This window comes from Caloenas nicobarica, chromosome 17, assembly GCF_036013445.1.
Source record: "Caloenas nicobarica isolate bCalNic1 chromosome 17, bCalNic1.hap1, whole genome shotgun sequence".
Classification (NCBI taxonomy): Eukaryota; Metazoa; Chordata; class Aves; order Columbiformes; family Columbidae; genus Caloenas; species Caloenas nicobarica.
The window spans coordinates 7,744,641-8,031,727 of NC_088261.1; the positions used below are offsets into that span (position 1 = coordinate 7,744,641).

Below are 287,087 nucleotides of genomic sequence, written 5' to 3' on the forward strand. Positions count from 1 at the left end.
GTGCTCAGAAGAGGACTCAGCTGGGCAGCCGACATTCTAGCTGATGGTGAGCTTTCAGCTAAATCTCCACTAAAAGCCAACTTGAATGAGTACTGATGAAGACTAGCCACCTTTTTCATTTATATAATGCAGATTGTGGCTCTCAGTTCAGGTTTTTAGGGCCAGTAGCACAAAGAAATAAAATAACCTTCCAACTGGTCTAAGTGGGGATGAGGGAGTGTGACATCTTCAAACACTTGGCATCAGTATCTATGAAAACCATTGGTAACATGCGTTCTGATATTAGCAAGATGACTTTAGCTAACACAAAACACTTAAGCTGTCCTTGCCCACGTGCTGTTCAGCAATGGTGCCCATCTGTCTGTTCAGTTTGGAATACAAGGCCTCGAACAGTTCCTGCAGGCTGAATGCACCATTTCTTTCCATAGTCTTGGAGCTGCAGGAGTAATAATGTCTCTATATTGGCAGCACGGTGTTTGCCATCGGTGATTCAGTTGCTGAATCTGCAAGTTTATACATCCGGAAATGTTCTGGGTTGGACTCCAGGTTGCCTTACACCCCTTGCAGTCTCAGTGAGTTTGGCTGCAGGTTTGGTGTACTCCCTGAAGCTGAGCAGTCTGGGGGGTGTTTTTACTCTAACTTCGATTGAACTAGAATGAATAACAGCTGAAAGGAATTTATCTGGATAGTGAAGTCAGTACAGAATTTGTCTCCATGCTTTAAAGCATGGTAGCCACTTTCCAAGTCTCTCGAAGTTAGTGTGCATGATAACAATGAAAACAGTTCAGCCTCATTTTTTTCTCTCCCAGAAATCAAAGCAAGAGATTCTTCTCTTTGCAGTTTATTAGCAGGAGAGCTGAACAAAGTGAGAAGGCATCACAGTCTAGAAGAAATATTCGAGCTATTGTCAGTGCGGCAAGTGAAGGGCAATGATCCACCTTGGAGATAGATGTACTTCATGCAAATGTAATACTTGCCCAGCCTGAGTGCACAAGAGCCACACAAAGCTGACTTAGTATAAGCAGGAGTGATTTAGCATAAAGCTTTCAGAAGACATGTCAAATATTCTTGTGGCTTGCTTTTCCTCCCAGATACTGGGATGTAAGGATGAAGGTGGCTACAGGTATTTGTCCTTCCTGTGCTTTGGAGCTGGGCAACCTGCACAACCACGTACCTGCTCACAGGAAGGGTAGTGGTGTGGAGACTTTGCTCCTTTGGTGCGGGAGGACAAGGCAGTCGTTTGCTTCCTGTCACACACCCAACAGTGCACATGGCCTGGATGACAGGTGGAAATGAGTGTGGGATGTGTGAGCACAACACTGCGTAGCCAAAGAGGCTCGCTGCGTGGCCAGCAAGCCTCGTGAAACACATGGAGCCGGGGTCAGCACTTCACAGCAAAGCTCTGGGTATGGTGGGCACTCCTGTTGCCACCTGGTTGGCTCGGCACGCCTGCTGGCAGTGCTGTGATGGACTTTTCAGTGAAGTGCTGCTCAATATTGCACAGATTGCTTCTCTTACACTTGGATTCATTAACGGGTTTTCTTCCCAAATAAGTTAAGGTTAGCAAGCCTGTTCCAATGGCATGGGCGCATGAGCATTTCTGTTGGAAAATTGAAAGAATTTGGCAGCACAGACAGATTTACTGCAGATTTCAGCTTATTTTGAAATGAATTCCTGAGCTTGCTGGGGACAACTAGATATACATGTTTCCATGTGGTGTGTAGGAGTAGTGTAGGATAATCGTACAGAGATTAGAGAGATCATCACTTCACTGATGGGGAGAAGTGGTTTTGTGTTTTGGTTTTTTTTGGTAGACTTTTGTCTGTTTTAGATCTGAATAAAAATGTTCTTAAAGGTATTCATCCCTCTAATTTCTCTTGTTTTCCTTGCATTTTGTTTCTTCTCTGAAAATAGACTATAGAAAGCTTACGTATTCTTGCTCAGCAAATTGCTTCCCTTTGAGCACTGAGAGGCAAAGTGACTAAGTCCTGCTGCATTTTCTTATCTAAGTACTAGTACAAAAAGAAATATGAACAACTCAGATAAGTGACCTAACTAAACCCCCTCCCATGCAAATCTGTGTTATAGTGAAGTGGCTTTTAAGTCCCATTGCATGGAAACCAGAGAATTGAAGAGATTTTTAAAGTTAGAGCCTGCATTTTTGGTTTATAATGGTCCATTTAGGAGCAAAGAACTGTGAAAGAGTATAACCTCAGAAGCAATCCTAGGATTTTAACAGGGACAGATGTGTGGGGAGACACCCAACATGATTGATAGCTGTCAGCAGAACACTCTTGTCATGTAGCCATCAGGAGTAAAATGGCTGAGGACAGAAGTTCAGTGTCATCCAGAAGAAAGCCCTTGTGAAGCTCTATAGACTGCTGTGCTTTCCTGACAGGGCAGAATGAATTGGGACTGAGATGTATTTATATCACTTGATATTTTATTTAGTGCACATACATATTTTAGCAAAACCCTGATTAGCTCCCACAGCATGTATTCTGTAAATCATCATATTGTGCCTGTGAGTGGCACTCTTGCTGGCCTCTGGGCTTCAAGTATAGCAAAAGAGGACAGCTGCTGCCTTAGCCTTTAGGGCAAACTACACCTTCCCTTTCTGCTTCTTTACTAACTCGCTCCTCCTGGAAGTGCGGAGGTGTACTGCTAACTGTGGAACCTCTCCTAAACTCAGCACAGGGTCTAGACCTGTAGTCTGCTGCACAGCTTCTCTTCACTGACCTCTTCCCCCTGCAGCTCAGTAAAACAGCCAGGAAACTGCCTGCTCCTCTGTTCCATTGGGAGAGCAAAAAGACAATAACTGTCCTCATATGGTTCTCTATTCTCCCAGTGTAGACTTCTTCTGCCTTCCTTCACATCTAAATAAATGTCACTTACACACTTAGAGGATTCTCTCAAGGAAGATCAAGACTTTGCTGTGTAAGTTGTACTATTCTCTTTATATCAAAACTGCATTGATGTTGGTACTTAATGCTATGAGAATAACGTTGCTGGGCAGTGGTGAGGGATTTGGAAGTCTGGAATGCTTGTGGCTATTGAGGGTAAGGTATCATTTTCTCCTATAAAAGACAGTTGCATTCTCACCATGACACAAACTAAGAGCCCTGCAATATTACCTGTGCTTTTTGGAGTTAAATACATGTACTTCACAGATTGCAGTTGGCTTTGATAAGTAGCTTCTCATTGTAAGTAGAGTTCATTTAAAAAAAAAAAGCTTTTTATTTTAAAAATATTATACAACCACGCTATGTTAATAACTGATGCTACAGTGTATCATGATGTGTTGATGCAGATTCTGTTAAGAGATGCCAAGTCAAGGCATCTTGTGAATAACAGGTTTTTTTCTTCTTTTCTCTTCCACCACTGCTTGGCCAGGACTGGAAGAAAGGGAGGGGAGGACAGACAGAGAGAGACTCACAAATAGTTGCATTAACTATGGATAATAAAAACCCAAAGTGTCTGGCACACACAAAAGGTACCAGCAGCAGATGGTGAAAAGAGAAATGGATGGGAACTGGCAACAACCCTAGAGTAACCCTAACCTTGGCAAAACAGGGAAAGAGAAAGAAAAATAATCACTGTGTACCACTTTGAAGTGACCACAGGGAATCTCTTCATTTGCTGGAAGGCTTCCCAAACCCAGTCTTTGGGAGCCTTGCATGTGAATTAATGCTACTAAGGGTGGAATCTAGTCCAGTGCCTTCTAGTATAAAGCGAACACCTCGCTGGAGGATGTGTTATCAACACCAATGCATGGATGGTTCTTCCCTCATTGGTTTCCTTTGTGGGAAAGCACAGTGAAAAAGATTATTTCCCTCAAAATTATTTACATGTATCCCTTATGATTTCAGAGGGAATAACAAGAGTGCAATTAAATTTATCCTTATTAGTGTTAAACTCCAAAGTAACCATGTCAAAACAAATCTGAACAAGAGCCTCCCAGGAATGTGAAAAGTGAGAAGGAAATTTTCTACGCTCTTAATTATGGCTGAAGGTTTTGGTCTCCTCCTACACTTCTGTGCTGACAATCTCTACATGTTGAAGACACAGCAGTATCCCCGCAATGACACCCACACTGACAGCAATCTCCTGGAAGACTCCTCAAGGGACTCTCAGGCTCTACCCCAAGACTTTTTTTTTTTTTTTTTAAGGAATTAATGCAGAAAGCTAAACAAGGGTAGACATTTGTGTGGGACTTGGAGAAGCTCTGCTCTGACACAACCTTCCTATGTGATAGTCTTGAGTCTCTTAATCCTGGTTATTCTAATTTACCAAAGTACCTCAGTCCTTCTCCAATACAGTGGAGATGTAATTATACCACAGGCCCTCGTTGCTGAAACAGGGACACACTGTCACTGGGTGTTCGTGAGATTCAGTACATCCATGTCCATGAGCTGGACGGCAGCTATGGTAATGAAGGCTGTATAAATAACAGCAAGAAAATGAGGTCTAGAAACAAAATGCAATGGCCTATGAGAAATGGTATTTTCTAAAGCATTAATGACTGAGATACATGCTCCCATTAGGTGGATTTAGAAAAATCCCTTGCTAAAGTCTTAGGGAACCTTGTCTGAGTTTAAATAATGAGGCCAGTGGGAGTCTTTTCGTAGGTGTCATGATTGGATCAGAGTCTGGTTCTCTGTGGCAATTTGTTGCAGTGAAATGTTACTGGCAGCATTAACTGATCTAATTCTGTAGATACTCTTTGAGAAATCAAGATAGCTGCTAGCTAGTTAAGTGTGTACAGACCCACCCTAAACCTCTTGCAAAGGCTACTGCTGTGAGTGATGCTAAAATCTTTTAGGTGGGGATGATGTATACTGTCATATTCAACGTTAAACTGATTATTGATTTCAGGTTAGGAACAAATTTTGATGTTGCCATTAACTGGTACTGTTAGAGCTCTTTTCCCCATAGCACACCAATTTTTGATAGCAGAATTTCTGTAGAAAAGCTGGAATACTTTGTATTCCTCTATGCACCCAACCCCGCTGCCTCTAGTTTGGATGATTTATTTCTTTACATATCTGATGTTAAATTGTACTTGTCAAGTCCTGTATGACACTTGGATGTTCTGCAGGTATGTGACTAATGTGCAGTTCAAAGCAAACTGAACAGCTGTTGTATCAGCTGCCACCTGCATCTCTTTTATTCTGATATCAGAAAATGTATTTTATAGTGGAAGATAATTTCTCCTCACTTTAAGGAAACACCATGTGATGCCTGGAACAGAGAGAGGTTGAAAGACTGATTGCAAAGAAAGTTAGGTGAAAATTTTTGCTGTCTCTGTTCACAAATGGATTCTTGTTCTTGCAAATGGTTTTATTCTTGGCATTACTGACAAGTGCATGCAAAGATTCCTGCTGCTATCCTAATGCTTCAGACATTGCCTGTAAGGGCTCTGGAGGTAGTCTGGGATCTGTTTTTTGGCCAAAACTCCAGACTTGAAGCTGGGAAGGAGAACAGGTCCTTGGAGATAAAAATAACAGGGAAGACCTGCTTTGCCTCTCACTGAGCAATAATACACCTTTTCCAGGCTCCTTTGCCCACCTTTTCTCTTGCTTTTTACTGCATCCTCTGTGCAAGGAGATTATGGGGAATCCATTTCTGAGTCAATAGCAAATTATGAGCCATTGACCACCTGGAACTATTTCTGGTTAGAAAAAGCAGGGAGTCAATTTCTGCTGTAACATCTCCCACATCCCTGTTCCTCTTGCAAGGACTGCTTTAGCTAATGAGCAGAGACAGCCATCTCTGTTGGTATTGGCTATATTGTCATATAGCAATTAGAGCATAAGATACAACCACCTTGTAGTTTTCTTTACAAGTAGTGCATTAATTCATTAAAGAAATGGGATATCAAGCAAGTTCTTGTTCTAGTAATTTCTTCATAAAATATCCAGACTTCATAAAGTTTCCTATGCACTTAATGCAGCAGCAAACAGTACTTTGTATATCTATGGCTCTCATCCACCAAGAAAGCTCAAAAATAAAGCACGATATCCATGTAGCTGTGCAAGGATATTTTATAGACAATCACATCTGGGTTACAGGTACATGATTGTTCTAATTGGCTACTACTGTGCTGGTGCATGTCTCTGAGGAGACTGTCCCATGTTCTGATGTTCTTGTATTATCTGAGTTTGCAGGCCTCTGAATTCTTTCTCCTCTCATGTTTAGTCTGCAAGAGGGACAGGTGGATTCCTTTGAAACCTGCACATCCTTGAGCTTAGGAAGGGCTAAATCAAGGTTAGTAGTTCCTCTGAAAAACCTTCTTTGCTTTTGCAGAGATAGGCTTACAAATAGTAAAAATAGTCCGGGCTTGTCTAGTTCAAACTCTGCAAGTCCCAAATGCCAATTGGAGGCTGTTAGAATTCAGTTTCTGTTTACACTCTTGTTTCCACTAGAGAGACTGCATTTTACTGGGCTAGATCTAGCACAATCACTTTTCCCTTCAGCTTAGTCACTCTTCTATTTTGAACAAAACCTAAACCACTAGAGGTCAGGGGAGGAATGGGCAGGGATACCTTCCCTGCCAAATTCTATTCTTCAATTTTTCACGAGTTATTTTTTTCCATGCCTGTATCATCCAGGTGAATTTGTATAGCCTTGATCTTTTTAGATAGTCCCCTGGGGAAAACACAGGAGTGTTACTGGCATTTGACATCTTTATTCAGTCCTTGGCTTTGCCACAGACTTACAGTGAGACCTTTACCAAGTCATCTAATTGCTGTTCCAACCCCATCTGTCATGGGAGGATTTCTACTGCACCTGGGGTTTTCTTAATTCACATAAAGCACCATGTGGCAGTGATTGTTCTTTACCACACATGATTGAGGTGGCATGGTAGAGAAAAATGGGGCCCCACCATCTACTGGGGCTGATTGAAATGCAGATAACTCACACCTCTTATCTCCAAGCATTTCCTTCACCTAGAAATATTTGCAAACCAACCTGGCCTGAGGTTCAACTGCAAGGTGAAGGCTGTATGACATAGATGAAAGACATTCGCCAGGTGCTCTCTTCCTTTTTTTTTTTTTTTTGGTTTGCTTTTCACCTGGAGCATGCTGGTTACATGCAGAGAAGTCAGTCTGTGCTTGCCAGATTAGCTTCCAGGGGCAGAAGACAGGGAACTGGGGACCTTGGTCCTCATGCAACTGTGTCCCCAGGTGAGCTGAAGTGGCAGATCCACCAGGAGAGGGAGCCACTTGCCCTCTGAAGGAGCGGACATGTGGCAATACCCTGTCCCACCTCTCCCTGCAGAAGGACAGTTTGTCACCTGCACCTGCTTCTTCAAAGGCTTGAGGGAGGCCAAGGTGAAAGGGAAGCAAAGAATATGAACACATCTTGCACTGGCCTTTTTCAAGGCTGAGATAGCTGTTTATCCTTAGAGAGGTTTCCCACCATCGCTCTTGGAGCCAAACAATGATGCTCAAATGCAAATGACTGGCATTGTACTTGCCTGCCTGGTTGAGATGGCCACAACAAAACCAGTGGGTACAGGGTACAGCAGAGTACTAGCTTTGGGAACCCTGTCCACATTGGAAAGGAATGCCAGGATACACATTTAAATTGCTGTGTCTGAGTTGGAGTAACAACGGTCTTCACTGTATGAATATTTTGAAATTTCTTTGAGTATTCCTCCCCCCATTTGTTCTGTCAGTTTTCACAATAAATTTGGACTAATCCAGAAAACCTTTATGCTCCAGGTTGAGCACAGCCATGCAGGGCACTGTATGGTTACACCCAGAGAACCATTCCCCATGAAGGTGTGCTCTATACCTGCCGCCAACCTCCTGGCTTGAGCAAATTGCGTGTCTGGGTCACACACAGGGCACGTGCTCCTACTGCCTCTTAGGGGCTGTGAAACAAAAGGTGAGGAAGTATCAGAGAGGATTTTAAGGTGAGTCATGTGTGCTGAGGATTTGGGATTTCTAATGCATCTGGTTGCTCATGCTATTCTGCAAGACAAAGAGTATTTCCTTGTTCCCACAAGGTTGTTTGATTACAATACTCAAAGCCTTCTTCCCCCCTTTCCTCTTGCTTCATGGTAATAGGATTGTGACCTGGGGGTGGAGCAAAATACTTCACATATCTTTCCGCATCGCTGCTCCTTTGCTGTAACTCTCAGCACTGGTCTCTTAGAGCTCTTAGCAGCAATGAGCCCCTTCCTAACTGCCTAGGGGAGCATTTGTGAACAGTATCTTCTGGGTTGCTGTATAAGGGCAGGACTTTAGCTGTTGTAGTACCAATGGTAAGCACGTTTTTCCATAACTGAAAGAAGTGATTGCTGCTCAGAGGAGTATTAGGCATGTGTGAATGATTGCACCCACAGCTTCAGTGGTAGTGCTGCTCATTCTCCATCTGCTCCAAGGAAAATCTAGGAAAGCTGCCAGGAAAACAGAGTAGTAAATAATGTTTCTATTGCACCTGCCATCAGAGATTTGCAAAGTGTTTTGCAAGTTATGCTGAAGTCCTGCTGCCACTAAGAAATGGGAGCACGTTATTGTGCTTTCTGGTAATGTGCATACTGGGAGGTGTGAGGAGAAGACTTAACCCTGGGCAATACGGACCTGGCAGAGTTCATCCCTGTTTCCAGGCTTGCAGTATGAACTCAGTTACAGGAGGAGCACAGAAAATTCGACGGATGCCTCAACATGGCAATTTCAAGAAACTACAAGTACTATCAGATTGCTCAGTGAGGTAAAAAGCCCACAATGACAGAAATGATGGTGCTCTTGGGCTTGTTATACCACAAACACCCGCTGGGCGGGATGCTGCACCTTCTTTGCATGCCATGGCACTTGGCCATTAGGACCCAGAGTAGCTGTCATGGTTAACATCCTGAGAGGTTACTGCTTCATCCAAAACTTTGTAAGGCTGCTGTGGTTTCTCTTATCAAACATTTTACATACAAACACTTAACTAAAAACCCTGGCTATTTCTCTGCCCCTGTATGTAAATCTGCAGCTATAAAATGTTTTGTCCTTGCAACAAGTGCCATAGAAGTAGCCTGCCTTGACTCACTCTGTGCTTTGCATCAAGAGCCTCCCACAAAGCAGACTGTGTCACTGCAGTGCCACAAGAAGCATATGGCATCCAAAGGCAAAGGATTTGGACCCTCTCCACTGTGCAGATTCTACAATACATCTTTTCAAAAGAAACCAGAAAAATAAAAGTAAAGATGTTGTTGTGAAAGGCCTTGACTAAGGAGTGTTGCACCCATGTGTATAAGGATCATGGGCTGGCGGCTGTGCCCTGTAAGACACACAATTGGGTTCTGTGCTTATCCAAGCTCAGGCCACAGCAAGTGGGCAACAGCCTGTGGAGAGCTGGTTTTGACGGAATTCTCTCTGCCTCTAGGTACAAGCACAGCCAGGCTGACAGATGCTGATCTGGAGGCTGTCACTGAGCCTCTCCATGGCTGGCTGCTGTATTTGACAGCCTTATGCCAGGTCTTGCAGTGCAATAAGTTCTGACACTCCTTGGGGGCTGACTATTTTTCCTGTGTTGTGGTGGTGTGGGTTTGGTGGTTTTTGTGTGTGTGTGTTTGTTTTGGTTTTTTCTCTCCTCTTCACCTTCCTGCTTTTACGATTCTTTCAATAAATGGGCTCACAGCTTGGTACTAAATATATTTGAGGCCTGACACTTGATGGGTAGATACCTTCCCATTGCAGAACACCCAACCTGGAGCTCAGGCTGCTGGCAGGCCCTTTCTCAAGGGATCCCGTAGTTCCACATCTACAAACCTACGTGATGGTTATGGAAGAAGTTGTCCCCTAGCCCTGGACTTCCTGCATAAGGAAGTAAAATGCCCCTGGGATGGCTCCACAGCCACTATCACTTATCTGGGGAACACCTGCCATGCGGTTGGTGGTGACAGCTTTCCTCCTCATTTGCTTTCCAGCTGCTCAGGCTAATCCAAGCTCAGCAGAGAGAGTAATTCACCGCTCACCTGGAATCTTATTTGAATGGTCTAGATGTTTGAGTATTTGTGCATTGCTTCAAAGATGATTGCAGACATTGAGTTCCCCTTGGAATTACTCATGTATAAGCTGGAGATTGTCAGCATAAGAAAATTGTGCAGGTATAACCTATAGATACTAATATTTCTGTGTATTTGTATGGGTCTTGTAGGGGATACTTTTTTTTTAAGTTGACTGAACAAGTGAGCATCCTGTGGGTTTACCTGTGCAAAGCCTTGCACCCCATTTGGCCAGCCTCATTTTTTACCATGTTTCCGCCAAAGTGGTATTACTTTCTTATCTCTTCAGAGAGACTTTACTTTTACTTGGTGACTCCTGAATTGAAGAAGAAAAGAAGCAAAGTGGCTTGTTCAGGGCCAGCAATGGAGTCTGTCAGAACTGCATTTATTTATCTGGCATAATTTTTACTAGTGCTGTGCCAAAACCACACCTCTCCAGTGAACTGGTTAGATGGAGCAGGGCATTCCTATGGCCTGGAGTCAGCTCAGGTTCTGCCTCCTATAAAACCAGTTTTTCTCACCCTCTCAGTGATAACTGACAAAAGCAAATCAGCTCCAACCTGTGTGACCCAAACAAGCTGTAAATCAACTCTACCACGTTTGTGTGGGAAGAGGATGTTTCCAAGTGCTACGAAGGAAAGCTGCCTTTTAAGAAGTCAGTTACTTAATCATGTTGGGTTTATGGCACACTTCTCCATGGGCTGGATGTTGGAGGAAGGCAGGGCTATTCCCATGGTGTTCAGATATGAGAAAGTTCATTGTATTTCACCACCCATTCCTCAGGGAGTTCAGTCCACCAAAAAAAAAAAAATCAAGGAAAACCCAAATGCTAAAAATATTTACATGGAAAACCCACAGCACATTCATGTGGTATCAAGAGCCAGCTGCTTTGTGGTGATAAAAGAGCTGTGGCTTGTGTATTGTGAAGGACTTCGCAGTTCAACAAGCTGTGGTTTCTTCAGAGAGAAAGATCTGGTAGCTTTTTTCAACAGTAACATTTTAATGGCCTCAGTTTTGCTTCTATAAGCAAAAGCTGAAGATTCAAGGGTATCACTGAGCCTGTTTTTCATAATGGTAGACGATGTTTTGGGGATGGGATGAACAGTGATAATAAAACAAGCTTTCATAGCTATTATCTTCTGGCTGTTGTCTGGCTGTGGTGCAATCTAACACTTGCGCAAACAGAACTAATGGCGGGCAATGTGTTATTTGTTTGTTCTAGCATAAAAGTTGACTTTATGGTGAGATTTCAAACTTCTCAATCTTCCTTGCAACCTGGAAGTTGTGTAAATTACTTCTCTGAAACCTATCCGCATTATCCAGAAAATTCCAAGCATGACAATTGTTCCCCTTTCTGTCTTGTGCTAATGACAAGACAGGCTGTAAGGAACCAGAAAGGGACAGCATGGGTAAGAGATTGGTGCTAGAAGGCTTCTCTCTTTTATTAGAATTATATCTGCATAAAATCTTTGTAGTGTTATTAAAGAGAGACATACTGCTGGGAACTAGCATATGAAGACAAACCTCCTAGATAATAAACTGGAGAGCAAACGCTATTAAATGTAAGGTCAGATAGTCCTGCATATAACATCTAGTAGATTTTTCTCATCAAAACACACCTGAACCAACAAAAGATGATATGACTTCAAATATAATTCTTGCAAGTGTTAAGGATATGATAAAGAAGTTGCTGAAAAACATTATCCTAGCTTGGGTGGTCATAAATTGGTTCTATTTAAATCAAATGAAAGGATAAACAAAAGCAGGTTTGTGATTCAGGTTTTCTCTTTCAAAGGTAAAACTGATTATGGAAAACAACATACTCAAAAATGGAAAAGGTCTGTAATTTCTCTGCCAGCTGTTGTATTACCAGGATTTTTCCTGAGTGCAGGAAAGGGGCTGTTTGTACAAAGCAGGAATGAAATCTTACCAAGAGTTTTGCAACAGGTTCTTAGCACTGAAACAAGTGCAGAAAAAGCTTATTCATTTCCCAGTCATCCTAGGAAGCCATTTTATGAAACAAGGAAATAGTCTACCCTGTGAGGGGCAAGATTCCATCTATAAATACACTACAGGAATGAACAACAGAAGAGAAACATATTTAAACCAAAGGATAGCATTAGTCAAAGAGAAAAAGGGTATGACTGGGCCAGGAATGAACTTAGTCTGGATACAAGACAAAAATTTATAATCCTCAGAACAGGGAGGCTTTAAAAGAGTCTCCAAATTGGAGCTGTGGGGAGAAGAAAACTTATTTTAGAAAACAGAGATCTGGAAGGCTTTTCTAGCCCCACGTTCTATCAAAAAGGTAATGCAGATACAACTGAACTGGTTGACATTATAAAGCACCTAGTCCCATCATGAGATACTATTTTTTCCTAGGCAGCTGGAAATGGAGCAAATTTTTTAGGAGTAGCATTAAGGTGGGGTCTGGTTATTTCCATCAGTGTTTACCACATGCCACTCATCTCTGTTTTTTGGAACAACCAGGCAGCTTTCTGGCCAACACACATTTTGCTAAAATGCTTCTAGATGTGCCTGTGAATCAATGTTGAACCTATGTATTCTGAAAGGACATGGGCCAGCCTCTCCCTTTACATTCTCTTTCTCTCAAAGTAGAAAACACATTTCCTGATTCTACAACCAGGCTCTAATTCAATTAAAGGAACTGCTGATGGCAGTATGTGCAGCTTATGAATGGCAGGAAAATGTGAGTTGCAGTTACTCTCAACCAGATCCTCTACTGCAAGACATGGACCTCACTTGCAGAGGTTTTCTTTTTAATGTTCTTTACAGGGACACTGGCGAATGTGTGGAATTCATAAAATATAAGGCATAGGATACATCTGTGTGAATATTGCTGCTTGTGAGTCATTTTAGGAAATGATGTAGCTTGAAGATCTTACAATATTCTTCCTGCCGGAGTGGGTTTTTCTTTACAGTGAAGAAGTCTGCCAATGAATGCTCAGTGCTCTGTCACCCCCTACAAAAAAAAGGAGGAGAGAGAGGCTCTGCCTACAACCAAAGTTTTCTAGTAAACTGGGATATAGCAAGAACTGATCTGTTGGACAATCCATTACCTTTGCTGTGTGGGGGATCTGGTGCTTTGAAGGAACGTAGGACTCTGCAGGTGACTGGGCAGATGGCCCTGAACAACAGGAGAGTGACAGTTTCCAGTGGTACACTTGTAGACAGATTATTACCTTGTTCCTTTTGCCCTGGTTTACGTGGCTCTGTGATTGGGTGTAAGAGCTGCACATTGGTCTTGCTGCAGGTTACATTTCAGGATAAGGTTGGAGAAGATCAGCTCCAGCAGCTCAAACAAGCAGTAGTTAAGCTGATGTATGCGTTTTAGAAGAATTAGCTACTAAAAAGAGCTAGTTGGAAGCAGTAATCCCAAGAAATTTGTTGTATTCTTGAGAATTAAGCACTTAACCAATACCCTCTAGCTTTGTTCTGACTTAATAATTTTCTTGCAGCTGCTTCCTGAGTGCTCTTCTACTTACCAGCAGCCTTCTTGAGTGGTAGGCAACAAAACTGTACTTGTTGTGTCAGAAGTAGATGTGACACCACAATTGCAAGGTGATATCACTTGCTTTCTCCTCCAGGCTCCTGGGGTGGTCGTGGCCCTTTTGCCTACAGCACTGCACTGGGAACTCACATTTAACTGACTTTTCACTGCCAGCCTTTCCAAAGTGACTGCTTACCAGAGTAAAACCCTTTAACCTGTAAGACCTATGGTCTGTGTTCCTAGACATTAAAACATGTTATTCCAATTTGCCAAGCAATCCATACAACTTCAGCCGTAAGCTTTGCTGTCGTTATTTACTAAATGCTATAGTATTGGAACATAGTCGTTGATTACTTTCTTCCTTGTCACTAACAATGTAATAAAACAAACAGAGCTAAAGTTCCTGAGGGACTCCTTAAGAAATACGCTTAGTAATGTATTCCCACTTATAATTATATTTTGTGACTTGCGATATAGCCAGGTTTAATTCAATTAGTATGTCGTGCTAAATCTGAACTGTTGCGGATCCCTAATCAGCGTGGCACCAGATACAGAATTAAGCGTTGAGCAGAAATCCATTACAGTGATATTGCTACCTTTCGGCAGGCAAGCAAACTTTTGATCCCATTAAAATAGAAATCAATTTAATTTGGCAAGTTGTACCTTTTAATAAACTTTTGTTCATTGGTATTAATGATATGATCCAAATTTTTCTCTAATAGAATTCCATGTCAGCCCTCACAGGATCTTACTCGGGACTGATGCCAGGCTGGCAGGCCCATATATATATATATAGATAGATAGATAGATAGATATCTATATCTATATATATAAAATATTATGGTTTTATATATATATATATATAAAATATTGGTACAACATGTGCATCCTTTAGGCTCCTGGAAGTTCTCTGTTAAGTTATCAGCATGTTTCATGTCAGCAGACCAGAGTGCTCTCATCCTGCTCTTTTAAAAATCTCTGAAGTTCTGACTTAGAAGTGTCTGGGTCTTAGTAGCTTCAGAGTGCAGCACAGTGTGGTGTTGACAGCTCTACTCCTTTATCAAATGATGAGGTAGTATGCTGTCAACACTACTCTTATGTTAAAATAGACTTGAAAATGAAAATATTGCTTACAGAATATTGTGTTCTTTTGCTTCATTATTAATTCATCTTACTTCTACATTTCAATTTATCAAAATTTGTCCTTTTTATGGCAATAGTTTGTATTTTATAGCATTTTTCTCAGTAAATGAATGGCTTCCTAGACTATCATTCTCTAACTTTCCTCTTGACTAATTGGACTCATGATTGTTTCAGCTTTGTGAAACAGTCCCTGTTAAAACACTGAACACTTTACACTGATCAGGTACTTACTCACTGGCTATATTCTGTTCGCATACAAGAAAGATGATCCAAGTGTAAGCATGCCTACATGAGTCACAACTAACATTTAATTATGTGATCAGTTCCCTTTTGTGTTGAAAATGAAGCCCGATTTAAAACTTCTCTGATTAGGACACAAGATGGCTCGAACTAAGAAACAGTAGTTGCTAATAATTTACAGAGTTGCAGATAACTTCAACTGGCTGCACAAGTCCCTTTACTCTGCATCTATCCGATATTTTTTCCTCTCTCTCCCATAAAAGATAAGCTTAAGTTCAAATCTACCTACCCCTTACTCCATGCTACTTCACCTACATAGTGGGTTGAGAACTTCCTTCTTCCTCCTTCCTTTTAAGACATTAATGATCTCAGAATAGTTTGGATGTTGTTCTTCAAATTCCTCTCAAATACCCTGATTTTGACTACATTCAAGCTGCGATCCCTTCAAAGAATCTCACTAGATCTCACTAGTACCTGTAACCACCATTACCTTGGGTAGAAACCAAGCTCAGCTTTCTAATTTTGGAGTAGTGCTTTGGCTTTGAAGAAGGGCTTTGCCTTTTTAATTTTTTTTTTCTTTAATGCTCATGGTGTGGAATTTGCTGTGATATATTAATGTAAAGAGCTCTTTGACCATGTTCTTGGTCTCTTTATAAGCTGAGCAGGACAATTCACCATGGCAGCAAGCCTTGCATCATCTGTCTTGTTTGATCAAGTGGACCAGTCACCACTGAGGACTTCGGAGCTTGAAACTGTTGAACCACTAAGAATGGTAGCTGGTTCCTGCCATCCTATACACCTAGTTGTCAAATCCTGTCCCATGTAATTGTAGGCAATCTTTCAGTCCAAGGATGTAATTGTTGTTAGTCCAGAACAGTGCATCCCCAATAGCCCATTATAAACCAAATGGCTTCACTGTAAAATGCTGAAATGGCATGAATATTACTAAGTGTGAAATAAAATAAACCCCTTCTTCTGAAAGCACAGATTGGCCCTTCAGGTGCTGAGGCTGTAGATGTTTTTTGAACTGCAAACACTTCGGCCCACTTGGAGCATTATAAATTCAAGTTACCGTGATGATGTATTAACATAAATCACATGAGGTTATAAGACTGGGATTGTAGTTTTGGGGACAAGGTCTGGGACAATGGATGCTCAGGCCTAATTACAGCTACTGCTATTAAGCTGGAATTTTTGAAGTTGCTCGAGGAAATTTGGTCTTGAAATGAGTTAAGTCAACTTGACTGAGAAAACCATGCAGTTAAAGCTGTGCAATTTCACCCTGTTCCACTTTCGATGATCTCATCTTTTATCTGTCCTCATGTGGGCAAAACCAAACAGTGGAACCATTTCTGTTAATGTTGTTTTTGTAAGGATCCCCATCTCATGGCTTGAGCCCTTTTGAACGATGCCAGGAAGTTGTTTATAAGTTGGTAACTGCTGGGTCTGTCCTTATTGTTTTGGGATTCCTCTGCTCCCACACAGACCTGGCAGTCCCTTCCTGAAATGCTGGGGTAGTGCCAGAATGCTATTTCTGTAACTGTCCATTCCACACTGGATTCTTAAATGCTAGTTTATCAGACCTCAAGTATTTAGCTGTTCTGAGAAGTGGGATGCTAACGACAAATCTGCATGTTATCATCTGCAGAATCTGACTCCTCTAGTGGGAGGAGGCAGTAGTTCAGGCTTGACATCCTTCATTCAAACATGGGACAAAACTTGCCAAAAACATGGCATACTAGTAATTGTAGTCCCCACTGGGACCTGTGGTGAGACCACAAACTCTGTTTATTTGGAGCATTGAGATTCCTCTGAGTATAATGAAGGTCAATTCTTTTGGAGATGGATCACTGCATTCAACAGTCATGAACATCAAAGGCCATTCATTAAAAGTTGCACAGGACAGCAGTGGTTGTGTGTTTGTGGGTGTTTTGTTGTTGTTGTTTGTGTGTGGTGTGTGTGGTTTTTGTTTTGGTTTTTTTCCCCTTCCAGTTTTGGTTGGTATGAGATATATGCCAGGCAGGCTGGAACACTACAAATGTTGTAACTGAAAAATTCACAGAAACAAATTCAGGCACTTATGTAAGATTGTAGGGGAGAGTGAGAGCAGCTGCTCGTATTGTTGTAAAAGCTAAATGTCTTCATGGAAATACAGCTTCTTCTACATCCAGTTTACCATTTCAAGCACTACAGCACAAGTGTTAGAAAGGAACGGGGCCCTGGGATGCCATCTTCTGTTGATGGATTTTTATTTTATTTTTTTCTTCTTCCCCTTTAATTCCTTGCCTCTGCCTCCATCACATTTGTTGAATTCAATGCCACTACACTTTCAACATTGAGAGGAAGCCTAATTTGTGTTCTGAGAGACTTTAAAACTTCTGTGCATCTTGGGGCACTGTTCATACCTCCTCTGCTTAATGACATTGTTCCGAAGGTGACATGTTCTGGCTGTGTTGCTCTGTGCATGCAGCACCCTGCACAAAGCTCTCCTTAGCGAGACGTGTCATATGTGAGTGTGGAGGGAAAAGGTGGATAACCAGGGCGTTATTCACATCATTGGGCATTGAACATGTCTTAAAGCAGAGTGAGAACTCAGATCTTCAGAGTTGGGACTTAACCCATCTAGCCCGACCATCTATATCACTAAATTACAGCCAGTACTCTCTGTATGGAGGGCAATAGCTCATGTTTGAGTTCAATAATGCACCTTCTAGAAAGGCAATCAACCCAGATTCAAGGACATAAAGGGATGGAGAACGTACCCCTTCTTTAGCATTTTCTTCCAGAGGATAATCATGCTGTAACAAATGTGAACCAGATGATTCATTAGGATTTTTCTAACTCCAGCTCTCAGCCATTGTTCTGGTTCTTGCTGTGCCTTTTCCCACTTGATTAGAGCTCTTAGAACTGGTATTTTTCTCCACATGATAGAATTTGCACACTGTAATCAAATCACCTCTCAACAACCTGTAACAGCAAAATCCAGCAATGCCTCTAAGCTAGAGTCTACTCTGTTCCTCTTAAGAGGCAGTAACCAGTGACTTTAGCAGTTGAGTCATATGAATAATTCTGCCAGTAAAGCCAATACCATCACATTTTTTCCAGTTCCCTCTGCTTTTCCTTTACATATATCTTATGACACGGATGCACTGGCACCTGCTCTGTTTGTCTGTGAGCTCCTTCAGCTTGGTTCTGCGTTGCTCTGTGTTCGATGGCCATCAGAAACATGCTCAAACTTTGCAGCATATATGTTGACCTTTAACAATAAGTTGGTATTTGGGCTGGTTTCTGTTGAGGATTTGCTGGATCAAAGGGATTTGAAATCACTCCCCAGCCTTTTTAGGCAGTTATTTTAATGTGCAGTAAGCTACCTTGGCTTCAGTGTCAGCTGTGTTTGTGTGCTTGGTATTGCTTCCAAATGAGAAAAAAGAAATGAAATTAAACTTCTGTTTATTAAGAAAATTGTGCTTTCTTAGTTGCTTTCAGGGGAACCGTTTGATATGCAAGGCTAAGGTCTTTAATTTTGCCTTACCTTTTAATCTTGTTAACATCTTCTGAACACTGTTTTCTGTGCACAAAGCCCAGGGGTAGCCCAAGCAGTGGGGGAAAGAAAAAAAAAAGTGGAATAGACTTTGGAGCAGACCACACAAATTTGAAGGCTCCTGGATAATTTGGCTGGCCTTTGTGGAACTCCTTGAGCCCATAGCTCAGCTGTGTTTAGTGCCTGATATGTCTAAATTAAAGAATGCACGAGTTTTGCCTCCACTGCTGACCAAGCTGTGTGGTCTTTGTGAAGCCATTTCACTCTTTTTTTTTTTTTTTTTTAAATTTATTTTCTTCCTTCAATTCTACTCTGTTTTTTGTCCTTTTAGGCTACAGAATATTCTGGGTGAGCAGTCACTTGACCACATTAGTGTACACCGCTAATTTTGGAAATTCTGAAATGAGTGGAAATGTGAAGAAGCAGTTTTGTTAGTATAATATGAGCTTTACCATATAGTCTGTCACATCTGAACTGCAGATGCTGCTATGGAGTAAAAAAAGATTCCTTATACTTCAACAAGTCAACCAGAACATTACCCTATGTTAATCCAGCTACGTTGTTTCTGTTACCGAAACTAGCTCCAGGACATCTGTGCAGAGCTATTCCCAAGGTAAAAACGTCACTTACCTCTATCTGGGAGTGCCGTGCGTCAGCAGAAACGGTGTTTTCTTCTTTCCTCAATGGTGCGTTGCTCAAACAGCCCTGAATCGCACACTGACTCACCAGAAAGTGCCCTTTTCCCCGGCGGCATCCTGGGGGTTCCTTTCGCAGTATCTCACCGGATCATTGGCATAGACCAGCTCTGGTGTCATCGGTGCGGGCTCTTTGCAAAGGGTGTGACAAAGCCAGGTATGCTGGGCATACACACACCGCATTGTGCTGTGACTCCCGGTGCCTCAGAGGCAGGTGACAGGGTTTTTGTTTAAACGTGTATCCTGGAGACAAAGGCTTTAATCATGGCACAGTTCCGTAGGTGAGATTAACAAACTGAGAGAAATCTGAAATCATAACTTACTGTTCTTGGACAAGCGCACGTGAGCTCTCCAGCAGTCATATTATTTCTCTGGTTTTTGTTCGCTTTTCTAGTCTTACTACAGGTATGACAGGCTGGAGCCACTCTGGTTGTGAGGACTTTTATCTCTTTGAAGGCTTCTTTTGAAATGAAATTTCTCTTGGCTGTTCTTAGCTCAAAGATGGAACTTTACAGGGAGCAGGACGAAACTGTGTTCAGTGGGGGGAATTCTGGAGCAATTTTACTTCCTTTGAAGACGGGTGTTGTTCCTGAAGCAACTCCTGTGTAATAGGAAAATCATCTGGGGCCAAGCAGGAAGCGGCGAGGTTGGCAGCACATTCCAGTCCGTGCCTCACAACTTTGTCCCTTCCCAGATGGCAATAGTGACCATAGATGGTTCTGGCAGTTAAAGTAGGCAAGGAGCTCTTTTGTATGTATTTGTTGTTAAAATCCGATCTGAGGGCCGGCCTGTGTGGCCCAAGTGGAGTTTGCTGTTGAATAATACAAGCCAGTAGGGGCATTGCCTCGAGTTCTGTTTTAATGTTGGGTGGTGGTGGTTTGTGTGTGCGTGTGCGAGCGCGTTTCTCAGCTAACTACACCAGTCTGCTAATCAATACGTTCTAGAATAGAATAAATCTAGATAAAAGGAACGCACTACTTAGTCCCGCCACAGCGGCAACACCGACCAGCTGCCGCCCCCCGCCCCCGCGACGCGACGCCTGAGGCGACGCTGCCCCCGGGGCGCGCGCGGCGGCCGTTGGGGCGGGGCGCGAGCGGCTGCGCGCGGCCGCGGAGGCGGGCCGGGGCGCGCGGGGGGCGGAGCTGGCGCCCGTTCCCGCCCCGCCCGGGCAGCTGTCACAGGCGGCGGCGGCGGCGCCCGGTCCCGCAGGCGGGCGCAGGGGCGGCCGCGGGATGCGGCGCTGAGCGCGGAGCGGCCGGTCACTCCGCGCGAGCTCCTGCGCGCCGCGGTTGCCCTTCCCGCAGCCCATGATGTGCCTGGAAAGCGACGGCTCCTCCGGCAGCGGCCCGGGTTGCGGCGGGCGGCTCCGAGCCGGCGATGAGGAGGAGGAGGAAGACGGCGAGCGGGGCTGCTGCGGCCGGGGCGCTGAGGGCGAGGTGCAGACCCTGTCGGGCAGGATGAACCCGCCGGCGGCCGGCAAGCACCCCGAGCGCCCGGCTGCCCGCCACAAGGCGCCGAGCCTCGGCCGGGCTCGGGTGGCCGCCGCCGGCATCCTCAGCGTGGGCAACGTGCTCAACTACCTGGACCGGTACACGGTGGCAGGTGAGGGGTCTCTCGGCGGCGCTCCCCGGGAGGGGCGGGCGGCGGCCGCTGCCCCCCGGGCCAGTCCCCGGTGCAGCCGCCTCCGTCCCCGCCGCCGCCCGCCCGGTGGGGCCGTCCCGGGGGCGGGGGGGGCGGCAGCGGGGCCGTTCTGCCGGGCCGGGGGCTCCGGTTGGCCGTGCCCGCGCTGAAGCAGGTGGGCAGCGGGGGTGTGCGTGGCCGGCTGCGGCTGGTGCCCGTTGTGCGGACTCTCCGGTATTGTTCTCGAGTTTGGCTGAATTTTATTGAAAATAAAAGGAGGTGGCCTTTGTCTGGGCTCGGCGGCGGCGGAGTAAATGTTCGTTGTGTTTTTTCGGGAAGAACTGGCAAAGGCGGAGGTTACTTCATGTGATTGTACGGGCTGACGGGAGAAGCGTTATTGATCTTAGGAATAGTATAAATGCTGCGGGTGGCAGGTGCAGCCGCGCTCAGATAAATACACTGTGCTGTGAAAGGGAGGAAAGCAGTTGCTTTTGCTTCTGTGGGTGAACATCGCACTGAAGCAAATCACCTTTGCTTTGTTTCTGCCGAGTCCCTCCAGCCTGCAAACCCCGGCTGTCCTTCAGATCTCTGCCAAGGAGGGTCCCTTCTCCGCAGAACTCCGGGGAGGTGACAGCAGAGCTGCCTGCTCGTTGCTGCTTGGCTGGCGGTAACGCAGAGGGAGCAGCAAAGGCAGCTGCATTGCACTTTGCAAAGCATCTGTGCTCGGGAGGTAAACCTTTTAAAATCATGCACTGCCTGACAGATGCGTTTTACCAACTGTACTGCATGAAAACTACTATGTGCCTTGGTGATTTCTACTCCTACGAAGCTCGGCGGTGAAACAAATCTATGTTAGCGTGTTTACTGTACAGTCCCTGGAGGGGACTCCTCATTTATTCTTGTCAGGCAATAACAGCAGGGAAGAAGATGATTACTGAACTTTTTCTAATTAGAAATGAAGTAGGCTTGTTGGTATTCAACTGTCTCATGTAATTAAAATATAATACATATTCTGCGTTTGGCAATACTGATAATTTTATCTTCAGAGCTCATAAAGGGGTTTGTGCATATATAAATTTTGCTCTATGCATATACAGATTTTAATCACTAGGACTCAATGTGGTGTTAAACAAATCATGTATTTGTTTATACTGTATTAAAATAATATATGTTTGTAGGGCAGTAATAGAGTGCAAGGGACATAAATCTAGTCACTGTTGTCAGAATAAGTTGGCCAGGTTCACTTTATTTTGTCTGGGGTAGGGAGACAGGGAGGATTACAACAAAATTGTCTTTAGACATGGCTTGCTCCTTCAGGAAATGTAAAGGCCAGTATTAGGAAGTATTGAGTACTCTGTAGTCAGTGTGTAACAGGAGGAAGCTTGAAGATACAAGGTTGATCTGTTTTTATTCAAGGAAACTGTAGTTTGCTCCTTCACCCTCAAATAGAAATCTCTCTAGTAGAGAGTTTTACCAAAAGCACTATTTTCCTTTAATGCATGTAAAGTTTTCTTTTCAGGAAGCTACCCCCCTCCTCATGCATGTTTTTTGGTTCTGTTTTTTTTTTTTTTTTTTAATCACTGTCTTGTTCATCTATTTGCTCAAGTACTTTCAGAAAACCTTTGTCATCTGATTTTTCTGTCTGCAAGAACAGAAGGCATGGGTTGCTGTGGCAAAGGAAGGGAGAAGCATCTTCATTTCTGGGAAGGCTAGAAAGTGCCTGACCAAAGAGAGATTAAAAATGCCTGTCTACCGTAATGTAGTATTGCCAGTATTTCTAGGATAAGCTCTGGTTTTATGGTGCTCAATAACTGCCCTGCGGAACTTATCTGTTAGCATTCACGAAAGGTTTAAGATCTCAGGCGTCAGACTTTCCTTTGGTGACAGAATCAAATTTTGCATGATCTTTTTGTGTTCTGTCAATTGGTATTTTTATTTCAAGCTGGTGTTTCATGAAGTGCTAATCCAAAACAAGGAATAATTTAAATCCAGTCAAATAGAAGAGTTGTGGTAATAAAAATGATGTGTTTTGGGCTCAAAACTGACTTTATAATAAAGTCTTTTCTAAAAGCGATCTTTGCTTTTATATTTTGAGTCTTAGTGCATACCACATGCTTATGTGACGTGCACTTGCATCTGAATCAAGTTAGTGCTTTGAATATTCAGCTCATGTCTCGAGACAGGTAATAATTAGTGAATACAACTCTTCAGACCTTCAAAGTACATTTCAAATATGAATTGTTGCAGCAATGTAATAAGGGAGTTTAGCACTAGCCATGTTATGGCAGGGGAAGTAGTATCAGAAGTTATAATTTACCTAAGGCCAGTGAACTGTTGTGAGAACTGGAATTAATTTCTGGTTCTAGCTCTATTTGAAACAAGTATTAAAAGAGCAGCAATACCAATCAAAACTGGTTCCTGAGGATTTGTGTCTCTAGGGTGATCCCTCCTGTGGGTTCTCTGACGTCAAATAGGAGTTGACCTTTGTCATTAACCTTTCTCCTCTTATAAGAGTCTCTCCTCTACTCAACCATTTTTTTTTTTAAATTAAAGTGTTGGGAGCTTTGGGACTTCTTCCTGCTGTCAAATTCAGTCAAAAGCAGGTCAGAGGACTCCAAAGTGATTAATAGGCAGCTGGCAGATGGACATATGCAAACACATAATCCAGTTTATGGGCACGATACTACAAGTACATCTTCCAACTTGGTTGCAACCATTTTAGTCTTCTGGTCACAAATGCAAGTATATAAAAAAAACCCAACAAAGCACAACCCAAGTATATATTTAGGTTGTATATAATAACTATATACAAGTATATGTTTAGTGTATTTTTAGTCAATAGGAAAAAAATCATATATGGAGTTCTTTGTTGCAAATATACTTCCCTGGGTATCTTCCACTATTTTTCTAACAACCACGTGGAAGGTAGATAACATGCATGCAACCAATGCAAGGAGATCTCGGGTAACAGAAAGAACTAGGCTGACCTCTCCTATAGCACATCTTGTTCCTTAAAGTCAAAAGCAAATGTTTTTGCATTGCTAAAAAGTAAACAGCAAATATGGTATTTCTTGGTGTTTACACTCTGGATACAAAGACATTGCGTATGATGAGTTGTTCGTCGGTAATTTTCTTCCAGGCGCAAGAAACAAGGAAGTAGCTGCCTGTTCCCTGGTTTTGGTTTAATAACTTCACAGCATATACTAAATGAATTTAGGCTGGCAGATGCCTTTTGGTACCTGGGACGTACTGTGACAGAACTTGAGTGCAGTTTTTGAGATACAGGGTATATACAGCTTCACACCTAACAATAAATTACATTATGAAACTGGGCCTCTGCTGAGGACTGACCCACTTCTTATGGTTCGGGAGTAAGTTTCTTCCAATACTTTAAAAATAAAAAGCCTGCACAGTAATACTGGATCTTTCAATAATGTCCTTATGTGCACAGAATTGGAAATTTCCAGTGTGTGTGGGGAATGTTACAATATATTGGTATTTGGGAGAAGCTGTCCCAAACACAAAGTGGGAGTGCCCATACTGTGGCTTTTCTAAAGAAAAGTTGGAAAACTCCATGCTGAACATTACTGGTGTGAAGAGAAGTGATCCTCTGCTATTTTCTTAATAGGTCTTTGATAATACAGTTGCCTGTGGAAAAAGCATTCTCTCAAGAGCCATGATATTTTGCTTCTGTTAGGAAAGCAAAGAATAATGAAAAGGGACAACTAGCAGTAATGAAACCATTGCAGATTACCTGTGAAACTACAGCATTTCAGCCGTTTGGGACATACCTTTGTCCTTAATGAAGTTTTGGGAAAAGTCGTCTTGCCTTCAGAAGCTTGGAATGTGGTTTCACAATTATGCCATGGATGACCTTTTCCTATGCCTGCTGTTGATGATGAAAATAGTCTTGCTTCATTAGGGTGTCACCTCCGCCTTCTAATTCAGATGCTTCTTCCTGGCATTTCTGTAGTGCCTTTAATTTAAACGTAATGATTTAATTAAGCTGGAGAACTACCCAACAAAGTAAACGAGTCCTACTATCCTAGTGTGGGAGGGAAAACAGTGTTGTAGAGTGTTGGCGATTTGCCTGTGGCAACGTAGTTAGTGGCAAAGTCTTGGCTGGTATTAGTTCATCCTTGAGGTTCTCTGTCCCCGTGATGCAGTACGCCGTGGGTTTTGGTCTGCTGGTTTTGTCCTGTAAATGTCTGTAACTTGTTAATAACCATATTTGTGTTAATTAGCCTCTCGTTACAACACATAGTTGCAAATCAAATACCATTCTTTGAAGATACATACATGCAAATGATTGTTGAAAGTTGAAAGTCAAGTTTAAAACACTGTAGTACAAACTATAACTGAAGGGTTAGGAAAGGTTCAATACTAACACTCAAGTGCGAAGGTATTAAAGAATTTATAAGCCAATACTGCTTTTGTGATAGTAATATATTACCTCATAGCATGTTTTGTACTGAATGATCTTCTTGTAGTCTGAGATCTCATATATTAATATGTAATAGGATAAAGAGAGTTCCTTATCCCCATTGTAACAAGACTGTGCTCAGTGCTTACAGTTTCAGGGAGGAAACCATTAAGTGGCAGTGCAAGCTCTTCATTTTATAGTCTCTTGCTGAGCTAATCTCAGCCTAGGACTTAGCTGTGGAAGGAGCGTAATATTGGAAAATATTAGAAAAGAACATTGACTGAACCTGCTCGAGCCAGCAGTGCCGGTAGCTCACTCGTGTGAGAATTTGCAGAAGGGGACAGTGTGTTGCTTGGACGATATGTACCTGTCACTGGCTCAGAATTCAAGCAGCACTGCATGGTGAGCAAAAGCTGGAAGGACTGACCCTCCTGCACTTCAGAAGCAGGCGACAGAAAGCACTCTGCAGCACAAGGACTGGGGAGCAGCATCTTCTCTTAACGTCGCGTTTTCCCCGTGCGATGGGCTTTATTGCATAGTCAGCTGCTTCCTGTTTGCTGGTTCTTAAGTGAGTTGGCAGGGTTTGTTGCAGAGCATTTTACATTTCAAGTGAAGTCTTATTATGCTTAATCATAGTCTTTTTCTTCCTTGTGATGTAGCTTTGCCAGATAGTAACTATCTTTGTTATTATGTCTAGATTTTCCTGTTTGACTCTGAGATCCTCTTTCATGCATGTTGATTAATTTTTATCCCCAAAGCATCCAAGTCATCACAGTCAGTGAACATGGCTTTTATTACATGGAGTTAAGATCCTCATAAATATTGAGTGTTTTCTTAGGAATAATGTGATGATCTTACTGGTCCCTTCATCTCTGAGACTGTCAATATCAGAAGTTGTGTGGAAAAGCTTCCCTGCTTAGAAGTGTGGGAATTCTGTAATCATTCCTTCAGGACTTTTCAAATACCATGCCAAGCTGTAATAGGGTTGAATTCCATCAGGCAACTTGTTTTTAGTTGCTCCTATTTATTACACATTTATTCTTCATTGCTTCTGGTAGATGATATATCAGAAGCAAATAAGCTGCTCATTAGGTAGCCTGGTGGGCTACTAAGTTCAATAGATGTTAAAAGCTGACAACTTTCTCCTAATATGAAATCTTGTAGCTCTCTCTTGGGCTTTCAAGTGCTGAGGAAATTGTGATTGAAAGGTGTCACCTGAGTGAAATAAGGTTTGTACAGGTCTTAAGGTTCCTTATAATTGTTAATAATGGCTCATGGTGCCTATTCAGTAGATTCAAGGTGAAACTATAATTTTATTTTGCAGTTAGAAATTAGGAAATTCAGAGATCAGAACTCTTGCTGAGTTCCTTGTTTGCATCATCATGTTTTTATGTGTGTTATAGACCAGGACATCATGGTGCAGCTTCTACTAAATCAGATAGTGCACCCACAGCGCTTATGATCTGTATATATCAAGAGATACCAGAAAGCTGTAGGTCATGGTTGGGAGAGTGTGAAGGAGACAAGAGACAGTACTGGTTAGTGCAGGGGCCCTAGGAGATTAGCAGGTATCATTTATTGGGCAGGCAGCATAGCCAAAGGGTGAGGAGGGTTTTGAGGGAAGACAAGGGTTGCTTTCAGCAAGCATTTGCAGACAGCATCTACCAAACGTGATGGGCATCGCAGGGGAAAGCATGATGATTTCTGTTGGAAATGGATGATGAAGGATGACACCCTTCTGCTGGCTGAGAGCATTTTCTGGAGATTGGCACTGTGGATGCAGGGTGATGAGTGCTCTAGGAAATAAAATAATGCATGTTCAAAATGAGTTCGATGAAGGACCTGTGAAGGGCCTAAGGGGCCATGGAAGTTAATGGGAGTTGAGCAAAATGGGGTTGGGCTCAGAGCCAAGAGAGGTGTGAGGTGAACAACTCCTGCTGGTTTCCAGGGAAGTTTGGGTACAGAACTTAATGTAGACCTCACTTACAAATTGCATTTTTGATGAACTGGTCTGAAATTCTTGGTCTGAAAGTAAAGAAGCAAATCTGAGACTGGTACAGGCAAAATAAAATAATAATAATTCAAACAAACAAACAACAAACAGACAAAACCCCAAACCAAATGAAAACTACAACCAAACCAAACCCAAGTAAACCAAAACAACAACAGAAACAAACAAACAACAACAAACCCAACACACACACCAAAACCCTGAACAAAACAAACTCCCCCAAACCACCTCAAACCCTTATTTCTAAGCTCTAATTACTACAACCTCTCTTTGAGTTTTGCATTGTTAAAATAGTTGACCACGCTATTCATAGACTGGACGAGTACTTTACTCAGAATTGGCATGCACAGGAGGCATCTCATACACATTTTTTTTCTTTTTTTGACACATCTGTTTTCATTGTTATTTTGTGGGTGTTTCTGTCTTATGTAACCCAGCTATTTCTGTAGGGTTGCAGGGAAGGGAAGTGAAAGGGAGGGAACACCGATTTCCGTGCTTCGGGCTTCACAGCAGTATAAATAATCAGGAAAGTGAGAATGTGAGGGATCCTGGATGCCTAAAGTGATGTAGAATCCTTCATTTTTTGAGGTCATTGCTTTGGAGCTATTGCCAGTCCAGAGTGGCTGAAGGGTTCTTTTGGAAGGCTCTTGGATGAGCTGTTCAGGAGGCTGTGGTGGTCTCTTTCCACGCTTCATGATGTCCCGTGTTTCATGAAGGCCCCCACACAAGGCATGGCTGGGAGCCACCATGTTATCCCTCAATATATAAAATGACTAAGAAAGGCATCAAGTTTTTCTGTTAGCTGATCCTTCTTGGCGGCAATGAAGCACGTTGTGAAACCAGCGTAGCTCTTCCCACCAATTCTGTACTTGTGTTCTTGAGGGAATAAATATCATAGAATACCAGGTTAGAAGGGACCACAAGGATCATCTGGTCCAACCTTTCTTGGCAAAACTGTTGATCTTCTACAACTGAAGTCATAGAGCAATTTTAGCTGAAGAGAAGGGAGAAAAATACAGAAGAAAAAGTCACCTTTATGCCTTGCCAGACCTAAATTCAGGCTTCAGCAATAAGAACATACCAGGGTTATGTTGTTGGTGAACAATATCTCCTACAGGCTTTTTTTTTTTTTTTTTTTTAAATACCTTTCCTATGCTTCTGCTAGTGGCCAGCAACTGCAGTGGCTGAGCAGAAGGAAAAGATCAGGGTTCTCTGCAGAAGAGCTGTAGGAGCAGCTTGGAGCTTGGCTGGCAGAATGAGAGAACTACATGCTGGAATGAAAATCCTTTCAGCCTTGGCTTGTGATGGTGTTTTTTTATTTCAAGGCTGCATTGAACCGAAACTGCAGGAATCCATTTTGCTCCTTGTTCATACTTCTGCCAGTAATTATGTAAATAACGAAACACAATTAATTATTTGTTTCCTAGCTTCCCATTTTTTTAATTTGTATTAGAAACATATTATTGTCTTAGACCCTGAGCCCTGTGTTCTTGGCAATAGGGAAAACAACAGGAGTGGGTGAATGGCAAAGTCAACAGGACTTGTGTCTGTGTGAAGGCTGCAGGGCCTGAATTAAACCGACCCAAAGGTTAACTTTGATTCATGCAGCCGTCCCGCGATTTGAAGAGCTGCTCTCCTTGCGTGTTCTCATTTCAGAGAAGTGATCCTTTGGGAGAGTGTGCCAACAAAACTGTTCGGATCTGAAAGATGGGGGGTCTTGCCCTGTTGTTGGTTTGCAATTTTCACTTCTTTCTGCTTGTCCCCTCTGTATTTCATGATCTGTGCCTGTGCTGTGCTGATGACCTTGGCCGTTTTGCATTCAGGGTGGTGTATATAGTTGCTTTAGCCCAGTTCTGCTGCCAGGTGTGCAGTTTGGGAGTTTGCAAACCACTGAGTGCTCTTGCAGTGCACCTCTTCAGTGGGACTTTTCATTTAAAAATGTGAGACTGACAGGATTTTTTTTTTTTCTCTCCTCATAAGATTATCATTTTTCCATTGCCCTTAATATCAGGTGGTTTTCTCCAACAGGCTTGTGCTTGTAAACTTTACCCCAGCAAGACCCCCTGTGGCTTGGCTGTCCTGAACAGCAGGAGTTAAATAACTTGGTGAGCTACCCAGGCTTTAGTAATTGAGCAGGTTGATGTAGGAAATGTTGGTTATGGGACACTGAATCAGGGATGCTCAAGCACTTTGGGGCAGGGACTAATTTTGTGCAGTTCGGGGCATACTGTCAGTGCTAAATAATATTTAATATAGAATTGCAACATTATTAATAAATGTTGACTCTGATTTAGGAAACTATGCAATAAGGAACAATTATGTCTAATGTACCAGCGTGCCTCATAAAAAGTGGTCATTGCATGTGTTTGTGTGTTAAGCTATTAGAACTCAAATCCTGCTGCAGCTATACTGATGTTAAAACATTTATAATAGTCTTGTTATTTCCATCTAGCAGCCAGAAATGCTGACTAACTTTCAGGATAACAATCTTTTATATATTCAGGAAACAAAATACCCAAGGGCCAATGGTGACTGACAGCTCCAGTGCTCTGATTAAAACTGACAGTTCCTGATCAGCTCCGTCTTGGATGTGTTAGTCCCTTCTCTGATGGAGAAGAAGAGGAGGAGGACAAAAAGCAATGTAATGTGATAGTGTTAGGAGGTTAGACTTTTTTTTTTCTTTGCAGTTTTTGAGGAATTTGTAACTCAGAAGTAGCAAACAAGGACCTGAGTAATAGTGCTTGGAAGGGCAAATATTGATCTTTCCATGATGACCTTCCTATAATAAGATACGGAAAATAGTGAAGTACCAGGTTCTAGTCATTGATTATTTTGACTGTATCAATGTGCTGAGATTACTGAGCTTCTGATGATGGATTAAGCTGTGGTTTGGGGGGGACTAAAATGTGTGTATGTGTTTTATTCCCAACTGATATAAATCCAAGGTAGATTTTTTTTTTTCCTAAATGAGGGGAATCCTGGTGGTTTTGTTCATCTGTGCTTGCATACAGACAGCATAAACAATTACACAATCCCTAATGAAAAACCTTGAGTCACTGGTCAGAACGTGAGGTTGTTGGGTGCAAATGCTGGCCCAAGGTTGGGCACTTACCCCATAGCACTCTGCACAGTAAGTGTATATTCTGTCCTTTCCTCCCCAACAGCGTTTCTTAGCTGTCAAGGGAATAGCCAACTTTATTTCCTTTACCTCTGTCTTTGTTTAATTTACTTTTTATATGTATGCAGGTGCTGAATGCTCACAAGCAGTTTGCAGCGCATCCCTAGCACGTACTGCTGTGTACTTGCCGGCTCCGTGATGTACTTTGAACTGTACTGAAGTGCCAAAAGAGCAATAAAATTAATGACTTTGCATCTCTTACCTATTTCATTACAGCAGGGTCTTGACAGAACCACTAAACTTTAGGGTCACTTGCTGTTTCCCTCATAAAACATGTATTTTTAGGTAGTCATAATCTGCACCTCTTACATCTTGGCGAATTCCAGCTTGGCATAAATGGATATTGCTCACAGTTATTTTGTAAGCTTAGATGCGCGACCACGTTTGGAAGCTCGTGCACTGTTTTATATGTGCTTTAACACCTGTGCACTTGGGTAGACCTTTCAGTAGTTCAATTAGTTTTGGGTCGTACTCTGAAGGTGCTGGGATTGGAAGCACTGGAGAAGTGGGGCATCTTTCCAAACCTGTGTGTCTCAAAAGTTACAGATGCAGTGGAGGGAGAACAGCTGTTGCTTTTTGGAGCTTTTTCCTAGTGAAAATACGTTTATGAGTCTCTGCATAGTGCCCTTCCAGAGCTGGTCCATCTCTCATGCTGTTCTTCAGTAAAGCTCTTCCAAACTAAACCACTTCTCCAAGTAGGGTTAAAATTACTTTTGTCCTTAAAGGTGTGCTAAGATGCATGTGATGTTAAGGCACATTTTTGGCAGCTATTCAAGGTACAGTGGGTGTACTTCAAGTTATTACAAAGCTATGAAAATTCTCAGGTTTTTGGACTGTGAATTGAGAGGGATTGCAACAGTAGCTGAAGAAGAGTGAGGTAAATCACTTTTGCTCTGCATTTCATTGTTCATGTTAAACTTCTTTTTCTCATTTGGAAGTGACTCAAAATTAGTAATGCTTCTGTAGTCATGTTCAAAAATATATAATGGTATAAATGTCAAACTCTGTACATCATTGCAAGCTTACGTTTGGCTCACAAGTGCACATTTAAATTACTTGCATTGCTGAAAGCCACTTAACAAGAATAAATTAGCAGCAGAGCTAATGTTTGAATAAAAATGCAAGTTATGTGAGTGGCTGGATGGAGGTTTCTATCTGTAAGCACATGCAATACAATCTGAATCAGGATTTAACCTTCTTGATATAATATATAGTCAAGTTCTATTATATTATCCCTTCACATTTTCTGTATGAATAGGAAACATGTTCATCACCATCACTTTCAACTGGCAAAAGAAAATATTTTTCAGTGCTTCAGTTTTCTTAGATAAAAACAAATACATGAAACTTTTTGCTTGCATGAGTTTGCCTTTAGTGAAGGAGCCCGATAAGAAGAAAATTTATTAGCAGCAGCCTTTTCACTGTTTTTAAGGGTTTCTTTTGTTCTGCAGGAGTAAAGTTTGCCTTTAAAAAGGAAAAAAAATCAATGCCATTGACCTAATGTAGAGGATCACTGTTTGCAGCTTCCATTCAAACATGTGGACTCCAGTTGTCTCCACTAGTTTTGAGTCGTAAAGACAGGAGACCTAAAATAGAGCTCTTAGACTCATGGAGAAAGTTTATATTTAAAAAATAGGCTTATAAGTATGGTGTTTCTAAAATATATCTGCTGCTTTATAATTACACACTTTAGATATTAATACATATAATTTTGAAAGTATAATTTAGGCTCAGGTAGGTAGTGTCATGACAATTTTAAGGTAGGTTTAAAAAAAAGAAGTTGTACCTAAATATCTCAACAAGAGCAATTTTCATCTTTAGTGATATTCTTGGGCTTAGTCTGGAGGACCTGATCCTGGACTCTGGTGGAGGTTTTTTTGTCTGTGTGTTTTTTTAATTTTTTTGCTTTTAAGCCAGAATGCAATAGAGACTGAATTGTTCTGCCTTTTAAAGAAACAGTTCCAGGACTAGAGGGAAGCAGGAGCACACTTTGGGAACTTTTAGGATAAAAGTTATGGTTAGAAAAGTGTCTCTTTGTAGCTCTTAAAAAGCCAGGTGGTAAAATATGTGGTAGTCAGCTGCAAAGTGTAGCACTTTCAAGTGTTCCAGTTGCAGTGTTGGTCTGTGTGTGTTCACACACAAGTTCAAGACTCTCCTGCTCTGAGATACATTTCTTTTAACAGATTTGTTTCCCTTTAAATCTCTGATAGTGTCTGTCCAGTCAAAATTGCTATGTGGCGTGTGGTTTGCTGAGAGGAAAGCAAGTAAATTTTTTGTCTACCAAAGATCGTGCCATGTCAGCTGTCTGATCCTCCTGTAATTTTGCTGCGGACCACTGCTCAGCACCCCTGCTGCCCAGCCTGCAGCTGCACAGCCCCTTAAGTTCAGCATGGGTGCTTAGAGGGTCCCCACTCTTTCTTTTTTTCCCTTCTCTTCCCTCCCCCAGGCTCTCACTTGTGTGTAATCAAATTAAACAGTGGCACCAGCCCCAGTGGAGAAGAGCTCCTCTGTTAGAAAGCTATCCCTCTAGAATCTGCACACAGATTTCATCATTTGCACCTGCCATCGCTGGCTGCTGCTGGGACCTGGTGTGCCAGCAGCCTGTGCTGATAAGCGTTCCCTGTTCCTTCTATCTCAATTAATAGCTTTAAGGACACTTAATTCCTTGCCAGTCTTCTAAAGTTTGTCTTTGTCCATAAACACTCTGCATTATATTTTTACAGGGTCCCATTGAAAAGTGCTTTCAGTGCATGTAATGACAGCTAGAAAGGGCAGTGTTAAGAGGTTTCTGTTAAATACATAAAGAAAGGCACCAACCCAAATCACCAGCAATTGGTGTCAAGCGATAACTGCAATGATGCTGGGTCATTCAAGACAGCAGCAGTGACTTGTGGAACCCGCCGTAGGTTGGTAAAGCTTCTCTTGCTGTTTCTGTTCGGATCTTCTGGGTGTTGTGCCTTCTCTGGGGTGCAGAGACCATGCAGAGTCCATGCAGGACCAGGCAGCCCAGCCTCACAGCTGCACTTCGAGTAGGAGCAAGGTGCAGCACCACGCAAGTCCTTCCATCATGCTTTTCACTCTCTGACGAACCCCTTGGAATCAAACCAACGCTTTTTCAGTGTGGAAATTTGAAACCACTGTCTCCATCAGTACCTGCAGGATATTTCTTTGTCATGAACTCACCTCATTTAAATATCTTTCACTTCAAAGTATTCACTTGTTTCAATCCAGAATTGTTTGATTCCGTGTAGACTTTGTATCCGTTCACTTTCCATCGTTGAAAATCACTGAGCCGGCATTGTGCAGTGGAGCTTTCTAAGAGCCGGGCTTAGACTAAGCAGCACCCAGTGGCATTTGGTTTCCTTTGGGGTTCATTGCTGCATGGCCCTCATTGTGGATAATTTTCTTGTAATGTTTTATTTGGGCAGCGGCTGTTGCACATCTCCCTGGTGGATGTTACAGAGGTGATGTACCCATGGAAGGGTGGATCCCTGTCAGAAATGCAGAATGTTGGTGGAACTGAACAGGGTGCACCCTGCCTTGTTGCTGTTGCACTGCTAAAAGCATTAATCACTTTAGCTGCTAAATATCTCCCATTGGTGATCGCTAAATGCAGTTACTTATGTACAAGCAAGCTCAAACAATGGAAAGTATATGAAATATGAACCCTTTCTTTGTGCTCGGGTGGGAACATTCATCTTGCTCTGGTGAAGAATGTTCACCTCACATTTCCGAACATTGTATTCAGCAGATGAACTGTTTCCTCCTTCTCCTTCAGGTTTTGGTTTCTCCTTTGGAGACTGGTTGAGGGGCTGCACTTAGATGGACTGTTAGAGTAATTATCAAAATGAGCAGGCATGGTTTTAAAGATACTGTTGTGTGATTTTATTGTTATGGGGTGGAGGGAGGTGGAAATTGGCTCGGTTCTTGTTTTGTTTTTCCGTAGTTCAGTCTATTGACATGTAGACAAGCAAGAGTCGCATTGGGAAAGAGTTGCCTTTTGGCTCTAGCAGTGTCCCCAGCTGGAGAGAAGATTGAAGAATGCAAGTGAACCTCAAAAAAAAAAAAATTCTACAGCTGACATCTTCCTATCAAGCAGCATATTTGCAAAGATTATGGAAATTTTGATGTTGCTGCTGAGTTTTGTCTTTGCTGTGCTACTCTGTCACTGTTAAATTGCTGAGAGAAACCTCCTTATACAGGCATGAACGTAATTTCACACGTCCTAAGGTAATAAGAGTAAATTATGGGGAAACTTCATTCCTAAATAGTTGCTCTCAGTCCAATTTCACGGAAACTTTAACAACACAACAAATACAAAACCTTAAAAAAAAAAAAGGCCTTAAAAATAGAGATGAGGTTAAAAGGAGCCTGTGTCTAATTTTGTTAGCATTGTGCTCCTAATTTGTTGCTTCTGGTGCCTTGAATTCCTCAGAAATTGCTGGTTTGTCTGCAGATCTGTAATTCCCACATGCTGTAATTTTGCCCATAGAAATGTTAGCCACTGGCAGCTCTCCTTTTCTGAGCTGGAATTTTGAATGTTTTAAACTCCTCAGCAGGCTCTTTTTCTGTTTAATCTAGGTGGAGGCACTTGCCTCTCTCTTGTGCGGTGACAGAAAGCCCGGAGAAGGTGGTGGCGATGAGCAGAGTGCTGGGGGCAGAAGGTGCCGGCTGTGGGTGTAAAGAAGGTGCTTGGTTTGTTGGCTGCAGAGAGAAGATTCCGTTGTTTGGCAGCGGTGTGACTGTCCAGTAGACAGACATGCTGGAGAACCAGGTTGTCCTCTTCTAGGACACCTCAAAATGTGAGATCAAGAGCTATTGCAGGAAAAATTCTGAGGTGTTTGCTGTGCAAAATCAAAGAATCTCCCAAATAATCTGCTCTTTAATTCCTATCAGCTTGGGAAGTGTCAGCTATTCCTGTGAGCCTTTGGCTGGTTTGAAATAACTAGCGATGTGCTTGGAGTTTCAGCTAGCACCCAGTCTCTACTCTTAGGCTATATGTTTGTTATGTCATGAGCTGAAAGAATATATAATTTATTCTAAAGTCCGAAAACTTGACGTGCTGAGGTGAAAGGAGAGATGGATCTGAGTTGCACATCCATCTGGCTTTCATCATTTCCATTGGGTTTCATCTTGGTGATGGGTGGTTGTTTTTGTTGGGGGTTTGAGTTTGTTGTTTTGTTGTTTTTGTGTGTGTTGTTTTGTTTTGTTTTGTTTTTTTCTTTTAGGAGCCCTGAGAATTTAAGCTGTGTTCTTTGTTTGCTTTTTACATCAAGTTTATCCTCTGGGCGTTTCCTGTTGTAATTGTAACTGTTACTATATTCATAGCCTTAGTATGGATTTCTCAAGAGGACATGACAAGTAAATGCAATTAGCCAAACTAATCAGATCTTCAAGGGCTTGTGATGTAGCCGAACCTATGGATAGAGGTTGTTCTTGAAGTACAAAGATACTTTAATCTCCAGATATTTTTACTTTTCTGCTCAGCTCTAAAATGAAGTGGAGTGCTGATACTTACTAAAGCAGTCATGGATGCTTCTTAAATCTGAAATGCCTGCAGAGGGCTTTTTGGTTATATGCTAATTATGTATTATTTTCATTTACAGTTAGAGTCCCTAATTGCAGTTCCTATCGTGCTGTGTTCTGTGCCGATGAGTAATGACGATGATTGGCAGAACAGTATGGATCATCTGCCGTACCTTTACACACTAATTCCTTCACTGGCCTTTCCTTATGTATCATAAGGACTTCTGCTGTTGGCAGCTCTCAACCAATAAGGCTGGCCATGGTTATCTTTGCTTCTGAACAAATTAATGGGGTTCTACATTATTTAATGTGAAGCAGAAGACTGGGTCTAAGCAGTCTGAGGACGCGTATGTCGTGCAGCAGTAACAGCGCTTTGTGCAGTCCCTGGTACGGCGAGAGGGCAAAACCACATTCTGTAATTTTATGAAATAAGAGTGTGTAATTTAAGCAAAACTCTCTACTTGATAGGCTGCGACCATTTATTTTTCAAACGTGCTGTGAGATGTTAGTAGTGGGTTTGTATGAAAATGTTTGATTGTGAAAGCGGAATGTTTATTTTGGGTTGAAAAGGTTCAGAAAGGAAATGATATTCATATCTTGATCGAAACTGAGTAATGGGAAGTTTTTAAGGTAAATAGCTGGGCTGAAGTTTCTCCATGTTAGTGTGAATACAGGGCAGCTGCAGAAGGTTTACACTGTACAACCGAGATAAAGTTCATACTGATATTTTTCCTGCGTGAGAAAGAATAAATGGAAGAAGGATCAGAGAGCTCAGCCTAGGTTTTGGACACAGCCATGAAGTATTGCTGTTTATGTTACCGTGGAGTCCTAAGGTCCACAAGAAGAGATCCTGTTGCAGAAACTACCGTGCTCTTTGATCCTCCTGCATCCCTGCAAGTGGTGCTGGAAGCAGGACAGCAAAGAGCAAGGACAGGGAGGAGACTTGGTCATGTCAGGGGACTTGAGCAGGAGCACATGGAAAACAGCGGGCCCGTGTTCCAGGGTGACCATCCTGCAGAGCTGGGCACAGCCTCTCCAGCTCTGCCTTCTCACCCAGCATACCAGAACTCTTCACAAATAATCAATACAGTGGCCTGGTAATAATATTAATATCCTGTATTAACGTAATATCCTAATGTTGATGATGACGCTAATGTCTGCCTTGTATTTGGAAACTGAGAACAGCAACTAGAAGAAGCCGAACCTGAAATGGCTTCTCAGAAACAAAGGTATCTTTTCGTCTACCTGCTCCAGTTGTTTTCAAGCTGCTAGAAAAACACTGATGCTCCCCTCACTGCCTCTTGTTTCGCAAGCGCTTTCCAGCGTGGCAAAGCATCATGCTCCTGCAAATGAATCGGCAGTTAATTTGTGAATGAGTTGACTTGCATACCTAATTTCCTTTCACACCTTTTGTTTGCAGCTGGTGTTAGTGCGTATTAAAACATGAAGCTTCCCCTGTGTTATGCTGAGAGTGAGCATGTGTGTGAAAGGGAGAAGGAACAGAAGGGCTTTGAAGTAAGAATATGATGATGGATGACATTTGAATACCTGTGCTTTGGCAAAAATTGATGATGTAATTCAGAGGACATCAATTAATATGAAGGACTGGGAGAAGAAATTGATGCAACTCAAAGCGCTTTAAGAGGCTCTGGAAATAGTCTGTATCTATCTGGAGCAATGGAGCTGAGTATTAGGACGTGCTTCTGCTGAAATAGGATGTATTGGGTCATTTCTGAAGGCTTACTTGAATATTTGTAGGCAGTTACATTGTTAATTTTGACTTATAATGCAAATGAGTTATTATTTTGTGCAGGGAGGAGGAAGTAAAGTTCTTCATCCAAGATCATAATCTTTACCTGGAAATGGCCCGTTTCCCTAAAATTTGCTGTAAAAATAAGTACTTAAAAATTGTCTAAGGATAAAGTTTATTAGAGAGTATGTAGTAGGGAATCAAGAAATATCTTGCATATGTGTTGAAATAGTTCTTGCAGTATGACTGCCATTAGGTTTAGATTATTTTGTTGATGGTGTTGCTGAACCATGGCAGAAATCTCACTCCAGCTGCTTATGTGAAGGGTGTAAATATCAGAACTAGCAATTTTCTTCAAGCATTTTCTTTGCATTTGAATGGAGCACCAAAAAAAAGGCATCTGATCTGACAAGCAAACCTGATGATGGCTCTAGGAAAACACTTTTTTGGTTTTGTTTTCAAAGCAATTTCTGCAGTTTTTCTCCACTTCTGTATTGCACAGTTTAGCTGAATAGAGATGTATTATGCCTCCAGGACGCAGCAGGATCCTATGTCTATAGATGTTTTATGCAGTCTTTTCTTTTTGCAGTTTCCTAGGGTGGTGATGCCTGAGGTGAATATTTTCTTTCTCCTCACCCCCAAAAAGTGCGATATTAATAACAGCATAAAACTAGGAAATTATACAAAAAAGGTAGGAGTAGGATGGACTATGTATGTTTTTGACAAATGTCTTTGTCATTTCTAACAACTGCAGCTTCCAGCATCTGACAACACCAGTTGTCCCTGAATATCTGAACTCCTTTGAGCCCTTAGAGCATCAGAAGACAGAGAATAGCAGTTTTGTGACCCCATGTACAAGGAGATGAATTAACGGTGTTCTCCAAATTGCCAGGTCATTTAAAAGTAATTGCAAGAGACTTCTCTCAATCTCTGCCATTTCAGGTATCGAGTTGTATTTTCTTACCTGTAGAAGACACTTGATAGCAATGCAGCTTAGGAAAGAAAGAGATTTGAAGTCCGTTCAAGATTGGACAGTGTTACATGTGCGTTTTTAAATAGTGGTCATATAAAAGTCAAACTGCTGATCATATTTCTGGACAGAGGAGGAAAACCCATTATACTTGCGTTCAGTTTTAACGTGCATGGAGCAGTTCTCATTCCTCAGGGTCAGTTCTGTCACAAAGTGGGAGCAAAATGAGCAGGAAACAAAACCAAAATCAAATCCGCGGCATGGGAATTTGAGTTGATGTGAAAGGCAAGTTTCTTAACTGAGGGAGAGGCAGTCTAGATACTCTAGCAGCAGGAAAAAACGAAGTTAAACTGATTTAGGGAACAATTTTTTCTAAATATATGTATCTTATAGTCCTAGAAAATATAGCACTTTGGAATTTGGTTATACTTTCATGTAGAAATGTCTCTTGGTTAAAACAGTGCCTTGAGAAAAGGACAGATGGTAACTCTTCCCCAACTTACGTAGTGAATAAATGGGTGACTATGATCCTTCTGGCTGTTAGCAGTGATATATATTAGGATGCTGCTAATTTTCCATGTGTTTGCTACGTGTCTGAGATTCCATGCAACCCTGCAGCACTGCGATAGCTATTAAAAAGCAGTAGATACGTGATAGGCACTTCTCCAACCATTTTTGTTCTCTGTCCAGCTTTTCAAGAACAACCAGCTATGTGACAGTTCCTCAAAACTGCATCTATTTCCTTGGGGATCACCAGGTGCCTTCCCGGGATGCCTGGGGTATTTCAAGCGAGGTGTTAATAAGACTAATTTCTTAGGCAGATTGGTGTTCTGAATTTACATATGCGTTGGCACGAATTGTTTTCCTCTCAGTACCTTCTATATTTCTATACATTTTTAATCCTAGGAAGTTTAAGTCTGTGGTTGGGGACTGCAGGAGGCTGATGAAGAAATATGAACAAGACTTTCAAGGTGATCTGCTTCTGAGTTTTTGTTTCTTATTAACTACCATTGTTGTAATGAACAGGTGGCTAGTACAGTGAGCAGAAGTAGCACGAAGAGCAGTTTTTTGTATTTCTAATAGAGTGTACTGGTTTGTTTCCTCTCCCAAACCACTTGCATTTGATCCTTCCTCACTTCGCTTTCTCTCCAGTGCGAAGCAGGCAGAGCACAGCGACTGTACAGCTTTGCAGTTTTGCACTCACATCTTTCAATCTGCCACAGAGAGAAGAAGAAATTGGATAACATAGACGGAATTCTCTTTTGTTTGATTTCCTTCCTCTCATCGCTGTTGTCACGAACATGTGAAAATTACCTCTAGCGAAACATTTAAGCTGAGATATAATCTGCCAAGGGAATTTGGGCATACAGTACCTGCTTAAAATAACAATAAATTAGACGATTGGATGCCATATTCTCAATGCAGCTTTGAAAGTCTCTGGCTAGAAGTATAATTACAAATAAGATTTAAACAATGCCATTTATTTATACAAGCTTGCTATGACTCATTAATTGCACCTTTCTACATTAACAAAGAGATTAATTTTCTCTCGTTTTCATTTCTATCACCCCCAATACCTTGCGGGGGGAATAGCTGACAGAGTAAATGACTTCTGGGACCCCATCTGAAAACCATTGCGATGTGGAGGCTGGCGAGGAATGCTGCAGCTCCCTTGGAGAAGCGCGTTCCTCCTGGGAAGACCTGCAGTGCCTGTTCAGACCTGCACGGAGCGATCTGCTGCTGTTTGGGTGGCATTCGTGTCTGGCTTTTGGACTGACTTGAAAGCACCCTTGCTAGCTTGGCGTTTGCCTGTTGGAAAATAAAGTTCTTTGTGCTATGGTGGCTCACATATCTATCTTGTCAGGTCCTTGCAGATTTACCTACCGCCTATATATGCTAAAACACGTTCAGCGGTGACCTATATCCGTACTATGGTGTGTTCTGCACTTCTATCCAGACCAAACTTCTCTTGGTTCAGCACTGAGGGATCGAAAAAAGCAGCGGTCAGCAGGTTGTCCACAGCCCAGCTTCCCAGCAAACATCTTGCAGACCATCAGTGTTCTCATAGTCAAGCGGGATTCCAGATTCAAGGGTTTTGGGCACGGCACGCTTATGCAAGACCTTAAATCTGCTCTCCACCTGCAGTACGTATACCCCCACGGCAGAATGCTTGACAAAGAGTTCCTTTTACCTGAGCATCGCTTTATCCGATAGCACTGATCTTGGTGCTCAGTTTGCAGTACTTCCTGAATCCTCATTTACTTTAAATTTACTGACCACACAGGCACTTTCGATAATCAGACAGTGTTGAGGTTTTTTCCCCTTTGATTCAGACTGGCTTTTTTTTTTTTTTTTTTTTTTTTAGTTTTTCCCCTCTTCCCCGTGCAGCATTCTGATGCGCGTAGAATGAAGATGCTTTATTTTCTGCTCAACATCTAAACCAAGAAAAAATTATCAAAAGGATTGACACGTGTCCTAAAAGAAGTAGTTTTAATATCAGTGACTGAAGTACAGGACCAAAGAGCGTGGATTACTGTTCAGATTGAGGACTGTGTTGCCTCTTAATTTTAAAATAGATCTTTTCTTCTGTATTCAGAGAGAAAGCAGGTTCACAGGACCCCAACAGGCTGTTTCTTCAAAGGGAGCTCTACCTTTTATGTTCTGTACAAGTTCAGTGGCTAAGCATTTTCTTCCTGACCTCCTTCAGCTGCTTAGATGTTACTGTGCAAAAATAGGGTGTGGGTAGAGAGGGAAAGATAAATACTATTTGCTTTAATTCAGTGATAGTCCCTTGTGTGCAGCACCTGTGCCCAATCTTGATTATCTCTGAACATTTGACAGTTTTCCACTTCACACATAAACACATCCTGTGATAAGGAGTGAGAGTTCGGGACTGTCTGTCCTGAAAGTGATGTTTTATTGGCCAGCTATGAAACTTAAGATTATTAAACATCATTGCAAGAAATTTTACTAGGTCTATTTTTCACCAGAGTTGTGTGGTGTTATATCTTACTAAAAGACTGACAGTGTTGATTAACTGTCATGGGATAACGTACGCATTTCCAAGTTCATAGATAACAGTGCAGTAATACTGCTGGTTTTTCTTCTGTATAGAAAGGAAAAGCCACTGTAGCTGGTTTCAGATCTATAATGTGTATAGCTGTTCTGAAACAGGAAAGTCAGTGTGGACTTTCCACTTCTAAAATGTGTCCGCTAAGACCAAAATAAATAACTTCAGCAATTCCAGTAAAAGAAGACATGAACTGCAATGGAAGAAGTTTATTTTAAAGTGAGGGTGTTTTGTAAGTCAGTCTCTAGGTTACTCTTATTCCTCTTACTGTTTTAATCCATTGGCCAGTTTGGGCCGCACTTGAAGAAAGAAGACTTCTGAAAGCTTCAGTGCTGCTTGAGGTTTCATAGAAATTTAAAGTCAGGGAAATGAGGGAGTCCCTGTAACATGAGCTTAACATCTATTAGATGTGGAAAAAAAACCCACAAAGGCAAAAGCTTTTGAACATCTGCCACCTCTGACAGCATTAGAGAATGCTGTCTCAAGACGTAAAACCATAGGAAAAGGGGAGTTATTGGTTCTGCTTTTAGGAAATAACTTTTTGCTGTGAACTTACCATGAACTGGCTGGTGGGACCTTGCCAAGCTGTTCTTTGGAAAAGACTTGGGCTTCCCTGAGCCCTGTGCTGCAGTTAACTCGTGATCTTGTGATTAGCTGTCCAGGCTCTGAGGTGCACCTGTCATTAGGGAGTTAATGCACATCTCATCAGCAGAAGCTTAACATATTAGAGCCTCTTACTGTTTATAGGTAAGGGGAGAAACCCAAACTCCCTGTTTAACTGTATTGCAGTGTCTTCTGGAATGGGTGGAGGCTAGGGCCCTTTTTCTTCTACTGTGGTGTTAATTATAACAAATTAAAGTGTAGGTGACTTGCTGACAGCACTTAAAAAAAAATCTGACTCTTCAAAAATGAAGGGTTCAACACCACTCCATTTTTTTTAAAAAAGAAAACTTTCTGTGCAAGGTAAAGGAAGGTTTCTGTGTGTCCTAGAAAGAATGTGCAATTATTAATTTCTTCCCAAGTTCCTGTACTCACTTACTTTTAAGAAATTCATTCCTGAATGCCCTGAGAGATAGTTCATGGAATTTGGTGTCACTCGGACATTTACACAGTGAAGTTAGGGTGGAAAGCGTATTTGTCACTGGATGCTGGTGAATTAGAGTGCGGCATCCAACACTCCTGGCATGCTGCAGGAAGAACCAGGGTTCAGCTTTGGCAAAGGACGAAGCCTCGTCCAGTGGAGACCAGTCCAGGCTTGGGCAAAGAGCAGGGAGCCTGAGCCTCATTCGGGGCTGTGCTGCTCTGTTATAGAGGAGCTCAGATGTATCGCTGCATCTCTCACTGTGTTTCTTTCCCTGTGTTTAAAACAGGGAATGATACTGACTTAAATGATCAGTGCTTAGTACTTCCTAGGTAAAAACCACTGTAGTAAAGATGTTTCCATTTGCACAAGTCTGTTATTAACAAGAACTTGGCAATTTAACATAATTTCATTGCAGCATTTCTCACTAGTGAACTGTGCTCACTATGGTGTGTTTACCCACAGGAAATGTTTCCTTTTCTTCAATCCTAGTCTTTCCTTCAGCATGGTAGTAACTTTTTGATTCCTTGTTTTGCCTTGCAGCAGTGCAAACAGCAGCAGCCTGTCAGCGGTGTCATATCACAGATGTCAGTTACTGTGAAGTCAGACCTTTGATCAAAGGCCTTTATGTTTGCAGTATCAGAGGCTCGGCAGCCTTTATCACCTACCCACAATCTACAAATAAAGTTTGAACACAGAAAGTGGTTAAAGTGGGTCTGCTTTACCAACACAGAAATAAAAGCTGCCCTAAATCAGAGAGACTCTCCTAATAACAGCAACAACATTGTTCCTGTCTGTTTTTTATTTGGGATGCACATGTCTTTTAATTAATTTTCCTTCTCCTAATTTCCCTTTCATCTGGGGCTCTTCTAAGCACTTCACAAGAACATAATAACCAAGCCCTACTGTATCTGTGACACACATGATTATTGTTATTATCTTCATTAGGCTAATGCAGACTCTGAAATTCTGCATGATCAAATAACTTACCCAAGGTTACATAGTGATGTAGTGTCAGGATTGGGAACAGAGCAGCCCTGTCTCTTAGGCCTGGGTTGAATTCAGGTTTTGCTAATGCAGATATGCCTTTGAGGAATGTGCATCACTGTCCTGGTACCATGGCTGAGCTCACAGAGGTCCTGTGGCAATGCAACTGGACAAAATAAAAAATGTTGCTGTGGAAGGTATTTTAGCTTCAGAAATTGCTACAACTTGCACCAAATAAAACACTCTCTAAATAAAACAGGGCAAGCCAGGTTTGTGCTCTGAGCATTTCCTGGTGTCGCTGTAGTCACAGGGCTCCACTAGTGACCGCTTCTACTTATAGAGAAGCCCGAGGTGTCAGGCTTATTTTAGTGCACTCTTTTCTCAACTAAGTACATGCTCTTATGCAGGTATAGGGTTTATACACACATTTTTCTTCTATATCAGCCATGGAGCTATTGTAGAACATAGTAAATTCTTTAATAGGTCATATTTAAGAAGCTGGATGGAAGCATTTAAATGATCCTCCGTGATAAGTCCACAGCTGGTTTCTTTTCTCTTTTCCCTACCAGTGCTGTGGGTAAGTTCTGGGTCTCTTAATAAGCTTTTGTGCCCCACACAGATCTTCTCTGAATACCCATGTGCCTTGCAAATTAACTGTACAAAGCCACTTGCCTTGTCAGCTGGATGAATTTAAAGACACATTGCTTACAATAACTAATGCAGCCATCAAGAGATTTGCACTGTACTTGATCATTTCCCGGCACAGCTTGACCAGGACCCAGGAAGAAATGCAAATGCTTAATTCATTTCTGTGGGAGGTGCGAGGAGGAACTTCACATTGCTTTGTGCTCAGAGAAAGGTATTTTCAGTCAGTGGGAGATGCTGGAATGGACAATGATGGAAGGGCATTTCCACCCATACACAGATTAAAAAATGCCCGTGATTAGAGGGTGGCAATGGCTGCTTTAAGTAGTTATGGAAGAAAACACAAGAGGATTCTAGGAGCCTATGTTGGCAGTGTGTGGTAATATACCCTCAAGCCTCATCTACAGGGAAATACGTCTCTGTCTGGTCATGTGAGGATACGAAAAAGCTCCTCTAAGCAGGGCCTTTTGATTTATTTACATCATATCTTATATATTAATGCACCATGTAGTAGGATTCTTGTGTAGATCAACACACTCGTGATGGGAGAGTTTCCCAAGTTAATTCAAGAGTGGGGAGAGGGACAGAGGAAGGGAATATGCATTGAATATGAGAAGCTGCTGTATGGGTCACAGTGCCCTCCAGATCAGGAGGTGGGTGAGGAGACCCAGAAAGTCCCAGTTCTGGTGCCCTGGGGAGAACAGGTGGATGAAAGGGAGCAGCGTGCAAGGGTGGACTTGGGGCAGCTTTATCCTCCTTTCTTTATGCAGAGTGACAGACTCATAAACCTATTTGCCATGTTCAGCAGTGCTGTCTCAGACACGTTTAAAGCATAAATATAACAGTAAGGGCCGTTCTGGGATTTCTAAAATTAGGGTAGGTATTTTTATCTGCAGCCAAAACCTTTTTCATCTGGAAGTTAAAATAAGACAATTTGGGAAGAAGATTTAGCTAGCTACTTGAAACAGTAGGGTGCTTCTCTTTTTTCTTCTTTTTTCTTTTTTCTTTTTTTCTTTTTTTCTTTTTTTCTTTTTTTCTTTTTCCAGATTTCCTGTCTTAGAAGTGGGCTGCAGCACCAAGTTGGCATCACAGTTTTAGCCAGTTTTTCATCTGTGGAGTATATGGTATAGGTAATTCCACTTTTTCCTGCTTTAGCACTTCAAGTCTTATGATCATCTCCAGATCTAGGTCCCAGAGGGAGATTTGTGTTGCGGACATTAACTTAACATTGCAAAGCCACTTTTAAAAATCAGCATGCAGCTTGGCAGGAGCACTGGAGATGTGCTCATATACCCCTTTGCTGATATGAAGTTGATTACCAGAGCTTTTTATTAACCCAGGACGACAGCAGTAGATTTGTTGTGCTTTCACTAAGAAACTGGTGATTCTGTGCAACAGAAACCTGCCCAGAATGTTCCTGACGTTCTCTGCCAAGCTTCTTTACCACCCAGCTGCTGTTCTTCTGCAGGCCACTCTGTGCAGGGAACCTCTGATAAGGCATCTCCCTTGCATTTTATAAAACATTCTTTGTAGTACGAAAGAATAGAAAGCTCCTTACGATTACATCCAATGATAACATCGTGCCCTGGACAGCTTGTGATGTTCCAAAATAGCTTCGAGGCATTGCTAAGCAGAAGCAAAATGCAAATGAGAAATGAGATGCAGTCACTTGGAAGTATGTCCAATCTGAGTGCATATTTCTACAGATTTGATAGAAATCTTCTTAACTGGAGAAATTAGCTGTCATGTGCTGTAAATCATCAGTCACTAATTGCCCCAGTTGTTCACTCTTATCTCAGCCTGTGTCACAAAAGTGTGTGTGGCTATGAAAGGGAAGGGAGCGGGTAAAAAATCCTCACTCACTAGAGTGTGACGTTAGAGAACATAGAGGCTTTCTTCCATTAGCCTTCACAATCTTGAAATCCGCATTTTTTATTTCTCTCTAAATAATTTTTTTAGTTTAACGTTTTGGATTGCAGTTTTTTATAGTGAAATGTGATGTAGTGGCAGCTCCAGACACGTAGCTGCTTGTGCGCAGAAGGTGCACCTGATCGCACAGGCTTTTTGGTGCCTGGCTGAAAAGTCTCAAATCCAACAGAGGATGTGCCAGAAAATAACAGTGCAAGTTCTCATGGTCTGTGTGAATGAGGGAGGTGACAAAGTGACCAGCTAGAGGTTGTGCTTGCACAGAATTAGGCTGAGAACTGTTACCCTCATGTCATGCGCACCATTAGTTCTCAGGTTAGTACTGTTAAAATATTTGCATGTACTTTGGCTGGTTCTAAGCAAGTGATATCTGGCCACTTACTAGGCAAGATGTTATTGAGCGTTCAGTAGAATATGGTAGTATCCTTCAAATGTGTTTGGTTAAAATATATGCAAGAAGATGTAAAAGTAAAGGCATCAAATTGATTCTGAGAACAAGAGCCTAATCATTATATAGTCTCTAGAAAAACACATAAATGACTCTTTGTTGATTTTTGTCTAGACAGAAAACCATGAGAATAGAGCTGTGAAGTCCATAGCCACATCTGTACAAAGCCAGCAAAAATCTCCAAAGTCTCTCAAAAAAAGAGATTTTGTAGGTACTTATTTTAATTTCCTTGCAATTTGTGGCTCATGCCAGTTTCCTGACTCATCCTCACTCTGGTATGGTGATACGCCAAGTTTTCCAATAAGGAAAACAAGGGAGCGGTGACTCACTGGCTGAATTTGTGTGCACTTGATTTGCTCAATCATTATCTACACTGTTTTTATTTATTTTAATTACTTCACATACAAAGTCTCTGAGATATGTTTCATTGCATGATTAGCTAGACTTGTTAATCTTTTGTAAAGATTAGAAAACCAGGAGACAACTAGAGCTTTGCTAGCAGGACCACTTTTCTCTGCCATAGCATGTATAAGGAGAGTGTAAATGGGGGGAGTCCGAATTTTCTATGATTTGAATGAATGAAATAATAATGTTCTTGTTTTTTGAGGCTCTGCTCTTTGATCTGAAAAATCTGTCAAGGCTGCTTTCACCTTTTCCCTCGGTAAAGACTGTGTTCCGTTCTGTGTTGAGCAGGTACAGCAGTGCACAGCATGCCTTGCTTGGTGTGTGTGAGTTAAAAACTAGAAAGAGGGTCTGAATTGAGTCCTGAGATGGAGGTGCTGGGTATGGGAGTAGGGTCTGGCCAGCTTCAGCTGAAAGCTGTTAATGATTTCTGCCATTTTAAATGACCAATATAAACCTTAGCTACTACCTATGTTTCTGTTGGTTGCTTAAAATTGTAACTTCTGATTTTACCATTCCACATAAAGGAATCTTTCCAAGTCCCAATGAATGAGTTTGTTTTCAAGTGCAGGTCTAGGTGCCAATTCATTTTATCCTGCCCTTTTATCCAAATCATGTCATTTATCTGTAATTGAAGTCTTCCCTTGGCTTGTGGGAATTGCACGGCTGATTAAGCTGGGCCAAGGCAGGAGTCTTAAAGTGAGATGAGGCAGGGATGAAATTAAAGATCTCTTTAATAGGGAGCTGTATGGCAGGGCTGGAAATAAGGGTGAAGTAACGCTGTGAGCTTAGTCTCAGATTTAACCCATGTCATTTTGCAGTTTTACTGGTGAGACCTGTTGTTGCATTGGATCATAAATGGAAAATCTTCAGGTTTTTTGGAATTTATTTAAGCTCTTGGGCTCATGTTGGCTGGCTATCCCATGTTCCCCATTTGACAAGGGCTTCCTTCCCAGCCATAGTCCTGGGAACAGCCCTACACTGTAATTAAGAAGATGAGGGATTTGATTAGGGTGTGGTTTTGCCAGTGAGGCACCCAGCATTTGGCAGCCATGGTTGCATTCAAATTCCTATTTGTTTTGATTTTTTTGTTTTGTTTTTTGTTTTAAATCTGAGCAGGACTAGCTGTCCTGTGCCGCCTTCCCCAGACGCCCTGACCCTGTGTTAATGATGCCTTGTGCTAATTGATTCTACACCTGATGAACATTTTTTATCCCCTCCCATGCTTGCAGACAATTTTATGCTTTGCATACAACATTACAGTGGAGTTGTAGGTATGTTAGAGGAACCATCATTTATTATTACTTAGCCGCTGCCAGAGAGAGAAGGAGACGTCATTTTTTAATATATTTTCTTCTCCAAGCCCTTGGTTAATTGGATTCCTTATTTTTTTTTTCCTAATTATTAATTACTTGTGACATGCTGTGCAGGTAAGCCAATAGCCTTTGGGAATGAATGAATAGCTCAGATACTTCCCCACTGATATTACAATAATGATAAAAACATTGAATGGAATAAGTGGGTGGTGCAAGGATAATATTGGGTTTTATTTTGTTTCCCAAGAAGCAATGTGCTTGGCTGAGGGGAAGCACCTTTCCTAATGAAAGCTCACCGAAAATGGGTCAAGAGGGCACATAGCACGTCCTCGTGTGTGTCCTGGTGGGTTTGCTCTCCGTTTCCAGCACAGCCTCTGCGATGAGCCCTCACCCCGGCACCGTTGGGCACTTGCGAGCGGTGGGAGGCTCTGGGTTTCTGGAGGCTTTGGGCTCTCACACTTGCCCACCCTGGGGTTTTGTTAGTGAGTTTTTAAGCAGCTGTTTCATGGCCCGGGAACGACTGCAGTGTTGGGCACCGAGACCCCAGCTTGTTGTGCTTTATTACTCCGAGAAACCCCTTTCTAAACGTGCCACCGTGGGTGGTGGCAGCTTCTTTTCTAGGCTTTCTAGGTCACAGGTTTCTTGCATGCCAGTGTGAGCAGATCTTAGGAAACCCTTGTTTTGATTAGGCTAGTTGCTCATTTTGTTTTGTTTGTTTCTTTTTAATCCTGCAACACTATTTCAAAACCAAAGACTTCTTCACGGATGCCTACTGTCACGTCATGCAACTGTGGAGTTTTGCAGAAGGAAAGTCTGTTTGTGTGTGTGTGTCCTAAGGAAGCTCCTGTCTATATTTTCAAGCATGTCACCACTTATTTAGCAATATTTAAAGAGCAGGCCTGCTTCTGTTTGCATGTAAGACAGGGAATGCTTCCATGGCAAACCAAAGAAGGTGGTATTGGACTTTAGTTTTAGATTTGCTAGTTCTGGTAGGAGTGGGAGTTAATCTTGAGGTACAAATATCAGCAGGGCTACCATGGTGGTTTTCTGCACCTGAGCATTTAAATTGGGTCCAAATAGTGAAGCTGGTGTTTAATAACTAGTGGGTGGCTGATCTGAAGCCGGCTCATTTGAAGCTTGGGGATGCGTCTGTGAACCACAGTCACACCTTGGGCTTGCAGTGAAGATACAATCACAGAGACCTCTGAATAAACTTCTCCCCACCTAATCTTTTCATATGTCTCTGAACAGACGTGTGTGTACACCACTCCTATGTCTCCTAAAGTATTATTTGAAGCAGGTTGAATATGTCTGCAGGCATGAGGAAGAGCCTGATGGTAGGAAGGTGGTTTGTACCTTTAATGGTAGGAGGCCAGAGCTTGGCTGTCCCTGCTTAGTTCCCTCCACCTGAGGGTGCTGGTCCTGGAAGAACCAGGGAGCACAGCCTGGAAGGAAAATGCCTTCCTAAGGATGGAGAGGTAGGTAGCAACAGGTAATGGAGGAAAAAGAGTTGTCAGTACAGAGTGTGCTCTGGCTCTTTGGGAGCCAAGAGAGTGGCTGAGACTGGGCTTGGATGAGACTGGGTTCTCCCCCATCTCCTTTGAGGCTTCTCCAAAGAGGGGTGCAGGTCCCGGGCTGCACTGGGGTGGGAGGGACACAATCACTGTCAGTGTCCAGCCTGCATCATGTGCAGAGCTGTGTGCTGGTTCCTTTCAAGCACCATAATATTTCCCCATTAAAAGATACCTTTAAAAATGCACGTGCTTTTAAAATAAGTAGTTACGTTGGCCAATGGTATTGGAGCACACACACCGTGTTCGAAGAATGTGCATTGGCATTTCCGATGCAAGGCTTGGTGAGCTGAAAACCCGTGGCTTTGTGTCTGTAGCTTTGCGCTCAGTGCACAGCTTAGCTCTATATTTTGCACCTGCCTTGGAAGTGGTTTGAAATCAAATCATGCTGTTTTGTTTTGGTAAGTGGAAAATGGGGCTCTCCCAGGGAAGCTCTAATATCTTTTGGCTTTGAAATTGTGATTTTATTGTGGCTTAGCGTATGAACACTGTTTCTTACCATGGCGACTCTTTATTCATATATACAGGTGGCAGTAATTAGGTGAAGAGCCCATGTTTCTTTTAAATATAAGACAGAACCAAGACACTCTGCACACTAGATCTGCTATGGAGTAGTTCTGAAAATGATGGTTAACACAAGAAATGTCTGTACTAAGATGACCTTCTGTTCAGAGCATCTTTTTACCCCATACCAGATGACCTTCCAGTCCTGCAATTTCTGCTTTGTCGTAGCTCTGGCCAGGAACACAAAGCCTATCTAGGCAAGCATTTGCCTCATGCGTGATTGGTGCCACCTACCTCCATGTTTGAAGCCTGAACCACACACTTACAGGAAAATTTGCCTTTCCCAAGGCGTTTCCCCTAAATCAGAGATAACTTAGACCATTAAATGTGGACCCGCATTCCAAAAGCCTCAGAATCAGGTGTTTTTATTTACCGTTTGTGAAATGGCCATTATAAGTGGCAGCAGTGCTCTGGATCCTGCACTAACTAGATCCTAGAAACCCTGTAATGCTGTGAGTGGATGAGGTTGGATGAGGTTGGCCACGTTCCTCTTCTCCATTTACTTGGCATTCCTTCCCTATCTAACAGTCCACACCCAAAGACCTTTTATCCTCCAAATTGCTCTTAAAAGTCCTCTTCATGCCCAGTGCCCACAAAAATCTGATGACTGCCTTGGTGTTTTTGTCAGGTACTTAGATGCTAGCATGGCAGGCCTGGTGGAATAACCTTGATAGGGCTGCAGTAACCAGTCATTCCTCTGGCTGGGTGTCCCAGCCAGTCCTGTCTCTGTGCCCATCTTGATCAGCGCCCCTGGCCAGGTGCTGCCCGTGTTTCATCTGATTGAGTTCCAAGGTCTACATCAGCATTAACAGTGTCTGGTTCAGCTAGGAAGATACTTTGGAAGGTTGGCACCATCTTTCCTGTATGTTTGTTCAGTCCTGAAAATGCCAAATGTGCTTAGGAAATAATAGGTGAGAGCACTAACGTGCGCCATGTAATCATGAAGACGTCCCATGGCCACCAGCCCTGCTGAGAGGCGCTGTTGAAAAGAGCGGTGCCTGTTCACTGCCCATGGCTATTTTGAGATCTTCCTGGGACATAGGTGTGAACTTTAATCCAAGAAAGGCCTTGTCAGCCTCATGGGGCAGCCTCCCTTTCTTAGGTTGCATGAGGTGCTGTGTGAGCACATCTCTACAAGGAACATGGTCATTGTCTGGAGCCCAAATCCAGCTGTCTCTGCCTTCCCATCGTCTCGAAGCAGAAGGGAAAGTCAAAAGCTCTATCATTTTCCTGTTTTCTCCCCTAGTCTATCATTGCTTAATTGTATCCCTTAAGCTTATTAAAGTCTGTGGTGAGTCATTGCCGTGGTGAGGTGGAAACAGAGGTGAGCAAATTTAAGAGAGGAGAAGTGTCTGCCCACGTGAGTCTGCTGAGCGGAGTGAAACTCCTGTCCCTTCACACACGTGTTGTATCATCTGCTTGCAGCTGCCTCTAATTTAATGTTCTAAATCCCATCTCAAAACACCTGTAGCCCAAAGAGAATATAGAATAGACTGGGAGTAGGAAATCCATGCCAATTACACATGTAGATCTCTATTAATCATCTGAGACATTCTTCCAAGCTCACACAAGACTTATAATTGTGGTTCTATATTGTCCTGTTTCATTGACCATCCACAGAACCTGCTCCCTTTCCACCACCTGAATGAAGTTGTAGGCTTAATCCAAGGTGGCTACACTTCAGTGTCCTAAATGTATTTCATTTGTGGCTACAATAGTTAAAGCTTGTAAAACACATTATGATCTCTTGTGGAAAAAAAAGCACTGTAGAAGTGTAAAGCCATTGTCACTGGACAGATAATTTATTTGTAATGAACTGGAGGACCTCCTCTGCTTTACTGTGTAGGCACCATTATAATCCCGTGTACTTGCTTTTCTGGTTTCTGATGCAAATAAAAAAAAAAATCTTCTTTCTGAGGCTATGTTTTCCATCACATCCCAGGCTCCTGCTCCTCATAATGTTTGGTGGTTTAACGTGCCTCTTAGGCATTCTGGTGTGGCTGGGAATACGCTGCTGTGGGCAGGACAGGCCCCTTTCAGGGTGGTGGAGGGAGCTCTGGGCATCTGTGTGTGTGTTCCATCATGGGATTCGGAGCGCAAAATCCCAGAGTCGTTGAGACTGGAAGGGACCTGTGGAGATGATCTAGTCCAACCCCCACTGCTCAAGGGATCTGCCTCCTCAGACGGTTTTAATAAGGCAGGGCTACAGCTCTTCATCTGCCTTTTTCCATCACTGAATCGGTCCCTGTGGTGTCCTGTGGCAGGACAGTAGTTTGTGCCATTTTGCTTCTTGCACAGGTTATTGGCTTGCTCTTGACCCTTGTGCACCTGCTAGTTTAGAAGGAATGAATCTGACATGAGTCTGTCTGCACCAGCTGCTTCTTTACCCCTCTCCTTTCAGGTAGTGATAGACATGGATAAGATTCACACTCTTCCCCACCCTGAGCCTTCCCTGCTTGGGGCTGAACAGTCTGATAGATTGTGGAAGGAGGGATTGCTGTAGGAGGTTGAACTAATGTTACTGGGCCAATATTGGTGGTCTAAAAGCCAACCTGAATGCTGCCCTGAGTAAATGGTGATGTCCAAGTAATATTGAATATGACAAATGAGCTTTCTTGCTTTATCCTTCCTTCTCTGTATCTGTTTTGCTTTAGTACCTTTAATCTATGTCTGTTTTCTTGGCATTGTCCCAGATGTCTTCTGGGAATAGTTATCTCTTGGGTCTTTTATCTCTTTGTGTTTGTCATTTAGTGTGATCCTGGCAGTCCCAAAAGCTGAGATATTTATGGTGAGCAAGTTCAGGTTGGCACTTAGTTGATTCCCATGACCTGCAGTGATGAGCAGAATTATTGAGTGTGCACGTATAGAAAAAAGGCAGTGTGAAAACTTTAGAAGTTATGTGTCTAAACTACTGGAATTTGAAGCTTTGCTGATACTTCACAAACTGTTTGTGTTGTGTGCTTTTCAAAGGCTGAAGGCACTGAGTTCCTTCTCTCTCTTTTCCTTGTAGGTGTGTTACTAGACATCCAGCAACACTTCGGAGTCAAAGACAGCGGGGCTGGCTTATTGCAGACAGGTAAGAGTATTTGTTTTCTTGCTGGTTTTTGCAACCTTCCTCTTCTCAGAAGGGCGCTCTCGGATTTCTTCAGTTATGGCCCTTGGGCACATTGCTTTTGAAATATTCTCCTACTAGGAAGGTGAGTGCACATGAAGGGTTTTTTAGTTTTGATTTGCTGGTGAGCATGAGATCAGGGTTCAGAATGACTTAGGTGCAGAATGGGCCAAAAGCAAACAAACCTAATGATACTATTTATGACAACTACATTAAAAAAGGACGTGGCTTCTTCCTCTAGGTCAGGAAACTCATAATAAACCAACAGCAGGATCCTGTTGTTCTTACTTCGCTTAACTCTCTGTAGGTTGGTAATAAGTGTGATGTATGGTGTCCTTCATGTGCTCTACAGAGAATCTGCTGAATGTTCAGTAATTGGGAATACAGTGTGGCATGAAAACGTAAAACTCATCAGGACAGGTACCTGAGGATGAAAACTGCGGGAAAGGCTAACAATCATTGCATTCTTGGTAACTCATGGATTAACAACAGCCCGATCATTTTGGTGCTGTTAGCTTCAGACATTTCTCTCCTTGTGTTTAAGGAAGAAGGATTACTGCAATTGTGATGTCCTTTTAATGTAGCAGACAATCGAGTGTTGCAAACATCTGCAGACAGAGCTGTAACACCCCAGGACAAACCCAGCTTTCCTGGCCTCTAGTCCTGAGGTGCTTTAGAGCCTTTGTCAACAGGCTGGATTTGATGACATTGAGTAGCAGTCTCAGGTAGTTATAATAGCACAATTTGATCTTTATGAAGAGTTGAAAGGACTAGCCAGAGAGAAAATGCAGTATTTTAAGGAGAGAAGGAGTCTGGTTTGGAAACTTCCTACAGAATTATTAGTTGGAGTCACAGATATGTGGTGCTGTGGTTGTCTCGTCACTGTCACCTGTCTCAGGGAACCATACTGGGACAATTATATCTCAAAAAAAAATAGAATTCAATTAGGACTAGAAATAGTGTGCCAGAAAGACATTTTTTCCATGCTTTTTTCCTGTGCTGTCACAGGGACTACTAAATGCCTGTCAGAAGCTTGTCCGTGAAACTGTAGCCAGCAATAAAGTGTATAAAATCATTCATTCTTTATGCTCCCACTAGAGGTGAGAATTTTCTGGAGCTCTGTCATTTGGCCCTTGATTTCAAACTGTGTGAAGCACTGCATTATATCCTCCTTTATATTTTCTGCAATCCATGACACAGCGGGGTCCTCGTTTCTGGTTACAGCTTCTTGGTAATGTTGCATTACAAACAATTAATAACCATTTGCATTAGGGCTTTGAAAACGCTGTCGTTGTGGGACGGCAGAGTTGAGCTAAGCTGATATGTGCAGCACGTGTCCAGAACAGAAGTCCTGAGCTTTACAAGCGTTACTGATTATAAGTAGCATCAATCAGTTATGCCCAAAGTGGCACTGGTTGTCCGTCAGGCTCTTTTCTACAGCAATTATTTGTATTTATTTATTGTACTCAGAAGAACAGGTCCTCAATGTATCATTAGACGCAAAGTGCCTTCAACAAAATATTCTGGTGGAAAGTGACACTTGCCAGAGCATGTATTTAATCTTCATTCCCCTCAGTGGATGAAACTGTTCTGCAGATGATTTACTGACAGCAAGTAAGAGCTACGCTCCAACAGGGCATTTCATTTGTTAATTGCAAGAAATATTATTTATTTCTCTAGCAAACATACAGGGCAGCTGAAAACAGTGTCACTGAGATATTGCAAGATCGCTGCTGTGTCAAGAGTTTTCTAACTGATAGCTGGTGCTTTAAGAAAAGCAATATTTCCTCTTTTTATTTTGCTCATCTGAAAACTGAGGGCTTGACTTTGCCCCTGCAATATAGATAATAATGTATTAATCACAGTGCCATCACAGGAAAAGAATACTCACAAAATAAAACACCATTTCGCGTAAGTAAGGGCAGGGGCACATAACTGAAAACTTATTAGATATATTACTTCAGCTTCACAAGTCTCTGTGTTGGCAGCTGGCCCGTGGCCCGTGTACCCTTAACCGTGGTGAAATAAAACATGTTGTGCTAAACCACCATAAACACTAATTTCAATCTTTTGTTTGTTCTCCAAGTCTGACCTCTCTAGATGTGCAGATTGGGGAAAATGGATGCAGAGTGTAAAAGTATGTGACCAAGGTTGCAGAGAAAGGCTATAGTGGAGCTGGGACCAGGACTGATGTCTCCCAGACCTCAGCCTTAACCTTGAACAGTTCCTTTGCAAGCAGAGAGACAGAAATATCATTTTATTCCCAAGAGATGGTCCTGCTAACTAATTGAGTGATGTGAGACGAAAGACTGCTCATCTTGAATATGTCCTCTGAATAAAGAGTGGATTAGTCCTCAGGTTGTTAATCCTGCATCTAAATGAGTCCTAAATTAATTTACAATGTTAATGAGGGGGAGTGAAGTGTAGTATTCACTGGCAGTTCATATCACTCATCAAACAGGCTTAAATAAAAATATCCTTTTAACTGAGAAACAAGGCTGCAAACAGTTTTAGAAAGAGATGGTACTGAAAACTCAAACGGCAAGGGGAAAAGAAATCCACCAAAGGCAACGCCTGACCCTGCATCGTACCATAACCCGTTCTTTGCAGACACAGCCAATCTTGTAGCTCTCTCTCTCCAAACATTCAAAAGCCAATTCATACACTTCCAGCTTCTGCTGCTCTCTGGAAAGCAAAGGTGATTGGTTTCTTAGGAACTGCAAAGACAGAATTTGAATTTTTATCTTCTTTTATATTAATCCCAAGATACAAGCTGCTCTTTGCCTAAGAGATATAATGAAAGCTGGTCAGAGGGACACTGTAGCTGCCTGTACAGAAGAATCACAGGGACACTCCAGCGTCATCTGTAATGGAAAAGAGCAGAACGTGGTAGTTGTCTCTGCAACAAGGATCTGTGACAGCAAAGGACACGCTGACAGATGGATCGCAATTGCTGCTTGCTCGGTAGCGTTGCAAAGTAACAGGCATGTAACTGTGTTCATTCCAGAGCCTCCATTATCTCTTGATGATGCTTCCTTTTTAAAGCACAACATACACAGTTATGTAAATATCAGTTAAGTTCACTTAACTGTCCTACAGGTCTGCATCTGAGCTTTCTTGTGCTTTTCATTTCTTACTGGTTGCTTTTCCCAGCTGGAAAAAGGATAATCTTGGCTGATCTCAAGAGGTGACAGAGCATCTCCTTGCCTACTTGGGCTGTACGGCTGTAGTCAGTCAATACATTTTTAAGCCAAACCATACAAGAAGTCTTTCCCGTGTATGGAGTTAGGCAGAAGCAGCAATTTGGAGTCGCCAGAACTACAGGCCTCTAAATACACAAAGACTGAGAAGATGGACAACTGGATTGATAGCACTGCTTCAAAGTGCTGTTAACCTTCCATATATACTTAGACCACAGCAGCAGTGCCCCAGTGCTATACTCTGGTTTTTGCTAGATTTTCCCTCTTCTTTCTTCAATTTTTGTGCTTTATTGCTCTGTCTGCTTTCCTTGCCCTTGGATTTATTTTGCTTTTGTGTCTCTTGCCAATGTCTGTTTAGCCCCAGAGCTCTAACAATAATAGCGCCTGGCTCTCAATAAGATCTGTCTTCTGTAGATCTCAGGATGTTTTATGTAGGAAGGGATAATGAGGCTTGCCCTCTTCTACAGATCAGGCAATGAAGAAAGCCAGATGGGAGAAATGACCTGCCCAAAGTCACACAGCAGGTCTGAGGCAGAGAGAACCACAGTCCAGCTCTGGAACATGCAGCATTCAACTAGGTTAATGCTTAGACCCGGAGGTTTGATCCTTGTTAATGGGCACCTTAATCTTCCAGCTAAGGCAGCGCAGGCTCGGGGGAAGGCACATAAAACAGCGGGGACTTCTGCATCAGATGGAGGGTATGGCAAGGATTCGTTTGAAATGCAGAGGGAAAAAGTATCTGCCTTCACAAAGAGCATAGGGATGTCATTAGAGGAAACTCTGGTAACCAAAAGTTTACCCCATAAGGTCAGAAGCAAGGAACTGTAAGGAAGTGAGATCTGGAGGGACTCATTAAAGGTGAATAATCATAGATAACTGGGGCTCTGAAAGAACTTGTCTCTTCTCACCTGGAGAGAGATGGGCATTCTCCCAAATGCCTTTCAGCCCCTGATTTCCCAGGAAGCCTAGTGATGCCAGGTACTTTCTTGAATCTTGTCATGGGCTCTTTTTTTCCTGTAAGGGTCAACTCGAACTAAAACCGTTCATTTGAAAAGTGAAACCTTTACCAACCTGAGTTGCCCTACCTCTTGAGCTGGCCTAGTGTAACCTCGCAAACATGCGAGCAGCTCTGGTGTGCTGTGATTGTATCAGCCACGCTATGGGCATGTGAAGTGAGGAGGGGACTAGAAATTGTGGAGAGCAATGATGGGATAAATCAGACTTGCTTGTTCACTTAAGGTTTTTCTTTCAGCTCCCTTTGACTCTCACCTTCTTATGATGACAGCCCATACTGTTCTAACATTTTTAGTTTATTCCACACAGAGAGCCCTGCCTCTGGATGAGGTGCCAACCTTGAGTATGTGTGTAATACATGAGTTGCAGGTGCCGCATGTTTCTTTTCTCCCACCTGCTTCTACCTGAATACATACAGTCTTGCTTCTTATCTGTGCTATGCGTAACTAAATCAAATCTACATCTTTCACTTCACGCTGCACCTGCTTAACTTTTCTTCTTGTTAGAACACAGGAACTCATATTCTGGAGACTTTCCTGTTTTCTGCTTAAAATTCATGGCCTTTCCTTTTGAGTGAATGACTTCTTGCACCAGAGCACCTCCCAAGGCCCTGGTATCTCAGGTGTCGAAGCCAGAAGGCAAGACAGAATGATTTGTACTTGCTTGTCTTGATTCATCACTGCAAATGGTTTGGACCACTGTGCCCTACCCAGAGCAGGTGACACCACCGTCACCTTCCCTTCCTCCAGCCATGCTAAGCATTCTTAAATCCACGTTCCTTCTCTGGCAGTCTGGGCTCCGAATGCCAGGACAAGCTGGAGCTCTCTGCTAAAAGGAGAATCCTCTAAGTCCTATCAACAGTGAGTGAAACCTTTTCCCGCATTTCCTCGTCCATACCTGATTTTGTATCATTTTTTGGAACTTCTCCAGCCTTCTGTAGCGTGCCACTGATCTAGGGATTGAGAAGTTCGTATAGCGCAGCTCCAGTTTAAGTGATAAAGATGAAAAAGCAGAGCTCTGCATTCAGTGTGCCTCGATTAATGTTGTGACAAGGGTGGTTCTTTTACTTATTAAGGTAGAGTGAGTTGAGATAGTCTCAACTGCCTGATTGTTGCCCACGTAAGTCCTTTGCAAGTTCCGACAGTCCTTTTTTCCTGCGTGCTAGAGTAGTGTCTGATATGGCAATCTGAGGATCTGATTCATGAAAGCAGTTAAGCCTATTTGGAAATCCCTCTGCAATCAAGAATGAAAGCATTCTCTCGAATCAGTGAGCAGGTTATAGGAAAATGTGTTTGTGCCCTAGCCCAGTTCCCCGAACACCAAGGACCAAACTATAAAAATGCTGTTTATAGTGCGCACCCTCACTGGACAGCCCTAGATTGCAAAGTAAATAATCCTTGGTGGAAGGGAAGGGGCAGGGGAAGGAGGGGAAGATGTCCTTGCCTCCTGCTGATGGGAGGTAAATGCTTGAGCCAGTGTTGCACTTTGCCTTTTTATTGTACCTGTCAGCAAGTGAGTGCAGGTTACTAGAACAGGGAAACTCTCCAGACTGACTTGTCTTCATTGATACCTTGATTCGATGACACTGCGTGGCCACTAACACAACAATTCATTTTCCCGTCCTGTCTTCCTGTTTGCAGAAGGTAGGTCTGTCCTAACCCTTGGCCTTTCAGACAGGGCAGGTACTCGGGGTGGTTGTTGCAAGAGATACTCGCACTTGGGCTGCCTGTGGCATGTCTGTTCTGTAAGTGCATATTGGCCTCTTTTCCCTTAGGCTGCAGTTCAAGCACCTCCTGCCAAGGTTGTGTTCACTTCTGTAATTTATTATAATAATAAGGGGAGAGATTTCCCACAGATTCTAGAGAAGTAGTTATCATTGCACCCAAAGCCCTAATAGTTTTTAATGTAGCCTGTCCATCTCCCCCTACACATGTTTCTCAAACCTCAGCATTTCATTCAGGCTCTTTACAGTGGAAGATGAGATTTTTGTTGGCATTGTGTAGTGCTTTTAAACAACTTCCTCTTAATACCAGCTAGGCAATCCAAAGTAGCAGTTACATGCAGTGTATTGTGTGTTTCATGCAGAAATAGTTCAGAAGGGCTAGTCTTGGCACCTTTGCTTTTTTCACTAACACCATATTTGGACTTTTGAAAGAGGGAGATAAACATTTGAGTTACTTTAAGTTATTTTCATGCCATTATTAGACATCTAATGACTACTAGTTACTGGAAGAGAGGTGTGTAATTATATTCAATACCTCATGAGTAGCCTAATTTTTTTCGTCACCCTCTGCAATGACACTAAAAGCTTATGGTAGTAAATGGAAAACCTTCTTAGCTTTAATTCTTGCTTTTCACTGAGCCTGCAAGTTTAATTTTCAAGTGTAGTGACCAGACGAGTGTTTGTGTATGGTTTAAATCAGAAAGAGCCCTGTATTTCTTCTCTGTACCCTGATCTAGATCTGTGCATACAGCTGCTACTGATACCTATTGGGCCTAATTAAAAGGTAAGTGTTAGCCCAGAGGGTAAGATTTTTTGCTTTGACTTTAAGGGAAGTTGGGTCATGGTCTTCTATGAACTGGGAGTGAGAAAACAGAACTAACTTTTATAGTACATTTTGTATATTTAATGTGCTTCATCCCAGGGGCTCCAGAAGTGTTCTCTCTTCAAAGATTTATTTCAAGATTGTTTTGGTTTTGTCTTGCCTCCCACACCTGAACAACTCTCATTTTCTTGGAGCACAAACCCTAGAGTTCTGCTGGGCAGCATACCGTGTTGTGAAGAGTGTAAGAGCCTGTGTTCATACAGGGATCTGAGATCAGCTGATGAAGAGCTCAGGCTCAGTCTGTGCCTGCTGGGAGATTTCCAAGTTAATCTGGTATAGCTGGAAGCATTGCTGCTGGGGAAGGCGTATGATTTGAGAGAAGAGATCATTTGGATACACCAAATAGTCTTAACAGAGTGTGAAGGAGCTCTGGAGTGCTAAGGTTCCGCCTTGCAATGAAGCAAGAGCGCTTAGTTGTTGTCGCTGTTAGTTGTTGTAATACTGCAGGTACCCGGTGGACTCTGGAAGTACCAGGGTGGTTTTGTGGTAGTGGGAATGTTGGGGTCCTAGACCAGTCCATGTGATCATTTTGCTTCTCTAACATTGTGTCGCCCAATCCAGAGCTTCTCAAACCTTTTCGTTGAGTACCAGATCACTCTGCATCCTTACAATAATATTTTTGCATTGATTTATTATCAGACCACTATAAAATAATATTTCTGTGTGGCTGGCTACAAAACAATTGCTCTTACTTTGTGGAACACACTTTTGGGAACCGTAGCCTTTAACTGTGATAAGCTGCTGAAACGGGTGGTGTGTTCCAAGCAGCAGCAACTACATTTCTGTCCAGCTGCAGTGATTCCCATGTATAGACCCACACAGCTCAAGAGAGAGCGACTCATCTGTAGACACATAGACCTGGCTTTGAAAATGAATTCCAGGGCATCAGTTACGTAAAAAGTGAACATTCCTTATGGTATTCAGTAATGTTACAAGCCTGCAGAACCAGATTCCTATTAACACTAGTAATTCCAAATTGCATGAATGGTGTATTGTTGCACCAAGTCAAAAGAAATCTCCCAATGCTCTCCCTTTAGCCTGATTTGTGCACATATTCCGGGATTTTTCCTGTGTGCTGATGTAAGGTTACAGGGCAAAGACCGTTTTTCTGCTTAGATTATGCAGGGAACCTGGTTTTGGAGGGAAAATATTACTGATCATAGTCCATTACTTATCCCAATTCAGAGTTAACTCTAACAAAAAACGTAAATGAACATAAACTTTTTTTGCTAAAACTCTCTTCAGTTGTTTTCAAGTTTTAAGCAGATGACTGAGGATGGCTTAGGTTTTTAAATCTCAGGTGAACACCAGTTATTTGATGGGATGAATAGCACTCACTCCTGTGTTCTTTGCCTGTTGCAAGCAGGGAAACGCTTTGGCTGTCCAAAGTTGTCCTTGTTCTCACCGAGGATGTTTTATGGCAGCAAAGGTAATAATAATACAGGATATTATACAATGGATGTTGAATTTTCACTAAAAGCTCCCCAGTGAGATATTCCTACCAGCTGCTAATGTTACACCTTCCAACAACTTGGAAAATACAGTATCTGACACGCTGAGCTGAGAAAATGTTTGCATTATGTGTAAAACAAGTTAGCTTTTCTTGTTGGTACTTATTGAACTTTTTCTTTATGGAACCAGACTCCTTTGCCTAATCACCAGACAAATAAACTGCTGGCAACGCCAAGACAAGTTTTCCCCCAAGGTTCAGTTTGTGGCTGTTCAGGGCTGCTAATAGTGAAGCTCAGCTGGCGTCTTGGGACATTTATGATGGTGTGTTCTCTAGGGAAAGGAATGGAACAGGCGCTGAGCAGAAGCTCACTGCAGATGGGCCACTGGTCAGTCATTAGTCTCACCTTCTACATATTTAGGCCTGATTGAAATGGGCTTTTTAAGACGTCAACAGTCCCTGGATTCACCAAATATTGTCTTTCCTTTTTTCCATTAATGTAATTGATGATGCATGAAGGCATTGTATTTGCAAACCTTGCACATCGCAGTATTCATTGCAGTATGTTGTTTTCCAGCAGGACTCATTCTACCAGGAAGGTACTAGTCAGACGAGATTTAAAACAAGGGATTATTTAAAACAGGGTCCAGTCACACACCATGGCTCTTGAAACTACTGTTAACCCTGGGATCTTTTACAGAGGTCATGTTCTTTTATCCACAGGCGCAAGTTTAGTTGCAAAGCTCAGCCCTGGAGCTGCAGTTTAACTTGGTATTAAAGTGTTTTTGCAAGTCAGGGATGACACTGGGGTGATAATCTTAGAAGTAACAACTGTAAGACAGAGACCTGATTCATTCTTCAGTGGAGTTATGATCCTTTTCCTTTGACAAACCATGGCAAACTAAACATTGGGATACTTCACTATTTCAACAATTTCCTTAAATGAGTTTATGCCTTTTTGAAGGCCACCCAGCCACTGTGAAACACTTGCTCTTTGTCTAAAGTGCCACTTATAACAGCAAGAGGCAAGAGCATTTCTAAATACTGCTAGCAAAATTGAGTCAGCGAATAATTTCTGTAAAATAGCACTAGTCACTTAGAATTGTGACCAAGGCTTCCTTACATACTCTGTGATCCCTCGTTGTAGGATGAAGACTACTTGTCATTGTAGGCGTTTCTTTGTGGCCTGCTGTTTGTTCAGCTGCCTTGTCCTACTACTCAATACGTAATTGCAAATTGCAGTCGGTAGTGATGTTTCTTTGTGTTTGTGGTACAAAAACCTGTTGAAATGTTGCTGGCATTTGAGAAAGTAGATGGATAATCCTGTAGCTCTGTACCCTGGCAGAGGGCTGGTTAAGTGCTGATGGGCATCGTGTGGAGTTGGATAGAAGTAGAAAGGATTTATGAGCCCTGTTGTGTGCCCAGACCACTGCTTCTGGAATGCTGATGGGACACTCACAGCTGTGGGACTTGAGGGTGTTCTGGATGTCGTAAGATCACGTTCTCAATGCCTGTGTCTTGCTCGTGGATCTCGTTAGGAGGTTGGGGTTTGGTGGTTGGCTGGAAAGCCCATCTCTTGTCGTTTTGATGCCAGTCCCTAAGAGAAGCATGAGTGGAGTTACTTGATGGACTTTATCAGAAAGCAGCATGGTACCTGCTGGGAGGCAAGAGCCTTGTTTTGTGCCACAGGTAGATCTTGCTGTCTGGCACATCCAAACTCCTCCCTGACCCGCGTTGTTCTGTTAATTGGCCCCGGTCGCTGGTTCAGTGTTTTATTTCCTGGCCCTTGCAGCTACTGGTGAATTTTATCTAAACACATACTGTCTGTGACTGTGCAAGTGTAATGACTTGGGTAATAAAACAAATAAGAATTAGTTCAGGGTGCAGGGTGAGAGCACAAATGGTTCCTTCCTTGCCTTTTAGAGAATATGCGACTCATAATGAAACGAGACAGCAAGTGCATTTACACACATGACGTGTCTAGTCCAATTTGGCTGCCCAGCCCCTGCGCATATGGACATTTTGTCTTCACATGCACGCCCTTTGCTTCCTCCTTACAGGGGCAGTTTTAAAGATAATCTGTATTATTATTTTGCTCGCTCTTAAAAATAAGGGAAAGGCAATGTAAAAGCACATAAAGAAATGAATGTCTTGAAAAGGTGGGGGGTGTGTTTTTCTACTGTTTTCCACATAATGCAGATACAATCGCTACAGGTCACTTTGCTGGAAAGCACTCCAAAAACTGATCAGGGAGCAGTTACCTTGAGGAAATGAATGCCACAAGGAATGTTGTCAGGGCCAGAGCTTAAAAGACCAGATCTTTATGTGGATAACACATTATAATTCTCGGGAGGGCTTAAGCGGCCTCGGAGGAATTCAGCTGCTGTGCGGGAATTTTATGTACTTTTCTCGGAAGGATCCGATTGCTGTCACTGTCACAGACAGGATGCAAAGCTACATGGTTTTCTGATCTGTTGCCATTGTTCTCATGTTATTATGAAGTGGTCTCCTGAGGTTACATGAAAGATCTTTTATTGGGGGATTTGTTACTGTTCATTCACTGCCAACGCCTTAGGCAGAAAGATGGATGCTGCTGTTAAGGGGAAACTGCAAGATGCCATCGAGAGATGTTTCACTCTCCTCCTGTGTTGCTGCTTTTAATGGAAACCCAGTCAGCACTACAGAAATTTCCTCTGTACTATTAGCATGGTTTTGGTCCAGGCTTGGATGGGTGGTAGCTTACATAGCAAGAGCTGTCATTGCATGAGAGACTATTGTATTTTACAGGCAACTCAGAAAAAACCAGGCTGTTGAGCAGGACAAAATACCGAAATTCCCTCTGTGACCAGCAAGCAGCTTTTTAGAAGTAAGGATTTCGTGGGCAGTGTTATGAAATCTAAGTGCTTCCACTAACAAATATGATGTTATCTATACCAAGCACTAACATCCCTGGTAGAGAGGAAAGTTGCAGGAAAACCTTTGAGGAAAATAAGACAATCTCAGGCTTTTGGATTAGCATCAAACAGAAGCAATCACCTACAGTTGCTTTTACATCCGTATCTTCTGTGGATTTTAGCATATTCCCATTCCACAGTGATTTTTAGTCCTGAAAAAGTGAATTAGTGTAAGACTGCAGATGGCAAGATTTTAAGAGCAATATCCCGTGTTAGTGCTGCCTGGATCTTAGAGCAAGTGAATAAAAATCAAATATTTCAGATGTCCTCTTGAATTTCTTGTGATGAGAGGTAATATATTTTCATCTCTTAAAACTCAGTTTAATCTGACAAATATTTGCCTTCCTCCAGATAAGTAGAGCCAGGCAGTGTAAGACCAGGGTGAAATCAGTCTGTTTAGAAATTTAGAAAGATCTGACCTGACCTCTGTGGAGGAAGTTGGCTACAATACACAGATGAATCAGCATTTTTTTTCTTTTCAGACTGATAATTTTCTTAGTTATTGAGGTTTTATTGATTTTTTCAAAAGATGCCATTTTCCTGGGCTCCTAAAAGCACTCTTGAATATGTATGGCTTGAATTGGAAAGGTAACAATTTTGCAGAGTGGTGTGAAATGGGTTTGCTACAAAACCCTGACATACTTTTCTTTGCACAAATGAAAAAATATGAAATATGTAGAAATGCAGGTTGTGGATGCCATTCCTTGTCTTTCCCTGCGCAGACACGGGCGCTCTGCTCCTGCCCAGCTGTGGTAACAGCAGAGCAGGGTCTGGTGTGCACTGGAGATCCCCCGTTCACCCCAGAGCTTTTCCTGCCCATTTCCCCTGTGTTTAATGCTTTCCCGAGCAATTTCTGGAACATTTCTGGAACATTTCTGGAACGGTTTTAACTCTCAATAGGACAGCTTTGGTGGGTGTCAATAATAGACATTAAAAGCTGGAGAGTAAAGTCTCATTTCATACCTCTGTCCTGGCCAGAGTGGAAAATCTTTGTAAGAAGGCCATCAGTGCTGAGTTAATGGTTGGCAAATTCAGAATTTAAGAGGATGGCCGTTTTCCCTTCCAAAGAGGGAGCGTGTGTTTTGCCAAGACCACTATAGATGGTACAACAGCTCCCTAAAGAACTGTAATAATAATTAAAACTGAATCAATCAGTCCCACTGGCTGCCTGGGGAGAATGTCAGCAAAGAACTGTGTCCCCCTCCGTTCCCAGAGCAGAACCCTGTGGATTTGCGAGGCTTTGATGTCACTTTTTCTTGCCGCCCGCAGCATCCTCTCAGTTCTCTCCATCCAGCCCTTGGGACGAGCAGCTGCCAGATCCCCTGAGCTCATGGCCACAGTGGGAAGCGATGGCCCAGGGGCTCTTTCTGGCAAAACCAGCGTCTGTGCCGCAGCCGTCCCTGAATCCCTTGCCCTGCAATGGAACTGTACCCACGTTGCCTGCCCTGTGCCCTACCTGGTCGTGCAACGTATTTATGGAGTATATGTTTGGGCACCGCAGGGTTTCTCCTGCTTTGTAAATACAACCAGCAGCTAGTAGGAGCTCATGTGTAGAGATTAGCAAGGCATTCCTACTGCAGAATAGTCATTTATTTGGGAATTGCCTTTTTAAAAACAAACCCAAAGAAACCTGGCGTCTGACAAAAGCTCTGGGTTGAGAATATGTCAGATGAACTTTTCTTTTAGCAAGTCTCCTTGAGTACCATGGCATGAAGAACTATTGATTCTGCTCTAAAGAGAAGGGGAAGCACTTCCTATTGCATTGTTTTTCTTAGGAAGCTGCTGCTGCTGCTGTTGGTAAATTCCATGTAGCAAAGAATTTATCAGTAACACACCGTACTTCCAAAGCGTCTCCTCTCTCTCCTGTTCTCTCACTGCTGCAGGAAGCAGGTTTAGAGCTTGATTTCTCTTTGAGGCAGAATAGTTCCTATTGCACTCTGGATAATTATTTGAAATTAAAATGTCAGTTGAGGTAGGATGCAGGATTAGTGGTGCAGTTGTAAAGAAGGGTGGTAAACTTCATTTTAGGATGAAAGCAGCCTTCCCCCTTTATCTGTCATTGGAAACAAGGAACATTATTTCTATTTATACAAATGATGTATCATTCTGTTAAGTGAATAACAGATTTAAAGTGTTTTATTGCTAGTTAGATCTAATTCATGGCGCTCAATGCAGATTTCAGGGATCAAGGGATTTAGATTATTCTGCATTATCAGGTGTAGGCTGCTGTTTCTCGGTGTGTTTAAGTGCACGCTGTGGTCAAAAAGGCTTCACGGGCCAAGGTGCAGGTCACTGGTCCTGCCCAAGGAACCTGGTTTGCTCCCGGCCATTCCCTCCTGCCAGAAGAGATACAAGGTCAGTTTTCAGTCCTCGCCAGTCCCTGATTTTCCTCTCCAGGTGGCTACAGAAGTTCTCGCACAAGGGAAAGTCTGACCAGTTCTTTTCAAAGATCTCACCTTCATTCCCAAAGGCTTCTGTGAATGCGGCTGCAGTGTGTGCCTGGTATCGTAACTGCGATGGAAAAAGAAAGATCTCCAGTAGAGGAAGGGAATATAGAATAAAATAAACATCCTTTGGTTTTGTGGTTATTTAAATGCTTTTCTCAAGGCACCTTTCTCCGGCCCTGAGCCCTTGGTATTGCTGCTTCATCCTGCTCTCTGCTGCAGGTTTATTTGGGGTTGAAGCTCTTGGGTGGGTGGCACATGTGCAGGATGTTCTGAAAAACTACCCAGAAAGGGAAAAGCAAACCCACTGGTCTTTCAGGTGCAAACTCTCGTGAGGGCTAGGAGCGATCACTGGCTGTTTCTGTAACAGCAGTGAAGATTTTTAAAGTGTGTTTTAGTCACGTCGAGGCAAAAACAATCCTGTAGCAGTGTCACTCCTGATGTAGCAGCACTGCAAAGCTATTGACCAATCTCGGTACCTCTGGGATCTCACGTCTAATTCAGGATTGACCAGGATGAATACAAATCCATCCTAGTTGGCTAGCTAAGTTAATGAACTTTCCCTACAACTGATTGCACAATGGAAACCAGCCCATGTTGCGCGTAGTGTGAGCACCGAGTCCGCAGCCAGGAAGGACTGACGTCCCACTTCGCTCCGCTGTGTTAACCTGCAAAGTTCTCAAACAGCCAGAGCCAGTTAAGTCAAATGGAGAAGAAATTGCAAGAGGACAAAGCTTTGTTAGCTGGCTGAGTACTTCATTACTTTATCCTGTGAGTGTGCATGTGCCCAGACAAAATCACTTGTCGATTCAGAAATGTAACTGAACACCATGTTCCAGCTTTTAGAAATAATTTTAGGTGCAACTCAGTGATGTGTTAATAAGCCATTACCTAATCAAGCTGGTGGAAATGATGCAGATGCGATTTTGTCTTCCTAATTTTATTTTTTTTTCAGAATAACATCGGAATAGTTGTACCAGTCCAGACCAGAGGTCCTTTTAGTATACTATTCAGCCTTTGATTGTGATCAAAAGTACATATATAGGGAAAAAAAGAAAAGTACAGTGCAAGATTATGGTGGTAGTTCCTTGGTATACCCTATCAACTGGATAGCTGAGGACTTTCTGAACCAGAGGTGTTATCTTTAACAGTCCTTAAATTAGTATTCTTCCAGGACTTTGTCCAATCCTGTTTTGAAATAACATAAACTCTGAGCTCCCATAGCCTCCCATGATAAAATCCCAGTGTTTAGTGAAGTTTCGTGCATGAAGTATCTCCTTTGATTTGAATTTTGCAGCTGCCAGTCTTATTTGATGCCACCTGGTCCGTCTGTAAGAGAGAAGGTAATTCAGTTTTCCCCTTTTCAATGCTACTCATGGTGCTGGATCTCTTCTGTATCCCACACCAGGTGTTTCTTTTCCAGTATGTTTAATGTTTTCCTGTAAAAGGATCTGTTTTGTCCTTTTAACAATTCTTTTTGATGCTCTCTGTACTTTTCCCAGTAATAACCTTTTATGTTACAGGGATGCAGTAAACTTACAAGTACTAAAATGTGTTTACTGGTAAAGAGGTTCTGATCTCTGCTCTCATTTGGGATTCGTAAGCAATTGTATCTAAACAAAAAACTCAGCTCCAATGCCCACTGAATGAAGTGGGAGTCCTTCCATTGACTTTGGTCAGGAGTCTAAATCAAACCACACTAAAAGCATTTTGCAGCAAAACAACTTAAAGTGGAAGTGGCCATAAAACAAAAGTGGCCTTAACTTACATTTCCAAATGGTAAAGAAATGCAAAAGCAGAGTTTAAACACTGACAGCCAAGCTCATTTTCTGGGTGCTGCTGCTCAGTGTCAGCAACATAATGCTGTTTTTGTCAATAATTTACATGCCTTTTGGATGGCACTGCCACGGAAAGCAAACTCTGCCACAACCTCCTGTTCCTGCCCCATCTTTTTGGCCGCCATATAATGAACGAGATTGTGGAACCGACCCAGATGTGAACATTTTTTTTTTTTTAGTTGATGAGGAGAGCTGGTGTCTGCTCCTCCTCCTCAAGTGTTCTCACCGGTAAATTTTAATCCCCTAATCAAACACACTGTGTAGGCACAGAAGACATTCTGCTAGCGAATACACATATTTATTTTATTGCAAAACATGTTCTCTGAGGTTGTGTATGTGCTGGTCTCCCAGAACCTGCTCGCTGCAGGGTCAGGCCAGCCCCAGTTTAGGCAGAGGGGAGCGCTGGGCTGTGAGCTGGACACTGGAACCCTTCCTTGGCATTGCTGCCTGCAGCATTGTCTTATGAAGCACACCCCTAGGAATGCAGTAACAGGTTTATTGATGTTCAGGTGGCCCAAATCCCTTTAAAACAACAGTAATGTAATCACTGTAATTCCCAAAGTGAAAAGCAGAAGGTGGGTTTGGGTTTTTCCTCTTTTATTTTAAATTATGTGTACAGGTGTTCAAAATTTAATCTACTGCCAAGTTAGCTCTGGCTGCAAGTAAATTTGCTGGACATCTAGAGAGAACAAACAGCACAGTAAAATGCTTGCTTTTCCACTATACGCGAAATTTTGTAGTACGGCATGATACAATTGGACCTCAGTGGATGTGGAAAATGGATGTGAAATAATAACTGTGAATAACCTTAATTGCTTTAGCAATAAGGAAGATATTAACAGCTGAATCTTTAAATGCAACTTCAAATTGACATAGTATTGGAAATTAATTTTTTTTAAAAGTGAAAAATTTGAGTGCTGTCTTAGATCTTGGCTTTCAATTCAAAGCCTTTTTTTTTTGTCATTACAATGCTGACTGCTTGAATCTGAAAACCAAGACTGATTTCAAACTTTGAAATGTTATAGCAATATTAGTCAGGCCTAAGTGAGAGGAGCATCGTTACTACACTTTAGGGAGTGCTGGTGTGCTATGGACCGTAGAAGTGGGAACCATAGTGATCAGTTTTATAGAGATAGTGACTGAGGTCTATAGAAAGTGGGCTGGAGACATTGTTTGTCTTTCCTTGGATGATTTTATCTGTAAGGCCACTCGTGTACGGAGCTGCCGTGGCCACTGAACTCTGGTCTGTGGGCAACAGGACTCATGTGTAAGGGTCATTTCCCTTTTTAGGCTTCACTTTCATTAGAGTTATTTCTTGTCTAGGCATTTGGGACTGAAGAGAAATATTCCTCCATCCCTATGCAGCAATGCACAGAGGGAGGGAAATCACTCTCACATCCATAACGTCACATACTCACCACTGTATGGACCAATGACATATTGTACTTTATATGGCATTTATGACAGCAATTACTTTTATTTGACCATAGTGGTTGTTCTTTGCCCAACACAGTTCCCTGCAAAGCTCAGGTGGCATTAGTGTGTTATCGGGCTGGTTTTCTGGCTCTTCTTATCTGATTTTCCGTTTCCAAGGAATGGATTTCCCAACAATTCCCGCTGAATCAATTATTCTTGTTGGCGAAGGTGAACAAAACAAGCTTTCAGGATATCCTTTGCTGGGAATATGAGGGGTGGAATTATCAGTACTGAATTCTTCCCAGGGCAGCATCTTGTGTGATGTTGAGTCAATCATGAACTTGCCAGGAAAACTGTGTTCGAGCCTTGTCTGTCTTCACAACTGTGTTTTTGTAACCAGGTCCTGACCCTGTCACAGCAAATGAAATGGAGTGGGATCGTACGGCAGCAGCCTTCTCAATGTACATGTGTACGTCAACTGTGTGTGTATAGAGTCATCCTGAACATGTTGTTTATATTTTATATCAGTTTACTCTAAGGAAAAAACTGGCACCTCATGTTGCAGCATGCTGCCTAGGGAGGAGACAAGATTGGAGCTTGAATACTGATGAGAGGCATCTGCAGTGAGGGAAGAGCAATCTAGTGTCCTGCCAAACACAGAGACACTAGAGAAACGCAAACAGTGTGAGTAGTTTGGTCCACACCTTTTAAAGGACTGGTTTTGCCTCGTTAATTTGCTAAGGACACAAGCACACAAGAATGAGGCATTTATTAAATTCTCTGTTCCGTCTTGTACCATGGTCTGTTCTGGGATGGCATTTCAGGACACATCCCAACCAAACATTCATATGCTTAACTCCAATTGATTTGGTGTGTTCTCAAGCCTTTTTTTTCAAATCTCCTGTGTTCAATGCTGTTGGTATATGACAGCTTTGTATGACATATGGAGCTGATGGTATGTTTCAAAGCTCCTTACACTTGTCAGAAACTTCTAGTCTGCATGATAGTCTGGAACCCAGTGATCTTGTATTTTGCACTTGGCAAACTGCAGTAACATGATCCATCTGTTGGCTGTTGAATTAGCAATGAAGTAAAACAAATTCCTCGTGGAGAGTGATATAACAGTGTACCTGTAGTGGAGTTTGTGAAAATGATGATCTGAAGGGTGGTATTTTGTACAAGCAATTATATTGTAAGAATTCATCTCCATCAAATGATGGATGTTTTAAATCACATTGCTGAGATTTCCCAGGGCCTCGAATTGCCCCATAGTCAGATGTCACTTTTACCTTGGTCACATCACCATGTTATGTCTGAATTATCAGGTTGAATGATAAGTAGCACAAAAGGATCTTTGTTCTTGCTTGGCTTGTATGGTGCTGTAAGAAAAAAAAAAAAGTCACTTTTAATTGTGATTGTAGACCTTCAAAAATATCTTTAGCATAGATACAGTCCTGTAAACAGGACACTGCTGAAGCTGGAAGACCTGTGTGGGTTTAAGATGTCTGTAGTTCATTCTTTGCAGGTCACTTGTCTGTGTCTTAATTTCCTTAACCCTGAAGCAGAAATTAATGATGTTTAACTTCCTTTCTAAATTGTCCCAAGCCTCACTGTGATTAAATATGCTATGTATGTATGTGCTGAGTAGTAGTCTTATAGCATAAAACTGTAATAAAAATAGGAAAGAAGCATTGCAAAAACGTTTTTGAAACAGAGGGACTGGTTGGGCTGATGGGAGGGTCTTTATTCACCGTTGCAGGTCAATGTCAGGTTGGTACCGTAAGCAGCTTGAGCAACACGTGCAGTCACCACCAACAGTCCCTGGAGCAGAAGTGGCTCCGACACATCCCAGCGGGGCAGCGCCTCATGCAGAAGGAGCAGGATCGTGCTTGTACACACCCGTGAATTATCCCATCCAGAGCGAGCTGGGTGTTTAGGCGTTCTCATTGTTTGGAAATTTGTTGTTGGGAAAATATTAACAACCTTGCAGCACATAGTTCTTTGCTGTGTGTAAGTGGATTGCCGGTCCCTTGAGGCAGAGGCTGCCTGGGTTTGCCTTCCACAGAGCCAAGCACATTGTCAGCACTCAATTAGACGTGTATATACGGTTTCATCCTGACTCAGAGCTCAAAGATAGCCACTGCTTTTTCTCTTGTTGAACATCCCTGCATAGAGAGAGCAAGCTATTTTTACCTGAACCTTTCTAGCTTTATTCCTGGTAGGAAAAAATAAACCCCGTGTGCTTGAAGTCCAAACCAAAAGAAGGGATCTTTTCTTGAAGGTGCCTGTGATCTTCTCACCCTTCCAGTAACTGAGGAATGCAGCCTCTGCATGTGCCTCTGTGTCAATGTGTTTCTTCCTTCTTGGTTATACTACGTGGATGACCCACTGGCAGGAGAAGCCCCTCACTGAGACACAAAGGGTTGATCAGTCCACGCAAGAAAAGAGCAAGTGAGACAGAGGCAACAGTGTCTTTGGAATCACAGAGTGGAGAGCTGAGGGGTCAGAGCCGTTTCAGGGAACACTTGTAGAGTAACACTAGGTAAATTTTTGTTTGGAGGGAAAGAAGAGAAAAATAGGAGCAATGAAGTCCAGTTCTAGTAGGCAGGAGCTTTTTGTGACTGTTAAATATAAAGTCTACAGCTTCTCGCTCTCCCCTCATCTCTTTTGCTTCCACTGTCTGGAGATTTACTTTTCCACTGGGTGCACAGACAGCCCTGGAGAGGGGAACATGGGCTGAATGGCAGCTCCCAACTCATAATCCTGAAAGAAAACTGAAGCTACAGAACGTGAAGTAGGCAGGAGAGGCTGGGGAGGATGCTTTCCTTCTCTAATGGGTGTTTGGGTGGGAAGAGTACAATTTTTATATATATACTTTTTTTTTTTTTTTAATGCTGCACATTTTTGTAATTCCAGCCATATACAGAACAAGCTGGGGAGTGCTGGCTGCGAGGGTGCTTGTGCACCTGTACTGGGTGGGACAGGCATCCAGAGGCAGAAATAGACACCGATCCATCCTGTTTGGGCAATTATCCTCTTCCTGCATTCTCACCGCAGTTGGCATTTCAGCAGCTGAGCCACAAAGGGAGGTATAAAGACAAATGGGATCTCCTTTTGAAAATACCTGTACTTAAAAGAACCTCCCTCCTGGGATGGTATTCATTATGTGACTGTTTATTCATCCTTTGTTCACATGATAATTTGCTCCTGCAGAAACGTATCTCGGCTCCACCCAGTGCTGGGACTGAGCCACTTCTGCTGGCGCTGCTGGAGATCGTTTACCAAGGGAAATTAGCTGTACAGCTACATACTGGTGACTGACACAGCTATACCTGCCAACAGCCGCTCCAAAGGGCCTCACTGCCTTCTAGTAGCTCATCCCAAATCCCCATGGGTTTCTGACTCTGGCCATCTTCTCAAGAGTTGGTAACATTCTGAGGTGGCTTTAAGTGTAAATGGAAAGAGAAGCTTTTGACTGGAAAAAGGCAAATGAAATGCCAGCCCCTCTCACAGCTCTCTCCTAATGCACAAGATTTGTGGCAGTGGGCTGAGCCGAAGCTGCAGCCGCCGTGGTGTCACTTGGATGTTAACTGGGGAGTGGGTGAGGGTGAGGAGCAGCAAATGCTGTGGAAGGAGGAGAGGAGCCAGATTGGAAGAGGCTGCACAAGTGCCAGGCTCCTTTCCTGGGATGCACCACTCTGTGTTATGCTGTTCCCATCTTTCTCTACAAATTAATCATGTTCCCACTGCTCCTCTGTCCAGCTCAACGTGCTGGCAGGTTTCTGTCCTCTGGATAAGAACTCTCCTTCATGGTGTTTAGTCGTTGCTCAGCTCCTGGTCTGGAGTAACTCAGGTTTCCATCCCACCTGGTAACATGCCCTAGATTCATTCACCTCAGTTCCGCCAACCCAGTCTGTTGATCAGGAGTCTCATCTGTCATTTGCAGGAGTAATTGTAAAAATTGATTCATGGGAAATGCCTGTAACAGGCAGATCCTTTTGACAGACCACACAGCCATCATATTCTGTGTTTGTTTGAGTCAATCAATGCTCTCATGCATATTTGGGTCATAAATACTCTGATATAAATTGCATTTCTTATTGTGACAGCTGTGTTCCATTACCTATTATTTATTAGGTTCTGTTGTCCTTTCATTTTACACCTTGTGGAGCTGTCAAGTCAGCTGCTTACCGGTGACAAAGCTCACAGCTCAGTTCAGAATCTTCCAAAAATAAATTCTCCAAAGGGATTTGAGTAACAGCAGGATGTATGTTATTGGAGAGGCATTGGACAATCTTTTTTTTAGGTTTGTTTTATTGGAAAGAGGAGGTTTGTGCTTTTTGCCTGCTTTTGCCCAAATTCCAGAATTAGACTTTGCAGTTATCATCCAGAGGTCATTGAAGCTAATAATCCCACTGCTTAATGTGAATTTTGGATCACATTCTCCATGTCTCAAAGTTTAATTAATCAGGTTATTTGGTATTTGAAATGGTGGGATGCTGACTTGGATGTTTCTGGCTTTCCCTTAGAAGCTTTTTTAGCTTCATGTCTTTTTATATCATAAAAACGGCAGAATATCTGATTCTGAGATGAATGAATGTCACTGTCCTTCCAAAGGTAAGATCAAATTGCAGTGGGCATGCTGCTTGGTATGAGTCAGAGTCATTTTCTGCTTCTCATTCCCAATAAACAGCCCCATACCCTTCATGCCAGGTTGCCACACCAACTTTGCAAGGTGCCAAGCTCTTTGGTGTTAATTCAGGAAAGCACTTAATCATGGAATTGATGACTCAAAAGTGTTTAAAACAAGCATGTGCTTAAGTACCTTGTTGGGCTGGGGCCAGTGCAGATGTACCTTTGTAGAGCTGAGATTTTTAAACCACTTCTGATCTACTACAGCCAAGTTCCCTGGAGATGGGGGGGTTTCGGGGATGTCTGCAGGGGTGGGTGAGCACGACAGGTTTTGTCTGCGCAAGGATTTTGGGATAGATGCAGGGACGGAGTGTCCTGTCTGTCAATAAGGTTTATGTGCTAGCTTAACAGCAACATTATGCATAGTGTTACTATTGAAATGTGTGATATCATGTTGCATGTGCTTCTTTTCATGTCTTAACATTTTGGTATTATCTCCATTCATTTTACTATGAATGTAAAAAGAGGAAATCTGTAATTCCTATCAAATATCACAGTGCAAAATTGACATACAGTCATATGGCTCACAAAATACGGATGCAAATGGCTATGTATTATTTATAAAGCAGCTTTGACATCTTAATATATTAAAAAAGAAGAGACATTTAGATCATTTCTCAGTTCAGCATTCTGCATGTTTTTGAGCTATCATATATCATCAGTCATGAAAAATTCAAAATTTGGGTCCTAACCGGTTTAATTTATGCACACATTCCAACCAAAGGAGTGTGTGTCTTCTGCTCTTGCCTTTTTTTCCCCATATTCTGTCTCCCATCCTTCCCCTTATAAAAGACAGCCAGTTAGACAACACCAAAAGCCCACCCAGGAACTGCCCAATAATTGTGAGAGTCAGAACTCTGTGCTAACGAGAGATCTCCAGGTATTCTGGTGTCCTACCCAAATCCTTTTGGCTTTGCTGAACCCAGCCAGTCGGTGAAAGTCAAAAAGTTCATACTACGCAGCAGTAAAACTGATGCCGTTGCTCTTATCCAAACCACTAATGTGGACACGCAAAAGCCAGGTATAAATTGGCTTAAAATCTGGCAATTTCTGCCAAGTTCCAACTTAATGGTGGATATGGTGTGAGTGCCCCATTTCAGGTATTTTCAGTGGTTTTGAGCTTGGCTGGAGGAGAGAACTCTGAAGCTGAGATTTTGCAGAGGTTTTTCTATCAAGAGCCTCATTCCTACATGACAGAAGGTCTTGGGTTAGTGCTTTGGGGTTTTTTGGGGTGGAAGGTGAACTTGTAATCTTTCAGGTGAGGACATTCCTGGCCTGTTCGGGCTTCGTAGGTTAAAACTCTTTCTTTTAGTGAAATTGTTGCTCAGCGATGGGTTTAAATGTAAGTTCAGTGCTGGTGAAAGGATCTAATGAGGTGGGAGCTTTCTGTCTAACTACAGGGCCGGTGCCAGTAGGATGACTGTAGTGTTGACTCTTTTTCCTCATTGTTTCATGGTTGCTCTAAAATAACCGCTAGGAAGGATGAAATAACTTCTATTTCTGTGGCCTTTCTCTCTGATCTGTGCTGCAAGAGCCAGCAAGGAGCCCTTGGCTTGTTCTCTGTTTGCTCAAAACTCCTTCCAACCTCCACTTCACCTTCTCAGTGACATGTAGGCTGAAGCTCTGAATTTATTCTGTCCTGGTTTTGCACATTCCTGGATGCTGAGCTCCCAGCGGGCTGAGAGGGCCTGGTGCTTTCAGATGCAATATGAGTTCACTGCTCTGAAGTTTCTCAGGGAATGAAAAATCTGTTTGATTAAGGAAACGCTGACTTCTTAAAGCCGATCAGACTGCACAACTTCGTAAGTCAGGGCTGCAGAACATCTAATTAAATGGAACTGCTCTCTTGAGGATTTGGCTTGCAGAAAATTAGTTTTCATGTTCTTGGCCTGATGTTTATTAAATGTTTCTTTTCCTTTTTCTCCCCTTTGCAGTTTTCATCTGTAGTTTCATGGTTGCAGCACCCATCTTTGGTTACCTTGGTGACCGTTTCAACAGAAAGATCATTCTCAGCTGTGGGATCTTCTTTTGGTCAGCCGTCACTTTTTCAAGCTCCTTCATCACTGAACAGGTAAGATCTTTGTAAAGATACTTTGCAGGGTGTCCTGAAAAGATGGACGATACGTTCCTAAAAAACTCCTGACCCCCCATCACAGTGTGTTCGAGGAGAACGTACCCTTCTGCTGTGTATTTGACATAGAGCACATTGCGTTATCTGACCTTTTGTAGGTGAAGTGTGGTCTGTATAACTGTGTTTTCTTAACCGTGAAAGCTGTTGTTCTTTGATCATGTACATACATAAAAAACAACAGGTGAAGCATATCTAAGCAAGAGTTTCTGTAGACAGAAAGGTTTTGTTTTGAGGGAGATCTTAAAGAAACTTTAAAAACTTGAAAGACAAATCCTTGTCTATAGAGTGGTTCTCTTCTGGTATGTAAGAGAAGCCATTGGGGTTTGTTGAGAAGTCTGCTTGTGGTGTGTGGAATGATAAAATGCATCCAGCAGTGGTTTTATGCCTGCGCTGTGTTTCCTGTCCAACAAAGGCGGCGAAGGTGGATGATAGCTCAGAGATTAGACACTCGTTCAGCTCCTTTAACGCTCGTTGATGGATGTGTCTGGGGAACTGATGATGGAGTTGTCAGGCTCACTTAATTTTGTCAAGCCATGTACAGCATCCCTCACCTACTTTCAGGACTGCCACAGCACCCCACTTTCAGGACTCCTCATTGCATTAATTTTCATGCCTGTCAGAGGCACTTGGAGGAAACAATGATCTGGCAGTTTCTGAGGAAAAAATATCATCTTGTTTAAATAATATTTTAGAGGAGGCTTAATTGCTGCAGGTGGCAACATTCCTGGAGAGACAAATCACAGCTCCTGGCATCATCAGACCAATTTCCCCAAGGGAGGTAGGGACATTCCTCATCCTTTCTGTCCAGCTGCGTTCCAGAAATTGCAGCATTGTGGTCACGCCTAAAGAATGACAACCAGGAACTAAACCTCTCCGCCCTGCTCCCTCCTGCCCACACACGTGCTCTGCAGTTTCTAATAAAAGAGAATTTCCACCTAAAGCGGGCAGTGGCAGTCACGTGTCTGTCTGGCTTTCACGTTGGATTGAGTGTTGCTGTATTTCTACAGAAAAATGCATATAGTCAAATGTAGAAGCCTTAACTCAGTGAATTGTTCTGGGTTTAGAATTGGCCAAGAAGCATCCTTTCCAGAGAAAGAACATCTCCTGTCTCAAACGAAGAGGGTATTGGTTTTGATTTTGGTTTGTTTTGTTTTTTTCCTAAATTTATCTTCATAACGTTCTGCAAAAGCAGCTGTGGTGAAAGCGCAAGAGGGAAGAATTTTATGAAGGAACCAATTACCTGCTTATAAACACTTCTCATGTTAGGAACATACATTCATGCTCAATTTTTCATCCCTCTCTCTGCAATGGACTTGCAAATAGTGGAACACTGGAACTGGACTGATGTAATCTGTGTTTTCAGAGTTGGTATTCAGTTTAAGGATTTGGGGTTTATTAGCTGAAGTAGTTCAGGGATTAATATATACGGTCATCAGTATACAGGAGCTCAGAGTGGAAGTGACGTATTTTTAGCCAAAGAAAGGGAGAATAATGTTTATAAAGCTGAATTATGTTTGGAATACAAACTTCAGTGTTTTGGAAGTCACAAGAGAGAAAGGATAAAAATTGCCCAACCTGTGTTAATTCCTTCTGGATTTGCATCAGTACTAACTCTGGACCCAAACCACAACCTTGGACAAAACCCACCCAAGTACTTAGAAAAATACCCTGTCCCGTTTTTACTGTGACCTTCAACTCTACCCGAAAACTTCTCGATTAAGCTAGAGGTCTCATTCCCAGCTCTCGATTTTGACTCCAAGAGATCACAGGAAAATTTCGCAGTTGCTGTATGGATGTGCTCAACCCAACGGTTGCAGCAGTTGAGCATGTTCATAAAAATAATCCCAACTTCGCATAGTGTCGCTTTCCACTTTGCTATAATTTTGGAGGTCTTATCTCTAAGTGGGAAGACACGCCACATTGAACAAGGTGAATTCCTGAAGTGCTAATGAGAAATAGGGTCAGAGAGAGCATTTTTCCTGATCTTTCTCTTCTACGATTCATTAGAGGAGCAAAACACTGGCTCTTCTCTCAGCATTTTTTCTTTCTTTTAAGATTGTATGTGTGTTTGTCAGGGAGGAAAGCTAGGAGCTGAAATACGAAGAACTCTTTGCTGGCACAAGTAAAAGCAGCGGTGAGGCTACTATAAATAGATAAGCACTCACACCCAAATCAACGTGAAAACACGGGGCTAGAAGGAGCAAGTTGGCACAGGCTGAGTCCATTGCAAGACTGCACAGTAAACTCAGGTGTGGAGACAGCAAAAATACTGAAGTAGGTGGAAACAATAGACTTTCATTAGAAATAGCTAACTGTGCCTTCAGGGATTGCCTTTTTTCCAATTTTGACAGCATCTCGTGCCTCGTGCGCACTGTCACTGTGTAATTAGAGTACGCGTCCGCAGAGTCCAGATTCGGAGTGTAAATGGGAAGAGGCAGCTTAACAAAGGCAGAAATCCAGCAACAGAGCTGGTGGGCTCTGAAGACACCCAATTTGTAAAGGTTTTTGGCAGTGTGGTGTTAGTTCCTGGCTGAAATTTGAACACTTAAAGGAAAACAATCAAAATACTATCACTTGACTGAGTATCTAGATTATTTGTACTTTGTTGTGCAAACAAGCATACAGAAAAGGACGTGTTAATTCTTATCTGTCAAGTTACTCAGTAAATAGCCGTGTGGAAAGAAGAAGACACAGAGTGAGAAAATACCTCAGAGAGATGGAATTTGATCTGGAAAAAAGGATTGGAGCACAACGAAACAGTTCATCTAAGATACTATCTAAATGCTATTTCATGCTGTTTAGGTTAAAAAGATAGTGACTGAAAACTGGCAGATAAAACAGGGAATTGGATATATATACCATGCAGACACATAGTTGCTAGAAAGCACTGCATTAAGGTTTGTAACTACTTATTAAAATATCCTTAGTTATTTATTACCAAATATATTTGGACTTTTAACATGGAATAATGACTGTTGAATAAATGAAGAATGAGTCTCTCATCTGCTAGTAGCTACTAAATAACTAAATAATAGGCTCTTACAGGGCAAAAAGAAAATCAGACCAAAATTTGAGGTTAGTTCCAGAGCATGTAGGAGGTGATAGTTACAGAAAACAACAATGCATGAATTCCTTGCATAGCAAAATAGTAGCAAGATAACTAGATACTTAAATGTTTTGTTGCTGTTCATGAGGTCTTAGATTACATTTAAACCAAATCAAAATAAGAAACCTAAATAAATACCATATCGGAGAACAATTCCATAAATACACCCAGTTTCACGCATAAAAATAGCTAATGGTAAATTTAACTAAAGAAAGCCATCAGAAGTAATAAGACTGAGATAATTTTGAAAAGGTAACTTTTTATTCTGTTAAATAATGTGATTTGATAATTACATTGGTGCACAATTTCTCTACAGAAAAATAAGAAGTTAATCTTCCTCTGTTTTGTCCCTGCTACTTGCACATTTCTGCTCTATAACACTATTTAGCACTTCCTAGAATAAAAGTTGTGTGAAAGAATCATTAACAAACTTGTTCACTAATGTAAAATTTGTTAAAGTTGGTACACATTAGGTGTATCTCTAGATTAACTCCATTTATAGAAACTTCAGTAGAGTATGTATATATCTTAATTTGTATTTTGTAGGTACAAACACCTGCTTAGAAATCACCTCCCTTTATGCATGACTTTGAATCAGTTCTGCACCTGCAGGTATACAAATTTTGGTACTTTCACCTGCAAAACTCTTCCCTGTGTGTTGTTTTGGCTTTTGGCAAGTATTTGGAGGAAACACTTTCTGGTTGTTGGCTCGTGCTCCATAATAAATCAGCAAAAAATAAGTGAGCGGCCGGGCCGTCCAGAGTCATATCACAGAGAAGCGCACTGAGTACACAGACATGATGGAATTTCTTTACCAAGATGTGTTTCCATCCGCGCAAAAAGCTAAATATGCATCTGTCTTCCTCTGTATCAATATAAACTCTGATTTAATAAGTAACCAGTTTTTCTCTAGATGATGTTTTGATGGGCGTGGAGCCTGATTGCCTGTGTGGTGACTGATCACCTTGGGCTGGTTTATGTTCCAGGATGTCACTGGAAAGAGTCTGTAATCCCAGTTGCACCATTTCTCGCTTCCTGAACAGTTTCATGTGAAGCAACTTGGTTCTCAGGAGTGATCAGCCCATGTGCTGGGGGTTTGTTTCTGGCTGCTTGGATATCCACATCTCTTAGTCATGGTAACCGTTCTTACAGCTGACTGCTTTGGCCAGAAATTTGTCTTAGGCGAAACCTTGCTTTTGGTGCAAGCCTTCCTACCCCTCTTAGCACAAATTTGAGACCAGGACCCCTCTCCCTCTTGGGCAGATACCAGTTTCTTAAAGCAAGAAGGAGCCTGGAAGTGGAAAGTTGCAGACTGTCCCCCTAGTCTTGTGAAATTCTGCTAGTTACCATGCAAATATCTTGAATAAAGCATATTTCTGTGTAAAGGGGATGTTGTTTTACAGGCAGGCAAAGTGTTCTGCTAAGTAGGTTGGCTCCACCAGGCTGGGAGACCAAGTGTACCTAATAATCAGCCAGCCCAGGCTGTGGTAATGTGGGTTTGCTGGGAGACAGCAGAACCGCACGTGGCAGAAAGTTTGGAAATAGAAAAGCAAAGAATTAACAAGGTAAACCAGGAATGTGCTTCTGAATCCTCCAGTTCTTGGTAAATACTGCCGTTTAAATGTTGATATAGCTAATATGATAAAACCTTTTTGCTCCCACTGCAAGTTAATCTGGATAGGTACTTCTACTAGTGGTTTTTTTTCTTTTGATTTATCTCTGAAAGAGGAAGCAAATAGACCACTGTGGCATTCCAGTTAGCCTGCAGTGCTTGCTAAAGTCCCGTCTTTCAGCCTTGCCAGATGTATATTTATTTCCAGAGCTTGTCTTTCAAGGAGTGCTAAAAGAGAAGCAACAAATTATGTGCCGCGTGGAACAAATGGTTAGCTGGTTTAATTTTAAAAAATGTAAACATAAACCAACCCCGTGCCCCTACACACGATGATTCACCCTAAGAAAAAAAAAAAAATTAAAACCCTTTGGTCTTATGTGTGCTGGCAGAAGTTGCGTTGTAAAACACAGAGCTTCTGTTCCTTTTTCCACTGTGTAAGATAAATCCACAGTCTGAAAACCAGAAACAAACAGAACTAAAAGCCCCAGGCCATCGGTTCATATGTTAGACGGGTACTGAGTGTTATCTTTGAAGTCACCATGAATTACTGAAATGCTTATATCCTACTGTTTCAGCCTATTATTTTTTTTATTTTTGTGCAGAACTGTCTTTTAGAAACAAAGCAAGTCAGATTCTCCCGAGCAACTTAGTGAAGTCTGCAGCACAACATTCAGTCCCTTCCCTTGCATGCGATTCCTGACAGTTCATGTGGCTGCTACTGAAATCAGGGCTGGAGCTGACACAGGGGCTCAGGGACGAGGGCTGTTGCTTGGCTCTGGTGGATTTTGCCAGCCTTAAACGTGATACTGGAATTCTACAGATGAGCCCTTGCTATTGACGTTTGGATTTCTGCACAATTGCCCTTTTGCTAGGCTGCTCAGTAAAAATACAGTCCACTGCGTCATCTTATCACAGAAGAAGATATTAGGGTGGGTAATATATATAGATATACATATTGATACCAAATACTGCATGGGAAACTGTTTTCGTGTGAGAGCAACATCTTCTCTTGCACAGACAAGTGTAATGGTTTGAACTCTTGAATCTTGGGTCCTCATTGTTCCCTCAGATTTTGCTGATCTAGGACAGAAGAGATGGGAGAAGATTTATATAGATGCAACAGTTGCAGCTTGCTGAAATAGAGTGCAGAATTACTGTCGTGTTTATCTCCTGACTGCTTTATATTCCTACTTTGTCCCTTTTCCAAGGGAAACTATAAATGAAAAACAGGTATAGGGTGTTCTCAGAGCATCAGCCCAAAACAGCCAATCTGTGAGAGGAGGAGGCTTTTCATAGGTGTTATCAGAAATTGAAGTGTTATATTTTCTGTTCTGTTGGGTTTTTTTCCCTCCAGTACCTGCATCCATGTATGTGTAACACGTCTGGGAAGAGTTACTGAAAACACAGCTGGTGATGGCTGCCAGGAGAGAGACAGAGTATGGTTCCAAAGCTTACTCAGAAAGCTTATTCACGTGATGAGAAAAATGAACTTAAAGAAATTGTCATAAGGACTATTTCTACCATACCCAGGTTGTCCTGTCTGCAGGATGTCTGGAACAGGGTCGGGTCTGCTCTCCCCTTTGCGACCCAAGAACACTCAAGTTTACAGCTCCCAAGTCCCACCTTCCCCAGGTAGTGGCAGTTTGGCATCACGTCCCATTCAAACTTCTCAAATCACCCCAATCAGATAAGTGTGCCTCCTGCCCTCTGCTACCTACTTTTGGGTCATTAATCAGTCTGAAATAACGCAATATCTGTGGATGCTGAAATAAGAAGAGATGTTTCTGTTGCTGAGTGTCATAACTCACCTGAAGTGATGCGTGCTGCCGCAGAGGCTTCTGTTGCCGGTTCATTAAAATGAAATGTCAGAATTGCTCCTCAGAGCTCAGGCATTTTCTGGAGCAGGTGGACAGAGGTTTGTGCTGAGAGAGTATCAAGAAATAGGCTCCAGGGTTAACACTAATTTGCAACGGAGCTCAGTGAGTGCTCCCTCTAATTGCCTCTGCTCCTTTTTTTAGAGGACCGTTGGTTATCTGGGTTACTGGAAGATGTTGAAATCGTTATCGTAGGATCTGTGATTGTGGTTCTGATTCAGCTCCTCCTTTGGAAGTCTGTGGCAACCTTTTGTGTGTCTTTGTGGGAACTGAGTCAGACCCTATATCGTTTTAAATCAATGTACTGACATTTGGTGCTGTTTCATGGGATCATGAAAATGCCTAGAGACGACAGCTGGGGACTGTGGTGCCAGCATGAAAGAACTTTACAGGCCAAACACCTTTGCAGCTTTGTCCCATTTTTATGCAGAAACCTGAATTTACAGTCTCTAGGCTGAAGAGTAGGAAAGTTCAGCCCCTCTGTCAGTTAATGGATGGTTTGGACGCAACGCCTGCGGTAATGATCATCCCACCTCTCCTGCCTCATTGTGCCTGAGCAGGAAACCTCACCTGAGTCAGTTATTTGCTGAGGAGGCAGAGGGAAGAAGGCATATTTATTTCATTGCCAGGTTGTGTGCGTCTTTGAAGAATTCCTTCTTCTTGTGTTGTCTATTAAAATATATATTGTTTGTTGTACTGCAGCAGAGGCCTAACCCTAGAGCATGCTGAAGGAACACAAAAAGAAGGTCTTATTGCTTCAACCCTGTCTTGTTGGAAGTTTCTATAATGCTTTAACATTGTCCTTTATAAATAATTATTACAACATCTTAAGCTCAGCCTTATTCAAAACGTTCCAGGAATGGAAGAAAAGGAAAATGCTCCTTAAATAGATGGACTGAACCAGCTGGATGGGGAAAAAATAAAAAGAGCTGCATGTAAGTTTCTAAGCAAATGCTAAAATACAGAGTAAGGAATTATAAAATTTCCTATCAGCTTAAGATGATCCTTGCAGTGGTGGTTGTAACCTGGGGAGCACAAGTCATTCCCAGTGCAGTGCTCCACCGTTCCATGCTGTGATTCACTAGTAGGGGGGTCTGGCTTGGTCAAACGAGTTCAGGAATCAAAGCAAGTCATTACCGCAGTGTCTGGATGGCACCAGGTGATCCTGTTCCTTTGGAAAGAAGCTTCCCAAAATATTGTGTATTGACGGTATTGAGAGGGTGCCAAATTGGTGAGGCAGAACACGTCCCTTTGTGCTTCACTGGGGTGTTCAAATGCACGTCTGGAGAATTATTACCATTTATTTAAGGATGTAAGCTGATAGGTACGTAGCATGGATGTAAGTGGGGCAGCTCATGGCTTGTTCTCATGGGGCTTATGATGTGGACAGAAACATGATGCTTCAGGAGAGCTTGGTTAATGATGCCTCACAAATAAAACAATTCATTCGACCCAATTTTAGTCTCATTAGGATGCCTGGAAGCCAATCTAAACTTTGTATTAGAAGGACCTTGGTGGTTCTTGAAGGTTGTGCACATTGTCTTGAAAAACAGGATGCAGGAGAGAAGAGAAGTGTTATTCAGCCTCTTTGGCTTGTGTTCAGATGCAAAAGTCAGGATTTGGGCTTTTCTTGATTGAGCTCTTGGTTGCCTGCTGCTCCAAAAGCATCAGTCATGCTGTAGGATGTGTAAATGCTTCTTCAATGGCACACACAGTCTGCGGCCTCCTGGGTCACGCATAAAGGCTGAAAAAAGGACCATTGTGTTCTGAGTAATGTGCAAATAGTGTGAAGATGGGAAATGTCTTAGTACCAGTGCTAAATTAGTCTTTTGAAGTGTTGACATTTCTTTTTAAATGCATAAAGTTCACATGCTACACAAAACACTGCATTTGCAATTCAGATAACGTTGAATTAGAGTACTAATCTCAAACCCATGTAATAGATTTTGAGCTGGAAATCCCTGGGAATGGTGCTGATCACCATGTCTGAAAAAATGATTGACATAGTCTCATGAGAACATAGTGACAGAACATGCAAATGTATTTAATATAGTTAAATAGGGTTGTCATTTTGTCAGATAGGCTGGCTGTAGAGAATGAAGTGGAACTGCAGCATGATAAAACCTTGCCAATTAATAATGCTTCAACTAGCAAAATAACAGCTGTTGGAAGATCATGAATAAGAAGAAGCTGCTAGGTAGGAGGAACTGATAGATGCATCAGTTTCCCTCTGGAAATTCGATGCTAAAAATGAGATATCTCTCAGATGTAGGCCAGACATAACGCAGGGTCAGCCTTTCTCACGGAACTTGGGTGCTTCTGGATCTCCCTTGAATCAGCAAAGCCAGAGAAGTGTGAAAACAGAAAGCAGGAAGAAAAAAATTCTCTTCAGTGTTTGGAATGATTTGGGTGGTTTTTCAGCAAAGTTGTCAAAAAGGTCTGACCTGCTGGCTGTTTAGACTTTTAGCATATGCAAAATGTGTGAAGAATCAGTGAAACCAACAGTATAGGTAAAGGGACTATAACTTTGTGGTCATTGAATTTAAACTTTGAGGCATTCAATTAAAATGTGTCCTTCATGGACCCTCAAATCTTGTTCTACCCTTGAAAGTGCACGTAGGGCAAAACATTCACACCTGGGTGTCTCAGTTGGCTGGTGCTTTTTTCAAAGGGTGCTGAGAAATCATAGTTTCTGCAGGTGTCTCAGGGCCAGGACCACGGGGTTGTTCTCTCCAAAAACCAGACCTGTCTGTCGGATTTAACTCAATTTTGGTTTAAGAACTGGTCCAAAGCACAGAGTGTTTGAGCCAAGGCGGCCCATCGGGTTGATGTGGTTGGATCTCCCATGTTTCTATAGACATTGTTGAAGGTGGAGATGGTGTTAGTGTTGTATATCAATGCTTGTAACTATTTGTTCCAAAAAATCTGGTATCTGTTGACAGCTGGCTTGCTTGGATTCAGTCTTTGCTTGTGACTCACCACGGCAGCCTTTTACTGCCTGCGAATATTCCTTAGCTTCATGTATGCCAGGTCATCTTCTGGCTATTAGGATTTGAAAGCTTTTGTGTCGAGAACCTTGCATTGTTTCCACAGTTGCAAAAATGCATTGTAGTTCTCTCAGTCCCTATTTTTGTGATTGTTACGGTTGTCTTTGCACATCTCAGGAAGGGAATGGTGACAGTGCCCAATGCCAGGGATGCTTGTTGCAAGCACTGATAAGTGTGTTCCACCTGACAGATCTGGAACAAAAAGCAACAGTTTGTTTCTGACCCAGAACTATTAAGGTTCTCAGGGGAACTGTTTTGGAAGATACATTCTGGCCGAGCTGCATATAATTGTTTTGTAACGTGGATAAATGACCCTATTCCGGCCATGTGAAATGCTACAGACTCCTCTGTGTCTCACACCAGAGCCACAGGATGAACAGAATTGCTTTAAGTCAGTGTCCTAGCAGGGACCGGTAACATGGGGCTCTTCATGATCCCTGTGATTTATTTGACAACATCAACCTTTTTCTTTTAAGGTCTATTTTATAAGAAGCTACGCATGCAGCACCCCACCAGATAGCGTTCAGCTGAATAAACCAGCCAATCTGTTACATTCCTTCCATTTACATTCCAGATCCCTGTCATTAATGTAATATTAATGACCAAGAGACTAAATTGACATGAATATCAATCCCCCCATTTGAGTGTCCTGTAATATTTTTACCACAGGCAGGTCGATCAGATGAAAAGCCCTTCAATTAGAAAGCTGAAATGCTGCTTTGTCTTAACCGGGGCTATTGACAGAACCCGGTGCTGCTGCTTCATCACCCAGTGTCTTGTAATTATATTACCTAGTTGGATGGAGAATGGGAATTGGTTTTTTTTTTCCTCCTCTTTTTTTTTTTTCTTTTGGTGCTACCCAAAAATGATTGAAAAGCAATAGAAGAGTCTCTTGGGACTGCCACAGGTTTGAAGGGAGGGCAGCAATGGGAACTTGGATTTCAGATGTTGCAATTTGAATGTTGAAAGGCAATTGCACATGCAAAATTTACAAGTAGCGAAGAAAATCTTGGCTCTGATTTTGTACCCGCGAAGCACACAGCAGCTCCCTGCCGACTCTGGGGAGCTCTGTGTGAGTCTTGCTGCTTCTCGGGTGGTTTTGTTTTTGTTGTTTTCTCCAGAGAGCTTAATTAGGTGCTTCACTTTAGAGCCTCTCTGTAGGTATCCGGTTGTTAAACACTTTAGTCGCTGATTGAAGGGTGCGATGAGTGAAAAAGGAATATCTTACAGTCTTCACTGGTTATTTTTATGTACTAAATAATGATATAAATCTCCTCAAATAAGGATGCTTTAATCAGCCGGAATCTTAAGCATATTTCCAAATAAAACTTTCCACATTCAATTAAGTGTGCCTGAACAGGTCACCTGGGAGAACTAAAGCCATTAGCAAATACTAGAGACAATCAAAGGAAAGGTGAGTGGACTTCGCTTCATCTCCCTTGCTCATTTCTATATTTAAATATGTATTTTGTTCTCTTTCTGCATGCTGTAGTCTCTCTTCTCCTCCTTGCGGGTCTCGGAATACCAACTGCATTTTCCCAAAAGGGAATCGTTCAAAGGTGAGGTGCTCAGAGCTGAGAATTGATAGGACACTTAATGCATACAAAATGAGCCGAAGTTTTGAATTGTTTGGCGTAGTGTAAATGGATGCTGCAGAAGAATCAGACTGCTTTAGAAGCTATAGCGTAAGTCCATCCTAATTGCAAAGGGTTTATATATTGGCCCTTGAGCAAATGATTAATCAAGTGTACTAAGGTTTCAGAGACTAGAGGTCCCTTCCAGTCTCAACCATTCCCTGATTTTGTGATGTGCATGCAAAGGAGAGAAGAACACTTTGAAAATGGTGATGAAAGATGGACTTAGCATCAAGAGTTCAGTTTGAATGAAGGAAACTGTAGAACTTCAATAGACTCCAGTGGTGATAGAAGTTATGGGAAATGGGTGAAGCGGTGACTTAAAAGGCAGTTGTGATTGTAAAGAGATGGGAAGTGAAAAGTGGTTGTGGGTAAGTGATGACACACACAGTGAGGGAAGAAAAGAGGATTCTAAACCCAATCACTGCTCTGCAGTGGGCCAAATGGCGAAAGAACCAGCAACTGCAGTGAATGTCTCCCAGACTAGCCTGCCAGCATGACTCACTTCTGATAAGGGAAGAACATCTTGTTGGAAATGAGAAGGGCAGTTTATAGTTTTATTTATCAGGTAACTGTAACTTGAACTTCTAAGTGCACTTGTATCTCTACAGAAAACAGATAAAATACTCATCGCTCGCAGCATTGCGTCAGAGCTGATAACTCATCTCATCAACCTGTCGCCAACCAGACCCCACACTAGCATGTATCCTGGCTCATCGCTGTCTATGCCACGCAGAGGTTAAACGTAATCATCTCCTTTCAGTTGTAGGAAATCCTGAAAACAATGCTCACCCAACCTAATACTGGGGGAGAAAAGTACTGACCAACAAAACATCACAGCGAACGGTTCTACCCACGTGTTATTTTGTATTTTGGTCTCTCTGCTGGCAATGCCCATGAGGGATTAGTTAAGAGTACTTGTAGATGAAGGTAGATACTCATCTTTCTTTATTCTTGCACAAAGATTTCCCAGACAGGAAGACAGCAAACGGCCAAAATTTGGCATGAAATCTGGCCTGGACTTGACAGGAAAACACATTCTTGGGGATTGGCACAGAACAATTCACCAGTACTACATTTGTAACCCCCCTCTAGCTCTTTACAATATTTATTCTCCTTTTATTAAAGGAGAGTTAGAACCATTCATGTTTGAGAAGGCAGGGCGTGTGACTTTGTGGTCCGTATCCAGGTCTGACACACCATTCCTACCAAGTGTGTGGAGCCAGGACCTGTATCCAGCACTGGAAACCAGGTACCTTGGTTGTAGCTGTTTAAAATTTGTGATGCCGTAGGGGTGCACAGAGGTGGAAGATGTATTTAGGCTTATCTATTCTCCCGTAGCCTTTGCCATCCACCCAGAGACAGAATGGAATTTTAAAACATCATCATTTAATGTCATCTTGTCTTTTATGATATGTCGGTGTCCGTGTTTGACTTGGGAACTTTCAGATCCTTAACGGTGAGGGCTAAGAGAAATTGAGTGGTTAGTGTTTAAGCGAAGATGTCACCTGCATGTGTAATGTCATTCCATTGCTCAGCTCTCCTAGTGCCTCTCAGCTAATGAGCTGGAATTTGGACTGTAAGTTTGCAGGAGCCGATGCTCTTAGTCACAACCCCGATACTCAGAAGCTTGTTCCTGGTGTGGTTTGCATCATGGTCAATGGTACATTTTGCCACCTGCAGTGAAGGGTGTGGTGTGTGATTTTAACTACTTGGATCCCTGCAAGGTACTGATACGGCTGGGAAAACTTGAGTGCAAGAGGAAAGAGTGTTCGCCTGGCCAGAAAATAGAGGTTCTGCTCAGGGGAGGCAAATGCTTGCACATGAGTGTAGCTGTCAAAAGGGACCACAGTTGTGCAGCCCTTGAATATACAATGGAGCCCTGTGGGTTTTACTTTGATCAGCTGGCTCCTGCACTGTTGCAGATTTATCTGTCTTCAGTTGCTCTAACTGATGACTTGTGACTGCCGCGGTACCCTGGGTGTTGTCCCTGCCAGCTGTAGAAGTGTAAGAGTGTCACTGCAGTACAGTTCAGCTGAGTTTGCTCAGGAAACTCAGGGAAATTAAATCAATCCCAATGCTTTTTCCTCAGTTTGTTGTCATTCCACACACATTTTCTTTAGGCTTTGTGTGGCGATCCCAGCTGCCTGGTGACATGGATGGTTTTCCTTATGCGCATCTTCTTTCCAAGGATGCAAACCCTGATTCTATATCCTTCTTTGCTGCATAATGTTTATATAATAAAAGAAGGAAAATATGGCAAACCTCAGCAGTTCAAATATGGAATTTCATGGTGCTGAGCCCTCTTTTGCAGAAGCTAAATGTAGAAACTGTAGGAGGTTAACTCAATATCCTTGTATAGGAAAGGCTGCAGGTGCAGTAGCTGTAGCTGTACAATAAAATCCTTCTTTTAGACCAGCAACATCAGTTCAGAACAAGACTTGCACTGGTGCTGTGCATCCATACTAGTAATCTGTACTAGGTTAGCTGTATCTGTGTGATCTCATCGGTCCATGTGTCCCCAATCCGAAAGAAACGTGTATTCAGCTTGTTTTGTGGGGCCCTTACAAGCCACTCCACACTCAAATGCAAATACTTAATAACCGAAGCTTAAGGATCATATGATTCGTTAGACAGTAAATCTGGTGGTTCAGCGTTGTACACATATTTGGCAGATTATAGGTTTATCACTGACAGCTAATCTTTTAAAGAACTGTGGCTTAATTCCTTTTGTTAACTAATTAAAAAGAGAGAAAAAAGTTAAAGCTGTAATTAGAGCTATTAAAACGTGTATTACTCACTCAATGGCCTATACAACTAGGATAAATGTATAATTAGGAGGTTTGTCCAAACATGATTAGAGCCAGTCACGTGTCCTAGGCCATCAAACATTTACTTGTGCATGAGATTGAGAGTAAAGTCAGTATTAAAATATGCATGTAAACCGTGTCATACTTTGCAGAGAAAATACATTAACTGTCTTTTAGCATATTATAAATATTTAACTCTAATCATGAAAGCTTTTTTCAGATGAAAATTCTGAAAGGATTGTGTCCAGCCTACAGCTTCTAATGGGATAATGTCATTGACAACAGCAATCAGACCAGGGCCATCTGTCCCCATGATCCATCACTGTTTTTGCCTGTGATTTGCTGATCATTTAAGAAATTGAGAAGTTAGTAGGTAGCACTTTCCTGTTAGTGATCGGTGCATTCCCTGAAGCATAAGGATCTGCATCCCTTCCAAAACTCAACTGTTTGGGAGGGCAGTTTGCTGTAATAGCTCTTTGCTTCAAAAAACTTCTGTTGCAAGCACTGACCCGGGAAAAAGACGGTGAAGTATTGAGGTTTCTGGGCTTAACCTAGGGAAAGGGAATAAGCCTGGGTGCTGGAAGCTGACTGAGATGTTTTCAATTTTCCTGCTAGAGCGAGAACTATTTGCACAGATGAACAAATTACAGAAGAGCTCCAAAGTAATGTAGAAAAGAATAAGCCGCTTCAATATATACCAATTTCTGCTTGAGGAGCACTGAAATTCACTACTACTATGAAGTCTCAGCTGCCTGTACTGCTTTTAAGCACAGATAATGTAGAGGAGAATTTGGTGGTGTCAGCCCTTTTTGTCTCACTAAACTGCTGAGAATCCTGGGGTAGGACAAAGAGGAAAAAGCACATGGGGGGAAATCTAGTGCAGAGGAAATGGTAGAAATGTCCTGCTACAGCTGGAGGGAGAATGGAGCTTCCTCTGCCTGGGCAATATCTGACTTTCCCATTTGTTTATGTTGGTTGTCATGTTCACATACACTCAGAGAGATGGGTGTATGTGGATATAAATGTGGATATAAATACACACACATGAAATGGCAGTATGCACACGTAGTGGTTTGGGGACCAGCAGTTCTTGGGGTCCAGTTTGGGGACCAGTGGTCTGCGGGTCCAAATAAGTAGCAACACAAGAATTTTGGAGTTGTTTTGCTGTTTGTAATTTTTCTTCCTATATGAAAAATGAAAAGATTGGCCCTCTTTCTGAAAGGATGACATTTTGTCTTGGGGAGCTATCCAGCTGTCCCTCTTCAGAGGTGATAAAACTGGAGTTTTGACTGATTAGAGATGGAGGATTGGGGGTTCTAGCTCACTGTAACAAATTACTACATAATTTTGTTGTATAGGTTCCAATAGGATGCGTGCTAGCTGAAGAGCCAGAAGAGATCTTTCAGTGGGATAAGATGAGGAATTAACTCTTTAATCCTAGATATAGAGCTCTAAAACCTGGCACAACATAGAACTGATTATAAATAATTCCCTAATAGTGTTTTAGACTTCTGTGTATTTTGCCTAGTTGTTACACCTAAATAGCTGCATTGTCCGTAGTCTTGAATATAGCATCTCAAAAGAGAGGTACCATTCATGTCTTTATGTAGCTTATGCTTTTATAAGACTGATTTAATTGCCGACTGAAGTCAGAATCTCATTACATAAATTTGGATACCGCTGCTTCAGAGAACATAGTTTAGATATTAAAGAGATATTTGAAGTGTGGAAGCATGGGGTAAACCAGGGAGGAGGAGTGGGGGAGAAGAATGAACACGTTACTTGTTGCAGATGATTTCATTGTATTGGGACTCTGATTCAATGGTATTGGTGGAAACGAGTCACACTTCACCACAACAGGAAAACTTTGTACAGTTTTCCTGCTTTACGCAAGGAAGAGGAACCTTCAACAGCATTACTGGGAAGAAATTCCTATCCAGTGCATTCACTGCGAGTGATACTGGCTGGTGAGCACAAACTTGTGTCATTTTTGTGTAGCGATTTCAAATTTGAGGAACATCCAGTGCATTTGCAAACTTGTCATTCTACAGGTGTACCAAGCGCTGTCTACATACTCGTTCCAGGTCTGGCAGGTGACCATTTTGCCCGTCACCCTCTCTCTGATTCAGATCGGAACTTCTTTAAGAAACCAAAATCAGCCTCTAGTTCCCCTGCTCTCTAATTCTGCGTGACTAAGTCATTCAGCATGTTATAAATACTGTTGCTCATTCCAAGTGCATTGGTTACCTGTGCGCCAATCACTGTCAGCATATTTTTGCAGTGGGGTGGTTCAGCGTTGGGTAATTGGCAGAAGTTAAAAAGCGTGAGTCACAGTATTGCCCTTTCTGCATACACCCATGTGTGTCTGGTACAGATGTGCAGCTTATGGGAGATATGTGAATGATAGCAGCGCTGCAAACACCCTGCCAGCAAACAGGGAACTTGTATACACTCAGAAAATAGGCATTGATGCAGAATTTACATCAAAATAAGAGGAATTGAAGAGTGCGCAAAAGTGTTTCGAGTGACTATAGGAATCCTCAAGAAATTCCTTTTGACCAGGGGATTAGAGTGAGGACAACAATGAAAACGTGTCAGTGGTAGGTTTTTGTCTGTTGATGGATGTATTTATGACGGACGCACGTGGCTTGATGGCTGCCTGGCATTGCCATGTTTGAGAACAAGAGCCCTGTGCTCCGGCCGAGCTTCGCTGTAGGGCGCAAAGTCACTGCCCTGTAACTCCACTGCTCCCCATCTGTAGAAAGGGAATCAGTAATTGCTCATTGTTCTCAAAGCACTTTAATGTTTAAGGGCATATCATAATCCCTGCTGTTTTCCTCACAAATGAGCCATAGAATAGTAACAGTACATTGAAAATTTGTAGAGGTTAGATTTGTAGAAATAGATTTCCCTGTGCTTACAGTTTTCTGCAGCTGACTAATTTCTGGACCTGCAATTACTTCTGGGTGTAGCTAAGGCTGCTTAGATGTCTGAGAGCTTGATTGTGCATATATATCAGATATTTAGGCATCAAAGTGTTGTGCCTTATGCCTTCACACACAGCACCTAGAAAACTGTAAGTATAGTGAAAGAGATTGGCTTGAAAATCAGGTCCTTGCAGTTCACAGAAGCATTGGCTGAAACAGGGAAACGGGCCCTGAAGAGAATTCTGTCAGGTGAACAATCCCTTTTTGTCCATTTTAGGCTGTGTTGTGCTGAACGTGGAGTCCATCTCGTCGTTCTCTTGGGTTGCCCTTTACTCAGGAGGGCACGTAATTCTCCTGAGGTTTTTCCAAAGTGTTCAGTGTTGAATTACTTTGCTTTCCTGCTGCGAAGGGGAGATTTCTGCTTTTATTCAAGGGAAGTGGAGTGCGATAGGTGCTTAGCACCTGTGAAAAACTTCCCTTCTTCCGTAGCTTCTAATGAAGGAAAAAAAATTAGAGTTTGGGAGATTGCAGGTTCAACTTTTTCACAGCTTTGAAGAGCCTTTAGGATCTCAGCAGTTGTAACTTGTCCCCTGGCAGGCTGGGGAAGTTGGGGTTGTGCTCGGCAGTTATTGGTTTTTTGGGATCCTAGTGCGGGACTCATGACGTTCACCCACCTCCCCAAACCTTCCTTGTTCCACTTGGGTTTAACAAGAGGGAGCTGCCTCCTGAGAATAAACCATGGGTCTTGTGCTGCCTTAGGGCATCTCTGGAGTGTCACTGGGTAAACATGTATTATTATTATTACTTTTCTTTCATGCCTATAAATCTTCACAGAAAACATTCTCCCTCTCCAGAAAGAGACAAATGAAAAAAGCCTGAGGTTTTAAAAAATAAACGCATACAAGTGAGTTACTTTCCAGCCACATGGGTTTATATTTCCCTATTTGTGTCGCTTTCACTGTTCATCCTGAATTCAAAAAGACAAGGGGAGACCTGCTGAGGTGTTTTATTTCTTTTCTCAGTATTTCTGGCTGCTTGTGCTCTCACGAGGCTTGGTTGGCATTGGCGAAGCAAGTTACTCCACTATTGCACCAACCATCATAGGAGATCTTTTCACCAAAAACACGAGGACCCTCATGCTGTCTGTTTTCTACTTTGCAATTCCTCTTGGCAGGTAAGTGACATAATTGCTTCTCTCATGTGCTTTTGGCTTTCCAAGCTCACACCGATCTTAAGTTGCTAATGGTGATAGTTCTTCTGGGTTTGGTTTAGACAGGAAGATGTTGTGATTAGTGACTAATTGGTTGCAGGAATTGGGTTATTTTTCTCGCCCCGGTTCATGTGTGACTTATGGGAATTAGTGGGACAGATTTTGCTTTTTTTTTACAGCACTGGGGTGGAAATGAAGTAAAGATATTTTAGCTGACTCTTTTTTTTAGCATTATTAAATTAATCTCACTTTGAATAATGTTATATTGGTTCTCTGAATCCTTGCTTCGATTCATTTGAGTTCTGGGCCTTCTTTAGCCAATGTCTTTTAGATTACTGCGAAATCAAGATCTTTTAAGACAGTGGGCTGAGTTTTCAGAAGTGAGTGACTGGGTACCTGCTTCTATGTGACAGTCTAGTTATCAGAGGTTTCAAGAGAATTATGCTCTACAACATAGACAATTTGAAATTTTTCCTTTAAAAAATATTTTTAGTTTAAGCTCAAATTCTGCCCAACCTTGAATTCAGAAAGCGTGTCTGAGCCAATCTGAGATGACTTGGTAGTTGCAATAGCAGTGGCCAGTCCATTTGGGTGCTATAGCTGCTGAAACAGCAGTTAGGAGAAATCATGAGGAGAGAAACTGTAATGATCGTTCACGCTCAGTCTTAACGTAGGGCCAAGCCCATGGACGCCTCACGAAAGCAACAGACAGACTCCGACGTGGAGTAGTTATTTCCTCTGGCGCTTTCTTTCAATTGAGTTCCCTTATCAGCCCGATGCAATATCTGATTGTCAGGACAGGAGGGAATCTGTGATTTTTTTTTTTAATTATTTAAAAAAAATTTTAAAATAATGGCTGGCCCTCTATTGTGAGGTTGTAGACGGGGTGGGTTCACATAGTGTGCATGCTGATTCCCAGAGCCGGATGACATCCTGTGCAAAAGTGGCATCGTGGATTCATTTCCAGCAGGGAAAACATGGGCAGCAGTTGAATCTTCCCCAGCTCAGGGAAAAACTTCTGGTTTAGGGTGCTGCGTTTTACAAATTAGAGCACTTATCCTTGAGAGAAAATGCACAAGTGTCCATTTGCTCTTAAGGAAAAAGAAATCACAAAGTCTTTAACTGGTGAAAAGAATAACTTCCCAAGAGGGCCAAGGATGCCCAGTATTTACAGAGAATTCAGTGAACTAGCAAGAAATTACAAATATTCATCCTGTTGAGTTTGTTTCTGGAGCTTCATTATCTCAATATCCAAGAGAGGTTTGGATCCATGGTCCTGTTGCTCCTTTATCTTCAGAAGGGACTTCCAAGCTTCAGATCTGACGTTCTTCGATCAGACTGTCTTGCATATTCTTTTTTTTTTTTTCCTAACAAGCCTATGGAAAATGATCTCTTCATGGGTAATTAGAACCAAGTACTATTAAATGGCAAGAAAAAATTTAATGATGGAATATGGTGTGTCCTTGAAGGGCACTGCTAAACTGGGAGCGTGAACATAAAATTAAGTATTTCTATTAGTGCACAGAAAGGCCTGATGTAGAAATTGAATTGGGAAATAAATTCTTTTTGAGGCTTTGTTTCCATCTGCTGTAGATTGAAAGGTCAGCTATAAACTCAAGATCAGTGTCCAAATTTCCATCAGATTTGAGCATTTATAGATCAATGATGCTGGGAAGAGTTACACATTATCCACCATCAGTTTCACCCCCCATATTTCTTCCTGCAGGAGAAGAGAGCCTAGGACACAAAATTCATTGTGACTTTTAAAATTTTTGTTTACGAACAGCTGTGATTGTGCTACTCTGTCTTTGTATTCCTTGCAGTGGCTTGGGATACATCACCGGCTCAAGCGTGAAGCAGGTTGCTGGAGACTGGCACTGGGCGTTGCGGGTAAGCCACTCTTAATAACATCTTCATAACAGTTGCATCAGTTGATCAGCATTAGGAAGAATTCTATCACAATTACTCAACCTGTTATTATAGATAGACGGTAAAGGATTGGAAATTGCCTTTATGGATATTAAGTGCGTAGCAGATGCATTCTCTAAGCCAATGGGAAAGGTATGTGGTTTTGGCTCGTTGTGCTTGTTTTTTTTCCTGCCTGGGGGCAAGAATTTTCCAATCACTTTATTATCAGTCAACCATGATTTCTTGATGGGGATGGGAAGACGAGGCATTGGCCTTAAATCAACTCCACAGTCTTTCAGTCCCTTGCTGTCAAGAAACTCCGAGAATGGCTTCCTGCTTTGAGGAAAAAACACTTTGTTCCAGTTTCCGCTTGTTTTTCTGCCCTGAGACAGTCTATTTCCTTCTATTTTAACCTCTTGAGACCTTGATAAATGTGTTGAAAAGATAACACACTCCAATCACATAGGCACAAGCGGATCCCGCGCACAAAGATGCCTTGAAAGAGCTGAGAGGAAGCGGCCCAGAAGAACTGTTTTCTGACCTTTGGCCATACGGGTGGCACGAGCCGCCGTGAGGTGCATTCTCTGGCTCTGGCACTTCATGAAGAAAAAGAATTTCATGAAGCTCAGGCCAACACCATTTATAAGGGCAGGTGATGAAACACATGGGTTCCCATCTCAGGCAAATGTGCCCTTCTGTGACACAGGCCGTCCCCTCCCTGGCTAGCAAGGGTAAGCAAAGCCAAGAAAATCACCACGAACAGTTCATCTGCAGCAAGGGGAGCGGAGATGCGTTCCCAGCTGTGAACCTGAAATGAGTGTTGAATAGCCTACAGCTTCACACCAAGAGGATGGCCACCTCATTCACTAACAGAAAGACTTTAAAGGTAAAATTAGCTTTTGAGCAGAAGCCAGCACGAGGAATAAGAAACCCCAAAGCCCCTCCTCAGTGGCCTTTAATGAGGTTGACACATTGGAGCACTCTTGTGTTTCTATCTGTAAAACTCAAATGATTAATTTCTGCGAAAAAATCCTCACTAGGATCTTTCTCTGTTGATGAAGTCTCTGTAGTTATCCTGAGAAATCCAGGCTATCTGCAAGACTGTACCCCTTATGAGGTCATGATTTCCACTCTAAATGACACATTGATGCCTGATTCCCTGCCAGCGTGAAATTGTGGGGAATCTGACAAGCTGCATGCTTCTCTGATGGTTGCTTTGAACAGCATTGCTTGGTTTTTGTAGTCAAACAGCACATGTTGAAAGCTTCCAGACATCAGTGTAAAGCAGCCTCCACCCTGTGGCAATTATTGTGCTCCTGCAAGATGTCAGAGGTTCCCTGAGGTGATGCTTCCCTCTGTGATCTCCTGCAGTCCCCAAATCCATGGGCGGTCAGGAATAATCTGTACTTCAGTGAAATGAAGAAGACAGAAGGACAGTCACGTCAGTGTTTCATTGGAGCATTACTGAATATCCATGGATATTGTCCTGTTGGAGGATTAAGCCTTTAGATAAAAATCAAAGAGACTTTAAATTATGTGACCCTAGAAAAACCCAGCATTTCCGTTTTTCTTACCAGTGCTGTGTCTTGTGGTCAACTGTAGTAAGCATTCTGTATCAGGCTCATTTATCCCTGGATGAGGGATTTTCCTGACTTTCCAGTTCTGAAATATTTTTGTCTTCTCTTTCTTTGCCTGGAAGAATTCTGGGTTTGTCATCTTTGGACGTGAAACACTGCTCGATGTGTAAAGGCCTTTCTCAGGTTATTATTGGAAGCATTTTTTTTTTGGAACAGGAATTTATTTTTAAAATAGCACGTATAGAAGAGACAATAGGTCAGTGAAAATCCATCTTCCTATTTTCCTAACGGTGCTATTTTCCATTCTGACAATGATGGACTTTCAGTGTCAAAACAAGAATCACGTTTGTAGCTTGCGAAACACTGTAGGATCTTTGTACTTTAGTCTCATGATTGGGAGAAAGGATCGGAAACTGGGAAACCTAACTCTTGAACGTGTCATTTTCCTCTCTTTCAACCTGAATTTTCAATGTTTCTTGGTCTGCTGTACACTGAGGTAATCTGAGGAACATGCCTGCAAATGGAAAGCCATTGCGTGTTAGCTGGGAGAGGGATGCATGTCAAACTAGGATTTTCAAAGCCAGCATGCTCCCTACATCCAGAAATCTTTCATGTGGCCTCATAACCGTTAAAAGGCTCCTGTGCTCTCCCAGAAATGAGTTGGTCTCTCAGCCCAGCTGGGAGTAGGTTTCACTGAAGAATCGTGTTTAGATGAATCTTGGTGCTTCAATAACACAAAGAAATGGACTGCCTTAGTCAGAGTGTTCTCAAAGCTGCTGTTCCAGAGTGAGATAAGAGAGTCCAGGGAATGACAGGGAGGAAGGAAAGGAGCAGATGCCTCAGTGCGCTCACAGATTCTGGCTGGCTGTAAAGAATCGAGTCGCTGAAACACAGCTAATGCAATCTGCTTTTTACTGACTAGTCAAAGCAAACCCTGCTGGCTCCTCTGCTAATTCCCCGTTACTTTCTTGCAGGTATCTCCACTCCTGGGAATGATAACAGGGACACTCATCTTGATATTTGTACCTGCTGCTAAAAGAGGAAATGTTGAACAACTTGGGGGGCAGCTGAAGGCTCGGACCTCATGGCTAAGGGACATGAAAGCCCTGATTAGAAAGTAAGAGCACTCTAGTAAAAAGCATGCTTGGCCTCTCATGTTTTAAGTGGAACATGCAATGAGTGAGACTGGAACAAGACAACATGCAGGGAGTTGCAGGAAGCTTCGTCTGTGGACATAGGAAAGAAAATCACAGTTACGTTTTTGTGAGGTATTGACTGCAGTGACAGTGATGGATTCCAAGTTTTCCTCTAACCATTGCAAGATTGAGATCTAAGAGAGAGTCTGCTTTGTTTAGCTCATACTTCAGACAAATCAAGGCTTTTAAAGTGTAGGAATTGCTATTCCTGTATTAATTGTTGTGCCACTGTTGTTCAGACTCTTAAATCCTTTTTCTACCTTGAAAGAGCGACTCTGCTGAGGCGAAAAAGAGAAAATACACAACAGCTTGCACTGCATGGCAAGTTTAAATGCCTATGTTTATAAAACCACATGTGACCGAATGCACGAGCACCGACTGTGCTTGAGTGCTTGTATATGTGCATAAAAGATCACATGCTTACAAGTGTTTAAGTACCTGCACTTGCTTCCAGAAAGCTTGCAAGCTTGCCTGTGACTATGCAAAAACTTGCACTTGTGAATTCAATGTTACATCGGAATTCTGATGAGACACTTGTGGTGTCCTTCATTTTTAGAACTGCTGGATAAAATGCCTCCTGGTATTGTCATCCAGTATCGAAGGACTATGAAAACTGGTGATGGTTAATTTATCAATATTTCTACTTTACTTTTTTGCTAGTTTATCCAAGTAGTAATCATATGGCATGGATAGGAAAGGAGAGGTAAAACTGGTCACCCAGGTAAATAAGTAATATTGCAGATATTACAGCCCTGTAACTCACACACCGTGTCTTTGTGAGTAAGTACTGATTTTCTGAAATGGTCCCATGAAAAATGATCTCTTTGAAGCACCTCTGAAAAGTTAAGTACGTTATTATCAATAGAGCATCCTATATGAAGAAATATTCCATGCCTCTTATTCTCCATCGCTTTGTACCTTGTATGAGCTCTGCCCCTTGGCAAAGGGCTCTATGGGACAACACTGTGTTTTGTCACTGAAGCGCTGGCTCCTGTCCTGGGGCTCCTGCTCTTTCGCTTTTCTGACTAAACCTTCTCTTGGTTTTACCTCTTGTGTCTCCACAGCCGCAGCTACGTGTTCTCATCGTTGGCCACCTCAGCCGTCTCCTTTGCCACAGGGGCGCTTGGCATGTGGATCCCTCTCTATCTTCACAGAGCACAGGTCGTGCAGAAGACAGCAGAGACCTGCAGCTCACAGCCCTGTGGCACCAAAGATAGGTGAGATTCATACTCTGCTGCTTTAAAGAGGGGGAAAAAAAAGGAGTGGGGGCTTATTTACCAGAGGAAACAGGCAAGTCCCATGGAGTCAAGTTACTAGAATGTCAGTAATTTCCTCTAGGTCTTTGCAACAATGATAGGAAATGCTGGGATTGTAAACTAGGTTTTATTTCTCTTCTTTTCTTCATCGCATGAAGTCAAACCAATGGAGAAGCAATGACCTCAGCTCTGTCTTAGTTCCCAGGATATAGTTCAGAAGTAGAAAAGAGACTGTTTTCTTTGCCTTAGAGGACGATGAGAGAGCTGAGAATTTGGTTGACCAGTGACAGAACCTCAGGGAATGGCAGGAAGATGCACCAGGGGAGGATCAGTTGGACATTCAGAAAAGGTTCTTCACCCAGAGGGTGCTGGACACTGGAACAGTCTCCCCAGGGAGGTGTCACGGCCCCAACCTGACAGTGTTCAAGAAGAGACTGCACAACGTCCTCAGACACACGGTGTGACCTGTGGGGTGTCCTGTGCAGGGACAGGAGTTGGACTGGATGATCCTTGTGGGTCCCTTCCAGCTCAGGACATTTTATGATTCTGTGGTTTCCTGAGTCCCACACTTTTCTGTGGTAGCAGCAGAATAAGCTGGCAGGTTGGGTAGCCACAATCGTGGCTGTAATTCAGAGGCTGGATCGATTCCCCTCAAGGATGCAGGGGCTGACCCTGAAAACTTTTGTTTCTGTGTGAGGGAGGACCTCGCTGTGTTTGATTGCTCCATATACTGCTGTGTATGCTGAGTTGTGCTGAAGAATGTTGCAGAGATCTGGGACACTTCGGCCTGGATTGCTTGATGTTATACAGTAGTGTGGTTTTCCAGTCCCAGTTATATCACTTGCAGGATATAAGCTATGAGAAGTAATTCATTGTTTTGTGCTTTACCGTGACGGCACAAAACATAAAATGCTAAAAAAGCATTTCTCCAGGTGAATAAAAGATGCGAAAAACTGCCTTTAGTGAACTCTTTTGCTTTTTAGCTTGTGAGGGAAAAATAACATTAGGGAAACCTCCTTGCTCTAGCTGACACAATCCCATTTCAAGTAAACTACTTAGTGGTTTGGAGTACCATCAACTGGAGCGCCCAGCAGGCAGTCTCAGTCTGTTCTGCAAAAATGCAGTGAGCAGAAAATACAGCTCCAGTCAGACTGCCAGTCTGCTGTTAACAGAGGGAAGTTTTCCACTCCTTGATGACACCTGTATTTTGAGCTGCCCTGGAGCCGCTATAATGTAGTTACCAAAGACTCTGTAATCCAAGTCCTGCACATGCAATACAGAGAATGCTTAACACATCCTGGCTCCTTAAATGTAATTAACATATTTCAAATGTGTAACAGAACAGCAAAATAACCTAATCAGGCTTTTTGAAGTGGTCCGAAAGGAGTTAGAAAGATGTTAAAAGTCACTGGTATGTAGAGTCTTGTTAGGTTGCCTTTCCCTTAAGCTTCCTAGTGCCTGTTCTGTCCATGATTCCCCCTTAGATTATCAATGTGCACTTAGTTGTGTACATACATAATTAGCTGTACAATGCACTTTACAGGTAGCTCAGTGTCACACAAAGAAGCAATATGAGCCCTTTGCACATCTTTGCGTGTTGATCAGTGCCTGTGTACAAGGCTGAATTTCATCTGTTATGTTTTTCTTAATTTCAAGGAAAGGGTGCTAAAATCACAAGCACTCAGCAGGGAGCTTGTTTGTTTTATTTTGAACTTGCAAAGCCAATGTGCAGATTTCCATTAGTCAGTTTATCCTAATAATCTGTTCAAAAACCGTGCCCATTTTTGGGAAAGCCTCCAGAAAAAATAACTGTCTCTTTTTTTCTTTTTTTCTTTTCAATAGTTTGATCTTCGGAGCAATCACGTGCTTCACTGGTTTCCTGGGTGTAATCACAGGGGCTGGAGCAACCAAATGGTGCCGGTTAAAAACCCAGCGAGCTGATCCCCTTGTCTGTGCTGTTGGCATGCTCGGCTCAGCCATCTTCATCTGCCTCATCTTCGTCGCTGCCAAGAGCAGCATTGTGGGAGCCTATGTGAGTATAATCTTTGCATATGCCCATCTCACTTGTTCCCTCTCTACCAAACTCCTTAGAACACCCTGTGCGTCCTCTCCTGCAGCAAGCCTGAGATATTGGTCTTGCTCTTCCCCTTCTGAATGTCCTTCGTTTTGCCTCTTGGCATTTTGGCGCTATCTAGATGTGCCTGAAGGGAAGATTATGTCTCAACTGCTTATCCCTTCTCCCTAATTGTCATCAGAATTTAGAGCTGGGGATTTAGTGCACGCATGGAAACCCACAGTTCTGTGCCTTTGGGTTGTTCTATCTATACCTCTATTCATACCTCTGTTGCTCTTGCCTGATGTTTTGGTGCAGGAAAATTGTCTCCTTCCTCTACAATAAGGGTATTGTAGCTGCAGTGGTACCAAATTATAATTACAGTATAACTTGTCTGTGGGCAAGCTCTTGGCTACTTGTAATAAGTGTCATTAATTTCCATAACTAGGTAGATTGCTGCAGACCGATAGTAATTACTGTGCAATTTCAGTTTGTTATCTGTATTACCATAGCACCTGAAAGTCCTCGTCATAGCCCAGGAACCACAATACTGCACAAATGCAGATTAAAATATAGCCACTCCCACAGTATTTATAGTTGAAATATATAAAAAGGCATCGGATAGATCCAGACAAATTAAAAACTCAGCCTCGGGCTAGAATCTTGCTTTCAGTAGAGTGGAAATCCAGTACAGCGAAGAGGTCCCAGGTTCCCTTTCAGGGTATTGAAATAGTAATAATAATAGTAGAGAGAAGCCTGGGACCTGAGAGAAGTTTTCAAGGGAAGTCGTGAGATGGTTGGAGTAGCAGGATAGTTTCTGAAAGCCCACCCGCACTTCCACACTGCGCTGCACACTCCACCCAGAAAGGAGAATTCATTTACCGTTAAGCAACCAGCCACTCTCCTGCAGTTCCTTGTTTCTCTGTATTTCCAGCACTAGCTGAGCCGTGGTTATTTTCTGAGTATTTCAATGCTCATATTTCGTCGTTACAGGGAAGCACAAGAAGAAAGATTGAAAATTTTAGAACAGCACCAACAATGCCTACTGGGGCTATTTAGAAAGTGTCAGAAGGAAATTCGCTGCTCTGGTTTGTGGCATGGTCTAGAACTAGCCATTGATTAGTGATCACCATACAAATTATCACCTCGGACAGCCTGTAAGAGGGTGTTACTGGTTGGCCAAGCATTAACCCTCCTTTCATCGTCAGCCGTCTCCGAGTGACGAGATCTGTCACATCCCTCCACCCGTCCCTCCCTCCGCCTCTCTGTGCAGCCAGCCCTGTGATTTTCTCCTTTCTCGGACCCGATGACAGACATGCTCATGTGTGGTGTGTAGTCTCTTTATGCAGAAAGTCCTCCCTTTCTAAGCTGGAAATACTGTTTTCAAAAATATTGCAGCAAAAGGTGCTTATTTGTCTCATTGTCATCTTTTTTGCTTAGTTTTTTCTTTTATGTAGCCATGTGACTGTTCTGCATTGTGCAAATCTATAAATATTGATGGTATTATTTAACCAATCTTAGAAACAATTTATTTTATAATGCATGAGCAGTAAATCTCATAAAGAGTCAATGATTTGCAAAGGAAGTTATATCTGCAGATAGAGGGGATATGAGGAATATAAGCCTATTTGCTGATGCTGTTAGGAGGAGGTAACACTGCCTCTCTGTAGCCCTAAATACGCTGTATCTGCCGAGGGAAACCTGATGCATAGAAAGCAGATAAGAATCTAGTTCCTGTGCTGATTGGGGAATCAGAGATCTGAACTCTCTTTAACAGGTTCTACATGTGACAGCGGGCAAGTTAAATAACTTTGTTTTCCCTCTGCAAAAATGGGGATTCTTAATTTACAAAGGGTCAGAGTAGCTTAGATCATTAATGTTTGTAAATCACCTGGAGTTAGAAGATCTGTGGCCGAGCCATCCACTATAGATTAATATAAACAGAGAATAACAGCACAGCGCCTGCTGTGGTTGCTGTTTAGTGTTACAGGTGTGAACCCCACTGAGGGAACAGGTCTGTGTTGGAGCTACCGGTGTCTCATAACACAAGGTATTGTCATGGTGATGCTATATGTCAGCTGAATTGACTTTTCAAGGCAAGTTTCAAGCAAATGAGCCCTTGTTTTTCCATGCCATTCAATGCTGTTGCAATCTTACAGGCTTCCAGAGTGTTTAATTCCCTTTGCTTTCACTAGGAGACCTGTTTTGCAAGGCTGCATGGTGTAGTTTCTCATTAGCCTCTGTTTTAATTCTCATTGCTCCAAAATGAAGAAGAGACTGTTCTCTGACTCTGGAGTTGGAAAACCTAGATTGGGTGGACAGCATGACAAACTAGGTTACCTTCCTTATCTCAAAATCCATTATAATAGCTTGTTCTGGAAAGAATACAGTAAAATTTATGGGTAGATTTTCTCATCTCTGATAGCTTCCTTGACAGCTGTGTCCTGGTTCTCATCCTGAAACAGCATCCTTGAGTTCTGCATGACTGTGAAAGGCAGGAGCAATGTTCTGGTCTGGTCCCCAACATGGTGGTATTGCCAGACCTTCTGTACTCTGACTGTCCTTAGACTTCTGACATTGATCACACCATGCTAAAATTGAAGGGTTACTGGGTTTGGATGCCTCATGGGCTCAGAGCCTTAAAATTATCACTTCCAAGCATTTAGATGAGTCCCCATGAGGTGGTGTTCTCTCACACTGAGCTGTGGTGGCCTCCAGATCACCATCTCCTTCCATGCTCTCAGTAACAGTCGAGAGTTTTTAATTTCAACTGGTACTGGCATCACCAGAAACAAAGTGCTCAGCGCTCCAGCAAGAATCAGCGGAGCCCTTGCTTTTTAATTTCTTGGCTTTTTGGGTTTTGTGGTGGTTTTGTTTTTGTTTTGAAAAGACCTGCATATCCATTGGCATGATGATCACCTTGTCCCTTACAGGCTGTCTGCTGTCTTCCGCCCCTGAACATTTGTACTTTTTCCTCCCCTGCTCAGTCCTGTCTTGCAGGTGGTTTGGGTCCCCAAGGGCAGCTGCTATTCCAGTTCTGTAGCAGCCACTCCTACCTGGAGCAGGTAGACAGACTTCTTTTTTCCGTCCAGTCTTTTCATACTGATCCAGTAAATTATTGGCAGTGGTACAAGTGGCTGCAAGGTAGAACAAAGCAGAATTCTCTATCGCTTAGCTGCCCAGACACTTTTATTTCTGTCTTGTACTATCTTGCTTGGCTGTATAGTCCAGTCGGTTCTTACTCTGTGTTCCTAGCAGCGTGTGGATTTGTGTGTTGTAATCCAGCTCCTTAAAACAGCAATTTGCATATCTTTAGGTCCCACTCTTTCTGAAATGTGTACTTTTTGAAATGTTGGTTTTCAAACCTGTCTCTTGAAACCCATTAGCTGTGTGGCACCATTGTATCACACTACTCAGACATTTCAACAGCAGATTTTAGACTAGTTTAGATTTCCAAATGACTGGAGAGAGATGCTTTGCTTTTCTTTGCCTTCCTTTTGACACTGCTCCAAGTTCCTGTTGTACCTCAATTTCGACATCTATTTCAATTCCTCAAAGACATTTTATGATCTTGCAGAAACAGCAAGTCCCAGGGTAGAACCTTGCCGTAGAGCTTTTACAGCAACTCAGGCTTAACTCCAGGGTTTTGCTGTTCCCATGGTGTTGCTGACTTTCCTTCTTCTGAGGCACGGATATTGCCCAACGCTGAGATGGATTCAGACTTGCTTCCAATTCAAGAGCACATATGGGAGGCTCGCCCACCATTTCAGAGAGAAACACAGATAATGAAGATGGACACAGATACGGACTTTGCAAATAGCCATGGAAGGAGTTTATAACCTGCTTAAATCTTGCTGTGAGAGCTGCTGGTGTGACCACACTGAAACTACTTAACATATTTGGGAATCAGAATTTGTGAACTGATCACGTAAACAGAAGTCCTGAGGGAGACATCACTTCTATCAGCTCATCACAGATGAGCCGCTGGACACCAAATGGAGATGGTGACATATTATACAACACAGCTGGATTCAGAAGAGGATATATCTCTAGAGCTGAAATCTCAGTGTAAAATGAGGCTTCAGAAAGTGCGTGAGGAGTCAAACCCGTGACCAGTTCAGGAGTTATTGATCTGTTCTGGAGGCTGCCCTATTTGCAGGGAGCATCTCTCGAGTCTCTCCAGCAGCAATGCCACTTATCCTTGTGCACCCTTTGCAGCGGTTGAACTCATTTTTATAAATCCCCATTAGCAGCTGAAGGACGGGCTTTTTTTAATGTCCATATCTTTTGTCCTACTTTTTGATCTTCCTCTTGTTCCTCTTTTTCTTTCACCAGTATCCACATATTAAGCACATGTTTCATGGCTGAGACACATTCAGCAATTCAAAAGTGGTGCACCCTGAAGTTCGTAGCATTTCAGTGATTTATTTATAGGACTTGCGCTGAATTCCTGCAGAACAAGGCAAGCTTTACTTGCTGCGTGCAACAATTCATATGTGTGTGCGGGTAGGCAATTTATATAACCTGAAGGCAAGCAGTTGCCTGCTTGCAGTGCTATACGAAGAGGCAGGGCATAGCGATGCTGCATTCAGAAGTGTGATTGCATCTTTTCCAAGCTCTGTTTAATCTCTCCAGCTGCAGAACCCCAGCAACAGCAGCCACAAAGCTGTAAAGGGATGGATTTCTGAGCAGGTCCTGAGAGCCCACCTGGGGCTACGTGACATGTGGCTTCTCCTCCCGTCAGCACTTGGATTCGTTGGATCTGTGTTTCTTAGCTCAGCCGTTGTCATCTCCAGTGAGAGCCAAGTTCAAGGCAGACCAGTGGGCAGTGGGAAAATGGAAAGAGGAGATTTCCTAGCTGACCAGCTGGGCCACAATGACTGGCTCAGACACCACCACAGAGGAAGCAGATCCAGTCACAAAAAGAGGGGGTAGGGAGGGAGAATGTGTGGGAAACACCGACAATTTTAGAAACAAATAGAGGAAACTTTCTGTAGCTTAATGCGTAAGACTTGCTAAATAAAGCAAAAACTATTCCTGGCAGTGACATGATGGTCTGAGGGGTTTAGGAGATCTGAGCTGGTGTGTGGGAAAGACACTTGTGGGGGTCACATCAGAGCCATAGATGCCAGTCTTGGGGGTCCCCCTCCCACCCCAAACTGCACCTGTGCCAGCAACAGGGACTGGGGCAGCGACTGTGACTGTCAGAGCCCATCAAAGCTTGACGTGAACACCACAAACCAACATCCATCTGGATGTTTCCTTGGAGAAAAGTGTACTGTGTATTTCTTGCTGGCTTTGCTTCATTAATGAATTGTAGCCTCATTAATGAATTGTAGCCTATTCAACATAACAAAAACTGAACATAAGGCAATTAATAGGGGAATCTGCAATTACCAGAAGCCAAATCTCCATAGCTGTTATCTCCAAGTGCTAATAGGGATTCCAGGAGTATTGTTTTCTCTCTAGATGCCACAAAAATAAATGGGTTGGCTGGGAAAAAGCAACCTTTGGGGGAGATCAAAGGAGTTTTGCTTGCCTTGTTACTGCTGGGGAATGGGAGAGCTGTTTTTTACAAGTCTGGTTATTTAAGTAGCTCTTCATAATACACAAAGGAAGAGGGCAACGTGCATGGAAGATTTTCTGTCCTTGTTTTTTCATCCTGTTGAACCTGCATTTCTTTGCTGAATTGTTAAAAAAGGAAAAGGCTCATGGTTGAAATATGAGTAAAAAGCTTTTTGATGGAGGCATGTTCCTCCTGAAGCCATGTCACTGTTGCTCCATTGGACTCAGTTTGATGAACATTTAATGACGAGGTCAGGTTAAATTAGTTTCTCTTCTTGAGAGAAGATCATTTCCAGTTCTTCAACCGCTATAACTGTTTGTAGAACCGTTTGGTGAACTGCACTGCGGAACCAATTTGGATTAAAAATAAGCAAAACAAGCCCCTCTACCCCTGCCTCCCTCCAACAAAAGATTCTTTGCCCCATCTCAGTTTCCCACCCTGAATCCCTGCTTGGCTCCGCTATGTTAACACGTAACTTGATTTCTAGTGATGAACATGACGGTGTTTTGGGGACTTGTGGCCATCTTGCCTTTTCTAGCTGGCTTTTTGGAACAGAATTATTTAAGTATATGTCCTGGTTTCAGCTGGGATAGAGCTAGTTATCTTCCTAGTGGCTGCTATTGCGCTGGGGTTTGGATTTAGAATAAGAGTAATATTGACAATACACTGCTGTTTTAGCTGTTACTGGGCAGTCGAGGACTTTGCAGCTCCTCATACTGGCCTGGCAATGAGAAGGTGGAGGGGGCACAGCCGGGACGACTGATCCCAACTGGCCAAAGGGATATTTCACACCATATGATGTCATGCTTGGTATATAAACTGGGGGGAAGCTGGCTGGGAAATGTGGCTGCTTGGGGATGGACTGGGCATCGGTCAGCAGGTACTGGGCAGTTGCATTGTACATCACTTGTTTTCTATGTGCTATTATTATTATTTCTTCATTCGCTATCCTATTAAACTGTATTTCTCTCAAGTCATGAGGTTTTTTTTCAATTCTTTCCCCCGTCCCACTGAGCGGGGGAGGTGAGTGAGTGGCTGCGTGGTGCTTGTTTGCCGGCTGGGGTTAAATCACTACAGTCTGGAAGCCCAGGGCTGTCTCTTCCTCTTGGCTTCTCATGTTCTTCTGTTACCGGATGTGTCAGCCTTTTCTTTAGCTGTTCTGTAGATCATAAACAGTTTACACTAATGAAGTTGCAGGCCAGGTCTCTAGAGCTCTGATAAAAATCTATCATTTTCTGATATTCAGGATAAACCACAACAGTAAGCAGGAGTGTATTCTGTACAAAAGAATCCTTTGTGTAGAGTTGAGACAAATAAGCAACAAAGAAAAGTTTGTGACAGGTTATTTTTCCCTTGAATGTCAAGTGAATAAATCTTCTCCTTTTTTCTGTGTTTTGTTACAACAGATTTGCATTTTTATCGGAGAAACTCTTCTGTTTTCAAACTGGGCCATCACAGCAGACATACTAATGGTGAGTGTACTTTGGAACAGCATCTTTCTCTTCTGGTGGCCAGTTTGCCAGCTTGCAAGAACAACCTGAAATTCACAATTTATTCCAAATACCTCCCACCTTCAGCCTCTCCTTTTTTTTTTCTTTTTCTTCTTTTTTTCTTTTTTTTCTCTTTTTCTTTTTTTTCTTTTTTTCTTTTTTTTCTTTTTTTTCCTTTTTTAACTTGCTGAAAAGCAAAGTGAGAGAGAGAAAGAAAAAAAGATTATTCTTGTCCTTTCTTCTGAGCACCAGGGAGGGGAGATGTCCAGAAGGAACACTATTACTGAACTCCTAAACTTTCCCAAATTTTAATTATTTGCGCAAACCCCCTATGCAAAGAAATCAGCCAGCATTTCCTACTAGTCAGCACATTAGTGGATTTTGTTATCAATAACTTGGCCTTGTTCTGCAGTAGGAAATCCTTCCCTCCCTCCCTCCGCTGACCACAAAGGAGCCACCTCCCTCTCCCTGTGGCTGAGCTCCAGCAAACCTCCCATTCAACACATGCACAATAGAAAACCACCTCTGCGAGAGGAGAGAGGAAAAGAAAGTATAAAGAATTTTTGGACTGCGTCCACCTCGTCCAAGAGGAAACTGTCAGCGACTTTTCACCTTGTGTCCTTCATTTTCCATTCTTTCTCCATCATAGAGCTCTTTAAGTCTTTCAAATGGGCAAGCTGACCCCAGCAGCCGGATTTTCCTATGAAATAGTGTGGACATTTGTTAGAGAACCTTGCATATTTTGTAATGCTTCCATCAGAGATGTATGGAGCCTATCAAACATACCCCATGTTGTAATCCTATTGTGAGGGAGGTTACTTGTTGCTTATTGTGTGAAAAAGAAATAAACTAGGGCACAGAACCATTACAGGACTTGCCCGAGGTCTTTTGGCAGCTTGTTGACAGAACTAAAAATATAATCAGTCTGGCATCAATAAAAAACTCCCTTGACTTGTATTTGTTGCTTGTGCAAACACCAACGAGAAAACAATCATGCTCGGTATTCCTAGATGTAAAGATAATGGTGCTGATATATTGATTCAGCAAAGAACTTGAAGCTTCTGCTTAGGTTCTGTTTATGATTTAAGCTCAAGATTGTGTTTATACCGGGTGTTTCAAAAAGGTGAACCCACTTTCAAAGCAGTATATTTCATGATGGCAACATGCTACAATTGCACAAAAATTTATGAATGGTTTAATGAGTTATCCAGTTTTAGTAACCTTTTTATAACTCATTTGAAACTCTATGCCCTGCCCTTTCCCATGGTAAGAGTTTCATTCACGGGTGGTTTGTGGTTGTAGAGATACAGTGATTCGGTCTATCCCTTTGGAACACCCTCTATTTTACAGTAGCTCTGTAGTTGCCGTATAACTGTGCTGCTTAATGAACTTTCAATCTTTAACTCATTTGTGCAGAGAACGCTTTGGGAGGTGGGGTTGTTAATTCTACTTCTCTCAGATGTGAATAAAGCACAGAGAAGCAAAAATTATCAGTGTCCTTCAGTAGCATTAGATAGCTTTTAATTGCCGAGGTTCATTCCTTGTAGCAGTTTAGCGTCAGGTGGTGAAGCTCTGCAGGGGCCCAACGGGTGGTTGCTCTGAACTTACACGGGGTTTGCAGCTTGTGCCGAGTTCAGGGTGGCCCTTCGTTAAGTGGTATCTCAACACTTAGGCAGATGTGCAGTCTACAGACAGCTGTGTTGAGGAAGAAATTATGGCACAGTATTTGTAGTTGCTCATTGCTGCCTCTTGCCAGAGAGGTTCTTGTCCATCCTGCCTTTGGCTGTGGTGTTCCCAGGTGCGCTCCCAGCTCTCTCCGGTCAGAATTAGCTGATGTGCTTAATTAAATTCAAGATCCTCCAGAATATCTGGCCAGAGGGAGAGCTGAAAATAGACACGCGTTGTCTCAAGACATTTTTCTACCAACTACTTTGTTGTATCAGGTATACTGAGGTATCATTGTCCCATTTTAATTTCTGAGATTTTTTTGGTATTGATTTCAATATGACTTCATTATCGTGTAGCTTTTGAATAGCTTTTATAGGGTTTGCCATCTGTCTTCCCAGCATCCTATATTCAGTTGCATTTTGTAGGGGTGCATTTGCGGTTATTTATGTTGCTTCAGTGCAAAAGAACTCAATAAGAAATATCTTGAAGTAGTTGGAAATAATTTCTTAGTTCCAATTTCCAAAACACAGGATAGAAACTAAAACCATGTTAAAAACTGGATTTTGCTAATTCGTGCCAACTCTTAAGCTAGCTGTTCTCTTGTCTGTTTAGACTAAAGAACTGAGTGTCGTATATAATGCTCAGCTTAATGTGTTATCAGCACGAGTGGACCTGTAAGTGCTGTACAAATAGATGTAAACATCCACGTAGATCAATGCAAACCCGTATGACACAAGGGGCTTGACAGGATGTTGAGTCAGACAGTAGGTGAGAGCCCGGGCTCTAACCATGTTTGACAGACAGCTTTAGAAGAAGTCCTCGCCAGAGAAAGGTGTGGATGTGCTTTAGTGAGATGCGCTTTAAATGTTTGGCAAATTAGTTTCTACTGATTACTATTTATTTGGTGTAATCAGAAGTGTGTCTGTTCTTGCCTGGGGCTGGTAAGGAGTTTAAAAGCATTATTAGTGTAAGCATAACAACACTTCCATCGTATACATAAATATTACCCTATTTTCATGGATAAAAAGCTCTCCATACTGGCTGAACTTTGTTCCCACTGCTTTCATTATACCAGAAGTGAGGCTTTATGGAAACTGCATCCCAAATGATTTATCGTAGCTCTCCCAAGATTTACAGATCTCATGACTGCTTAAAAACCCTATCTGGCAAGTTGGTGAGCATCTTCAGAGGTTTTGCAAGTTTAATTTCCTTAGAAAAACAAGGATATTTGCTTATTATCTTCACAGTTAATCGTTGGCTCTTCATAGCCTCGTGCTTCCATTGCATCTACTTTTCTTGCCAGTGTAGTGGTCGGTGTGCAGCTCCTCAAATTGTCTGCAGTAAAAGGTGCTGAGTGCTGGGTTTGATAAACTGTCAGTGCTGCAGAACGTACTGCGCTGCCTGAGATTGTAAAAGGCCGATATTTGTTCCAAATTTGTTCCAAACAGACCTTATTCTCCTGAGCGCAACTCTCCAAGTCTCCTCCCAGGCACATGCTCGGGTGGTACTTAGGGAAAGGGGAGTCGGTTCTCATGGAGCACGCTAATTATGAAACAGATTTTGTCAGCCATCTCTGCAAATTGGCCTCAAAATTACCAGAACCCCAAAGCAGCATTAAAACTGCCTTGTAACAGCAATAATGAATGAGCTTCGGTGCAGCAGGCAAGCGCGTAACATTTGATGTGCTGAGTACTTGGGACTTTGTGGAATCTGGTCCTAATAGTGGGTTTTTCAAAGCATCTCTCAAAAATAAAGTTGATGGACAGAGCCTTGGTGGCATTTCTGTGTAAAAGCCAATAGGTGATTTAAAGGGCTTCAGCTATTGCAATCGCAATCTCTTCAGATCTTTGCCGAGAAAAGCCTCCTCCAGTTTATGCAAAGTCTCTTTTTTCTTGTAAAACATTAGTTCTTTTTAAATAGTCATGAGCTGCCATGGAGATGCTGCCTTACTGTTTTGCCGTAGAGTCACAGTCTTCCTTTAGGCTTGACACAGGCAGAGGTTGGTGCTCAGCTGTGCTGTAGCCATGGAGGAATGTTGCTTTTGCTCTGATTACCTTCCCTATAAATAAAAAAATGTATTTATCTAATATACAATAGTGCCCCATTTTTACGCCAAGGGGTGTCTCTGCGGTTCTTGGGGGTGCCGATGGCGGCAGGTGGATGCGTGCTACTCCGTGCTGTGATCTAGAGACCAGCTCAGCCTCCTTTTACTTCACTTAAAAGTGCTTTTCAGAGAGCATCTGCCCAGCTCAAGCGAAGAGTCTCTCTGGGACTGGTTTCTCTGGATCGTAGCCTTTGTCTTTTCTGAGCAATAGTTACAACAGGGACACCTGGACTATTTCCAGGCTTTGTCAGTGGCTGGAATGGGGTCAGCATGTGTTTTCTTTGCTTTTGGTGCTGAAAGAGGCCAAGATGCGTTGTCCTGAAGATTCCTGTCTGACCCAGAAAGAGCAGCAAAGTGTTTTAGAAATCAGGGTTTTCTATCAAAGATTAGACGTAAACCTCAGAACTTACCTTTTTGGCCTTTTTCTGGGAGAAGGGTTTCCTGGTTATTTTATTTTGGATCAACTCTGCTGGTTTCACTGCAGGAAGGGGATGTCACCAGCAAACCACGGCCTTTCTGAGCCGCTATTTAAAGAGCAGAGGTTTGCCGGAGCTGCTTGCTCAGCCTCCCTGCCCGTCCTCCCTCCCAACCTGCAGTTGGGGATGAGCCAGGACCGCGCTGCTGCGGCTCTCCCATCTCCACTTTCCATGGGATGTTCAAACCAGGCCACGTATGGTTTGAATTTAGGTCTATTTTGGTACCAAAATGCCCATTTAGAGCTGTAATTTTCTGCTGTCTTCCTAGAAAAGTAGATAATGTGTGCTACCAACTACTTCCTCTGCATCAGAACAAAATGTTTTTTAAGCAGAGTATTTTTTTCGGTGTTTTGGAGATGCCGGTTGAAGCCTTTCTTTCTTCCCGATATCTTTTTGGAGGAGGAGGAAAAATCTCATGTTCGTTTACTTGCCGCATGTTGGGGTTTTGGTTTGGGGGGCAGGTGGTTGCCACTTGAATTCCAGAATACATTTAATAAGTTTTGGCTCTTCATAATGCTAAACTTCTTCAGCTAAGCAAACTGAAATCTTGCTGGAAATCATATTGCTACTTGCAAAACTACATGTATGCATAGTACAAGTATACATGCAATTTATGTATAATGTGTGTGTATTCATGTGTATAAATACCTATATGCACACACATATATGATGCAGATGTCAGTCAAACTTCTTTCTCCAACTGGCACGAATTCACTGCCACTCCCTGAACACTGCAACTTTTGAATAAATTTCCCATTTCCTTTGTCATTTTGCTGAGAAAATGGATAGGATATAGAGCCAGGCAGGCTTTCCTCTCCAGATTTATTGACATAAACTTTATAGAAAGAAAAATATTCAAAGTTCAAAATTCCCTGTTTCACAGATCTGCACAGTTCTGGAGTCTTGAATTGAATAGAATTTCACTTTGTCTTCCCAGCTGCCCTTTTCTCAAACAGCTCTTGCAGAATGTTTCTCCATTGCACCTGTGTGAACTGGGGCCAGGTGGGAAGAAGAACAATCCTTTTTTTTTTTTTTCCTTCTGTCTAATCTACCCAGGCTGCACCCGTTGCCCTGCATCTTTGGTGAATGGTAATGAATTGCGGGGCTGTCCTGTTTCACAGTGTCACCTTCAGTACATTTCCGTGTCTCTAATATTAAAGTCTAGACTTTTATTTTCCTCTTGGGATTTCTGTGAGCCTTCAGGTCTGTTTTGAGCTCCTGGATGCCAAAGGACGGTGTCTGACACCCGTAGCCAGGTGGCTGCTGAGGATCTGATCATCTTCTGTTGCACAACAGCAGTTGAACAGGGGACCCATTTAATGTGTGCTGTCAAAGTGCATTAGCAGCGTGCATTTGCAGCTTTGTAAACCAGTAATGAAAGAACGGGCAGGTCAGTCCGAAAGCACACGGTAAAACCCTAAGGAAAAGCATTTAATCTAATTTTACCCATCGTTCCTAATTGTCTCTGCGTGGAACAAAATGCTCTTTCTAAATAGGCATCGGTTCTCTTCCAGTGTGGATTTTCTCACTGATGTTTCTTTTCTGTCCCTTTTTTATGGCAAACTTTTTCCATTGCAGACAGGGCAACTCGCCTTCCCTAAGAGGAAGCGTTAAAAGCACCAAAACGGCGCTTCAGGTCAGGTGCTGTCCCCCCCAGACACGTCACTGTTGAGCAATGATTTCTCCTCCCTCAGTCAGCTGAGGTACATCCATCTCTGTGTATGTCTAGCTGGGGATGTGCCAGTCCTGAAATGTCACATTTAATTAATAAATGACTTCAGGAAAGGATTGCAAGAACGGGTTGAAGTCTGGGAAGGCATGCCTTGTAAAGAAAGACTAAAGGCAGCCCAGAGAGAAAGTGGAGAAGTAAAAGGTATCATGGTGTACAAACAGCTAAACAAGAGAGTAATTTCTAGCAGGGCAGATGCTTTTCAGAGCAACAGGAAAAGGCAGAACAAGGTTCAGTGCTTAGAAATGGAAAAAACGCTCACTTGGATTTAGAGACCCATTGAATTCTTCATTGCTTACAGCCTTACATCAAGACAGGATCAATTTCTAAACTAGGACATATGGACTTGATGCAGATGCTCTTAGCCAGCTTCTTTCACAAGTTTTATGCAGGAGATACTTCTTTTGGCTCCTAAATTTGTGTTGTAAAATTAAGGTCATTCCATAGGATAAGAGTTTGTTTGGTCTTTTTTTTTTAAATTTTCATCCCCTTCCATGGTTAAGGCTCTATTTTCTGTGAGCTCTGGTCCCTTAATGTGAAAATAACTTGTGGTTGTGTCTGCCACCAGCTTTGTCCTGACCTGGGTATTAGCTGAGCGATACAAGACAGCAGGACAGGTTCTTACTTCGGTTCCCTTACGTAATATTTTTTTTCTCTCCTTTGCAGTACGTGGTCATTCCAACACGCCGTGCAACCGCAGTGGCCTTGCAGAGTTTCACGTCACATCTCCTGGGAGATGCTGGCAGTCCGTACCTGATTGGATTTGTAAGTGCTCACAGCAAGTTTTGGCAGGGTTACCTGCCCATGTTGGGTTTTGTTTACTAACTGCTTATCTAAAACGCCAAGCTGAACCATGCTGGGGAAGGAAGGCTTGTATTTGTTTTGCAAAATGGGAAGCAGTGCAGTGAAATGCAACCTTTTTACATGTTTATGTTGTCTGTGCGCTACAGTTCAACCTTGGAAGGACCACTTGGGCACAAAAAGTGAGCTGCTAAATCCTGTTAGCCTGGGCCATTTGTAAAGCTTACAGACAGCTCTGTAAAGGGGCAGTAGTTGTTCTGTGGTGTGGACACAGATCCATTAGAAATTAGATGGGAACAGAGTTGTGTGTGTGTGTTTAACTGTGAATTTGGTCTCATAAGCCAAATATCTCTTTATGGGTAGCAGCATGCAGCTGTTCTGACCCGCTGATACTTTGAACCTGCTTTGTATGATGGTGCAAAATCCATGGCAGGATGGGTGTGTATGTTTTGGGAGTTTTATTAGTATTCCTTTCTGGTGTGTATATTTTGGTTTTTTAGTAGTATTCCTTTCTATTACTGCTGCAGTTGTTGGCCTTGGTCTGACTGGACATGTCCCTCATTATGCCACCAGTATCCTAGTGCAGAGCAAAACAACAGATCCTCCTCCAAAACCTGGCAATCAGATAACGTTCACAGCTGAAAATAGAAGTCCTGGGAAGTATAATGAGGAAAAGAAATCTAGATGTACTTGGATAATTACTTTCCCTTGCACCCTTCTGTGGAGTTTGATGTGTTGAGTTTCACAGAACGCAGATCATTTATAAAATACAGCAGCTTCCACATAAAGCCCCGAGCGGCACTGCTCTTGTTGTGTTGAAGGTGCTCCAGTTTTCCATTGATGCAAGTGGGATCTTCACTAGTCCCATCACCTGAGAGACAGAACTTTGTTGTGCTCTTCCAGCTCAGTACTGCTGTGTGACACAGCCGCTGGCTGCTGTGGACCTTAGATTTTTTGAAAAACATTATTTCTCATCTGTTCGTCCCATAGACACTGGTGTGTGCCTATACATATTTATTTATATTTAATTTTTAGATATATATTTATATATACATAAATTTTTACTCTTGAATGCCAGCTCCCAAAACTGATACAGTTGCTCTGAAGGTCTCTGAAGCAGACATGAAGAGACAGATACAGAGAAGGCTGAACGGACCGAAGAAATGAGAAATACCTCGGCAGAATAAATTTGTGCAGTTTAGTTTACTCTTCATTTACTTTCTGGGCATCTGGGGAGAAATGATCTTATTTTAGAAATTATTTGAAGGCAGTGAGAACAAAGGAATCACTGGCAGCAACTGTGCAGGGCAGGCGGCATGGGGAATGCTGGAAGGAGGGCAGGGTCTGGGATGCAGGTGATTCTACTGCACGTTCTGTCTTTTCCTTACGTAAGAGGGATGTCTGGGAGGAACAGCAAGGACTCTGAAGGATTGCAATTAATCTTGAAAGTTGCCTAGGGCTCTTTAGTGTCACGGATTAAAAAAAAGGACTTTGGTTGTAGAAAATAATGTGCCTTGCCCTTCTGGTGTTGAGAGATCAAGCAAGTTGCAAGTTATTAATATCTAAAGATGCCAGGCTGAAGTAGCTGCCTTAGGCTTTCTTTAGACTGGGAAAATATTAATTAGGATTTTGAATTATTCTTTTCTAATGCTGTGGTTGTCGGGCAGTTCTCATTTGGGAGGAGGCTGCCCAAGTACACGGCTCCGTGGCAGGAGAGGAGAGAGGTGCTCACGGAAACCACCAGCATCCTTTTCTGCAGCCTCTGGACCAGCTTGGCTGACTCATGCACCCTGTGCTGCAGGGACTGAAAGGGCAACTGCAGCTTTTGCATAACACAGAAAAACAAATGCTATTTAAAGTGAAAGGCCAAACAGACAACTTCTGCAGCAGAGCTAAGAAAAGCAGCCAACTTCATTGTTAAAATCTGCAGGAGTTTGTCGTTGGCATTGTCCAGCTGCGTTGTAGGATGGAGACCTTCATGTGGGATAGGCTACAGAAGGCTTTGGTGGTGACGGGGAGTTTCAAGGCAACCTGCTCCTTTTGGCTTTAAGGGAAATTCGGGAAGCCAGTTCACATGGTCCTTCTGGGAATCCCCAGCCTGAGGACATCAACTCACACTGCTGTGTGAGCAGTGTTTTGATCCAAATATGGCTGGAATCTTACATGGTTTTGGTGAGTTCATAGTGAGATTCCCTCTAGCAGTGCTTTTAATAAAGAATCAGATACATGTGTCCTTGTAGGGCGAAGCTGTCACAGGCAGTTGTCTCTGTTTGCTGGCTACCAATAAATGTTGTATTGATCTTATAATCCTCATGTGGAACGTAGAAGGTACTTAACAGCTGCAGCCTTGCGTACGATCGCTCCCTCGCTCTGTCAGTGCCGTAAGAGTTGAAGGTCACACTCAGATTTTTCTGTGATCTCCTCCAGTTCCAAATCTTGCAATGCAGTTCCTTAAAATCACCCAAAGCACCAAACGTATGTTAGTGTTTAAAAGCTAAGCAGTTATTTTTCATGTCTCTTTAAATATTGATAACTTTTATTATGGTTAAAAGGCTTAAGATTGACTTACAAAGAAGTTATGCAAATGCAGTTTTAGGGTGGCAGCTGTAATTTGAGTAAGGTTTTACTACCTGCCAAGCACCGAGATCAATTACTATAAATCAGTGCTGCCTATTCATTCACAAATAAGAACGGGCATTGCTGCAGTACTTCATTAGACGAGGCAGTTTTTATTCCTAGATAACTGTAACTTTTTCAGAACCTTTGTGATAACCTGCAGATTTTATATAATTCCTCTTCAACAACTTGGAATATAACTCCATGCTTTATTCTTGAGGTAGTCAGTAAGAAATCTCACCTGCTAAGTGCATTACACCCAAATATCTCTAGTCCTTTTCCATCTTTGAAAGGTCTCACTATGCAGAAATACCCCGAATCCCACCACTCTTGTTGATTATCAGGTAAGGGTTTTCTAACTGCTCTTCCCATGCCCTAATATCTGGACAGGATTTCAAGCTCCGAAGAGCTGGTTGGAGGCAGCCAGCAGCAGAATATGAAATAGAGTTCATCCTGCTCAGGCTGCATCATAGCTCCAGCTCTTTCTATTATTCATTCTGGTTATATCTTTGTTGCCCTTTAAAATTAAGTAGTTGTAAGATGTGCCAGTGACCCTGTACTTACATGTTCATCTGCGCACATGTGTGCATGAGCCTGCCTTCCCTACTCAGGGTTTACTTTATTCCTTCACACAAACAGCGGTCTTCCTCCACTTGCTGAAGTACGCTTTTGCTTCAGGCAGTCATTTCTTTTTGTTCTGAGGCTGTGCCTCTGTACTTTTTCTTTCCTTCCTCCAAGTCTGCCATTTGCTTCCCACTTGAGCACAGCCGTGCTTTCCTCTTCCATCCTTGCCTTGGTTCCAGCCCTGCCTGTGATGAGAAACATGCACCTACGGCAGGTTTGCTCGCTCTACACGTGCCGGGGAAATTGCCGTTGTGGGAACACGCTGTCCTCGCTGCTCTGGGCTCTCCTCTTACCCTCCTGCTTTGTTAAATTCTTCCATGTGCAATCATCCATCGGGTCTAGGGATTGAAACCTGTCTGTATCTGCTTGTCACCTGGCAACGTCAATGGTGTGAAGCGCCAGAGATGAGCTCTGCTCCACCAGCACCTTTGGATGGGCTAAAAGCTGCTCCCTGTGCTCTGATGGTGCTGGTACCCACCTGTCCTGACCTCCTTGGCTGCTGCATCTTCAGTTGTACCTGAGGGACACAACCTCCAGCGTTACTCAAATTGCTGGGTCTCTAGTGGGCTCCTCTTGGCAGAGCCCACGACCCAAACGCGTGTGGGTTTGCAGCGCCCAGGCGTGCTGGTTCTCCTGGCAGCAGCGACCACAAGTGTCTGAACAGGGATTTTCCTTTCAAACCATCTCCTTTCAAAAAAGAGGTCTGAGCATTAGTGACTTTGTAATTAACTGCACGCGAACCTCAGCCGTTCTGTTTTGAATGGGGTTTGTGCAATTCCTAATATTACCTAGAAAAATTTTATTAATAAGCCTGTCACCCTTCACTTTTCTCCCTTCCCCAACTTTCTTATGTAAGTAGGTTGGTAAACTAGATCTAATGAGCTACTTAAATAGCAAGAATGCTAATGACCTTCCTTTAGCAAGTATTTAGCAGAACAGTGTTAATTACCACTGGTGCAGAGTATCAGGGAAGGCAGATCAGCATTTGATTAGGGGCAACTCAAGGAAAATTGTAGTAAATGCAGCAATTAAGATACTTCTAAAATGAAAGTTATAATTGGAGGTGTAGATTCCACAACCTTCTTGTCCCAGTTTGAGACAACCTTTTTGTTGATTTGGTTTCAGAGATGTACAAAGTAGTTTTATATGTAAAGACATGCCTGCCCGAGAAAGCAGAATTCATGTATTATGGTTTAAAATTCTTATTTTATGGTTTAAAATTATATGACTACTTCAGATCTGTGGACATGCTTACTCTGGAGTAACATGGAGTGCATGAGGCCTTTGCAGCATGTTACGTGTTCCAATATTTATAGTATCTATGAGTGTGTATAGGCAGCATCTTCCATCACCTGATGGAGACAGTAGATGAAATGCGATCCGCAGTTCTGTATTTTCTTGTTCTTTCTTTACCAAGTGCCAGCTGCTGGTGTTCCGTAGCCCGAAGGGAATCGCTGCTCCTGTCGAGATCTTCCCCACGTTCATGCTTGCAGGTGGCTCGGGTTGTGGTGGGTAACATGGGACTTGCCCTTGCAGTCCAACATCTCACGTACGTGTGTCAGGGAAATACTGTGAGGAAGGGACCCTTCCCCAGCCCCTCATCCTTATTATCTGTTTCTTCAAGCAGTGACTTTGAGGATTTCTCTGGTCCTGGCTGAGCTCAGTAATTAAAAGCCTTTTTCGTAGTGCATAGAAAGGCCAAATCTTTGACATGGCTGTCAGCTGCAAAAAGAAAGGGGAGAATTAAGCACCTGCAGACCAAACACATAGGATTTATCTCGCCATTGCGACGAGCTAACAAGCTTCTCGCTTCTGATGACTCAGCAACAGACAAGATTTAAATCTGCCCTGAAAAAACAGATGACTTCCCATCTATAAAATGCTCTTTGCCAAAGGTTCACAGCCTTTTCTGGTTTGTTTTTTTTTCTTTTTCCAGAGCTGCTGTGCACCTGTCATTTCCAATGGCTTTGGTTAGAAGTGCAGGTTCTCAGTCCTTTTGATAAACGGACATTAAAAGTATGTAAAAGTATCTCGTTAAAGAAAGCCCAGAAATCCAGAGCTGATTGTTTCACTCAAGTATTTCAAGCTCCATCCCATCTGCTGTGTCACTCCTTCTCTGCACTAAAAATCTCATTAAATAAATGGCTGTTTGGCCCTTTTTTTTCCCCTCTAACATCCAAACATGCCAACGATAAAATTGAAAAAACTTTTAGAATATAATTTATTTACCTTTCTGTGGCTTTCAGAATGAATATAGTAAATTAGCTGGCTTTACTTCCTTGTTTTATAATGTGTTTCTCATGCCATTTAGCACAGTATAAATGTTTGTGCTCCCCCACAGGTCCAGCAAATTGTTTACTTTTACTTTATAGAATCTCGTATTTTTGGTTTCTAGTCTTCATTTGCATGGATATTAGATTTAAAAAATAAAAACTCGGAGAAATCTTTCACGAGCATCTCTGAATTCCAAGTGGGTGAACCCAAACCACTGTGGGCTTACAGGGCGTGCTGTGTCAGGGAAGTGTACTGAAGAGAGGAGCCAGGGAGAGCCTTGTATCACATTGCTAATAATGAAAATGAGATATTTGTGCCAGATACTGCAGTGGAAATATCCTTGTATGTAGCAAGATTTGTGCCCAAGAGGCAACGTCAGAAAGTTAGAAGAATCAAGCAATCGCAGAGGAATTGAGATGTGCAGACTCAGCAATTAGACAAGGTAGATGAAATGATGGTTTCAAAGGTGTTGATACCATTACATTGTCTAATTAGTAAATCATTTTAATTTAACCGCTCATGCTGTTCAGGACAAACGGGAACACAGAAGCAAGCCATCTTTCTAGGGCTTCAGCCCTAGAACTTTAATTGCATCAGTAGCCTGTCCAGTGTTCATAAAACACAGCACTTGCTTCCCAAGAAAGGTAAAGAAGTTTCCATTTTTTCCTTCATTGTCTCGTGCACTCAGATTGAGACACACTCACCGATCGGGGGGTTTGGGATCATGCCCACCACAGCTCTGCTGTTTTTTCTCCAGCAAGTGGGAGTTTTCTGTCGCTGGACTCCATCCTGTTGGCTGCCACCCACTGAACACACACCATTTGTATTCTGTTGGGAAAATGCCACGAGCTGAAGTTTATTTAGCAGAGTCATTCCTCTTGGTCTGAGCTCTGTGTCACACAGCGAGGGAAGAGAAGACGTGAACTTTCATAGGGTGTTACCAAAGACTTTTGAATAGACTGCAAAGCAGCAGAAGCATGTCCGTATTGATTTTCCACCTCTGAGTTTTGGGTAAATGTTTTGAAGCTTTTTGCCACCTACCAACGGGCAGAACAAAGAATGGAATCCCACAGAACTGGCTCTGACTCTGCACACAACCCCCACTTTTTGTTACTCAGAGAGAAGACATCAAATATGATGTGAGATTGGGTCTTGCCAAATCACAGTTAGAGAAGTTGGGTTGCTATCATTGCAAGGAGTCTGGAAAGCCAAAAATTGGCAACACAGAGCAGACCGTTTGGCAAACAGCATGTTGTTCTTGGAGCACCAGCCTGTAATTATGTCCTGTGTCCTCCAGAGGAGATGCCAAAGTTCCAGTCTTAGCAGGTGGCTTGTAACTGCATGGAACAAAACAACAGGGAATAGTGACTGTTAACAGCAAAAACATATGTGGGCTCTGATAAAGTTCTGGAGTTAAGAGGTGCAGGCATGGGTGAGGAGCTTGTAGGAAACCTAGATAAAGCCCACTGGCTTGGTGGGAAGAGTTATACCATGGATGGGAGGAAACACTGCTTTTTCGAACGTGCACTTACAGAATATATTGGGTTAAAAACGAGGAAGATGGATAGGATATTCAATATTAACGATTTGTTGGTATTAAAGGTCAACACGATGCCTTAGAAGGAAAGGTGTGGGCAAACTGCGCTGGGAGTTTCATTTGTTGGAGACTTTACATTTTCAAAGCAGGTTTTAGCTTAGAATTTCGTGTCATCCGTAAGACAGAGCAATGGGGAGTGTATGCCTGACTTCTAATCCTCTGCTGCTGATTTATGATGTCAATTTGCCGAGTGATTTATTGTCTGGTCCTTTAGGAGGATAATTGTATCCATTCCCAAAATGAAAAGTGGTTTAGAATTTCTAAATTTCTAGTTTAGAATAGCCTCAATTTTGGCTGTTGCACACAGAGGGGCTGATTCAATGCCAAGTTTTGGGTTATAATGAAGAGTAAGGGGAATGTTGGGACTTAAGTTGTCCAGATACAAGAGGGAATAAACTACCAGCCCATGTCCCTGTCTTCTGGGTGCAGTGCATGTTCTGTTTAATTTCCTGCGGGTGCATTCTCTTCGCATTCAAGTCTCATTGCTATTTTGTTAATTAGTCTTTCAGACTAATAGCCACTGTTATTTGCCTTTCAGTCTAAAAATTTTTTTAACCATCCGTTCTCACATGAGACTTGTTCATAATGCTCTTGTTTTTCCTTGTGTATGTTGTACACTGTGAATTAAGTTCTCTTTGAGAGAACAGGAACACTTCCTTAGCTCCATCCCAAGCACTGACATTTTCTCCTTCTCCTTTCTAGAGCAGGGTATGAAACAGAGAAGTCTAAAAACCTTGAATTCTTTCTGTAGATAACACTCTTTCAGTGTTTATTGATTTCTCTCTACTTGAGAATGCTCCATCCTGAAAACCAGTCCTCTGCTCCATGGTGTGCAGAATGGTTTTATCTCCAGCATCAGGCTGGTTGCTTCTCCTTTCCCTCGCTGTGGCTGGAGCCGGGCTGAGCAGTCAGAAGGACATGAAAGCACCGATGCCACCAAAGCTCCCGTATCTCCCTCTGCACACTCTGAGACTTGTTCATTTGAGTCCCCACGAGTGTCACCCTTGTGTGCCCGTCTGTTGTGCTTGGCCGCTGCTGGGACATCCCTTCACACACCTTCACCTTCCAGTTTGCCCTGGTTGTTTGCAGGGCTGTGAACTGGTGATCTCTCCTGTCTGTGACATGCCCTCACTTGATTTTCAAATGTTTTTAGCCTTGCATGTTGGATTTTACCTGTAGTTTATGTATGACAGCACCTTTTTCATTAGATGTAATGTAGCAGTTCAGAAGTTCCTGGACAAACTTTGCCTATTTCTGGAACTGATTTGCGTGTGTGCACAGCAGTAGGATTTTATGCTGCAAATTCTCTGCAGTCTTTTGGTATAAACTAGTATTTCTGCCTCAACAAAAGGTCACAGGTTAAAAACAGAGCTGGACATTTAAATACCCAATGCCTTGAGACTCACCCATACTACTGCTACCGCTCTGTTGGAGTTGTGGAGTGTAAAGTTGTTTGCTGGACAGTAAATATTACAATGTGATTGTTTTAGCTACAGTCGTTAAATATTACTGAGGTTGAGGAAAAGCTTTTCTTAATGAACTAAATCCTGCCATTTCATGTCACTGCTCCTTCCTGTAAACACAAACTAGTGTTCTCTTTCATATAATTACGCTTTTTGGCTGATGGAAGATGCGGGTTGCCTTAGCCCATAAACTCAGCGGTGTGTGGTTCTTCGGTGTGAGTCACGACTTGCACACAATTACCTGCAAAGTGCAACAAGTTTAGGAGCTTAGAGGAGGGAATGGGGTCTGTGCCTCAGACATGATGATATAAAACCCATGTTGAAGTTCTGTTTCTGAAAACCAGATGAGATCTCAGTTTCGTCGTTGTTTGAAAGACATTTTCCCCCTTCCCACTCAATACACAGAAACGGAATTTAGTGCTTCCTTTTGCTGCAAGGCAGGTAAGGTGTAGGAGCAAACAGGACTTGATAGAAATTGCAGAAGATTGCTTGCTCCCTCACCCATCAAGCAGTGCTGGGGTGGCCCTGTCAGCGCACCAGGAGCCTCGGTTGGTGCAGCCAGGTTGAGCACCCACGGATTCAGTCACTGAAGCAGCTGGGGAGAAGATGGAGCGAACTGTGGGGAGAATAATAGACCAGGCCAGAGGAGCCTGGGAGGCAGAGGAGAAGCCCTGCCAGGCTGCTCACAGCATTAGTCGCCCAGAATCCGGAGTGGCATGTGGAATGCTGAAGTGCGGAGGGGACATTCAGCCTTTCCCGAACACACTGTTCCATTTTAAACCTCACGCACATGTTCAGTGGGCGGTTGTTTAGGAAATCGTGTTGCCTCGCCGTTGTCATGTCCCTTTTTCATCTAATTGACGAATTTTTTTTTGCTCTTCTCTCCTAGATCTCAGACCTGATACGACAAAGCACAAAGGAGTCCCCAGTCTGGGAGTTCCTCAGCTTGGGGTACGCACTCATGCTCTGCCCGTTTGTCGTTGTCCTAGGAGGGATGTTTTTCCTGGCCACAGCCCTCTTCTTCCTAAGTGACCGAGCCAAAGCTGAACAACAGTGAGTAACCTGGCAATTGCAAATGGGGAGGTACCGGAGCCTGTTTTCTCTCTCGAACGTTATGCTTGTACTCTTGCCCTGGCCTTGGTCCTTCAGGTAAAGGATGTCGCGTTGTGCGTTAAGAACCTCAGCTCAGCAGAGTGCATGAGGCTGCACGAAGCACAGGGGCTTGGGTCATGCTGGCTGGGCATCCTTTACACGCTTCTGCTCTGGTGGATCTCAGGTGTTGGCCATACGGCCCGGAGGGGAGCACAGTAGTTGAGATCGCAGGCCCCTCTTACCCTTGCGTGAGCATGTCACAGCCCAGGCCATCGTGGTGAGGGGTTGCTGCGTGCTGGAGCCGTGGACTGCTAGGTGGAGAGCGAGAGGTACTTTACGGAGCTTGGTGGTCAACTTTGAGCCCACAGTCCCATCTCAGGCCCCTGTGCCCCGCTCGCTACTTCCAGTACACAGGAACATCAGGCAAGAAGGAAGCAAGCTGAGTACGTGGGGACATCCGCGCTCAAGGGTCACCGTGTTGAAGATGGTCTTTCCCAGTCCCTTATTGCAGCTTGTAAAAAAAAAGCTACTGTTTTTCAGTAATGAAACCGATTCGGACCACCTCACGGTTGGCAACTACAGTAATTCGGAAGACGCTTCCACATGACATACAAACTTCTGGGGTTAGTCTCTTTTTCGTAATTGTCAAAAAATAAGAGTGTCTCTGTATAATGTCATGCTGAATATGTTGGTAGGTGACTAGTCTGGTGCTGACTATAAGTTGACTTTGCCTTCCTCCCACTGGGAGAACAGGAGACATGCAGACGCAGTGCAGATGTTAACAGCCTGGTGTAGTTCTGCAGACAAAGGGAGCGGAGTTTACCTTGCTGAACCTTGAGAAGAGCCCTGGCATGTCCCTGTCGCTAGGCATAGTACAACTAGAAGGAAAATAAGGTGTTTGGAGGTTGACTTAAGTGTGTGAACAGTCTGGATGATACTTTCTGACTCACGCTATTGTATCAGATGGATACAAGAGATTTGGAAGCTGTGCCACAGACGGTGCTGTGACCCTGTAAGAGCAGTTCCACCTTCCTTTTACTAGCACGCATAAATACCAGAGAAAGGAAAGGTTTTCTGCCTCCTGGTGCCTTTAAAGATATACATTGCCCCTGTAATGAGATGTTTAAACGTGGTGGAAAAAACCCATGTATCTCATAAGGGAAGTTAATTCCTGTACAGTTGAACTTTAGAGATGTGACATGACTGAAGTGTTTGTTAGCTGCATATAAGGCCTTTACAGTACAATAACTGGAATTGGAGATTAGATGTTAGGAAGAACTTCCTAAGAGAAAAAAAGAGGTAAATGCTACAGCAGATTATTTGGAGAAGGTATGAAATCTGTCCTGTGTTTCTGAAGGCCACCCTGGCTCAGTCTTGGGGCAGCAAGATGGGAGCTGCTCTCCTGCTGCCTCCCAACCCCATTTCTGTAATCGTGTGCATAAACCGTACATGCAAATCCAAGTAGTGAACACCTGGGGACACGGCAAGATGACCAGAAATTTCTGGGTGCTCAGGGTGGCTTTTTTGCTGCAAGGAGCCAGAAGTTCTTTGTAGTGCTAGGGTAGTGATACAGTGCAGCAGATGAAATCCCCCGTGTAGCCAAAGCAAGATCCTTCACTCTGGGGCTCCACCTGTTTCTAGGAAAACTACACTGTGTTTGTTTTCAGAGGGGAGCGGGCTCATTCTGCTTACGGCTTTGGTGGGGATGCGTCCCTTTGCACCACGTGCATGGCAGCGACTCCGGTGAGGAAGAAGCATTTCATTGTTCGGGTACTGATGAATTCTGGGTCACTCCCATCTTTGTCAGCATTTCTAACCCCACCTGGACCTTCCCGCTGGGCAATGCCCTGTGAATCCCAGCCGGTCCCACAGCCCCAGGGCCGTTCTGAAGGCAGAGGCTTGGTGAGGAGGCACAGCAGGGCAGCGCTGGTCGCTCACTGCAGGATTCCACTTGGCTACCAGCACTGCTGGGTTTTACAGGAGTGTTCTCCAGTGCCCCAAAACACCAGCCTTGCAGCAGCGTTACTGTGGGAGGGAGATCACATCCACAGCTCTGCTTTCTCCTGCCTAAAAGTGTTTCTTTCTCTCTGTGGCTGTCTAGCCTGAGTAGATTTGGTTGTATTCTGTTCATGTCCAAAGCAGACCAGCTCCCAGCCAGTCACTAGTCTACTTTTTGAAGAAGCATAGTCAGGTTTCAGACCTGGTTTTGTTGCACTCTCTCTTTCAGCATCCTTCCCTTTCCTGGTCTGTCTGATTCACATTTGTGTATGAATTTTATATTATCCAGCCACGGATCTTTTGTGTTGTGAACTGCCTCAGACACAGAGGGAGAACAGTTGTCATAAATAATGGTTAACAAAATAATTTCAAGTGACTCCTACTGCACTGGTTCTGGGATATGCCCGCTCCCATCTTAAAAATACATCGTACAGTCAGATTCCTGGAGAGCGCAGCTTAATTCAGGTTTGACATGTTGCTGAACAAGATCTTGAATAAGGTGGGCAACTGTAGGGTAAGGCTCCTCTCCTGCCCTGTGTCACCTGGGTCCCGTCTGCCGGTGCCGACAGGGTCACTGGTCTCCTCAGAGTAATTTATGGGGAGGATTTGTTTGTTCTTAGCTGCATGCGCGCCTGTGAGCAAAAAGACAACGGAGTATTTTGCTATTAGCAGCTTCAAACTCCACGCTGGACTCCAAATCTGACGTCCAGCTCCCATCTGCGCTTGGCATCACGCACCGTTTGCCTGGCCAGCTTGCTGTCCTCTCCTACCTATTGCTTGAATTTCTTCTTCGAGACGCCTGATTTTCCCTCTGCAGTCAGTCACGCTGCTCAGACAACAGGACTTGGAAATGCGCTTTGCCAAAAGAAATCAATTAACCTGCGGGAATCACAAACGCGGGTGTCACACGCCAGAGATTAAACCCATTCATCACCAGTAAGGTCAGGGCTCAAAGGGCAGATGTCACAGACCTCCTGAATGAACTAATGTGGAAGCAAAGAGCTGTAACGCCGCTCTCTGCAGCTCTGCCTGTGCAAATTAAGCTTTCCCTGCTTTAATATCCATGCTTCTGTGAAAAGAAGTGAAGGGTTTTATTGCTGGGATTTTTTCGTTTGTTTGTTCCTTTGTGTACTGGTCTCTGGGCGTTTGCTTAGAGATAATTTCTTCTTCCAGGCAGGACAGAGCAGCAGGATAGCGACCGCTCTTTCCTGTAAAGCTTCCTCCAGTTTCCACCACACTTCCTTTCAAAAACAGAACTTCCAGGCTTTCAGTGCTTCGTGACTTTTTTTACACTACTTTTATCATTGCCACAATTCCTGGCATATTTAGTAGATTACATTTTAGCACAGGAATTCCAGTCAATAAGGCTGCTCCTCTGAAAAAAACCACTCATGAGAAAATTTTCTTTATACAGCAATTCTTTATTTAAAAAATCACAATTCTTTCATAACTTTTTTCATGCGGCTTCAGAAGTCTGACAGCTTAAAGTGGCTTTTAGTAAATTTAGGACTGGCAGAGAACACAATACAGTACATCACTGTAATATAATCCAATCATTTTTGGTGCAATTTTTCTAACACAAATTTAATCCCACCCTTCCGAAGTGATAAGAAAGAGAAAATGGTTAAGAATGGTTTCTATAAGAGCTCTTATGCGCTAGTAATAATAACTATTCAGTTCTTTTTTAAACTGCTCAGCTACAGTTCCTACTGTGGTTTCTCTTGACTATGTTGTTACTTTCCTGTTCTGTAGTACTGCAGTGGAGGGTTAAACCAGTCGTATGTTATTCCAAACATGACTGCATTCTGTACTATATTTCTTCTACCTGCTTGATGAAAATTGCTGAGAGCCAGGCTATACATTGACATACTGTGGAAGACGACATGTACAGATACGGTATCTTGCCATGGCAAAGCCTTACAGAAATGGAGCAGGAATCTGGTGACTTTGCTGTTATTCCATCAGCATACCTGTGCAGCCTGGGCAGATACCAGCCCAAATACCAGGTACCAACTCTCAGAGGTCAGGAGTATGTCAGGTGCTTCGCTTGTTGGAAGTAAAAGCTCAGCACTGCTGGGAATTGCATCTGTGGTCGGTCTGTGTCCTCTTCCTCACTCAAAATGCAGATAACCTGAAAAAAACCCAAAGCTTCAACCCTAGGGAGCTGCAGAAGAAAAGCCTGCGTTGGTACTTATTAGAAGGTTTTATTATGAAAAGGAAAAAAAAGTCCTTTCCCCAAGCTGTGACAACTTTTGGGTGCCAGGGCATATAAATCAGTGTAATGTAATTGGTGTGTGACGTGACGTGACTTTTCTGGGCAGTCAGGGGGAGTGTGGAGCATCTGGAGCTTTGCTGAGGGCACAGACCTGCAGGACCCCTGATGTAGGATACTCTACCCCTCAAAGGATTTTTTTTAATAATTTTTTTTTTTTTTTAATCCTTAAGTTTATACCCTGAAGCATGAGATTTTTTTGTTTTTTCCCCATATCCTTTCAGAAGTACAGAAAGATGCTCTGGATAGATCGCCAAGTTCTGTAATTGTTCGGTCCCTGTCTGCATCCCGCACGATATACGCTGGGTATTTTCACCAAAGATACAGCAATGCAGAACAGGCAGCAGGATGCAACTGCAGCGTGTATCCCTGGTGCAGACTCCAAGCGGAATAAAGAGCTGTGCTGATGCAGCTGGTCAGAACAAGAGATTTTTAAGTATTAAAACTGCTACTGCTCAGCCCTTCAGAGACCTGCAACCATACATGGTGCACCCATTTGCTTACATGACAAGAACCAGGTGATTTAAACAGCTCTAGTAGGTTGTTTTTTGGTTTGGTTTGGGTTTTTTTTTCCTCTCCTAAAATAAAAACTAAACATTTAATAAGGAAAAAAATACTTTTAACACCTTTGATCAGGTGTGGAAGCTCTTGCAAAGTAGCAGTGCAGATTAAGATTTTATTTTAAAAGTGGTGGGTACAAACACTAGAAAGAAAATATTCACTGCAGACTAGATAGTGTAAGCCACAGAAAGAACAATCCCTAGTCTGTACACTTTTTCTACTGTCTTAAACATGGCATATCTGCAAATTACATTACAGGAAAAATGAGAATAATCCATTTTCAGCCTCTGTCTTCTGCCTCACATCAGGTTTATTTTTAGCTTTTTCTAGAACTAGATATAAAATGATCACCCAGTTCTCCTATTGCAGCAATTTGAAAGTGTCTGACCTTATTTTTGCTTTACAGATTCTATTATGTGGGGCAGGGGAAGGACTTGCAGAGTTGTCAACCCTTTTTTTCTCTGATTTTTGTGTGGCAGCAGTTAGAGACAGAAAGGACCCATCAAATCCCTCATGTTGTTGCCAGCAAAGGATCGAGTCCCCTCCATTAATAGTGTCACAGGTATTAAACTGGTGTGCTGGACTGACACACAGCATGTTCCATTCTGGTAGTTTGCGTTACTAAAAACCTATTTATTCTATGAAATATTTTAAGATGTATTGCGAGGGTTTTTCTTAAAGAGGCTGGACACATAACTGTAGAGAGAACCTCAGCGCTGCATTGAAGCAGAGTTTAAATTTGAGGATTTCAGGGCCAGCAAGTGGATTTAATCAAACAACTCCCATAAAGGGCTGTTTGAGGAACAGTTCACTCACTGCTGATATTCAGCTATTTAGGGGGAATAATAAGATTGCTTTGTTTGTTTTGTACTTTACAAAAGAAGAACAATAATTAAACATTTCCTACAGTGATATAAACTCACAATGCTTTTTTAGCCCAGATAAGATGTCCTTGGCCTTTGAAGGCCTGTGAATTTACAGAAAAAAGCCCAGATTAGGGTACAGAGAATCTGTGATGATGGAAGGAGAGGCAAGGAGCGTGTTCTGGATATCCCAGAGTGGCCTCATAACGACGCACAGACTGCAGATGGGCTGAGATTAGACCAGTAGATGGTTCATATGGAATGGAATGGTTGGGAATAAGAAGGGCGGTGAAAATGTAAGTAGGTTTATTATTGGTAGTAAAGCCTGCTTGTAGAGCTGATTTTTTTCTCCCCTGTTTATAGAGCTAGCAAATATAAGAATGTAACGGTTTGGGACTGGCTGAATTTTAAATGCTGCTTTGCTTCTTCAGCTGGGAGCTGCCGGTTTCATGCAGATGGAAAATATGGTCTCATATAGAAAAAATACTGATTCGTTGTGTTGCTTTAGTCAACCTGCCTATTTCCTGCCGGTGAGGTAGGAAGATGTCAAAGGTCGGTTTGGTTGTTCCCGGACAGTTTGAGCTCAGTTGTGGTCCTCACACAAAATGCTCGCGGCATTTGAAATATGCCATTCGAGTTAATTGTTGGCAGCAGGAGCTTTGCGTAAGTCCAGCAGAAGGACCGAGCCAGCTGGTGTTGGCGCAGCTCTTGTGAACTGCAGGCTGTGGAACAGGCAGAACTTCATGGTTCTCCAAGCCCATCAGTTCCTCATGTATACTGGAGAGTAATCTCCTGTGCCATAGGGAACAGAAAATAATATTCCTAGATGATCCCGAGCTACTTGAGTGCTGTTCTACAGCAAGAACAGAATTTCTCCATGTGCCTGAAGTTATAGGAAGGCCAAGCTTACTTGTCCAAGAAGAACTCCAGATCAAGAACTACTTGGAGTTCTCCTGCTGTCTTGGCTACTGACTCTCTGCTGTGACCTTGACGAAGTCGGATGCTGTCCCTAAAATGCTCATCAGCTGTAAAACAGGATTAAAAGCACTTGCCTGCAAGGTACAAGGGGGGCACTTAAACCATATGCTTACAATGAATTCAAGATGTCAATTGGCATTGTCATTGCAAAGGACAGTTCTTGGCATGCAGGGACTTCATCACACAGGAGGATATTTTAAATTCATGCTAAGGCAGTTTCTTTGCCCAGGCTGCCCTGGCACAGAAACAAAATCTGATAGATCCCATGCAGGTGATTGGGGGGCTGAGCAGCCTTCCCAGCCAGAAACTCTTTCTGACACAAGGAAATAGAACAAATCATGAAAAATTTGGCTCTGATAGTCTGTTTCCTGAAGCCTGTCACGGTCACAGAGCATATTATGAAGGTATTGACTTTTCTCAACAGCAGACGACCTCTTCATGTGGAGAAATCTGCCAGGCAGATTTTCAGTAAGCTCTGACTGTGTTAGAGTAATTTACTTGTGGTTGGGTCCTTGGCCTGAATGGCATCTTTTAAGTGAAACTGGGACAAAACTGCTGCAGTATTACTTCCAGTGCTTCAATAAGGAGTGTCTTAAGTGTTCTGGCTTGGTCATTCCTGAAGCTGCTGCCAGACCCCAGCCACATGCCAGGCAGGGCTGGCCCAGACTGCTACAGCGGAGCAAAACAGGACGGTTCCCCAAACCGGGTAGCTGAGAGGTTGGTGGGAAGAGCTGTATCGTGGAGGGTAAGAAGTATGTTTCTAATCAAGTGGCATCAAGAAGTTCTACAGCATTTTCTGTTCAAAGATTTAATTAGATCATACCTGCTTTTTATGTCCTGTTCTGTCCCCTTTCCCGCTCAGTCATGCCAAGAAAAAGACCCTCCGCTGCCTCTTTCTTCCATTATTTCAGTAGACATGAGTATTTTGTTACTCACATCTTCCATGGCACTAAAAATCTCACGGAAAATGAGCCCATCAATATCTGGCAGAATTATACATACAGGGACAGACTCAGGCAGAAAATATTGAGGGCTTCAGAGACCCACACCTTCACTAACTTCAGGTGCCCACATCAGCGTACCACGGCAGAGCAGGGAGGCAGACTTGTCTCTGGAGCTCATTTCCATCCAAGTCCTTGGTACCCTGATGAGCGTTGTTAACCGCTCGTCTTTACATCTGTTCTGTTGGAGCTGCCTGGAAAAATAGAAGGAAAGGTTATTGATTATTTTTTTCTTTATGCCACTTTCTTCCTCTATCAATATCTACGAAAGAGGAAAAGCAGAAGCTGACCTGTGTTTCTTCCTCTGGAGGCAAATATCCTCAGCATCTAGATTAAATGGAGAAATGGAAAACAGTAACGGAGTCTGTGCAGGTTTAAGGGACTGCATCAAATAGAGAGGAAAAAAATTATTTGCTGTACACAATTATCATACTCTGTTTGCTAAACCCACTGATGTGCAGGAAGAAAAGGGGATTTAAGGCAATTAATGTCTTTAGTGCAGCTGGCGGAGCACCCGCCTCCAGCAGCACGGAGCTGCCGCTGGGCTGTCTCCATGAAGAGCTGCTGCTCGTGCAGCCCGAGCCAGCGCTGCTCTCTGCAGAGGGACGGGCAGCTCGTGCCAAAGGCTGCGCACAACCAGCTCCTGTCTGAGCCTTGGTTTGGAGTCCTTTGGATTTACAGCCCCCCAGGCTTCCTCTCTGGGTAGAAATGAGTGAACATAAGCAGCTGGCTGAGCTAAATTAAGTAATGGTTTCCTACTCCAGTGCCTGATTCTGTGTTAATTTTTGGTAGTGATCTGCTTGGTGTCCTTTTCCTTTAGCAAAGTGACCTCGGCTTCATCAAACAGACTCTGTTCCTGGGAGGCTGGATGAACCTGTCATGATACATCAGGAAGCTCAGTGCGTAGACTTATTTTTAGCTGTGCCAGTCCTGTCTCTGTACCACTCACCGGGGTCTTTCTAGGTTGATGTATGATTATTGCTCACCTTTCATGCATCTTCACTTTCAGTCATTGTTTTCAGCTGCAACATTTTAAATCAAAGCACCGAGTTTCTGCAGTGATGCGTGTTGTTCATCTTGTGTGTTTTGTCCCAAAGGTACTGACTTAACTATCAAAATAGCTTGAGTTCTGTTAACACGGGACGTGCTCTCTGGTGAAAGACCAGCAAGACAAAGCAGCAGGTCTGTGTGGGGTATGACTGAGCTGTGATAATGTGGTTGGTTGTGGTTTTAAGGTGTTTCCTGGTCCTGTGTTACCTGTTTGTATTGGAATAAGCTTTACATCCTCTTGAAGCTGACTCTGTTTATTGAGGGTGTTGACAGTATGTAGTCAGTGGTGGAAAATATGAGTGGGATGGTCTGTAAACTTGGGTCCGTTTCCCTCCTTTGTTTAGTAAAATGTTGATGTGTTTTGGCAATTGGCTTCAGCAAGGATTTATTTAAGGCAATTGATCCCTGCAGTAACAAGGTGGGAGGTGAAGTGAGCTCATCACTGATGCACAGGTGGAGTGTGTCATTGGCTCTAATGCTTTGATGCCAAAAAAACCCTTTATCTGGCTGTATTTGAAAAATATATTTATTTTTCATAGATCTAAGGCCATGAAGTCTCATTACCTTTCAAGGATGCCTGGCCGTGTGAACATTTCATCACCTAAAATTTCTGATTTTGGTGTGTTCACAAGGCCATTCGGAGGGGTTTAACCCCCCAGAGCAATGTCTGAGGAAGTTCAGACAGGGAGGAATCTGCTGAAGGGTGGTGTCAGTGACTGTTCTGTTGGTATCCCTTCCTAACGTGCTGTTTCAAACAGGCACGGTGCTTCAGAAACACACAATGCTCTCCAGTGAAAGGATCCTTAATCACGGGCAGGAGTTGCTGCTAAGTACAGTGATAGAGCTGCCCCTCTAGCCCCAATACTCTGCTGAATGAGCTCCTGCTAGTTAAAACATGAGTTATTTGCAGGCTAGAAGGCCCCCACTGAAGTGTTTTATTATTGGTTGTAAAAGTTAAGTGATGTTAAGTACAGCAGGCTGTAAAAATTAGGACATTATTTCCTAATATGCTTCTCTGGTACAAAAGCCAGAGCCTTACTTGTTTAGATAGCAAGAAAACAGGGCTTTCGGACATCTGCAGAATACTAAAATTTTTGTGTTGTTTAAGTTATGATGAAACTTAATATAAAATGGTGTCGATAGCATTCGCAAGCGCTTTGGATAAGCACAGCCTTTCTCTTGGAGTCTTGTGCACAATGGTGCTGCCCACACTAAGTGCGTTCTCCTTCGGGGCGCCCTGTTTCTTGCTTGAGTTTTGAGCTCATGAACAGAGATGTAAATTCATGAGCTCAAACATTCAGTAACCTATAGCTTATGGACAGTCAGTGGGACATACATCCCACCACTGCTTCTCACTCCACTCTGAATTGTTGGAGCAGACATAGCTGCAGGTGAGAAGGGAGGTGTGGGGTTTATTCTTGCTGGCACAGGGTGGAACGGAGCGTTCCTGGGTTGGATGTGGGCACCAAAAACTCTTTCAAAGGCCTCAGAGAGCCCAAGTTGTGCTGGGAACTATAGAGCAGCGCTGGCTCTGGGACAAACTGTAACCTGCAGCATCTGCTGCCTTGGTGACCAGCTAGACTGAAAGGGACAGAGCATTTGGAGAATCATCTCTGCACAATTCCTGAATCAAGGTAGAGTATAGCTAACCTGGAAAAGATCCTGGCCACTCATCTGTTATCTTAAATTCATCATCTTTTTCTTATGCAGTTCTCTAACCGGCTGAGGTGCTGTGAAATTAGATCCATTTTACATAGTATAAATATTTAACAGCTCTAGAGCATGTAGCTTAATATTAAACAGACAGTCTTATAAATACTTCAGAATTATAGATGCTGTCACACTACATGGAAATGGTTTGATAGGATCTGGTAGAAATATTCAGGTTTGACAGGGAAGGAAATGATGGGGTTAGGAGGAGTCAGCCACATTTTTAACTGCTGGAGGAGCCCATAAAAACAACTAAAAAAGTTGTACAGCTTCTGGTCTTGAAAGGCAATTTGGGTAAGTTTCCTCCCCCTCAGGAAATAACAGAGTGGTTCCCACCCCACTCTTTTCAAGGAATGAAAACATTCACAATCTTGAGAAAACACTGCAAAGAAAATAGAACGATTTAGGAGCCAATGTTTAGTCAGCAGATATCCCCAAATCGGAAGCGACAATCTATTCAGTGGGGGATTATCGTTATTAGAAAGGCAAGTGGGACTTTAACAGGGATTTAGATGTTCTTAAGGCTTGTTAGCTTAAGTCCAAGTACTACATTTTGCCACCTAAGAGAATATAAAATTTATTATTAGCAGTTTTGATTAAAAAAAACCAAACACATGGCTGACCCGTTGCCACCTGTAAGCTGAGCCGGGTTGAAATCAGGCTGTGCAGAAGCCAGTGACCACTGTCTACAACAGTGCTCCAGAGAGAACAAACGCTGCCCAAAATTTGGGAGACTATTTCGGTTCTCTCCTCTGCTCACAGCTTCCTATGTGATCCCTGAAAGTCACTTCTCTCCCCAGCAGCTTCTCAAGTCATGTGGGGTCTAATTTCCCATGAAATCTTCTAAATGCATTTCAGGATTAGCCCCTCTAGGCCTCTCTTCCCATCTGTAAAAGAGAGATAAAGCAGGAGTTGAGAGAAATGAGTTAAAATGCAAAGAACGAGTCACTCTCATGACTTGGGGACAACCTAAGTATTTATGTGGGAGGTACATTTTATCCTATAAGAGGCCGAACTAGGAGTAGTGTAAGAAGGGAAGTTGTGGCTGTGTTTACAGTTCATCTGTCAGCAATGCAGGTGGGTTCTCTGTGCTAAAGTGACAGAAATGGTCAAACTAAGTGTATATATTCTGGATGTTGTAAAAATGTGGAATGAATTACGTGTTAGGGGACATTACAGTGCATTCAAACATCTGGAGTTTTGGTATTGTTTGATAGCTTCACACCCCATCAGGTTATTCCTACCTCTGGAGGTGACTGTAGCATTACAAGGTGATCTGTTTTCTCTCTCTGTGTTCTGGTAGTTAAAGCACAGTTGCCATGTTCAATACCGTGTAATGCCCAATGCAGTGGGGTTACCAAGAATGGCAACTCTGCAAAGAAACTTGGGTCAGCTCCTGCATCAAAAATATTTCAGTTTATAGCCTCGAAAGGCAGAAAAGCCACAGAGGCTTCTAAGCGTCTTGGAGACAAACTTTCTGTGAGGTTGGTGTGAAGGTCAGAGCTGTTAGGCTGAACTGGGCTGATTTCTAAGGCAGAGATTTCTTGGAAGGTGTCCCCTAACCACTGGTTAATTTTTATCCTGGAATACCTGTCTGAATCCAGCACTGTACCTTTCCGGCAAAAAAAGAGTGTCCTGGGTTAGGTATGAAGTCAGGTGAAGAGACACAAATGAGTGATGAAGCGGCATTTTCCAAAGGAAAATGGTGTTTCACTGAGAAGTTCTTCCCTGGTAGGACCTGAGGCGGAGATGGTTTCTGTGATCTTCCCTGTGAACCTGCCAAAGTTTTTCACTGATTTGAAAAGAAGCTGTGATTTTGTACATGATGGCAAAATCCCGCTGCAATCCTTTAAGGTATAAAATCCTGCCATTTCAGTTTATTCGTTATTTTAAGTTAGCACAGCCAAATGGTAGGAGAAAACTCTTGGTGCCTCAGATTTCTTCTCCTGTTGGAGAAGGAGAGGTGATGAGCTGCTGCAGGAGAGCGGCTGAGCAGCTGAACTGCACAGGGCACGTACTGCAATGAAAAGGAGCAGGTCTAAGGGATGCGCTTTGTAAATTATTGCAGCTTTTTCCCTGGGTACCCCCCCAGAGCCAAGAGGGGCTGTTCCCTCAGCAGCAGGAGGTGCAGGACAGCTTCTGGCTGGTGACACTGCGGTCCCCGCTGGACTCCATCCATCACTCGGGAGCAGCTGTCTGGAGCAGCAGCAGGTCTACAGCAGCTGAAAACTGAAAAGACAGCTCTTTTTTTCTTAATTTAATTTTTATCAGCGGTGACTGTTTACATTTATGTTGTCAGTCTGAAGGACACCATTTAACAGGCACTGTATAAACAGTCTTGTTACGGGCTTAGGGAAACAATTGCGATGTCTGAATGCCTTTGGGACCTTCCCAAATCCTTGTCAATTAGTGTCAGCAATGTTACTTGGCATGTTCCAGCAATTGTCGGAATTGCTATCAGACACTCCTCTGAAAGGTTTCAGTTTTATACCATTGTGCAGGACAGTTATTAATGTCTTATCTCTTTAGAACCTGTTAAGCAACAGGAACCTGAATTTAATAGCTGGTATGTTTTTAGGAGCCTGTTTCTTAGCTAATTCAGCTCTCACATGTCACTTTTGTTTTCCCTCCACCAGGGTGAATCAGCTTGTGATGCCACCAGCCTCTGTGAAAGTCTGAAACGGTGAGTGACCCAAACCAGCAATTGGTTCCACGCTACCCCTCCGCTCCAAACCCATTAAGCCATTTATTTCTTTTTAAGTTGGGAAGAAGTTAACATTAGACAGCCCTGGTCTGCACCTCAACTTAAACTGGAGCAAATCAAGAACAGCCCAGGGGTCAACTCAAGTGTCCTTTTTGCACCGAGTTGCTTCCAGAAACCTGGTGCTCCCTTCTTGAAGCAAACCAGGCCATGCAGCCCCTATTGCCTTGACCTTGAAGGTGTGATTGTCCGTGGCCAGCCTGAGAACACATCTTGTGTTCATAAAACCTGCAGCTGCATTGCTCTTGGTCCAACAGCTGCTCGCTGTCAAATGACCATTCTTAGCATATTCCCAATTTTCTGCGGAAAAAAATGTTTTCTGGCGGCATATCAACTTGCACGTTGTTGCTAGAACTGTCCCCGCTGCCAGCCGCGGTGCAGGGGGACAGAGCTGAGGCCTCGGCAGGGAGCCAGAGGGACAGTCCCACTCCTGCTGCCCTTTCTTCTCCCTTGTGTTCATGCTGTTCTTATCACTCACCAACAGCCACAGCGCTGCAGCTCAGAGCTGCAACGATTGATAAACACTTCCCAGCATTTTACTGTAGCCAAAATTAATTAAACCAAGTTTTTTGAAGAGGAGATTTCTTTCCCATAAATTAAATGCATTGAAAGACTAATAATAAAATCAGAACTCAATAGCACATTTAAGAACAGCCTTTTGGGGAAAAAGATTTAATACAATCTCTAGTACAGCAGATGTGTTATTTCCACAGAGGGAAGGATATTCTGGTATAGGCTGAGGATACAACAGGCCTGCCTGAGCCTTGCAGCCTCTGGACTGGATGCATATTCACATGTTGTCATCTATCAGGAGGTTTTAGACAAAGTTTTGGTTGTTTTTCTGTGTGGTATTGGGTTTTGCTTGTAATTTTTTGGTTTGTTGTGGTGTTTTGTTTTGTTTTGTTCCTTGTTTGGGGTTTTTTTTAAGCCTAAAAAAATCTCGGAGCAAATACTAGGTGGTATTGCAGAGACTTGCCTCATAAAACTCTGCACGCTCGGGTCCTGTGCACGCCTAGGTTTTTCACTGTACTTTCTTCTGTTTTCAGCCCAGTTTTATACAGGTTGAGAGAAACCAGGCCATTGTTACAGGGAGTTTTTCTATAACCCAGCAGTCACTGATTTTTTAAGGTCAGGGGCAATTTCCTGCATAACATGGAGCACAGAACCTCTCACAGGAAATCCTGCAGAAAAAGAACTAGTTATCCTTTCCACTTAATCTAGGAAAGCTGCTGGCCCCTTAGATACGCCACAGCATGCGCAAGTGGTCAATGCCCTTAAGTAATACGGACAGGAGTGTAAACCCGCTACTGGTTCATTTCCTTGGGCAGATTTTGCCTGGATCACAGCATCTTTGTGTTTCCAATTCCAAAAGCCTTCAGTACATCCCAAAGTGCCGTCTCCAGACTGGCCAAGATGTGCTAGTCTCCAACTTGCATGGAAGCGAGGGGCCTCCGCCACAAAGCTGGGGTGCGCGTGTTCACCATTACCAATCCATTCCTGTGACTGCCCCATTAACCACCTTTTTTCTCATCTTTCTTTGCAGTTGCCAGTGAAGGAAACAACATGTGGACTCCTGGTCCCACCACCACCACACCAATCTCAAGCTCGAAGCCCTTCCGTACTGGAAACCAGTGGATCCTCCAGCTCCACACCTCCCTGGAAGGGTTATCCAGCACCAGATTGATCACACCACTCCAGCCTGCGAGGTCAGGCACCAGGAGATGAGCAGGGCACCCTGGAACACACGTAACTCTTGAGCAAAAGGACGTTCACAGGTTCCTCTGAGCATCGGAAGCAACTGGACCCACAATGTGCTACCCAAGTGAGTGACTGTAGATTGTGTATACGGTTTTAGTTGTAGCCAGCGAAGTCCGCATCATTTATAGGGCAACTTAGGTCCTACCAAATGCTGCTGTTCTGTCAGCACTCCCCCACCCCGAGACTGCACTATTGGGGACCTATTCTGTACATCACCTTTTCTTTAACACTGAAGGCTCAATTCAGATTATTATTTTTTATTTAAATATGTCATAAGATGCTTTATCTCTGCTGAAGACATTAGATTTTATATATATATATATATATATTTAGATAAACAGTTTTTATTTAAGCATTTAAAATCTGGAGCTGCCTGTGCAACCATACCAGACATGAATAACGTCCACAACTCTCCTCGTCTCAGTGCCCTGCTCTCTGGCCCTGCAAGGGCACCACAGGAAGAGTTCTAGTCGGTGACTCCTGTCACCTAAGGCTGAGCAATGGGACAGAAGAGAGAGTTTCACTGCACTGGATGTGCTGGTGGTTGTTACAGAAAGGCCCAGAAGAACTTTGGACAGAAATACCTAGGGGCTGTAGAGTTTGCTCAACATGCTAAACTCAGCCTTGCCTAGGAGGTTCACAGGTTTTTAAAATACCAAAATCTATCTGGCTGAATGGCTTTACCTGGGACCTGGTAGTGCAATCCTGCTGTGCCAGTGACATCACGCGTTGTTTACATGCATATCACATCACATCACATGTATTGTCAGTGCTGATTCTCCCTCTGTCAGTATTTTCAAAGCAGCTGGCTGATGCTCCACTGTTGCTGTTTCCTTTGGAACAATGCTGAGGTTTAGTGCCTGCCCATCCCCAGTCCCAGACTTTTCTCTTTTTTCTGTTTAGATGTCTCCCACAGTTTAGATACTCCCCTCCCATTTAGCACACACCTCAAACAGGTGAATGCAGCTCACTCTTGTGCTCATGTTTAACAAGTGGCTGCAGGTGTGCTGCAAGTAGGACTAAATCAGCAAAGAAAATGCAAAACTGGGACTGGATGCGAGTTAAGTCTGGCAGCTGGCTGTCCGATTGTGGCCTAAGTTTGTTCAGAGACACAGGAAGGTACTGTTAGTAGCTCTGGGGTTTATCTCCCATTCACGTCCAGGATGTGCTAGCACCTACAGGACAGCACTGTAGCAGAGATGGTCGGTAATTCCAGGTACCAGTGAATTGGTCAATACTCACCGCAGAACCAGTCTGCACCCGAGCAGATGGGTTCTGAGGTGACTCCTGTAACACTGTGAGACTTTCCACCTCATCAGACTCCACAGGACTCTTCTGCAAAGGTTGCTCTGTCACATAAAACACCTTAACAATAGCTTTAAGATTTGGCTAAACACTTAGAGCCAGAAATTTTCCTTGAGTGCCCGGGCATCCTCTGGAGAACAGCAAGTGGGTGCTAGAAATAATAAAGCAAAGCAAATCCAAAACAATGCTTCATTTCCCACCTCATGCCACTATTTACATTTGTAGGGGAAATACGCCTCTGTAGTCTAGGAGCCAAACACTTGGCTTTAAAGGCACATGAATTTCTGATTCCCATTAAGAAATTCCTTATTAAGCTGTTTAAAAAGAAACGAAAAACAACCCAACAATCAGTCGTTCCATCCCAGAGACCAAAGAAGATTAGCCACATTTCCTAAGTTGCTTTTCTTATAGGCTCTCTCTGTTGTAGCATTTACTGTCAACAAAATGAAGCATTCCTGCTAGAGTTCCGAGATTAGGAATCGTCCTTAAACTTAATTCTCAGGAGTCAACAATGAAAAGGGAGCTTCAGTGTTTTGTAGTTTTGATAGCTCTCCCTGTTCATGACAAGCCCCAGCCCTTGTTAGAGAAGCACAGCGCTGTTACAGGAGGCCAGCTTTAGCTTCTGGGCATATGAAGGAAATTGCTGTGGCTTTCTTTTTAACGAGGAAAGAGGGAAGGAAGCAAGGGAGTGAGAAGTGAGTCCTACCTGCAGCAGTTCCACACCAAGGGATCCCCACATGTTCCAGGCTGAGGGAAGCCAAAGCAGAGCTATGACAGCTCAGAGGAGAGGAACAGAAGGGAAAGCTGAGATACTCACTGCTGAGGTGCTGTATAAACACATGATGATTTGTTCCTGTACTCTAGTAGAGGTCAGAAGTTCCCCATTATTAAAGACTTACAGTACTTTATTATACTGGTGCTAGACTATCATGTACCATCATGCTGGTTTCCGCTATGACTCTGTTTTAGGCAGGTGTGGATGTAACCAGGCTCAGAAGCTGTTTGGGCCAGTTGATTGTTGACTTTGTGGAGCAGTGGAACAATATTTGGTATGCACATAGGAAGTGTTTCTGGAATGAGAAGTCTAGAATGAATGCATATTACTTATATCCAAGCTGAGTAAGAACCCTCATTAAAATTAGTATTTCTGGTTTTGTAAAGAAAGGCTGTTAATAGGAAAAGATAATTAAATTTTAAAAAAGAATACACATATTTTAGTATCCATCGCACTAAATGAAGCAAGATACCACCTCATCACTTAAGTAGATGTTCAAGTCATCAAGGTTATCTTTGTGGTTCTAAACTTCAACACAAAATTAAATAGCCTCAATAAGGACAGAAGTACCTTTAAAGCCACTGATCTCTTGCACACAAAATAATTTCATGTGAATGTCTGAAAATTAGAGGACACAAACAGGAGCTGCTGTGTCTTGCCCTGACTCCCTGGTACCCACTGCCTCACCCTGTTCCTCAGGGCTGCGACGGGTCCTTCCCCAGTGCTCTCCCCTTTCATAGCCCAGCAAAGAGAGAACCTCGGGGTGAGTAAACCCTACAAATGACTGGCTGTACTCTGGGAGCAGAGTTCCTCTCTGCACCCTTCCATCCTAATTGTTTGTTTCTCCATTTGCTTTATTGTTTGGTAAACCAGCACTTACGATCACTTTTGCTACGTGATGTACGGGAGTATATAGTATATTTTCTTGTTATACAAGGGACAAGTATAAAATAGTTTTCTGATTTCTTTCAGAAGCAAATGACTATTTTATTTTTTAAGCGCAATTGATTGTGAATCTCAGAGTATAAAAACAGATAAATAAGCCAAATATATACCTTTATGTAAATTAAGAAATAAAAGTATTTAAAACATACCTCCTGGCTCCCTTTCCTGTGTCCCCTCTCGCTCTGGTCACACACTCCCCCAGCTGCTGCTGCAGGGCTGGTCCCTGGGACAGCTCCTGCCAGGGACACTTGGCTGGGGATGGCAAAGAACCCACCTGGACACCAGCCTGCCCGGAGCTCGTTTCAAGAGTAACACCAGGAGCAGGGAAAATCGGAAGGAGCAGAGGGTGGTGGGTCACAGCCTCCTTTTCCCTCTGGGTTGGCTGCCTGGAGCCTGTGGTGGCCACAGGGTCCTGCTCTGTCCCCTTTGAGGCCCCTCACTGCACAAGCTCCACTCGGCTGAGCAGCCTGGGACACCCCTCACAGCACAGCCAGCCCGTCGGGAGAGTCACTCAGCCAAACGAGTACCAAGCAACTCGGAACGTCTGCCAACCCCAGCACATGCTGCTCACCTCCCCCACTAAACAGGGACCTGGCTCATTTCTCTAGTCTCACAGCACAAAGCAGAACACCACAAACCATGATAAAACCTCATTTTGAGCCAATTTCTATAACCTTGGGGTTTCTGATTATAAGGAATTAATCATTTGAGACAGAAATGTCACCATTAAGCCTGCTGTCACTAAGATTTGGGGAGGACAGGTTCTACTTTGCCTGAGAAAGGGAGGAAAAAAAAAAAATACAACTCACCATTCTGCATGCTGGACTTGCAGTGGTGTTTCCGACAATGACAAGACCAGGCCCATGGCTTCCCTGTCCTCCAGGTGTCTCCCAGGTACGTCTTGAGCCTGTGCCAGGCCATATTTTATTTAAGTCGGAACAGCTGGGAACAAGCTTGGGACTCGACTCTTGGCAGCAAATACAACTTGGAAAAAAACCTGGTTTTGTTGTCCCACACTTCAAAGTAAAAGCTATTGCAGCCATTTTTCTCTGGAAGAGGCCCGGCTGCTGCTGAGTTGATCACAGCCACTGTATTTGCCACTTAGCAGCGATGCATCTTGGCCACAAGTGACACATCAGTGCCAGTGCTGTACAACACTTCCCCACCCCACGGGAACACACTCCAGGCACTAAAGCCCAGAGCTTCTCCTGCATCACTGAGATCCCACCGCTACAAGGTGGCTAATTCCCCACCAGCCTCATTAGCAAGGCGGCTAAGCTGTTGGCCTCAACCAACAGCAGGCAGGGCTCCTGCCATGGCAGAGGTTTGAAAGCCGTAGACTGATCAAGACTGATCTCATCTGCAAAGAAGAGGGACAGGTGGATTTTTTTTTTAATCCCTTTTGCAGAAAAGCACATTCAGCCAGCCTCATCTCAGCCTCGATGCCCTGTCCAAACCCTCCACTAGCAATTCAGCACTGGCTCTGCTGCCAGTCATAGGCAGCGGGGAGAGTCTTAATGCACCTTGGGACCAAAAAGTCAAAGGTTAAGAGAGTTTACAGCCTACACAAGAAGCAGGCACCAGACTGGGAAAGGTGGTTCGCAGCCCTGCTCCTCCCAGTCCTTCACCTGCATGGGACAAAGCCCCAGCTCCAGCAGTGCTGCCTTGAGCTCGGTTGCTCCGGGGCCTGCAGCTATTTTCTTGCATTCAGAAGAACCCTTGAGCTCTTATCACTGCCAAAGAGCCTCTGAGCACAGGACAGCTGGAAAGGCTTCATTAAAATCAAAACGTGCTCTATCCCCTAAAGCCCTAAAGGTCAAGTGACAGACAGGACATGAAATCAAGCAAAATGAAACCTTCGCAATTGTTAAAAGGCACAAATAAGAGCCTGCAAAACATGATTTGACTTGGTGGATTAGTGACTGCTTTCTATGAACTGTGCATCAAAGCCACTCTAAAGTCAGGTAATTTAACTGGCAAAAAAGTTTTTACCAAAGCACAACTCGCACAATGCCTTCCAGCTTTCCTGTCCCTTTTCCCCTTGACTGCTCTGCAAGTGCCAAAGACTAACAGAACACGAGCACAGCAGCCTCCACACTGGCAAGGGGGAGGCCGAAGTCAACCCCTCCAGCTGCCACCTCTGTCAGAAGCAATGGCTGGCACAGCTTCAGCCTCCTGCTTTGTCCTTCCCTGGTCTCTTCCCAAAAGGACAGTGACAAACTGATCTGCATGGACTTAACCTCTGTGGCCCTGGCAGATATGCTGCCTCCATGGCCCCAGCTCACACTCAGGTGGGCTCCAGATGATCTCCAGAGGTCCCTTCCAAAGCCAAGGGCTCCTTAAAACAACTTAGCAAGCTCTGTGGGGCAGAAACTCCACCAGGCTCAGCTCCCATGACACAATCAAGCTGCTGCCCTGCTGCACATCTGAACAGACAGCCCCATGGGCTCTAACGCTGTCTTCTCACTCCCAACAAACCCACATACCTGTGTGCTCACCTTGCTTCCCACCCACCACACCTGCATGCTGTTTCTCCTCTGGTTCTGCAGGGGCAGTGGTACAAAGTCCCAGGCTGTCCTACTTACAAGCACGGGAGAAAGGAAAGAAATCGTTAGTGAAGACAGTGTTCAGATTTGAAACCCCTGCTCCTCTTCAGAGCATCTCCAGATCATTAAACATGCATGGCCCTAACCGGCTGGCCTCTTGTATGCTGCATTTGCATAATATACCAAAAGTCACCACTCAGGAGACATCTGCAGGGGTTTAGCTGGGATTGAGGTTTTAACGAGGCAACGAACCAGCTTTCAACATTAAATGGCAGAGGAAGAGCAGCATCCCCAGTGCCAACAGGCCTCTTTGAAGCAGAGGCACCCTTTTTCTTGGAGACAAGACTGGCAACAACTGCCAACACCTCCTGGCTGGGAACAAAGTGGTGATGGCATTCAGGAGCCTGAGGATAAATAAGCAGATGCAGCTCCAAGCAGTCACCTTCATAGCCTGTAGTAAACCTGCTGGTAACAGGTGCCTTGCACAGCTGCACAGCCCCTGCTGGCCTAGCAGAGCAGCAAATCAATCAACCATTTCAATTGTTTCACTGTTTTATTGATGTCCCTTGTGCCATCACAGGGGCCATCACCTCTCCTGCACCCAGCAGCAAACAGGCAGGAAATGCAGGTCATGGTAGTTACTGGTGACACCTGAGTGGCCAAATTGGATATATTCGACCCTGGAATATGCATGTACAAGCCCATTTAACTCCGAGCATTTAAAAGAGTCACCATCTTCTAGACTGGAAAAACTGTGAGTACTGCTGGGCCTGGGCAGGACAGAAACGTGCCTTGAGGGGTTACTTCTGCACCTCCCAGAGGGCTGAACCACACAACTCAGCAGCACCTGCGCACCTGCTGCAACTCCCCAAGATGCCCACACAAGGCTCTCACTTCTGCCTTGGCAAACCGTGGACACAGGAGTCTGTGCTCCCAAGCACAGGCTGTTTGGCACTGGCAGAGAAGAGAGGGTGAGCATCTACCAGAGCAGGGAGGGTATGTGGTCTGCTGAAGTTCCCTGCGCTCCAGCTGAACTCTCCACACAAGTCAGACCTGCAGCTTTCGAGCTCAGCGTCATGGAAGGTTTATTTAAGGTCATGGAGGACATAAAAACTATACTTATAAAAGATACTAAAACAGTCCTCTGAGCCTGCTAGCCATGCCAGGCCCGGGTGAGTCCATGGAGTTTACTCCTGCAGCACTGGAGGTTTATTCTCTTTTCTTTTCTTCTTTGCTTTGCCCTGCTTCTGCTGGTTGGCTTTGCCTTGCTTCTGTTGAGTCTCCTGGCTGATAGTCCCCTTGGTTTTCTTTGCAGCTGGAACCTGCTCAGCTTCATTGCCTGCATCACCTTTTCTTTTCCTGTTCGCATTTGTCTTCTTCTTTTTCTTCTTCTTTTTGCCAGCCACAGTATCTGCTCCATTAACAGCTTTTTCCCCACTCTCCACCATTGCCACTCCATTCTCCCTGACGCCTCTGTTTTGATTCTTGTGTTTGCCACTACCAGGCATGAGGCCTCTCTTCTGCTTGGGTGTTTCTGTTCCCAGGGGCTGCTCCTCTGGGGCTGCTGGTTCTCCATCTTCACTAGCTACTGGTGCTACCCCATTCTCCTGGATGCCTTTCTTGCGATTTTTGCGTTTCTTGGTCTCTGGCAGGAAGCCTTTCTTCTTCCGCTTAAGTGGCTCTGCATCCTGCACAGGCTTATTGGCTGTCTTCTCCTTCTTGGGCTTGCTGCAGAGAAAACGCCAAAAATCAAGAGCAATTTAGTTTACAGCCAGGGAGCAGTGTGATCCATGCTACAGGCAATCCATGAACAGGCAGAAGCAGAAGAAAGGCGCAGGAAGCACAGGCATGCTGCAAGGATGAGCGTGATCCCTGGAGGCGGTCCTCAGTCTGCACAGGGACTGGTTAAACAAACAACCGGAGCTGGACCAGGACTCAAGAGGTCACACAGAGACTTGAGGAAGAATCCCCATTCCACAGACCAGGTAACGCTGTACTTACACGTTCTCGAGCGCACCTGCCTGTGACCTCGTGCAAGGCTACTGAGACACTGTCTGTCCAAGGTGACAGCCCCAGCAAGGCCTCCACTGTGCTAACAATCCCAAGAGGTTTCCAGCAAGAACCCCCAACAGACCATTCCAGTCTCATCTAGGCAGCCTTTGTACTGCTGCAAGAAAGCCACTGCTGCTGCTGTTCTCCAAGAGGATCCATCAGCACCTTCCCCACCACCCAGTCCATGCTGCTTTGCACCAGCTCAGTCCTCTACTGACAAGACACGACCAGATATCAGACACGCCTTACAATCGTTTCCCATCAAGGATCAATTCTAAGCACATAAGCACAGGGAATAATAAGCCCAGCATTGCTGCAAACAAGCAAAACACCAAGCGTTTCAACTTCACCAACCCAGGAGCTCCATTTAACCCAAACTCCAGCCTGAGCTCAGTGCCCTGGCTTCCCTTCTCTTCCTACCTCCCCACATCAATGAGGACAAGCAGGACAGGCAGGCAGTCCCCCAGGCAAGCCGAGAAGCCAGAGTGCAAGCATACATACGTGTAATTCAGCCAGCGCATGACGTTCCAGTAGAGAGCGTCGAGACGTGCTGACTTCCCAATGCCTTCTGGCTGATTCAAAGCTACCAGCACTTTGTCCAACTCCGTCAAGTTCACACGCAGCTTCTGCAAGAGGCAAATACAAACAATCAGAGTGCAGAAGAGGCCCTCACAGCAGCTGGGCACAGGCCATCCTGGGATAAGACTATGGCAGGAATAACCAATCCTGCTCGGTTTCTCCAAGCTGCTGCCCTGAGCCCATTCGCAACACCACTTGAATTTGGGGGCAAAAATTGGCAAGTCACATCACATCATCAGGTAGCGGGTCTGCTTGAAAACTGGGTCTCTAGCATGAGAGGCTTGAGTCTAAGAGCTGGATTGTACTGGCATAAAAGGGACTGAAATGTCCTTTGGTCTCCTTTCCTTTTCAGTCCAGAGAGGGGAGGAGACACATAGCTATGTACCTATCTAAAAGAAAAGCGGCAGCATTTTCAGTCTGGTTTCTAAAGAACATAGTCGTGCTGCCTCTGGCTGCCTCTTCCGTAACCCACTGGGTAATTCCAGTAAAATCAGACAAAAAGGGGTCTCTCAAAGGCTATTCAGTTCCTACAAGAGCCTTGGAAATAATCTCTCTCCTCCACCCACTTTCCTATTAGGTCTTCACAAAGAAACAGGCTGTGGTGTGAGTTCAGTGCTTATCAGTAGGAAACTGGGCTTCAGCAATTCTGCTGCCTGTGGTATTTTGCTCCAGTAAATAAGACCACATTGGAGACTTACTTTGTCACCTATAGAAAATAGTCTCATGTTCAATAAAGCCATTTTTCATTAGGGAAAACAAAGCCTCAGAACAAAGCTTCACACCTGCTCCCAAAGCTTCTGGGTAAGTCCCAGTTTCTGGAAACTAAAAATCAGTGCAGAGGACAGAGCAATCACCCGGGACAAAACCCAGCTCACCCTCACTGTATCCCAGGCTGTGTTTCTGCTGATAAGAAAGAAGATGCCACATGTGTTTGAGGAACACTGCACAAACCCTTCAACAAGCACTTAGAGATCAGCCCACAAGAGCTATGGATCATTCCTTCAGACATGAGGGCTTTTCTGTCCTCAAATCCAGCTAGGCATTCCTGCCAGGGGTACCTTCGGTAAGAAATGAGGTGGGCCATAGCGATGGAGCAGTCACAATGTAAAATTCAAGCATGACATTTAAAAGAGGCCTTGGTGGTATTCAGAAGAATAACCATTTGCTGCACATCAGGTCATGCACTCACCTGCTCTGTCACAGTTTTGAGGAGGAAGTTCAACAGCTCCAAGCTCTTGGCAACTTTCTCTTTCTCAGCCTTCAGGATACACTTGCCAACCATTTTCAGACTCTGCAGATTAAATGAGGAGATGGAGAAAAAGCACACGTTAAATGGGGAAACAAATCACTCTTCCCAGAAGAATGCAGAAGATGAGTAATGACTGACAGGATTAACCTGACACCAAAGTAACTCTGGAACACAAACCACACTGAATCTAGAAAATGTTCAAGAGGGTACATGGTAGAAGCTGCTGATGCTCCGGTTAATTAAGAAACAACTGGACAAAATAAGAGCAAGCATACCACAAAAGCACAACCCTTCCTGCTCTCCCGAGTTTCTAAGCTAAAGCACAACTGCAGACATGTTGCTGCCTCCTGGAGACAAAGAAGACAGACGATATCGGCCCCTGGAAAGGCCAGGAGGCTGCCAGACAACAGACTCACCTGGGGACAACAGCTACTCAGCTGCAGAAGCTGGGATTTACACACAAAGCGCTAATGCAAAAATCCATTAACACTTACGCCTAGGAAATCCCAGTTGCCAGCACTAGAACAGGGCCTGTCAATCAAGCTTAAATTCACTGAAATGACTGAGAGAAAAATCTCACCTCCTTGTGTTTCCTTTATGTGCTGCAGGGTTTCTGAGACATTGAAAGGTCTGGCTTAGAGGAAAATCACTCCAAAGACAGGTCAAATAAAAGCCACAGTTATTTACAAGTGGAAAAGGGCAGAAAATCGCCATAAAAAGGCAGCTGGATCAAAGAGGCAGCCCAGGGGCTCAGGAGCACTGATCCTCTGTCCGCAGCTGGTCCTCACAGCCCCGCTTTCATGGTAGTTTTCTTCCCCGCTCCATTTCTGTGTGGATGCACACATCACAATAAGCCCCACAGCTCGCATGGATTACACTAATATGAGATAGGATTTGCAGGGACAAGCTTATTGTAGAAGTGGCGTGGCCCACCACAGCCTGTTTCTCTGGAGGAGGCTGAACTTGTGGCCAAGCCCGCCTTTGCCTGGAGTTGGAACATAGAATCATTTTGGTTGGAAGAGACTCTCAGGATCATCGAGTCCAACCACAACCTAACACACCAACCCAGCCCAGGCTCAGCATCCTCAGCGCCTCAGACAACACACGGGGCTGGGAAGTCACGGCACCAAACCTGCGTCCAGCAGCAGAAGGTTCTCAAGGGGATGCAATCTCTCCCAATAAACCATCTATGACTTTTGCTCCATTCAGACTGGAAGTAATTTTAAGGATTCTGAGCAAACTGTTCTCCATCTATATCGGCATAAAGCTGGCAAATACAGTAAAAATCCTCACAGGCACAGAGAGAAGTAAGAAATTTATTCCCCAAAGCAAGCTCTTTCAGTAATGATGCCCACAACTGAAAAAATAAGGAGCACTTTCACCAGAAAAAGTGGGGAGACCAGATAACATACCTACAGGAGCAGCAGCCTTCGAGTACAATTATTTACTATCTGTACAGGCTCCACACCCTGAGATTATCTTTTTTAAAGATACAGTTATTTCCTGACCAGGATGGTCCACTCAAGCCCTGCAATAGAAAGCCACCATGTTCTGCTAGCTGGAATTCATGCTGCAACTTCATCTGACTATCAATAACTTGCTAATTACTCTCTCCTGATATAGATGCACTGCAACTCTATTCCAGAGCTGTCATTAACCTACAAGGTCATACAATTCAGCAGCTCTAAAGACTCTCAGGTAAAATGAGAAATAAATAGAGGGTGTATGATTAAAAAAAAAAAAAAATCTTCACGTGTAGGCTGTAATAGCCCATGGGCCATGTAAATTGCATTTATTAGGCTTACCACAATAAGTAATAATAATATTTATTATCACTATAATTAGTAATAATATCAATAATTAAAACAAACCAGCCCGATTTGCATTAAAATTTTCTTTGCAATTTGAAGAACAAGATATTGCCAGGCTAACTTGTGGTTAAATTAGCTTTCAGAGAGGCTATTAAGTTGAGATCCTATTTCGGTAAGTTGTGCACAAGTCCACAGTGAAACAAAATCAGTATGGACTGTCAGCTCTTCAGGATGAGGAATCAGGGCAGTACTGTGAGACGAAGCCACAGTGAAGTCAACTGTCATTTCATCTTTTTAATACAAAACCATTTTGGAATTAAGAAGGTGTTAAAAATAAATTGCATTTTCTCTTCACCGTATAGGAGTGATGTCAATGACTGCAATTAAATCGTGCTGGTTTGACTCTGTCTGGTCTCGCTGCCATTCCTACTTCCCAGAATTGCCCTGGTGCTTTGAAGGGTTTGGAAAAAACCCTACTGAAGTCAACAGGAAAGTCCTATAGCTCTGAATAACACCCAAGGGGCTGATTTTCAGAAGTCCGCAAGCAGTTTTCAGGTGCTTTGGAAATCGGGACATGAGTCTAGTTTGGGGTGCCCGACCAAATTAACGCAGACTTGTGTACCAAAAGGGTGGCTTGCCCAGCTAGAGATGGAAAACATCACTGGTCTAGTGACATCGGTGCTATAAGACTAAGAATTTATGTAGTAGTATTTTGCATGAGTCTGGAAACACAAGTACAGCATAAATAGTCAGAAGCAATCCAGTACAATTTAGGTGTTCTGCAAACAAATAGCTCCCTACTGAAATGGATCATTTTTTAACAACTCTCAAAGATGAGGAAGGAACAAGAAAGAGGGTAAGGGTGGGTAAAGAAGCCAAAGGAGCAGCAAAGCAGCACCAGATAATTAATTCCTACAGAATCCACAATTTTCTCTAGTCTGGAGGCAGAATGGATTTGCTTTAAGGAAGCTGGATTCAGATAAAGCCTCAATTATTCCTCAATATGTGTCTTTTCCCTTTCCCTTCTGCTATAAAGGGTGTGAAAGAAATTTACTCCAAAGAGCACGAAAATGCCAGCACCTCTGGTTGAGACAGTCAAGACCCTTGAACTGGACTTGAGCCCAACTCCTGCTCAGCTCAGTGTCACTTACTATCCTGATCTCATCACCACTGTCTCAGAGTAATTTCCCATTAGGCGGTACATGAGATGGTATCTTCACTCTCCTCCTCCCATAGCAGGGAGCATTTGCTTCCATGGGATTTGTGTCAGCGTGTGACATCAAAAAGAAGCTGCCTTTGGACAGGGGCTGCTGGCAAGTCATGGGGAACTGCTCCCAAGGAATGAAATCCCAAGTGTCTTCAACAGGAACTGGGTCCAAACCTCAAAAGCGGCTTTCCCACTTATTTGTCATAAATTCTTATTATTATACATAAGGTACCCACCATTGTCTGTATGTTATGGGTTCACACGCCAGATTGCTTTGGTCTGCTCCCCTGCTCAGCTATCTGAAAGATGAAATTATTACTGCCACCCCAATTGCATAGGTCAATCATTTTATATGCCTACTGTGATTTCATTTGGGGAATGTATAAAATACAATCATAAAACTAAAGCAAAAGCTATTATGTAACAGATGGCAAACTGCACCACATGGTAAACATGCCTTAAAAAGAAAAGTAGTATTTCAGTCATCTGCAGCATCCTTAGGAGAGCTTCAAACACTGATTAGATCGCAAAAGACTTGCACAAGGCTGGCAAGTATCTCTATTTTACACAGCAAGACTGAGGCACAAAGCAGCGGTTTTGCTTCCAGCTATGCTACAGGTCAGTGGTGGAGGGTTATGCAAAAACCCAGAAGAACTTGTCTAACTACCTGTTCTGTGATTCTCTGCCATGTGCTGTTCGAAAATGTATCCAGCTCTCCTTTCCCCTGCCCTCTGAAAGCATTACCAAGCCAAGAGTCACGTAACTCAATTGCTCAGTGCTCAAGGCAGAGAGACCATGTGGCTTATATTCAACAGCCCCACTTGCACCACTTGCTGATTATGCTGGTTTTCTCCCCTTTTCTGCTTTTTTTACTCTGCTCCTTCAGTAACAGCTAGTTCCACTTTACAGGGAATCTCACTTCCAGTTAGAGCTCAGTAATGCCTGTGATGGTTAATCATGCCTGTACATCTGAGCTGTCAGCAGATCTGGGCAGGTCATTTTCCAGAAGGAAAAATGAGAAGGCGATTTTCACAGTTGGAACTGCCATCTCATCTCAAGCCAATACAGCAACACAGCTCCTGCCTCGCCCTACGTGGATTCAGCTGGCAGAGATGGTTTTGTCTTGTTGTGTCAAACATGCTGCTTTCAAAAGCCTCTGGCTGTTTCTGGGGGATGGCACTCCTGGATCCAAAGTTCTCTGCTTCTAGGGTTTCTACAAGGAGAACAGCACGCCCCCGGCATCCTAGCAATCAGTGTTTTTTCTTATATTCCTAATTTCTGTACCACACATGGAGGTATCCCAACTACCACAGGATCCAGCCTTTGTTTCATCTCTTATTGCACTTCACAGCGCTCCTTCACCTTCACAAAGCATACAACAAGTTTGGTTCAGAGCACAGGAGGTGAATACCTGCAGTAATTCAGCCGTACAAGTAGTTAACCGCAGCTAGTTAACCACACAGTTCCATGCCTCAGTTTCCCAGGTAGGATTTGAGTCTAAGCTCCACTGAAACCTGCAATACAGCAAAAAGCGGTGTATGTGCATCTAGAGCCAAAGTCAGCATCCCGGCCACTGCCCAGCTTTCCCCGCAGGGGAGATGGCACATGCTGTTACAGCGAGCCAGGCAAAACTTCTGGAAGCCTCCACATCCACACCCAGCTGCACCTCTTTCCCTTTCTCAGGTACCACAGTGGGGAAAACAGCCCAGACTTAGAAGACGCAGCAGTATATCAAGAATGCAGAGGAGTGCTCTCCTACCAAGAGACAAGCACATTTCCTAGCTGGAAGTTTGAACACTATTTAATATTTATGCATTCCCAGCACGTCCTTCAGCCTGTTTCATTGTTCAAAACAAACAGCCCTTCCCCTCCGTGGGATCAGCCTGACAGATCCATCACTGCTCCCTGAGCTGGAGAAACCCAGCCAACCTGCATTCTTTCCACATGCTGTGCTATCTCCATCCTTCCCCCTCCTCCCCCATAACAGACTCGATGCTGACGGATAAATGTGCAGATTCATGGCTGAATACAGTGCCAAGTGCCTGGATCTGCAAAACACATACCTGCACCCACCCTGCATGACCTTACACCCCCTGGCACAGCCCGAGGTTGTCAAGGTAAACTCTCTTCTCCGGCAGCAAATAGTTCAGCAAAATTTCCACTCTACTGAATGTCCACAGGCACAAGGAGAAAACGCTGAAGAGGTCTGGGCTCAGTGTGCTGACTGCTTCCACGCTGCCTCTGAAAGCTAAAGCCCTGCCCTGGCTCCATGCTGCACGCAGGGTCCCAGAGCAAAGACACAACCTGGTGTTTTGCTGCTGTTGTGGCTCAGGTCCCTGTAGTGGAACCGCACCCAGAGGGGCCCCAGCAAGTGGGTTTGGGGCCCTACAAGAGTGTGGCCATTACCTGAGCACAAGATGTCCCGTGTCAACGTACAGGTGAGCTGAGCGGTTTGGGAGGAGCACAGCCTTCCCCTGCTATGCAGAGGCTAATAACAAACTGATAACCAAATGAAGTATTTTAGTATTCTCTATGCTCATAGCTCCTGTTATTATCCAATGTAAGCACCCTCACTTCACCTGTAATTACTCTTACACCTCCTAAGAGGTAAGAGGTAAGCCAGCATCACTCCCCCCCCACATTTTACAGGGGCTCAGAGAGGCCAGGTAACATCACTGAGTCACACAGACCATGACAGAGCCAGGAACGAACTCTGAGCTTCCCAAAACCTAGACAAGCCATCCCCAAATACTTCCTTTCGTGACAGCGTTCACTATACAATAGAAGAACCCAAGCTGAACAGCCCAGCAGCTGCCGTCGAGAGCACTAAAAGGGGGAAAGCAAGCACTGACAATCCTTCTTCCCTCCATTCCCACTCACTAAATTTCTGAAGACTGAAAATATAAATGTTCAAATTTTTTTTCCTCGCATCTCTCACAGAAACAAGTCAGTGAGAAATGCTCACAAAAGGAAGGGAACCACCAAGCTGCTTCTTGTCCCTGACTGAGAGGAAAGGTAGGAAACTAAACAGACCCACACGCTGAAGGGTATAACTAAAGGGCATTTTTTGCAATGTTTATTTTGGCTGTTATTAGAAGGAGGAGCCCAAAAATTCAGAAGCCATTCTCACAGAAAATGTCAATGCTTACCCAAGTTTAAAGATCTGATTTTTTTTTCCATAGATCATGTGAAAATGCAGCAGGGAAAAAACCATACGGGACAGCTGAGGGAACAGAGGAGAATGAATTCTCCACAGAGACATCCAGTGCTCTGAAAGCACGTCAAAGATATCAGTTAAATCACTACTGGCCTCATTTTACAAGTTAAGAGGCTGAGAAAGGGCAATGAATTAAGAATTTATAAAGATGGACAGATAAAAGTTCAGGCAATCTTGAAGAAAAAAAATGAACAATGGCTTTTTTAGAGATTTGATGAAGTCACTGTTAATAATTTATCTCCCTACAAATTAAGACACCAATAATCAAATGTGATGCCCTTCAGAAATGAAGGGCATGTCTACACTGGAAGCCTATATAGTATATCCCTCTCTGCCCTCCCACATTGAGTAGCTCCAGCTGGTTCTTTTAAATCCCCAGCTGAACAACACAATAGCAATAAAACCCTCTAATGCCGTACAATAAAAGTCTTCAGAGAGCATATAGTAACTTTCAAATGATATGAGTCTTGGCAAAAGAGGTCTTGGGTTATCCTACATGGGAGGAGGCATCACATGTGTCTCATTAGGATTATGTGTATATTTATCTGAAAGTCTCCAATACCGGTAACCTGGAAAGCTTTGGTCATTCAATGAATTTAGGTATCAGATTCTGTGAGCGTTTTTACATTCCAGGATCCCATTTCGGTTTCAAACAGCCAACCTGAACACTATCTGCTCTGCCCATCCCTTACAACACTGACAAAACAAGCAAAGGAAGAAACAGTGGCAAAGTTGAGCCCTTCCTATGCTCTACTTACTGCTGAAGAGAGACAAAGGAAACCCTCAGGAAACTGCTGTGTACAAGCCAGAGAAGGCAGTTTTAACAACAGTTTTCTGAGGGTTGTTTTGTTTCGAAGTTGCTCAGCTGTGAAAATACATGTTTTCTAGAATATTCCTCAAAATCTTTTCCCACTTCCTCCTGACTTTCAGCGAGTTTCAGCAAAGTTGGAAGTTAAACGAAGCGCCTCATTTCAGGAGGGCAAGCCAGTACCTGGGAAAGCGATGACATAAAAAGGTAATGAAACTATGTATTCCGATCCTGGAGCTTCCTGCCCCAAATCTGTCAGTGAAGTTACTGAAAAAATCAGCAGGGCTTCAAGATCACTCTAAAGCCAAGACGGCAATTCTGTAACACGTCAGAAAGAAAACAGGAATACATCTAACAAGGGGAACAAACACTAAAATGCGTCCACAATAACAGCTGGGAGAGCTGAAAGACCAAACTGAGAGACGCTTGATAGAATCAAAAAGACAGTGCGTGAGCCCCAGCAGCAACCCCGCAGAGATCCCTCACCAAAACCGGAACAGTTCCTGCGTGAAATGCGGAACTTGGGCCTCTGGGGTTCTGCCACTGGCCTCGTGGCGTGATCCGGCAGCCCGAACTCACAACCACCAGCATCCTCCTCAGATAACGTGGGGACAGAGATTGCCGCCCAACACGCTGCGGTGTTCTGAAGCCAAGAAACGGACTGTGCGCAAAGAAGGTCCCTGGGATATCTCAGGAGACCCGAGTTTGATTCTTGGCTTAGCTCCCAGTCAAGCGTGTCATCTGTAAAACAGGGTGAACTACTTTAGTAAACCAAATAACATCAGCTCTTGTTTTCTGCAAAATAGTTTCTTCATTACATCAATGACTCGCTGGTTTGAACTTCCTTTGTAAAGTGCTTTGAGACCTACCGATAAAAGAACAAAGCTCTGGAAGAGGAAGAAGTCTCTCTCAGATGCTCTAGCATCTCAGGTGAGCTCTGTCATCTACGACATGAAGCAACTCTTATTTCTTTATACTGTAAACACAACTCAGTCGTCTAGACTCCCAACATTAGAATAAACTTGAACAACTGTAGCAAGGTTCTGCTTTGTGTAAAGTAACTATTTAGGACTTGGGAGGACAAAACTGTGCCAAAGCTCTTTCTCCACTTTCCCATCTTTGCAGTGCCAGGACTTGTGGACACGGCTTTCAGCCCAGGTGACCCAGCAGAACAAGCCAAGAGCACCAAGAGCAAGCAGGGCTCTCACAAGAACAAGTCAACTCCAGAGTAGGATATCAAGACTTCCCTCGCTGTCAGTAAGGAGATGGCAAACATGAATCCCTCATTACTGTGATACATGTTTTATAAGCATGCTTAAACATTTTGGGAACAAATAAGGTCAAGTTAGCTTATGTAAGCGCAAGAGCCATTGCCTCGCAGCAGCCAGAGCTGCTATTTCAGGAAGCTGTCTCTTCACTTAAAGCTCCTGGCCGTTGATTCTCCCTCATCTGCCTCTTCGTTTTGCACACATAATTCAATGATATCCAAGACGGCAATTTTCTCACATTGCTTTGTCCCATTTCCAGCACATATCACTGCCTAAAACCATCCCAGGCTCCCTGCTCCTCACCAAGTGATCTACAGGTATGCAATGCAAACACTTCAGGCAAGACAGGATGAGAAATCAGGCACCAGGATTATAGTCAGTTAGAGCTGGCCCTCCCAGCTTATTTCAGACTTCTCCCTGGGTCAAAGTAAGGTATAAAATTCTGCATTATCATTTTTCCTTTTTAAACAGCTATTTGTGAGGGATAGAGGCAGGAACGGCTAATGACAACAAATGCAGACCTTTCAAATAGAGGCAGGGCAATAAAACATCATTTTCCACAGCATCAAGAATTACAGCTCTCAGTCCAGGTTCTCATGGGTAAGCACTTCCATGCCAAAATCTGCCTACTTACGTACTTGCCTCCGAAATTGTCGCTGACCTGGAATGGCCCACCAAAAATAGTCTCAGGTGAGAATGGATGTGACTGAGCTGCAGGAGAAACCCCCAATTCTGCAAATGCCCTCCCTACCCTCCAGCTAAGCAGAGGGGTGTGGGGACACCAGGGACAGAAAGGGCTGTCCGAGCTTCTGCCTAACACGGTCCAAGAAAACTCACCCTGCAGCTTCTGTGTCAGACAAGCACACAATCTCCACCTGGCAATTCAGAGCTAATAAACTCTTCACCAAGTAATTTTACTGGTGGATTACTCTCTTTGACAAATACATACTTTCTATAGATTCTAAATTTGCTTTGCTTCCAGCCTCTGATTTCTGCTACAAGGGATTTTTACCATCGCCAAAAGAGATCAGTCATGACATGAGTATTGTTTTACTACACCATAGAGCCACTGCACGTTTTTGCAGCTATTACTCAGAGAAATGAGCATTCCTGCACCACCAAAAAGACACAGAATAGCTTTTGCAGGTTTAAAAAGTTTTGCAGCAGAAGTATCAGCCTTTGGTTAGGAATCAAAACTGTTATATGATATACAAAATCCTTGATCTCTCCGAATTATGGCAACATTTAAAGATGTGCAGCTGACTCAGCTCCAAGGAGCGATACCAGCACCGTACTAGTGCAAGGTGGGAGCAAGAGGGAGACAAAACCCAGTACACATATGTCCACCAACAGAACACTCTGTAAAAATGTGACATCAGGGCTTTTTCAGGCCAAAAAGAACTAGCCTATATACCACTGCTAGTTAATAGTATGGGAGGTCTCCTGTCCGCAGCGTGTACCTTGGGCAGCCCAAACAAACTGACAATATTTCCCAGGAATTTTTCTTTAAACACAGATGACCACAGAAATGAGAGGCACTGAGGAAGCTTTGGTAGCAAAGCTCATTAAAAAACTGGATGGGTTGCAAGATGCTAAACTTTCCCTGACAAGAATAACATAAAGGGATTGTAAATGTTTGTGGCTTCCCAGTGAATCACCAAGTCTTGCAGGTATCCAGCTGCAAAAGAGAAACATGGAGATGACCCACTTGGGAGGAGGGCATGTTTTATGTAGCTGGAAAATAAAATCATACCTAACTCCACCCATTGCATTCCTGATGTAATCATTAAATAGAAGCTATTTAATGAAACCCAAGATAACCTGCTTGCTCAAGAATTATAAACAGCACCTCTGAATTACTTAGTTTAAACCTGCTTAGATTTTGTCCCTCCTCGACAAAAGAAAACAGAACTAATTGTTCTGTTCCAATATGGTAAATTATAGAATGGCCTAAATTGCCACATAACCAGCATTTAAAGAAGTCCGTGAAGAATGAAAGCTACACTTAAAAGACGTCAATACTACAGTTACGTAGGAACACCAAGACTGGAATCTCCCATGTCATCAAGTTTAGTCACCACATCATAACATTTATTTGGCTGTTTGGTTCCCCTCACGTTAATCCACAAGAATATAACTGAATGGCACTTGCTTCTTCAGTCTCCTGTCCCATAGATCACCTCCTACGTAATAGCTGCACCCAAAAATTGTCTTCAGGTATAATCCACGCTTGGCATTGAGAATCAGGAGCCCTGCGGTTTCTGTGTCACTGTTTTTTACGTACAAATTATTTTCCAATGTATTTTAAGGTTTCTCTGATAAACAATATTGACAAGGGAGTCCGGTCCAGGAAGGCCTGTAACACATCAGGAGTCAGAAGTCTAGTGGACCTCAGCTTTCTCTCTTTGGCCCTGAAGTTCATGCAAATACAGAAATACCTTCACATTTTCAGACATTGAGTCAATGTTCACAATACCTTCCAATTCAAAAGTAATTTTTTAAAACCAGCTTAAATTAATCTGAATGAGTGTATTCCCTAAAACCCAAACTCTGTCTCTTGGATTCATACACTGGCACTGCTGAGCTGTGGCAGACATGTTTCTTGCTCTCTGTGAAAATACACCTGAACAGCGGCGTTACAAGAATGCTGTAGTCCTGGTGGACACTTCTCAGAGCTGGTGTGAGCAGGCACAACCCGAGTGCTGAGCACAACCACAGACTCCAGCTCCGAGACCGAGCACCACAGCAGCAAAAGCAGCACCCGTTAGGCGCTATCTATACACTGAACATGTTGAAGCTTGTTACCCCTGTCACTTGGCTGATGCTTTCTCTGATCAATTCCTCCCACTCCTCCTCCGTCACGAAGAGCTTCAGTTCACGAAGTAGCAGAACCTTCTGGAGAAGCAAACAAGCCTGGGCCTGAAAGAGAAAGGAGATGTGAAACTCTGCACTCTCTAGGGAAGATATCAGCAATGCAAATACCGCGCTGAAGCAAAGAGCTAAGCACAGCGTTCAGGGAATGCCATGTTACAGATGCTGCATATCCTCAGCAACATCCATGTTGCTCTGTTTGAAAACATTCTCTAGACCCTGACAGAGTCATTCTTCAGGAGACAGGGTGGTGGGTTTTGGTTGAGTACACATACTTAAAAGAGAAGGTCAAAGGGGAGGGATCATGCTGCTTCTAGATTTAGGCATTAATATCTAAAACATGCTTTAGGTAGCTGCTCTGAGCGCATCACTTTCAGTCTCCAGAAATCTTCAGGCAGCCCTTTGCGTGACTCAACCCTTTACCGTGCCCTGATGAATGCAGTAGGCACAAATAAACAAAAATAAAAGCTGGCAGGTTAGCGAATGCTTCATTGCAAAGGAACCCCAGATGGAAACTGCTGCTCAGAGCAGCCCTCAGCCTTGCCCTGGAGTCAAACTTGCTCATTAAGCCTCTACATTAACACAGCAATGAATAGAGTAGCCACTAGAAAACCAACAATAATCTGCAATCTTCTTACAAGCCCATTTCTGTTCCAGAATTCCTATTTTAAGGTTCTCTTAGGTACGAGAAAAACGCAGCAATAACAAAATCAAATCACAGAAATGTACAGAATACACTAAGGAGGATTAGAGCAAATAGTTTAGAGGACTTAAAAGGAAAATTTTGTAGCAGCATGGACTTAGTGAGCCAATTCTACCCACATATAAAGAAAAAAAATGTTGCCTCTAGCTGCCATCACACAGACCAAAATTGAATGCAGGTATAAATACCAAAAATCATTGGGAATTACATCAAGAGTTAATCTTGTCCAAAGAAAGCAAGGGCTGCCCTTTTTTAACCACGCACTGCAACTGAAAGCAGCCTATAGAAAACAACCAGGCAGAGTTTGTAAAACTTTCTCAAAGACACCATTGAGATCAAAAGTCTAAGAGGCCTAAAATGAAAAAAAAAAAGCAGCACAGCCTGGTGATACCCAACCTGGCCTCCAGATACCTCTTGGGTCCAAAGGAAGCACCCTGGAAAACACGTGGCAGGAGGCTAAAAACTGGCCGTAGGGTGGCCACATTTCTTCTGGAGCATTTTTAGGAAACTATTTACTGAAGAATTCAAAGTGAGGGAAGAGAAGAAATCCCATGATCTCCTGAGAGCAGTCAGACCATCCAAAGTTGTAGGTAGCGGAATAGAACACCTCACGACCTCAAGGAGGTCTGTGTTTCCTCTACAACATACTCCAGGCTTCTGGGAGGGACAGGACACTGAACAGAGGTGACCCAATGGATAATTCCAGCACGTGTATTTGTGTCACAACAGACTAATGTCACACATCTATGTAAGCTTACCCCCAGTTTGCACCACTCTGGCCAACGAAGAGAATTATCCAAATAGGGCAAGCCTTCACCCACGCACAGAAATCCTGTTCTTTACTCGTGGGAGAAAACGTGGCAGGGAACCAACAAGACTACGTCAGAAGATTTATGTTGATTTAATGAGAGAGCACGCCCTAATGCCATGTTCGAGGCAGGCAAGCTTACATATTCCTCGTAATTATGGGGAGGCTGTGTCTTACAGAAAAAATTATGGCATGTCTGCATGCATGTACCAAATGTAGTGGAAAGTCACTTCAGTGCAATTGCAAAGACAACGTGATCCTCAGAGCAGATGAAAGGCCACAATTCATTCTGAAAGGCTCAGGCAGGGTCATAAACCTCAAGGCACCATCTCCTTGAGAGTTATAAAAGCGTTCATACTGCAAGTGGGTGCAAAGCACAGAGAAGGGTTCTGTTAAACTATCCTGATAGTACCTCAGGACTACAGATTTACTCAAGAGGTGAACAGAGGACCAGAGGCAACAGTGATAAGGCCCTGCTCAGGACTCGTACCAGTCAGCAGGGGGTGGGAGCCCTGCAAGTCAGTGAGGAAAAGAACTGGAAAGAAATCAAAGCCATCCAAAGGAACAAGGAGCTCTGGAGACCTGAGACTAACAGAACAGATCCTGAATGGGACCCAGGCCTCAGCATGCACTAAACTTGAAAATTATTTTAAAAGAAAGGAAAAACAGAACACTGAACATTACTTCTGTGTGTCATAAATGAAGAAGTCAAAACACCCAGTCATCTGGGAATCCTGGCTTGGTGCTATCACTCTTTAGTAATTTTGTCACACTCAGAGCTTTCATGCCTCCAGCCTGCACGTTAGATTGAAGCAAAGAGAAAAATGTTTTGAGTTTCATGTAATTAAAACATTGCTTTTGCTGTACTCAACACAATCCTGTGTTTCCTGATTGTTTTCTAACCCAATGACAGTTTAGTACTAAGCATGAACAACTTTGCTCATTTGAAAGAATAAAAATAAAGAATTTACTTGCTGGTTGAAATAAAATTTGCCTTAAGAACATCTCAGTCAGAGTGCAAACGTGACACTAATAATTACAAGGTCCTCAGTGCCCAGTACCATGCTATGCTGTAGTTTAAGGTTATCATATTCATCACAGAGTCAGTGACTCTTCTATTCCTAGAGCTAGTTATTAACACATATAGCCTATTTTTCCAGAGCAAACGTCACAGTTAAATAGCAAAAGTTAAACCACAGGGAGAGGAACTGACATCAGCAAAGTCAGCCAGAAAAATGAGGGGCAGAACCAAAACTAAAACCCAGTTCTTCAATCCCAGTCCAAGGGTAAACCCAACAAGAAACAGCACTTCCCACTCCTCCTGCTAACGCCAACCCATCTCAGCAAAACAGGAGGGGCACCAAGTTTCTTCTTCAGAAAGAGGTGCAACCATCACATCTCAATCACAGCATCTATCAGCATGTGAAAAAGGATTCTGGATGGAAGTCATCAGAAGATTGCTTAACAAGTAAACGTGGTCAGAGAAAACAATCTGGCAACCAGAACCATACAGCAGCCACATCACCTTGAAAGAAACAGTCCTCAGCAATGGCTTTTCAGCCACAAATTCATCTGTCAGGGCTGAGAAATGTCAAACCACTGGCTAGAAAGGGCATGATACAGGGACCAGCTGCATGTTTTACCATCACGTCACAGACTAGCAGTAAACTGAAGTTTGGAAAGTACTCCCACAAAATCCAGCACAGACCTGGAGCTCAACAACTACCCAGCTCTGTCTCTCTCCCTCCTGCCTTCTCCAGCATCACGGATTTTTTTTGAATGTCTTACAAGCATTTGGCAATTTTGGAGGCTGCCAGAACAATACTGTTCCCAGGAATATCATAGAGGATTCTCTGCATTTTCTCAGTGCCAAATCAAGCCTGCTGTGTTCATGACAGCCCTACAAGAGAGCCAAGTATTATCAGCACTTCACAAATGCACAAAAATAGCAGAAGACCCAAAAGCCCCAGCTACTGAACTCCAGTCCAATTCAGAAGAGAAAGTCTGCATCCCGCATATGCACAATCTTGGAAAGAAGAATGTGTCAGAATAGTTACAAGAAGTTGACAGCCACATTAGATCTTTTTATTAAGGGTGGAGGAAAATGCTGCAGCCCATTCTTGTGCCTAGTAGCCACTCAGTTGCCTAATCAAAACATTTTTCTCAACATCAGTTTTTAAAAAGAAAGATCATAAAATAATACAAAAATAAACAAAAGTGAAGTCTACTCAAGCAAGTATAGTACATACATACATACACTCCCACATATATCTATCAACCATGTGACTATATGAGGCAGAAATACTCATTATCAGTCCATGTGGGAGAAGAGAACAAACAATAACAAACTGCAGTGCTGACCCTGTGATTTCCTGCCAGCTTTGTTTATTCCTTTCTTATCTACAATGATAACACAAAACATTACCCAGTATAAACAGTCAAGATTTCTTATTTCTTTCTGAAATAGTGAATGTGCTCACTGCAGTAACCGAGATGTGCTGGTAATTCCCAGATGTGCTCACCTACCTTATTTAGATGCTGAAAAGGAGCGCAAGCTGGCGGGGCTGCTGGGTTTTACAACCTGCCTTTACCCTTCGCAGTAAAGGACAAGACATGCAGCCTGACTATTTGAAATGGTAAGGAACAGACTAACCCCCACCTATTCAGCCACTGTTTTGTTATAGAAAGCAAATACCCGTCACACGCATAGTGGCCGTATAGGTCAGAACAGGAGCTCTCCCCAGTCGCCATCCAGGTGAGCTGGATGGAGGGGAATACATCGAGATGTCTTTCCATCACTACTGTTGTGCAGGAAAAAAGCCAAAACCAAACAAACCTCTGCAATGATGTAGAGATTCTGTCTGCATTGTTGAAGAGATGGAGGCACGACCTAAATTAAGGGTTGTTTTGCAAAGAAAAGCAGGCTGTTAATAGGAAGATACTTGTTCCCGATGCAAAAAGAAATGCTTTTCTCACTCTCAAGTGTTTTAGGAGGCTGGCTGGAGGTGGCTTTCCAAGCAAGTGAAAAAGGACACCATACAGACACACTCCCGTGAGAAAAGACACCGAAATCAGCAGTCACCCACTGCCACCATCAGACGAGAACGAACGTCAAGATGTGCGTACACGGCAACGCGCCAACCACCAAGTCTGAGTTTTCACGGGGCCATTCTGTCAGACGGTCTCAAAGCAGCTTGGAGGTTACAGCTGCTTAACCCTTCCAAATTCTCTTATGGTGTTTCCAGCTCACAGGAGAGAGGCGGTGAGTTTAACTGGCAGAACAGAAACGTTTCATTAAGTCTGAGCCAGGACAGTATCTGAGCTACATCAGACCTCCCTGCACAATATAAGAGAAGCAGTGGGGAGTTTAAATGCTTACCAAAGACATCAAGACATTTCTTTCCCCATCCTTATGCCTATCATTTTTGCATCATGGACAGAATTTTATCAACATGAAGCATGCCGCCAGCATGGCAAGAGCTTCTTTTTCCCTTTATAGATAAATTACATATATATATATATATATATAAAGAAAACATTACCTGGAAAATTATGAGTTTGTGCAACTCAAATATATTTTTAGAACTGAAGAAGCACCAGGAGCTTTAGTGCGATCATCACTTCACTGCTCTTGGAAGCCCAGGAGACAAAAATACACAGGTGGTATCACACCACACAGGCTACTGGTATTTCAGAGCACTGATGTCTCCCCTCTGGCACACACAACACAGCAGCAAAGTTACAGCATAACCTGACCCACCAGCACATCTAATCCAGTGCCAGCACAGGCTATCAAAACCGCAGCTCTCAGTACATAATCTGCAGCATTAAGACTATTCTACGACCACAGGGATATGGCAAAAAATAATTGCACTTCTAGAAATTCTCACTTACCAGGCCCTTTGTGACTGTAATCACATGAATCACATACTGTGCTCATGACAAATGCTACCAGGAAAAGCTGGGGTAAAAGAACATATTGCAAGAATACGGGTAATTGTAAATAAGCTTTCTTTCAATTTTAAGAAATGGTCAAACTATGAAATCAATTCCTCAGCTATCTGCAATTTGTAACATTAAAAAAAAAAGAAAAAAAAAGGCACAGCAAGCTCCAGCTTACAGGACTATTGGTTATAGAAGAATAACCTATCATTTGTTACTACAAGGCAGGATGGCCAGAGCACCACAGCAAAAGGCTCTTCAAATCACTGTCAAAGCTTTTGTAAAAAGATAAGAAACAGCATGCAAAGCCATGAAGCAAGTGCCAGTCTAGCCCCGTTTTTGCCTCCACCATTAAACTATTCTATTTTTACGTTTACATTGGGTGTAGGATGGAGAAAAAGACTCCAAAAGAGCTGTCTTGACATTCAGGGCTTGCTTTTCATTTCTTTATCACATTTGTTTCATGCATTTGAGTATTTCTGAACCTATAAGCCACAAGTTTGATAATGGTTTGGCAGGCAGAGCCCAAGTTAGGAACAGTCTAGCAGCTTATTCGAAATGGCAAATTATGAAATTATGAGAGGGAAAGGAGAACAAGGACCACAACAATGGTGCTCCCTGTTCTTTACAGCACATTCACAATAGGCAGTACAGAAGCAACTGCACTTCAATGTATGCAATATGTATGCAAGTTTCCTACTGTTCCTTGACACATTATAATCAGAATTATAAAAGACTGAGCACTCCAACACTGCGGGCAAGACAGTCTTCTTGGCTAGGAACTGTCATGACAATATTTAACAGAGGACTTAAACTTGTGACTAATTTAAAAGTCTGAGTTTCACACAGCCTGTTGACCTCAACAGGAACAAACTGCAAATTCTCTGAGGGACGCAAGAAGAGGAAAACAAACAAACAAAAAGACACTTTCCTAAGTTAAGGACAAACAAAAAATATCCTTCAAGATCCTTAACAACTATCCTCACTGAACAAGCAAACGCCAATTATTTACTTAAAACATACAAACCTTATTTGAAGGCTTTAGATCTAAAAAGTGAAAACCAGAGATGATTAAGAAACATTTGCCAAATTAATTTTCCTCAATCTACAAGGTGTAACTGCAGTATTCCGCACGCGGCACACACCCACGTTCCATATACGTTCCAAACTCAAGGGGAAGGGAGGATAAGGCAAAGCCCTGGCTGTGGCTTAAGAAAACTAGTATTGAGAGGGAAATTTAATTTGTTTCAGCAGCAATGAGGAGGTTCAAAAGTGCACACAACCAGTGAAGCCAAGATTCTCATTTAGCAGCTATTTAAAAGGTTTCAGGGTGGAAAGTGCTCGCCCCTTCTGGGATAAGTAGGACTGTTATGACAACACGGCTGGCACGTTTGGTTTTGCAGAACTGCCCATGCCAGGACACCAGAGCATCTCTGCAACTATTGCTTGGTTTAAAAATGCATTGCCCATGCTCCAAGGCAGCACCACATGTTAGACATCCACTTTTACCCCAAATTTACCCTGTTGTCTCTTCTGATTAAGAGACCCAGAGACCGCCTTTGCTGTGCCATTTCTGGCTGCCTCCTGTGTCCTGCCTGGCTCAGAGACATCTCGGGGCTGTGACGGAGCTGGAAGCCCTGCTGTGCACCAGGGTGAGCAAACCTGCGTGCAGAGCTCCTGTCTGCAGGGCCCGTGGCACACAGGGAGACGGGCAAAACGGGCCTGCGTGACAGCACTGTCACGGCACGGAGCCCAGGCTGCACAACCGGCTCTCAGCAGGAGCACCGCGTTATCCATCGCTGCACAGACTCCTGGTGCCTGCAAGCAGAGTCAGAGAGAGCTTGCACAAGAAAGGCCATGAAAATCTCTTCTGCATTATCATCTGGCTCAGGAGCCAAATTCAATATTTCCTGCTACAATCCAGTGTCTTCAGACTAATCAATTGGCTCTTTCAAGACGTCCCCTCAGCCAGCTTTGACAAGGTCCAATATTGTTGTCTGAGGCGGGCAGAACATGAGCAAGATCCATTTCGGCCAGCACAGACATTGTCTTACCAGACACAAGCTTCCAAGTCTGCAAATTTGCCCTCGTGCCTCCAAGAATGGCCAACAGCACAATAATGCAGCTGAAGTTAACACTGATCAGACACCCGCACCCACTAAGCAGTACCCCCGGCTCCCACACCTTCCCCCTGCCCACACAACAAGCTCTGGGCCAGGCAGGAGTTTCCTCCCAGCTCTCCCTCAGTCTGGCCTTGCCAAAAAAACACCAAAGAGGAGATATATGAGCCCAGGAAAAAAGTCTTCCTGCCAAAAAGCGATCAAAACAAATGGTATTTTACAAGCTTAAATTAAGTTCCTGCAAAAAATGGATGAGAAAAATTTTGCAAGGCTAGTTAATTACAACATGTAAAGCGTTTAAGTGACACCTAAATCACATTTTACAACCTTGGATGAGAGAAGCAATCTTACTCAGCGCACTCCCACCAAACAGCCTAGGTCATCAAGTTCTTGCAATTTTCAGAGTTTTAGAATAAGCCAACCTGCACTGCAGTCCAGTTTGATGTAGATTGTACCTATTCTTCCTCACTAGTAAAAAAGCAGATTTCCACACATACAGCAGGATGATTTCCATCCAGGAACCTTTAAACAATTCACGACAGCTTGCATATTAGTGCATTGAAAATAACTGTCACACATGAGACACATTTTGCTCATTTGATCATCATCATGTAGATTATCTGTTCAGGCCTTTTTGAGTGCATAAACTTGCCAACGAACTCTGTTGGGTTTGTGGGCTTTTTATGTTAACTTTCAACTCTAAACCTCTAAAACAGACAACATCTCCATCTTCTATCCCTCCTGCTGCATCTGCCACACCCCCCTCGTCTTTATTTTTATTACCTTTCATAAACCACTTCACCTGTGGCTCAGATGTCCTTTAAGCAGCAGCAGTGAAAAGTTAAGAAATCTATACAATTCCACGACTATTCCCAAGGCTCTGAACAGCAGCTGTCGCATCGATCAGATGGGCTGTTAACTTCATTCTGCTAATACTGAGTACTTGTCTACACTACAGAAAGTTTTATCACATTAGCTATGCTGTCGCATCCTCCTCCTCCACAACATGCAAACAGCTATTGCAAGACACAAGCACTTAAACCACCACCACTCAATCTGGCTAAAAACGTGGAATGAGCTACACCCCATAGAAACCACCCTTAAATAATGCGGCTGCACCTACAGGAGTTATGTCAGCCTTGGCCTTACGGGAAAAATAGTCTTTGCCTTCACTGACAAAGTCACACCAGTATGGTTTTTTAAATATACTTGAGCCAGCAGAAAACCCAGGACCAGCAGTCAAGACACTGGAGCAGCCTGCCTGCAGACCTGGGCACATACACAGTATTTACTTATATACAGGTTTCTTCATGCCCTAGAACATTCTTACTTGATTTGTTCAATCAACAGCTCTGCAAATCATGTTCTCTCCACTGCTGCTGAGGAGTGGATTTTTCCATGCTTGGTTCCTCTGCAAACAGTGCTCTGGATGATGGTTTTGTCAGAGCAAAAGCCCCTTCTTGCACTTGCCTGACCAGAGGAGCCCATTTGTATGTGAACACAGGGATTCATTTCTCCCAGGGGTAACCACTTACCATATCAGAAAGGCCCATTACTCTTAAAGTTTCCCTCCTCCCACCCCAAAAAGTCAGTATTTTATCCTAAATTCTTGAAAAGTTTAAAGATGCCATAATTAAGCCATGAGAACACAAGATAAATCACCAGCAGAACACAGATGAGAACCTATGAGCACCAATTTTGCTTGTTCTGTAATGTCCAACTACAGGAGTGAAACATTGGTGGGGAATATTGGTGCCATAGACTGTACTGAAATCAGAGGAAAAAAGAGCAGCAACACGTTCTGTGCAATGTATCCAAGCCTCTCCCTTCCTGCATTAAAAAACAAACAAACAAACAAAAAAACAAAGCCAGGAAATATGCCCATTTCCCCCTCCATTCCCAAATACACTTATCTCCCAAGTTAAGAACAAATTCACGATTAAAAAAATCTAAGACAATTTGGTTTCTTAATACGGCCCTGTTTATTTTGGAGCATTACCACTTCGCTTTTACAAGTTCTTCACTTTAAACACCAGAGCAAGAGATTCCCTTTTGTTAAGAAATAACAGCGAAGATTCTCACAGAATGTCCCAGTAGCTGAGGCTCAAAGAAACATTACCAAACATCAAGAACCATCTTGCGAAATCCCCTGAGGCACTATTCTTTCAACCCTGTCTTTCCTCTTGAAAAAAAAAAAAATTAACCTACCCCAAAAGCTTTCATTCTGTCAATTTTTATTTTACACGCACTTACGTTATATCATCAAACACCAAGAAGCTCCACGGACACCTCAAGTTACCTGCACACATTGGTAAGACCAAAACCAAACTCATCCCCTCCAGTTTCCTCACCTGGCTGCTCCTCCCAACACGTTCTAAGCCAGATGTCTCCTCTGCACAACAAAGCCAATTTTCCTCAATTCAGGAGAGACATGGAATAAGATTTTTTTTTTTTTTAGGCTATTTAGAAGGCAGCTACTGCATAATGCAGCCTATTTAAAAGAGACTTTGCTAAAGTCAAATTTAATAATTTAGGAGATTTAAGAGCAGTACGCATTCAAAAAAAAAAAAAAACACCACCACACTGCCTAGACACTGTGTGCCTTTTAGCTGCTGTCTCTGATTCACTAGAGCAGTCTTGATGTCGCAAGGACAAAGGTTTTTATCTTTTGAGAACATTTATCTGCAGATAATGAGAAATTAGAATTCCAATTCACTCAAACGTCAACTATTGAAGTTTAGCTTTCAAGCAGTATTAAAAAAAAAAACTACTCACATGTCAGTAAAATTGTTAGCTTGGAACATTGAAATAAATAGCATTGCTAAGTAAAAAAAAAAAAAAAAAAAAAATAGTTGGAATTGTACTGGGTTGAACTTTGTAGATTCAACAACTCGGATGCTCGCCAGCAGACCTTTTCATTTTGCAGAATCCACTGAGAGAAGCACCGTGACATGACAAACAGCATGTTGCCCTTGGGGAGAGGGACATTTGAGACCCTCTTCGGCTAGGAGATTGCTGAGAAATCCTGCAGAGAAATCCTAACTCCTTTCTTGTGCTTTAACTTCTGCAGAGTGGCATTTTAGTACGTGCCAAGGGAAAGCAGAAACAGCAGCAGCCAAACCTCATTCCAACCCACAAACAACAACAAAAAGGGACCTACCACCTCCTGTCTACAGGACCTCTTCTTAAGAACGTCCTTGTCAGTCACTACAGCCCAGGACGGCATTTCATTTTAAGCTGCAGAAGCCCTAATCTTTCTTCACTTGCCAACAAAACACCCTTCCAATGTGCTAGTATTTCCAAACCAAGATCCAATAGCCCACTGTAAACACAGCAGAAATCATTACTCAAGACTTTAAAAAAATCAGGATTCTACCCTGACGTTTTTATAATATTTTGTAGCACAAATATACCTCGAGCCCATATGACTGAGATAGTCACCAATCTCATCACAACCACAGGCATTTCTTCCCCTCCTGTTTTTGCTATGCTGTTATTAAATACGTGGCGATGACCTTGCCTCCCAGCAAGCTTCTCCCAGTTGCTCTACACAAATATCCACTCATCAAACTGTCCAAGGGGCTGTGTTTGTCAGGCTGAGCAGAACACACTTGGGTGGTTCACTCTCTTTTTAAAAATTATCAACTCCTCATGTGTCAGATGGCAAGTTTAATTTAGTAGGCCAGGAAATCACTCAAGTCTTGGAAAATCACTGCAGTATGGTATATATCTAACTCAGCAAGTCCATCTGATACGCAGGGCTGTTAATGCCAGCGATCAGTCTCATCCTTGGATACCTCTTGCCAGCAGCTGTGTCTACAGTAACAACTAAAGCATATGTGACCTTTTAATTTTCTTATTTCTTCCCAGCAACAGACTAGAATGTTTCCTCCTTTACTGAGGATTTGCTACAAGATCATCAACCCAATCAGCTGAACAGCCGTGAGTAGAATAATCACAATCTGTATCTCCAGAATCAGAATAGAGAGGCAAGTAGGAGCTTTTTCGTGTTCTGGTTGTGCTGCCCCAAGTATGGTGGGACTGCTAACAGGGCAGTTTCTCTGTGCCAGTCAATTAATATCTAATGTCACTATGGATCTGTATGTGGGCAATGCAGGCATCTGTCTGCTAGACGCTTTTTGCAAAAGCCATAGTGGTCATTAAAAGGCATAAAATTAAAAAAAAATTATATCATGGAAAAAATAAACAAACATGAACACCTAACACGTGAAATGCTCCAAAGAGACCCTGCAGACTCAGTGACAACTGAAATACACGAGCATACAAAGTTCTCAATGAAAATACAAGTAAAAGCTCATGCCATGGGATTTCAAGCACTCGGCTTAAATGCAGCCAGGAGGATCTGAAAAATTTAACAGATCTTTTTAAATTTTCAGCCATCTCACAGAAGTGAGAGGAAAGGAAGACAGAAACATGGCTTATAAAGCAGCTGATCAGAGACAGCTACGTTTTACTATGTCATCAGACACCTTTCCAAAGAACATTAGAGACTATTTATAGATGCTGTCAATGTCCTCCAACTCGCCAAGGGAACACAGTTTCTTTGAGCTCTCCCAATGCAAGAGACACTCTCAGTAAAGAAAAGCTGGGATGCAATAATCCACATCCACAACCATCCTGAAGGTCTAGGCATTGAGTAACTCTACACAAAAAATGTAGAGCGCTCTGGCCCTGACCCAGCAAAGCACTTAAGCATTCAACTGTTTTCCTTTCGACTTCAGAGGGACAGTTTACATACCTAGAGCTAGTACATGTCACGAGGCTTTGCTGGCTCACGATCAGATAGCTCAAAAAAGTGGACGAGCCCACCCATAGTTCAGCTTTACCTTGTAAAACATGGGGTCTCCTTGAACATCTCCTTACATAAAACAAAAACAGGAGCAGGACAGTGACTTGGCCAAAGCATGTCACGTTGACATATATTTTCCAGCTGCAAATGATTTCTTTTCATTGAAGAGAGGGTGCATACTGAACAGGGGAAGACAAAAAGGAAGAAGTCTGCAGGCAGCAGCCATTTCAACACTGTATCACACAAGAAGCCATCACTGCCTGGGGGTAACTCACCCTCTGAAGGTCTGCTTGTCTCAACTGGACGCTGGGACAAGCCCTCCCCTAGTGACACTTCTGTGGAGACGCAGCATGTCCCACCTCTGTGGATGGGATGGAGGATGCTTTGAAGGAACGGTACCTATTGCTTAGCTAGCATCAGCAGCCCAGTTCTCATCTCTGATGCAAAGGACTGGTGCTGGTACTTATCTGGGAAGGTTTATTTCGCTTCACTATTAGCGATGGCTTATGCAAAATATTCCATAACAAGTCCTTCCTATACCACCTGCTGGAAAGTAGCTGTGAGAACACAGGCAAGGCGCCGTGCATTAGCATAGTGATCCATTCATCTATCAAAGCACAAGAAGGAATCCTCCCACAAATACACACAGAGGGGTGCTGGCTTCTGATGCTTTGACTATTCTTGCTGTATTAAAGTTTAATTACTTTTTAACTTAGGTATTTACATAGAACATAAACTGTTCAGAAGGATAACTGTCAACCAGCCAAGATCTCTTTGGCAGGACTGTGAGATCACATTTTACTCTTCTGGTGATGGCAGCTCTGGTACAGAATTGCTACGGTTCTGTAAAATTATGTCCATATATGTTTGACCCCTTTTGGGAGACTGCCAAAGCACCAAGATTAATTAGCAACTTACCTAAAATACACTCTCTGTTAGATAGATCTTAAAGGGTTCCTCATCACAGACTGCTTTATAAAAACACATTTTGAAATATTAATGAATCTGTATGACATAAGATGACATTTTGAACTCAGTGCCCATTCTCATCTCCACACTAAGTAAAATTACTTTTATTAGTTTCATGACAGCTCTGCACTTACATCAGCTTTGCAGAGCTCTAGCCAATCATAGAAAATCAACTCACTTGGCAGACAAATATATCATCATTATGCTCACAGCTACTGCGGCATCCTCTATCAATATAGCTTTAAACGTAAATAAGAAGACAGGGATGTATCCAAACTGATGTGTGACCACAGTGCAGAAACGACTGCAAAGTAATTGTGTTGAAATGTACACTCCTATTGCCTTTCCCAATGGAAAAGAAGCAGGGACAGGTGTGGAATCATTTGCCTAAACCCTAGGAAAAAGTTACAGACTAGAAGTGGTCTAAGTGTCTGCCAGTACAAGTGAGGTGGGGGCAACCCCTTGACCCTGCTAACAGTGGATGTTTCATTTACTAATCGTCCTTTCCAAACTGGCTCCAGCACCAATGGTCAACAAGCTGGATTTGTCAGGGAAATGAGAATGCTGTTCCAGTCCAGGCTTCCAGAGAGGTTGTGCTTCAGTGTGTTTCCAGTTCAGAGCTGGCACTTGGAATATGCGCTTGCCTGCAAGAAGCCTGGATCAGCAGTGAGCCTGGGTACTGCAGTGAAAACAGCCACAAATTTTCCTTCTTCACCTGATCCTTAGACTAACAGTTAAGTTGCTAAGGCAGAAGCATTGGTTCACAGACTTATCCAGTCCTCTGGCAGCCTTAGGATGCAGGAAAACGTTCAGGGGACGCTGCACTAAGAACCTCACCACAATTAGCAATGCACCACAGAGGGGTTTGTGCCGTAACAACATCAGAGGGACAGCCCAGGACCACACAACTACAAAACGAGATGTTACTGTAGTTATGCTCATCATACTGATGCTGTTAAAAATAAACCAGGAAGACATTCCTCACCTAAGGCTCAGGAGGGTTCTGGTATGTAGCTGAGTCATGCGAAAATCATTAAACACATCTTGATCCCTGGTTTATGCTCCATCAGCGCAAGTCAAAAAACAAAGCCTTTTGTGTGTATTGAAAAAGCAACACTGCACCCACTGAAACAAGGCACAAGGAAGTAATTTGAAGGTCAAGGTCTCCTGGAAAACAATTGCAGTAGTAAGGTCAAACTGCATTAAGAAGGGAGGAAGCAAGAACAAACTCACGTGCATTTTTTTGCTAAAGAGAATTTGAGAGAACCTGTTTAGTGCTTGTGGAAGACATCAGACAGACAGCAACATCCTTAGTCAACAAAACAGCACAAGCCTCCCGCACCTGTTAGCACCATACACATTTTGCCTGGCTAATGGCAAGACTTTGCACTGCCAATGGGATCACCTGTGCCAGACAATTCATTAGCACTGGCTCAACTCAAAAGTGTAACACAAGCTTCATTTTTGATGACTTGTCATTTTCCCATACCAGTCTTATCATTGAAGACTGTATCCCTAGCTGGCATTTGTACCTAAGCAACTTAGAGCACCTATATGCATGCAGGTACAGGATTCTAGAAGCATTAGCTACACTTTACTCAGTGTAAGCACCTTCTCAGTAAGAGAAAGTTATCAAATCTGCCTATATGTACAAAAAGATTGTGATGTGTGCACCAGTCCCATTTTCATGCCACTGAAGACATTTCTGCTGGCCATTACAGCAAGTCCAAAGTCATGGATTTTCAGGACCTCAGTCCTCAGGACTGCATCCAACAAGCTGGACTAGACCACCCCAAAAACTTCATTCTTTACCATCTTCTTTCTTTTTTACTTTAACTTGTAGCACGTCTCACACACTGAAGGTCCTTTCGAAAAGCTTCATAGCAGCTGTTTGCAATCTAGTGATTTAATCCAATTTCTATCCACTTCTTTCTACAGCAGACAACAGTGCAAGAACACATCACAGGCATGAGAAGACAGTGCAGCTTTAAGTTATATATTGGTTTAAATTACACATATGGGAAAGCAAGGATCAACAAGAGTTTAGGGAGAAGATCCTGACTGCTACTGTAACAGAAAAAAAAAAAAAAAAAAACAACAAAAAACAAACCCCACGAACTACAGCAAACCCCACCAGATTTCTCAGTTCAATAAATAAAAGATATCCAAACATCAGTGTGTTCATTTTTTAAAGGCCTGAAGCATTTTAACTTGCACACAGGCACCTTTGGGACAGTAGTTGTCTTTAGCTCCACACTTCAAGAAATGCGGAGTTTGAAAAACAGGCCAGCGAACAGGTAACACTGAGCACTCAAAGCACCAGCTCCCAGAGTCACAGCGCATTTGAACTGGCAGAATATGATTCATAGTGTTCTGCAGCCAGTGTGGTCTCATAAAAAGCAGGAACTGCTTGAAACAAGGTGTTCTTGCAGATCCACTGTCAGAGATCTTCATCTGGGATACTTCTGATGTATAGGTTTAAATGTGAATTTAAGTGAATTCAGGGTGGGGTGACAACTCCCCTTTCCTGGTCAAGTATCCCTTTCCCTTCCTTCCCCTACTCACAAATGGCACCAATCTCTCCAGCTCTTTCCTTTTCCAGGGAAACTGCTGTATTAGTGTCTCCTGCAGGCATCCATGCTCCAGGAGAGAAACATCAGAGAAACAGAACTTGTCCACTTCTACGAGCTTCAGTTTCAAGTTCAGTCTCAGCAAGACCACTGCAAATTCATCTTTCCAGTTTAAAACTTTTTATACAAGTTGAGCTTACTGCTAGGAAAACCTACCAAGCCAATTACTGTGAGCCAGGTTTAAAACTGCCTTAAGAGCTCTCACCTCCCAAAGGGCTGTTCATTTTATCTCACAAATTACTTCAGTACGAAGGTGAACAACCTCACTGCTGCTTTAGGCGTGTAGGAGCAGTGTCAGAAGAGAAGAGCTGACTTGATGTCAGTCACACCAGCTAAAGATTTTGTTCTAAAGCTTCCTTTTTTTTTCTGCTAAGCTTTGCATCAAGATGCACCCTCGACACACCTGCCTTTGGATATCGCTGAAAGACCCTTCTCTACAGGAGCAATTCCACAAGCCAAAGAAATGCACCTCCCAGAAAGATACATAACACCCATCTGACAGCTACAAACACCTTTGTCTTCACAGACAACACTGCTGCTGAGGGTTCCATTTAGAGGTGAGCAACTGAGGAAGACAGGATGCACAGAAACGCTGCAGCAATGCAAGACCCAGTAGCCCGAGCCATCAACTACGATGTTGGAAGGGCCTCCCCCAGGCCAGCTGGACAAGCAGCCAGCAGCTCCGCTGGATCAGAGCCCCTGGGGGTTCATTCCCAGGCCAACACGAGGGACCTGCCCGGAGCTGTGAGCTCCACCTTCCCGTGCAGACCACGGCTCTCCCCACCCAGCACGGCCCCAAGGACTCCATGCCAAAGGGATCTGCAGAGCCAAAAAGTCAAAATCACCATGGGATTAGCTGTTCACACAGATGCAGCAGGCAGAGCCAGAACAATCAGCAGTAACAACAGGAGTTTTAGAATGGGAATTAAGGCTCATGTCTCTGGGATAAATGAGTTCAATGACTAGAGGCCAATATTCAGGGGCTGAAAATAGGAGACTACCCCACTTGCGTCTCAACCACCAGGGCTGGCCAAAGTCAGGGTATCAGGAGACCTTTGGTGTCTTCAGGACTCAGAGTTAGGACAGCCCTTTTGGCAGCTGAGCCCCTCCACCTCACCCCCCCCAGGCACTGCCAGAAGCTGCAGAGGCTCCAGAGGAGTTATTTATCCCCCTGCTTTACCCACGACGTCACTTGGGCATACACACCCATCCAGCTTGCCTGCTACCCTACCCCCTAGGATATCATCAAAGCACTTTTGCATTGTGAATCAGTGGGAAAATTTAATTGAAAACCTGACAAATTAGACATTTGATGAGGGGAAGCCAGAATTCCTGAAAAGGAAGCAGTCTGCAAAAAAATGTAAAGTTGCAACTCCAAGCTCCCCAGGCTGTACATAGCTTACTCTCCATGTTGCCCTTGTTTAAACAGTGGTATATCCATGTTCTCTATCTGGTCTCCCACACAGCATACTGCACATCCTCCCCTGCTCCTCCCGCCCACAGATAAACAGGCTCTGGAAACAAAGCTTGAGCAGATAATTGTAGAAGCCCTGAAAGAAGGACAATGCTGTTCCTTGTGGAGAAGCAAAGACACCCACATAAATGAAGCTGTCTGCTTGGGATGCTGTTCTTGGTCTCTTGAGGATAGGATCAAGTATGTGCCTTATAATTAATGTTTGTTATTTGTGTAACACGTCCTTATTTCTACCCACTGAAATTACTAATAGCTTAATTCACTCACTCTTTCTTTTGTTGTTGTTGTTGTTTAAATCAGAGCCATTCCTGCTAGGTAAAATAGCCTGAAATGCAATTTACACTGACAATGTAAAGCAGCATTACTGTAAACACATACCTAGCCCTTCGCTTTCCCTCCAATGATAAGAAACAATAAAACAGCTATTTATGAAACAGAATGGTCAATGTAGGATGTACTTCTGCAGGGGACAGATGCAGGTTACAGCTAGGGGGTGGGAAAGTTAGAGACACAGTGCTACTGGCCTAAAGGGTTTTGGTTATTAACCGCGTGGAAGGCACCCCCACTGCAGTGAAAATCCAGACAGGCCTCATTCCCTGCTCATGCGACACTGAGCTGTGCAGTCACCCTGCAATGTTTTATTGATAAGGCTCCACTAATTTTGTGTTAGTCAGGCACATGCAATCAACCATCAAAAATCGGATCTATAGTACAGGTGGTTTTAAATCAGACACAGAAGCACGTGGCCTAGAAAATGCAGGACAGCTGGCAAGGCACGGAACAGACTCAAGAAGCTAACCTTGAGCTAGCATTAGGAGGCAAGGATTACAACACGCTGCATTCGTACCGAGGAACATCTTGCCAATAAGAAAGTAATCAAGCAATAAGTGACTGAAGGCAACTCCTAAAGCAAGCAGGTCTCAACCCTGAAAGCTACAGGCATTTTTTAAAGGAGATGCTACCAAAGAACCTCCGTGACTGTGAATATATAAGCTGCTTCCACAACTTCAGTCGTACACCTGAAGCAGTAAGGCAGTACTTGCAAAAGCTCTCCCCCCAGGAAGCCCATTTCTCAAAACTGGGTAGCCTTAAAGGCAGCAATAAGCATATTAAGCATCATCTGAGCTGCCATGATTAACTGACTTCTCCAACTGACAATTTAATACAGCTTTGTTTGTTTGCTTTCCTTCTTACCTGCTGATGTTGTCTGGCTCCCGCTGTGATAGACTTGACGAGAGTATCTACTAATGGCTTACACATGATCTGTAACAAAGAAAGACCCAGTCTCTTATTAGTGGTTTCTGACAGACAGGTTTGTTTTTCAAGCAAGACAGTCTATATTTTACACAGCTTCTTGAGTGAGAAGAAAATGCCACAAGAAAGAAAAGTGCCCAGAGATCAGCAACAGCTTATTTGAAAAATAACAGCTTTGCTCACACCAGCCCTGAGTGAAATCTTGATCACAAGGAAATCAGCAGCAAAACTCTTAAATTGGAAAAATTAGGTAAAGATCTAATCGCCTGTGTTCTGCCTGGATCTTGATTTAAATCTGCATCTGCCTGATACTTTATGTAGGCAGCTCAGTTCACGCAGAGGAACAGTCCCAGAGGCAAAGAACATGCTGAGTTAGACTGGAAAATGTCAGAGCTTGGGGAAAGATCTGAACCCGTATACTAAAGGGGCCAAAACGAACTGCATCAGGAGGAAAGCCTCCCTGGAAACAGGTTATCCTAAAGTTCTGGCCTAATCCATCAATTTCTGCTTATGGGCAAAATATTTCCAAATTAAGAGGCACGCAGAATCCAGACACAAGAAATGAGAAAGCATCTGAATTGCAAATACCTTACTGGCATATCTTTAATGTCTATCAGGCACTGGAAGGCCTGGCCCTAACAAAGCATGGACAGCAGTTCGCTGCACAGTTCACGGACATATTGTGCAGATAGCTATTCCAACCACAGCGCTTGAAACGGCTTCTTTTTTGGGGTAAGAAGACTACTAAAAAACCAGATAGCTCTAGCAAGTGGGCAAAGCCCAGCTTTCAACAGGCCAATATCTGTGTATATCATTACCTTTCTTTTATAAAAGGGATAAGCTTAAAGATTTTAAAAGGCATTTCTGCAAGGAACAGTTGCATGGAATCCACAGGCTTTAGAAACCTGCAGATGGAATCTTAAGTTTGCTGCCCGTGTAGGCAGCACACAACCCTTCTCTTCCCTCTACTTCATTAACTTATGTAGGTGGCATCGTGGGCTGGTGTCCTAAGAAACCTGGCACGCAAAAGAACTCTCTCCTGCGTGGATTCCCTCAGAATCTGAAAGCATCTTCCCCCAGTTACACAAGCCTATGTCTCCTCCCACCCTTCTGTCAGACATCAGATCTAAAAGGTTGAGGCCCTTGGACCTAAAAATGCCTAAAGAACTGTGTGACATTCATACCCAAGGCCTGTTTCTTAAAAAATGGCTGTCCTCATAGTGCAGACCAGCTCCAGGCATAGGTCAAGTTTGCAGGAAATGCCTCAAACATTTCAGACACTGACACTGTCTGAACATCCAGCTTGCAGGTTGGATTCCAATTAGACTCTGTGCTCTACAGTCTTCTTGGAAGAAAACTGATAAAACTAAGCATGCAGTCAGAGCAAAGCTGGACAGGAGCTACATTAACTGCTTAAACAAGCTGCCCCCTTCGGCCTTTGTACAAACTTTGCTCATCTACATTGTCTTGAATACTGGTAAAAAAAAAAAAAAAGAGCTTCTCAGGCTATGCTTCAAAGAGCAGCTTTCTGCTCACCTCCATTTTCCATACAGTATCCCAATCCAAATCACAAACAAGATCCTGGCCTTCTGCAGCACCAAACATGCAGTATTAAGAACCTGAGCAGGTGAAGATCCTAGGAAACCTTACAGCAGTTTTAAAAGCCAGCAATGAAGTGAAGTTTCCCTACTTTCCCTAGAATTACAACTGTACTTTGGAACCACCACAAGACAATATACCATAGTCAGCAACACCTACCGGGAAGCGGCTGAAGAGATCTTGGAACATGGAGCTTGTAAGAGCGCTGTTCCGTTTAGTCAAGAATTGTGTCAGTGCTTGCTGATATATTACAGTCACCCTCTCCATATCCAAACAACCTGTGCTCAAAAGCTATAGGGAAAAAGCAGAACAAAAAATTTCCAGTGAAACGCAAGGATGATTCACTAGCAAAGAAGTGATTAATTTCTGTACACATTTTGAGAGGTTCAGAGCCAAGTATCAGGCTAGCTGGTGAAACACTGCTTGCTAGGTTTCTGTGGAGATGACTGGACTGGGCTGCCCAATGTATAGGGGCACCACATTCAGAAACCTGTGAAATTCAGCAGAGACAGTAGGTAAAAGGGAACCAGACAGTAAGGATCCCAAAGTAACAGACACAGCATAACTAGATGAAAAGTCTCCCTGCAAACAACTACCACTGAAATCAGGGCTGCTCCACACTCTTTTCACCCTGAGATAACTCAGCCCAAACCTGACAGAGACGGGAGTTCATCCTCATTCACCAGTGTCCTGTGCCTCCCGGGTCTTCAACACCCTCCCGGAAAAGAAAGCAAGCACGACTGCAAAGAGGTTAATGGAAAAAAGAGCGAATTGTCCAAGAGAGCAGCATAAATATACATCAGGCTTCTTAGACAAGTAACCTGGATCCACTGTACACCAGCAGCCCCTGGTGGCTATGGGCAAGCAGGCACTGCAAAGGCAGGAGGATGAGGGCCAAGGGGATGGGGAATGTGACAGTTTTACAGAAAATAAATCATGTAGACAGGTATCTGCAGGCAGCAGGAACACTGAGACTGGATAAGCAAGGCCCACTCAGCAAAACAGGGTAACACAACTTCACTGGCAATAAACACTGCATCAAGAGCAGCCTGCTGTCCTACCTGAGAAGCCTGCGGGATGGTGCTGCTCTGTTTCTCTAGTAGAGGGGCAGGAGCTGATGACTTATCAGACATGTTTCCTTTCAATACTTTGAGCAGGTATAATGAGGCACTAAAAAAGAAAAAAAAAAAGGGAAGAACATAGCTGTCACGAGAGCGTCACAGTGCCACTGCAAAGCCACCTGAGAGCAGAGGACAAGTCATGCAGGCAGCTTGTTCTGTACCAAGGGGGTTGAAGAGCCTGAGAGGGCCCCTTCTCTCAGTCTAACCCACTCTGGCCAGACCTAAAGACAAATCTTAGGAGGCTGCATCATTTCATTATCGGTCAATGCAGTCAGACATCCCTACTATCAGCCTGGTTTCCTCAGGCTCTTGCTTTTGACTAGCACTGCTTGAGAATTTCTGCATTCACCCAGGATTTCTGAGCCTGCACAGCTCAGCCAGTGCTGCACTGCAGCCCTCTCAGCCCAGGCTGTTGTGTGCTTGGAAAACTCAGGCAGATCAACTCAGAGAGCACACAGACAGTCTGCTGCTTTTGTGAAATGTAGTATTAAGCGGGCGCAGCTCCACTCAGGACTGTCACTGCCAGGAAGCTGTCAGGGAGCCGTGCGGCACACACAGCCAGCCCCGCGTTGCCAGGAGGTACCACGGTTCCTGGGCAGCCACGGGCCAGGCGTGCTGCAGAGCCAACACTGCCCAATGGCACTGGGTTGACCACGCAACATGGTAACCACTGCATACACAATTAAGAAATCCCAGACAGAGTATGAAAGTCCTCCTGAAACTGCCTACGAGTCACAAGAGAGCCTACTAGTAAATGGCACTCCCATTTACACCAGGAAACATCAAGATTGCTGGTGTTTCCTAAGAAATACACATATGGCTTATCCTAATTCACCTGTGTTCAGCAGCGGAGTGAATACTAGTACAGTCAGGACTCAGAATCATTATTGCCCTCATTGTGTTATCATGGAGAGAGTCAACCGTTGTATTTACAGAACGATAATTGCAGGTGGACTATAAACTACAGTCTTCCCCGCACTGAATCACATATAATTCATAATTCTCCAATCAAGCCTCAAGGAAGCACTTCCCATCACTAAAGCTGTACCAGGCCATTGCTGTCTCACAGAGCCCACAGGAGAAGATGACTAAAAAAACCAGACATCTGTTTAAAAATGCTTCAGACTGCCACGATGACTAGTCCTCACATAAGACACAGACACTGGCACCCAGCCTTCATCAAGTCTCCCACTTCTCTGAACTGTATTACAATGCAACGTTATGCCTGCTTACAGACCAGCAACGGTCACAGCATTGAGTAGAGACGCTCCTTTTAAATGCTCACCTGAAATAATAGAGAGCCACTGAAGAGTCAGTGTGCTTGCAGGCCTTTTTCACAAGCCTCTCCACAAAAGCATGCAAATCTTCTTGCAGGGCATCCACTCTCTTGCAGTACTGCTTACTTCGGCACAAGGAGTTCCTGAAAAAGCATTAAAAACAAACACAAAGCAGGTGGCTATGAGTCCTTAGCACTGGGCTCAAGGCAACGCATAAACAAAAACGGTGCTAGCTGGGGGCAGCAAAAGATCCGGTCATTGCTGCGGCAAGATGGGTGAGGAAACTTACTGCTCTTTGCATTCAAGTACATATTTAGGCAGAGTCGAATTTCCCCCGGATCTCCCACAAAGGGGACTGGCTGCCTCAAACCCTGTTTCTGCAGACTGCTTCTCAACCAAGGCTAGAGAGCAGAGCTAAAAATGCTTTAGAGCAGTGCTGAGGATGTCAGGGAATGGTGTAGAGGACACACTGTCCCATGCACCATGTCTGTGTCCAGCTTGTATCACGCCTCACTTCTGGCCGTGAAGAGAGAAGTTGCACTCTGCCTGTCTCGATAACAAATTGTTGGGAGTTTCATTCCAGCCACAGCAGCAACTCTGTCAGCCTAGGGAGCTGTTGCATAGTCTGACTCAGAGGTCAGAAGCCTGTGGAGATATTCAGTGACACGGCACCATGCCTGCAGTACCAATGTTTGCTCTTAAGGTTTCCACCTGCAAACAGGTTTGACACTTGGAAGTCTCTTAGACTAGAAAACCCAGACCCTGTCTTCTTTCCTGCAGGTTATGACTAAGCATTGTGTGCTTCTGGGATTTCAGCAATGCCACTGGTGCCTATCGAAGATCACTGCCTATTTTCTGAAGAACTGAGGACACTTACTTGAAGATATTGGCTGTTTTCTGAAGGAAGTCAACCTCCTGCTTGTCAGAGTCTGAGCTCATGCATTGTTCAATCACCCGAAGCAGGGGCTCAATGACATCAAACACCAAGGGGTTCTCTGACTGCTTATTCAGGAACACTTCAACCAGATCTAGCACCTGCAAACACAGAGTTACTGACATGAGAACTAATGCAGACAGGGGAACATGACAGATCTACCCAGAGCAGCTCCTTCAGACTGCAGTGGGCTGCACAGCAGCTGGAGAGGGCTGAGGAAAACTATTTTCAGCTGAGAACTGTACACTTTCTGCTACCATTTGCCCTCATGTTAGGGTATGTGAAACTAAAAATTAAAAATTTGAAACTGAAAATTAAAGACTGTCTGTTGACTTCAGCCTTATTTTGTGCAGTGACACCATTTAGAAATGGCAGTTATGAGAATCACTGCCACCTGGCCAGACCTGCAATCACTGTAACTTAGGACAGGTGTCCATTAGCACCACTGACTGATAGCTCTCACCTCTGCAAGCCCTCTTTGACTTCTAGACAGTGCATTAGCATAAAATCAGCCTCTTATAGCACAGCATCAGAATGAAAATGCAGTAAAGCCAATGGCTTGATACACCATTCAGCCTTCATCTTGGCTAATCTGACACCAGACATTCTATACATGAGCGGCTGGAGCTGTCCCTGGATGCCCAAATATCCTGTACAGTCCACGCTGACACCAGGTGGCCTGAAGTCAGTATTACAGCCACAAATAACCAGGGGATGTTAACCATAATCCTCCTGATTTTATTAGCTTAACAAGCAAATAAAAAAATTTACATTGCAAAATTACCTGAGGGATTTTACACATGCCACTCTAAAGCACATCAAGCTTGTCTAGTTTACAAAAACTGACAAGCACCTACCTTTGGGTAGGTGTGGGGAAGGATCTGATAAATTGAATCATTTCCAATCAGCAAATGGAAACCACAGTTCACTTTCTGACAGCACAGTCCTGTGTTTTGAAGTAGGCATGTGAAGCCCCCAGTCACTGACCATGACTTTGCTGTGCCAGGTGCTATACAAAGCCAGAACAATCCAGTCCCAGCCTCCAGGAGCTTATGACATAGACAAATGTCCAAGCTGTTTAGGGTTAAGTAGCTCATGGCATGCAGTAGGTTACAACTAATGCACTAAGTAAGCCAGAGGTCTTCACACCAAATACTCATCTCACACCTTAATCTTGAAATCCCTCCGTAGGATCTTCTCTTTCCGCATCCTGTCTTTCTCATCCTTCTTTGCCTGGATCCGTTTCTGCTGCTCTGCAAAAAGGGCTGAGATGTTCTTGTCAAGAGCCATCATAGCCTCATCATCCAGTTCCTCGTCACTCTCATCTCCTCCCTTTATAGAACGTAAAAACAACAGGCCATTTAATGAACTTCAGAATGACAGTGGGGAGAGAACCACAGCCAAGAGCAGACTCACAATCACAGTAGGGATGTAGCTTCCCCTAGACCCAGAATAACAACATGAGGAGGGAAAACATGCTCAGATCAATGAGAAATCTAACTCATATTTGCTATCAGGTAATCCTGGCTGCACAGTACTAACATGCAGAGGATTGGGAAAGGGAAGAGGCAGAGGTTTTGACACTGAATCCCTCTGTCCTCTTGCTCTTTCAGTAAAGAGGTTAACATGTTACTATGTCTGTAGCCTTTATAGGAATAATTAAACCACACTCCAGTGCTGCTACAAGAAGACTCCAAAGTCGCCTACATGGATCGTGCTCCACACAGGCCAGCCAATACAGGCACCAAGTAACAGTACCTCAGTGCTCCAGCTCACATCAATCTCATTTATTACAGGCAGGAACATAAGCTATTTCAAGCTAGACTGGACAAGCAAAAGCACTCAAGAGACACTAACAATAAATAAAAGAACAAGCAACTTATTCCCACAGCTTGCTTTGAAGATCCTAACCTCCTGCTTCAAATGCACAAAGCTGACTGCCAGGGTTATTACCGCATGGGTTCAGATGGGATGTGGGCAATAGAAAATCTTTCGCCACCCCAAACCTGGTATCCGTATCAAGGCAGGCAGCGAAAACATACCACTGCATTCCCTGCTTGGAGAACATTCATCAGTTGACTGCGAAAATCATCATCAACTTCTTCATTCTCTTCCTCATCTCCACTGTCATTCTCTTCCTCAGTGTCGCCTTCATCTGAGGAGTCCTCGCTTCCTTCCTCATCCTGAGGAAGAAAAGTTCGTGTCGTGATCCCACCATTCTTCAAGCCCTATTCAGGTGTATCAATGTTCAAAAATAAATGTCAAGCCTCTTCTCACTTCGTGGCCTTGCTTCCAGCCCTCAGATTCAAGTAAAAACACCTCAGATAACAATCTACCAGGTCTTCACAAGAGCTAAAAGCAGAACATAACACAGACTTCTCTGTCATATTAAATGAGTATCAAAAAGAACATTCCAAAGAACATATGAAGTAACGACCCCCATGTGACTCTCCTTTCTGCTAATGCTCGTAATGCTTTGTGACTCAAATTTCTGCAGTTCTTAAAACCTGAGGTCTTGAATTCAGATGGCCGTGCACCACAATGATTCAGTCTGTGGCTGCAAAACAGACAGGCCTGTGCTAATTTCAGGATGCAGTCATTTGTTCTCAGGAAGTCACCTATTCAAGTAGCCATACCTACCGCAGCCTTGTCCTTCAAGGTCAAGAGACCAATAAACATCACTTCCAACAAGCCATTTGTGTATTGCGCTTTTAAAATAAATCTCAATTAAGCAACAGCCATTTTACTCAAGACAGAGCAATGCAATTATGTCTGTTACCACAGATCAGGAAAAACATTATTTTTCAACAGTGAAGGTCCAAAGAGTATTTCTCACTGGCAATAGCACATCAGTTACCATGTCCTGTGCAGATTTGATCTTTTTGCCCGATTCTTCCAACACGACAACAGCGCTTTCCTCATTTTGCTCTTGGTATGGGTCAAGAACCTGCAAAAAAAGAGAGACGTGTTTTTTTCAGTGTTTTGTTTTGACACATTTCTTGCGTACAGCAGACGGGAATTTTGGCACAGTAAGCCAGTTGAATAATGAAATAGTAAGTAAGGACACTCAACTTTCTGCATTATGGTATCACGTTTCTTAATACACTAAGTTCTGTCTATAAGGAACAAAAAAGGTGGAGAAAACTTAAAAGGTTGGTGACATCACACATTTTGATTTGTTACAAAGAAAGTATTAGGTTCATCATTTAAAGTATTAGGTTCACCACATCATCATTTAAAGTACCTGACAGCTCATCTTCGCAATCCACATATTACTCTCTCAGAAGACAGCACCTTACCCAGTGGTACAACCAATTCCGATTTCCAGTGTCACTTATTTTTAGCAACTCTGTGCTTAGCCTTTCTAGAAAAAAAGTTGTTACCATTTATATTCACATATAAAATCTACCAGCTATTTAAAATGACCCAGGAATTTCTTCAGCATAAATCTACCAAAGAATACAGCCTAAAGTTAGCAGATCTCAGGCTCCCATATAGAAACACAAACCCTCTCTGTAAGCTACATTTAAAACTTTGCAGCACACATTGTCAGACATTTTCTAAATCGGGGAGGTTTTTATTCAATCCCAAAATAGAGACATGCTTGTATATCTGTTAGAGACAAGACAGGCAAACAGCACAATGCCCTACTAGTGCCTCACTTACATCCAGGATCAGCTGCAAGCCCCTCTTGTTCAGGTTAGGGCATATCCGTACAAACATGCTCTTGGAAATCCGACGTATGAGTAGGCTGGGCTGTGCAAGGAGTGAGAGAACGATTTCCACCATCACCTCAACCCATCCTGGCTCTGCGTTGTCTGCACAGGAACAAATAAACAATGACAGGAAGGGACGGAACCACTGCACTGGCACATCAATAACAGACTGCAGAAAAATTCACCAAGGGGAAAAAGACAGTTCTTCTAGTTGACTATTAGAAGTACTCATTCAGCAACACAGACCAGAAACAATTAACTGTGAAGCTAAAGATTGTAGCTGTATTGGAAGGCTACTAACCACAGGGAGAAACATGCCTGAAATTGTCTTTAGGCCACCACAACGCCTTACCAGGTAACAAAACCTACTTTTCATTAAATCATCACTTAGACCAGCAGTTCTGCAAATCATTCGACACCTACCTGGCCACATTAAAGCAATGAGCAGCTAGCCAGCAGAACTATACACATTTTATGCTGTTTCCAATGATATCATGGGTCACAGCAGCCCAGAAAAGAGCTATTTGAAACCGGTCCATTAGTCCAGAAGTCTGGGAATCCTGATCTACATACAACCAAGTTACCACAGAATTACAGCTTTTATTTTCACAGTACCCTCAGATTTACACAGATATTTAAGGAGAACAACAAGACCATGGTTAAAGAGGAAGTCAAAAGACTAAGCCAGGTTCTTTCCTGGTCGAGTTACAACCCAGTTCTGCAGGCCCTAAACAAGGACTAGCCTAACAGGTTGTATCTACACAAGGGACACATTTAGTTTGCCCAGAACGTGAGCTCTGAAAGTAGCAAGTTTCAGGCCTGCCAGCTCTTAGGAGAGCCCACAGCTTTGCCTTGGCAGACAGATACCACCATTTCAGGAAGCTCTTGGCCAGCAGAGATCAAGGGACTCAGCGTGAACACCCTTGAACACTGCTCATCTGCACCATGGCCAGCTCTGCAGCCCACCTGTCATTTCAGAGGCACACAGAAACACAGCCCACTGAGGATGTGGACAGAGAGCTGGAGCAGGAAACGAGATTTAGAAAGACAAGGAAAGAGAATGAAGGAGAGAGGATTCTCCTGGGGATAAGTGCATTCAGACAGAAGCAATGCAGTCAGAGTGCTTCACTAATGCAGAACTGCCATTCCTCTGTCTTTTGACAGACCGTGAACAATCCCACGCCATTTCTTCCTGTAGGAAGGACTCACCAGTCTTTTTCTTCTTAGGTTCTTTGCTGAATGCTCTCTCTGTGCAGTTCAGAAGGTCACTCAGAACATCCATTGTTTCAGATGGATTCTGTTTGATCACAAGAAGACAGTAAACACTCTCTCTGAATACCCCACTACCAACAGCAACAGAAGGAATACACCTTGAATCTAAGGACCTCTCTAAATAGGTACAGATATTAAAATCAGCTACTACAAGTCCTTTGCAGAAGAAAATATGAAACTAAGTAAAAATTGCTCCACTCAGCAGAAAATCAAGGGCAAAACCAAAGCTCAGGCCAAGCTTTGTCCCTTTAAGTTGATGTCTACTGTCAGTGTAAGAATCACAGTTTATTACCTGCCAGTTGCCCATTTTCAGAAGCCAGAGGCTGTGAAAGATTGGATCTCTGAACACAAAGAAACTCTGCAGCTCAGTGTTCAGAAAGCCCAGTTATCAGCCCATTTTACACCACTCAAATATGCTTCAGAGGTCTTACCTTGAAAAGGTGAATGGCCATTAAAAGCAGGAGTTGCTGGAAAGCAACGACTTTGGCACTATCTGATTTATTTTCCTTCTTCTGCAGATTCTTCACAGACTGAAGCGTTCTGAAGAAAGAAAGCCTTTTGAAGTGTTTCACAATTACAACAGCAAATCATGACCAAATCTACAGTATTATTTTCTGTACTTAACATTTAATTTGTTGAACTTGGGCATACATATAGTATACAATCTTAACCCAACAACAGCATCTCCCCTTGTGTGGCTTATAAAAACCTCCGCACTTGGGCACAGGCTAGATACTTAATACTACAGCCTTTATGGGAAATAAAACTCAGAAAAGAACACCAGAAAAGGGTCACTGAGAATTTAGTACAGGCATTATTAGGAGAAAAGATTAGCAGAGTTACAATCATGTCTGGGCAAAAATAGAAAAGGACATGGCCATCTAGACATAGTTAACACAAAGAAGGAACAGGAAGAAAGGAATAGGGTGATAAGAAACAGAGAGGCATCCTGAAACCCAGATGCAGGTGCAGAATACTCCAAGGGAAGAAATAAAACTGCCACTGCTGTGAAATGGCTCTGCTACAGCACCTGGAATAGTAGGAGGATGAGAGAATACAATTTCTCTTTTATTGGCCCAATCTCACCTGTCCCAAGCATCTCTCTGTCCTTTAGTAAAAGGCTTCACAGCTTTGACGTGCTCACTGGAGAGCAGCTTGTTGGCATACTCAACAAGGAGAAAGATCCACAGCTTCCCATCTGCAGTCACACCATGGATGTGCTTCTCCCTCAAGGCTGCAGCCTTTGGTGTATCCCCCAAAACCGTCAAGGTGTTTAGAGTCTGAAGTAACCTGCAAAGAGAAACAGCCAGCATGTTACTGTCAGAGGAACCAGATGGCCTTATCACACTTTCCAAATAACGCCCACCAGTAGAGCCCTCTCATCCCAGAGCTTTGGTCACTCATTGCAACCCAGATTCACAGGGCATAAGTTTCAACTTATCCAAGCACGGTAATGTAGAACTCATTGTCTTGGTGTCCCCAAGCACACCTGGTGTCCCCAAGGCCACTGACTATGATTGTCAGTTGTTTCCCATTCTGTGTCCCACCATGTCCTCTGCATTCCAGCTGCTGAGGTTGGAGCACCAGCTTTGGTAATCACCTAAAAGCATCTATTATTACCAACTCATCTCCCTTAACACAGGGACTTCAGTCACCAGCACTTCACATGCAGAGCAGGCAGAAAGCTAACAGCAACCTGCACAACTCCACCATCTCTCTCGGGTCCTTCCCCTTCTAGCTTGCAACGGTGACAATAGAAACCTTACAAGAAAAAGTAGCCTGAGCTCAACTCTACACCTACCTGATCATCACACACATACTCAGCAGGTTTGCCATGCAAAATCTTGTTTTTATTGGACAAAACTTAAGGATCTTTGGGAAATCCATCTAGGATCTCCTTTAAAAAAAGCCATTCTCTGGTCCTCGAGTCAAACAAATGCTTCCATAGCAGCTCACAATCCCAAACCTCTTGCCCTTATGATGATCTCATCCTCAGAAAAAAAGAGACTTTTCCAAGCCTAAAGCACACAAGTAAAATCCTTACCCAAAGAAGTAGTTTTCTGTCACTGAATGAGCCTGTTCATCTAGGGGCTCTGATGGAAGGACATTCGCCTCACATATTTGGGAAGTCTTTTTCTTAGCCTCAAAGAAAGCATGGAAGAAGCAAAACCTAGAACCGACAGAAACAAGGACAGAATTAAGAGCGAGCTTGGTCATAACAAAGCAAAACCAGCCCACGTGTCCAAAACAAATAGCACCACATATTCACCACATTTTTATTCAAGAATGTCCAAACACTGAAAAAAGTAACTATTTACAATAAGACCCTTTCCTCAAGGAACACAGGGCAAAGAAGGGAGAAGGATGCTCAGGACTTCACAAAAGTGAAGTGCCAACACTTGAGGCCACACAATACAATATCCAGACTGTCAGATTTGGGTCATATTCTCCAAGACTTTTAAAATGACCGATAAATACTTACTAAGACCTGATGCAAAGATTAGAAGTAATATCTTCAAGCAGTTTAGGTAACCAGGAACCTAAAATTTACTGAAAACATGGACTAAGGTGATTTTAAGTGCCTGAACTACTTATGGCAAGTTTGTCCAAGTTTGCAGAAGGTATTTTGAAAACAGAACTTAGTCTCCTAAACAACTTACATTATGGAACATTTCCAACTCTTGAATTTGCCTAGTGTCATGGGGACAGCTTACATGGAATGCTGCTGTAGAGCTAAACAGTATTATTCCAAGCACCTGTGGCATTAAGTCTTTAAATCATTCTCACCTGGAAACGTCCATCACAAGACTCTCTTCTTTTTTCACTGGACTTTCAATGATATTAGCAAGTCGGTGGATGATCCACTTTCTTAACCGAACAATCTTATGTTGTGCTCTTTCAATAAGGAAGTGGATACAATGATTAGTTTGAACACTATCCCAAAATAAATACAAACTACACAATCCAATGCAGCAAGAGATGACACTCAGCTATTTAAGAGGCTTTACACTAAAGATGGCAAAGTTATGTAGTAAGAATGCAACAGGTACGTAAGAAAATATATAATCTTCCCAAGTTCACTTCTTACTATGCAAAAGATAGTCTGTTTACCCCACTGAGACACTGCAGTTTAGGAAAAAGTACTTAAAGAATTGCAGTAGAAAACGTATAACCTCACTCTACCGAAAAGTAACACATAGGCATGCTGCTTTAACAGCTCACACCTTCCTTGCAGGAAGCCCCTGCAAGTAACCCAGTACCCACAGCATCAAATTGTGGGTATTTCTTGGGACTTTTTCCTAGCTGGAAATTGCTACAAATGCTTATCAAGGATATAAGTATTCACAGTTTACTCTTGAGACATGGAAGTAGCTGCTTTGCTGTGGGCCAAGGAGACAAGAGTACCTAGGCCAGTTTAACAGCCAGATAAAAGGGATGCACAAACCCTACAAAGACCCAAGAGTCTGTAGTGGAAAAGGAAGCCACTGGACATTTTTGCCAAAGCAGATGTCGTAGCTAGAAAAACAAGAGAAAAGGCTTCTTTGGTGATTCAGTCTGCTTTGGTCAGGCTGGCTGGTTCTCACTGTATTTGCTCCTATTTGCAGAATTGAATTTTGTCCCAGCAAAAGAGTCAGATGCTGGGGTTAAACCTTCTGGGACAGAGGAAACAGAACAGGCAACAACTGTCAACTCATGGCAAGGGAACCAGCAAACACTGTCTGTCCAAACCTGAGTTCACACCACAAAACAGAAAGAGAAGAGGAAGGTGCGTCACCTATACACTCACTTGTTCACCTTTTCCTGGTTCTGTTTTTGCCGGTTACTTGAGAAGTCTAAACAACAGTCAAAGTCTGGCCTGAGGAACATGTCTTTGAGCCAGTCAATGTATTTTTGTAATGCCACTGGCTGCAGGTGTCTGACTACCCTTGTAGAGCTCGACAACACTGGGTAGCCTTGATTGGTGAGAGTAGAGAAGCCGATCAGCACTGCCAGCTGCCTCTCCGGGTCATCACAGCTGTTGAGAAATTCGTCTATATATCCTTCCATCTCTGGAGCAAACTTAAATCGGTCTGGAAGCTGAAAAACACAGTCAAACAAGCAGGTCAGGAACCTCACACTGAGTCTAAGGATCTTTGTAAGAACAAATCACTTTACAGATTTGACTGCAGTACGTAAAATTAAGTCATATGCCTGAACATTTGTCATAAGGCATACGGCACGTCACCAATTTCACCTCACGGTCTTCCTCAAGTAGGAGCAACCACTGTAAGCAATCACAGAATCCTGTCATGTACCAACTTCAACCTTTTAACTTGCACCTTCCCAAGCAGTTGGGCTTCAGCGGGCTGGACCATACACTGGCCAGTGCAGCTAAGCTCCTAGGCTCATCAGCTTTTATGTTGGGTGAACGTCCAAGGTGTTTCTCACATCATCTGCCTTCAACTTTCCTTCAATTTGGAAACTCCCTCACATCAATTCCAGTCTCATCTAGCAGCTCTGAAGGCTGCTGACCTACAGCGGGGAGAACGCATCCCACCTCCTCTCCCTTGTGTCTCAGAAGAGTTGAGATATTCTGAAAGGAGGGTGAATTGACATGTTTAAACTAAAACCAGCATCCTAAGGTGTTGCTGTTTTGTGCTAAGTCCTGTCCTCAGTTCTGCCACTGATCCACAAGGCATACAGCTGGCAGGCTGCTGGCCTTGGAACACCGTCCACGCAGACCACCAGGACATGTCCTACCTCACCACACATCACATTTCCTTATGTTGTTTCACAGCCCACAGTGTTCAATTCCACTCATTTGTTGTGGAAAAAAAAAAATAAACGAGCTGTCGCTTAATTCCAAAAATGCAGTGTAACGTTTGTAAATTAATAAAATAACTTGTTTGGTATAGTGTCACAATCAATACAGTGCTCCTGGCAGGAGCAGAAACAGTAATGAAAGTCTAAGTAACACTGTCCTTTTAAATAAATGGGCTATAAATTCCTAATTAACTACAAATCGATCCAGTTATAACACAAATACTGCTGCAAGAATTTTCATACAAGATACAGCTTAGTAAGCTCCTGCTTCCACTGCTGGAGAACTCAACAGTTGTGTATCAGTATGAAAACCAGGAGAAAAATTCCAGGAGAGACAGCTGTGAACAGGCTAAACTCACAACAGGTGCTTCAATCAATCATTTCTCAACAAAAGCAAATTAAATACATCTGCTCTCCACTTGAAAAAAAATGTGGATTCGGGAAGATATCTGTCAGTAAATATCAGTCAAGCTTTGTCTAGTTCCACCTCCAACAACCACCAGAATCCCATAAGAAAGTACAAAATAACAATATCTGCTTTCCAAAACAAACAATCCCTGTCAAAGAACAAAACAAAACCACAGAAACAACAACAACAAATTCAAACTAAGATCTTTTCTATTTCATCATCAGCAATATTAGGGTTTTCTCTTTCCATTTAGTCAATTATTGTCTTCAGTGGATTTGTACATTTCAGACAGGAATTAACAAATTTTTTGATCCACATGGAAAAATATAACCTAATTCACTGTGCAAAATGCACAAAAAGCAAGAAACAGGAAAACAACTAAGTTAGTGGATAAACCCCAGAGAAAGTTGCAGGGAGGCACCATGGTAAGCACTATTTTCAGAGTAAACCTGCACATCTATTGCTGCTTTGATACCAGAACAGACAGACTGCAAAGACTTATTTCTCCCAAGAGAGGGCAATGATTTTGGGGCCCACATCAGAAGGCTTGGGATTATGTTACCACAAAAAGCCAAGCCAAAACCTGTTTTTATCAGTATTCCCCTTTTTTCTTCCTCCCTTAACTGCATGGCCGTGGTGTTTCTTGACTTCCCAGGAGGGAAGGAGAAAGAGGAGTTTCAAAATCCAATTCCCAAATAAAATTTGTGCTTAAACCTCAGATGTGCTTATTGAAACAAGCACCAATATAAACAAAAGCATTGAGTTGTCCTTTTTTGTATTTGCCTTCATGTTCATGCAATGCCCAGCATTTGTACAGACAAAAAGGAGCTTCTGGACAGGCAAAATCAAAAAGACTGTTAAAGGATGACATATGGCATTGTCAACACACTGAGGGCTGCCCTTCCTCTGCTTTCCCCATTGTTACAGCTTTCTCAGCAACATCAATGAAAGCAGATGGCTGAACAATTTCAGAACCCTTAATATAAGTCTGAACAAAATTACACAAATAGGCGATGATGATTAAACACAGTCTATACTCAGCCCACTGCAATCAGTGGTCATAAAATAACCTTGTTTTAAGTAAGAGTCCAAAGTCTAAAATTACATAACCTTTCTGTTGTACAACTAGAAAGGGGGGCGGAGGAGGCTCCTGCGCAGGACAGCATCTTTAGCCCTGAGCACAAGTGCTTTCAGAAGACCTACCTGAGTCGTGACCACGTGTTCTCCATAGTGCTGCATCACCTTCCCTTTGAGAACCATCTGTAGCTGATCCAGAGACAAGAAGGGGAGAGCAATGCCCAGCAGCCGGTAGCACATGTAGCTGAGTGGAAACAAGAAGATTCCCTCAGGCAGAGACCCAGCAATAAAGCCACACACAAGGGTAAAGCAGAGAAGTGGTGGGGCAGGCTACATGGAGCATGCAGGAAGGCAGAAGTCAAAAATTCATGATTCCTGCGTTCAAAAATCCTACTGCCCAAAGCTATTCTTCTGACTAGCACAGCTGCTAACATCTCTCCCCACAGCAGGTCCTCTGCTGTCTAGAAATTGATGAGTCCTCACCAGCATTTCCTTCCTCAGTCCACTTGCTGAATCTCTTCCCCCAGATATTCTACTTCCAAAGGCCAAATAAAAACTCGCCTAGTTTTTGACTACACAAATCCACTCAGTTTTGACAGCAACTTGCTGTCAAACTTGATCAAAATTGCCCAGTGGGCTCAGTAGTTATTAGAGAGACAGCACTAGCCTCATTTCTTCAGGAAATCAGGCTAAAAAGCAAGAGTTTTGAGCATACAAAGGGTATTTTCAGACTTACCCAAGTCAAGTAAAACAATACTTAAACTGCTCGGGCTTAGAAAATGGTTTCCTTTCAATGTGACACTCATGTAGTATGTTCAGAAAATTGTTTGTTGGTGCACCTCTACAACTTTTAAACTCTTGATCTAAGAAAGACGTAAACCTGGCCACAGACTGCCTTGCTATGGTCCAAATTAAATTATGCTTTCCCAAAATGCTCAGAGATTGGTATTCTGGATTTTGCAGCATTTTTATACATCATGAGTCTCAACAGACAACATATATAATCCTACCAACATGTAGTGCATTATACTTGGAAAAGGAGCTGTAATAGCTACTGTTACGATGCCAGCCACAGCCACATCTTACTTAAAAACATGGATCACGTGAGAATCCAAACATATCCAGACATTTCAATTCAGTCCATCTCACAAAGTGCAAGTCCAGTAGTATTAGACATAAATTTCAGAACTAGAGTTTGTCTACAAAAGAGTTGTCCTTCTTAAACCACACACAGTGAAATGACTCTCCCTCTCAGCCACTTAGAAAGGGACAGTACAGCTCCTCTGACAAGTCTTGCAGCAGCAAGCTATAGATTTAAGATACCTTTATGACCAGTGAGGTGCATTACCTTTATGTGCTGTCCTATAACAAATTTGAGGTTCAATTTAACCTCAAATTTGTTATATGTCACAATTCTAAGAGAAATCTTACTAACTCCTGGATTTAGGCTCCCTATAAGTTTCCTATGAATACCTAAATAATCAAAAGCAAGTGTTTTCACATTGTTCTTGAGAAACCACACACTCCATCCTACCACCAGCCAGCAGAAAAATTTGGACCACAAAATAGAAGGATGATATGGAAAACAACGATGTATGTTAAAACAAACCTCACAGGTCCCGATTTCTCCTTCAATAGCCCATTCTCCACACCTTCTTTCCAGAACAGTTCAAAGGCGCCTTCCTTCAGTGAAACTTGCAGCAAATCAAACACTACACTGGGCAATTTCTTGTCCTTCTTTTCAGACTTGGCAGCACTTTTCAGAAGCTCTACAAGCCTAGAAGAAAAGATAAAACAATGCAAGAGTTCTGGCCTGGAAGGGGATTGCTGAAGGCGAAATTCATCCTGCTGAAGGACACAGAACATTTCCTGAGCACAGCAGGCTGTGCCTCCTGGGAGAAATGACAGAGTTATAATTTAGGAATCTGCAAGACACTTCGCACCTAACCCTTAGAAGCACCTGCAGTAGCACATACAGGCAGGCATCGGAATGAAAGTCGCGCCTCTCTCACTGCTAGCCAAGAGAACCGAAAATGTTGCATTTAACGCTCCTTATTTAAGAACTTACCTGGGAATATTTTTCTCATTTACAACAGTAGAAGAGCCAAACAGCTTCTTCAGATTTTTGGGTTTCAGAACACTAGGGAATTTCTGTATGCCCACAAGCAAAAGGTGCAGGTTCTCTGGAGATGTGAAGGCTGAAGCGAGGTCACTTTGCAAGATGCCAAACAGAACCTCCTCAAACACAGTTTCAGGAACCTAGACAGGAACAAAGGTGAGAACATATGAGAAACATCAGAGGGCATTTTACTACCTTGCTGTGTAATATATTAAATATCTGCATTGTAGGGCATTTTATTAAATGTTTGCAGTGTTCTGGAAACATTAGAAATAATCTTTATGGTGACACAATCAAAAATGAATAATGGATGTGTCTAGTACTGCCACACAGTCCCCAGGTGCTTAACCATGTGGCACAGGACAATATGTTGTCATCAGACAGCAATTCTGGTCAACTGACTCCAGCTGCAATTGTTCTCTTGCTGTCTGACTGCTCCTGTCTGTGCAGTCGTTCAGCCCAGGGAGGAGGAAACACTCTTGTATTAGCTTTTAACTATATTTCTCAAAAATAAGTTATTGTTTCCATAGAATTTTCTGGCAAACAAATGCGTTCAATGGTTTTAGAGAAAACTGGATCCAACGGTTTCATGAATAAGAAAAGCACAACAACTGCTTTAATTTGTATTTTTTAAAGATTGGATTCAAAATACATTTAAACCTAATATCAAGACTAAATGACACAGAACACTTCCACACAAAACATTATTTAATTTTGATTTGACGCTGTTAGTCTTCACATCTACAAAAAATATCCACATAAAAGAAGGAAATAAACAAACTCTCTTCTTTCACTACATATTCAAGAGTTCCTTTACTCCATGTCCCTACATCCTTTCATTCTCAACAGCCCAAAATTCAACCTTAGGCCCAGGCTTGGTGCATAAAAAATAAAGTTTGCTGTCCAGAGTTTTCAGCACACTTCTCTTCAAAGCAGCAGAGGGCCTAATGCAGCACCCAAGCAAGTCAACTGGGAAAAAACAGACTATGGGTTTGTCCATGATGAAATCAGACTAAGCTAAACCAGAGCATCCTTCCCAGAATAAAAGCACCTGCCCACAGACAGTAGAGAAAACAACTCCCATGGTTTAAACTTACTCTTCCACACACCCCCTTTAACTTTCAACTATGAACAAACTAATGAAAAAGCAGTCCCCGAAGCAAAGTCCTCCCTCCTCCCACCCACTACGTGCTGTGGCTGTACCTCAGACATGATGTCAATAAGAGTTTTGCGAGGGAGATCTCTGAGGTGTGCTTGGTGATGTGCCAGCTGCTGGAGAAGCTGGATGCTCTCCAGCAGAGCTTTCTGGTCCTACAAAGGAAACAAAAGCCAAAATCAGATGACATATTTCAAAGATTAAGCTGAAGGCTCAGGTAATAACCTACTCCTGAGACCCCTTATGCCTCCTTGTAATAACAAACCTCCACAATTGCTCTCTGATAGGCCACTCAGCTTTTCCCAAAATGGTGTCTTCTGGCTGTATATGACAACAGACCCTTTCCTTCCAGGAGAGGTAGGAACTTCCTGTACTGACACAGTTCCTATGTTCTAGTCAGGAACAGACACTTAAAAGGCACAAAAAGTCTACGTATAATGTAAAAGAAATGAACCGAACTTGATCCTTCAAGTCCCGTCTCATCCACTAGCCCACGATCCAGCTTTTCTCTCTAGATCTTCTCTCCATTTCAGACAGCCCTAGAATGAGTACTGATAAACAACAACAGCAATGTTACCTTAACAAGCCGGCCAGACTGAAACAGAGCCATAACTCCAAAAAAATTTCCAAAAGCAGCATTTCGCACAAGTTTCTGAAAAGGAAATAAAAAGGAGTTAAAAATCCTCCTCACTACAGCTCTGACCAGTGGAACAAGATTGCTGGAAGATCTAGTCTTGAACATCCTGCCATATGAACATACTGAAAAGCACCCCCCTGCACAACGTTTAAGAGCAACTGTCCTAGATCTTTCTGTCACACGGATAAATCTCAGCTAAAACACCACCAGATGACAATGTCGTCAGCTTCTAGTTTTCACAAATATTTGCATTATTTCATTATAATAACTCAGCAAGAACCCCAAAACTACAGTACCCCACCACCAAGCCTTCAAAGAATACAGAACAGTTAATTTAAACTAGCTGTTGGCAAATGCTGCTATGAGCTGACTCACCTTCTTCACTTTTTCCAGATTGTGTTTTTCTTTTATCTGTTCCAGGACACTGCACATTGGAATTTCCTCAAAAGTCTGCAAAACCTGAGGAGATGGATGGAACAGTTCAGTTTGCAGTTCTTCCATTTTATGAAGTTTTATCAGGTTCAGTCAAAAAAAGATCTTAACAGTTGTCCAGCATAGCAGCAGATGTGCTGCTTTATTAGGCCAGAATAAAGACAACTAGATCAGTAAAAGATGTGTCTAGAATAAGAACTAGTGTAGACATAAATATACCCACTGCTATTCCTTTCGGGTTTCGTTTATTTTTTTTCCCTGTACGTGACCTTGGAGGATTAACAATGAGAACATTTTGTTACAACTGCATGACCCTGTAAAAGAAGCAATGAAACTTTTCAGCATGGCCAAGGCCCTGATCTAAGTGGAAAGAATACGGGCTTTCCATGTTATCAACTTGTTCAGTGAGAGGAGGTCGGTCCCCACCAGCGATCCCAATTGCTGGGGCTCTTTCCTATGTCACAAACAAACGAAAAACTCCGAAGCATATGTTAAAGGCTTGTCTTTTTAGATCCCCACAAAACAAGCCCAACACCAGAAGAAAGTCGATTTTAAGTCACAATAGTTCTAACTCCAGCATATAGGAAAACCTCGTCAAATTTTGCAAATTAAAGTTGGTTCTTGAAGCAGGACAATTCTGTAGCATGATACTGGTATAGCTTATACCTTGATAAGTGCTTCTAAAACTGACTAGGACTATTTAAAACTGCACAGTCTCCCTATGTGTGCTTGCTGCAAGAGCTTTCCCTGCCACCCGCACGCAGAACTGCCAGATGCGAGCTCTCCAGCCACTTCACAACCAGCAAAGTGGGACCCCAGGACCTGACCGTGGTTGGCGAGGGGCCGCAGAGGCCCGGCGCTGCTCGGGGAAACACTGACCTGCGCCAGGGCCAAGCTGAAGCCTGGGCGGGCGGCCTCGCGGGTGGCTCCCAGTCCTTCCACCAGCCGCTTCAGGGTGTACTTCAGCTCATCGTCCTGCAAGACAGACCCAGCTCCGGCGGTGACCTCTCTCCCCTGAACCCCGCGGGCCCGCCGGGCGCCCCCGCCCGAGCACCACGCAGCTCCAAGCGGAGGGAAGGGCCGAGCCCGCCCGCCGCCTGCCCGCACCCACGGCCCCTCCGCAGCCGCGGCCCCCGCCTCACCTTCCTGCCCTCCCGCAGGTGCCGCAGGAGGTTCTCGGTGGCCGCCAGCCGCACCTCCTGCTCCAGCTTGGCGATGTCCCAGAACAAGTCGAGGAAGGCGCGGCCCTGCCGCAGCACCCCGCGGGGATCGACCGCCACGCCGCCGCCCTGACCCTCCGGCTCCGCCATGCTCCGCTGCCGCACGTGGGGCCGCCGCCGTTCCTCCGCCCGCCCCGCCTCTTCCGGGGCAGCGGAGCCCGGGCGGGGACGGGCCTGCAGCCCCGCCGAGCCGCGGCGGCCCGGTTTTCTCAGCGGCCGCGCTCCTCTCAGGGCTGCGGCTTCTCCTCAGCCCCGCGCCCCCTCAGGGCCGCCCCTCAGCGCCACGTTCCCCTCGCCTCACAGCCCGGGTCCCCCGCAGGGCTCGTTCGTCGCTCCGCTGCCCCAAGGGCGTCCTTTTCTCCCCCGTTCCCCGGGTGGCAGCCTCGGGGGGCGGTTGGAAGCCTCTCCCCGCGGGGAAGCGGGGCTCGGTGGGGGAAGAGTTGGAGCCCTGCAGAGCGATCCGGCCGCGCAGGGGCAGAGGACACTGGACGTGTTGGCACAATTGATGGCGGTGTGAGAATCTGCATGTCTTGTGGCTTTATTACAAAACCTTAAATAACAGCCTAGGAAAAGGAAGCAAACCAGTTCATGTAAAGGGCACGCTTTTGAGGACGTCAGGACGCTTTCGGGTGCAGCCCATTATCTTCACAATAAAATGTAGCGCTGTTCTCCGGCTCCCATGCAAAAATCGTGCCCGTTTGCTGCCTGCCTTGCAGGCTCTGGCGGCAGTCACGGGAGCGCAGAGAACAAGTGTAACGCCCGGAGCACGAACCATCTCTGTGTTTGATCCCCTCAGCACCGGCAGCAATGCGATCTGGGGACACATGAGAGCTCAGCGGCTAACGCGCCGGGGCGGTTAGAGCACACTGCAGAGCCAAAGCCCTGGCCTCGTGTCACCAATAAACGTCCAGCCCTGACCCCCCAAGCGCGTACCGGGCGCTGCCCTGGGAGCCCCCGCCAAGGCGGCGCAGGCGGAGCCACGACCGGGCTGGGCCGCGGCGGCCGCTGCCCGCCCAGGCGACATGACTTCCCGACAGGCAGTGGCGCAGACAGCCCCGGCGGGGCGGAGAGCTGAAGACAGGCACCGCGAAGGGCAGCCCTGGCCCGGGCTCCCCCGTATATAAGCGGCGCGGGGTCCTGCGGGCGCGGTCCTGTCACGCTCGCACGGGGAGGAGGCTGAGGTGGCGATGGCGGATTTTGATCCTTACGACGATCGGGCCTACAGCAGCTTCGGCGGCGGCCGGGGGTGAGCGCGGCGCTGCGGGCGGCTCCAGGGCCCGGGCCGCTGGGGAGCGCCGAGGGCTCCCCCCGGAGCAGGGAAGGAAGGAGGGAGTGGCGCTCCGTGCCTCCCGCGGCCGGGCGAGGCGGGGGCGCGGCCGGGCAGGGCCTAGCCTGCCCCTTCCCCCGTGGAGATGGCGGGCGGGCACGGCAGGGGGGCGGGTGGGGAGGGAGGCGAGGGGGGCGCTGCCCCTAGGAGCTGTTGGAGCCCGTCTTGCCCCGCCGCCTTCCCTTCTCCGGCAGGCGGGGGTGAGCCTGGCGGGGCACGTTTTCCTCTGGCCCTGGCGGGCCCGCTTTGTGAGGCGGGGAGGAGGCTGCGGTGTCCCGGGAGGGGGTAGCCACCGTCCCCTCTCCACAGTGCCGCAAGGTTTAGGCCCTGCCGGCTTCTGAGCGCCGGGAAGGGGCGCGGGGAGGAGGGTGTCGCTGTGTTCCCGCCGGCCCGGAGACGAGTGGAGGGGGGGGGGGATTTAGGGAGGCGATTTAGGGAGGCGCTGGGCCAGAGCCAAGATAGGCCGTGAGGAGCTCCTGCAGGCACGGACCGGGAGATGGGAGGAAGGAGCTTCTCATGAAGGACTGGTGGAGGGGATGAGAGGCTTCTGTTGTGGCGGGACGAGCTCCGCACGGCAAGGTGCCCCCGGGAGCGGGCAGCGTTGTGATCCCTGCAGCGGGGAAGAGATGGGGGAGGGAGGGCTGGGAGCCACCGTCCTGCGTTATCCGAGTGTTGACTCCAAATCCCTGGTCCTTGGGAACAGGACTTGTCTCACCTCTGTTTCTTTGCTGGAAATTGCATATGGGGAGTAGCTACAAAAGCGATAACCAGCAATTATGAATTTTGTCTTAAGTTAGGAAAATGTAATTAGTAATTGACTTTTTTGAAGGTCGGTGCCATATAAGTTTCTGTGTGCACTGAAATAAATCAGTAGGCATAAAGCTATGAAATAAACTGAACAAATCTTAACGAATATGCTATTTTATAATCTAATATTCCAATATATGTTTCCTGATCAACGGTGTTCTTGTCCTTTCCTGTTCTTAGAGGAATAAATCAGTTCCATTTCAGACTGCTTAGACAGCAGGGAGGAGCTGCTGCTGAGGTTATAACAGGAGTAAGTTTTCTTGTCTCTGGAAACACACTGACAGCCAAGCTCTGTAACCTCATTTTTATGCATAGTTACTGTTTGTGTCTAAAGAAGAGAGGTCCCAGAGCAAACAGATGCTGTAGCCACTTATAATTCTGTTATTTCTGAAATTCTCTAACAAATAACCTTGACAGAAGCCTGAAGTGGCACTTGCCACTCATGATAAATTCAGGTGTTACTATACCGTCTGCCCCAGTCAATGTAGGCATGTTCTATGAAGTAATAAAATTAAAGTTAAAATGTTACTTTCATATTCAGATTTCTGTAATAGAGTACTTACCTTGCTGAGGCACGATGTGGATAGTTGTTTTGGTGAACTAAAGGTGTTCTGCTGATTAGTAGATGCCTCTGCAGATGAGAAAATATACTACTTCTGAATTAGCTGTAGTTTTAAGCCTTAGATACTGCTCTTAGAGTGCAACCTCTACTTGCATTTAATTTATCAGTATTACTAGTAAATTACTAACAGCTATTTCAGTATTTCAGACCTTAACAGGTCTCTGTACTTTGTATGAAGCCTTATGATCTATGTAGTGTAATGAAAACATGACTGTTCTTGAAGGTTCTATTTAAAGAATCCCATGTTAACTTAAAATGACTCTTACTCATTTTTAGGACTGTAAAAATATTGTCAGCTCAGTTGAGATAGAATACTTTTGTGGAAGTTGCATTTTGCATAACCTTTGGTTTGTATAGAGAGTGAGCATGGGATTTAAGCATGGCAGATAGAAAATAGTATTTCCCAACAAGTTCGAACATATGTAACATATCTGCCAGTTTCTCATACTCTTCAAAATTATGGTGGAAGAGCAACAGAATATGGCTATGGCGTGATGAGACGCAGGATTTGCTAGTGCGCTGGTAGCATGCTGATTAAGAGCTGAAGCATAATACTATGGTATGCAAAAGTCACTTAATTCCAGATGAAGAACATGCTGGTTACTTTAATAACAAAAGCTTACTATAAAAGCTTTGTAGTAAGTGTTTTGGAGCCCCCAAATTTGATTCAAAAATCAATGCTTAAGCATACTGAGGCGTCTGAACATCTGTATAGCTTCTCAAAGCTGAAGGAAACTGAGTATTTATCACTCCTGACTTGCTGGTAGTCTGTTTATTTAGGTGTGGCTTTAAGTGCTGGCTCTAATAATGCTGTGCACCTTACTGAAAGGTTAAGATTCATCTGCTGAGGTGCTGTACAATTAAGTGAAAATGGAGAGCTAGTCTTCATCCTTCCGACATTTTGGATCCTGTGTCTTTTATCAATTTGGTTTTAATAAATGTCTCCTAATTTCTAGGCTCGGGTAAGCTTTTTGCTGAAGACGTATAATGCTTACTGTAGAGATGTACTGGATTGCTTGAATAAATGGGGTATGTATTTAGAGTTGTGGGCTTGGAGACTCTTGACAAAGCTTGCATCCTGCTGAGCCTTATGCCGCCTCTGGTAAAGTACTAACGTTCAAATCCAGTTAGTCTCTGTGCTGTGCAAAAGTATAAATACTGAGCTATTGTTTTGGTCCTTAGCGAAAGGCTATTAAACTCAAATACTAGCTTTCAACATATTTTTTGTTTTGAACTTTTGACAGGTCTTGTTTTCTGGAGAGAATAACTGTCTAAAAGAGTAGCTTCAAAATGATAGTTTAGTTGTTCTTTCACCCCAATATGGCCTTACCGTGTCATTAATTCAGTCCACCAAAAAGTAAGTCTAATTATAGAGATATTTGCTAGGAGCAAGCTTTCCTCTTCAGCTTTCTGCTTTGGTTTTCTGAAAAAGAAATCAAATAGTTGTGTTTCAGATTCCCACACTAAGATGACATAATTATTACCTAATTGTGTCTGAGCAAAAGTTATGCTGAGTGGGAAATGCAGATACTCATTTAACACTTTGGTGTGACCCAGTTCCCTTAGTTCAGAAATGTTTTTAATTATAGTTGCCTTTTGTCCTGTTTTGTTACAAGTGAGAGCATCATCTTTCAATCTCATTGTTTGGTTGCCGAAGTCAGCCTTATTTTTGTATTGTTTCAGTATTGAAAAAAGATGTAAGGGAGTATAGAAACAGTTTCTTTTTGTGTTGCTATACCTGGATTCTGTAGGAAACTTAGTTTAGAACCTAGTTATTGACCATTCTCGTTCTTCAACTGGAGAGTAAAATACCAATTATATAGTTGAGTCTTTGATAACTGAGGCACAAATGGATCAAATTCAAAGAGAATACTTCATTTTTCTGACACAATATCAGTAGGAATTGCACAATAGGGCATGGATTTCCACACATGCATCCCGGGAAGTTCTGGTATAATGTGGTAGAAACAAGGTTTGTAGCACAAAAAACGCTTTTGGGGATTGCTAACTTGAGGGTCTTGGTTTCAGCAGCAGCTCCAGTTGATGTGAGGGGAGATTGCTGTTGAAAGCTGTAGTCACAGCCTTTGCTTTTGTTCTCCTTCCCATGTTGGCAGGAGAGCTCTCTGCAGTTGTCCAGATCACCTGGTTGATCTGGCTGAAAATTCAGCTCTAGGGCAAGTTTTTAGGTGAATCAGCTCCCTGAATGAGACAACTGGCAGTTCAAGGAACATGGTGCGAACGTGCAGAAGGAGGAAATGCCCTTTTAAACTCAGCCAAAGCAATTCTGATGTTCCTATAGAACATAAAAATTAAGATTACTTTTTTTTGTCTGTAAATTAAATGTATTTTAGTAGCGGTTTGTAAGGCCATAGATGAGAATTAAGGACAAAGGTATGGAACTCATTCTATATATTATGGAATTCTTTAGAAGAACACCTCAGCTTTCTTGGAGTTTCTCCTTAAAACTTAGTCTTGTGACTAAAGTTAATTCTGCTATACATAACGCAGCACCCAACTATAGCGGCTTTAGTTCTCCAGTATGTTTTTGACTCTCACTTGTTAATGAGACAAAGGCAGATGAGGAATATTGTGAAAAATGCTAAAATATGAACTTGGGTGGGCACTAATTAAAGATATGTAGGTTGTGATTCAAGTACATTTAACAGAAGGCTGATAGCATTGGTGACAAATGACTCCTGCCACTACTATGAAAAGGCACAAATGAGGAGTTTACCTAGGAAGAGTTAAGGAATCTTGTTCAAGATTTCTGCATTATCTGATTCATTAGTAATAATATTTTTTCTGGAATTAAAAAAAAAAAGGCAGACAAGTACATTGCTTGCCCAATGGATTTTCTGGCTGTGTGCAACCAGCTGGAATAGAAGGAAATAATAAGCTTATCTGACCTTCTGTATTTGAGGTAGGACTCTGCAGAAATCTATTGTCCATGTCACAGTAGCAAGTCCTGGGTTGGTACAGTTTGTGTTCCATTGGGCTTTTAAATGCACAGTGAGCCTCTAGGAAAGGGAGCAGGCATGAACAAAGCCCAGTAAAAGTGAGGCGTTGAAGAGAACATGTGGTAGGTTGGCATCTCAGGTGAAAGTCAAAGATCGTGTAGGTGAGGCACATGGTGGTGGAACCAGTGACAGTGGCATCCTGTAGTGTAGAAGTCCAGGAGCTCTAACTTAAAGTTTGTGCCCACAGTACAAATATTACTCTCTGTAAAGGAGATCAAAGCTACTTTTAGATTAGGCTCCACAGGAAATTAACACACAGATGAGTTACATTAATATAGTAAAGAATTCAGCTGGTACAGTCTAGTTCCTCAGCAGCTGATGCCAATAGCCCTTACTGAGACGGAGGGAAAAGACAGGAGAAGACAACCTGGTTTGCCTCAGTCTGTAATTCATGAGACACGAAGAAGTAAATATCCAAATAACACTGAAATTGGTTTATCTGCATTAGACCTTGCTCAGCCAAGTTTTTTTTTTAATTATGTTTTCAATTCAAAGCATTCCAGTCCAGATATCTGACAGTTATGGCAATAACTTCAGAGTTAGGAGATGTTTCTGTTAAGCTAAATGCTGCTCAAGTAATTTAGATGATTGTGGAGTGGGTAGTAATATGCTATTTAGTTAAAAGAATCGGATCCAGCTTAATTTCAGGATAAGGTGATGAGCCTGTGCCATGCAAGTATTTCTTCAGTTATTTCTTCAGTATTTCTTCAGTTCTTAAAGTCTAGTCTAGGATTAGTTTAAGAAGTTGTAGTTTTGAGTTGAGGACAGTAGAGATAACCTTATGTTGCTTTTCTTTATGAATTGTGGGATGAGGAGGAAGTTCATCACTTTGTTACTGAGTTCACATGTAGTGTATTTAAATACATTGTTCATTTGTTTTCCCACTGAAGTACTGCATCGTGTAATACCAGAGAGGAATCAGCAAATAGTGGAGGTGGTTGGTACAGGCAAAGGGATAGGAAAAACTAACCGAAGTTATAGAAAAATCTGTTTCCAAACAGTCAAACAGCACCTGAGCAGTGCCATATACTCTGTTACTGGCTGTGTTGGGAGTCAAGTTGCAGAGACACTGTGCTTTCTTTCAACAGGTCTCGTGGTGGTGGCCTCGGTCCCCGCAAGCAGCAGAAAGAGCTGCCAACAGAACCCCCTTTCACAGCGTATGTGGGAAACCTACCCTTCAACACCGTTCAAGGAGACATAGATGCCATCTTCAAGGATCTCAGTGTAAGGAGTGTGCGATTAGTCAGAGACAAGGAAACAGACAAATTTAAAGGTGAGTGTTCAGTGTTGTTTGAGTTGTAGGTGGCTAACTGGTAGGAGAAAATGAGATACTTCTAAAGTCACTTCAGTGGGGAATTGCGGTCTACTCTAAAGCACAGTTAGCTTGTTGAGCTGTGTTTGTTCTGTATGTTGACTTATGCAGGTTTCTCATTCACTAACAAGTCATCATCTCATTTGAATGAGATTCACTGTTACATCCATCTTCTGAACATACAGGCTAACCTCAGTGACGAGTCAATATTTGCCTCACCATAAAAGGCCCTTCTCAAACCTTGGTTGTCTTGTATGAATTGTAACAAAGCTGAAGTGTCTGTTCCACTTAAGATTTGTGACCTTAAGCGTTGAGTACTTACATAGTCTTTCTTTAGTTCAGAAGACTCCTGTTGCTTCAACTCTGTGGTTTTTGATGGGTTTTTTTTAGTAGACAGGGAGAAAAAGCAAGTAGATAAGCCATTCAGACAATTGTTTTAGAGGATGCAAGTCTGATTTCCATTGTAGTTGGCCAGTGGAAAGGGAATATATTTGTAATTTACTTCTGGTGGAGTGGGAGGGAAGTCTTAACTTGGGCAACAGGGTATCTCAGAAAAGGAATCAATTCACTAAATGATGTGATGACAAAATCAGACTGCTGGCCAAGCAGATACTTCAGCTTCTTGTTTAAAAATACTAATAACCAAATGTCAATATTTAGCTAAATAACTGTCTAAAGGCATAGATCAAATCTAACCTGTAGTGAGAAACCTATGGTAAAGGAAATTAATCAGGCTCTTGGAATTTGCATAGTGCCCATACAGAGCTCTATTTCAGGCTTTGTCCCCATCTTGGTAGGCACAGGTAAATGCATTCATCGTTAATGATGTTTGGTTTCAGAGCTGTGTACATCTTACACTTACCATATCGTAGCTCATGTTTGAAAGAGAGGGGAGGCTATTAGCAGATATGCAGGAAGAGTAGCTTCTTACAAAGGCCTTTTAAAGTGCTGATATTAACTTGTGAGGTTCTTCTTACAGGATTTTGTTACGTAGAGTTTGATGAGGTGGAGTCGCTCAAGGAAGCTCTTACATATGATGGTGCAGTAAGTATACCTGCAATTAATTTGTGAAATAAAAAGATAAGCACAAGTCTCAAAGTCCTTGGCAGCCCATATGGTAAATTCTCAAGAGATTCTCCTCTTTAACAGCTTTTGGGTGATCGATCACTCCGAGTGGACATAGCAGAAGGCAGAAAACAGGATAAAGGTGGCTTTGGCTTCAGAAAAGGTGGCGGGCCTGATGACAGAGGTGACTTTCATTTTTCTGAATAGCTTCTTAAATATAATGGTTGTAGTTGTGACTTCTGGTGCTAACTAATGCTAAGACAAGGCATGCAAGTAAACATGAAGATTATGTAGGAAGGATGTGTTTTATATGTGTGTACACATTTCTAACGTAGCTGCTGCCGCTCCTGAAATGTCCGGAATAGATGTGCTTTGTGTCCAAAAGCTGAATGTGTTGTCACTCCTAGCCCAGGAAGTGAGACCAATACCCCTAGTAACGTATAGCATTTTGCAGAGGACAATCATAACCCCAACAGTCTGATCTGCTACTATTTTATTAGAACGTAAGGAAAGTAAGTAAGCCAAGTAAGCACAAGTATACAAATACTTATCGTGCATTATATTCTATTCCAGTGTAAAAAAAAAAAAAAAAAAGGCTTTGCTTTAATTGAAGCTTAATTGAACTAGACTCACTAAAGTTTCCATTGAACGTGTATTAAGAGCAACTTTTTTGGCCACTTGTTCTTGGTTAACTTAAACTGATCTTTTGTTCCTATGTGACGGAACTTGGTAATACTGAAACAAAAGGATTTTCCAGCAGCATGACTTTTGGATATTGAAGGACTGAAACTTTGGTTTGGTATCCCCATGATCAGTCTTGCCCATAGCTTCAGACTTGAACGCAATTGTGGCTTTTTTCCTAGGAATGGGAGGAGGTCCCCGAGAATCCAGAGGAGGTGGATGGGATTCCAGAGATGACTTCAATTCTGGTATCAGTATTAACACTTATACAGATAGGTAGCCTAAAAGGCACAGAAATGTTCTCATTTTCATGTCAGCTACATTTTTTTCCCATTACTGTTTTGATTGAATCTACTGTTTGTCAACTTTGGACATCCTACAGCTGCAGTGGGATTCTTCAGGGGGAATCTTCCATTGCCTTATAATAGAGGAAAGAGTCTTGCTTGTATATTTTATGAAATAATCCTAAATGACAGAATACTTGTTCAAATGTAGACTAGCATGTCTAGGTTTTAAGCATTTCTGAAACATGAGGCCAAGCACATTTCTGAATAGTAGCAGAAACAGACGCATCATGTGGAAAAGCTGATCTTGTATTCTTTCAGAGCAGAGGCTTTCACCTTCTTAAGGAGATATGACATAATTTGTGTATCTGTGAAGCAACTGACATCTCCAAAGAGGTATCAGTGTTCCAAAGCAATTGTAAATGCAAAATGTTCCTAAACTTTAGACCTGTTACAGTAATGCAAGTTGCAGCAAATGGCTGAGCTTGCTGAGTGGAAGGTACTGATGGAGCCACTGGGTTTGCTCTTGACTTCCAGTCAGTTTCTAAACTATTAGAATCCAGGGTGACATTAACACAATTTCTTTCGTCCTCTGAAGTCATGGGTTTGGTCCATTTTCTGATGGGGAGATGTTGGCAAATGCAACTTTGCGATGTCTGGTCTCTGCGTGAGTGGAACGGACAACATAAACGGAATAGTAACAAAGTGTGTCCTTGACACTAGCATGAGACTGAAGCATGGTGCTGGAGAGAGAGAGCTTGCTACAGCGCTGCGCTTGACCTGCCTTTGTAGCTAAGCATTCTGGTGTCGTAGCTTTATACCTTTTTTTCCGGCAGCTGCTTGAAATGCAGATGCATCTCAGCTTGTTAGATGCTGGGTGAGCGATTTGTGAGCCAAAAGCTTCGCATTTAAGTCTTAGTTGCTACAGAAGCTTTTCTTCTCAGGTTGCACAGCCTTGCTTTGGATCAAGTCTTTAAAGATGGTTGTTTGGCACTGAAGTAAGGGACAGTTCTGCAACTCTGCAGAATACTGAAGTGGAAAGGAAGATCTCAGATGGGACCAAAACAACTTTCTCTTCCAGGCAGCTTTTGAAAAACTGAGTATATTCCCGTTAGATGTGCTGCTGGCCTAAAGCATCCTCCTCCCATTGATGCAGATGAGGGCTTGGAGGGATACCTGAGGATAGTCCTTAGTACAGAATGGAGCTCTGGCCAGTGACAGACAGTTCTTGCCTCTTTTGATACATAAACTGAAGAAGTGCAGTCAGTTTCATGTTTAAAGTCTGAATTGTGTTTTTACAGCTCTTTAATTAGTCTAGTAAATGCCTGGTCAGTTTATAGTACAACTAAAAAGCCTTGGGGTTTTGCTCTGTTTTTCAAATGCTTTGTTTTGTAAGGACTATGTATTTCATTACTCCCTAGTTATTTTCCCATTTGCTCCGCTCCTGCAGATTTCTTGCTAAGGCGGTAGCCAGTGTCATCTTGTGACTACAGAAGTACTCTGAGTACTTGTTTCTGAATTCAGCTAATGGTGTTAACAATCTGAAGTTGCAGCTGAAGCTCATATTTTAAGCTCACTTGATGACCCACTCTCCAACACTCAATAAGCCTCTAGGTGGATAAAGCAGTTTCTGAATGTGGCATACTGTACTTGGTTTGAAATGGAATCTGTGTGACTCTTCTAGAATGCTTCACAGATCTCTAACACAATGTGTCTACAGACAAAGGCTCTCAGTGTATCATCTTGGACTGACAGCAGTGACTTGCAAGGTTTTTCCAGTCATCCAGATAAAAATCTAGATTAAAAGTATTGGAAAATGTGCCATTTAAATGTACTGTCTTCCGTCTTCAGGATTCAAAGATGATGACTTCTTGGGAGGCCGGGGTAGAGGAACCCGCCCTGGAGACCGGCGACCACCAGGTGCCTCAATGGGAAGCGGTGGCACTGGTCGCTTCAGAGATGGGCCTCCCCTTCGTGGATCTTCCATGGACTTCAGAGAGCCAACAGAAGGTAAACTCTTTATATCTTCTGTAATTCGGTTTTCCTTTGTGAAGGAGCCTCCTGCTTACTTTGTCAGGTTAAAACTGCTACCCTTGACAGACAGATCTTAAAACCGTAATGTTTTTTCTTTCAGAGGAAAGAGCACAGCGACCCCGACTTCAGCTCAAACCTCGAACAGTTGATACCCCCCTCAATCAAGTAGCCAACCCAAACTCTGCTATCTTTGGTGGAGCCAAGCCCCGAGAGGAAGTAGTAAAAGAGCACGACTGAGTTTGGGGTTGAGAGGGAATGGGGAGGCGGGAGAAAAAGCAAGACAGTACAGAGTGACTAGCTCTGCTGGAATGTCAACCCTGCAGTTTACCATTCCTGCCATCTGGCATTTGTCCTCTTTGAAACCGAAAACACAGAGCTTGTGAATGCATGTCAGCTGTTAACAAGTGGTTTTTAGTACGTTCTTGGCTTTGCTGTATCTAGTGCCTGCTTTGTGCTGAGTTTCCCTCTTCTGTTTCCTTCCAAGCAGCACACTTGCCAGTAGATAAGGCAGTGTGGCTGCTTCACGAGTGTGGAGGTCTCTGGACAAAGGTGCTGCTTCAACTTCTTCCTTTCTGAGTTTGTTTTACTTTAGAAGCACAGGTTAGACTTAGTTATTGCCCTGCATTGTTTCCTTTTACTTCCTCAGTGCTCCTCTTCCGACCTGCATGTCTTGTTCTGTATTGCTGTAGCTCTGAAGAGGAAAACTGGAGAGCCCAGATGAGTTCAAGAGAGAAATTCACAGTTCTGACCAAGTAGTGAAATACCATTTGTGACAATTGGTGATAGGATTACTGTATACAGCAGAGCCCTTTGTAAAACTGAAAGGGATAACTGCCCTTTCACACAGGTTATGAGGAAGTATCAATTTAATAGATGCAAGGAGCTTGGTGAATAGGTGGTGGCATCAGCATGGATAAAGTGTCTGCCATCAGATTCTTGCTGGTGGCCGTCTATTGACTTCCAAATGGTATGATAGTACACCTCTGAGCTCAAGGTTAGTGCTGCAAGAATGTGCCCATTTGAGCACAACCGCTCACTGGCTCCTCCTGCTTACATTTTTTTGGGTTTTACATGTTTGGTAAATTTTTAAACAAAGTTTCTACAAATAAAATTGACTTCTTTATTTTTGCTTAAGGAGTGTATACTTTACCATGCAGTATGTAATTGCCATTATCCCCTCTGTTTCTTTGCCCAGTGGTATAGAGTTTTAAGACCTCTGCTTTCAGAATTCCTTGAAAATGGGCAGATTAGAAATTGTTCTGCTATAGATTCTCTTTGTGTAGAAGTTTAGTTAAAAAGCATATCTAATTGCTTCATCTCTCTTCACTTGAAATGTTTCTTGCTGGTGTTGGGAGTCTTGTGTGGGAGGAAGGAGGGGACGCTGGAGCAAAAGGAGAGAGATCATTCATGTTTAAACCCCAAACCTGGATCTGTAACACTGAAGTGTGGATATGTCCAATGCATGAGAAAGTGTTGGGCCCCTAATGCTTGTGCTGCCGGCTCTCAGTGAAACCAGCTAGCACACCTGCGTGTTGCACGAGGAGTTTGGAAGCGTGGCTGCTCCACTGCCAGCATCTCTGCTGGGAGTGGATTTCTTCCCTAAAATTACCATTGTAATGTCAGAGTCCCAGCAATTTACAGAACTGCTCTTTTCTTCCTTCTGCCTGTCACTTAATCTGCTTCTGAGATAAGAACCATTTGTCTAACACTAATACTTAATTTAAGAGACATGCATTTGTGTGGTTGTATTCCAAACCAATAATTGACCTATTTACATCTTCAATGTGGAAAAGATTTTAAGAACAAATTCCCTTATAAAAACTCACCTCTAGTCAGGACAGTTGACTTTTAAATGTAAAAACAAAAAAAAAAAAAAAAGGAAAAGAAAAGAATTCCAAACACTTAACACATTCTGCTTCATAACAAAATGAATTTATGGATATGGTATTTTGTGAATGATCTTTTAAATAAAAGAAAACATTAAGTAATATTTAACATTGGTCTTTCTTTGAGTCCGCTATAGCATGTTTCACTGCCCACCCCTCAGTTTTCAAACATTGTGTTAATTTGCAGATCAGCTTCCATACATTTTATGGGGAGGCAGTACCAGACTCATTCTCACACAAGTAAGTGGGGGGAGGAAAAGATAAAGGGGAGGAATTGAATCTAAACAACTGTTGGAACGTGCAGGAGATGGTTAAGTAAAAACTGTGTGCAAGTGGAAGTGAGCCCAGGTTCTTTGTCCTGCAGTTGTGTGGCCCAGGCTGCCAGGCAGAACTTGGAGCAGGTCATGGAGTTTTGGGTGTGATTTCCCACAGGTTCTGCTGTCTGGAATTCCCTGTCTGGTACAGGGCAAACTGTGCGTCCTTCCCCTGTGAGCGGTGATCGGTTTGATGTGGAGTCTTTGTGGTGAGACACAGTTTAATATATCAGCTTGCTGCTGTCTTGCCCAGTTTCTCCCAACTTTTTCAGCTGACCGGTTTCCCTCTAGACATAATGATGCTGTGGCCCTGTCTCTTTGCAGTATGTGTGTGCTGCAGGGTACGGGAAAAGAGGGAGAGTTGTGTTTTTATTGAGGAAATGAGCTCTGACCTTCTGGCTGGTTGTACTGCTTCCCGTGGCATGAAAGGATGGGAAGTGTTCCTGCCTCCTGGTTGCTCAGTCTGCTCTCTTCAGACCTGCCCGTGCCACAGTTTGAGCAGAGAACACAAATCCTGCTCTGGAGCTGCTGACACGGTGTGTGTGCCAGCACCTGATTCCTACAGGAACAATAAACTGAGTTGTACGTGTAGGAGTAGGGATTGCTGGGTGCCAGTGGTGTCCTCCAGCTTGCTCCTAACTGGCCTTCCAAATCTGATGGTGGGAGCAATAATTTCCTCACTCTGCATGGAGGAAAGTAACACTGATTTCTGGCAAAGGTAGAGAGATGGCAAGTGGCTCATAACTAAGAAGTTTTTTATCTACCTGCTAATCTTTGTTTGATCAAGGGTTTCCCACTAGTGAATGCAGCCTAATCCCATATCATTTCATTTATTTATTTATTTTAGTAGTTCTTCGTATGCAAACGTTAATCCATTGCCTGCTTTCTTTGAGCATTCTGCATTATGCTTCCCATATGGCTCAGGGTCAGACTCCTCCAGTCCCTTTTTCTTTTCCCCCTTCAAAAATTTAATTTGTTATCATTTTTCTATATGCAAGCATATCAGACTAGCTGTGTCAACAGTTGACAAAACTATATTTAATACATGGATGTGGCATTTAAATTTTGTAGGAGGAAGCAAGATTATTTTTCCCCATCCCATCAGCACAAAGCAGTTAAGGTTTAATCTGCAATGCTCAGTTTTACTTGCAGCTTAAAGCTAAACCTGGCATGGCAAAGCCTAGACCGAGGAGGTTACCAGCAGTGATAACAAATGGATAATTCACTTTGTGGCTGTTCATATTCTCACTGAGTTATTTCTAGTAGCTGTGCAGAGCTTTCTTCAAGCTTGAACTTAAAAAACCAAAAATGAACAAAGCTGAAGTCAGGAATGCAGCAGCCAGGTTTTGGAATGGAAACTGAATTAAGCACAGCTTTGCTGTCAGAGGAAGGGCCTTGTGTTTCCCTGGTGTGGTGTCTGAAAGAGCTGTGGGGTGATGCAGGAATAAGCAGCACATGCCTAATGTGCTGCAAAACTCACCCACCAAAACCTAAATCCTGCTGAGCTCCCAAGCCCAGGAGCAGTCTCGGGACAGCTAATCCCAGTCTAACAGCAGCATCCCAGTGCTGGCATTGGTGTGTTGCCAACTCACTGGACCATGCGAGTCAGTAGCAGCATCCACAGGGCTCTTTGTGCTTGTGGTCACGAATGCTCTGATGGCTGAGGGAAGAGGTGGAGGAGTGTTCACATATTCAAATGACTGGCTGGTGATGTTAAATCCATGCCCTTGAGGTTGGCTTACCTGCCTTTCTGAAGTAGCAACAGCATGTTAACCTACTACTGAGATGTGCTGGTACTAAGAGTCTCCAATGTTGACCATATGTTTCTGAAGTTCTGCTGGTTGTGATAGTGATTGTGGCCAAGACTTGCTGTCCCTGGGCAGTTTTGGATGATGCTGATATTTTTCAGCTTGTCTTACGAATTCTGTTACCATTTCAATCCTGACTTTAGCACATAGAAGAAGCATTTGTTCCCTGTAGTACTAGCTGCTGACTTATCTTCAGAAAAGATGATAATATTTTAGAGCAAATCCTGTGACAATGCAACCCTTTTTGTAGAAAAGATTTAATAAGTAAGCCAGCAAATTTGGAAATGCATGTGCGACCCCTTCAGCAGGGCCCTTGCATGTAGCAGCTCGCAGAGCCGCCCGTCCCACTGGCTGCTTTGAGCAAAGCTGTTTGGAGCAACTGTTTTCCAGGAATTATTCCCCTGTTCACACCGAGTGTGTTTTGGGCAAAGGCTGCGTGTTTGAAGCCAGGCACAGATCACTGGTTTTCTACCGCGACCTCGTTCCTTCGCAGTGTGTGGAAGTACCTCTCGAGATTATTCACGCTGGCTTACAGCAAGAACACGGGCAATAAGCTGTTAACCGCGAGCATCTTTACATTTCTGTTACATTTATGTTTTACATTTTGATGGTTCCTGTGTTTCGCTACCAGACGAGAGCAAAGGCTCTGAAGGAACGGGGCTGTTCGCGTGTAGCCCGGCATATTCTAGCGCAGAATCGGTTCCCTTTGGAGTTCTCAGGGGCACTTCTCTGGCCTGGATTCTTGGGTTGCAATTTTGTAGGTGATGCTTGTCTTAAATTTTTAGAAAGGGGAGTTTCTGTAGCTGAAGAGGAATTTGATTTCTAGCTGAGACTGGAATTTTCCAATCTGGTAGCTGAATCCCTCCTCTCAAATGCCACTTATCCACTGCAGGATTTCAAGGAATTGGATACGTTTGAAGTGGCAGAGAGCAGTCTTTTATTGGATGCATACATTTTATTTATATAGTGTGCAATTTACTCTGTTATTTGTGATACCACTCACTATATCTGTTAAATGCAACCTATTAGAAGTGTTTAAAATGGTGTAATCATTTTTCTGAAATGATTTAACCCTTCAGTGCCAGACACTTGCCTCTCCAGCCTGATGCCCGTTGGTAATAGCAATATCCTGATGACATTGTACGTTCTGGACTAACCGGAGGAACATACTCCCAAAGCCATAGGTGTTCGGCTTGCACCCATCCTGCGCGTTAGGGGTTATGCGGGAGCTTGGGTGGCTCCTCCTCAAGTCTGGCTCACTTAAACCTAAAGCTTAGATGGGCACAAGAAATGGGAGATGGAGTTCTGTTTGCACATGTGTCATGGTGTGTGAGGTGTCGCCATTATTAGGTCTAAGATCACGTTCCTCATCTTACTGTAACTGTTTGGGTGACTAAAGCATTTTATGGTTTCCTTTTCCATAGCTGCAGCAATGCTGTTACGTCACGTTGCCTGCTCGACAGCAGGTTAATTTGAACATCAGCTCCCCTCATGTCTGTCCCCTTTACAGCAAAGTGCGTCCAAGGGCTTTAAGGACCTTCAGCGCTGGTACAGGAACAACCTGCTCACCTGTAAGCTCAGAATTTCTTGTGAAAAGCTCTAGAGCGTCCCAGGGTTGATGTTTGGGGTATGTCATTGTGGGGAACGCTGCCACCACCTTTCTGCACAGTAGGTTTGGGCCAGGTTAGTGTTCCCCATGGTAGGGATTCGCTTCCTACTGTGAGATTTTGTCCATGTCACCATGCTCCCAAGATCTGCCTCGTTCTTTTAAATAAACCAAAAAATCACTAAGTACCTCTATAAACCCCTGCAAAATCTGTACTGTAATGAATCTGTATAATTTGTATTGCTGTATACAAATCAAATAAAAGCATTTAAACCTTCAAGGCTTTTGTGTTCACATTTAAGAATGATGGTGTCTACAAGGATGAACTAAGCAGGGTAAGAACGGGAAGAACCTTTACAGCACCAGAGGGACATATGGGATAAATTTCGCAAACCTGACTTGGCCAAATTTTTGTGAAGCACCCAAAAATCCTCGCTGTGAGCTGTGTTTCCACTGGGTGGTAGCAGCATGTATCTTCAGCTGGAACGGAGCCGCTTTTGGTTTCGGGTGAGCAGATGGGGTTTGCAGCAGGGCATGCAGCCGGGGCCAGGCGAGAGGCAGCACTTCCCCTTCAGCTGGGGAGACGCTCACGCGACTACAGCCAAGAGGAAAAGCCATTTCTTGGGCCATACAGAAACGTTCGTGGGCTACTTTAACAAATGAGAAAATTTCCTCCAAGACTTGACTTCCATTAAAATTGCCGTGAGAATCTGGCCAAACAAATAATTAGTGGTTGGGATGAGATGTGTGGTTATTCTGGTCCCAGAGTGAGGAGGATTTGAATGCTGGTCTCCTGCAAAGTAGGTAACGCTTGATCACAAAGCTTATGAGCTCTGGGGGAAAGAGCCAGTCGAGGCTCAGAAACGTTTCCTCAATGTTTGCAGCTTTGCATGTGTTTCTGTGTGGAAAGGTCAGGTTTGGATGATGCGTTGATTTCTAATCGTTGTTTCACTGAGAATTTCTGATCAGCATTAGTCACAATACCTGGTTCAAGCAAAACCAGCTGGTCCTTGGGCAGACCCCACCTTTATCTGGAAGGATGTAAACTGGCCCCCTGGGCATTCAGCCTCCCAACCCCAACAGGTAAGCTGGGCGGGGGTGGAGGATGGACTCTCCTGATCTCTCTGGGCCAAAAGAGAATTCTCTACAACTGGTTAGTTTTGTAGTAAAAGGAGAAAAAGAGGGTTTGGTTAGCTGGTCAGACTGGCTGAAGGAGTAGTTGCCTATATGTTTGCTATGGGGGGAAAACAAAGCGAAGCTAAAGTGAGTAAGCTTTGAAAAGGTGACGTTGTCATGTGGCATTTTATGTGGCAGTAGATAAGAGCATGGTGCGCCTGTGTCTTTGATCTTTTCTCAGAGCTGAAGTGGTTTCTGGCAGCAGGTCTGGATGAGGCACAGGGGTGACAGGAGGGGGAGGGTTGACACGGGGCAGCGCCTGGTGTCACACGCTGGGTTTGGTGTCTGGGGGGCCGTTATCTGTGTGACAGAGGGGGCTCGCTCTGGCCTCCCAAAGGGCCGAGCTCGTGGTGGTGTTGGTAGGTGCTCAGAGTGATGTTCTCATTCTAAACTCCCGCACTGAGTCCTTGTGAGACATACGAAGAAGTGAGATGCCGTCTGTACCACTGCCTGCATTACTGTGGTAATTACCTTCTAATCAAAGTTAGGGTGGTTGGTCTCAACCAAGGACTGGTGTCTTCAAAGGGCATCGCTCCATCCTTGGTCCCGATGCTGCTCCCTGGGCACCGCAACAGCCTCCGCCTGCTCTGGAGAGGCTGAGCAGTCGCGTTGGCCCAGGAGATAATCAGGAACTAACACAAGATGCTGCAGCCTGAGCCAGCTGTGGTAACGTCCATACACGGCACTGACTCATCTCTGAAGCTGCGAGACCAATCAGAGAACCCATATGCAAGTACCTGGTACCTTTTTAGCATCGCCTGTTCCTAATAAAATAGGCGACTTTTTTTTTTTTATATGAAAGAGACAAACTAATTGTCTCCAGCATGTTCAGAGCAACAGTTCTGCTATAAACAACTTTTTTTTTTTAAAACTTCACTTACCAGCATGTGTTTAAATAAAAAACCAAAATGCTAGAAAGCCCCTGATAAACTACTTAATCCCTAAGACCTCTGCTAGAAATGCCAGGTTTTTAGCAACTGTTTTTAACAGTCAGAAAAGTGTTCTACATTATGTAATACCTTCTACATAGAGGCCAGCCAGAAACCAGGCAAGCAACTCAAAGCTGGGTCTTGCTCTTCTAATCTTTGGTTCAGATTATCTGTACTGATTTCACGATCGGCTTCTGCACCCGGATTCCGTGTGGGAGCAGCTCTGGAAGGTGCATGCAAGCAATTATTTTTGCACCTCAGAATTAAAAGAAAGTCTAAATATTTTTGTGCAGACGGTGATTAACTATCTTATGAAAGCAAAGTTTCATCTAGAAGCTTGATAGCAAATTTCCCATCCCAGACTTGCAGAAGTTGTAAACAGTTGGCTATTTTATCACTTTTCTGATAGAAGAGTCATCTTCTGTCATAGAGAGAGGGGGATGTAGATGCCTGGTTGTGGCAGCTTGAGAGTGCCTTAATTTAAATATAACAGAATTTCCCTTTACTGAATAATTTACATGCCTGTATGTAAGAGAGGTGTTATAGAGCCTGAGTGAGAGGCAGCATGAAACAAGTTTTTTTGCGGTTGTAAAGCATGTGCCCAGCTGCCTGTTGCACTCCAGCAGCTACAACTACACGAGGCTGCTATGTGCGTGTGCAGAATTTCCTATTCCTGGAGCAGGATACACATGTTGTCTACTGTAATGGGGCTTTGAGCCAGTAGATAAACCCCACGTTATTCATAAGCCCACCTTATTCTATTCAAGCGTAAAAAAAAAAAAAAAAAAAATCATGAGCTACTATTTTTCTTAAGACTACCGTGAAATTGTGCATGATGTCTGCAAACAGCCAATGCTGAGGCATAAGAAGTAGTTTTATTCTTACAGCTCTGGACAGGAGCTCCACGTCTGACCGTCAGCAGTGGTGACCTCAGGCTATTCACTGCCTTTCTGAGCTTGATATTGTCTTTTCTGTAAAAACTAAGAGAGGACTTGCTATTTGCTTTATCTACTATGAGTTTTTCCCAGGCAGCATCTGCTGCTTCCAGCATGAGGTATTAAATCCTGGAAAAAGCTCTTTGCTAAAAGGAAGCTTAAACTTTTTGGGGGGTGCACCGGCCCCATCTGAAGCTCGAGGGCTGCTGGGGAAGGGACTTCGGTGGTGTCTGTGGTTCCTCACTGTCCGAGCCTCTTCCTCTCCCCGTGGCAGATAAACCGAAATGCAAGATGCTGCCCGGGTGGGTTGGCGTGAGCACCGCCCGTGGGTCCCTCTCGTGATCCGGCGAGGGGCTGACTGGCCGAGCAGCGGATGTCGGGGTTGGTGATTCAGATGATGACAGGAAACCAGAAACTGGCTAATGAGCCCCGGAGGAATCGGCTCCAGCGTTGGTGGCTGCGGCCGTGAGATGCAGGAGAGAATGGGACGGACGGGGGAGAGCGGCTGAGGCTCCGGGTAAGGTGGGAGAGGGAGGGATGGGGAGATTGAGGGGGTGTGGGTTTGTGGGAAGGCTGTGGGGGGCAGGTGGGGTGTCCCGTGGGTTTCGGTGAGCTCAGAGACCCTCGGCTAGATCTCAATGACGCTGTTAAAGAGGGTTCAAGGTCATCCCTGCAAGACCCCTCTGAAAGCAACGCACTGGGTGTTACTCCTCACCGCTACTCATGGCCACCACCTGACACGTTCCGAGGTAAGAAAATTGCCAAATTTATCTTCTCAGAGGCGCTTACACCCCTCTGAACCCAACAGGAGGGTCTGTCCCACACAGTCTGGGTTGACCGTTTTACGATACTGTTCTTTACATCTCCCCACCCCATCTGCTGAGGGCAGCATAGCTTTTTAAAGTTATATTATTTCTGTGTTCACATCTACTAAAACATTCTGGAAGATTCAGGCTGAGCTGAGCCACTCTCATCCCAAATCTGTTCGGTCCAGCTTCTGGCTCTTGTTCATAGCTGCTGGGACCGCTGCAGCCCACGCTGTTTCCCCCGCCAAAGCCTAATCCTAGGAAATACCTGATTTTTAATTATGCTTTCTGGGTTTTACATCAGCTTCAGGGCTGAATGGCATCGTGTATATGGATGTATTTATTTTACTGCATATAAGTGCTTGAAATTGCGGATCCGAGGTAGAAAAGAGCTTTGTCTTTGCATCATTTTGCTCTTGTGATCGATGTTCAGTGTAATATGGGCCATGAGGCAGACACTTTAGCAAAACAGGGTAATTATGGGATAATCTTGTGTGATATTGGCTCGTTTTCATTGCTCTGGACTAAATAGGAGTGCGTAGTTACATACACGTGGGTTGCCTCTATCTCTAATTCCTAATGCAGCATCTCACGGGGCTCCGCAGCAGTGGGAATGATGCTGCGCGGATTTGTTGCTGCCTGAAACAGAGAAACGTAAGGACAAATACAAGAGATCTCTGTAAATTACCTCCTTTTGCTGGCACGCTGGTTGTGATTAGGATTTGGCACTGTATTTTCCACCTGAGGTTTTTTTAAAGCATTTTACGAAGTGACAGTCTCTGTGAAAATTGATTTGTCCATTCCAATTTTCCCTCTTGTCCGATGTTCTACCAAAATGCATCTCCTGCTCCCCTGGCATAAAATAAAGCATGGTCTGCTTGAATAGCTGTATGAAACCAGACTTTATCTGTGCTGTAGCAGCTTTCCTAAGAAAATTTACAGAGGCATAAAATCTGGGAGGAAAGGGGCTGTGCAGAGCTCTGGAAAGGAGCTTTTCTAGAGGCTCCGTGCTGGTCATTGAAGTGGTTCCAACCACAGGAGCTTCCTTGGTCTGAGACTTTAATTTCTAAATTGATGGGACTTTCTGCAGCAATCTGTGCAACGCAGACAAACAGAAAGCAGCGTTTCTTTTCTTAGAAATGTTAGAGACATTGAGTCAAGCTGAATATTGCATCTGTTCAACAAGTCTGTGCGCTAAATTTCGTATGGTGAGGCTTTAAATAAACTCTCCACTTTATATTTCATGCCGGTGACTCATCCGATCTCTTTGAATTAGCCTTAATTTATTTCAAACTGGTGCAGACCACAAAACTTTCTGAAAGAGAAAGGAGAAGACTCTTTTAATTTTGCCTTTTGGTTATTTTTTTTTTTACAAATACGTTGAGCACATGACCTAACCCACCAATTTCGGTCTTTCTCTTGCAATGTGAGCTCGGGGGGTGGGCTTGATATCTGCGAAGGGCTAAAATGATTTCATCAGAAATGATCCTACAGAAAACCAGCCGTTTTCACCAATTCCACATCAACGCATTCTTCACTCTCCTGGATTTTGGGCACAAAGTACATTTTGAGCACTCTTAAAGGGTTTTTAGGTGAGCGTTTTGCCTCTGCTGCTGCTGTTGGAAAATTCTTCTAGACTTTCCATCCATGAGAAATTTTATTTCAAGCCTGTGTGTATCCAGCTTATACCCACTCATGTTATAAGCCAGTATTGTCTTATTTAAATTTAAAGCGCTTTTCTCACTTTGGTGAGATGGATTGACAGTGAATGTCCGTGTGCTCTCACTCTCTGCTTTAGTAGACTTAAAAGTGAGAGACCTTTCAATTTTCCCTGATTAAAAGAAAAAGCAACTCTCCTTCCCTTGGCTGTTTGTAGCAAGCCCTGTTACTGGCTTTAATCCTTAATTTAGGACTAGAAACCTTCCACAGCAGCAGCCGGGCTAATAAGACCTAGCGTGTACAGACTGGATGATCTTTTCCAAGTTTGTTAATTCTTCCCATTAAAAAAAATTTTTTTGCTTCTTTGATTGCACTTTGTTCTCCCTGGAATTGCTTGTTGGGAGCAGTTTGTGGGGCCACGGCGCTTGGGCAGCGCTCGCCACGGCCTCTTCGTGTGAGGAGAAACTTCTGCCGGCGCAAAAAGGGGAAAAAAAACCATATAAAAGGAGAACAGAGAAGTGTGTAAAGACAACAGGGTGTCTTGCCGCACTCTGAATTTTACTCCCGAAGAGCTGAAGCTAGATGAGAACTGGTTTTCTCCCCGTCTTTGAATGTAGCATCTTGAAAACAAGGCTGGTCAGCACGTAGTTAACTCCATACGTATATGTGATATATTCTGATATACTCAGGGCTCAGCACAGCCCTCAGTGGCTCCAGCCCCCTTATTCTCCGCGCCGTCTCCCAAGGCGGAGAGCAGGGAAAGCACGTTCAGCCTTCCAAATATTTTATTTATATCCCGCCAGCCATAAGTGCCTCCAGCCTTCTGCTTGTCATAAATCTGTTCATCACCTTCTTCCGTCAGCTCCTTATGGGAGGAGGTTTTGTACCAACAGAAAGGATTCCCGTGGACTTGGGTGTTTGGCGAATATAAATTATAACCTTGGGGCTGGTGTTGTGCTTGTGGCTCGGTGCCCATAGGAGCTTTCACTGCGGGGTTGCTGTGATGGGGATGGGATGTGGGGTGCCCTGTTCAGCCCCTGCAAATAACCACCTTTTGTGTTGCTGTCGAGTGAGGGGCTCGGCAGCAGCGGGGGTTTGCTGCGTTACTGCCCGGCTGCAGAAATAAAACCGGCTCTAGAAGGGAGATGGCGGCCTGGCCTACAAAGGTACAAACTAGGTCAGTGCTGTCAGGCGCCTTCAGCTCTGCCTTGCCTTTAAAAAAAGCAAACACCACAACAATAACCAAATTCCCCCACAAACCAAGCAGCAATGTTACAGGCCTTTGTATAACTGATTTTGGTCTCCAGCATCGGGCCAGCTTCCCTCAGCTGCCTCTTGCAGATGCTTTAGGGATGATCCACAGCTCATGGTTTCCATGGGGGATGCTGAGCCAAGGAAAAATGATGTGAGAAACCACATGTTTTTGACCAGGCTCTGTCCCTGGTGTCCCAGCAGCCTGGGGGTGCTGGTCCTGCAGCTTCGGGGTGGGCCCATGGTGGTCTAGACACGCTGTTAATTTAAAATATCTCATCCCAGCTTCTTCAGAAAGTGCTGCGAGAAATTCTGCAGGGAAAGAGCGCTCTGCTCTGGAGGAGAAACGGCGGGGCTGGGGCTTTCCTTCCCCTGCCCCATGCCGATTTACACAACAATTTAAATCGTGCCCTGGTAATTAGGACACTGGTGTAAAACTGGGACTCCAAAGCCAAACCGGACTGCAAACCTCCCGCCGGCATCCTCGGTCACACAGGCGCGAGGATGTTGCTCAGCACCGAGGGAAAGGGAAATGTTCTTTATTCCACTTCACGCAACCAGAGGCAGAAGGTGCTGAGTGGGGCAGAATTCAGCTTCTATTTTCTATCGTCTGATATTGGTATTTACTTAATTGGTTTTAATTATTTTATTATGTATATATTCCCTTCCTCCAATTCACAGGCTTGAATTGTAATAAGGGACAGCCAGGTTAGGTGGTCAGAAAGCTTCTTACCAAGCAGAGTGACGACACACTGGCCTTTGGCAAGTTGAAGCATCTCCATCCCTAGGGGCCAAAGGAGAAGTTTATTAAAAACAAAAATAAATTAAAATAATCCATATGTAAAGAAAATCTGGCCCTGGGGAACAGGAATGGGCTAAACAGTCTGTCCTGCACCCAGCAGACTGTTTTCTGTGATGTTTATAGAATGTTTTGTATTTTAAAGGAAGAAACTGATTCTAAATCATGCTGATTATTACAAAATGTTAGCTGCTGTTTGTGGAAGAGCCTGTCATGGAAAGGAGGGGAAGAGCCTGTGTCCGAGCCAGCTCAATGCAGGAAAAAGTGTGGGGAATTTAACATTTAAATAATTCCGTGCTGCAGGGGAATAACCAGAGAGCCTTGGCAGCTTTGAATATTTTGAAGTGCCTCTCTTTTTGTCTTCTATTCTGGATATTCAAAAATAGTATCTGTTGACAATTGTGATGGCAACGTGGCTTATGGGATTGGGAATTAGTAAATCCAAGTGTGTTTTTCCGCTTTGTTCCTGAGGGGAAGCCTGGGAACCTCTTCTCTCTCCCCACGGTGAAATTGGGGTTCAGCTCTGGGGGGTGCTGAGGTCTTGCTGGAGCTGGAAGCGTGTGGGCAGCGGAGCAGTGTGGGGAGAGGGAATCACAGAGTCATAGAATCGTAGAATCGTGTTGGTTGGAAGAGACCCTTGAGATCATAGAGTCCAACCATAACTTAAATCTAGCACTAAACCACGTCCCTAAGAGCCTCATCTCTGCGTTCTGTTCAACCCCTCCAGGGATGGTGACTCCACCACCACCCTGGGCAGCCTCTTCCAGTGCTTCACAACCCTTTCCTTGAAGAATTTTTTCCTACTATCCAATCTGAACTTCCCCTGGTGCAACTTGAGGCCGTTTCCTCCTATTGCCTCTGCCACCCCGTAAGAGAACCCTGAAGCCTTTTCTGCATCCTCCGCAAACGCCCGGCTCTCTGGGGACACAAAGGCAAACAGGACGCGGCTCTTTGGGGGTACTGGCTTCCCGAGGGGCCCCTGATGCTCAGGGTGTTCTCAGGGGTCCCGCTGTGTTTCAGGCTGGACGCGGCCGGGCCATGGGGCAGCTGGAGCTGCTGTGGGCAGCCGCCGCGCTGATGCTGCTCGGGGCCATCGTCAGCCTCTGCGTCAAGTGCCAGCTCTCCGGTAAGGTCCTGCCGCCGTCCCCGGGCTGGGGGGTGATGCTGGGCAGACCCGTTCCTCTTGGGATGTCCCCTCTGGGTGGTTTGGTCCTGCTCAGCCACGGGCTGACTTGGGGAGTTTTATCCTCGCGGGGATGCTCCCAGCAGCTCCCGCGGGGAAGGGGCTCTGCTGGTGGCCAGGGAGCTGCTGGGGGGTGGGAAGGACCCCCCAACCCCGCTCACCCCTTCCCTGGGGTGGATGCAACCCCATGGGCTGCAGAACCCCCTCTGTGGGCACTTTGGGGCATTCCACACTTCCAGATGCACAAGTTGTGCGGGGGCTCTGGGAGATGGGCAGGAGGAAGGCAGGCGAGAAAGGAAAGGCTGGCGGATGTACAATGTATTCATATATGCATTAAATACAAAGAGGGGGCAAGCGCCTGCCCCAGGAGGTTTCGATCCCACCTCTGAGCACTGGGTGAGTTTTGCTGGGAGATGGAGGCTGCAGAGTGGGGTTTTGGGGACAGCAATGGCTTGCTTGCTTTGTGGTGTCTGAGACAAATGTTACACTTTAGACACGGTTTAAAAAAAAAAAATCAAAACCATATCACAACTGCTGCTCGCTGTGTCAGCCGTCCTCTTGTGCTCGCCGTTGAAGAAGTTTTGTGAATGTGTTTTATTGGTCTTTCCGATATTTAACTCCCAAAATCTCCTTTTTTTTCCTTCTCTTCCAGCCACCAAGCGAAAGAAGCAGCAGAGTGAGCGGAGGAGTCAGTAAGTTGCTTTTCACAGTCATTTCACAATCATGTTTCTCCCCTAAACAGCTCACCCAGGGTGAGACCCTGGCCAGAACCAGACCCACTCCACGTCCCGCAGCCAAAATCTGGATTTATTTAAAATACAATAATCCCAGAATAGAGCATGCAGAGCAGCGTACCCCAGTCCAGGGCACTGCGGAGGGGGTAATGGCTTTACAAAGAATAATCCAAAATGAAACTGATGCTCTGAACGCGAGACCTGTGAGTCACTAGTCAGAAAAACTTCCAACTTCCAAAACTTCTGCAAGTCCTTGTCCTGTCCCGTTGTGCACTGAGGTGGGGCGGGGAGGTTGGTAACTCCATAAACCAGACCCTGCCTTTGGTTGGTGCTGCTGGGACCCCGTGCCAGAGCAACCACTGACCCGCAGCGAAGGAAATGCCTTGTACACACACGCACACCCCCTTATTTCCTTCAGCAACAGACAAACCACAGCTAAATGATATCAAGACAAAATAAAAAGCTGACTTGTAACCTTTGGTGTAGGAACAAACGTGGTGCAAAGGGGCTCTGCAAAGGTCTCCATGGGGTTGGGGTGTTTGGTTCTGCCCCACTGCCTTTGGTGTGGTCCATCAGCGACCGAGGGAAAAGCTCCATCCCCTGTGCGCTCGTACTGAATCCTCCCGACTCCTTGAAATTTATACCTCGATGAGGTCATTTGCCTTCAGGCTCATGGTATGGTGTGCCCTTTTTAGCGATCTGGTTTTGGTTAGTTAGGGCTTTTTGCAAGCAGAGTGGTTTAACTCTACATTTGCAGACTTTGCAGTGAGGTCCTTTGCCCGACGCCTCTTCTTGCCGGCCCTGTGCTGTGACACCGGCTTGGGACGGGGAGGTGACCCGAATAAAGAGGGGGAAGGGACACTTCTAGAGTCCCAAAATCAGAGTTACTAGGTGCCTGTATGCACTTGCCGTAGAAGAGCTGTTGAATCTTGTGCTCCGAGGAGCAGGTCTCTTGTTAATTAGAAATTAAAGAGGTTATTTGGCATGTACGTTATTTTCATTGTTGATCACGTATGTTATTTTTTTCAGGTTGATGTTAAGGGATGTTGGGAGGGGCAGTGGAGGTGAAGCAGTGGGGTTTGAAGCCATTTAATAGGTGAACACCCAGGTTTTTGTGGGTGAAAATGCTTTTCTGGCTTTAACTGTTGCATAACTTGTCAAAATAGGAATTATCCTAAATGATGCTTTCCTCAAACCTGGGTCCTGCCCTTAGCTGATGTCAGGTGCTCTGCCAATTGTGCATAAGCACCTACTGAGTTTAAAGGGTCTAAGAGGAGTCTGGAAAACTGCTCCCAGCTCATATGGGTCCCGTGTGACACACACCCCCTGGGATTTCACCAAGCCAAGTGCGGAGGCTGTGTTCTCTTCCCTCCACTCATCAAACAAGGAGGTCTCTTGCATCTATTTCCTTTTATTCTGCTGAGGTTTTACCTCTATTTTTTCCAGGTTTGAAAGCCAGCAGGGGTTTGAGGTGATCCGATCCCATTCTAGTGAGTGTGAATGTTGCATGGGGCTCATGCATTGCAGGGTGGGCGTTCTGCGTGCACAAAACAGGGGGGAAAGTAAAAATAAAAGGGTTACCTTGAAGCCAGGTGGTGAAATGATATTAGCTAGAGATTGTTAAAGCCACTTTAGATGCTTCTAGCCATGTGAATTCTGAGCTCGAGGAAAAAAATCTCCTTTTGCATTGGAAATAAATCACCAAAGCAATGTCACCGAAATGCAACACTATATTAAGTCGGGCTCCCCAAACCGTTGTGTTTGCCCTGTGAAAACGCTGCTGTGGGTGAACCCAAATTGACAGGAGTGACTCATCTGTCATCACCCCCTTCTGCTTCCTGCAGCGCGTTGGGTTGGGCGCTGACCTTTTGATTTTTATCCTGAAACGAGCTGCTGGCGGGGTCTGCGTTAAATGTCAGCGTCTGCAGATGGGCTCCGCAGGGATGCTCCTGTCCCTGACACCTATTTCAGCCCCAACACCACAAGACCCTCTGTGAGTCTTGGCCTCAGCCCAGCCTGACCCAAGCTCACAACCTACCGGTGCCTCTCACGGTGTGAAGGGAGGGATGACGAGCTTGAGAAATGTCCCCGAATCAGGGGAATTTGAGGGAAAATAGGAAATAAGGCTGTGGTTGGCGTCGTACCTTCCCCTGGTGCGCATCTGCTCGCTCTGCATTCTGCACAGACACCAGCTGTTCCTCTATTTGTTTCCCGTTTTGGCTATTTCTGTACTTCCGAGGCACGATTTGGAAGCTGGTTTGGGATGCGTTAGAAAAATGCGTGCCATTAGCAGAGAATCCTCTCTGGTGGGTGCCCTGTGCTCACCGAAATATCTGCTGCTGCTGTAATCGTTAATGTCTCGCTTTGTTCTTGGTGCTAGCTACAACCCGAAGGCTGGAACAAATTAAGGAACCTGAAAACTTATCAATAGCAAGGTAGGTAAAAAAACCAACCAACCAAAAAACAAACAAAAAAACCCCACCAAAACCAACACCCACATGGCTTTATGGCCAAGGTTGGATGAAGTTCACCCAACATTCATGAATGTTCAGGATTTGGGACTGGGTTCTTGACCCAAAAGTTGGGGCTTGGGCTATACTTAATTTATTGATGGTCAATAGTGGGTTTAGACTTTTTCTGGATTTTCTTCAGTCTTGCTGCATTCTGCTGGCAAGCATTTAAATCAAACCCGAGGGAATGAGCTGTGGCTGTCCATAATAGCTACATCATGAAAAAAAGAAACGGCCATTCTCTGCTTATAAGCAGTTTGACACAAGAAATCTCCTTCTCCCCATCACCAAAACCCCCAAGAACTACAGGACCACAATAACTCTGCTGCAGTATTCAGGCACGGCTATTTCCATCTTGGAATTTGACCCCAAACTCTTCATTTTGTATTCCTTGATGTATTTCTTCTATAAACTCACAGGGAGGTTTCACAGATGCTCCTGCTGGCTCAGTCATTGCTGTGGTTTGTAACCCCTGGTACGGTTTGCTCAGACCTGGGACTTCTGTTCCCTTTTTTCTCCTCCAGGAACATCACCAAGGAGCTCGGTGCCTCCCGCCGTGCTGGATACGGTGAGCATCTCCCCCGGGATAGGCGTCGGTTCAATGCTCTCTGCATCCACATGGCCATGGGATGGCCACACAATTCATAAATGGGGATGTTGCAAATCTCGGCTTGTTTGTGCAGGTGTCTGCTGGGGGCTCCCACCAATTTTGGGAAGACAAAGCCTCTGAGAGGCTGTTTACTCACTGCTGTTACGCCAGGCAGAGCACAGGGTGGGGTTATCCTGGAAACAAGCTGGGCAATCATAAAATTCACTCCTGTTTATTAGCACCTACTCATACTTGTGGCTGGTCTACGCAGTGACAATAAGAACTGGCCTGGATCTGAGCTTAAAATCCAGTGTTTGTCCTGCTACAGCTGACCAGTCCTGGACAGATTATTTAAAATGTCACCCCTGTCCCTCCCACCACCTCTTTCCGGGGTGTGCAGCCCTGCAGCCGTGTCCCCCAGCCCCGAGCAAACACTGAGCGGGAGCAGAGATGCTGATGCCACAGCTTTTGGTGGCTTCATCATCAAATGCCTCCCGTCACTCAGCCTGAGCTAACGTGACCCTCGGCTTTTCCCCAGGGAGCAGGACCGAGTCCAGGTATCAGAATTTCCTGACAGGTAAATGCTGCAGCCGCACGCTGGGGCTGGGGGAGGGAAGGCTGCCCAGGCGATGGGAGGTGACCGGAGACAAGAACCAGCGGGGAACACACAGGCAGCAACACTGCAGCTGGCAGAGCTCCGGCATGGTTAATTTAGCGATTGCTTTATAAGAAATTTAGTGATTGCTTTAAGCCACACACTGATCTGATTAATGGCCAGAGCGGATGGGGATGGGATGCTGGTGAGCCTCCAGCTCCCTCCCGGCTGGTGCTCACCCTAAGAGGATTAATGGCACGTAGGGCTGTGCTCTCCCTCCCCAAACCAGGGAGGATATTCCGATTCTCCCTGCCAGCTGGCAGCATCTGTGTGTGAGAAGTGGTGAGCCCTGGTTTTCTCGGGGTCTGGGGTGGGTTGGGGATGCCTCCCCCTGCTCCAGCCCCCCGGCTCTGCTTGCGGATGGGCTCTGGGGCTGTGCTGGGGCTTTCTGGCTGCGGGAGACATCTGCTACGGCTGTGCCCAGGGAACTTCTCCGGCTGTGCTTTGGGATGGCGGTTTGGGTTTATGCAGTGGTGTGGTGTGCTGACGGCAAACCCTTTGTGCCTGCAGAGGACTGCCTGCGAGGGGACGCTGCCTACGTGTAAGTAGCTGCTCACTGCCCACCAGAGCTGTACTGGTCCCAGTTTGGTCCTGGCTCTCTGGTAGCTGTGGAGCCTGGGCTGCCTCTGGCAGGGGGAGCTGACGGCGGCTGCTCTTCCCGCAGGGAGCCCATTGCTCTGGATTACTACAACCATGCCCGGTTCTTCACGCCACCCAACGGTAAGGTCTCCACATGAGTGAGACAGGTTTCTGCTCCTGTTCCAGGGCTGCAGGGAGCTCACAAGACTTTTCTTGCTGAGATCTGTGTGTTATTGCCGTGTGGCTGGTGCCTGGGGGTTCACCCCTTACCGGAGCCAGCCCTCCCTCCGTTAGCCTTAGGGGCTGCTGTGGAGCTGGTAATTGTGCTTACTGGGTTTTATTGCTCTCCATAAGGAAGGTCTCGGTGCCTCAGGACTGGCTTTGGCCACTGACCCTCGAGTGGCTCCATGGGTCGTGCCGTGGCCGGAGATGCTCCTGGTGCTCCACGGCATGGGGGGCGATGGGGGTCCCGTGGGGTGGCAATTGCACGGTTCGACTGCACTGGAAATGTCTCATCCCTGGGTCAGTGCAGGTTGCCACCAAGACTAATGATTTTTTAGCTGTGTGTTCTGCTGTGGGAGAGAGCCCTCTCCTGCAGGTGCTGAGGGATCTCCCCAGGTCACCTATGCTTCCTTGAGCCCTTTTCCCCTCTTTCTTCTCTCTGCCAGAGAAAGAGGAGGATTCCCATTCCTATCAGAATGTCATCATTGGAGTCTCTCACAGCTCCGACCCGGGTAGGTGTGTTGCTGTTGTGGTTCATGCGTGTCATAGAAAGGTATCTGGAGGTGCAGAGAGGGATGGCGACGTGCTCAGCCAAGGGAAAACCCCTTGTTCACAGGCTCAGCTCTTCCTTCAGCTCTGTGCTGGCAGAGCCGGGGTGCAGGGGCTGCTGCAGGCACCGAGCAGACCTGCAGCATTTCCCCTTTCTGCAGGAAAATGCACGTGGTGACAACTTACTGGCTGAGAACTCACCTCTGTGCTGATCCCTTTCATTAGGAGATCACTGCAGCAGTTTGGGAGCTTTGGTGTCTGCATTGCTTCTCTAGGTCTTTCAGTGTTATTACAGTGTTATTTCAGTGTTACTCCAGACTGTGGTTGTAGCCCCCAGCTCAGGTTTCCCACCACGTCCAGCCCAGTGAGCTGCTGGAGGATGGTGCTGGACCACAGCGTCTGCTTAAGGGCTTCCAGCTTCTGTCCTGGGATGTTGCAAGCAAAATAGGAATTCAAGGTGGTTTCCTTCAGCGACTTAACACAAAGCTTTCTGCACTGTTAGAGCCTGCTCCACTCCTGCCTGGCTTTGTACGGAGCGAATAGAGGAGGCAGGAGCAGGGGGGACTAGTCTGAAATGATTCTATGATCCCCATCCACATCTGCAGATCTCCAGGCACGTGGTCAGGGCCAGAGAAGTGATGAGGCAGGATCAGCAGAGCTGTGGTGGGACGGCAGCTGCCCGGCTGGAAATTCGGCCACGTGTAGGAAGCGGTCGGACTGCGGCGGTGGGAGGGGGGTTTCACAAAGGTCCATTTTTAGTCCACGTGCTCTTCAGCATCATCTTGTCCAAACTCTTCTTAGTCACAGATGACTCTGTAGACTACGAGAACAGCACAGCGATACACATATGGAAACTCCAGCAAGCAGAAGGTACGTTCTCAGCACTTTTTTACTATTTAGGGATGGGGCTCATAGGAAGGATGCCCGTCATGCTAGATCAGAATCAGCCATGCTCAGGGCAGCGCAGCCATTGCCCCCATCTTGAGTTATTTTTTCCTCAATCATCTATGAAAAACACCTAAGGCCACATGCAAATTGCTACACACACTTGTAATTGAACACTGCTGTGATGGGATGGGGTGTTTCCAGCACTCAAAAGGCCACTGTGGAGGTGGCTGTCCCTAAGCCCTGACCACGGGATGCTACAGTAGAATGTTGCTCTTTGTGTCCTATATCTTATGTTCGGAAGTTGCCACGGTGTGAGCTCAGCCTTGTGATCCCCTCTGACGCAGAAATATGCAGCATGCACACCCAGTGGGTCAGCCCGCAACTCCCCTGCAGTAATTGCAGGTGCATATTTCTTAAGCTAACCTTTAAACAGCAGCTTAATCTAACGTGTGGCTTCCTGTGAAGCGTAGGGGGTAGCCTGGCCTGGGAGACAGCGGTGAATGTATACATATATATTGAAGAGCTTTCTGTCTCTGGTGTGGGAGCTGCCTAAGCAAACTGATTCTTGTTATCCTATTTGCACACTCTTTAGATTAAATCTAAGTCCTTCTCTTTCGGCTCTGAAAAGCTGCCCTGGCGTGCTGCACGCAGAGTGTTTGCAAATATTCGGTGACCATTTTGAAGCCCCTTCAAGGCGACTTTGACGCTGTGGCCTGAGGCTTCTCAGCCCCGGCGCAAAAATTCGTTGGCACCGAAAGCTAAATACTGGCAGGATGCGCAGTGTGTCTATGGTGTGCACGTGCTTTTAGATCAACCCGCTCACTGACCAGCGCTTCCCATCCTCGCTCGCAGCTCTGCAGACAGAAAGCCCAGATGATGAGCCAGACTACGTCAACACGACCCCTGTGTCAGGCCCTGCCCCTCTGTCAAAGCAAAGGTAAAAAGAGAGCAAATGGTTGATGTATTTATTTTATGAAATATGATATAGAGGTGGGAGGATTGTGGCAGCGTGGGGAGCAGGAGCAGCCCCGGCATGTCTCTGGCTGGTGCTAAGCTGTGACTAATGCAGACCGTGGATACAAATCTCACAAAGTCCATGTCCCCAGTGCCACCTTCCTCCAACACAAACTCAAAACTGCTTCAGAGCAGCTTCGGGCAGCACCGCTACGTGCTACAGACAGGCACCCCCAAAGCCGTCTGGTAGCTGGCAGGGATTCCCTGGTTCCGCAGAGCCTGCCTGCTCTGCTGCAACCGCACATCCTGCCCCGTTATCAGCAGCACCCCGATGCCGGTAATAAAGCATCACTCAAGGCAAAGCAAAAGCCATCTGCGGAGAGCTGCAGGGAGATTGCACGACGCTGAATTAGTGGGTCATAGAACAGTGTCAGTAAATGCATGGTAACGTATGGAAGAAAAGCAGCCCCAGATATACCAAATGCAGCAACAGGTTCTGTGTTAGGTGTTGCGGCTCAAAATGGGCTCTTGGAGGCTTTGCGGAGAGCTCGCAGCAAACACTGGCTGAGTTCTTGGCAGATGTTTCTCTGTAGATCGCTGGGAAAAGGGCAAGAGGAAAATAAACCACCACTATGCTAGTCTTTACATGCTGGTTAGAGTGTCACCCTGCTCCAGACTACGACTACAACTCCAGCTGGGAGAGGGACTGAGACCAGTATTGCTCCCCTTGTCAGGTTTTTACTCTCTCAGAACCTACAGAGACCCAGCGGGATTGTACTGATGCCACATGCTGGCAGCTCCTGTTACCAGCTTTTATATTCCCCAAACTGTGGGCACTGGTGGTGGGCAGGCCCCCAAAAGCAGATCTTTCTGAAGTTGTCCAAAGCCTTTAAGATTTGTCCCCACCATACAAAGCACAGTCACTCTATTTGTCACATCGCAGCATTTGCTTTGAACTTCAGCAGCCCGTCCCAGCAGCGTTGGCTCTGACAAAGGCTGTGCAGGAGGGGAAGTTGCTTTCTGGTCAAGGATTCAGTGTGTGTCACTTGTGGGACACAAACTGCTTCCCAACATCACACGCGTGTGGTCTGGCTGACAGCAAATACAGCTCAGGCTGGTGATCACCTCTTCCCCTGCCCACAGTCCAGCTCCAGCCGCTGCCGGGATGCAGCTGCACACGGGAAACCTGCTGCTCTGTTTGCCGTTTGTAATGGGGAGGGTGCCCACTGCATTCAGAGCTGTGAGAGGAACAATCAGGGCCCACAGATGCCCAAAATATTTAACAAAGTTGCTGTAATGATGGCATTTCATTTGGTGGAGAGCAATGATCAAAGCAGCACAGGGGCTATCATAAATCCACTGCCCCATGATAAACGATGCTGTGAAGGTAGAAGAGGGAGGAATAGCTGTGCTGCAATTTGGTGATACGGATTTCCTGGGAAAACCTCCAGTCTTAAGCCGACTAAGTGCTATCATGACTGTAGGTGTAAATAGCTTCTAGCAGCCCTGTAAGTAAACTAAAATTGCCAGTGCGCTTTTTGCCATCACAATGATGCCTCTGCTAACAGAGTAATGCTATAAAAGCCTCACGTCCAACCAACAAATGCCAGCACAAGTTCTCCACCAAGGGAGGGTGAATTTGGACTCCTGGCACCTCTGTACCCTCTGTCCAGGGGCATGGCTGGGGCTTCTGCTTAGATGAGGATATTTCGTAGTGTACCTCACTACTTGTCCCTGGAAAGAAAATGAAACAAGCAGCAGAGTTAAGAAATTGAAAGTAGGGATTAAAAGTCAGTGGACTCACTATTTTTTCCCCTTTTATTTCAAGTATTCTGCATAAAGTCTGAAGAAGTCCTTTGCTGAGCTGTAAGAGTGTACACAGGGAGAGGGGAGTCTTTGATGCCTCGGTGAAATCTCTTCTCCAAATTGTGCCCGAGATCGCATCAAAGGGGTGCTGCTGAAAGGAAGAAATGCTCTGCTTAAAATCCCACAGAAGTCCAACTGCAAACCTGCAACTGGAGAAAGTACCGTGCCTGGCAGTGACCATGGGCAAGCTCATTATCCCATCTCGTTTCCCTGCACGTCTGCTTGAGGGAGGATGGCCAGTCCGTGCAATGTTTTCTCCTGTCAAGCACAAAATGAATCTTTAAATTGCTGAGCAGTAATGCAGCCAGCTGCTTAATTTGTCAGGGTGACTCATGCACGATGGTATTAAGACACAGGGATTATGTTCTGATTTAGCTCCTATGTTCTCCTACAGAAGTGGTTTTCTGCAGAAGAGGAACTGGCAGAGGTTGTTTTTAGAACAGCAGTGGCTCTCTGGAGCTGAATGAGATACCAGCCTGTGCACAAAAGCTAAAGACTAAAAAGGATTAAATCCCTGCTTTATCCATGGCTTGTAATTCGCAGTGTCTCTGGCAGTTTTCCTTGTTTTGGTATCTGTTTTATAATGATACGAAGACCCTGCAAGTACTGAGATGGTTCAAGCCACAGCTGCTGACCTCAGAAACTGCGCCAGTCTTTCAGTGTTGCTGGAGGAACATCAGCCCTAAAATGTAACCCTTGTCTCTTGAGCCCTCATGCACAGATTTGGCACCATTGTATCACTTATTTATTAAAGTTGAAAAGCCTCCAAAGAAAATGCGATGTTTTATTATGGTTTGCTATGATGCACATGTATGCACGGTTGGGTAAGACAGAGACAGAAGCACATGAGATGACACAGAATGATGTGTGGGATCTTATGGGGAGAAAATACAGCTCTTTAAAAGCCTTCTCCTCAAAATCAGTTCAGAAAGCTGTGCTTCAAGAAGGGACGCAGCACACAGCCACGTCTTTGGGACTGGTAAGAGTGAGCAGCGAAGTGGAGCTGAGGGTAAGGGAGCTCTGGAGCGGGAGAAGGGGATGTCAGGTGCTTCCTCCTGCAATTGCTGTGGCTGTATTTTTAGCAGAATCGCTGAGACCATGGGTGGCCACTGTTTGTGTAGCTGAAACAGTGGGTGGTTTGAAGTGTGGCTTAGGGGAAGATTTACTTGTGGCTCCTACAAATGCGTTTGTTCCTGCTTCCACAGGACTTTCACAACAGAGAAAACCTAGCGTGCTTAGGGATGTACACGCATGCCGTCAGCTACCGCTCCGCTTTCTGCTTACTTCAGCCCAGCACCTACTCACACCCTCTGGCTTCCTGATGTTTAAATGCTTTGCAAAAAAATTACATGGGTGGGAGACACCAGCTTCCCAGGGAGCCTGGAGTGGACACGGTGACAGCCACAAATGGGCAAGGAATGGAGGAGATGCCTTCGTTACTGAAACAGTGTTCCTGGCCCTCGCAGGGCCATGACATTGTCACCCTTGGTGATTAACTCAGCACCTGAACAAGCTCCCACTCTCCGTGAAGTGCTGCAGACTGTGGATTTTTTTGCTGAAGGGGAAGGGCGAGCCCTGTTCTCAATGATGTGAGGGATGTTATACCTACTGGTGATTCATCTCTTAATTAAATGATTAGGAGAAGATTAGCAGCAGTAAAACATCCTTGGCACAGACTAATAGATCCAGCCAGAGAACTCCCACAAAGTTCTAGCTGTTAGGTGACTGTGCAGCCAAAACATTAAAATACAAGATTTTTATTGCTTTCCTCACTAAGCAGGGAGGCGGATTAGACCAATTACATTTTCCTGGTGTAAGGTTCCTCCACTGCCAAAAGCTGAGTTTGAAAGTTGTGGAGCTGAAGCAGGCAGGGCAGGAGCTGGAAATGGATAATCTTCCCTCCTTTGTGGGAGTCTGAGCAAATCCCCCTGTCACAGCTCTCCAGAACAGCCAGCTGTAGAGAGGGGTAAATCTTTCTCAGCTTTACAAAGCTCCTGAAGCAGTTCTCAGTGAGCTCGTTATGCTGGAAGATATCCAGGGTCTGTTACAGGAACTCTCATCAATGTTATTACAGTCTTGTTCTGAAACACCTTATGGTTTTTCTTTGCAGTGGGTGAGTACATATTTGTGTGTTCACTGGTGCACTGTCCTTTCAAGACTCGTTTTTAGGTGTGCCAGGATTTCTGGTGCTCAACCAAAATTGCCAGATCCCGTGTTGTCTGAACATCATGCAAGGAGAAAGGACATCCCCCCTGGGTCTGTGTATCTCTTTCCTCACATTAGGTAGGCAGCCAAGTGAGCAATTTGCTTCCTGTTTTCAACTTAAGACGCATTAGAAAAGTAGTTTTGGCACCACTGGCGTGGCTCGGAAATGGAGCTGGAAAGCTCCACACTGCGCAACCACCTTTGGTACAACTGGCTGCATTGGTGGCCTCTTGGACCGACGCTATTCCTCTTTAAAGTAAGTATGATGATGTCTCCCAGTGCTGGAGAGAATTAGCCTGGGAGAGTCTGCTCTGAACTGGAGCTGTGAAAAGCAGCTACTGACTAGAGTTGAGAAGAAAATCACTTAAACCAGGTAGGAGCAGGAACTTCTGTGTTTCTCACCCTTCTGCTGGCACCAACACAGCAAACTGGAGGATGCACGGGTAGGTACATCAGGGGGTAAGGACCAGCTTTACTCCTCCTAACCCCACATGTGCTATTTTTTGAAACTTGCACTGTAACACCTCTTCCTTCCCCATTCAGCACTGAGCAGATTTAACTCCAAAGCAAAAACAGAGTAGGCTGGTTGTGATGTACAGCCAAAGGAAAATTAACCTACTCTTAATTTAAATGTGCCTTATTTAAGCTTTGAGGGATAAAAGCTGTGGTGCTGTAGAGCACTCGGCTGCTTAAGCCCCTTAACATAATACTAAATTATTTGTATATTTAACAGTGTTTGTGCTAGTAGTGACAATTCACTGGCTGGGAATCGAAAGGTAAGCTCAATAAATATCTAGTGAAGGAAGAATGTACTTTGAGTATTATCACTATTCTATGAGCTATTTGCTTTATTCTATTTGGGAGCAAGCTCAAATGTGTCTGCGCTTTAGCTGTCAATTAACATGCTCTCCTGCACTTTCAACACAAAAGGCTTGTCTTCAGGCACCAGTGACGTGCACCTCTACCATGCTTTGTTTGACTGCTATAAACAGAACGTACTTAATTATATTAAGATTGCTCTGCTTGGAGACACACATCTCGCATCTGATATGGAGGTGGTCAAATTCATTTATATTTGCTTTCACTCTGCTTTTCACCCTTTATTGCTCACCCGCACCAGTAAGGTGGTTTCCAGAACTGAGCAGACAGGAAAGCATGATGCTGTAGCTTTATGGTATGCTGCAACTGTAGTAAATTGACTTTACCTAACATGGACAAGCAAGAACAGAAAAGGCAACTCAAATGCAGAGCATCCCAGAATTTGGTAAATTTTGTAAAGAAATACCCAAAATAAATAGCTGGCACCATTAAGAAATGTGTAATATTTCTTCTGTATATGTTTAGTGAAAATAAATTCCTTACCGACAGCATCCAGGAGTGGCACCTGCTCAGCATGCCTCAATTCTAATTTCCTTAAATGCCTTATTTTGTCCAAAAATTTTTCCTTCTTGCTCTCATCAGGACCACCACTCATGACCAGGCTTGGGATGTAATCACTAACAACATGATTCAATTTTTGTTTCTCCTGCTCTTACATCTCAGTACCAGACATAAGCAGTTTTGTTGAGTGCACTAGACAGACCTTATCACTCTGGACTGTCGCAGCCCTCTCTTCTACCTCGCTTATACAACAGGCGAGCGTTCTTGGGGTAGATTTTAAAGCTTTATTGGTCTAAATAAAAGAAGTACAAAACATTTTTACAATAGAACCTGGTTATTTTTCTGCGATTTAGCAAAGCGAGGGGAACAGACTCTTTGCATGCAGAACTCAGGGCACGCAGGGAGCTGCTGACCTTGCACACCAGCCCTTCCCCTCCCAGAACACCCCGTGAAACCCTTAACTCGCCGCCGGGGCTGCTGTCTTCTGACAGAGCCTGGCCAGCAGTCCAGCCATCTGCAGAAGGGAGTTCACACCTTCTGCTATCTTCATGTGAGTGTACCCGATTTCCTGGGGACAAAGACATCGTAAAAATCACCCGTTTTCTCCCCCAGTCTCTGTATAGTATGACTAATAACTAAATAGAACATAGCCCTTACTGAGAGACCAACGTCAGAGTCACTCGCACTTAAGAGAAGCGTATCTTTACATATAGACCAACTAGAATGCCTTTTTTACCTTCTTTTTTTTTTTAAATCAAAGCCCATATTTCCCCACTTCCTTTGTAAAGAGCAAGGTGCATATACTATGGGACAGGTTTTAAATCTGAAGAGTGATTACATTACAGCAGTTTACCGTTTGTCAACTGGCTGTTACTATAATATTTTACTATCTGTTGGAGGTATGTGCTTGAATAAAGTTCTCAAGGAGTTATCTGAGGCCTTGAAGTAAATAATAAATTCAACCAGCATTGTGTTTGTTATTAATTCGAGTTATCACTAAAGTGACTTTAGGCACTTCTGTGGGTGGCTGGACTTTAAACTGCAAATGACCATTCTTATTGACAAACTAATGATGCAGAGTGGGGGAAAAAAAGCAGTAATAAGAAGTGAAGAAATACTTTTTGGCATTAATATATAGCAAATATCAAACAGAAAACCCTGAGGCTGCCCTTGTATTAGGGATCACATCCTCCTCTTAAAATGGCCCAAAAGACGTCACCAGAAGCTAGGTTAGAACTAACCTTGATAAATTCCAGTTTCAGATACTCTGGCATTTGAAAGGTTTTACACACACGGAAGATGTTGCCAATCACATCTTCTGGAGCGTAGCCAAGTCGCCACAGGTGGGCAAGAATCTGTGCAGGCAAGAATAACCCTACATTTATCTCCAAAATTTATCAGGGGAGTCAAGCATATTCACTTTTGGAACAGCTGTATAAACTACTGGAACTGCATGTACTATTTATCAAATGATTTAACATCAATTGTTTAGCAAGTAATTTCAATATAACTGCTTTTTTGCTTGTTGGCTTATTCATCTGAACAAACCCCTGCATAAAAAGGGTTTAATTCATCAACTCATCTACATGGTATTGCCCTTATCTTGAAAAACAACTCACACTGTGAATTCTTCAAAACAAACAAGAATTCTCTAGAGAAGTGTCTATGCAGACACAACACATGAAAACCAACCTTGTATGCTTCATCAATATTTGCATTTACACAGTGCTGTATCATTTCTTTCACAAGCAGAGGATGAGGCTCGTCACACACCTATATCAAAGAGAAATATTACACTTCAAAATGTTAGAAGACTGCATTAAACCCCTGGTATTTTCACCAAGATTCTATACAGTTGAGGTGCTGAATCAGACACGTTCTATAATACAGATTAAATTTTAAGTAATACGACTTTTCTGGTAACAGTTATCCTGCCATGGCAGATTCAATAGCACAAAATAACAACACCCAAGTAATAGATTCAAAAGTCACCACTGTGAAATGTCCCAGTAGTTATGCGATTTGTGTGCTTTGAGAGAGCTGGAAAGCCACAAAGTCTCAGCTGAGCCATTAGGGACTGCATCTCGCTCTCCTTTTCAGAAGGCACATACACTTTTTTTGCAGCCTAATGCTGTATTTGCTACATACGTAGTTTTGTCTGCAAACTGGCAAAGCACTTTCAAAGGCTTAGATACATGACTGAAGGTCTCATACAGCTCTAGCACTAAACTTCCAGCATCACAGTTTTACACTGTTACTAACCTTGAAGACATTTTCACTGTTTATAAAGCCAAATCCAGAATATGTGGACTGTAAGTTGTTCAATGCCTGTGAAAGAAAAAATAAGACTTGATTGATTTTCTGAAGTGCTCTACTTCTCCCTCCCCTCCTCAGGATGAAATACACTTTTCAGAAAATGATGCCAAATAAGCAGTTTTCAATTAAGCAACAGAGTAAACAGTAAACTTTGTTTCTTCCCACATTTGATATCCAGTTTGTACCAATTCACTTTCAAGGAGCAGATCCACCTTAAAACCTCACAAAACCAAATGGTTTAGTTACATTTGTGCCACAGATCACATCCCCTTTGCTTTACCTCTCCAAAGATAAATCCTTGAGAGCCACAATTCAATGGTTTTTTTGCTTTGAAGGTTTTTGCTTCTTTTACCTGTCTCATATCTCCTTGGGCTGTGAAGATAATGGCTTCTAGTCCATCATCTGTATATGGCACATCCTCTTTCTCAACAATCTTCAGTAGCCTTGCAAGGATTTGTGAATCTGTCAGCTTGGTGTAACGTAGCACTGCACACCGGGATTGAATGGGTTCTGAAGACAGAGATGCATAATTAGTATTTCCCTCTTTTCTCAAAAAAGTACTATCTGTTTTCATCTTGGAAGAAGATATCTCAGCTTTCAACGCTTCATTTTCTTTTAAAGGAAAAGAATGTCAGCTCCAGACAAAATATAGCATCTCCTTAAGCACACACAGCTGTCATAGTCCTCCGCTTCAGTCCGAATGTGCTCCTTGAATTTTCCCAGATATGTGCAAATACATATGAAGCTTAGCTGCTCCTGTCCTCCTGCGTTTCCGAATGTATCTTATTATGCTATATAAATGGCTAAACAAGAAAAGTCTAAAGGTCTACAAGGTGTTAGCCTATAGGCAAACTTCTGTGTTTCAAAAAGCAGGACAACAAAAGGGGTTCAATATCCAGTAAACAACACATGAAACATCTTAAACTCTACCAGAGTTGGATGGAGGTTAAGCCCAAAGTATGAGAAATCTGCTTCTGCAGCCATGCATAGCACTATCCATCAAAAACAGCTGTTCAGGAGGTTCACTGGCTATGCAAATACACTCTTATTTTATTAGCTGGATGTACAGGTGGTTTGATTTTCTTCAGATGTACCACGGTTTGTTGCAACGGGCAGGTCCAAGGTATTTCTGAAAGGTGCCTTGGAAGTTAGCCAACAGCATGGAGAACATGTGACAAAACCACTCATGGACTAGCAGCACTTTACCTATTATTTTGTCAGAGGCATTGCAGGCAAGGGCGAAACGTGTTGTTTTGGAATAAATTTCCATTGTTCTTCTCAACGCTTGCTGTGCTCCATCTGTCATGCTGGGGGAGAAAATAGGACAGATTTTGCCCTTCACTGACTTACAGGTACAGCCTAATAACTATTTTTATACAAGCTTCAAGTTTAGTGATATTAAACAGTGCTTTGTAAATTACTTGGTATTCTGGCTTGATAAACCAAGCATCCTTTTCTCGTCATCTGAACACATCACCCTGCAATGCAGGTCATCACTGAGACCTCTGTAAAACTAACAAGCAAAAATAAATCATTAATACTCTGAAGAACACTGCTAAGAATGCTACTACTAATATGCAGATGGAGAATGCTCCATCCTCATCCAGTGAAATTGTCTACATAAGCCAGACTCTTTTCCAAGGGAAAGAGCCAGTAAATTGGAAGATGCTGTTTCATGTCCAGCTAAATCACAATCTGTTTTACTCCAATATTCAGCATCTCCTTTGAAGCAATGATCTCTGCTTGATGTGAGTAATCGCATGAGAACCAGACAGAGTTCAATGTATATTTATTTCCCACCAAATTATTTTTGATAGCCTGATAGAAACATCTAAGACTATCCAAGACAGCAGCTCCGCAGACAGCACAGGTACAGAACATTTCATATATAAACTGAGGTTCAGAAAAAACAACGTACCTGTCTGCTTCATCAAGGATGATTATCTTATGCCGACCTTTTGGAAGTGTGACCTTTTGCTGGGCAAACATTTTGATTTTGTTTCTCACAACATCAATGCCTCTGGAACAATAATTGAAATGATTCATGATCAGTTGGGTGTAATTGCATAATAGATTTTATTCAGCAGCCACAGTGACTGAAGCGTTTCTGAGCTCCCTGTTCTGCTGTTTGTTCCTGGCCTTCAGCTGTGCCAGTATAACCATTGTGAAACCATCCTGTAAGCCAGGCTGCCTGATTCAGATTTTAACACCAATAATCCTCCTTTTTGGAGGCTTTGAAAAAATAATTTAACACTACCCGCATATATATATCTCAGTGCATGTATATATATTTTTATACATATCAGTGACCTCACAGTACTGCCATAAAAGGACTTCTGTTTGGCAAAAGGTTGGGGTAATAAATGAACAAAGGCAGATGCATTTAAGACAGCTTTGCTGTTCTGCCAGTACTTCACAAAGCCACATCCAGAGACACAGCTGTAACTCAGAAGAATTTAAGAAAAACAGCTGGACAGAGTGCGTCTTATTAGCACGACACAGATGCTTTCCTAGACAGAGTCCCAACAGAGACTATGTTGATAGTCAGACACCAAAGATTGCCTACCTTTTAGGTGGAAAAACTGCATTAAAATGAGAACTAAAGGCCCTAATAGAGCATTAAGCCTATCATGCTGGCCTGAGTTGCACCAAAATTAAAAATGGATACTTGCTGCTTCATTAAAAGTTTGATAAAGTTTATTGATTCTCACCTGTCATTTGAAGCATTCAGTTCCAAAACAGCATCCTTTAACGCAGGACCAAGCAGAGCACGAGCCAAGCAGAGGATACTGGTGGTTTTACCTGTTCCTGGGGGACCCTAGAAATACAACACAGCAATTGCTGGTGAGTTTAATGTCATTTTCTAAGTTGTGCTCTCTACAGCAGTCCCCACTCATGAAAACCAATATATCCAATATATCAGGCACAATTCAAATCTATACGGCAAGACTATTGTGGCCAGATTTCAGAAGCCAGGACCAACGCAGTGAAATACAGTACAACACAACAATACTTACAGCAATTATAATATTTGGTACATTCCCCTCTTTTGCAAAGACCTAAGAAAGAATAATAAGATATTTTATAAGAAAATTGTGGGAACACATAGTTTTCAATTCTATTCTATTTCAAGCACAAGAAACAGAGCTAACCCATTATTTTCTTCCCGCGTGCCTTAACTTTTTTGAACCTTGCTGTTACATGTGTTCTTTTTTAATTGAACCGTCAGAAGTCAGTCCTTAGAATAATAAGGAAAAACTTAGAAGTACTTAATCCCACAGGTCTTTAGTACTCTTGCCTTTCCATTGCATCTGTTCTAACGATATGCTTGCTAGTATAAAATTTCTGTTAACAAATGCTGTGTTCACAAACTAAATTGTCAAGGAAAATATTTTTCTTCCAAACAAACATTACATTTATGTTTCTTTCTGTTATATAAATTATATTTATCCATGGAAACAATATTATTATAACAGCTACAAATTTTCTAAGTTGTATCAAACCAGGGCCAACTTAAACAATAGCCCAATTCAAGAAGGTGTATTTGCTCAGAACACCACTCAAGCGCGTCCTACAACGTGTAATTTCTGAAGTGAATCAGAAAGTTTGTTTCCACATACTTAAGTATCGATGTAAAAATATAAAAATGCTTTTATTGGTCTGTTAATCTATGCAGAATTATATTTTTTGAACTACCCCAAAGGGACAGCTACATACCTCCAACCTGCTCACAGTATCTTCATTTCCAACTATTTCACATAGTTTCATGGGTCTGTATTTTTCCACCCTGTAAAAGCAAAACCCTACACACTTCAGCACATCTAATGAAACTTTCATAGCACCTTACGCAGAGAGAAAAGGATTACATTAGACAACGTGGGACAAAGGTGACTTGATGCGTCTTTAGTGCAAATGCTGCAGGGTCCCCCCTCAGTGCTAAGTGCAGCATCCTGCAGCACCAAGGCCTGAAGGGGCTGGAGCACAAGTGTGATGGGAGCGGCTGAGGGAGCTGGGGGTTCAGCTGGAGAACAGGAGCTGAGGGGAGACCTTCTGATCTCTGAACTGCCTGAAAGGAGCTTGGGGCCAGGGGGGGTCAGGCTCTGCTCCCCAGGAACAAGCGCCAGGACCAGAGGAAACGGCCTCAAGTTGCGCCAGGGGAGGTTGAGGTTGGATCTGGGGAACAATTTCTTCCCCAAAGGCCTGTGGGGCATTGGAACAGGCTGCCCAGGGCAGTGCTGGAGTCACCATCCCTGGAGGGGTTGGACAGACGGAGATGAGGTTCTCAGGGACACGGGGTAGTGCCGGGGGGGGTTATAGTTGGACTCGATGATCTTGGGTGTCCTTTCCAACCAAAATGATTCTATGATTCTACTTCCAGTACTATAAAAAGGAGGGAGAAAATGCTCAACATGGACATGACTGTGGTGCCTCAGCCTGATGCCCGGGCCAAGGGGACACACCACGCTGTGCACTCTCACAGTTAACACAAGGCAGGGCTGACTGTGGACTCCACAAGGACTTGGTGCTTCACCCAGGGCTGCTGGTGCCCTCTCCCACCTCACTGGCCCCAGCCCTGCCTGGGCAGGTTACTGTGAACAGGCAGAGTCGTCGCCGCTGCCAGACCCCCCCACTTCCGAATCAGACCCAGCCCCTGCACCCCGGCAGGCACAGGGGACAAGCCCAGGGCCTGGCCCACGCAGTCTCCTCCACAGAAACACTGGGCGCCTACAGGCCCCATATTGCGGCGCGAGCGCCCGCCTTCCCGCCAAAGGCGCGTCCCGCCCCCCGCTCACCCCATAGGCTACGCCACAGCAAGCCCCGCCTCCCAGCACGCTCTGAACCAATAACCGCACGCCCTCCGTCTTTCCTCCCGCCTCTGGCCCCGTCTCGCAGGCGCTCAATGGCCGCCCGCGCTCCCCCGCGCAGGCCGCGCCGCCTCCGCCGCTCACCAGGGCAGCTCGTAATGGCCGCTGGCGGCGGGAGCGGCCCCCGGGCCTTCGGCCGATCCCCGCTTCTCGCCTGCCGCGGGCCCGGCCTTCTCGTCCTCCGCGGCCTCCACTTCCATCTCCATCCCGACGGCCGCTGTCTCCCCGCCGGCTCCGTGAGGGGAGGGCCGCGCTCCCGGGCCCGCCTCGCGGGGCGGGCCAGCGGAGGCCGGCGGGTGGGTTGTCCCCCGCGGTCCCGGCCCCTGTGAGGCCGCTGAGGAGGGGCGGCGGGCGGGCTCAGAGGAGAAGGGGCTGGCGCACAGCACGGCTGGTGGGCTGGGGCTCGGCTGTTCTGGAGCTCGGCAGCTTTTCCTGCCGTACTGACTGGTTAAGTGTGAAGATAATTAATAAAAAAACGGTAATATGTTTGCATTTCAGGAGTCTATACCTTTGTTTCTTCTTCTAGCTACCTTTGTTTCCCCCCGTAAAATGAAAACAATAAAAGATGCATCGCAATATACTGTAAGTAGTCATGTTTTAATGGGGCGGGGGGGTGTGAGTCTGATGCTACCGGTAGGATTTCGGTATCAATACTAGTTTTAAACCTTAGTAGTTAGTGAGGTCTTGGTGCATCTTTAAGCTCTGCTTATGCTCCACATAATGACATTTGTGTCAGGTCAGTGAGCAGAGGATCTGTCCTTCAGTCTGGGCTCTGGTTCCTTGGGAAGTGTTTCTGATTGAAGATTGATGTGAGGCAGAAACTTTGAACTGATCGTTTTTGAAGCCCTGTGTGAGTGGTGATGCTCTAAGGGAGCAACTTCCTATCACTTGCCACAACATTTGCATTCTGATGTTACTGTTGGTGCCTGTTACTTGGTGTTCTGAGGTTGGCACGTGGATGTTTGCAGATGAAAGCGTTGCCCTCAGCCTGTGGAGCTGGTTCTGTCTGAAGCCGGGCAGTGATGGAGTTTGCTGATTTTTCTCATAAGGCTCTAAAAGTCTAGAGGGTGAAGTTTTCCGTTACGGAGAGTGCAGTCTCCTGTCTGAGTTTTTATGTAGGCAGAGTGGTCGGTGCTTTGATCTTGGTTTGCATATTTTTTATTAATAGCTGTACGTGGTTCCTAGTGGTTTTAGGATAAATGTTGTGTAAGGGTGAGATTATATGTGGTCTGCAGCATTTATGTGGCTGGCTGAATTAGCTGTGGATTAATTTTGCCTCCATTGCAGGTAAAGTAGCAAATTAAATAGCAACATAATTATGTAGCATATGAGGGTGAGACAGTTGGCACTCTTTCACTATTCAGACTGTTTCTAGCACACAAGCCGGATGAATACATTGTTCCTGTAATACCTCGAACTGACTGTGTTACTCTTGTCTTTGGATTTAACTTACTGCAACACTCAGCAGAACCCAACAGGAGACACTGAAATACTGTGGCTGCTTACAGCGCTGCTTGTCACAAAAGTCTGTCACTACAGCATGCTGGACATGCTTTGGTTTCTTGCCAAATTAAACAGTCATTATGCTCTTAGGAAGTACCAGCCTCTAGATAAGATATAATTTTCCTGGGCAGCATTAATTCTCCCACTATATGTGGAGGATTGCTGCTGATAAGCACCCAAAGGACAGGAAGAAAGGCTGTTCATAAGAATTGTTGCTGAGAGGCTGATGACAGGTGTTGTGATATGTTTCTGATAACCAATTGCAATGTTTCTTTGGAGTGCGGCCTTCTCAAGCACTGCAGCCTCTGTGCAGGCAGTAACTCCTTGCTTATCCACAGTGGTTCTGTATTTTACCAAACATGGAACAAGTATTCATTTAGGGCTCAATATTGGTAGGGATGTATGGCAGGTGGATAGGCAGATCTGAGTTGAAAGTTTTAAAACTCATCTGTCCCAAAATGTGAACTGTTTTTATTGTAGCATGTCTGTTGAGATCACAGGATACACCCAGGATAAAATGAATTCCTAATTCATTGCTGAAATGGCAGAACTCTTTTGATGTGTCATCAACAGTGGCTGAATACACATGCATGCAGTAGATGTACTATATTATCCTGAAAGGATAACAACTCTGAATTTAAGATTATTTTTTCTGACCTGTCTCCATCCCACTCCAAAAGATCTATAGGAAAAGGTTACTAAATATCTGTAATCAACACAGAGTACAGATAATGGCTTTTTGCTAATGATTTGCTTGGCAAGGGGAATGCTAGTACTATTAGGAATGAAGGCCACCATGACAGAAATAAATAGTGATCTTGTGATTATCCCAGAAGCAAGAAGTCCCAGCTGCAGGTGCTTGATGTAGGGAATGATCCTTTAAAGATCATATGGAGATTTTTCTCAGATCAGGTCCAGTCAAGGGCTCATGCTTTAGCCTCCACAGGGTAACTAAAGCCCAATGCAACAGATTTTGTCGGAGGGGTGCGTAAATGCAGAAGTTGTGGCAAAAGAATTGCTGGTTTGCATGCTATGGTTGGTGAAACTAAGAATAGCTTGTTTTGAGCTTGAACAAAAAGCTGAAATTAGTGAAGGTGTTAAAAATTGAGACAGTAGTTGAAAATAGTGGAGAGCAACAGTGATGAAATGGTGATGGGGGATGTGAGGTATAAAATCCAGAAGGAAATATGAATAAAGGATAAGGGAAGAAAATAACGTTTGGGCAATCATTAGTGAAAAGTATGCATCTGTACTGCCTATTCAGTACAGATAAGTAATAAATGAATTCTTATATACAGTGGTTTTGGGAGGGAGGGGGGAACTGTTTAGTATTCAAGGTCATTTTGCTTTGGGGTTAAATCTGTGAGTTCAGCTTACCGTTATTGTTAGGCCTAACACTAATATTCATTATCCAGCAGGTCTAAAAGGCTGAGGGCTGAGACCTTGAGTTGCAGCGTGCAGAGAAGTGCAGAGTTCCTTGGGCCGTCCATCCCCAGCAGTCCTGCAGTCTTGGTTAACACTGTCACCTCCTGTTGCAGCCTGACAGCGTTCAGCAGCCTCAAGTAGGTCACGTAGCGCAGGCGGTCTGGCTGCCAGGGAGATGCGCAGTGTGCGGACCCTTTGAGGATATTTCCTGTTCGCTTTCTCTGCCTTTCACACCGTTAGGCTGGAGACAGTGGAATGGATTCTGATGCTACTGACCATTTTATCTTGTGCTCACTGAGGCTGAAAGTGTGAAGCAAAGCTGGTACAAATACCAGGAGTGAAAGTCATGATGGGGTGGTTAGAAGCGGGGCTGGACTGGTGCTTTATTAAATGGGGCATCACCGTATTAGGGGGTTTTGTGGGCCTGGCACAGCTGTACCTGAGCTGACAAAGGCCCTGATTCCTGTAGAGCTTCCGTGCTTGAGCTCTAAGAACAAAACCAGGGGTGACGCTGTCAGTGTACGCAGGGTATTAATTTGTTCTTGTAGCATCACACCCTCCATTCTTCATGTATTTCTCCATAGAGGAGGTACAGTTGTGCTGCTCTGAGCTCATGTTATTTGTACCATTTAAGATTTTTTTTTTTGTAAATATAATGGCAGAGGTCACACATTCAATCTCCACCAGCACTGCCATCTCTGAGCTTGTTTCCGATCCGCTGCCTCATCCTTCCTCCCGTGTTAAAATCTCCAGGAGCTGCAGAGCAGTGGCAGCTCACCAGAACAGGCTGGGTAAACACAGCATGACATCTGCCCACCCTGTAACCTGAGGGCCTTTATTTATGGCATCTCATTGCTTTTTACATTTTCATTTAGTACCTTTCAATGGTTTTTTTTAATGCTGTCACATGAAATTATAGGCAGCATGCTGTCCTAGTCTGCAGTTTGGAAATTCACACTGCTAGAAGTGAGGCAAATCACAGACTGTGGTGACAGAGTAACTGGAAAGATCAATTTCAGCTTATTGCTACCAGGAGACTCTAATGTTGTATATATTCACAATTCTTTTCTATAAGCACCTGAAAATACTTTAAAAGTGGATTTAGGTCGCCACAGTCTTAAGCCAGCAAAGCTTTATTGTGATTTTTCTGCGTGTGTTGAGGAACAAATTATAAACTGTCCAGCACTTTACACTAAGTTATAAGAACAAGATTCAGGAATAATGACCTACTAGTCCTGCTCTTTGGATGCTTAAGAATATCAAGGCAATTTAATTTTTTTTTTTTAAAAAGGCACATAATAGAGAGTGATGCATGTGCAGTACAAGACCAACCGTGGTTACAGCTTTAGTCAGTAGAGGGAGTGTGGACACCTGTATTAAAAGCCACATGGGGTCACCCATGACAGCCAAGAGAATAGACTTTTTTGTAGAATTCCGCTTTCGTCTGGAAAAAAAAAAAAAAGTAAATTCTTCCTAGATGCCAAAATGCAGCTGTTGGCTACTACCACTGTGGAGAAAGCTAAAAGTGTAGAAGCAGGGAATGATCCTTTGTGCTTGTCATGCTTTTCTCCTTGTGGCTGTCACCCTGTGAGCACTTGGCTGCACCCGCAGCCTGGGGCTGGCGTGGAGCAGCACCTCTTCTCTGTGCCACATTTGTCAGAAACTTCACAAAAAATTTGCAATGAAGTCAATACAAAGTGAGGGTTTTGGTTTTGTTTTTTATAAATAATTACAGTATTGCTTGGCTTTTGGTCAGATGTGGTGCAGCCATGATATGGCATGATACTTCAGTGCATCTGGCGTTTATACTTACTTGTGTTCCTTCCTTACGTCAGCAGCCTGGTAATATTCTCCACTGACTGCTCCTAACTGGTACTGCATGACATTATGAAATCCATTCCAGCTGTATCTAGACTCTTAAATGATGGGCCAAACTTGATCAGAGTCCTTGCTTGGCTGAATGCAACAAAATAAATGTTAGATGAAATTCATTTGTACTTGTTTTCTGTATGTAAAAGATGAAAATGCAATTATGTTGTTATTTATCAGGAGCCCAGGAGTTATCAGGCTGTAGCACTCCAGATTCCTTCAAGTCTTCAGAGCACGGATTTAGAAATATCAAAAGGCGGAGCTGCAGTATTCCAAATTGGGAAGTTTCTGAAGCATAAAGGAGGAATTTAGCAAAATATTAAGGTAAGGGTCAAGTCCGGCTTGACTATAGAGTGCTAATTGTAGAGGAAGTGAGAAAAATCTGACAAAAATAAAAATATGGTTGTTATTGTCAGACCTCTGTGTGTATGGGTGAATTTTACTTCGAATATTTGGTGTGATTTTGCCTAGATATGCAATGGAAAATAGGACTTGTACTCTTAAGATTTGCTGTAGTGGCTGCGTATCAATTCGGGATTTAAAGGATGACTTGGTACATTATATTAAGGCTAGAGCATAATACCAATATATGCTCTCCGACCTTGTTTGTCCAAAGAGAAAATGATTCGTGAACCTTTTCTTAATCTGAAAATTAGGTTCAGTATATCCTCTGATTAAAGACATTTGTTGTTCATTGTTGCTAGTGTTCCAGTATTGAAGTTATCACAGAAGTCTGAGAAGTAGAGGTGAGGAGAGAAAAAGTTTATTTCCTGCATTAGTCATTTGGGGTTTTCCCCTTCCAAATGAAAAAAATAATATCAGAGCGTGCCTTACTGAATAAGAGAGACTTATCTGCAGGTTTGAATACAGTTGGGCTGTAGTGACTTCCCTGAAAATACCTGATTTCCCTGCAGCCATTGTGAATTGGTGGTTCTCTGAAATGCAAACCCCACAGAAAAGGGCAGTAATTCCCAATGTCGAGAGAGCTCCACTGAAGCAGCAGAGTGATTTGTTGCTTCATTGATACTGCATCGAAGCACTATGTAAAAATACAGAATATTTCAAACAAGGTTAGACAGCTTGCCTGTCTTGTCTAGTATCCAGTAAACCTCGCTATAATGGTTTGCGAAAGTATGAGTTAATCTAATCAATTCAAGTTAAACATTAGCTTGTATATCCCTTGGTTTTTATTTTTTTACCTGCACTTCCTCAAAGCAGCTTGAACTGTAGCACAAAGGGAAAATCCTTGTATCGATCTCCTTTGTTTCATGCATCCAAGTTATCTAAGAGCACTTGGGTTGCACAGAAGCTGTGCTTAATCAGCTTCCTTGGTTGGTTGTGTGGTTTTCGTACTGCAAGTCACAGGATAAAAACTTTCTGTCAAAATTGGCTTGGAGGAGCCTGAAACCACTTCTTACATGTGGATTGTTTATTATATTTTTGTTTGGTAAATTGATGGGCTGTCTTTAGGGTATATCCAGGTACTTAAAGATATGCCTGTACAGCTTCCGTGTCAGATTTTATAAAATGTTTTTGGGGTTCCTCTGGGTGGGTATAAGACCACTATAATAATTATAATTCTTACAGAGGCCAGACAGATAATGCAATACTGTACACCTAGCATAAACATTTGCGCTATGAGGATTTTGCTCACCTTTCATATAAACACATTCTTTCTTAAAAGCTTGATTTTTTTTTTTTTCTTTTTTTTTTTAGTACAGCTTTTAAAAATATTTGAATTTTTAAGATATCTGTTTTAATTGCCTTCTGGCTAGAGCACTTGAACTCTTTCTCAGTTCTGGGAGTTTACAAGTTTGGTTTTGTAGTCTCTGTTGTACATACTTGTGACTAAGTTGCATTGAGGGGGGAATTGGGGTGCATATGTTGGTAAAGGAGAAACTGTCAGTAACTGGAGAGCAGTGTCCTGGCTCTGAAGGCTGAGGTTTCCGATACCAGCTCAGATTTTGCCCTGCACGAACTTCAGTTTCCAGTGGGCTTTGTGCATTTGCATGCTGGAAGCAGCTGGATGCATTTGAGTGGGATTTTCAAAATAACCTAATGAGAATTAAGTGTAGTGCAGGAGAAAACTCCCACAGACTTGAGTAAAACCAGGATTTAATTTAGGGGTGTCTTTAGGGGTTTTTGTTGTTTTTAAAAATTTCTTTCTACAACAGTAATCTCAAGTGATGCTTACACTGATAGAGAATTATTTATTTCCCCCCTCACTCCTCATACCATAAAGACCACCTTAAAATTAATATATTTTTTTCTCTAATCCCATCAAATGCCATTATTAATCCATACGTTTTACTGCCATGCAGGAAAGCTTTGCATATAAAATGTTGGCATTATTAAATGAATATCTACTGCTGCATCCCAGGGTGCATTTTTCTGCCTCTCCTGATGTGTGGGATTTTTTATTGTCTTGTTTTTTTCCCTTCCTCTCATTCTGACTGTCCTGCTATAACTTGTTTCTCATTTGCTCAGCCCTGCAGGGGAGCTATTCTGAGAGCCAATATTCATTAGATGGTAATTAAAACAATGAAGAATTGATGTTAATGTATAATGCTACATTTCTTTTGTAATTTTCAAGAGATAAATCTTCTCCCGCATGTGTCCTCTTTTAGGAAATCTGTCAGAAAGTAATAGGCAGTTTCTTTCTTTCTGTGCACATTCCAGAAATCAGCAAGGAGTTCAGGCTTCTCAGAAAGGTCTTTTCATAGTGTCCCATGCAAAATAGAGTTCAGAAACAGTCAACCCCGATGATAAGGCTTATGAAATTAGGAACAGTCGGTGCTCTGTGTTAGGTTTGAGCTGCGAGGGGAGCAATGGTTGCTGCTCTGCACACAATTAGAGCTTACAGGACGCTTCTCTGTCTCCAGTCAGCAGCTGAGAAATGACATCTGCAGCTTCACACTGGTCTTCTCAAGAAAATGAAGGATTGCAGAGGTGTGTTTTTCTGCTGATATTAAGGGTGGTCCTCGTTGGTGGCACAAGGAAATGGAAGAGAGCTGTCTGGCTATGTGGGAAGATCTCTTTTCCCAGGAAGGTGCTTGTTTGGAGCTCAGATGTGCTCCTGTTCTGAAGGCACACGCAGAACAGCCTTTAGGGTTTGCAGTTCTAGGACATGAGAGGAGCGTGGCGGAGTGGGGAGATAGATTACCTGGAGAACTCAAAGCCACAGTTCATGCAAATGGTTGGGGTATCAGCCCCTCCAAACCAAACCTTAGCGGGATCCCATCCCGTGTGCATCCACACCGACCCTGCAGCACGTGTTCCTCCCGCCATGCAGGGACTCGCTGCAGGACACCAGCCCAGTTTGTTCCCTGCTGCACTGGGTCACCATAAGAAGCATTCAGGGGGCAGTTTGCCCTTTGTGATCCTCCTTCCTACCATCGCAGGAAGGTCCTTAGGAAAGGAGGTTTCACGCTTCCACCCTCCACCTCCTCTTCTCCTTCTGATGTCTTGGACACTCGCCAGCTCACCACCGACTGCCCCCGAGAAATATTTACTTCCTGTTTTTTTGCGTAGACCTCCAGAGGCCTCGTTTTTCATGAATAAAAGATGAGCTGTTCCCCTGGAGCCACGAAGGGAGGAAACCACTGCCAGCTGGTGTGGCCGCTGCTCTTTATTGCTGTGGTTGCTGCTGCCTCCGCCCTCTCAGGCAGGGAGACCAGGGAAGAAACAGCTCCGGGGTTTGGTTTGGTGACTGTTTCCCGTGTCAACTGTGCTGCCTGGAGGAACAGCTCATTATGTAATACCTTGTTTCAAGCTGTTTGTAACTGAGGAACTCAAATGTTTCAGTTTGAACTGGAGCAATACACAATTACCTTTTGCTCGTAGCTCATCGCTAGCTAATGTTCAGTTTTCAGGCTGTTGTAACCAGCAGATATTTCCTTTTTTCGTGTATTTGTCCAGATGAATGTAGAGTTGTACAATCACTTGACTGAATCACATCTTGATTTCTTTTCCATCTGTTTTCACAGTTTATCAAGATTATTTTGCATTAGCTTCGTGCCACTTTCTTACCTATATGAATAAATAGCAACGCATTGTCTTACCCACAGAAGTACTTAGTATGTTCCTGGGCTTTGGAACTATTATCTCTCTAAACATCATTTGTCCTGGAGATTTCCCAGCTGCCAAGCAAAGATTTTCATGCAGGTATTGCTTTTGAGTACTAGGCTGGTGCCAGAGCTGAGAACAGAGGCTGATTCCTACACCACCACTGCTTCCCTCTCTTGATCATTCTCTTAACATAGCTCCTGAATTCAGCACTCATATCAGCTGAGAACAGGACAGTTTGCTAGATATAAGTGTACTTTTATTATAGCTTCCAGGTCTACTGTGGGATTTAGCTTTCCAATCCTGCATGTATGCTTGCTAGTAATATTTCGATAGAATCTTTAACTGAAAGGCTAAAAACTTCATTCACCCAGGCAGCACACTTCCTGGAAAAAAAATGTGTGTTAATAGACTTGTCTATCTGCAAGTGTTCGTATGTTTGTGCATGCAGGACATTTGTCTATGACACTATATAGGTTTCTTTGTATAAATACAAACTGACCAGTAGCTCACAAAAAGGTCTTAGACATTGAAAAACGCTACTTTTAACCCCTAGATGTGAAACACAGATTCCCCCACTCCTTCGGTGGTTATGTGATAATTATTCAGTTATTTCATCCACTTCTCAGGGTGCTAAAATAAAACAAATACAGTTGTTCAAGTTATTTGGTCAATCATTCAGTTGTCATTAATGTATGGTACATTATAGGAGGATTCTTAATCAGGTAAGTGGCTTCCCAAGCAGACAGGGCTATATAAATTGAGTGTGCCCTAAGTCCTCTGTGCTATACTGGTTTTCAGAGATAACCCACTTTGTCTGATCGGTGAATACCTAGTTAGCAAACTCCTGAAATGCATGCTGATGTCAGGGGATAAAGGTGCTGAAAGGCCAGCAAATTTTACATGCTGTCATTAGAGTGAATCTGAGCTGAGCTGTTGGCTTTCTCTGCCCTTCAGGAGTTCATCTCCTGTAGACAGATGATACAATAATACAAATGCCAGCTGCACTGAATTACTTCAGCTTTGGAGCTGGGTTGGAGTGGAATAGAGAAAGATGGAGCTGCATACACAATCTTTGTTGTAAAATGAATATATAGCAGCTATACAAATGGGTTCAATTGTACAGTTTCTCAGTCAGCCGCATCATTGGGCTTAACTGTTAGTGGATGTGAAGGTTTGACACAATACAGCAAAATGCTCTTTATGAACACCTCTTGTTTCAGTGCATTGTAATATACACAACTTTGCTTAGTAATTGGTATCTCAGAATAGAAATAGTACTATTATTACTTGTTGAAAATCACCTTGTGATAAAGGTGCTACAGAATGTAGTGCACGTATAGATATATGTTCATTGAGCAAAAGCAGTACAGATGAGCTAGACACACCCCATCTGGTGGGACTGTAGGTTATAAATTGGTTTATTAGAGCTGGAATTTTATGGAAATGAATGACTGAAAAGAAATCTCAAGTGCCAGAAATAGTCTTTATTTGTGCAGTACATCAGTCAGTGTAACCTTGAGCAAGGCATTTGACTTCCTTATGCAGCTGGAGAACAAGCTAAAAGGCAGGAATATAATTGGCAAATTAAATGCTGCAGGAAAGTGGATCTTTCCTGTGGAGAAAAAAAGTCTTTACAAACTAAAGGCTTAGTGCTGTCTCTAATGGCATCCCATGCACCTGTGTTCTGCTGCCTCCAAACAATATAATGCCGGAAAGGTTTGATGCTGACAGGGGGCTGTGCACCTGCAAGCTGCAGTACAGCAGTGCACACTTGGTATGGACTTGACTTTCATGATGTGTCTAATCTAATTAATTTCATGGGAATTGCTCCTACATGTGAAGTTAAACCTGCACTTAGGACTTCTGCTAAATTGGGGCCTCAGTTTGCTATTGAAATCAGCAGACTAGGAGCATGATTTGTGTCCCAGCACCAGGTGCTTGGATGTGATTTCGTTACAATGAGTGACAAAACCACCTTTCTTGTTGACCTAATCATGCAGCTTGCCATAGGCCAGAGGGTTGTGGAGGTGGAAAACGGTTGCAAATACTCTTCTGCTGCAGAGACTGGCTTCCAGCAGAGCTGGGTGGCAGCACATCCCAGCTAAGCCATGGCTTTGGCAGTCTGCAGGCATAGCTACTGTGAAAACAAATCCCAAATTGTTGTGGGACAGGTCTTGTTTTGTGTTGGGAATGGCACCTATCTCCTTCAAGCCCACACTGGTGTCAGAGAAGTATTTCGCCCTTCCATCTGCTTCTGTGATACATGCTTACAACAGTTTTTAATGAACTCCACACCTCTCAAAGCAATACAGTCTCAAGGCAGCAGTGATGGAATGAATTCAACAAGGTTCTAGTTTCTTTTCCTCTGCTGCCCAGATTGACCTGCTTACATACTTCTATATCTACCAGGTAGACAAACTGATTTTTAAATATAGCAATGATGTGGAAATAGGGAGAGTGAAACTGCCCTGCAAGTTGAAAATGCTGTTTACAGAGGTTAGCATCAAATATCCTCTTCATTTTGTATGGAAACAACTGCAGGGCAGAGCCCCGCATTACAAATCTCCTTGGGTGTTCTTCCCCAGATCAGCCCTGGGCAGGGGGATCTGCATGAGCTGGGGACTGTAAGTGTAGAAATTATCAGGTTGACTCCTTGACTATTGAGACCTGAAGGTCACTGCAGTATGTCATTCTCGAGGCAATTTTCTCTAGAATTGCAACATGGTCATGGCTTTGTTTTATGACCTTGATATCACAGAGTATTAATAACCTCTTAAAACAAGCCCACTTGCAAAAAGAAAGGAAAAAAAAAAAAGCAAGGAGATTTGATAATTTGTTAGGTTTTTGTCAGTATTTATAGTCTGCTGAAATATCAGAGTGTTTGTTGTGTATGGATGTGAGTGGGTGGGCTTCTCTGCCGTACTTGCCTGTATCCGACAAGGAAATGAATTTTCAGTCTGTTGGGAGGGCAGCTGTTTCCATGACATTTTAAGCCCAGTTTGTGAATATCTTCATCTCTTTTCTTTAGCTATACATACAATCTGTATGCTAGATGGGTGTGACATGGCTTAATTCTTATTTTTAGACTCTTTTTTGTGAAAAACACTATTTCTTATTTCCTTTCTTTAATAAATATCTCAGATAGTAATCCACTATTTCTGTTCTTTTGCCACAAGCATTCTTAGATGTATTGCAAAGAATATAAAATGAAATATAGAGGCAAATCACCTACCAGAGCAGATTGTTCAAGCGAACATCCCCTCTGAGGAGCTGACTGTTATCACAGGCTCAAAGGAAAGGGAGGCAAACCTTAAGTGTGATATCAAACAGTTATAGAATCTGTTCAGAGAAGTTTATTTCACATCAAGAGTTAAGGATTGTTTCATACTTTTAAATTCTAATTAGGACTAACATAGCTACAGCAGCAATATCACCATCTTAATGACCTTTAATATGTACTGGCATTATGTTCCACAGGTTAATTTAGTTTAATTGTATTTTTTTCCACTTGTTAACTTTATATTTTTTGCCACCCTCCTCAGATTCTGTTTTGTCTGAAGAGGGTAAAGGAACACACAATTCACTTCTTTTTCCTTCCTTTCTTTTATATCTTCACAGCTAAGGTGTTGGCATTTTCCACTGTCCCAATCTGAGATACATATAGTACATTTTCACTGTCTGAAGTGAGACTGCAATGCGTGCTGGCGTGACCGAGCCCTGACATTTGCAGAGAGGGACACATAGTGCAGTCTTGTCAGGAATATTGGGCATAATTACTGCATCCCCTGTTTCCGAACATGGTTCCTGTGTGTCTGTGTGCCTTTCGTTATGAGATGGAGTAATCGTGTGCTTCATGGGTGCTGCGAGGGCTGTCGGGTTAGTGGCTGCTGTGCACCCTGAAGATCAGGGCTGGCTGTCAGTCCTGGCAGGACTGAGCATTTGCTGAGTTCATTGAGCTTGTCTGTGAGTATTTAGGACTGAGACAAATATTAGAGTAGGCAGCATAAGCTATTTTAACGTGTACCTTCCACATTTGGTCTGGTCAACTCAAAGCACTTTACAGATCAGGTTGGTATCATTGTTCTTCTTTGACTGTTGGTGAAAACAGTTGTTGAGATAGGAGTTTCCATTTTACACCACCAGTAAAACCAGAAATTGGATTAGAGTCCAATTGTCATGTGTCCCAGTACAGTGCTCTATGTAAAGCCACACTGGTGATCCTTCCGTATTAGAACATATAGTACAATTTATGTAGTGCAATCGATAAAGCTAAATTGGCAGGAAACTGAAGAAGTGTGTGCAGGTTCCTGGATCTGGGTTTTATCATGGCATTTGACAGACAAAATCCATATTATAAAGGATTTTCTGTAATAAATATTCTAAAATGAAAATGGACACCTGGCAAAGGATTGAGCTTTCTCAACCTTTCTGTATCTGTTTTACTAAGACTGGGATTTTTGGGACTCTTTACTGCCCTTTCTGCTTGGCAATCACTGCAGCAATATCCAGTTGGTGAGCGAGGTCATTTGGGGCATCTTGCTGCTCTACTGGCACAAGACATATTATTTTTCTGTAAAGAAATAATCTCCTTTTTATAAAGACATCACACTGGTTCTTTAAACCTTTTAATGTCATACTGAAAAATGGCAGCTGGGATCAGTGGATGGTTGAATGGGTTGATGGGGGAAACATACTATAGTGGGGAAAACCGGAATTCTAACATATGGTAGATAGTTTCTCTGTACCAGAATAGCATGTTTCTGTTGTGTGGACATTTCTGTGGAAAGAGAACAAAATGCAGTTTAATTACCATCCAGTGCTCTCCTAGAGACAGGATAGCAGCCATTCCCCTGCATCACTGCTGAAACAAGATGTGCTGTGGGTTTTGAGCTGTGTGTTTATGCTCATTACTGTGGTATTTAAGTTGCTCAGAGTCTTTGGTTGAAACCTCTCCTTAATTAAAAACATACATATGTTTGCGGGAAGCAGAGGGCAGCTAGTTGTGCTGTGGATGGCCTCCTACCTTTTCTGTGCTTCTGCCCTACACAAGCAAATTCCTGATATTCCACACCTTGGTACGGAGCCAGCAGAGCTCATGAACGTGGGCTTATGTCTGACCCAGCAGGCAAAGCTGCCTGGGAGCAACGAGCCTATCGGCTACTTTAATGACTGGAAATTAGTGGACTGGGGGTGATCCTGCATGGGGCTGTAAGTCGTGTCAACGTCTTTATGCTTCAATTTTCTCATCTGCAACTTGTTACAAAGATTGTTTCTTGTGTGCTTTGGGATCTTCTGGGAAAGCGTGCTGTATGTTAAATTACCACGTCAGTGCCTTTTTGGCTTTGCTTTTTAGCCTTTTGGCCTTGCTTTTCTGGAGAATTAAATGCTGAGAAACTGAAGCGGCAGGACTGGGTGTTTCAGTGGTCAGTGCCCACAGTCAGGCCAGCTGTCCTCACCAGCTCTGTGCTTTGCCTGCTGGAGACATTTAGCAAGTCTGGCTTTTCTCTAAGTGTCAAAACAGGAGCTCATTTCCCTCCCCTTCCCCAGTAAACACAGCTTTGGTTGTAGGTACTGAAATATTTTTTCAAGCTCTAGGCACAGATAGGAAGTTTTTTCGTCCTGGCTCCCATCCCTCATCTTTGATCTTCTAACACACTCCAGTTCATGTAAAGGAAACCAGACTCTCTTGCCTCTCACAGGCGCTGCACATTCTGTAGCTCTGGCAGAAAACATCTGGTGCTTCTGTTTGGTCTAAAATAGTACTTGTGTCAGGGCCCAAACATCAGAAAAAAATAAACTGTGTGTTGTTGTTTTTTTTGGGTTTTTTTCCTTTATAAAGGCTGGCTTAAATTTATTACAGACCCTGTTTGACCAGATCCGAGAAAACAATAAATCTTTGCACCCCTGACAACAATGAGAAAATTCTGACGGTGTGGACTTGGAGCAGCAGCAGAAGAGGGGAATAATTTTTTGACATACAATGAAAAGTAGTAAGTGAGACGGAAGTAATTTTAATTTGCGATGCACAGAGCTTCGATGGTTTGCAAACAACCGGTGCTGGTACACATGATGCTTTGACAACTGGAAAAATGTGGAGTTGCCCCATGATGAGTGATCTGTGTCTACTTGTATTTTCCTGAGGAGACACTGAGCCACATGGAGGTACATGAGAGTTACCCAAGGCTTTATAAAACAGGCTGCAGCTTCACCTGTTGAATAGGGTACAGGACCCTGTGCTGGGAGCTCTGAGGTTGGATTTCTTCTCTGACTTGAATGTATATAAAAAGAACTGTGTGAACTGAGTGATGTAAAACATGATAACGCCCAGAGTCTGGCCACTGAGGTTCTGCACCCAGCTGTGCTGCTGCCTTGGAGTGGGCCTTGGGAAGATAAACTAACCTCATCCAATTTCAATTCCTGAGTCTACAAAGATGTTACACTCATTAGTGCCAAATCTCCCTTCAGTCTCTCCATGCTCTGATCCTCCTGTATTACTTTCTTTAGCTCATGCTTAGTTATAGATGTTCGACACTGATACGTAGGTGTTGACCAACATATTTCTGTTTCTGCTGGATGCTCGTGGACACGTTATTTTTTCTCTCTGTGACTGAGTTACTTCATCTGTAAGGAGGAGCTTCATCTTTAGATGAAAGACTGGCAATAATTTACTGACTTAAAAAAAGAAAGTGCTATTACAAGTTTTCCACTGCCAGTGTGATCTTGTGTAGGTCAGTTGGATAAAGACACTATCTGACACCAGAATGGCAGAATTTCAGAAGGCTTCCGCTTAATGGATGCTGGATTTTCCTGAAAATCCACTTGCCTTTGGGCTTGTGGATAGGAAACCATCTTCATGATGAAAATTACACTATTTTTTGATCATGCGGTGTCGTCCATTTTACTGTGTTGCATTTGTGCAGAGTGCTGTCCTGCATTCTTCAGAATCATTGCTACTGCAGCAAGGGGGTTTACTTTAAAAATGTAGAACAACAGGAACCAGACTGTGCTAATGATTAAATTATACTCATGGTTGAAATTTAAGTAAGTTAATGCACTAATTTCAGTATAGGAAATACACTAAAAAAGCAGTAAGAACTGCTCTTGATCTCCATAATTAATAAGAACTGCCATAATCCTTCAACATATTTCCACCCACACTTTCTTTTACACAAGTACGTAGGAACGCACAGCAGTCAGCCAAGTAAAAACCCTTTCCGAGCACTTTCCGTCGCACTGTACAAGCCACGTGCGTTCCCCTGAATGCTTCTGGAGTCAGATCTCACCTCTGCTGAATCCTGACCAGCAGTTTCATTTCTTTCAGGGAAAGAGAACAAAATCAGGCCTGCAGATGAGAACGTACCCAACACACGTCTGATCCGCGTGCACCCAAATGAGCATTGTCAGCTGGGCTGAGCATTTCTGGAAGGAAGGTAAGTGGAATTCATGTCACTTATCTTAAAACATCTCATTTGGCCTAATTCTTGACTAGCCCTGCAATTCACAGATGGAAACGGGCATTGTTAGAGAGCAATTAATCCATTTTAGATGTCTGCAATATGATGAGGGGAATTGCACCCCAGTGCCTGTTTCTCTGCAGTCATTACATAGGGAGTCTAGACAGTTGGCTCGGATATAGATGTCTGAAAATACATGAGAGGTTTCTTTCACCTAAGGAGTTACAACAGAATCCGATGGGTATTAGAGGCTTTGCAGTAGCTCTCGGTTGGATAACAAACGCCTGAAAATATGGTGGCACTTGGCTGAATTGTTGTGACTGTGCAAGACCTTAACAGTTTTAAAGCTGTTCACAAGAAGTTTCTGAACTTTAGTCTTGGCCTAGAATGAGTAAGGCCTAAAGCACTCTCTGATCCTCAAGATAAGAATTTCTTTCAGCAGCTCTGTAATCAAAGGACAATAACAAAAGCTTTTCTTTAAATCACTGCTTTAATCTTGTTTTTCCTACCAACGCTGGAATTCTGTGCTCTGCCACCAAAAACAGCAGGCTATTTATAGCGTCGCCTTGAATGAATAGTAAAAACTTACGGTGTTTTTGCGGCTGCATCTTTGGGATGATGGAAATCACATAACTGCAAGTTGACAGTAATGGTGTTGCACAATATTTTCTAGTATAGTTGTTTCTGTCACCACGCAGTTCCCACAGTGTGTTGTAGGGCAAAGGGGTATATTTGGCAGGGATTTCTAGGTATGTAGTAGGGAAAAATGCTTAAAGGATTCAACTCCGAAGCTTTTGTTGGCTTCTGGGGTCCTGATGTCACCATTTCATGTGGCCTGCCTGTGCTATCTGGAGCCTTTAAAAGGCCTTTGGGGAATACATGCAGGATTGGCGCATTAGGAAGTGTAACCTATTGGTATGTGACAAATCAAATGTCTCATCAGCTCTTTGTGGAGTGGTGCTTCATATCCTGCTGCTGGGTAATTAAATGGAAAGTTACTTGAATGCTTTGGCCATTTGTTATTTGCTATCTTTATTCAAACAATATAGAAAACAACAAAACACAAAGTGTTTGCTTTTTTTGTTTGTTTCTGTGGCTGCACGCGGGAGTATTCTCTTGGTTTTTGTATTCTCTTTGTCTGTGTAATGCTTCAGTTTGTCAGGATAATTTAAAAGAAAACAACTGTGATGCTTTTTAGTGATCCCAACAGCTAATGCAAATAGTCACCAAATCAGAATAATGGATCAGCCAAGTGGAGACAGTTTTGACTATCTGTGAGAAGCCACTTTTCAAAACAAGATATATATCATACCACATAAAATAGGAGGGTAGTATACAGCGAGAGGTTTATCAAGCAAATGTGATAGCCCAGAAATGTCAGAGATTGCATACCAGCTTTCTACATGGAATGGTTTAATTGAAAGTTGTGGCTCTGCTCACCTGTGTAAAATTAACAAGTCCTCATATATTCATAGGCTGAAATTTAAGTTGGGAGGGCTGTGCAGGGCTGTTTGCCCACACACAGCCCCTGTGAATAAATAAATAAATGGTTATTGGGAAATAGTAGTGCCACTCTGCGGAATGATGGGATTTCAACATTTATTTTCATCCTGAAGCTTTGTTTGTGCAAAGCAGGTACAAAAAAAGGCTTTGTGGGAGAGCACTTGATGGCAAAGACACAAATTCAAGTCTACAGGTACTTCAGCCACATCACTGTGAGAGCTCTGGCCCCAGATGATCTTTCCTTCTCTCCCTGGAAATTCCCCTGAGAAAGTCCGGTCAGAGAGGCAGATTTGTCAAAATGACTCAAGGAAATGACTTAAGAGCTGTGAAATTTTCCCAGCTTCATCTTATTGAAGACAGTGGGCTCGATTCTCCTCTCGCTTTTGCATCATTTCTGCAGAACACACGGGGGAAACCTGACTCCTTGGGGCAGTGAGCGCACGGTGCTTGGCACAATGGCCTCGGGTTGCAGGATGCCTCGAATCACTACTATATAAAATATAATATTCATTACATTATATGACTGTTTGCAAACAGAGCCCTTGTAAAAGGGCTTGTAAAATTCAAGAGTCTGCTGCTGAAATGGAGAAGCAATGAGGAACGTGCCAGCTTGCGATGAAGCATTGTCAGTCCTGGGTCCCCGTCCTGTGACAGCTCGAGACCGAAGATGGGAAACGGCGTTGAGCTGCTGCGTGTACCACAGACTAGGGGCAGGCAAAATATAACCCCAGACTTGCTGACCTCCTTTGTTGTAATATAGACATTGGGTCGTAAATTAAGTGTCTGTATGGAATTTTTTGTAATAAGAATAATTTAGCATACATAAGATGCAGCATTAAATTGTGTAACTGACTGAAAATGAGAAGGTTTAACATCTGAGCAATACTTGATCTGAAATCCCACCCTGAAGCACCTGAAAACATTAAAGAGTTGTTGAGGTTTTTTCAAAACTGCTTTAAATTTGCACTCCTCCTTCTTAAAAAAAATGCATGGCTACATCTAGTGCTTCTCGTTAGTCTCTCTGGAGCTCACAAAGGGAGGTCACCATCATTGCTCCCATTTTGATAGGGAAAGAAGCTTTGGCTTAAGGAGATGAACTGGCAGAGCTGGCTAGCCAGGGCCGAAGCTGGATGGAGAAGCGAGACCTCCCATTGGAGTCCAGAGCCCGATTCACCAGGCACCTTCTTGTCTGGCTCTCCTGGTGACACACCATCTCCCTAGGCAACTATGGGTTAGAGAGGAGGCAAAAAATCTTGTATCCAGAACTGCAAAACAATGACTGGATGTAGGGAAAATATCAGGGAAAGACGGCGAACTAGCAGTTGAAGCAGAGGTGGCAGATTCAGGTACTTCAGGTTGTATTTTTGACTTGGACCAGCCATCTCATTTCACTTTGCTTTGGCTTCCCCTCTGCAAGATGGAGAATGAGGATGCTTGTGGCTGCCTTGCAGGGCTGGATTGTCTTGCTGAGGCAAGGGCTGTCAAATCTCATATTCTGGATGATGCTCAGTTGACCTCGGCTTTGTTTGTCTCTGCTTTGTCACTTGCGTCTCCTTCTCTTGCGTCTCTGTTGTGCTTTTCTGGGCCCACCCAGAGGGTATGGAGCAGAGTCACAGCACTGAATTTCAGGAGTGTTGCCAGGTGGGACCCTACTTTTCCATTCCTGTCCAAATGAAAGATGCAATCTCAGGGCACAGGCACTAGGGATGACCCTGCCCCATTACATCTCCAGCAAATGTCAGGCCAGGTAGGACTCTGGGGAGTTATCCTAGAGAGCTAGTGAGGGATCAGTGATCAGTAGCTCAGCCCATCCTTCCTAGCTTTGAATGAATGAGTTTCCAAGGCGAATTCCAAGGTGAATTCTATCTGCTACATTCCCCAGAAAATCCCTGGTAATTAGGGCTCTTTCCTTTTTTTTCTAGGAAGCACCTCCAATTCCTCCTGCCCTTCTCGCATCAATCAAATTTGCTACCATGTAAATTCAGGTATGCTTAGAGAGCTCCTCCTTCCCGGAGACCAGACCAAGAGCTGCGAGGAAGGGAGGCCGCATCTCAGCCGAGCATAAAGGTGAACTTCATTATTATTGTTATTATTTTGGGGTTTTTTAAGGCATAAGCGCTAAGGGCTGTAAGCAGCCAGGAGGAGCCTCCGCGCTGCCTTTCCACCCTCCCACCCAGCTTCCGGCGGTGCCGGGGCCCGGCAACCAAGAAGATTTCGGCGCTGGGCGGCCCCGGGCCGGCCCCTTTGTTCGCGCGGGCAGCAGGGCCCGGCCGTGCCCCCGCAGGCAGCGGGGAAGGACGGAGCGAGCAGCGCTGCCGGCCCAGCAGCATCATCCTCATCATCTCCCTCCTCCTCCTCCGCTCCGGGCCGCCCCCGAGCTCCCTCCTTCCCGGCTGGGTTCCGCGGCAGGGAGTGGCACGGCGGCCGCCTGCCAGCGGCTGCAGCCTGCGGCGGCACGGGGGCTCCTGCTCCGCTCCCCGGCGGCTGCGAGGGGGTAAGGGGGGGACCGCGGCGGGAGGGTCCGCGGGGAGGGCGGGGAGCGGCGCCGCGAGCCCGCGGCGCACCGGCAACAAAGGAGGGGATGAATGAAGCCGGAGCGAGCGAGGGCTGTGGTGCTGTCAGCCTTGTGGGAGGCTCGGCCGTGGGGATGTATTGTCCTTGGCCGGGGAGGAAAGGCACCGTCCTTGCCGTGGGCTGCGTTTTGTGCCAGGAGGGATGATGCTCCCGCCGCTGCTGTGCTGGTTCTCGCTGCCTTTGCAGCCCCGAAGGCCGGGCGGGAGCGGGGACAGCCACCGGCCGGCGGGCAGGGAGCTGGCGGGGGGGCTGCCTGGTGCACACCCACCTGCACCCGCACCCACCTGCACCCGCACCCACCTGCACCCACCCCCGGGCCACGGCCCTGACTGGCACCTCTGCAGCGGGTGTTGGTTTGGCGGTGAACACACCCGCTGGGTCACAGCGAATGTGGGGGCAGCTGGAGAAGCAGGGCCCTGATGCTGGGAAGATGGAGATGAGGGTGGGTTTCATCAGATTGTGATGCTTAGTGCTGACTGAGTTTTGGTTTTGAAAGGGGAAGAAAATTTTCTTTTGTCTCTGGGAAGCTGGACTGCTTGATGGGCTCAGTCTCATTTTTGGATTTTTGTTCTTTCCTGATCCAGATATTGACGTTATTGACATACTACAGGATTTATTTTTTTTTTTTTTTTTCTGTTGTGAGGAGATGTGCTGCTGCTGAAGGCCCAGCTGGGTTGGGCTGCTGCTCAGGTTGTGAATGCAGGGCAGACTGAGCAGGTCTCTGCCCTTGCATCTCTGATAGAAACCAGCAAATGGTCTGTTTGAGGAGGCATCCAGGGATGGAGGCAGAGGCACGCGTTGTTATCTCCGGGTATCTAGGCAGGCTGTAACGTTTGGGAAGTGCCAGGAGACAAAGCATCATGTCAGCACTGACTGTTATTTGCTGCTCTGTTGAGCATCAGTCTCGTAGGCCTGCAAACCCTGTCTCAGGAACTCATCTTGCTGGAATGGATGTCAAGTTTCACCAGCCCATCCGTTACTGTTGTCCAGGAGGGCTTCCTCGAGGGCGACTTGCAATTTGAGAAGAACTGGTCTGTGCATGGACAGGGATATGTTCAGGTGCCTTGTTGGCCTTGGCTGTGCCCCAGCGCCTGCTAGGCAGCGTTCCTCTACCCAGCAGTGCTCCAAGGGGGCGCATTTAATCAGCACAGGTCAGTCCTGCCATGTCATTGCTGGGGAGGTGATGCTTTAAACACAGTGCAGCTGCCTGTTCTTAAACTTGGGTCTGGGATTTGGTACTTTAAGAAGTTACCTGCCTGCTCTTAGAGCCTGCCAGGGCTAGGGAGGAGGTAGCCTGCATCAAACGGCAGCATTGTCACAAAAAGGCATCACGGCGCCTGCCAGAAATCACTGAGAGCACGGGACTTCAAAAGCTCAACTCTGAGACAAGGCACAAGTTAAGATGTTAGCACCAGCCATTGCAAGCGCGTCAGAGGGAAGGTGTGCTGGGACCAGTCTGTCATCTTAGGAACCCTCGTCTGTGGGGTCTGCCTTCAACTAAGGGAAAACCCGTGTGTTTCAGGAGATGCTCTTAAAATAAGTATGGACTGGATTATCTACTGAGGCCAAGGGTTGGTCTGTGCTTCTCTTCTGCTTTGGAGGCTGCCATCACTTACTCCAGCAAGTAGTGGTTCCTGGTGCGTTTCCTCTTTTTCCTCACTTGTGCTTTTGCTTTGGCAGAAGAAATGATGAAGAACCTGAAGGGGGATTTTCCAATGTAGGGTATGATGCCAGTTCTTCCCTTGTGTTAGGAGGTGGTTAGGTGGTTAAAATGGGTAGGAGCACGGATTCCACCTCCTTATTGAGGTTGCTGGTTTTACTTATCAAGTGCCCCCTCTATCCATGAAACCCGGGGAAATGAATAGATTTTTTTTTTTTTTTTGGGGGGGGGTTGTCATTACAAGACACAATATATAAAGTAAGTTACATCCCCCGGATACATGGTGTTGGTACCAGAATGTCTACAATGTATGTCAAGGTTTATGTACTTCTAAAGCTCTGGGAAAGCCCCAGTATAGGGAGCTAGACCTGAACATGACTTGTTGTTAACCTGTGTTAGAGACCGGTATGCACTTATTTATAGAGACATCTGTAAGTATTTATAGAGAGATCTATTTTTTTCATAAATATATTTTATAAATACCTTGTGAGCAATTTCCCTCTCCATGTCCCAAGGGGTTTGAGCACAGGAATGACCAGGGAAGTTGCTGACATGGGGCGAGAAAACGTGTTTTCTGCTGCTTATTGCTGAGTTGGACAAAAATCTCTTGCTGCTGTTCTTTTATCACTGTCCTTGTGATATTTACAGTAGAATTTCAGGTCTTATTTGCCTGGGAGGACACATTGACTGATAGTACTGGTGATGTTGGACCCCAGCAAGACTGGGGCTTTGTTTTACTGGTCAGTTTTTTAAAACAACTCCCCGCTCTGCTGAGAACTGTGTTTGCCTTTTGTACCTTGTTGAACTGTGATACTAAACAGAACAAATCAAACTCACTTTCCTCCAGTTGGATTTAATTTCTTGCTCTTGTACTGTTGTGCAGTAGCTCTTGCTGTAGCTACCAGTGGAAAAATTACTTCACTGCCCGTGACTCTGAGTCTGGCACCTTAAACTGATACTTAATGGTATTCATGGGGGAAAAAAAACCACCCTCACTTAAAGAAAAAAAAAAAAAAAGACCAACAGTATTTCTGCATCAGAGTTTTTTGGAAATCATTCCCATGCAGTGGCACATTTTTAATCTCCTTCTAAATGAGTGAAACTGTGTTTATAAAATAGCCACGGTGGTATCAGATGCAGCATAAGCAAAGAGAGGTGTGTGAAGAAATCAAACCAAGCATTGTCATATTTCATTATCACAGTTTGTATTTTTACTTCAGTGTGACAGAACCATATAGTTGCTGACTTGAATAGGCACTTTCCTTTCAGTGATTTATTTTGTTGTGTGAGTGTTTACCCACCTGGACAGCTGTAGAGAGATGGAGTACAGACCCATGAAACGCTCTGCTGAGGATTCTGGGCCAGCTGTGGAGTCCCTGTCTCCACATCCCTGTCTGTGCTGAAGCACAAAGGAAATCTGAAGTTTGTTTCATTTATTTTGAGAGTTAATGTTCTGAACTCTGATGTTGACTCCCTTGATAACTGCCTTTGTGCCTGGGAAAGCCAAATGATTATTTTTGAGAAGTATTTATGATCTGTGTATGTGAAGTAAACACTTCAGAAAGACTTCACAAATCCTTTGATGTCTTGGGTATTCAGAGAGATAGTGATGTCTAATAGAGTCAGGAAACTTCATCCCTGACATTGTTTTTTGAGTCATCTTGGGACAAATCTTTTCCTTTTCTAGATCTGTTTCTCCCAGGTACAAAATGGGTGATGCAGTTCTGACCTCCTTTGAGGTCTGTGAATGAAATGCTCTGTGAATATTGGATATTTGGATCTTGGAATTATTTAACCACTTTTTGGTGCTTTTCTTTTGATCCTTCTCTGATGTGTTGTGTCATCTCTTTATCCCCCCACCCAATTCCTTTAAAAAGATAACGCAAATAAAATTGAATTGCTTGTAACAGAGCTCTTGGTCAAAATTAATCCTATTTTATTTTGGTGAATTACTTACCTGGTGTAGTAAAGGCCACATGGATATTGGTTACACTGAAAGGACTTCACAAAAATTCGGGAAGGCAGAAACTCCAAGAGGTTGTCTAATGCATCTGTCTGTTCCAGGTTAGGTCTGTCTCCATCTGTCATTCAAGACTGAGGTCTGAAGATTTTTTTTTTAAATTTTATATTTTTGTTAAAGAATAGTGTGGGCAATGAGGGAGTTTCTCCAGCCTCTCTGCACAGTCGAGCTCACTTTGAACTAATGTTGTAGTTAGAACTGCATAGTCTGTATATTCCCCTTTGTTTTATTTGTTGTCATTGTCACTTTGTGTTGACAAAACCAGCACAATTTCTTTTGCAGCATGAACTTCTTTTGCAGCACACCCTCCGGAGTGGCAGGGAAAGGCTTCCAAACCAAGGCACCAATAGTCACTAACAGAGGCTTCCTCTGGCTGGTCTGTTCTTTTTCTTCCTTTGACATATTCCTCCCCCTATTTATTTGTTGCATCATGCTCTGAAAACTTCTGTGTCCGCCAATTAGTGCTGGCAACTTTTCAGTAATCCTGACAGTCGCAAAAAGCAGCTGCCTGTTGAAACAAACAGCACTTTCCCATCTCTTGCGAATACTTGCATTTGTGACCTGCAGGCACGTCCCCTGGACCCAGAGGGTGTCCTGGCTGGGGAACAAACCTCCCTAGAAAAAGAGGCATCTCCTGGAAGATGTGGAGAGGTGCTTCTGTCATGAGGTGTGTCTAATGGGCTTTCTAGCCTCGTATTTGACTGTCGTATATTATGTGCCATACTGCCTCAGTGGCTCCTGTCAGCCCTCTGCATGAAGCTTCTCCTGGTGATTAAAGTTTGCTCCTTAGTTATATTTAGCTTATCGCTATTTGTTTTATAACTGAGATCCTTACTATGCAAACTGGAGTAGGTCAGCCTCCAACCTTGAATAAGCGTGTTTTTGTTGTTTCTTTCTTTCCTCTGGATTTCTGTTTCCCAGCTGCTAAGTTTGGGATGTTCTAGCTGATGACCAATCCACCAGCTGTTCCTAATGGAGGTTTAATGATGGGCAATATGGCACAAAAAGGCAGGCTCATGTGGAATATGCTGCTGAGGCAGAGGAAGCTGTTTTGCTGTAGTTCATCTTTTACATGTCTGTTTACTTAGGCTTTTATTTGGATCTCTGAGGTAGCTTGTTGAACTTTGCGAATCTCTTCTGTAGGAAAAAAAAAAATGTTTGTATGTTGATATATTTCTCCTAAATGATACTGGCAATAGCAACGCCTCTGAGCTTAATTTCGATGTCTCCAAAGCATCTGCAATAACTGTTTCCCTTTTTATCTCCAAATCCTCCCAAAGCACGTTAGCTAGATGGTGGGAAGGTGTGGCAGCACTTCTAGCGTGTTGGCATGGACATGTCAAGGTCAAATGGGTGCTTTTGGGTGATCGAATGGTTCAAGTTTATGGAATGCTGTGATATGTTCTGCCTTAGGGTGCTGGAAACATTGATTGTCCTTGTTAAAAGAATTGTCTTTTTGGTTTTTGTTCTTCCTTTTTGGTTAAAACAGGACCTACCTGTGTTATAGACGTGACGCTAGCACTTTACATCGTAAAGTACTTGGGTTGCTGCTTGTAGCTGTTCTGTACTTGCTTGGCTAGGTGAGATTATATCTTGATCTCTATACAAAATCATGATTGTGATCTTGGTTGCATCAGAGGAGAGATTAACAACACTTGCCGTATAGAAACAACCTGTTTCTGTGAGAAGTGAAGGAGCAGCTAGGAATGTGTGGTGGCTCTGTAAAGCTCTGCCTAGAACATGTAGTGCTGTGGTACCCTGGGAACATGGTGGGCTGATCCATCTGTCCTGCCTACCTGCACACAGGCTGGGCTAGCCCCATCAACATCACTCTTATCTCCAGAGATACAAAATGTTAAATCCAATTTTTAGCACAGATCCACCTAGCCAGACTTGTTCCTTTTGGCTGCAGGCATCTATACATCAATCACTGCTGTAGGGGTGATTCCCAATGGTATGGTAGCTTATGGATGGAAATACTGATTAAAACCAGGCTATGGAGCAGCACAGCTCTCACAAGGTCTCTGTTGGTGTTGGAGGAGGTTAGGATTGACAGCCTTTCCCAGATGTGCACAGAACGTGTTGCGACAGCCCCTCATGGCCCAGCCAGCCCAATGAGTCTCACTGGAGCCCAGGCAGCACACTGAGCGCCTTCAGTCTCTGCACCCTCTTTGCAATCTGGCTGTGTAGGGCGGTGTTTTCTTTTTTCTCCCCCTAGAAACTGTCATCTCTAACCTCCTCTGGCATAACGTACTAGTGCTGGTGTGGCTTAGTGCCTGGAGGCTTTGGGCTGGGATCTCTGGTTCTCTGCACGTGGTGCAATCCAAAGTAAAGAGGCAAGGTGTGGGTGAAAGGAGCTGTGAGGCAGGAGGGGATAACATAACAATGTGGACAGATAAGATCCAATTTGATATGACTTGCCAAAATGATTGTGACTTCGGTTATTGATAGGGATGTAATCTGAATAAGAGACATGCTCCTTCCTGTACTGTAAGGTTTGTGAGCTATCTAAACTCCTGGCTTTTCTAAGTGCCTTTGTACTGGGATTGCAGGTGGTAAAGTAGGAAACTATGATTAATGCATTGTGGCCAAAAGCCAACTTTCTAGATTACTGGCCTCCCTGTCTCCACCACAGGTTGTGGTGGGAGTTGTGTAGATTTGTTGATGTCAGCCGAGGTCCAGGGAAATTGCAGTGTCTGTAGAGAGGCTCAGGAGAAAGCAGCAATTAGTGCCTGTAGCCCAGAGTTTGAGGTGGGAGGCAGTGAGTGGGCTGGTGAATCAGCAGAGAGGAAGAGGAGGGTGCTCCAGGGAACGGTTGCAGCCAGAAATTGCTCTGCCAGCGCAGCGGTGGGACACAGGGTGCTTGGGTGCTGGTAGAGGGGATGGGGTTCACACGGCACCTTGGTGCTCTGGAGAGAGAGTGGGTTGTGGGTTTGCTGCTCTGTAGCATCTTTGGTTTGGTTATCTCAGATTTTTCAAGAGGTACCAGTGGTGTAATTCTCCTGGTCTACCACCTTTCTATTCGTAAGCTTGGTATCATTCTTATCTTTTTAAGTGACAAGAAGATTACTAACCCCTCTTGGAAGAAGCAAGCAGGAGTCCTGGCTGTCAGTGCTGCATTTCAGCTGTGAGATGATGGTCTGTATTTCCTTTCCAGCTTACCTCCTCATGTGTCTCAGCTTAAGCGTCAGAGTGTGAAGACAGGCTAGTTATTCTTTCAGCTTTTGGGAACAGTTGCTTCGTATAAAGGAATGAGATGATGTTAGCTCATAGTGTTTGGCCAAGTTTGTCCAAGACCTGGTGAGACATTGCCTGGGATGCAGTGTGCACTTTGGGCTGCCCATGTCTAAACCTGACTGAATTCAAGTGATGCAGGCTTAGAGAACATCTCCTAATATGAACCAGGAAATGGTGAGTCTTGTATCTCAGGACCTTGCAAAGGAGAGCTTTGCTTGTTCAAAATGACATGGTGAAGGCGGAGAAAGGGCCACTCTGTCTCATAGGGGTTGGACACAGCGGGACAGTGTCTGAGTTGTGCAAAGGGCTGAGTAGATATGTGGGCAGAAGGTAGGCTTGAATAAATCTGGAGTGGCAACTGGTTAGGGGGGGATCCTAGCCAGGAGAGGCTGAAATGAGCACTGCAGAACTGCAGGAGTGAAAAACCTTCTAACATAGTCTTATAATTAAATGAAAAGTGCAGGGCAGGCCCTTCCTATCCTGCATCCCTGCCTGAAGCCTCAGCAGCTTGTGGAGAGGCAGAGTCAATTTTCTCTTATGTGACGCTGTTTGCATTGGGCTTTTCTTGGGAGAGGGTTCTGTACCAGACATGTAGCACTGAGTTGTTACAAGGGTGACTGCAAAAACATGGTGCCATTTCCTTGTGCGTTTGAGAGAGCATGTGTGGAGATACGGGGCAGCATTAGTGCAGCACAGTGGGGTCTTTAGTGGCAAGTCTAGTGTGTCCCAAGATATCTCTGTTACACCAGAAACGTGTTGCGTTCTACTCTGGTGTTCTTTGCTATCTTTTAATCGAGTCATCTGCAAGTTTAAACTGGTACAACTGCACTACCATCAGACAGGCTGTCATAACGCTGCACTGGAAATGAAAACATGATTCCTAGCTCCAAAACCCATAAATGTGCAAAGAGAAAGAAAAGAAACTATCAAGACCAGTTGTTTCTGATTTTCAGATCTTTGTTGCTCCAGCCTTTCAGTTACAGTCTACAAACCAGGGCTGGCTTGTCAAGTCATCTTCATTGCAGGTGCATGTTGTAAAAAGGGGGAAGAATTGGAGGGGTAGACCTGGGTCCTAGTTTTGTTTTTTGATCAAAGTCTAGGACAGAGCTTAGATTACAGAAGTGCACAAATCAAAATCTGAACATTGACCTGAACTCCTCCAGTGTATGACTGATTAAGTGCCAGGGTGAACTTTAATGCTGCAGTAAATCAAGCAGCCAAAAGCCAGGAAATTCCAGAAGTTCAGATCCTTCTGCAGCTCCACAGAGGTTGCAAGCATGGATGAGTTTTTGTATATATTACATATATATTTAATTTTAAAAAGTGTTTCTCCAATAGTAAAATACCAAGTTATTATAATGGAATATGTTTATCATGTATCATTGCCTTTCCTGCACTCTGCCTGCTCTCCTTGTGATTCTTTTCAAGATACTGTTTTATTACAAATAACACTTTCTGTGAATAGCAAACTTGGATTTTTTCAAAGCCCCTTGAACTGCAGAGAAACTTTTCCATGGCATTGAGTAGCCATTGGATCAAATCTGAATTGTCCAGGAGACCAGCAGTTCTGAAATTTCTGTGTATATTCTGTTCCCATGTGAGCCATGCAATTTTGGTGTCGTGCCCCTATATATTTTTGTTTGGATGCTGTTCCTTGCCCCCAGGGTTTAACTCCAGGGAGCGGAAACTCATGTAGATCCAGGACCATCCCCAGGATTTTTCCCACAAACTGGAGATAGTTTTGCTCTGCAATTAGTGCACAATTGTTGCTATCTACAGTGTCAGTATTCAGTAGGCGTTTTGCCAGCGTGAGGAGCGTGAGCTCATCAGCAAGCCCATAATTACTCCCCAGTTTGTAGGTGATGACTTCCTTTAATGTCCTTTATTTTTTTTCTCCACGCCTTGCCTCCAAATTTGCATTGTGGTTTTTAGTTGGAGTGCAATGGGATGTTTTTGCACGTTCTTCCTTTAATAACCATTGTTTTATAACTAAATCAGAGGGTGATTAGTCTATCATAGTGAAAATATGTCCAGGCTTTTAAATAAAAGCCTCTAGGCTTTTCCTTTGCATTCTGTGCTAATTATTACAAAACTTGAGTGAGAAAGAAGACTAAACACAGGCTTTTTTAGAGGTTAACATCCTTGCAGGCATGTAAGGGAGACTAGATAGTAACAACAGCGCTTTATGGCTGAAGAACCTATGTGAATGCTTCAGTTGCAAGGGAGTAAAAAACCCGATTGCTCACAGGAGGTACCTGATCCCCTGGTTTTCCCTGTGTGTAACTGAAGGCAATAGGCTCCTTCCTTTCATTCCTGTAATTCCCTGTGTGGGAGAAGGAAAGATTTTCTTGGGAGAGAAGTCTGCCCTTAATTAAGAATAAATGTGTCTTATTTCCTCTATACTTCAATTTAATGAAAGGATTTAATCCTAATCTGCCACGTGCTTCAGAATAGGGTTTCTGATTGCTTGTCGGAAGGAGTAACTACTCGGAGAAGCATGAAGGCGATGGTGTGATTACCTTGGATTGGATGGAACCTCTTAAGGAATTAAAAGATAAAATTGCCTTTTCTTCTCAGTGTAATCTCTATTAGCAAAGCTGCAGTTTGGCTTTATCAGATCCTGTCTCTATGTCGATTGGATTCATTTCCTGTCCCTTTTGCAGACGACTGAGCGGTTTGAGTCTGGCCTTCAGATTTCGATCTCAAGGCAAAATTCTCTTTTCAAAATCCCTAGCCCATCTTTGCAGCATGGCTGGTGTTGCGAGGTCACGAGCCTGGGGCACCAAATCTTGACCCATCCTTGCCTCTGGCGTGTGGTTGGTTGGGCAGTAATGTGTCCTAGAGTAACGACCATAGGAGATGGAGCTTTGCTGCCTGAAAATCACATTTTCCTGGGACTGGGGAAGCTGCAGAAGAGCTTGTAAATATGAAGCAGGTGCAACCAAATGCTCTGAAACAAGAAATGAAATAATTTTGCATAACTTAAAAAAAAAAAAAATCAATATCTTTAGTCCTGTAGAGGTTTTGTACAAGGCCTAATAAATGAATACCAATGTTGGCACTGAAAGCTTTTTGCCTTTATTCTGTGTGCTTATTGTTGAAGCGAGTGAAGAGCTCCTGCAGCGATCAGTGGACCAAACTCTTCTCTAACAGTTTGTTTTCAGGGAGATGTTGGGCTTCAGGTGTTGTTTTCAGCATTTACAATGCCTGATGCTGAAGGTTTCTGCAGGCAGTAGTGCTGTTTTCAGTGGGATATTCTGCATGGGGAGTGTGACCCGTGCGAGAATGAATTGCTGAACATGCAGTGTGGGTCTGGTGGGAGCAGGGCTTGTCTGGGGCTGTGCCAAGGGAGGTTCACCCTTGTCTGGAGTCCCAGAGGCTCTGGAATGACAGAGGCTGGGGGACCAAACCCAGAAAGCTCTTCAACACTCTGTACTCTTTCTGAAATACAAAGCCAGAACATGGGTAGAAAAGGTAAATTCCTGCTTTTATGTTTAACTCTCCTGAACGTGCACGCAAAGGATGCGTCAAAACCGAAGTGCTGTTGGACCTTCCCCAGCTACACGTTGTGTGGCAGCCTGTGGGATTGTTTCTCTTTCCTGGAGAGGATGGGGATTTACCTGGCAAGCACGAAATGCACTTTCCAGTGCTCCATATGGAGTCGCTGTTATTACATTGTCAGAGCAGCTGCAGACAGAATTCCTGGCCTTTCCAAGCTGTGTCTTTATTACTAACGCAAGAGTCTTTGTGCAGATTCAGCCAGGCCACCACATCTCATGGTAGCCCTGAAAATGACTGAAATTCTCTTTGCAGATGTGCTGCCATAGGGCTGCATCCTAAGCCCCCGTGTTCATCTTCCTTAGTATGAGGAAAGCTGGCATTGGGTTTTAAAGAACGGTACAAACAATTGCTTCTTAAAAGAATGTCTTAGATGGTAGCAGGTAAAAACAGAAAGACTTTGTTGTGCAAACCTTTCCCTATCCAAATAGTTGTCTTTGAAGTTACTGATTATTCGCATGAGTCAAGATTGCTTAAAAAAAGGTGTTTTACTGCTTCCCTGCATTGTCTTTGTTTATCATTAACCTTCTGTACAACATGATAACCTTGTTTTCCTTCAGTCTGGTAACTAGATACTGTTCTTTACCTTTTTAATGGGCCCATGTCCTGAAAAGGTGTGTGCATGACTGACTGCAAACTTCAAATTAATTTCTTACACGTGGATTTCCAAATTTAGAAAATTAGAAACCTAAATTTTGCTACTCACTTTCTTGGCTCTATATTTAGTTTTAAGAAATAAGGAGTTATTTCCCCACGAAATATTGTATACATATATCCAGCTGTTACAGCAGTGTTCAGGTATAGCTGGTCTAAATTCCACCTGGGTCTGCACTCACAACCAAGTTCCCGTGCCTTGCCGAGGGTTTCGTGTTGGGTAAATGCTTCTTCCATCTGGATCCATCCAGAAGGAAGCACCAGGCACAGGGTGGGATTCAAGCCAACTCAATCTGGTGCCTGGAAACCTGTTCCTGCTTCTTGCAGCTGTTTCACTCAAAATGTCGAGGTGAACAGATCCTTAGATTGGTTTATACCCATCAGGGCTTTCTTCTGGGGAGTGTGCTTGAATCCGGGAGTCTCCTTGGTTGTTCATGTGCATCTTGGATGGGATGATATTCCATGTGACAGGTAAGTACTTGTGTGCCTGGTTGAGGGCAGGAGGGATGGATGAAGCAGAGAAACTCGTGGATAAGCTATGTTGCCAAGACTAACAAAAGCTTTTGTTTCCAACCCTTGTTTTGTGCTATTCCTCTGCAACGTCTGAGAAATAATTGAGGTCTAAGCACCTCCATTTGTTTCTCTATTTTTGACGTGTGCTGTTCTGATTCCTGGCCAGCATTGCAGATACTTGCATATCCAGATATGTTGTTCCTGGTGAAAGGTATTTTTTGGATGTGCATCTGTACTTAGTCGAGAACTGTTCCCCTTTTTGAATCTGAGCCTAGGTGACTCAGATCCAGCTGTCCCCTTCTCTGATGGAAAGATGGAGAACAGAATGTTTTGGTCATTTGAAACAGACTTTCATATTGTGCATTCCTGAGATGCTTTTCTTGGCTGTGGGAACAGACAGAACCATTCATCCCAGTATGAAAAGATTGCAGGAAGAATCTAGTGGAGATCTAGAAAATCCTTGTAATCTGCATCATCTTGGAAAAGGAGGAAAACCAAAATAAACAGAGCTGCTGGCCCCAGCCTATCCACAGGGGCATGTGGAGCTTTTTCACAGAGTGTCTGGATGAAGTCACATTTCCATGAAGTTATAGGGAAGTTTGTGCAGGTAATGTAGGGAGTAGGAAAGCGAAAATGCCTCGGGCATTTCTTATGCCACACGTTACAACATATTTGCCTGTGTTTCAGCATCTACTGCGGGGAACAGCTTTTTCAGAAGGGTTCTGTTAATAGAGGCTGTTGGGCTGCTGAGGGTACAATATGGGAGCTCGGAGTGGGTTGTTATCTCTAATGGAGCAGGGCAGTGCCCTGCGGAGATGCTGGCCTCTGGCCCAGGCCAAGGCTATTTCTGCGCACAAAAGCTGCATCATGCAGTTGGATGATAATGTGGGACTTGGATGGCTCAGGGCAGCATGGCTGTGGGTGGTGAACATGACCTAATGGTGGAATTCGAAAGAGCTCCATGCTCAGAGCTTCCTGAAAATCTGCTCTCTTTTTTTTTTTAATGTTGAAATGGGGGAGAAACTAGTGACACAGAGAAGTGGTATCTGTCCCTAGCAGAGCACAGACTCCTTTAAAAGTATCCCAGACATTTATTTTTATCTATGTATTTCTAATGAGCTGCATTTGTATTAAAATTTTCTCAAGTTCATCCTCATTTCCCTGTGTGGCAGTGAGTGTGCAGGTAAATGCTGAAGGAATCGTCTCTGTTCCCTGGCTTGGGTCACTCTGCAGCTCTTTGAGATGAGAATGAACTTCAGATACGTGAGTTAACCCTCATCAAACTTTCCTGTGAGCCAAGTGTGGTTGGGCACGCAGGGGTATCTGGCTGTGGTGCAGGGTGGCACTTCAGAAGTTTCTGAATCTGGTGTGTGGCCATGAACTAGTCGTGGTGATTGTATTTCAGGATAAAAGAAACTATCTGTTTGGAGGGTAGTTTAATTAGTAGCCTGTGGAGTTCATTTGTTTTTCAGCATTAGTATGTTGAAAGCAAATAAATGTGTTTGTGTAAAGGATTCTGGCAGAAATCTGTATGCAGTGGCAATGCACTTCCTCTTGTTTATCTCTCTCAGCATAAAAATTAAAATCCAGTGATCCTGAGAAGGAGCAGAATATCACCATATCCTGTGACCTGTGTGGCCAGCTGATCTTCAGGGATAATGTGGAGGGAGAATGAACTGAAGTTCCCTGTCTCTTCACATAGATGAGCGGCAAAGTAGAGGAACAGACTAAATTCACTGTCTTCCTAAAGTTTATATGGTTCTGGCTGCAAAGTTTAGGCATCCAGAGACTCCCTCTAACAGAAGCCTGAAAAAATGTAAAATATTTTTTTTCTGCTGGCACCCTTTCCTGCTTAAATTCTTCTCTGCTGCTGTTTTATCCTTCCTTGTGTCCTTTTATCCTTCCCCCATCCACATTCCTGCTTGTGGATTCAACCAGCCATCATGTTTTATCTGGAGGAACCAGCATCCCCAGCTTGCTTAATTGCAATTACAGCATCAAACCTGGTAACCAAAAGGTAGGAGCAGCTGATGTGTAAATCTGGGAGTAAGGGTGTATTGTGAAGAGAGCAAACCTTCAGGTTGAAGGTGATGGATGTGGGGCGAGAGCTCTTGGTAAAGCACATCACCTGCCAGCAGAAGTGCTAGAAATCAAGTTGTTCTGCAAACTCAAAGGTGGCCCTGGGCAAAATGTCTCATATGAGATGGAGTGGGTGGGAGGGAGATGTCTGATGGCTTGACAGAAAGGAGGAACCAGGCTGATCAGTGTTTCTCACCTCCACATTCTGTTGTCTCCCTATTTTATGCTAAATAGAGCTGGAAATTGCAGCCTCCTGTCCAGCTCTGCAACAGCATCTGCTCCTTGCTGGCTCTGTTGCAGGAAGGCTGTTTTCTCTCTTCTTAACAAGAACTGCTTGCTCTTGTCCATTGTTCCTGCTTCTGGTGATGCGGTCTGAGCGTCTCACTTCTCATAAACAGCCCTGACTTCTGTGTCAGCTAAATATTCCCCAGCTGGTGCTGTCTGCAGGTGCCTGAAGCCACCCTAGGTCTTGAGCGTCCTTTTTGGGGAGCGTGGGGAGGAGATGGAGTTTGATCCCTTGGGTTTTCACTCAGGCTCTCTCTTTTTCCTTATCCCTTTTCCTTTTTCCTTATCCCTTTTTTCTTTGCCTCTCTGAGCTGGTGTGGGATGACTGACTCCTATTGCTGAGACACTCTTTGGTGTCTCAGATATTTATGAACCCTCAGGAATACAGTTTTGGAATTCTCCTTGTAGTTTTTCCACCTCTGTGTCTGCTTGCAGTTTTCCCTGGAGCGCTGCCAGCCCTCCCCTCGGCCTGACCCAGCCTGTGTTGAAATCCTTACTCATTCCTTAATCACTTCCCGTCCCTGCTATTGCAATTCCCTTCTCGCAGCATCTGTAAATCTTTGCTAAGTTAATTCTCCGGAGCGCTGCCTGCAGCAGGCTGCCTCCTCCCCTGGCCCAGGGAGCAGGTCTGGGTGTCTCCTGGTTTCTGGCTGGTCCTTGGTTTGCTCTCCTTGCAATACCCTTTGCCGTTATGTCGGCGTTGTCCCTGGCTTGCTCTGCTGCCACCTTCTTCCCTCCACATCCCAGCCTGGTCAGCCAGCCTTAGCTTCCTTTTGGCTGATAGTCTCAATTTTTTTGATTGTTTTTCTTTATCCATTAGGAATGTTTTTGCATTTTTTAAAGCAACTTAGTCATTTCCTTTATTTTTCTGGTCATAAAACTTTTTGCTTGAGGAGTTGTGTGCTTATTAATGCAACATCCTTGCAAGAAATTTGGAGGTTTTAGGTGGTTTGCCTACCGGGAAGGGAATGGCACAGGGAAGAGTTATGTGACTTCACTAATGAGTAGTTGGTAATCATGCTTGGGTTTCAGAAAGGTTTTTTTCAGTCTTAATGGAAATCCATGGGGTCAGATGGCCTTTTTTCTGTAGCAAGATTTTGGATTTGTTCTTAAGGAAGGGAACTGAAAGCCCAGTCTGTGACACCAGCCTCTTCTTCCTCCTGTCAATTTGGAGAGGCTGCCCTGAAGTCTGGTGAAAATGTGGGCCATGCAGTAAAGGTCCGGTGCTGAGGGTCATTAAGGGCCTTTGGTAAGGGTTCCGACAGCAGAACTAGGTCTTGGCTGATGTGTGAACTGAGACTTTAGAGCTTAAAACCAATCAACAGTTTCAGTAGCTCAAATCCCAAACTGAATTTTAATTCTTGTTTGGTGGTTCTGGGAGGTTTCAGCTTTGGTCCAGGACTCCAGGGTTAAAGTGAGACTGAAAGGTTAAGGAAAATATTGTCATGTTAAGGTGGGAGCTGAAGGAGATGATCAGCCTTGTTTTACAGAAGAAATGAAAGATCCTGACTCTTCCAGGGATGTGAGGAGGGAGCTGGGCACTGCTTTTCTGGGAGCCTGTTTGCTGCTCTCCCACCCATTCTCCATCTGATTTCTTCGTGTTCTTCTCTCACAGGTCTCTGAGGATGGAAGAAGAGGTCCAGCTTCGAGAAGCCTGAACGGTGATACCAGGACAGCTCTTTGAGGCACTGGCAATACCAGCCTGAGATACAAGACAGCAAACATGCTGAAGCCAAGTGGACTTAAAATCCCTGGCAGGGCAGGGAAGCACTCCAGCCCGGTGGGACGGGCATCGGGGACCACAGCAGCTGCTGTCACCACTGCTTCAAAAGAAGGTAAGGATGTAATTCTGCAGGGGCATGAGCTGACCCAGGTGATCACCTGGCTTAAAGGCAAAGGCCTAGTGGTGCCAGTGTTCAGTAGGACATGAAATTCCCCATCTGTACATAGACTGATCGTGAACATGTGTAATGGGGTAAGTAAACAGCCTCTCTCTTCCAACTAACGCACACACCAGGTGGGTTGTGGAGTAGGTGGGAGACAATAGACCCTCTGGTGTTCAGATGCTGCCTCCTGTCTTGTTTGCGAATGTGTATGTGTACCTGTACAAACACTAACACTTGAAGAGCTGGTAATTAAGCAGATGGGAACCTCACCCACAGCCTTCTTCACCACTGTCCTATAGCCACTGCTTTTGGCCTGTGATAATGCAAGAGTGAGAACAAATCACCTTAAGTGCCTGGTCCTGTGCTGATTACCTCGAATTAGTGCCTTTGTTTGAATAGAGTCATTTAAAGCACTGGGATTTGAATAGTGATTTACATAGACATATATACACACGCTTGGCTGTCTGTTGATCTCTATCCAGTATAAACATAAGCTAGACAAGCTGCCATTATACAGTATAATTAACACTTCAAAAGACTTTGAGATGTGTTTTTCTTAGGACTCATTTCTCTGGCTTCCTTGACTGCTGGGTTGGTTTTTTTTATTAGATGTAATTTAGCAAAAGCCACAGTTTTCACTTGCTTTTTTGCACATGTGCAAGGGCTTGTTTGAGGGGCAGTCAGTGTGTGAGATCATGGGCTGAGTTCCAGATCCTTCAGTGTAATACGGCGTTGTAGGGAGTGGAGCAGCACTGGTCTTCCTCAACTGAGGACTTGGCCCTAGATAGAAGATAAACTTTTGAATCAAATCCTTCCTTGTTTGAGTGAGTGTTAATATTAGATTGTTTTCTTAGTTCAGGATCAAAATCAAATAAATAAAAGCCTCCTTATACCCGTGTGCTAGAGGGAAGCACAAACTGACAAAAGAAGTTATTAGGATAAGTTTATCAGTTTGGTTGTTTATTTTGAAATTATCCCACAGACCCATTTCTGTATTTTCCCCCTTATTTTTCCTAGCCCCTAGATGTGACAGAGAAATGAATTTGAAGGACTCCAGTGACTGTTTAGCTACCAGTTGTGAATCTGTGAAGGTGCTTCATGCTGGAATTTATAACTGCAGTGTAGCATGGAGTTATATTTTTCAGTTGATTTTTCTCACTTAAAAAAAGAGGGGGGATGGGATGGGAAGAAAGATCCTAGACCTGCCTTCTCCTCGGGGGATTTGCACAGAGATGTCTCAGCAAACACAGCGCGTGTATTGCAGTATGAAAAAGTCACACAGACATTCAGCGCTGGTGTCTGATGCAGCTGAATGCAGCACTTGTTTGCTGGAGCTTTTGTGCCTTGTTCAGCTACAGCCATCAGTCACTGCCATAGATGGTCAGCAAAGCCAGCCAAGGTGGGCAGAATCGGCACCAAAGTGAGTTTGGCATTTGCCTGAGGAGTACTAAAATGAGGTTTTTTTCCTGGAAGAATGTGTATGTGGAGAAGGGGAGATGTCTGGGGTGCTGGGTTGGTGCTGTGAGGCGTGTGGCTGCTCCTTTGCCCCTCGGGATGGTGTGGGGGTTTTGCAGGAGCTGCGGAGCTGCTGGAGGAGCCGCAGTGCTGAGCTGTACCTGCTGGGAAGGTGAGAACAGCACAATGGGGCTGTTTATCCAGCACGTGCTCAGTGAATGGCTGCCATAGGGCTTGTAGCATCATCTTTGTCATCCCTAGTATCATCTTCTTTCT

At 43.8% G+C, this 287,087-nt stretch overlaps 6 protein-coding genes across 9 annotated transcripts in view; 4 read left to right on the top strand and 2 right to left on the bottom strand.

Moving 5' to 3' along the window:
• The first annotated feature begins 20,355 nt into the window (after window positions 1-20,355).
• On the top strand, window positions 20,356-145,260 carry LOC135995784 (sphingosine-1-phosphate transporter SPNS2-like). The gene is made up of 13 exons (XM_065647318.1): window positions 20,356-20,735; window positions 53,632-53,697; window positions 77,282-77,418; window positions 95,511-95,662; window positions 97,522-97,588; window positions 100,158-100,300; window positions 101,444-101,596; window positions 103,478-103,667; window positions 110,661-110,726; window positions 117,388-117,486; window positions 126,986-127,149; window positions 140,258-140,304; window positions 141,926-145,260. The coding sequence occupies exons 1-12, from the start codon at window positions 20,441-20,443 to the stop codon at window positions 140,298-140,300; spliced, it is 1,575 nt and encodes a 524-aa protein (XP_065503390.1). The 5' UTR covers window positions 20,356-20,440; the 3' UTR covers window positions 140,301-140,304; window positions 141,926-145,260.
• Window positions 145,261-148,597: 3,337 nt separating this feature from the next.
• On the bottom strand, window positions 148,598-203,368 carry MYBBP1A (MYB binding protein 1a). The gene is made up of 27 exons (XM_065646999.1): window positions 203,178-203,368; window positions 202,915-203,010; window positions 201,979-202,062; window positions 201,544-201,618; window positions 201,014-201,121; window positions 199,760-199,950; window positions 199,301-199,468; window positions 197,818-197,935; window positions 195,190-195,479; window positions 194,190-194,297; window positions 193,447-193,572; window positions 192,489-192,692; window positions 191,834-191,942; window positions 191,340-191,427; window positions 190,081-190,232; window positions 189,272-189,361; window positions 188,457-188,597; window positions 187,582-187,746; window positions 186,358-186,515; window positions 185,489-185,623; window positions 184,144-184,252; window positions 183,242-183,373; window positions 181,424-181,492; window positions 162,708-162,821; window positions 151,532-151,633; window positions 150,265-150,389; window positions 148,598-149,439 (listed from the first exon to the last, which is right to left on the bottom strand). The coding sequence occupies exons 1-27, from the start codon at window positions 203,343-203,345 to the stop codon at window positions 148,899-148,901; spliced, it is 3,966 nt and encodes a 1,321-aa protein (XP_065503071.1). The 5' UTR covers window positions 203,346-203,368; the 3' UTR covers window positions 148,598-148,898.
• A 1,024-nt stretch (window positions 203,369-204,392) lies between these two features.
• EIF4H (eukaryotic translation initiation factor 4H) lies at window positions 204,393-220,298 on the top strand. Of its 2 annotated transcripts, XM_065647040.1 has the most exons (7): window positions 204,393-204,501; window positions 210,117-210,301; window positions 211,320-211,384; window positions 211,490-211,589; window positions 212,269-212,334; window positions 214,222-214,380; window positions 214,505-220,298. In XM_065647040.1, the coding sequence occupies exons 1-7, from the start codon at window positions 204,443-204,445 to the stop codon at window positions 214,639-214,641; spliced, it is 771 nt and encodes a 256-aa protein (XP_065503112.1). In that variant the 5' UTR covers window positions 204,393-204,442; the 3' UTR covers window positions 214,642-220,298. The 2 variants fall into 2 exon arrangements, with proteins under 2 accessions (XP_065503112.1, XP_065503113.1); XM_065647041.1 differs by lacking the exon at window positions 212,269-212,334.
• A 3,171-nt stretch (window positions 220,299-223,469) lies between these two features.
• Window positions 223,470-238,542, top strand: LAT2 (linker for activation of T cells family member 2). 2 transcript variants are annotated; one of them, XM_065647268.1, is made up of 13 exons: window positions 223,470-223,575; window positions 228,594-228,699; window positions 229,409-229,448; window positions 230,937-230,980; window positions 231,871-231,925; window positions 232,420-232,568; window positions 233,128-233,166; window positions 233,755-233,785; window positions 233,909-233,964; window positions 234,492-234,557; window positions 235,396-235,464; window positions 236,335-236,419; window positions 238,265-238,542. In XM_065647268.1, exons 2-13 carry the CDS (start codon window positions 228,612-228,614, stop codon window positions 238,281-238,283), a joined length of 741 nt encoding a protein of 246 aa, XP_065503340.1. In that variant the 5' UTR covers window positions 223,470-223,575; window positions 228,594-228,611; the 3' UTR covers window positions 238,284-238,542. The 2 variants fall into 2 exon arrangements, with proteins under 2 accessions (XP_065503340.1, XP_065503341.1); XM_065647269.1 differs by having other exon boundaries at window positions 232,525-232,568.
• Window positions 238,543-242,157: 3,615 nt separating this feature from the next.
• RFC2 (replication factor C subunit 2) lies at window positions 242,158-249,380 on the bottom strand. The gene is made up of 11 exons (XM_065647190.1): window positions 249,153-249,380; window positions 247,921-247,990; window positions 247,221-247,262; window positions 246,915-247,021; window positions 246,122-246,223; window positions 245,410-245,510; window positions 244,556-244,713; window positions 244,150-244,215; window positions 243,580-243,660; window positions 243,129-243,242; window positions 242,158-242,455 (listed from the first exon to the last, which is right to left on the bottom strand). Exons 1-11 carry the CDS (start codon window positions 249,272-249,274, stop codon window positions 242,345-242,347), a joined length of 1,074 nt encoding a protein of 357 aa, XP_065503262.1. The 5' UTR covers window positions 249,275-249,380; the 3' UTR covers window positions 242,158-242,344.
• A 19,543-nt stretch (window positions 249,381-268,923) lies between these two features.
• The window catches only part of CLIP2 (CAP-Gly domain containing linker protein 2), a 69,016-nt gene continuing 50,852 nt past the window's right edge, over window positions 268,924-287,087 (top strand). The window contains exons 1-2 of one of the 2 annotated variants that reach the window (XM_065647193.1): window positions 268,924-268,957; window positions 285,086-285,305. In XM_065647193.1, the coding sequence (XP_065503265.1) occupies window positions 285,194-285,305 (112 nt within the window). In that variant the 5' untranslated portion in view covers window positions 268,924-268,957; window positions 285,086-285,193. Of the gene's footprint in view, window positions 268,958-269,200; window positions 269,385-285,085; window positions 285,306-287,087 lie in introns of those variants that run through there. The other variant, XM_065647192.1, reaches the window with a different exon arrangement.

What these genes read in the sequence shown, in the direction of transcription:
- LOC135995784 (XM_065647318.1), top strand. Translation starts at nt 20,441, where the DNA reads ATGATGTGCCTGGAAAGCGACGGCTCCTCCGGCAGCGGCCCGGGTTGC. An exon ending in GGCTGGCTTATTGCAGACAG is followed by an intron (nt 53,698 to 77,281) that starts GTAAGAGTATTT and finishes TCCCCTTTGCAG; the next exon opens with TTTTCATCTGTAGTTTCATG. An exon ending in GCAGCATTGTGGGAGCCTAT is followed by an intron (nt 103,668 to 110,660) that starts GTGAGTATAATC and finishes TTGTTACAACAG; the next exon opens with ATTTGCATTTTTATCGGAGA.
- MYBBP1A (XM_065646999.1), bottom strand. Translation starts at nt 203,345, where the DNA reads ATGGCGGAGCCGGAGGGTCAGGGCGGCGGCGTGGCGGTCGATCCCCGC. An exon ending in TGGCCATTCACCTTTTCAAG is followed by an intron (nt 191,428 to 191,833) that starts GTAAGACCTCTG and finishes GTGATCAAACAG; the next exon opens with AATCCATCTGAAACAATGGA. An exon ending in GCTTGCAGCTGATCCTGGAT is followed by an intron (nt 189,362 to 190,080) that starts GTAAGTGAGGCA and finishes CTTTTTTTGCAG; the next exon opens with GTTCTTGACCCATACCAAGA.
- EIF4H (XM_065647040.1), top strand. Translation starts at nt 204,443, where the DNA reads ATGGCGGATTTTGATCCTTACGACGATCGGGCCTACAGCAGCTTCGGC. An exon ending in AGCTTCGGCGGCGGCCGGGG is followed by an intron (nt 204,502 to 210,116) that starts GTGAGCGCGGCG and finishes TTCTTTCAACAG; the next exon opens with GTCTCGTGGTGGTGGCCTCG. An exon ending in CAGAGATGACTTCAATTCTG is followed by an intron (nt 212,335 to 214,221) that starts GTATCAGTATTA and finishes TTCCGTCTTCAG; the next exon opens with GATTCAAAGATGATGACTTC.
- LAT2 (XM_065647268.1), top strand. Translation starts at nt 228,612, where the DNA reads ATGGGGCAGCTGGAGCTGCTGTGGGCAGCCGCCGCGCTGATGCTGCTC. An exon ending in CGAGGGGACGCTGCCTACGT is followed by an intron (nt 233,786 to 233,908) that starts GTAAGTAGCTGC and finishes CTCTTCCCGCAG; the next exon opens with GGAGCCCATTGCTCTGGATT. An exon ending in CTCTCACAGCTCCGACCCGG is followed by an intron (nt 234,558 to 235,395) that starts GTAGGTGTGTTG and finishes AACTCTTCTTAG; the next exon opens with TCACAGATGACTCTGTAGAC.
- RFC2 (XM_065647190.1), bottom strand. Translation starts at nt 249,274, where the DNA reads ATGGAGATGGAAGTGGAGGCCGCGGAGGACGAGAAGGCCGGGCCCGCG. An exon ending in CCCAAGGAGATATGAGACAG is followed by an intron (nt 244,216 to 244,555) that starts GTAAAAGAAGCA and finishes TTTCTTTCACAG; the next exon opens with GCATTGAACAACTTACAGTC. An exon ending in ATATTGATGAAGCATACAAG is followed by an intron (nt 243,243 to 243,579) that starts GTTGGTTTTCAT and finishes TTGCCTGCACAG; the next exon opens with ATTCTTGCCCACCTGTGGCG.